At 42.3% G+C, this 288,358-nt stretch overlaps 3 protein-coding genes and 1 long non-coding RNA gene across 20 annotated transcripts in view; 1 reads left to right on the top strand and 3 right to left on the bottom strand.

The window, feature by feature from the left end:
- The window catches only part of BRSK2 (BR serine/threonine kinase 2), a 312,908-nt gene extending 190,736 nt beyond the window's left edge, over positions 1-122,172 (top strand). The window contains exons 3-23 of one of the 11 annotated variants that reach the window (XM_027651232.1): positions 14,029-14,114; positions 27,293-27,433; positions 37,564-37,680; positions 49,653-49,686; positions 50,570-50,638; positions 53,552-53,698; positions 61,062-61,093; positions 66,463-66,627; positions 67,360-67,457; positions 72,516-72,666; positions 76,502-76,567; positions 80,499-80,522; positions 86,252-86,312; positions 90,586-90,793; positions 91,856-91,904; positions 96,556-96,679; positions 98,687-98,867; positions 99,509-99,598; positions 107,928-107,975; positions 118,903-118,919; positions 119,591-122,172. In XM_027651232.1, coding sequence (XP_027507033.1) covers positions 14,029-14,114; positions 27,293-27,433; positions 37,564-37,680; positions 49,653-49,686; positions 50,570-50,638; positions 53,552-53,698; positions 61,062-61,093; positions 66,463-66,627; positions 67,360-67,457; positions 72,516-72,666; positions 76,502-76,567; positions 80,499-80,522; positions 86,252-86,312; positions 90,586-90,793; positions 91,856-91,904; positions 96,556-96,679; positions 98,687-98,867; positions 99,509-99,598; positions 107,928-107,975; positions 118,903-118,919; positions 119,591-120,043 — 2,361 coding nt within the window. In that variant the 3' untranslated portion in view covers positions 120,044-122,172. Of the gene's footprint in view, positions 1-14,028; positions 14,115-27,292; positions 27,434-37,563; positions 37,681-49,652; positions 49,687-50,569; positions 50,639-53,551; positions 53,699-61,061; positions 61,094-66,462; positions 66,628-67,359; positions 67,458-72,515; positions 72,667-76,501; positions 76,568-80,498; positions 80,523-86,251; positions 86,313-90,180; positions 90,794-91,855; positions 91,905-96,555; positions 96,680-98,686; positions 98,868-99,508; positions 99,599-107,927; positions 107,976-118,854 lie in introns of all 11 variants that reach the window. The other 10 variants (XM_027651229.1, XM_027651234.1, XM_027651231.1 and 7 more) reach the window with 10 other exon arrangements.
- A 17,157-nt stretch (positions 122,173-139,329) lies between these two features.
- On the bottom strand, positions 139,330-252,894 carry MOB2 (MOB kinase activator 2). 4 transcript variants are annotated; one of them, XM_027651243.1, is made up of 5 exons: positions 252,767-252,894; positions 150,478-150,638; positions 149,219-149,312; positions 142,243-142,367; positions 139,330-140,651 (listed from the first exon to the last, which is right to left on the bottom strand). In XM_027651243.1, the coding sequence occupies exons 1-5, from the start codon at positions 252,781-252,783 to the stop codon at positions 140,341-140,343; spliced, it is 708 nt and encodes a 235-aa protein (XP_027507044.1). In that variant the 5' UTR covers positions 252,784-252,894; the 3' UTR covers positions 139,330-140,340. The 4 variants fall into 4 exon arrangements, with proteins under 4 accessions (XP_027507044.1, XP_027507042.1, XP_027507043.1 ...); XM_027651241.1 differs by lacking the exon at positions 252,767-252,894 and adding an exon at positions 229,234-229,517; XM_027651242.1 differs by lacking the exon at positions 252,767-252,894 and adding an exon at positions 197,761-197,870.
- LOC113950879 lies at positions 236,859-237,284 on the bottom strand. The gene is made up of 2 exons (XR_003528923.1): positions 237,240-237,284; positions 236,859-236,979 (listed from the first exon to the last, which is right to left on the bottom strand). It is a non-coding gene; the product is annotated as an uncharacterized LOC113950879 (long non-coding RNA).
- An 18,715-nt stretch (positions 252,895-271,609) lies between the features above and the next one.
- The window catches only part of DUSP8 (dual specificity phosphatase 8), a 46,270-nt gene continuing 29,521 nt past the window's right edge, over positions 271,610-288,358 (bottom strand). For 3 of the 4 annotated variants that reach the window (XM_027651202.1, XM_027651200.1, XM_027651201.1), the window contains exons 4-7: positions 280,709-280,875; positions 279,028-279,187; positions 278,713-278,836; positions 271,610-278,327 (exon numbers count right to left, since the gene is read on the bottom strand). In XM_027651202.1, coding sequence (XP_027507003.1) covers positions 277,232-278,327; positions 278,713-278,836; positions 279,028-279,187; positions 280,709-280,875 — 1,547 coding nt within the window. In that variant the 3' untranslated portion in view covers positions 271,610-277,231. Of the gene's footprint in view, positions 278,328-278,712; positions 278,837-279,027; positions 279,188-280,708; positions 280,876-288,338 lie in introns of all 4 variants that reach the window. The other variant, XM_027651203.1, reaches the window with a different exon arrangement.

Here is a 288,358-nt window from a genome sequence, read left to right as displayed (position 1 = left end):
CTATTTAAAGAGGTGTCATAAGGGGAAGAGGAAAAGGAGAGAAGGAAATACTCCAGCCTTGATTAAAAATAAAATACAAATCCTGTTTTGACCCCTTGCCAGATTCGTTTTGCTGGTTTGGGATCACTCCTATAAAATGTAGGTGGTATTCAACCAAAATGAGGGTATTTCTAGAAGGGCACCCTGGTTTTCTGTAGCAGAACAGCAGTATATATATACCCTCCTAAGCTGTCCAATAAAGTGTTTGGCTGCATTTGAGGTGTAAAGTGATTGTTCAAGTATGTAGTTTATACATCTGCTGCATCCCTGGTGCACTGTGGAAGGGAAAGTTTGCACAGAATTTGGAGACAACCAGAAGGCCAAGAAAAGCAGCATGCAGTGGGAGCAACAGAACCAAAATTCATATAATAGAAGTCATTCTGCCAATAGGGCTTCTGGTAAAATGCACTCACCCATGAAGGCAATCCCCTCAGGTCATCTGAAAATCCTTTTGGTTGAATAAACAGTTTGAGGGAGAAAATATTAGGCTGGGCAGGCTGCTTCTAGCCTACATTTGAGAATCAAACTCATTCATTCATGTAAACCCTCTGTAGATTCTTGCAGTCCTCTTTCACCTCTGAGGTCCTGGCACTTCTTCCAGGAAAAGGAAACTTGCTGCAAACTGGGTGTTTGAGTGAATCCTCAGGTCTATACAAAATCACCATTGGAGTGATCCCACTAAAGAGCTGAATGGAGATGCTGACTTCCATCTGGGGTCCTGGAGAATATGTATGCTTGTCAGGGAACAGACAAACCATTACGGTTCAGATCAGGGAAAGGACAGGACTATGCACTACACATTTTCTTTCTGTCTTCGGGAGTGTTGTCTTATTTGAAAATGTTCAGACCACTTTAAGGAAGGATGGTTTGATTTTTTCTCTTTTGCTTATTTCCTGTTTCAGATGTAAGGAGCTGCTTCATATTTCCTTAGTAAGAGTGTATAAGAGCTGTACGCTTCTGTGTATTTTCCCTAAATGAAGCTTCTGCTTGTTTGTTTGAAGGTAGAACTGACAAACTCAGGCCTTCAGTAGGAAGGCAGCAACCTCCTCTCCTGTGAGCCTTATGTGACTGATCGTTTGCAGATCATGAGCAGGATGAGGGATCAGAGAGACACAACAGTGCTTCAGGGATCTTGGCATGCCTGGAGAGTGCTAAATTATACCCTATGGAGACATCTCAGGTTTCTCAAACAAGTCACTGTTCCTACAGAAGAAAGAGAGATGACAGTAAATGAAGACATGTCCAAAGGAATCTTATCAAAAAAGTAGCTTTGCAAAATGCGTGTTTAATGGGTCAGAAGTAAAGACTATCCCCACTTCCTGGTTGGCCACCAAAAGCGTTCACATTGGGTACCATTTCAAAGGAAATGTGTTACTCTCCTATAGATTTGCCAGAAGTTACAAGATGATTTTTTTTTCCTCACTTTCTTTTATCACTTCTCTTTCTTTTACTGCTTACAGGTAGACTCTAAACTGTACAGTAGTGCTGTAGACTAAAGCATGCACATCAAACCCTTTGCTGAAATGGAAGTAAAACATTTTCTACAAGTTCCAAGTCCTCAGCCACCCCGAAGGGAAAATGAAATATGTTTGGAAAATTGCCAGGAAAATCATTTCTGCCTTAGTAAAAAAAGAAGAAAAGGTTAACAGTTTGGAAATGTTAGCAAGCATAAGAATGCAAAACCAAAAGAGGAATAGTCAGAAAAAAAACTCTCACAGTCTCTAGGATTTGACAGAATGTGGTTGTTCTTGTGTGACTTCTGTGATAGCATAAGGAATACACTCTAAAATAAAGAACAGGTTCCCAGTTTGGACGTGTAACATTGCCCTACTCTAAATACAGGAACATGTGGGCAGCAGGATGATACCAAATGACATGACAAAACTGTAGATAACCCTCAAGTTGTCCACTTGGGATGGAGTAAGACTGTTACCAAGGAAGGGAAAGTTGCCTCAGCTCTGTTTAATGACTATGTAGATCTCTGCAGAGAAGAGAGATAACCTCCTAAAATCACCGCAATTCCATGTCAACTGCTGTCACAGCCTTTCTCTCTGAATGCTACCCAGCAATAACTTTAGGGCTCTCAGTGACAAAAGGGACTTGTCAGTGTTATTTGTCTGTGTTCCAGACAAAATGTGAGACAGGATTGAGGCAAACTTCTGATGAGCTTTCCTAAGTACCCTGCCAGGATGCTTTGCAGAAGTCTTTAGTTCACCACAGTTCTTTGGACCTGGCAAAACATGTCCAGCAGAGAGCAGCTAAAAGAGAGTGCTGCCCTGCTGTCCCATGGTGTCTAGCAACAAAGCATAGAAGGCAACTACCATACATGAAGTGCACATTTCCTTCTTGGAGGAGGAACTGTGCATAGGGATTATTACCATTTTGGTGCAGGAATGAGCTTAAGAGTAGGAGGCAGGATGCAAATGAAACTTCTGACCCCACACAAATCCCTATTATACAGCAGCAGGACGCACTCTGCACACCCCACCATCATATACATGTTAATGTAATGATCAGCTATCCCTAAATATCTTGAGGTTTTACATCTAAAGTCACTGAGTTCTATATGGGGCAAGGAGAGCATCTCTGTGCTACTTTCCTCCCAAATGTTTGCATCAGCCAGGATTCAACATGTGAGCCTCACAGTACAGGCACTGTTTCCTCATATCTGAGGCTACTGCTGTGTTTCCTCAGCATGGCATCCATCTCAGCAAGATTTTGGTTGGATTTTTATCTGTCCCGTATTTGTGTAGGAGGCACTATAAGCTTTTCATGGAGGGAAAGGCTTTCTCCATTGGAAAGAAGGGAGCTAATTATGTCTTCTGTAGAGAGATGTAATTGGTTTTCCTTTCTGTAGAGAGGATGACATGAACAGCATCCCTTGCCTTTTCATTCCAAAACTCTGTTGTGACCATATTGCTGAGTCTTGGAAAACTCCGTGATTCACAGGTTGTTTTTCACATGTTCCAAACATCTGGGAACAAAGTTCAGCTGAGTGATGAATGTGATCTCTGGCAGAAAATGCTGAAAAGTTGGGGCGGGGGGTGGGTATATCTAGCCCAGCTGTCCATTTCAAATATTGCTGGTTTCAAATTTAGCCTGCCATCTTCTCAACAGATTGTTTATGAGCACTTTTAAATCTGCACATGTAAGTGTTATTATAAGTATTTGGCAAGTGCAAGGGAGTTTGAATTAGATTGTCAAAACAGGATGCCTGTATATGTGCCAAAGCATCCCAAGGTGTACAGGCCCAAGGTGGTACGATTTAAGTGAACCCAAATTTTCAAATTTTTGTCTTTTTTTTTTTTTTTTGAACACATGCTCTGCCACTTTCAGGAATAACTGAAGTGTGTCCAGCTAAGTCCATTGTTTTCAGAGAATTAACCTAATTTGCTTATCATTGAAACTTCCCTGTTGCTTCCTCTATGTAATTTTTGAGTCATTACCACTTTCTTCAGCATTGTGTTTTCACCTTATTACCAAGGTGTTGCATCCTGTCTTTGCTCTTCGTCAGAAGCCAAATAGCCGTGAACTCTGTATGAGATATGAGGCATAGGACAGATACAAAGGAATGGGAAGAGACTCAAACAATGGCACTGAAGATGACTATTCTGAAGATGCACAACCCCCAACAACATCTTCAGAAATAATAAAAATGCCTCCTTCCTCAAATTTAAAATGCCTTAATTTCTTTGCTCTTCCTGATCTCTGTGCGATAATACTGTGTTGGTGGGTGCATCTGCACTGCAGCATGCCACTTGTCATAAAAATATAGGTTGTTTTGCAGTGACACAGGTAATTCAAGAAGAAGATTTCTATACTGCAGAAGTGATTGCCACTGTGTGGAAAAGATGGTGTGTTTTAGGGTAGGGAATGCATTTGGCTACAGTTTAGTATGGTGAAGCTGAAGAATTCACCATTAGAACTCATAAAGGCTCAGAAATAAGTAGAGCAGGATCTGAGAAGTAATGTTTGAGGCGTGGATTCATAAATAGCAAGACAGGCCTCATATTACAGGCCCCATCTCTAGAGACCTGGAACTCAAAGATGGAATTTACTGATCATTACTGGCTGTCTTTGGTTTCAATTAGTAGTAAAAGTCCCATGGACTTTGAGATAAAGACATAGGTCAATACCGAGTACTTCTGAAAGTCTGACCAGACTGAATAATGTATTGGAAAACATAATGAAGATGTGGAAAATGATTGTATTTGGCTCCAGAGCATATGCTGGATATGGCCAGAGATGTCTAAGTCCTCATTTTCTAAGTAGGTTTCAACAGTATAGAGAAGGAATGATTTAGCTTATCCCCATCACCTGTTTTGAGATGCTCAAGAACCTATCTTTACAATGTCGTATATAAACTTTGCTTGCCAAGAGATTTCTTGATCCTGATATTGATGTCGATAGTCTGCAAGATGTCATCAGCACCTCCAGCAATAAAGGGCTGGTGTGTGATGGGAAGGATATGAGAAGAGCAGAGATAAAATAACTGAGGAACAAAATGTTCCTTCGTTGCTGTCTTTGATCTCTTAACTCCCAGCTGTGAGAGATCCTGGATGCTGATGGCAGCAATCGACTAATTTTCTGCAGCTTCTGTTGCTTGTACAAAACAGAGGAAGATGTTGTCTTCGCTGAGGGGAGTACAAGTCTTGCTGTAATGTGTTCTGTTGCAGGCTGAACCTGAGGAGAGGCAGGGAATGAATACAGGCAGCCTCAAGGCTGAGGAAAAATAGGCTATTTTATTTCCCCATCTCCTCTCTCTTGCTGCCTCTTGCTTTGTACTACAATTCCTGCCTTATTACCCATTCTTTTGCATATTAGACTGCAATGGAAAGCTCCCAGGCAGTGTTGCTATCTTTGCTGTATCCCTGATGCGATGGAAGAAGTGACAGGCACCACAGACAAAGCTGTTGTGTCAGCGTTAGCATGATCTTCAAAGCTTGTGCCATTTGTCCAAACTGAGGTGCAGTAGGCAAAAGGAGGGGAAGGTTTTATGATAGCTGTTTAACTGTCCACCAATAGTTTACTCCTCACCTGGGACTGAGACTGAGCCCACAAAGATAATTTTGTTGTGTGAGTCACCAGAGAGCTGAGAGAACAGGCTTGGAGCCCATCTGCTGTTGGCTACATCCAAACAGGTAGCCAAGGAATGAAGATGTTTTGACTGGTTACTGCTGATTTCCCATGCTGCTTAGCCCTGTCTTGCAAGATACAAAAAGACATGCTTGTGGTTGAGGTGGATCTGCATTAAAACCTTATAATCCCACGTATAGATCAATGGGCAGGGATGTTTGGAATGGAAGCGCTGGTTCATGTCATTACAGAGATACACCAGATATGGTCATGTAGAGGCACACTGTGGGCAAAGCACCTATTTTATGGACAAAGGAGACTAATTTAGCATCACAGATAAGTAATTCTTGGGATCAGTGTCCCTAAGATGGGAAGTAGAAGTGCTGATGTAGAGCTGGTGCACGTCAGGCTGGAGCTGCTGTTCATGCTGCCGGGTGACAGAACGTGTTGCTGACCTGCTGTGGTAGAAGAACTGGGCTGAAGGGTTGCTTGGGCACTGGCTCCACAGTTTGGCAGAAAGTCAGCTGTTGATTCCTCTACCTGCAGCTACCAGGCCTCCCCTCAAGGCTCCTTCTTTACTGCAAAGCAAAGTGCAAACATGAACTTTGTAAATCTGTGTTGCCCTTGGCCTTTGCACAGTTCCTAGATGAGGTCCGTGCTGCTGTTTGTCTGGGACCATGTACCTCTGAGAGGTGCAATTGTGATTCAACAGCATATTTTGGAAACAAAGGGGTGAGCTGTGGGTTGATTCAGTTGATTTCTGTCACCGCCAGCTGTGAGGGACTGTTGATCTGGAGAATCCCTTCTAGATATAAACTGTTAGTATCTCACTGAGTTTATTAACTCAACTGAAAAGAGATCCTAATTGACAAATATATGCAAATATCCCTCTAAAGAGTCAAGGGACACCCAAAAGGGAATGATAGGAGAATATAGTAGAATAACAAAAATCATATTATCTGTTTTCCTCTCTTTGAAATTAATGATGTTGTTAGGCTTGTTATGGAGAAGGGCAGGGCAGAGGTAGAGTCTGGCATTTTGCCTCCAATCTCAGAATAGCTGAGCTCCAGCTCCAGCTACTCTGCCCTCTCCTGGAGCATTTGTTCTTAGGGAACCAGAGATGGCCACTAAGGAAAGATGCAGAGAAAGAAATAGCAGCAATGCCATTGATTGCTTCTGGCAGAGTATTAGAGAAAGTGTAAAGGACATTTGTGTAAGACAATGCCAAAGAGCTAAATAAGGCCAGTGTGACTAATGGAGAAAAAGAGGAAGAGAGAGAAAGAGGCAGGCTGAGACACATAGGAAATGGCGGAGAGTTTATCCTTTGAAGCTTTTCCAAAACTGTGCTTTTAAATTTGTCTTCCTGTTGATGGTGGACTCCCTTAAGGATCCAGTCCCTGGTACTGTTAGCATCATTTCACTGTCTCAGTCCCATTCCTAGATGCTCCTGAGAGTCCCTCTGCCTTATTGTATCCTCAACTAATGTTCTCAGAAGCTCCCCATAATGTTGGCAGAACATTATGCTGTGCTGTGCTATACTGCCTCCTTTGTGCTTGCCCATATTCCCTTAATGGGATTCAGCATCTCCTGCATTCTTCACACACTGTTTGTCTCCAACATTCCAGTGTTGTGTTTGGTATTACCCATATTAAATCTATGACGTCTCAAATAATACAAGAAGCTCTGCACCTGTGTTACTTGAAGCTGAACTCTTTGTACCCCTTAATTTTGCAGCTTATTTCTCCTCTGTGTGTAGTGACTGTTTTTCTGTAGCTTAGCATTTAGCAGTCCACAAAACACATTAAATATTCAGGACAATACCTTCTATCTCCAGAAGAAGTAACTTCTACTGGGGCAAAATTAATTAGGAATTGCACTCCTTTCCTGCACTCCTGCACAGGGAGTTTTTTAACATATCTGTCCCTGAAACAAGGCCACCAAAAGTTTGTGGGTCCTTCAGGGAGGAAAAGTTGCAGAGGAGTACTGCCTACAGCTTTGCTTGGGGGGACTAGACTTAAAGTTCTAAATCTGGAGTGAGCACTGCAGGTCTCACATAGCATGGAAGGCTAATCACATGAGAGGGACTGAGTGTGCTGCTTTGGAGCAGTAGATACCAGTGTTCACAGAGGCTTGGCTGTGGCTGCTGATTGGGGGTGGTGGGTTTCTCATAAACACCAGGTTGGGTGCGTGTAAGTTACTTTTTTCCAAAATAAAATAAGAGAAATTAAATGAAAAGAAGAGAAAGAAAAGGAAAGGGAAAAGAGAAGAAAAGAAAAAACTGTGCACACATTCTACTTCGAGTCATAGAAAGCACAGCGTGCATTAAAAAGCAGGATAAGGAGGAAAAAAGAAAGGCAGGTCAAAGATCACCTTATTTCTCCTGAAGAACTGTTGGTGGCTGTTGGTTTGTGTCCTGTGTCCTGCACTACTGAGTGATGGCAGCCAGGATGTGGCACTCACTGAAGGTGACAGGAGGCACAGGGAGGCTATTTGCCTTCCAGTGTAAGGGGCCAATTCTGCTGACTGCTGGCAGAGACTTGCATGTCAGTCACTCGTTAGCTGTGTACCACCGGGCAGCAGATAATCTCAAGTGCTGAATGAATAAATCCACTCCTTGTCAGCTCCCATCAGTGTCTCTTGCATGAAGCCCTGATGCTTCTTAAAGAAGCATACGCTGCGGATAAGTCAAAGTGCCATATTTACTTGGTAGCTGATGGCAGAGCCCTGAGGAACACTGCAGGTGGTAGCTACAGACTTAAACCGTGACATTCCTGGGTAAGATTTCCCATGATTATATAACCTCTAGAATCCAAACTCTATCACTTCAAGACCTTGGAATCTGTATGTCATGCCATGCCAGGCCAAGAATCCTGTTGTGGAGGCATGTTGGCACCAACAAAAAGGATTTCCAAGGAAATTATCACAGTATTCGTCCAGCCAACTTCATACTCTCAGACTTTATGCTAAATTTTGAAATCCAGTGGAGCTTTAGAGTTGTAGTTTTGAAGGGACTATGGAAAAATGCTGAAAGGCCTGTGGAAACTGACATCTGTTAAAATAGTAGTTTGTGGAAAATAAATTTTCTTCCTAAAACTTCATAGTATAGAAGTCTGCACATGCAAATTTTAAAATCAAATATACATCTCACTTGCTTCTGACACATACCTATTTTCATTTTTGTTTATGGGGAAATAAACATGCAAACAAAAATAGTGATAGAATGAGCCCATAATAGAACTCTCAGTAAAATGGGGAATTGCTCAACTTTCCAGTAATTTTGTCTGTTTGTCGTAAGTATTTTGTACAGTGTTGTCTAGCTGTCTGATTCTATGGAGATCTAAGTCTAGTTTCCCCCCCCATTTATCCACTTTTTGTAGAATCTTCTTGTAATTACTAGTACTTAACAGAAAACCTGTATACATGTTAAAACATTTAATTAGTCAAAATTGTGTAAAAGAAGATTTCTTCCCAATACCACTTAATGATCATTAGAAGGTCTGATTCAAAGCCCACTTAAGTTAATTGATGTCCTTAGTTGACTTCAATACATTTTGAATTTGGCTCAGTATACTCAGAAATGTGAAGTTAATGGCTACAATAGCAGCAAGAAATACTCTCCATAGATGCACAACTTCCATGGCTCTCCATTTGCTTCCATAATGGCCTGCTAAGAAGTTTTGGATAAATGTAATGAAAGGTCATTTTAAGTAAAAAGTCAGCCAAATTCAGAGCAGCAGAGGAAGACACTTTAATGTTTAATAATTTAAAACCTGATGTGTTTTCCACTTCTACTCTATTTATGCTTCCATTGAAATTAAGGACGCAGTTGATACAATGTGGTATCGCTTAGATTTGGTAATGGCTTAGTCTGTTTGGAAGAATGATAACCCCACAGAAGCAATGGCCCTGCAGGACATACAGGCCCTACAGCTTCTTGTTATATAAAGCCATTTCAACTTTAATGCTGTTCTCTTCTGATTTCAGAAGTAGCCTATTTTTTCTGTGATTGTGGGCAAGAGTAAACAGATTCCCTAGATGGTCTTCACCAAAGCCAGGCGTTTTTCACCATTTTTAACTTTCAGTCCCACATACCGTGAAAGTATAAGTACCAAATTAATAAAATACTAGGTCTTTTGCTGTGATACTTCTGTTATGGCAGGAACACAGAGCTTTTGGAGAACCTAATATTAGTTTATTCCTGTGATACCTTTGGTTTTGCCTCTTAAACTCAGGGAAGTATCAGGGTAATTTACTCTGCTTTCTGTGTTCTCATCATGAAAATGCAAATTACTGTACAGCAGGCCAGACGTTGAAGAAAGTAGGTGCTTTGGTACAAGGTTTCCAACCTGAGTTCTAGCCTGAAGAGTTAGTTGAGCAGACAAATCTCTGCATCCTTTGAAGTTCGTACTGAGTCTAGATAATTTTGAATTCAGAAAAAGTTCATGTCCTGGATGAGTTTCTAGTAACTGAGGGACAGCCATGCGTTCTGAAAAGTATTTATTAGTTACTTCAAAACAAAGTAGGGTCAACATTAGAGAGAGCTTGATATTCATAGGAAAACCTACCACTCCTACCATCCCTCCACTGTTTTGCTCTGTGAGTAGGAAAAGCAGCATGACACATTTGCAGCCTGCAGGACTTTACTGCCCCTCGACACTTTTGCAGCTCCAGACTTGCTTCTCAGTGTTTTGAGCAATATGGGAGCTACTGGAGTCAGTGGAGAACAAGAGGGCTTTCTGGTGTGCTGCTGGTGAACTTCAGAGCTTCCGAGGAGAAATGTCATCCGCTGTCCCCCAGCTTTTTGCCTGTAGGTGTTCTTTGAGAAAAAGCTAGTAATGCTCGCTGCTTAGTGCTTGCACAGGTTTGGTAGATAAAATACAGCCTAGTAATATGAGGCAACTGTGAGCCTCATTTTTCAAGCAGCACGTGGGTCATGAGTGACTCAATTGTTATTGAGCAAATGAATGCAAGAAAAAAGGAAACTTTCTTCACTGAGACAAACTATCAGCCTCCCTTGACCTGCCCTCCTTGTCTTCTGAGTTAGCACCCTGTGTGCCTGTGAGTTGAAAGGCAAGACAGCAGAGCGCTTGTTGCCAGTGAAAACTGTGCCAACAAGATGGGCTTAAACCAGAGAGATGTGATTTCCTCTGAGTGAGAATAAGAGTGAAGTAGAGATGGAGGAAAGGGATGCAAAGTATTGCATGTATCCCTCTAAGGGTCGCATTGCCCTCGTGTTGCACTTTGTCATTAGCTGAATCACTGGAGCATCCTGTCAAATCAGCCTCCTGCCTAGATTTTTAAAGCCTCTAATTGGCACCTGCGTGGTACCCACACGGCTACATGTTACCAATGCAACTCCATTTGCCCTGCACAGCCTTTCACAGCTGTTTCCCCCAGTTTCAGGATGCAGTCAGTAACCTACCATGGCATAAGGTAACCCTGGCTTTGGTTGGGACCCTGTGATGTGACGTGGCTTTTGTGCGACAGCAAAGCTTCGCTTTATTCCTTTCCCTTTTATCCATTAAGCAAATGTTTCTCTGTGTTTCCTGTTTATCACAAACTCTGAGCCTCTCTAGACAGGCTATTCTGAGCTTGTCCTGCTTTCTGATAATTGCATGTACATTAAAGCAAACACCCCTGCAGGGTTTCTCCACTCCCCTGTCCTTGCCAGTTCGGAGCTGGACAGCATTCCATGGCTTGCAAGCACAGGGCTGCGCAAAAAAGGCATGCCAGGGGCTGGCAAAGCTCTGGGGAAGAAGGCAAAGCTGCTATTTCTGGCATCTCTTATTTTGCCAGTGAGTTCAGATACCTGTCCTTTCCTAATGACATGATGGCTGCTAGATCCTCCTGAGGCATGCATCGGTGACATCACTATTGAGATCTACAGTCCATGTCCAGCCATATCAATTTCTGGCTTCTCTGTGGAGATATGAAAAATGAACGAGATCTGGGAGAGTCACCCATCAGTAGTGACTGCAGTAGTAATTTTGAGAAGGTGGTTTGTGGCATATTTCTGTGAACTGTTTTCTTTCTTGCAAAGGGAAAAGAGGGCAGAACACTGCTATGAGATTTTTGAGGATGATCTTTACCAAATTGCTGTTTAGAGAGCTGGGAATCTCTAGATCTTAAAGTAATTACAAGCATTACTATCTTGTGCCTCTACCTGGGGTAAAGTCCTGGACTACAAGAAGTACAGTAATGACACTTTTCCTTCATAAATGCCCTTCCACTGAAGGATTATACAAAGTCTTACTTGAGATGAGTAGATTAGTTTTGTCCTTGGTTTACAGATAGAAGAGGTAGCAGACTGTGGAAAGCTGACTGCTGCCTGCGCCAGAGTGATGCAACACACCACTGAACTGAATACACTGCAGTGAAATGCTGCCAGGCACATCAAGATAGATACTTCCTACCTCCCTGAGGTTGAAATCAAGACCTCCAAAACTGTATTTCTTCTCAGGATTTAGTTCCCAAGAAGTGAAAAATATGCACAGAACTTTCCACACTCGCACACTTAAAATGATGAAAGTAAAGAAACTCAGGTTATTTCTTTTTTAATTGGTTTCTAGAGTGAATCTGTAGGCAGAAAGTAGATATTTCCTTTCTACTCTGATTGTCTATTATTGAACACAGGCCATGCAGTGCTGTAGCTGAATCCCCTTGTCCAAGTGGTAGTCATAAGTCACTGCCTGTTCTCATGCTTTAGGACAGTAACCAAGCAAGGACCCTGACTGGATGCTGCCATCCATCACTCACTTGGTGTGAACTTATGTTGCCAGTGAACCAACCAAGAGGTTTTTCAGAAGTGAGTCACCAATGCAGTTAGACAGCACATCGAATGGAATTTTATCTTACCTAGGCAGGATATCCTCCAGGAGGGAGAACATGGTCAGATGATCCTTTTCAGAGCTAGTGCAATGGTCACATTCCCCATGAAATACCTGCTCTTCCCCATCCAAAGGGAATTTTGTTGGAGTTCCAGTTTCTGAGCAGCTGCAGTACGTGTTGCTAATGGTGAATCTCAGTACTATTGGAAGTGTATTATGGGAGTGGGTGCTCCTTCTGTTTTGTTTTTCCTCATTTTTGAAGCAAATCCAACTTTTATCAGTTGTAGGGTTGTGCAAATAACAGTACATATCTTTTAAGAGAGAAGAGCAACAGGTCTTTTTGAAGAGGAGACAAAAATGGAATAAACTAGCTACCCCCTGGGTTTCTGTTGGAATAGCTGTACAGTTGAAATCTACCCAACTTTTGTTTCCTGTTTTTATAAGTGGCTTTCATTAACGTGCTGGTCATGAGTAAGTTAACGCCTACAGAGCTGTCACTGTCAAGTACTGTGTATCACTGAATTCATAGCAGTTCTGGCAGTGCTGAACTGTGTGCATACGTGTTTAAATGCATTCCCCACTTCTCTGAAGGAGTTATTTCCAGAGATCCCAAGTGTGGAAGTGGATCTCTCAGATGACTTGTGACTCTGCAGAGGGGGGATAAGTATCTTTGAAAGACTTAGATTGGCACATGTACAAATAGCCTTTCCTCCATCCTGATATGTGAGGAAGGCTAAGGATGATGTAGTGCAAGAGTTGCTTTTGATGGTTTTATGTGGTGCTGTAGAGGAAGAGAGATCTGGGGTGATAACCAGAATGCTGGGAAATCCTCCTCCTCTGCACAGTGCTGAAAACTACCACTTTTCTAATTTCCTGCAGAGCATCTTACTGACATTCAGGTAAAGTCTTTGTTCAGGCTTAGCAGAGGATGTTCTCTCAGGAAGTTAAAGGACATCGAGAACTAAAGGTGTACTGGGGCAGGTTCCTAATTACTCATCTGATCCCTGCAAGGAAGATAGGAATGGTTCTGTAGTTTGCTTGTGTTTTGTTTGTTAATATAGCAGCTCCAGGGCAATCAGTTATTTGAAGGACTGGAAAAAACCCTACCTAGTTATCTTTGTTTGCTTCTTTAGGTCTTTTCCCTGCCTTTGTGGATTCCTAGAAATTTGTTGTGCCTGACTGTGTTGTTGCAGAGTTTATTTCACTTATCTGAGGTCTCCGCAGTGCTACATTAACTCCCTTCGACTCAGCCTAGGTCAAATCAGAGTGGTTACAGTGCTTTTGAGCAGCAGAGCAATTTTGCCAGGAGCTTCAGAATTGCACTGACTCCATCTCTAAAGAATACCCTTAGCAGTCACAATAGGAATTTTGGGTGAGAATAAGGCTTGCACTAATTACAGCGACTTAGTCACAACTTGCTAACTCCGTGTTGAAGACATGCTCTTAGAAGTATCCATACTTGGACAGACTGGGAATTGAGAGAAAGTACAGTCTTATGCTTAAGGCTCTGAACACTGGCATCTCCAGTAATCAGGTTTAATTTCTTGTTGTGCCTTGTACTTCTTATGTCACTTCTTATATTTCTTTCCCTTTCTGTGTCTCAGTTCTGCAGCTATAAATTCACATTCCTGTTTGTCTTCTCCCCTGCATACATGGCAAGTTCTTCAGGATGGGTATATTAGTTGAGTATGCATGGCTGTGGAAGGTCAGGAGAGCCCTACATGACATCTTAAGAGTTTCTGTGCTTTGAGAATATGTCATTGGCTTTGGATTGTGAGGCAAGAGCAGCCTCGAATGCTCATTTAACTCCCACAGCTAATTTTTTGTTGTAGATTTGGGACTTTTCCTTCAACCTTGAAATTTTGCTGGTTTTCTGTTCTGCAGGGCAGGGAGTGCTGAGACCGAATAAACTGAATTTTTCTTAAGTTACGTGAGTGCTAAATAAGATGCATTGTTACAATTTTCCATATCCTCTGCGTATAAAGAGGAGTGGAAAATGAATAAATGAGAAGAAAATGTGTGATGATATCTAATGTATTCTAAGACCAAGCTTCTAACCTTCTTTGTTTCTTTTTCTTTCTTCCAGGTGGAGCGGGAAATAGCCATCCTGAAGTTGATAGAACATCCCCACGTTTTAAAGCTGCATGATGTTTACGAAAATAAAAAATATTTGTAGGTATTACTGGCTTTTGCCAGAGAAAGGGGAAGGGAAGGAGGAAGGAAGGGAGGGAGATCAGGGTTTTGGAACGTGGTAACATTTCTGAAAGTATGGAACAGGTGTGTTTTCACCCTCTGCTGGTGTCTGTGTGATATTTGGTACTTGGATGAGGAATGAACACTCACTATTTCCCTGGCTTTTCTCATTTTCTCTGTACTTTCATAGAATCATTAGGATTGGAAAATATATCTAACATCATCATCCAGCCATTAACCCAGTGCCACCATACTCGCCACTAAACCATGTCCCTGGGTGCCAGCTCCACATGTTTTTTGAACATTTCCAGGGATGGTCATTCCACCATTTCCCTGGACAGCCTGTTTCAATGCCTGACCGTTCCTTCAGTGAAGAAATTTTTCCTGATATCCAATCCAAACCTCCCTTGGTGCATCTTAAGGCCATTTCCCTTCATCCTGTCACTTGTTAACTGGGACAAGAGACCAACCTGTCTGCAGCCTCTTTTCAGGTAGTTGTAGGGAGTGATAAGGTCACCCCTGAGCATCCTCCTCTCCAGGCTAAACAGCCCCAGCTCCCTCAGCCACTTCTTATAAGACTTGTGCTCCAGACCCTTCATCAGCTCTGCTGTCACTCTGTGGACATGCTCTAGCTCCTCAGTGTCTTCTTTGGAGTGAGCCTTTACTTATATGCTGTTTCTTTTTTTACTTAAAATGGAGGAGAGAGGACAAACCAATGTTTTCTATCAAACAGCAAAAGACGAGGAAGGTTTGTATGTGTAAGATCTGGAACCATTTTGAATCAAAGCTGTAATAGACTTACAATGGATAATTTGGATAACCTCCTTTGCCTACCAGTTTTCATTGAAACCCTCAACTCTCATTAAAAGTGTTTTAAATTTTCCCCATCAATAAGTTTTTGGTTTTAAGGGCCAGTGAAGTCTCCTGATGGTTCAGTAGTAACAGTTATGTAGCAAAGCTTTTTTTTTTAAGATTTTTTTCTCCCCAGATCATTTCCAGTGCTAGACAGGGATGTTGTCCACAGGCAAGCATTTTAGCTTGATTTAGGGCACTAGATATGTTGGATCTCTTGTCAAACAAACAGGCCACATTAATCTTGGTGCAACAGGAAAAAAAATCAGTGTTCTCCAAATGGAAAATGGTGACCCAGTAGGGAACTTAGTGTTATTTCCAGCTTTTTAACGGGTTATTACAAGTAGGAGAGAGTGGTTAAAGGAAGGTTAAACAGTTTTTAAAAGCCACTATCCGTGACTTCTTTTTAATGTCACAACACAAGAAAGGAATGACTGTTTATCTAAAGAAAGTGTGTTGAATGGAAGTAACAGTCCCTTATGGACTATTCAGCCAGTCTTGTTACTGGAGCAATGAATTCCTGTTCTGAGAAGTGAGACCTCTTTGCCTAAGGGTTAGCTTAGTAGAGCAGGCAGTAATTTCTTTTGGATTCCCCACGCTCCTTTGGGGCAGAGCCTGCCATCCACAGTGAAATGCAGTTGCCAGAAAGAGCTTGTGCAGGCACTGGGTGGAAGCTGGCTCAGGTGTTCTCAGAGCTGCATGCTCAGTGCTCTGTCCTCAGTGGCATAAATGGTCATGGGTCCATGAAGCCCAGTTTACCCCAGCTGAGGACAGAGGCCCAGATCTAACACAGCCTTTTCTGTATGCAGAAGGGTAGCAGTGGAATATCAGGCTTTACAGGGAGTAAGTTTTCCTTTAATCCTGAAAAGAGAGGCACTGTTGGTGAAAGTACATTCTTCTCTATTCTGGTTTAATGGGGGGGTAGGATGAGGCCCAAGGCTTTCTTTTGATTAAGATAGAGAAAATATTCCTCTTTGTGATCTTTATTTGTTTCTATGTTGTGTAATCCTAGGTATGCACACACTTAACATAAACATAGTGTAGAGCTGATGTGTTCCAGATAGGTGTGGTATACTTTAGCAGCAGTGACAATGTATGAATACATGCAGAAGAAAGGCCATGAGGGGATGTGTTTTAGAGGTGCTGAAGCTTTATTATTGCTCTAGATGCCTGTGCAGCCAGCAGCTGAACTGACTTCTCCTTCTTTATTCCAAAAGACTTGGGGGCTGTTCTACTCCTTGTGAAAAATATCTAGTGCTCAGAGCAGTGGGGATGGTGTTACACCATTATTTCCAAAAAAATACTGCATTTCTTGGCAGGAAAATATCTTCCTGATGAAGATCACCTTGAAAAGAAAAGCATCCCATATCTTTAAGCTGTATCTGGATATCCTGGCTTCTAAAAATGTTGGGCTCCAAAGCATGCTTTCCCAGTGACCATTTAGCCTTTAACAATCACTAAGTCTGCTTTCTGCTGTAGCTCCTTTGCCTGTAAGATTAAGCTGTCTGAATCCCCCTGAAAAGGCACCAGATCCCTCTGCTGAAAGACACTGATTCTGAAAGAACCAATGACTGTTAATTATGTTTCATTTTTTATTAGTCACTATTTTAAAGAAAGGGCACAATGCAGAGCTCCTGCCAAGCTTCCATGTTCAGAATTAGAAACAGCTGTGGCCTTGGATAAATCTGAGACCTGGAAGAGAGTGCCTATGGAGGGGTGAGGTATTACAAGTGTGTGGGGGCTGAGAAGTGTGTGTGCATGTACTTTTCCAAGCAATAGACATGGTGACCTCTGGTTATCACCAGCATCAAAAAAGGGATTGCTCTCTGGTGGTGGCAGCACCTTTCCATCATGCATGCCATCTCAGCAGTAACAGTAGTGGCATGGTTTCAGAGGAGCTCATGAATTATGGGTGATATTTCAGAAGCCAGAGACTAATCACAATGCAGCGCTGGGGAGTATTTCCTCGATAAATGTTAATTTCACAAATCATGTTTGACTTTTAGTTTATGATTTAATTTGTGACAAGGGGCTTTGGTTGAGTAGATTCCTAATGCAACCATGAATCAAATCCTTTTTCCACAGTTTATTTAACACTGAAAATGAGTTTTAAAAAATAATAATAAAAATCTGTTAGCATATGTGTGTTAGCCAAGCAGTCTTTTTCTGTTTGTTTTAGTCGGGTTCTTTTTGCCAAGATGGTTGGAGAGATGGAGAAAGCTATGAGATCTAAGATTTAATGCTCTAAATGCTCTTTATCCAGCATTTTGAGTTATCTTATTTAGTAAGACTGTGGACTATAGATCTAGAAGCGTGGGGGAAAACATGGTTTCACTGAGGCTCTCTGTAAGTGTGCTGATATACCACCTCAGATATACATTTTGTTGGCTAAACGAGCAGTGTTACTGACAGGTGAATTATTTTGTGTTTGTTGTACGATGACACTGATGACCTTCAAGCAAGGTTGGGAGTCCACAGTAATAGATAATTTAGAAATAGCTATAGATGATCAATGCCTCCCTCTCTCCCATCATATAATGTTAATAGACAAAACATCCAGGAAGGGGGATCATCCTCCAATTTTAAATATCAAGAATGAGTCAAAGGGGCCTGGTACAGGACATGATCAGTGAGCTACCAAAATTTGTGTGTGCACCAGTCATTTTGAGTAATGAAGTTCAGATAGTCAGGAATTTTAGGGCAATGTAAATCACAGAATCATCACAGAACGGGTTTGATTGGGAGGAACCTTAAATCATCTAGTTCCAACCTGCCTGCCATGGGCAGGGACACCTTTGTTTAGATCAGGTTGCTCAGAGCCCCAACCCCAGAGCCCCACTTCCAGGAATGGGGCATGTACTAATGAACTAAGGGACTGAGCAACTGAGTAACAGTTTCTGTGTGTTCTGTAATGCCTATCAGAGGGGACACACTCCTTTGGTCACACGGTTTCTGCATTGCATATGAACTGTGTGAACCTGGGTGATGATCCTATTTTGCCTGTGCTGTGTATAGAAAAGGTCTTTCCTGAACTGACTCTGCACAGTGTTTGTGTAGCGACTGGAGAGGAAGGTGGAGTTTGTACACTGTTAGCAGCACTACCACTGTGAATGAGCAGGAGATTCTCATTAGCAGACTTGTTGAGGATTAAAGAAGAGGAAACATGCAAAGCCCAGTCCTTCATGAAAGAAGTGACTGGCTCGGATGTTTTCTAGGAAGAAATCTTATGCTTTATTCTTAAATCTCTGTTATGTATATTTACTGCATTTCATTTACTGTGTTTTATGCAGTACAGTTAGCTTTTCTTTTGATCATAGAAAAGCAATTGTCCCACTGTTAGAGGAGCTGTTAGCATAGCAAACTAAGTGCTATCACACAGTGGATGGAACTTGCCGTTCCAGAGGGGTTAAAGCTAACTGATACAGTTCTATTGCAGAACCCCCAACAGAGGTGGCATTATCTGTTTTGATCTCATTTGATTAGCTATTTAGTTTAAATTGCCAGGGGTTTGGTGGGGAGCAGAAATAAAATAGAAAAATAGAAAAATACCATACTAGGACCACTCCAGGTTTTCTTTTGGATGTTTATACTGATATTTCTCTATTGCCTTTCCATCCATGTTTATATATCTATATCTAGCCATATATATATATATATCTGTAAATTTCTATTTCTGGGTGCATACAGATATTTGTGTGTAGATTTATACTGATTAATTTTGAAATCTTCACATTTAAGATTTCAAATTTTCAATTTTTTTGGCAGCGTTTATTTTAAATCTCTCTCTTGTCCAGCTTGATCAGCATTTTAAGCAAGAATCTGTTTTGAGAGAAGGAGTGGATGCCATGCTGTTGTTCTCTGAAGTGTGCCGTGCATTCATCAGCACCTTCTCCAAGTAGAAGTCCCTTTCTCATCATTCAGTAGTACAATGCTATTGCTGGGCAAGGGCCCAAGCCTCACTGCAGTGTACACAACATACCACCTCCTGATTACAGAGGTGAAGGTGCATCACAGTGAACCAGATAACAAAATTAAAACATCCTCCTGCCCATGCACAACTTATGTTTCTGGCTTATACAAGATCAGCTGACAGCAGGAGTTGAAGACGTACAACTCTGGTGGTGTCTGCAGAGGCCTTTGTGCTGCCAGTCCTCTCCTGTAGGGTTTTCCTGTAATTCTGTTTATTTTTGTTGAACTAATTGTGAGGTGCCAGAGGATGCAAGAAAGAGGAAAAAAAAGGCACTATGTGTTCTTCTGTTAGTGGTAGGAAAAGACTTTGACATTCAATCAATCTGCAGGGAAACCTATCTAAAGGCAGAAGGAGGGTTCAGAAAGTTGGAGTGGCTCCAAGGGTTCAGCACTGAAAATAAATTTTTGGTAGGTATGCTTCTTGGTGGTCAGACTGTGGGATGTCAGGTGCTGTAAATACAGGGAAAGAAAACAAAGCAGGATTGGAAGGCAAAATGGCATTCTATCTGAGCCTTGATTAGAACAAAGAGAAATATTAGTAACCAGCTACTTTGACCCCTTGTCTTGTGCTGTTGACATGTTTTAGTAGTCTGGAACTAAAAGCATGTGTAGTCAAAGGAAAGCCAGTCAGCAGTAGGAGTGGAGCCAGTGCACGTGAAGTTTTGAGTTCAGGGTGGGCTGGAGACAAGGACCTGGATAGAAGCCAGGAAGGGGAGCAGGTGCTGCAACAAGGGCAGGTGTCAGCATTTGCAGGAGGGATGCCAGCCTAGCTTGCACAGAGGTGGTGGTGATGATTAATGCTGCACCCTGTGCAATGCAGTCTTAATAAGCTCTACCCAAAAGCCTGACTTTATCTTCTGCTCACTGCCTGATGTGCTTGGATACCTTCTAGGCCGTGATGGCTGCGCTTGGGAGAAAACAGGTCCATACTGAAACCATTCTGTGACATGAGCAACGGGAGATAGAGCTTGAAAATAACAGTGTATTCAAATGCCTAACTTCTCTTTTAGAATTTGGTAGGCAGAGTTATGTGTCTCTGGGCCCTAGTTACAGCAAAGGCCACTTAGCTCTGAAGAAGAAAACTCTAAAGTATACAGTCACTAGCAGAACTGCAGCAGTGACCTGATGGGTGTTGTCTCAGCTCTTCCCGTCCTGTGCTGAGGATCCCTCTGGCTAGATCCATTCCATATCATGTGCCAGATAGGATGGCTGCTGCAGTACTTTGTCATATGTGACTACACACGATGAAGGCGCTACTCAAAACACTTTTCAACCAAACAAATCAAAGGTACAGAGTACAACTGTGTAGTCTTCTACTACCTCTTTTCCCCAAAAGCCACAACCTGTTCATGTCCAAATGTAATGAGCAATCAAATATAATCTCCATTCAAACATGGAAACTAGAGTTAAAATTGTCTTTTAGAAAAAAAGAAATATAATGCACGCACATTTTCTTGCAGGCAAGGAAAAAAAAAATAAAAAAAATATAGAGCTTGTGGCCCAGTGCCAAATTAGGGTTTAAAAATTCATGCCTGCCATAAGAATTTATATAACTTCTGAATAATTTATAGACTGTGCCAATAACAAGGGGCTTAATATCTGATAGAGGTTATTTAATCAATAGAAAACAGTGCAGAGAAAAAGCTGTCAAAGAACTACAGAGCATGTCAGCCTGGGCTGGGCAACTTTTAACCTCTTCTGTGTTACGCTTATGTTCAGTCATATATATACGTATGGAAGGACATTTTGCAAGTAGGGTGGTAGCGTGGAAGAGGAATCACCCGTTTTTTTTTCTTCTAGAGGCTTTTCTTTGTCAGTCTGCTGTTTCCAATAGATCCCTTGCTGATGCACCAGAGCTTTGAAATGTAGTGAGCTTCTCGGCAGGCATGATCATTTTATCGTATGTCTTACCCATAGGCATCACAAAATGCTAAACTCTTGGGTGCAGAGGAAGCAAACAGGGATTCTGCCGGTGTTTTTTATGTATTTGTGTGTGTGTCTTTCTGTATAACTGCATCTGGATTTTACATCTTACTGGAGTGCACACCTGAAGTTGTGCATCTTAAAAACTAGCTAGTGCCAAATGAATATCTAATCTAATTCTGGCACAGTAAGAGTTCTAGGACATCACCCAGTGGTGCGTGATGGTACCCAGTGGTACATTCAGACTTATGAAGAAGAACCTACTTGTTTAGGTTTAAGCAAGGTTGTGCATTATATGTAAATGTCACTCCATTTAATAAAAAATAAACTATTAACTGGTTCCCCACTACACCCCTAATTGCAAGCACTGATAAATAAACCTTCTCTTGCCTGACCAAAACAAGAAGCTCTGTGGATTGGCTACCATTCCTAGAGCATCAGAGAATGTTTCTTGGTAGTCTGTCTTTTTTTGTATTTATAATGCTTACCTGAAATAGTTTGTGTTTCAACATGAGCTTTCATCTAGAGATCTCTCTCCATTTAACACTTTTATAATAATAAATACATTTGTATTGCCCCAGAGGACCTAATTGTTGTAGCTGTGAATGTCTTGTAAATTGTCCTGAGAAAACAAGAGCTGCTTACCCACACAGTGATGGGCTGCTTCAGGCAATCCATCTGGCAAGAATTTTAGTATTTAACACCATTTTTGCTAATGGCTAAGAGACAGCTTTTCATTCTTTACAGATCTGGTGTGTTTGTTATTTTGCCAGGAATATCTGGTAGTGCATGGTCCTGGTATTCTCTGTGCCTGTTATTCTTTCTTTAAAGCATTTTTCCAGGCATTGCTCAGAGCCAGCCCGTTCCTTTAGTTACAGTCCTAATTTGTAGGTAGCATGTAGCTGCCTTGCCTCAGTGAGGGCTCTGTGACTTATTCTTTAAAGCTCCCTAGGGCTTGGGAAAAGGTACCCTTTAACAAGTTGTAGCATAGTCCACCAGGTGGAAAGGAGAAATAATAACAAGAAGTGTCTTTTTTGCTGTTTTAAGTGATGTCTTCATAATAGTGTAGAGCAACAGTACTGCTCATTGAGAAGTCCTTGCTGTGCTGGGCACTGGACAAGAATGGGACAAATCCAGCTTACAATCCAAAACACAAATCAGCTGTTTTGAAGGGGAAGTCCAAGCTGCTGTCAAACATCACAGCATAGAACAGTCTTCAGGAAGGAACTGAAGAAAAACAATGATGTAGCTCTGTCATTAACAGTGATCCTCTTCCAAGTGTAGCGGGAATGTTATGAGAGCACAGAATTGTTTGCCTGGATATTTAAGAAGTGGATGATAGAACTTGGCTTTGAAGGCTCGTCAGGGACAGAACTCAACCACAAAGGCCAAGGAAGAGATTCTAAATTGCTTACAGAAGGGGCTACAAGAAATGAAGGAAGCTAGTTCATGTTAGATGGAGTATAAAAAAATGAGGATGATGGAGGCACGGAAGGAGTGGTCAAAGTGGCTAAGAAAATTATATTTCTGTGATGGTCTGATATCTATTTTGAATCACCAAAAGTGGAGCCAGAATGCGTTTATCAAAGATATAATGATGAATTAATTCAGATACAAGATATCTAGCTAAAATTAGACATTAAAGTTTATCTATCTGGATGGATAGGAAAACCCTTATCTTATAATAAAGAAAACATATAAAAGATACCAGTACAACCAAGGTATAGGGACCTGAAGAAAGCCTGAGTCAAAGTTAACACCCACCCTAAAAGCCTTCTTTACTGTTTTGGTTTCTGAAAGAGTAAATGGAATGAACTAAAAAGAAAGAAAAGAGCCTAGGATTATTCTAAACTTGGTTTTATAAGCTGCGTGCATATCTCTGATATGATATGTAGTGGGTCATTTGAGGTTAGGAATTCAGAATCTTTCACTGAGGAGGTGGTAATGATGGGATGCAGATGGAGAAATAATGAAGGGAATAGATAGAATGCTGCTGGATGCAATCTCTCTGTTCCTCTCCAATCAACAAAATTATTCTTGTATTTAGTATTCAGCTTCTTTGTTTTTAAAGACCAAAGTCTTGTCTCCTTCAGGCTTTGAAACTTAATCGGAGATTTTTAGTTTCATGTCTTGGCTTGTAGCAGGGACATAAGATACTAATACAAGATGTGGACCTTGGTGTCTTTATGAAAGCAAGCTGTGGCCTGTGAAAATATTTGCGACCTCATAAAGAATATATCTAGTGAGGAAACGTAATTGAGAATTTATTTTGAGCATGCACTTGGTTTCATATTGAGTTGCAGAACCCTGATGTTTTCTGGCTTTTCCAGCATCGTAGCAAGCAGAGGGGAAATTGGTGGTGGTTACAGCATGGAGTAGAAGGCATAAGGGACCACAGCTGCTAATCTCAGCTCTGATACTGGGCGACTGTAACCCCAGACAAGTCACTTTGCTTCACAGTTCCCTATCAGTAAAGAACAGGAGGTTAATGCTTGTTAATACTTGCTTCTCTCATGTGAAATGCAAGGATTAGAAGAGCTGGTGTGTGTCCAGAGCATCCAACATGTGAGACCTAAGTGCTTTTACAGCATCATTTGTCCTAATATAGGTCCTCTCTGTATTATCCCAGCACGTAGTGTGCATGCCGCCAGCCAGAGGCTGGGTCTTTCCTTTCCTTGAACCGCCTTGCAGTGGCTCTTACAGAGTGGGTTTTCTTATGTTTTCACAATGGGAGGACTGATGCTGTCAATCTTACATAGATAGGATTAAAAAAAAAAAAAAAGCTTCATTCACCAATAAGTTGCTTTTCATCTCTAAATGTAATAGGAGAGTAGTTCTGGTTACTGTTCCAGGATTTTTAGGATTTGCTTGCTTGCTTAGAGTAAATGGGAAAAGTAGTACTGTAGTGAAATGAGAACCTGTCATATCTGGGGAAGATAAAAGGGAAAGGAAACTCGGGAAAATGCTTCTTAGTGTTTTTCACCCCTAGAGGCTGCGTGTTATTTACCTTCTCCTAGATCCTCCAAGAGCTGGCATTGGCATACTTCCGATCCTATAGGACTTTGCTAAAGTAAAGGATTTTAGACACTGATGTGAGCTCAGGAGATCTGGATTCTTTTCTGTGCCATGGATTCAGGAAAAATGTAGTGTCTGTATGCCTTATTTTCCAGCCTCTGGAAAAATGTTCTTTCTTTCCCTTGCTTTTTCTGTTTGGCTTTTCAGAGTGTTTATTCTCTTATTCTGTGGAGTCACTTAGGCACACTCACACATACACAGATGGATAGATACAGATATACAGCACTTAGTGGGGTTTGTGTAAACTGCGCAGTGATAGTTAGAACCGGTGCAGCACTTGGAAATGTTTAAACCCCTCTCGCTGGCCTGTTTGGAAATAACAAGTGTACTACTACTGTGCCATGAATTGTGCCAGCAGAACATTGGCTTGCAGAGAGATGGAGGCAGGTGCTGAATTATGCCCTTGTTTAACGGAAAATCTCCTAGTTGGGGGCTATCCTAAAAAACCCATGTCATACTAGCGGGAACAGGGTTGGCAGGTGACCAGCTGCAAATCTGAACTCAGGAATCCTAGCTGCAACATAGCCATGTAGTACTTGTGGAGTGATTCCTGCAGCATTTATATCTTGCACTCAGCCGCTGGGGAATGTGTTTGTCGTCCTTCTCACTCATGTCACGTTGGGGGCTTTGTCAGATCAGAATACATCGTCGCTGTGCTTCTCCATGTCCCTTGAGTTGTCATAGGCACAAATCTTTTTCAAATGCTCTCCCCTGTTCATTTCCATTATTATATCTAGTGCTTCTAGGTGGCAAGCAAAAAATGAATAACCTTGTAAATGCTCCCTGTCTTTCAATTTGTTTTATTTTTCATACAACGTGTCAGTGCATTTTTGTTGAGTGTTTTTAATAAGATGAAGTTGATGAAAATAAATTGCTTTGCAGTTCCTGCTGTGGGTGACAGAAATGCTGGGTCTGTTATTTTCCAAAATTGCACATTTGAAAGCAGTGTGGAGGGTGTTCTATATGCCTGTAACTGCAATCATCTTTGTAATGTACCTCCCAGAAAAGGAAAGCAGCTAGCAATTTGAATTTTGGGGGCAAGATGCACTGCTGGTATCCAGCTTCTGCTGGGCACAGTGAGAGAGGGAGCTGTCAAGAGGAATCTTAGGATTGATTCTGTGCCAGGCTTGCGTCTGCCATATTGGATAGTTAGCCACATCTGTCTCTAATGTGAGACAGAGAATGAATTATATAGCAAACCCTCTTATCAGATTGTCTCCTAGCCAAGGCTTAGACAGCAAGGACTGGGACTTGACCATGTGGATACCCCAGTGCCTCTGGTTACTGCATATCAGCTTTCTTCTGAGCATTTCAATGACTTACTCAAAAAATGTAATGTGAATACGCAGTGATCTCCAAGTTACCAAGGTGTACTCAGTAGAGAGTCTAGTAACTACTCATCTGTCTTTGAGAGAAGATAAGCCACATATTCCAAATGTGATTTTCAAGTTAAGACTTTTCTTTTTTTACTCATTTTAATGAAAGGGGGAAAATTCAGTATTACTATATTTCTTGTAAATGTTTCTATTTTGATAAAAAATGCAAAAAATAAAAATTTCCCTAAAGTTTATAATTTCATTTTGTTGTCCACTTTTTGTGCTTTTTTAGTACATATTTAACTGGAAGACAGTATTAATGTCTGTCTTACTGCAGACTTTGCTGCATTTCTGAAAGTCAGGGAAGCGCTTTCTCCATATATTAGGTGAGAACTGACACATGGAAGTTGCTCAGGAGCTGATGATTAACCAGGAGCTCAGGTTCCACTTTTGCAACTTCAAGGCTAATACCATTATCATTAAGGTAGTTTTACTTTCCTCAGAACTGCTTTTAGTCCTTCTTCTGTCCTATCTTTTTGGAAGCGTTGAAAACAGTAATAATTAAGACTCCAAATTGATAACAGTCTTCTTCACTTTCCATTTCAAATTCAGAAATTTCCTTGGAGGTTATGCTGCTTGAGGTAGAGAAAAGACAGTGTTTTGGATTAATTGTTTTTCATTGTCCACTCAAATTTGAAGAAGTGGATTAGTGCCGGTAGTAAAACTATCCTACTGTAAAGCAGGATTGATGGATCATAGTGCACGTACAGTTCAGCCTGGTCTGCTGTGCTGTTGGGAGGCAGGGACTGAGCAGTGCATTCAAAACTTGGAAAAATAACTAATTCTTGTTTGCAAGTTTTCTGGTGATGTCTTGCAGACAAATTGCCAAAGGTGTGAATCCACTGTTCACCTTTACATTGATGCTTTACACTGATGTTTATACTTGTTATTTCAGATTCTGGGTAAATTACCTCACTCTGTAATTTCTTTATACTGCATTAAAATAGCATGTGCGAAGCAAAAAAAACAAGGAGATGCTAGGCCCCAAAATCATAATGGAGATGGAAAAAGTTTATGGAGATTTTAAGCAATCCTCTTTCTTAGTCCATATTATATCTGGTTTAGTTTTAAGTGGTTCTGTTGATGGCGTTCCTGCCACTTTCCTGGAAAAACTGTTTCATTCCCACTATTCGGCAACATTTCCAGAGATTTATACTATTTTCCTCTGCTTGGCTGCCTTTCATTTCCCCAGCTTACAACAAGAGGGTCCACCTATGGCAAGTTCTTTCCTTGCAGAAGGTTTTACTTTTTGCTCTATGACTGCCAGGAGTGCAATATGAGGCCTTGAATTTCCTCTATCGCTCTTAGGCCCCCTTTGTGCCGCATTTATTCACTCACTGTCACATTTTTCACGTGTGAATTGCAAGGACAGGAAGCTACTCCAGCAAATAACTGGTGTTCAGCAGCAAAATCTGAATCTTTTATGTAGGCTGCACACATGTTGTTGTTTTTTTTTCCATAATTTACATGGTTCACCTTTTTTTTTAATTCGCTCTAATTTGTTGACATCTGCCTGATTCTTTCTGAATGAAGCTTTGCTACAGCTGTTTTATGAAAGAACTGTCAGCTTGGTTAAAGGACCTGAGGCTTCCTGGTACACAGTCTTATTCCACTGCAGCTTGAAGAGCTACTGTGGAACCTTGTTCCTGATTATTCTCTTCTTCCCCTCTGGTCTTTTGAGTAACTTTTTGCTTCTTGATTCTCTCTCATTATGATATTAGATGCTGAGTCCAACAGTGTCAGGTCTGAAGTTTGCAGGACCCCTGTTAAAAATACTAATCACTCCTGATTTTAAAATTCTGATTCTCCTCCGCAGTTATTTCTGGAAGTGTTCTCCTTGACCACTATGTAGAAGCATTGATCTCCTTGACCATAAATAGAAGTGTTTGTGTACAACTGTGTGACTGTGAAGGGGTTGATATGATCACGTACTTACAAAATCCTGGCTTTGTTATTTTCTAGGTATTTGGTGCTAGAACATGTGTCAGGTGGGGAGCTCTTTGACTATCTCGTAAAAAAGGGAAGATTGACACCAAAAGAAGCCAGGAAGTTCTTCCGACAAATCATCTCTGCTTTAGACTTCTGCCATAGTCATTCAATATGGTGAGTACAGCCATTTCCACAGGAGTTACCTGTTACATAAAAGCTTATAATAAAGGGATCTTACCTTGATATTTTTACTTTCTGATAAATTACTGATGTTGTAAAGCTCTAAAAGCATTGGGTAAAATACTGATGTATTTTTTAATTCTTGACCATCTATGAGACAATGCACCAGTCACAAATAGACTTTTCATGGAGAAGATTGTCTGTCATTTTTCACTGGAGGAGAATTCATTCACAGGTAATGCTTTAAACAGAAAAACCAAAACTACCAAAGGAAAACAGTTTCATTTCCATAATTTTTGAGGCACTTACTAATAATTAAGATTATATACACTGTATCAAAATGAATCCCTGAAGAATCCTGGGACGATTGCAAATACAGCAGTCATTTTATGGCTTCCTTCGTTTTTTTTAAAACCTGCTGGCTTTTGGCAACCTTCACTGAGTCCCTTCTGGGCATTTGAGTCACCATTGCCTTTAATTTCCTTTCCAGTAGGGAAGAATTTTCTTATACTTTCTAATTCCATCATATTATTTAACCATCGGGTGTGGTTTAACCTGTGATATCAGGTGGTGTTTTAAATTGCACCGATTTCTCCTTCATCTCCAGCAAGTTTAGGTAATTTAAATTATACTGAAATCAAGTTGTTGTAATCAGTCTGAGCACAAGAGTTTCTGTATAGCTGCTGACCCATAACTGCCTGCTCCTTGCTCTCATAAGTGCATCTCCTTGCATTTAGATTGGCTGAGGGAGAACATCTACATTGTCTGCGTGGCTGCTTCTCCATAGCCACAGCCAGCCATAGATCCCCCACTCCAGGAGGCCAAGGGCCACAGATAGATATTGCAGTAGCTGGATTTGCATAATCACTATGTGGTTCCTTCTCAGCAGCCTTACAGGGATTTTCTGTACCCCCAGTTTTGTGCTGAAAACTCACAAACCAGATGGCCCCAGCATAAAAGGCTACAGCAAAAATGGATGCTTAAATATTTTAACTTGCTTTTTTAGCCTCCCCCATCATCTCTGACTCATTTCAACAGGAAATAGTAATCAGAAAGACAGCATATTTCTAAATGGAAAGAAGAGCCTTTCTTGAGGATATATTGAGAAAAATGTACTGTTAGCAGAAGAGACAGTTCGAAGGTGGTAGATCTGGGTGAGACGATCCTGAGGACAATGTCTACCTGGTACAGTCAGGGTTACAATAGTCAGAGAAATTCCCAAAAAGGCCAAGAGCAGGTTGCATGCCCTAACTAGAAGATCTAAGTTTACTCTATTGGCAGAGATGTCTGATCAGTTTTATTCTATGAATTCCACAATTTTTCCTCCCTGCTAATCCACTGCACTGAGTCATCCTGACCGTTTTAGAACCAGCATACAACCTTGGTAGGTTGCAGAGCTGTTATTTTTTATATACACTGGGCGGTGTAACCACTGGTGGATTGCATACGTACATGTTTCTGTTTCCTAGTTGGCTTAATACTTAGAAATCCAATCCAAGAAGACTCGAAAATGTTTAAGTACAATTGAAGAGAAATTATTTGCTCTTCCAAATGAATATTCTGGAGAAATCTCAATCTCCATTGGGATAGTTTGTACTAAAAAATGCACATACATGCTAGTCCTTTGGGCTTATGATGGATACTTCTTGATCTGGGAGACTTTAATAAACTGAGTGAGGATCATGGTGAGTCTCATGTCAGACAGACAGGCAAGCATCTCTGCAGCTTTAACAATATGTGAAATCTTCAAGGCAGAGTGCCTTTCTCTCTTGAGGAATCCATTTTCTTCTGTTAAACATATTGGATTGTGGGCAGTAGTCTTGCTAATAAGTAAATCCCCTGTCTCCTTGCTAACTCCCACTTGACTAGCATCTAGTTCTGAATAAGTTAGCAGTAAATCATAAGCTCTCCCTCCGGGTCACTCTGAGACTCGTGTGGTCTGTGTTATATTAGATTCTGTGTCGTATTCTAGACCGTTATCAGAAAATCAGAGCATGCATAAATACATATGTGTGCATGTGTGTGAGTATAAAAGTTAATGTGCTTTCCTAAGCAACGAAGCCTGACCTTGTCCTGTCGTGGGGCAGTGAAATGACAAATCATCTCATCAGCCAGGTTATCCAGTTATGACCACGTTGAAAAATGAAGGCTTCTGCTTTGGTTAATGACTAAATGTGTGTGCTTCTGACGTACTGGCAGAATAGATTGATGGGCTGCTATCCCCAGCCCCATATCATTGTCCCATCTTCTTCCTGTACCTCCCAAAACACTTTGAAATAACTGTGGCTTACTTTCACAGGAGTATGTAACCACAGTCAGCATTCACTGCTCAAAATGCATTGATGCACCAGGATTCCTGAATCAAAGAATTCCTGAATCAAAGATTCAGGAAGGATTCCCCAATCCTCCCATCAGTAAAAGGCTTTGGCTGTTCCTGTGTGGAGAGATAGCTTCTGTCTGAGAGGTGTTTTCAAACAAGCAGCTGAGAAAAGGAAGTAGAATAGGTGTAGAGCTTGAGTCTGTTTGTGTGTTGTTTTAAAAATGTATGTGCTTTCTGTTCTTGTTCTATTTACTGGAAACAATGGGAGAGTATTTGATGTATCTCACTCTGTGGTGCAGTCACTTATGGGGTTTTTATGATATAGGTTGTCCATGGGAGAATGCTTATAGATAACCCACTGTAGGGTCCTCTGAGGACTTCTGTGTGTACATAGCACTGTGCCAGGCTAGGGACCCACAGGCAACTGTGCAGCAAACTGACAGCACCATGCAGAGGTATCTCGTGGGATCCCGTGTTACCTTGCTGCTTTGCCTGAGCTGGCAAGCCAAGCAGTTAGCTCAGTGATGCAGCATTATTGCTTCTACTTCAGCTCTCCCTCTGTGCTTGCTCTGAGGGCTCTGCGCTGTGCTGCAGTGCCTGGAGCAGACGCACTCGGCAACGGTGCAAGAAATGGCAGAGGAACCTGAGGTTCCTCAGACATCAGTTTAAGACCATCCAAGCCTGGGAAGTTTTCTTTGGACAGAAGTGATGATGATTGGTTTTTTTCCTAAACTGCCATTCACCTAATACTGGGTGTCCACTTTCCTAAATTCAGGGCCTTTAAGATACCTCTGCTGGGTGCCCCAAATCAATAGTCCCTTTTGAACGTCCTGCCTCCATACTGTGGGAGAGCTGTCGGCTAATTCAGTGCCGACTGTATTTTCTGTCGGAAACAGTGTGGGAGCACGTATTGGGGTAGGTCACAAATCCTTGGTTTCCTCGGGAAGAGCCTCTTTGATGTCGGTGTTGGGGATGCTGCAGCGGCAGCCGCGGGTGGGAGCGGAGGGAGGGCTGGCGGGAGCCGCATTGGCTGGGCGTGACATCACCGGCGGGAGCGGGGATTGGCGCCGCGCATCCTCCCGGCCCTGGGCTCCGGCTTTGGTCGGGCTCATATTCGGTGTCTGCATCTCACAAGCTGACAAATAAAAATATGATTACAGAAAATGCCCCGTGGCAAACCTTATTATGGCTTCAGAGATAACAGATAATGCCAATTACTGCGCAGGGCAGTGGTGACATTGAGAGGAAATCCCCTGCGGTAATGAGCAGTGAGATGATTATTTCATTTTATTTTTATTTTGGTTGCGTTTCATTTTGTGGTTTTGTTTTTTTCCCTGAGCATACACAAGAGGGGTTAAGGCAGGTTCTTTATGAATATTGATAAATGACAATTATGAGGGCCCTTTCTCCTTTCATTGCCTGGGGCTGTGCTTGTTCGAGCACACACAAGGAAGGCTCTTGCTCAAGTGTGTCTGTGTGTGCATGCGTAGGCATGGGGGTGTGTGACTTAAAGGGCTGAGGCAATGAATAAGAGCTTTGTTTGAGTTTGCCTTGTGTTCTTCCCCTCAGTGCAGAGGGGGAAAGGCTCCTCATAAAATAACACATTCACAGCAGTAGTGTCAAAATCTCTGGTATATTCTTGCAGGCAGAAGCTGCAGAGCACTGTCAGTAAGGAAAGCATCCTTTTAGGGACAAATCTGGGGTGTCTCTGAGAAACAGAGAAAGCTGAAGAATGCCAGGTGCCATGTTCTGTCAGATAGTGCCACCCTACTCATGACTCCTGCTCTGCCTTACTTCATAAGGAGCCTGCTGTGGTGTTCTGCAGGGAGGTTCTGTCAAATGCTGAATACTGCAGCAGCTGGACACCTTGAAATCATGACTCAAGGCCTCCAAATGTGAAATTGGTCTAGAAATTGTGGAATTTAATAAGGTTGGTTGCTGTTTTGGAATTTTTTCTGGTCCTTGAGTCTTTAGGTTTTCAAGTTCTCTTTCAGGCTATCAGAAGTGAGAAGGGTACGTTTTTCCCCTGTTGGGAGCTGATATTCACCAATCATTACCTGAATCCAGGAGTTTCAGAACTGTGATCAAGACTCACTGTAAAACAGTGAGGAATTTTCAGATAACCCTTGTACAGGAAACCGGAGAAAACCCATCAAGTGTAGCAGCTGCAGTGCCAAAGGCAAAGTTACCAGCTCAGCTAAAGTCAGAGTACATGTATCTTTGTAAGTTTACTTCTTTATATAAGCCACTGGAGACTCAAAAATAGCATAGTCTTATTGTACACATAGCCAGGTAAGATTCTCTGGCAAGTACAGCAGTAGTGATCAGACCTGACCAGTTGTTCTGGCTTTGAAATGCATGACTATATGTTTTGAGGAGGGGTTGGTAAGGAGAAACAATACATTTTAATAGATTAATGAAAATAATTGTTAAAAAAGCAAGCAATGTTTTATGCATACAAATCCTTCCCCAGGATTCCTGATATGTTTATAGATGTTGTCCCTTTCCTAGCTATAGTTACATTTACTTGCTCTGCAGAATTCTGTGAAAACTTACTAAATTTGAGCATAGCAACCATGGCTGTAAACAAAGATTCTTCTGTAGGTAGATACAAGTTATGTGTTTGGATCTGATTTGCAGAAGCAGGAGAATATAAGATTAAAGGCTTTTTCTGTTAATGAAATTTAAAATAATGCTTCTCCTACTATTAATTGTTACTGATAAATTATCTGCATCACATCAGGCACTTTAAGAGGCATAGTGCAGAACAATTATTCTGTGGTCTGGCCCTACTGGGAGTTTGGGGTCAGTAAGGAAAGCATTTGCGAAGTAACCACCAATTTGATTAGTACAAATGACCTGCAACTACTCCAATTAAGAGGTTTCTTGGGTTAGAAATCTGTGACCTACAATGAGTTGTCATAGAAACCAATATGAACATTTCAGCTCAAAAATCACTTCAAAATAATGGCTTAGTTCATCATCTCATACCAGGTGACATAGCTCCTCTGAATCCAAAATCTAGAGTCTGTCCCTACACTAAAATTCTTCTGCCAGCCCTGGGTGACAGTCAGACTGTTTTACTTCTGTTTTTTATGTATACTGCAGTTGCTTCAGTACAGATATTCAGTACGGGGATATTCCCAGAGCAGGAGGATGGACTAGAATGGTAACAGAGGGAACTGTGGGAACTGTCTGAATAGCATCTCTGGCAGTAACTAGAAAGCAGGCATGACCAGTGTGTAAGTGGGAAGCTGGAACATGTTAATGCATATATGTACCTTTCATTTTCTATGCACCATCTCCAAGAATGGTGCATTTCCATGGGACAATTTTTTCAGAGCTCTCTCTGTATCTATCTTATGCTGCAAGGAAATTGTAAGGCCTTTGTTGTGTCTTTTAAAAGGGGGATGTTGCAGAGAGTCTGACAGTGGGTGCTTCCCCTGCCATGGCTTGTTTAGTGGCTCCCTTTCTTTCATTCACTTTCCCTTCAGAAGCCTGCTGGATGCCTGCTCCTGAGGCCAACTTCTTGTGCTCTTTTCTTGGTTGAGAAGCTCTGGGAGTCTGTGACCACTATGGATCAGGCTTACACTGACTTCTTTTGCAGTGCTGCATTTCTCAGTCATATTCTTTCTCAGCATATGCAAGGCTCAATTGGAGAGTTTACTGTGTTTGTCAGTAAAGAAGCTGCTTTCTTCTGGTTTTCCAGCCATGTGATAAAGCTCCTACAGCTTTAGAGCCTTTAGAACAACAAAAGGGTAACGAGTCTTCTGTTCACCTGCAGAGAGAGGAGTTGATGCGGTCATATAAGACATGGAGAGCCAGAGAGATCAGCTGGAATGGGACCAAATTAAATGCATTTACTCTGCACTGTTCCATTAATGCCAAGTAATTACCACATACAGTGGGATTTTTGTTTTGTTTTGTTTCATTTTGGCACAAGAGAATTCTTTTCAAATGTGAATGCGTTAGGCAGTCCAGGCTGCTGGGCTCTTAGGTAAATTATAACAAGCCTTCCCTATTCCCATATGTTCCTCTCCCTTCCCCTTGGCATTTGGAAAGCTGGCAATACAAAGATGGGAAATGCAAATGCAGAGAGGAAGTCTCTTTCCCAGTGGCAGTGATGCTGGTTCTGCCACTCTGGTGCAAACTCTTGCCCTGACTTCTATCCCCAGGATGCTTCCTCGGCAAATTCAGAGTGGTCCAAAAATGGATATCAGAGAAATGTTCCAACTAGAAGAAAATTTTCATTGGAGCATGCAATTCTCTTGTGTTTGAATGTGCAAGTACTGTCTAATCCCACTGGCACTCTGATCTCTGAGAACAGTACTGCCAAAATACAAAAAACATACTCAGGCTGCCATGAAATTCCTATGCTAGCCATCCATACTGGACATTAGGGACTGTTGAAAGAGGGATGGAGAAGGGTCAGAGAGATACAAAACTGCTGTATATGACAGTTCTTGTATTTTGGGGCCCAGGCAGCAATAAATGTAATGATTCTCAACAGAGTCCAGTCTGTCCTCTCTTCTCAGTGAAGTGATAATTTCTATAGTGAAGGGCTGATAATTTTTTTAGCTTTATTTTGATGAGTGTCTGGAGGAAAAGAAAGCACCTTAAGGTCTGTTCCTACTCCAGGTTTTTTTTCACATATACTATCCCACCACAAGTCTCCCAATCCCAACGTAAAGCTTTCAAAATGCTTGCTGGGAGGTGGGTGAGCACCTCTCCTTAAAGACCTCCATCAGCCCATGTAGCCTCATCATTCATGGAAAACCCTTCCGCAGCACAGTGAGGTGAAGCTTACTCCATGTTTGGAATGTGGATGGTGGCACCTCCTTTTTCCTCTCTTTCTTGGAATGGCTCTCAAAAAAAACTCTACAATATGTATACCACTCTACAGGAACCTCATTTTCCCACTTGATTCTCCCTAAAACTGTGTTGTGGATCCCAGCTGATGGGAAGACAGGATGAGAGGGGAAGAAGGAGACTCCTTTCCACTAGTGAATATTGTACTCATTTCCAAAGGCATCATCCCTTCCCTTTCACTGTCTCTCAGTGGTTTGAGAGAGGAGCTGGTTCAAGATGCACATAAATTGTGTTCCAGCCAGGGCCTGTGGCAGATCTGCCAAGGCTGGAAGCTTTGAATCAGGGAAGGGGAGCTTTTTTGCATTTCCTTTAGCTGCACTGTTTTCCTGAAATAAGATGTTTTGTTGTGAACATGCATCCATGGCTGGAGAAACTCTTGTGGATGTCCTGTGCTTAGGTCGTGCTCCACCTTGGTGATTCCTACATGTTTTCTCTCTTCTCTCTAAATAAGCTGCACAATTTTAGGATAAGCGAAAGATTCAGTTTTTAGGTACAAAAGTCACATGTCAGCAGTATGCCTGCTACAGACTGAATATATATATATATATATATGAATCATATCAGATCATGCAGTGCTCAAACAGTGGAACAGGCACAGGCAGCAGCACCCTCAACTTCTATAGCCTGTATCAGTTCAGCAGTCAGACAGGAGCAGTTGCCAACACTGAAAAATAACTATAGTCACTGAAAAACTATGCATGGTAGAAGGGGACACACTGAGCTTGAGCTGTGGGGAGATTTCTTGTTTCATAGCAACAAACAACTACTGGTCCTCAAACAGGGAAAATTCAGCACAGTGCCCCAGTTGGATAAGGTCTCCCCAGTACCCCATCAGTGAAAGCAGTTGTAAGATGAGAACTGTCCAGGATGTATGCTGGAGGAAAGTTTAAATCACGCATTACTATCTCATTAATGTCCAACTTTCCTAGCTTGCCTTAGAACTGTGGGTTCTTCACTCCATTTCACTACTGGAGCTGGAATATATTGAATTTTGGCATATGTTGATGATCTTGCCTTTGTCCAGGACTGCTGTCCTTGATGATGGCATCCGGGGGTTCTTTTCCTGACCATTAGCTGGTCATTCACTGACTCTGAAACCTTTCCTTGTCACGTATCTCCTACATTTTTTGTCAACCAGTTATGACTATCTTGATAGTTTAAAGCTAATACATCTTCTATCTCCAATTACCTCAAAGCTGGGATTTCTGCGAGAAAGATAGATTTGATAAAGCACCTTTGGGATTTTCAGTTGAAAATATGCACAAATCAGAATCATGATGCTCCATTATCTACAGGATAGTTTGCCCATGGTTAACAAGGCCATTTTAACGTGCAGGGTTTATCACATTTATACAAGATTGGAGACTAAATTTTGAAAAGTGAGAGGGAAGGAGTCATAGGTCTCAGTGATAAGGTAAATGACCAGTAACTGTTTTGAATGTGCACTCTTTTGTTGGAAGTCTCCTTTGGAAATAATTGTTACAGTCCCCAGGTGTCCTATTACAGTGTGCTCTGGTTTTACATAGAACTGACCTGCATTATTTACGAGTTGTCTCTAACTGATCATTCCACGCTTCTCTGCAGATCAGAGGATCTAATTTCCAAGGTATTGTCATGCTGCTCATTTTTCTCTGAGAGGGTAGTGACTGTCCTTCTTTACACTGGTATAGAGGTAGAATTACACTTGCATGCATGAGGAATGCTAGAGGAATGTCTTTAGGATATGCAATGATGATAAGGCTGCCTTCCATGATGGGTGTCACTTGACTATTCTGACACTGGTTCTTTTACTGAGTTCTTTTGGATCAGAGTAACTGCTTTTACTGAATCATTGTTGCAAATGAGTGTAGCCTGACACTTGCACATCAGGCTGTCCCTTTCCCAAAGGTTTGTGTTCTGACTAGCCAGCAAAGCTGGCCTGTTCTGCCTATTCAAGTGCTTCTGTTTGGACCTTTTATTAGCAAGACATCAAAGACTGATTTTGCCTTCTTGTAAGCAAAAGCAAGAAAAGAGCTTTTTCTTTGGTCTGCCCAAAATGTTTCCCTCATCTCTGTGACTTTTCAAGAGTTGCAAATAAAAAGAAACAAAAAACAAAGTCGTTACAAATTTTGTGAAAGATCTTTGGATATAAAATCAAGTGAATGTAGCAGTTGTTCAAAAGCACCCAAGTACTAAAAAGCAGACATGGGAGCACAGTGGTGTTGACTGTGACTAATGGAGATTAATAAATTAGTCAATATATGATACTTGTGATTTAGAGCCATCCTGAAGATCGTGGCTGCCTGACTCTTCCCATGGTGCCAAATAATAAGAGAATGGAGCTTTGATGGAAGGGAGGGAATCCTCTCTTTTCCTTCCCACTGCTGACACCCTCGGTTATAAGCAGTGCTGTGTTGAAGGGGTTTCTCCATCAAAACTAATTACCCAAAATTATTTCAAAGCCATATGCCTATGCAAACAACTCCCAATAAGGGATTTTTGCAGTAGCATTTACATCAATAATGTTTTTTCTCTAGATATCACACATTTTGTTTCATGTTGTTGACAGAATATATTGATAGTGTTGCCTCCTACCTTAAAGAGCTGGCATATTACAGAGTATATCAGCCCTAAATCCAAGCTGGAATTCTCCTCCCACCTATTTCCCTCGATTTCTCCCTTATACTATGTTGGTATCACTGGAAGTTGAAGATGTTCATTTCCTGTCAGGGCACTGCAGGCATTGCGTTCATCAGGAGTGGGCATCTGAGATACAGTCTAGAATACTGCAAAGATTTGGATCTTGAATACGTGTGTTCTCCTGCGTGGAACAAGAAATAAAATTAAATCAACTAAAATATAACAGGTTGGGTGCTGTTCTGGATAAAAAAACAAGTTTCAGAGTGGGAAAGCTGTTGTGGATAATTTAACTCACATTCTGATCCTCTCTTTACAGCCACAGGGACTTAAAACCAGAAAACCTACTGCTGGATGAAAAGAACAATATTCGGATAGCAGACTTCGGGATGGCATCGCTGCAGGTTGGGGACAGCTTGTTAGAAACCAGTTGTGGGTGAGTGTCTCAAAGCATATTGCAAAAATGAGTGATAGATTCCAGACACAGAAGTTGTCTGTAGTAAGGGTCACTAAAGACCTGCAGACCTACACACTACATTGGTATTTCCCAGCAAGATAATAAGTTTATATATGCATGTAGTGTATCAGATAGCTAAAAGAAGGGGGATTAAGTGCTGTACAGTGAAAAGTAGGCCACTGTAGGTGTCATATATGGATATAAAAATTAAGGCTTTCAGGTTTGGATTCATCTGCATGTGCTGGTATATGTTTGCATTTACTGGCCATGTAGTTTTTGGTAACTGAAAGCAGTAGTGTTTACTATTGTAAGAAGAGACTTTGAAAATATTAGGGAGTGAAAAAATAAATTAGTCTAGAGGTTCTTAAATGGAACTTGCGTGTCCTGATTAGACTGACTGCTTGCATGCAGCTCTTCCTGTTCATGCTCCACACTGCTTTGTTTCAGCTGTGCAGGATTGAGGGGGAGGAAGCAGGGTCCTTTGCAATTACAAGCAGGGCATGAATAACACTTACAAAGGAGACTACTTGGAGGAATATTGCAGGGGCAATCTAAAGACATTTCCGTGGCAATTCAGTTGCCAGCAAGAGCTTTGTAGGACTTTCCAAGGGAGCTGGCAGTAAGCCTCAACAACTGAGCAAAGCCCGAGTGCCTGGCTAGGGACAGGACATGCTCTTCAGGGGAAGGCTCTCTCATCACCATTGTCCCTAAGGGCACCACTGGACTGTGTCCCACCCCCTCCCAGTGCTGTGGCATGGTGTCCAGTTGTCTGTGCAGGGGCTGCAGCAATGAACTGTAGCAAGGGCAGCAGCTGCATCGAGCTGCTGCAGCCTGGCACCACTACATCAGCTTTTAGCTGTGTCTGAATTTGTTGTAACAGCAAGCTCAGCAACCAGACAGTACCAGCAGATTTCCACTTCCTGCCATACAAAACTGACTATTGACAGGAAGCTGAACATGAGCCAGCAGTGTGCCCAGGTGACCAAGAAGGCCAATGGCATCCTGGCCTGTATCAGAAACAGTGTGGCCAGCAGGACCAGGGAAGTGATTCTTCCTCTGTACTCAGTGCTGGTGAGGCCACACCTGGAGTACTGTGTCCAGTTCTGGACCCCTCCGTTCAGGAAAGATATTGAGGTGCTGGAGCAGGTCCAGAGAATAGTGACAAGGCTGGGGAAAGGACTCGAGCGAAAGTCTTATGATGAGAGGTTGAGGGAGCTGGAGTTGTTTAGCCTGGAGAAGAGGAGGTTCAGAGGAGACCTCGTCACTCTGCAACTCTCTGACAGGAGGTTGTAGCCAGGTAGGGGTTGGTCTCTTCTCACAGGCAGCTATTAGTAAGACAAGAGGGCATGGTCTTAAGCTCTGGCAGGGGAGGTTTAGGTTGGATATTAGGAAGAAATTCTTTACAGAGAAGGTAATCAGGCATTGGAATGGGCTGCCCCGGGAAGTGGTGGATCCTCCATCCCTGGAGGTTTTTAAGATGAGACTGGATGTGGCACTTAGTGCCATGGTCTAGTAACCATGGTGGTAGTGGATCAAGGGTTGGACTTGATGATCTCAGAGGTCCTTTCCAACCTGGCTGATCCTATGATTCTATCACTCTTTTTGGCCTTTGGTAGTCTGAATCTGATGACTTCAGCCCTGTCCTCAGCTGATTACAGTCCATGCTTTTTCAGTCCGTGCTCTAGGCCAAGACAGTTTGGGGTAGACATGGAACCATTGGGGTTCCCTCTACAGCCCAGCCACTGCCTCTCAGTCCTAGGCCATATGGCCCTGCTTTCCAAGTCATGAATAATGGATAGCAAAATTATATGAAGTTCATGGTATGATAGAATGCTGGTTGATGGGACCCACCCATTTTTTTCTGTCCATGTCTAATCAAGATTTGAGCTCTTAGCAGCACAGATGAAAAACAAGGAACTGTGATGGTAAGGCTCACAATGTCCCACACTTGGATCAGGGAAACACCCAGTATCTTCAATACAGGCTGGGAGATGAAAGAATTTAGAGCAGTCCTACTGAGAAGGACTTGGGGGTAGTGATGGATGAAAGACTGGACATGACCCAGCAATGTGCACTTGCAGCCCAGAAAACCAACCCTGCCCTGGGCTGCATCAAAAGAATAATAGCCAGCAGGTCAAGGGAGGTGATGCTGCCCCTCTACTCTGCACTGGTGGGACGCCAGCTGGAGCACTGGATCCAGCTTTGCAGGGTCCTCAGCACAAGAAGGATGTCAACCTGTTAAAACAGCTCCAGAGGAGGCCACAAAGATGATTGAAGGACTGTAACACTTCTCCTGTGAGGGCAGACTGAGAGAGTTGGGGTTGTTCAGCCTGGAGAAGAGAAGGCTCAAGGGAGACCTTGTTGCCACCTTTCAGTACTGGAAGGGAGCAGTCCTATAAAAAAGACGGGGACAGGCTTTTTAGCAGGACCTGTTGTGATAGGATGACGGTTTTGAACTGCAAGTGTGTCACTACGGATTAGATATAAGGAAGAAGTTTTTTTTCATTGAGGGTTGTAAAATACTGAGGTTTCCCAGGGCAGTGGTGGGTGCCCTGTCCATGGAAACATTAAAGGTCAGGTTAGATGGGGCTCTGGAATGAAGTCTTCCCTGCAGTTACCACAAAGCCTCTATCCTCTTTAGATAAAATTGTTCCCTTTCCCAACCCAGTCTCAGTTGCTCTGTAGGATTTTTCAGACTCCTTGGGAACCTCTCAGTAGGGTTCCGGTTCTTTTTAGCACCGAGCTCTGTCATCCAGATCTGGAGTCTCAAAGGGAGACTTCCTTCCCATAAGCTGTGCTGGAATTCAAAGCTCCATGCTTCAAGCAGATCCAGCCCCCACATTGTGGCCTTAAAATGTGCTAATAAAGAAATCAATGGAACGGAAGAGATGTGCCTGTAATAAACAGAACACAGCAGCAACGCTATGATCTCCTGCCTTGCAGATGCATTTTAAGTGTGTTGCCAATCACTAGACCTCCGTGTGAGCTATTACACCACTTCATTAATTCTCCTGGCATGGAGCCCAGCATGGCTGATACTGGTGTCTTGTGATCTCTCTGGTTTGGGGGGTGAAGGGAGGGAGGAAGGAAGGAAGGAATATATAACAATATGCCACACTGTTCACAGAGAAAGGTAATCCAGTTATGACTCCCTTTCCTTTGGAGCACACACAGTAACCAACCTTAGAGATTTTCAAGGCAACAGTTTTACCTACCCTTGTAGTTGGTGCTTTCAGCCAGCATGAAAAGGAACAAAATAGACTGAAACATGGCTGAGATACTGAGCTGTGATGAGATGCTCCTCCATGCACCCAGAAGTTAATTTGGAGAATGGCTTTATCTGTACTGTGAACACTGATAATGAGATGAAACTGTAACGTTTCCATTGAAAGTCATGCAAGGAGTCTCCAGGTATTTCTGTCAGTCAGAGTGGGAGGCTCAGATGGGGTTGAGCCATGTGTTACAGCTAACTTTGTCAGTTCAGCAGAGTGATTAGACAGCAGTCAAAAATTCTTTGCTGTCACGAGTGATCTGCTAAGTTCGGTCCAAAGTTTGGGTAGTCTTCAGGTCACCACAGAGCTTTGACTGGCCTCATGAAGAGTAGCCTCATGTAGCCTGAAGTATGATGTATTGCATACCTCAGAGTCACTGTTTTCTGGGAGTCAGTCCTTAGGTCTGCATGGTTTTCTGTAGCACTGATGATGACCTGGAGAAAACCATAATAGTTCAGTCCAGTTGTGTTTGTATAGGACAGAGAGGTAAGGATGGACTTGCTGTTTCATTGACATAATTTCTCACTTAACGGACTGCTCATTGGGCCTTGATTGTAATGAATCCCCATTACTGGAAATGTATATTGAGAAAATCCTGCATATACACAGCACAAAGGAATAAGCCATCGTTTCAAATTTCGACCCTCGAGGGGAAAGGGAGATGTGTGTAGGGTCTGCAGGATTTATTCTGCTTATGGCAGAAATTGCACAGCAAGGCAGTCTTATGGAGAGATGGTCCTTGAAATGCTAAAATAACACAGTGAATCTCTGCATTCCTTCAGGAGCAGGGAAGGCCTGTCAGCTAGCAGCAGACAAGGAAGGAAGAGAAAGATGTGATGGGCTACTGCTTCTATTATTTTAGATCTCTTCGGTTCTTCTCCCTCTTTACCCATTCAGGCAGTGGCAATGCAGAGACTCCCCTGTCTCTTTCACAGCAATTCTTCCAGTGTGCTGCCTCGTAGTGTTTCGGAGTAGTAGATGTTGTCCAATCCACCCTGAATTGTCACTAGGCAAGAAGAGTGAGTGCTTTATGGTTAAACCTCAGGACTGGGACCGAGGTTATTTGAGCTTGATTTCTGTTTCTGCTGAAGGCATTCACAGTGGTCTAGGACAAGATACATTGCCTTTCCCTGCTTCAGTTCTCCCTCTTAGTAAATCATTGAAGTGACTAAGTTGCTCTGAACATAAAATGTGGTGATTTCTGTAGGAGTCTTGGAAAAGTAGGAAGGGTTGGTGCATTCCCTAGATGATGTTCCTTTTTTTTGAACTGAGGGCTTATGACTAAAATGAAGGATTGAAAGAGGATACTGTTGCATTACAAATTTACAAAGTTTGTAAAGATCCTTCCTAGTTCACCATTTACAGAAGCCTAGCAAAGTAAGTTTTTGCCATCTCTTCAGTTCTCTCAATTTCACTCTTTACAGCTTCAAAACACTACTGGATGGAGATGGGTGAAAGCCGCTGGGTGACAGAGAACCTGCAGCAGTGCTGGTCTCTGTACTGCCTGTCTCCCAGTCTCTCTATCCCAACCAAGAGCTAGGACAGAGCTGGCTTGTAAACGTAACTCGCCCCAGCACCAGACCCGACCTCTGCAGAGGCAGTCGGGCTGACACTACTGTTGACAGCCCCCCAGTTCGCTGACTGTGTACAACAGTTCCCCCATCTTGGTGTCTCCAAAGAAAACCTTGGCCTGATTCAGAAAACCAAGTGCATGTGGGAAGAGCGATGCTGACCATGATTTTATTGTGAGTGAGGGGAAAGCCTTGCAGCTGCTGGTGGCATAATGGAGGAGAACAGCAACTTCCAACTGCAGCACAGTCAATTCTTCTGCTCTCAGCTCTCCCTAGCAATTCCTGGCAACACTTTGCTGACCCACAGATTGCCTGAATCTATCAAAAACAACCCCATGTATACTCATTAGGACTGATTACTGTCTCTTTTTGAGCTCATGGTATTTGTAACAACCAATGCACTGTGTTTGTTAGAAATGCTAGCAGAGATCATCTAGCTCCTGCTTCCCTCACATCTGTATTTGGTGTATCAGTGTACCTGTGGTGAGCAGATAATTCAGGGGAGCAGCACACCTCAGTGTCCAAGCACCATTTCTGACTTTAATGACAAGACATGATGCTGCAGATATTCTTTACCCCTTATAATAAACGTGTACATATGTTTAAAATGTATGTAAGTGTCCTACATCCAGTTATTGGTAGGGTTGCAAATTTAAGCTCTTGAATTTGGAATCGCCAGAATTAGTACTTTTTACCCCATCTCATCAAGAGCTTGCATTCTCAGCACTCCATTCCCATCTCTTTCTTGATTTGTACTGTAGTCTTGCTGACTTCTCCCAGTCATTTCTACGCCATATTGTGCTCTTTTTCTCTTTTTCACTAGGTTCCAGCTCTAGTTTCCCTTACCTGGTTGTTCCAGTCAGTTGCTGTCAGTTCTAGATCTACTTCGCTAGTTTTGCACTCTCTTTTAAAGTTTGGTACCTTGTGACAAGCCCAGCCAGAGCAGCTCACCGTATCAGTTTCAGATAAAAAAAGTATTCTGTGAAGTGTTACCAGTGCAGGTAGAATTTTGATCCTGATCCTCTAGAGCATTTCTGCTAGTAAATGCCAAATTCAGTTTTCTTGAGGCAGCTTGAATAAATTTTTCTAGAGAATGCAAATAATTGCTCAGATTTTCCCTTTGCAGTCGTGGATACTGGAATTTATTTTTTATATGAAGGAAATGTTTAATTTAAATTTGATAGTGGAAATGCTTCAGCCCATACACAACATGGAGGTACACAGAAACATGAAACCAGTCTGAGACAGATGAAAAACAAGGAAAATTGTTGTTAAATTGATAGTAAATGGTAAGGAATTGAAAATGAGGATTACCAAGGGAAATATCAGACAACCTGATTAGTAATCATTGGTACCAGCCTCACCTATAATATATCCCAAGATGCGTGAAAAGAGATTTAAGTCTTCAAAATCAATCCCTGAAAATTTAATATGTGCTTTTCTTCAGCTGGCAGTATAACATTACCTTAACCAGTGCACATTAGGATATGCCCATTAATTACAAGTTTGTACAGGTTTTTTCTAACAGATCTTTGCCTCATTTGATGATTGGATGGTATGTTTTTTTGAGTAAACAGCTGTCTAATATTTGGGTTTTCCTCATCACTCATTTATGGATCCATGTTTAACTTCTGCTCACTGTATTCAAGCCTTGCTATGAATGCTAGGTAGGATTTCATGACAGTGTCTTAGGTTTTCAAATATTATTTATACTGTTTTCATATGATGTTTGCCACATAGATCTGGTTATCTCTGTTTATATGAGGACCCATGATTCTTCAAAATGAAACTCAAATCGTCAACCAGTTTTGAGTGTACAGTTGGATACTCTGGGGCCCAGTATCTCAGAATACTTGGTGCTTGATAACAGTCCTTTACTTGGAGATCAGAGCACCTACTGACTGCAGCTGCTGCTCCACCTGCTTATAAATACTGTAAATCAAACTTCAGATGTGTAGCACTGTGATTCTGAAAAGTGGGGAAACCTGCAAGTCATGATTACCTGTGAGCATCTCAGTTTAAGGCACCTGTTCATTTTCTTTCACAGAAGGACTCTGTGGCAGGGACAGAGTTTGATTCTCCAGTATGTCAATCAGCTGCAATTCTTGCAAGTTTGTCCTTGTTCCCTCACATTTCCAGCTTTGTCCAGAAGTAAAACAGAGGCGTTGGGCACAGCAAAACATCCACCTGACTTACATGCAGAGTACAGTATAATCTCTTCAACCTTTATTTCAGCAGTTCTTAACTTTTGGATACTTAACTTAGCGATCTTTATGCCCTTTTAATGCAAAGGTCTGGTTGATTTTTTAAATTACAATCTCTTAAAGGTTCCAAGTCTTAATAATTTGAACTGATGCATTAATTAATGAACTGATTTGCAGATTCCCCAAAATGTAATTGCACTTGGGGAGTAAACAGCTGTAAAAAGGCTGAGGGCTAGATGCTGAGTTTTCTAATGTAAAGCTAAATGACTGAGTTGAGGCTTTAATGGGAAAATAGCACTCAGCCTTAACTACCTTAATTACAGCCTTACCTACAGCTACTGCCTTCACCGCAGCCTTAACTACCCCCTGCTACTGGAACTGTTTCGTCAGTCTCTCCGTCTTTCTCTTCTGTGGAATCTATGGCTGTCGCTTTCTCTACTTGGAATGCCAGTGTCCCACTCTTGAATTCCCTTTATCTATATTGCTGCTCCTCTGGTGTTCCCCTTCATCTCAACCCTTTGCTACTCAGCGTGGGGGAAGGCACAGACAGCCTTTTGCTCTAGTGGTAAATTCTGCCCCTGAAAGCCAGCTTGGAGATGATGATTAACAGGGGGAAGGAAGGAATCTAGCATTGAGCAACAGCAAAAACAGCTAGATGGGGGAGGACTTCAGTGCAACTGTGCAACCTCCTGTATCAAGGTGACTTCATGCATAAGAAAAACAGAGGAAAGGAGACTTCTTCTTGTTCCTCCCTCTGCAGAAACTCTGCCTGTATCTGCGAGGCCTAAAGAATGGCACGCAAAGCTTTTCTCCTTCCCCAAATAGTATCATCTTAGGGCATGGGATCAAAAGGACTGAAGCCTGGGTCCTTTGATGGGACATCTTTGATGGGACTTGGGAACCTATCAGGCAGTGTAACACAAGATTTGTCACACTGTGGAGTAGGATCGCACAGCTTTTCCCTGTCCTTCTTGATCAATCAACTGCTTCTCTGGCAAAGCAGTTACTGTGTATTCCCAGATAAACCTTTATGTGCACAGTTGATTTGTGTGGGCGCAGTAGATTTTTGTGTACACAGTGCAAGGCTCTCTTACCTGCATAATAAGACCTGTACCTCACAGGCACATCACATCTCCACTGAAGATATGGCCCTGGTTGTGTCAGATCTACTGTAGCTGCACAATATCTTGATGTGCACAGATCAAGAACTACTTTTCTAGTTTCTCAGATGAAATTCAGGACAGATACATCAACAATATATACATCTGTTTCTGAATGCCTGACTGACCAGAGCTGTCCTGGATTTCACCGTTGCACTCTGGTTTAAATCCCATGTAAATGCTTTGCTAAGGTCCCACAAGATTCTTAAGATTACTGTGTCCTGGAGTCACAGCTGTGAATGACCATTCAGAGAGATCTTCCTGCCCCAGGCCAACTAGCCTTGGAAAATCCACATCACCCTGGTAATAAACACTGCCAACATCGCTGCTTTTTTTTGCAGCAGTATCTGCAGGCAGTAACTGTTTCTTGATCTTGCTGAGCAACATACTTATTTGCTATCAAGGGCAGATTGTGGCTTTTGCTGCACAGAGATGTAGCAGAATGATGAGGAGGTGGCCTAGGGGAAGAGGCAGGGAATGTTGCTCTTGACACATCTATATTGAATAATTAGTAATAAGAGCCAAAGAAATATTCATGACTCTGTAGAAAGATAAATAGATTTTTGATGAAATTTGAGTTTTGTCTTTACAGCAGTTGAAGTTCTCTGTGATTGGTAGCATGGAAATTAGTTTTTTATGGATTCTGGCTGACTGGAGGAACCCTTTTAAAGCTGTTAGCCAAGATAATGCTCAGATATCTAGCTGGTGTGTGCTGGCAAGAATTCAGAATGCTGATGCCAGAAACCTGTGCTCTCTGGGCAGTTGCAGTGCAGTTGTTGAATGATTGAATCAATCCAACTTCTTCAAAGGATTTATTGTAACATTTTCTCCACCCAGTCCCCTAATTTTTGCAGAATTTTAGTGGTGTCTTTTAAGATAAATGGCAGATTCCGCTGCACTTAAGCAGACCTCAGGAAGGTGAATGCTTTAAGGGCATTTTCCTAGTGGGACAGATAAATACATATGTACCTATCTTTTACAACATTTACATTCTTCTTTTCAAGAGTGTTAGCACGGGTGGTTGCATTGCTCAGCACCCACAATTAAGAGTTCTGAAATTTTTGTCAGAGTCATAATATACAAATAAAACTAGGAACACTCTGCACATTAAGATGTTGACTCTTCCAGTGCACCCCAGTGCCATGGCCATCCAAAAAGTATTGTGCTGAAGGATGTTGCTGAACTGTACAGGATACCATGCAGGTTTTGAGAGGTCTGGCTTAAGTCTCCAGCTCAGCCATAGGCATCCCCACAGTAGCCATTTAATGTATTGTATGTCTTCATGATTCACAAGGAAATGCAGCCATACCTGAGAGAAGCCAAAATGCATGCAAGAGGAACTTAGCCATACTAAGGGACAGGAGCTGAACAGTTACCAAAATTGTGTCTTCACTCCTTTTACTCCCCCCCATATATTTTCCAATAAAACTAATGTGACTAAGTTATACAGAACACTAGAACAGACCTTTCTGTTCTGAGGTGACTACCTGAGCAAATATCATTGATCTGTGTAAGTCCTGTCCTCTTTTTGCTACCATGTTGTTTTTTCCAAATAATTGTTGCATTACTATGGTCCCTACAGTTCCCTCCTTCACTGTTCAGTCTAAGCAGTCCAGGACTACTGACAGTTGGCTGTACTTGTCCAGGCCTGGGCTGTAGTCCCAGTTCTGGTGCTGCTCCTTCTGATTTTGTGTGTGCCTTAAGGATGACCTGTACACTATACACCACCGTTATGATACAAGAAAAAAATAATATCACTAGTCAAGCATTCTCACAAGAATAATTTGTCTTCTAAAAGCTTGCAAAATCATGCATTAGTCCCGTGATGTGCCTGTGGTGAAGACTTTGGAGTATTGAAAAGAACAGGTATAGTGTAACTATCAGTTTGCTATAAAGAAGCAAACTCACAGGAAACAATATATTTCGGAGGTTTGGGAAATGTACATAATATTAAGCAATTCAGAGTCTCATTTTGGCCTCACTTTCTAGCAGTGACCAACAATATGCTACAAATCTCCCAAATCGGCCCCTGCTTAGTCAAGAAGCAACGATTTTATTATCATTACTGACTGCTTTAGCTTTATTTCATTATTGTTGCCACCATACTCTTTGTTACTATGGAAGTTTTTGCCCCAAACGGCTAAAGCCTCACAAAAATCTCAGTGAATTCATGGAAACTCTTGTGAGGTGTGAAAGCTGTGGTGGCATTGTTCTTGCTTTAGTCAGAAGAGTAGACTCAATGTCAGGTTCTGGTCACCTTTTTCAAACTGTGGCCAGCTGCAGCTTTTAAAAATGTTAAGTAACCTTGGCCACATTCACATGGTTGTCTGTGACAGAATTACCAAGACAGCCCGGGTAGTCTGTCCTACCCACTAGATACAAGTCCATTCTTTCTGATCTTACAACGACCGACTCTAGTCAGCTCTCTGAGGGAAAGCTCCAGTTTTCATTGTCTATTTTGACTCTCAAACCAAGGTTTTTAAAATGTAGTCTAAACTAAGACACTACTGAGCAGACAGGCCTGGTTAGAATACCTGTGAATGCCCCACCTCTTAAATGGGGGCCTGGGGGCTGGGGAAAGAGGGGTGTATTAAATATAGTACTAAACTTCTGAATTCCATCTTTCCTAAAGTTTGTGAGGGATCAACTGCTTTTCTCTTTCCTCACAAAAGCTTTGCTGTCAAGGTAGCTGCAGTCCCAAGTGTATCCTGAGTTTATTGTCATGCTCTGCCAAAAGCTGTGATACCAAATCAGGGCATTCCATGCCCATGGGATGATATTTTGCCAAAGGTTAAGTGTAGTGTGTATGGAAATTCAATTAATGGGCTGTCTCACTGGGCATTAATACAGCATCTTAGCACAAAACTAACCTCGCTGTGCTTCTCTTTTGCTCATTACTTTGTGAGACAGGTATTGCCCAGCCATGATTGCATTTGTCACAAGAAACACATGCACAAATGAAGACAGGCTCAGGGGCTGCTGGGAGGTGTCAGTATAAACAATAGCATGATTTGCACACAGGTTTCAGACAGTTTGCATCCCTTTTACTTGTCAAGTTACTTTAATGAAGGCTATAAAATAAATAGCCATGACTATAATCTTCAAGAATTAAAATTATTACCTGGCAAATTGAAGTAATTAACTCTTCTCAGCCAGGAATCAAACCAGAGATATATGGCTAGAAGGATGTGAAAAGAATATATTAACTCACTAGGTAATAGTGCTACTGTCCATCCTTTTTAGTTCTCTAAAAGACAAAAAAAAAAAAGACATGTTGAAATCATGTACTGGCAGCTTTTGTGACCACTGGAGTAACTGAGAGTCATCTTAGAAGAAGAGGTACCAGACATGGTTTAGAAATGCATCTGTTTGGTCTGAAAATACTGTTCTGTCTTTTTTCCTATTAAAGACTGTGCAACATGAGTCTTCCTTCTAATTAGATTCAAGGCCAAGTTAAAGGGTGGGATTAGAGGGCTGGAATTCTATATAGTTACAGAATATGCTTGGTCTTCTCATCATTCCTCACTGAAAAGAATTCATAGTAGGGCCACAGAATTTTAAATTATGGTAGTTCTTGACCATTTTCTGAGTTTGTTAGAAATGTGTTTCTGTTGAGGTAAGGAAAACATGCTGGTTTGTATACTTGTATTCTGTACAAGAAAGCCAGTCATGATTCTGCTAAACAAAATGGAAATGCACATGACCATAAATACCATGCTCATTTGACTGTATTTTGTATTTCAGATCACCACATTATGCTTGTCCTGAAGTCATCCGGGTAAGTTGGTTAACATTATTGTTTATAAATACATTTTTGAAGTGTCACTCATTGCAAGTATGCAGATAGACCCTCTATACAAGAAATCTGTCCAAGGCAGACAGCACAGGAAGGACATAAGGAGCGTAAGGCTCATCCCTGAATCAAACCACATTAACTGTATGAGGGAAATAATTGTGTGTTATTCTCACAGTACCCTTTGTACTGTGTCATCAGACAGAAATGCAGGAGCCTCCTTTAATTTGATCTTTCAACCCAAGGGATGTAGTCCCCTCTGCTTTCCTGTCTCTTATGTAGCTGTCATTTCAGTAGAAGAACTGGGGTTGACTGTCAGTGATGTTGGTTTCCACTAAACAATGCAAACTGTTCTTTCCCTCTGCTCTCCCTTTGTCCTCTGAAAATAAGTATTTAAGATTTCAGTGGCCAAGATTACCCTCTTCTTAAGCTTGTCTTTAATGTAAAGTCAAGCAGGAAGCATACAAAAGAGGCTGTCCAGACAATACTATGAGTTCACAAATAATGTGGCTGGTGACAAGCTCCCTGAAGAACCAGGGAAGAGAAAAACACCTTCTTGATGTCCTTAATGCACCTCTGACACTGTTAAAATGTCAGCTTTGATAACTTGTGAGTTGTCAACCATTCCTGCCCTGCTCCCTACTTCTGAACCTTTTCCCACAGATCCCAGATAGGACTCTAAACTGACGTTAACAAAAATTCGATTAGCGGGCTGTGTAATGTCCTCCTAGTTGGGAAGGCCGCCTTGGGAAACAGGTGGCTGAATTGAAATATGGGTTTTCCCAGTTTCCCCTCTCTTGTTCTTCAAGAATAATTAATTCATTTACTAGTGATCAGTCTTTTGAACCTCTGTGTCATTGCTGCACAGGGAGAAAAATATGATGGAAGGAAAGCAGACGTCTGGAGCTGCGGAGTCATTTTATTTGCGTTGCTAGTGGTGAGTCATCTTCCTTGCACTAGCCTTTAAAAAGAAAAGAAAAATTTGAAAGTGCTGCTGTATTTAAGGGCAATTCTATTGACATCACGTACAGGTGGTTTTTTATAGTTCCCCTATTTTTGTATCTCTCAGTGGCATCCTGTCCTCTTATTTCTACATCAGCCCCAAAGGAAAAGCATAAGAAGTATTTCACTGCTTCTTTGAAATGCTGCTGCCCTGCACAGGAGAGCATAGACAGACATCGAAAACTTGTCTCCATAAATGCTCTTTGCTGTGTTGTGATATTGCAGCATGTTTTTTTGTCTGGAAAGGATGTACAGGGTTACAACTCCAGGATATAGAGAATGTCCTATAAGTCATCCTTCACAGGATCAAAATATGGCTGGGTTTGCATTCATTTTTTCTGCTGTATATGTACATGTGTTTCAGATATATGCATACATTAATTGCAGCGTTTTTCCAAGGGAAGGTTTGAGTGCCACAACTTTGTTTCATGCAAGCAGTGAGCTACATTTTAATTTGGTACACTTGAGAATATAAAACTGAGCCAGTAGTACAGAGTTTAAATTAGTTTCCATCTGGCTCAGTAATACTTTTAGTGTTCAAAATATGGTATCTGGTAACTTACCCTTCTTTAGATCAAAGTTTCAATTCTCAGTGCCATTTATTCTGATTTGCAGTGCTGTTATAATACTCCTAAACATAAAACAGCTGAATGTCCAGCTGAAGGCAGATAGGCTTGACATTTGCTACCAATTTCCATAGTCTAACGTAAGAAAATATATTTTATGTTAATAAAAGCATATACCACATGCAGATAGAATATGGCATGATATTCTGTATGAATATAGGTTTTATGTGCATGTTAAGCATTTTATATTTGTAATAGTTCAGCTGATTATCTATAATTACAAAAGTAACAAACCTGAAGTAAAATTTTGATGTTCTTTTACATTTATCAGTAAACCTAATTGCTTCACTTAAATGTTTTGTTTTGACAAAAGCATTTGTACACTGTAAAATCAGAGATAGATTCTGCATATTATTTTTGTTTAAAATACTTTAAAATTTTAGAAGATTTTTGTTTCAAAAAACATGCCAATTCTCTTTTAATGACCTGAATCAAAATACCTTGAAATAATCTCAGTATGATACTTTAATTCCCCTTAACCAATCTTACTCTTCTTTTTAGTCATTACAATTCACTGACATTTCTGAAGTTTTAAATTTTTTGTCTTGATGCTGCATGGGAAGAATTTTAACTGTCACACTAGGCAGCACCCGGTCATCTCTTACTGAGCAGCTACTTTCATAACTGATAAAATAGAACTGTATAATGAGCTCTTAATATAACTTCTTGAATTTGTAAGAACAGAAGAAAGAATGTGTCAAGATGGTTAGGATTTGTAGGAGTGGGCTTTTCATTTTCAGGGGGATTCTCTGTCAAGATTTCATGTCTCTGTTGCTGCATCTTCATCTGGTCCTACATACACACATGAGCCTGACAAATGATTGAAATAAGTCTGTTAATGATGGAGAGCCCAGAGCTCTCCAGTTAATCATGTCAGGACGAACCCTACAAAAAGTCTCAAGATATAATAGCAGATGGTAGTAATAAAAAAAGGTGTACTTGTTACCTTCAGGAAATGCCACAAAGCATCCTTTCTGACTTCATCATGGCTTAAATTGCGTTAGCTGAAGTACTGAACTATCAGAATTGATTTTCCTTTAAGTCTGGAATGGTTAGGAAAAGCGTAGGTAACTCAGGAGGTTGGTTACAGCGGAACAGGGAGGCTCTCCCTGCAAGGCCACCTGAAAGAACAAACACTAGTAAATAGTGCCCAGTAGTGGTTGCCATCAGGTGACTTCCTGAGGCTACTGTAAATGGAGCTGTTGGTCTCCCTAAACTGTAGACACAGGATTGCTTATACAGATGCACTACTCACTGTAGTAAGAGCAGTGCCAGAACTGACAACTTAAAGCTTCATTATTGCAGCAGCTGACAGCTTGCAGCTTCCCACAAACCATCCTGGAAATCAAGGAAGCTCAGCACCTACTAGAATTAGGCAGTGAAAGAAGGAAGTGAGAATATCTAGGAAGGTGCAGACTTGCTATAAAAGGGTATCAGCTGCAGTCAGTGGAGTTATCCTAAAGATTTCAACTTCTCTTTTTCCTTTTTGTCCTTGCAGCAAGGATAGGTGTTTTACTGCTTTTTGTGGCAAGCTGATGATCTATTCACAATGTAGTTTCAGCTAAAAAAACCTCAAGCCATTCATGTAAGTGAGCTACAGTAGGGAAGCAATAGGAACTGATGACCTGACCACAGCATGGGAACTGGATGGAGTATATTAAACAGGTAGAATGTCTGCTGCTTCCAAAGGCTGCTGTTGGTTGGGGTTTCTTTCAGCTGTGTCATTTCAATGCTCCATCAGAAAGGGCATGTTCTCTGCTGAAAGTCTCTCAAAAGCTGTTCACCTCCTTTTCAATGTCTGCAATAAATGTGTCTTAGGAAGATTAAAAATAAGGAGACGATAAACATTGCTGCTGTGAAAGTATGCCCAGGAGGAATACCAGCAGATCAAAAGCTTGAGCTGAATTTAAGTGAATCCATGCATCTTTGGTGAATTTGCCTGGAAAGGCAATTTCGTATTTTGTATTTTATTTTATACTGGTAGTCATTTTCTAATTAAAGTCTAATAAAAAAACTCTGTCCTCAGTTTTGTTCCTATGTTAGAGGAAATACAGCAGCACTAAGTTACTTATTTTCAACAGATAGAAGTTTTTTTCACTTACTATAATATTTCATTATAAGCTGACTTACTCACTTCCATTCTCTCACTATGTTTATTATGGTTTTTCTCCTTTGACCCTCTCCAATTCTCTACCACTGACCACTCTGTCACATCCCCGCAGGGTGCCCTGCCTTTCGATGATGACAACTTGCGGCAACTGCTGGAGAAGGTGAAACGTGGAGTGTTCCACATGCCACATTTTATCCCACCTGACTGTCAGAACCTTTTGCGGGGGATGATTGAAGTGGATGCCTCGAAACGTCTCACGGTAAGAAAGTATTTGGTGCTGATGGTACGAGCAAGGTTTCATTTCTCATCTTGTTGCAGTTATGGTTGAACAGCTAAGATAACTTGTTGATTTACTGCCATTCCTGTGAGTTTCCTTCTGATCAAAAGAGTGAGTAGAGTTGCTGGAGTCCTTACGAAGAAATTAGTTACCTTCTCTTTTGAGTCACGAGGACAGATTGCCTTTGTGTTTTTACTCTAACCTCATAATTCCCTTCCATATGTAGCACTGGGCATTTAGAAGAAATCCCTCACAACATCATCACAGAGCTACTGATGCCTTAGCACATTTTGGAGTCCACCTGAGTTGTCTGGTTCTTCTGGCTGGTACAGCAGTTTGTTGGGAGCGTGAGAGACCTGTTTGACGGTCACAGCTGTTAGAACTGTTACTTGAAGCTTTGCTAGTAAACAGTATGATTTTCTTACATTTCTGACAGAAGTATTGGCTTCTCACCTCATGCCGTGCAAGCTTCATTGTATTCTATCCTGCATTTGCTCTGCACTGTCCTCTAGCAGCCTTCAGAGCAAGTATCTGCCTGTCTGCTTTTTCATCTTGTGCCTTGTGGTCCTGAGCACTGTTAGGCCCACAGTGTTGAGCTCCTGGCATTCAGCACTGAGTTTGCATTTAGGATGCATCCCATCACTACAACAGAGGCCTTGAAAGGGCAAGGACTGTGTAGTGATTGTATCCTTCATTAACACTGTGTTAATGTTTTAGGGAATTTTAAAAATTAGCAATTAAAATAATTTTGGAAACTAAGATTGCCTGCTTGTCAGTGGAGGCGTCTGCCTTTATGGGTACATTGCCCTTGTAAATCCTATTGTCAGGCTGTGGTGATGATTTTATACAGATTTACTAAGCTCACAGATTCTGAGTGGGAGTATGTATAAAGAAATGTAAATTTAAAACTCCTCCTGGTTCTTCAGTCTGCTAAAATATTTATAAATAAACTCTCAGATCACAGGTTGGCCTCTGCTGAGATTTCTAACAACAGCATCAGTCTGTGCCAGCTGTGATGATGCTTTTGGGATGCAGACACCTGTCTGCTAAGAAGTGAACTGAAACTCTGTTCACAACTCTCTTTACAGCTGGGCTTTTCTTTCATTCATTACGAAACCAGGTCATGCTGTATTTGGTGACACAGGTGAAAAGTTCTTCATGTTGTTACTAGTATCCCTACTTTTGCAAACCCAGTAGTCATCATATTTGCAGTATATTAATAGCACTGATTGAAAAAAAAATATTAAGCATAGAAAAATTTCAAGCATAAAACAGATTTTTAAAGAAAGAAATTACTTTTTCCCAAGTACTTTCATGGAAAGAACACTGCAGAAGTTAGGGCTATACCCTGAGACATGAGACAGCTGTTCTTCGTGGCCGAGAATGTCACCATGTCCCTCTTGAGCTTAGCTTCCTTTTTGTTTTGTAAACATATCAGTTTTTCTGCTGTTTTGTCATTGTTGGTTTTTTTTCAAAGATATTAGTGTTGATGAACTAAGTCTGCTAGGAAGGAGATCATCAAATGTTAGATCCCTCGTCAGATTGTTCTGAGTTTTTCCATAGACCAGAGACAGACTCTAAATGTTTTAAGTTGTGCAATATGTCAGAGAATGTACACACATAGGAGAGAAAGCAGTTAAGGTAAACCAAGGTCCCAGAGTGACACCCGTCCCCCCTCCTTTTCTTGATGAAAATTAACCTCTTACTTCCTTGGGGAAGAAAAAACACCAGATCTGATAGTTATTGGAAAGCTCTAACCAGTGAATTATGAATAAGAATTTGAAATAATACATATTCAAGAGCCAAGACCTGGGAGGGAAAAAGGTTAGCTCTTTGTTATTAGCTGCAGTCTTATTTTCATTATGTGAGGGTCTCTCAGTTTGCTGTCCCTGCTGCTGTCACACCTCTGTGCTGTTATTGAGCTACTTGCTTCGATTGCCAGGCAGAAGGGAGCTCTTTGTTTCCTGCACAGGAGCTGAGAATGTAGAGTTCATTCTGAGGAGAGATCTGAACTATATTTTCGCTGTGTCCTGTGAAAAAGGGTATTAATACGGGTTTATTTGGAAACCTCTATTCCTGGAAAATATATATTTCTTGAATCAAGTTGATATTTATACAAAGATCTGAGCAAAATTGCAGCTTGGGTACAATAAGTACAGATGTAGCTGTTACCATTACTGATCATTTGCTCAATATCTCATTGGTGAATTCAGCAGAAAATACAGTGAAATGTAAGGTCACCAGAATTTTTGTCTTTCATTTTTCACTTCCCCTCTCTGCTTTGTTCCTTTTTTTTTTATTTGTATCTCTTTTCCTTTTCATCCAACTGCATTTCCCTCCCTGCAGCAATTGCCATTTCACAGCACACCCACACCTTCCCCAGTCCATCTGTTAAAATGATCAACAAAAACAGAACCAGGATTCACGTTTAACTGTCATCATTCGCTTCAGTGTTAAAGCTTGAGAAGATTAATGGAGGGGAGGGTACTCAGAACTATTGTTGCTGGCCCTTTCCAGCCTTAAGAAATAGGCATTACCTTTCTTTGTATATGATTCATTTATGGAAAGAAGACTTTGCTACATCTTAGTGGAATATTGTTCACACTCACCATGTATTACATAGCTTCAAATATGGTTAGTGGAACGTCCTTGACCACTCTCGTTTACTGGACCTGTTTTACTGAACATGCTTTAAAATAAGAGAATCCATGTTTTTCTTTCATTAAGCTGCAAAAGTTGATCCTAGCTGCTGGTCATGATATTTCTGACCACCCATATTCATGAAAGATGAAATCAAAGAATGAATACTAAGGTGATCAGCATTTGAGAGAGCCTGTCTGAAAAGCATGGCCTAAAAGGGCTTCAGCTAGACTACATGGATGATGTCTAAGAAAGGTTGTACTGCTCATCTGCATATTTCTGAGAGGTAATTACTAGGCAGAGAAGGATTATTTAAACTAAAGGAAGATACTGGTACAAAACCAAATGTATGTCAAATGGCCTTACAGAAAAGTAGGCTAGAAACTAGAAGCAACATTTTAACCATATCAGCGGAGTTCTGGGACAGCTTTCTAGTAGGAATAGTGTCAGGAAGGAAAAGTGAACTAGAAATAAAGTTTGAGAAGGCTTGTGGAAGGTGTGCTCTGGGTGCCTGAAGTACTGCAGGATGAGCTTTCTTTTAGTTGTGTGCACTTCAGAAAGCAAATGGTTTTTTCCTTGGAGATTTCAAATGATTCAGTGTCTCTGCAGCAGAGAGTTACAGCTCCTGTAGTGGAAACCATTTGCATTCTCAACCAGTATATTCTTCTACAGAAACACAAAAGCAAAGGGCAGATAGTAAGGAGCTTTTGGTCCACTTTCCTTTTAAAGATGGATGAGCATATCAAAACTTTGTCTCTAGAGCAAGGTGGATCAGAGTAGATACTGAAGAATTGACAAAGCTGTTATTGTTCTAGTGTTGACATTTTATACTAGAGTGGAATGACTTGTCTTCCATGTTGGGTGTCCACATAGTCTGAAATACCTGTCCCTGAATATTACCCAACTTAAATTACACATATTTTCAGAATCTCCTCTCTGTTCTCTACTTTTGTTTTTTGTTGGGTCTAATATGTGTTAATGATGGACTACAACATCTAAAGAATGTTACAAAAATGAACAAGGGACAACTCACCTGATTCCTTCTTCATTTTTCTAGAAGGTCTTATGGTAAGGTGTCTATCACATCATTTAAATTATCTCACTTCACAAGCTGTAGAATGGAGGTTATTGCCTAGTTGATGTATTTAGGCTGTAAGGTTTTGGCTGACAAGGGTCTATTCATGCACTGTGCAGGTAGGATAGTGATTCTTGCCCTTGTCAAGGTCCCTGGAGGCTGCTATAGTACAACTGCTACTGCTGACACAGATAATGGTTTTGCCAGTGCTGTTCGCAGCACCAGCTTGAATCTTGTGGTCAGGAAAAGCCTCTATCTTAGCCTTACACAGTCAGTTTGAAATTCAAACTACAGGATCTTCTGAATGAAGAAGATTAATTTGATGTGTGGGTTGATTTGGGACGCAGATGGGTTTGAGATTGTTCCCTTTCTGGACAGGGAATTTTGAAATTTGACATGAGTTCAAGCCCAGAAGGCCTCATTTATATCTGCAGACTTTTGAGAAAGTTTTTCTTCAGGTCAGAACTTTTTAGCTTGGCAACCGCTCTGCTGAGATCAGTGCCGAGGATGTAGACAGCGCGGTCTTGTTTTCCATCTGCCTGTCTGTCTCCATCTGTTGTTCCCTGCCTTAGAATTCAGACGTAAGCTCCTTGTGGGAGGAGACCTCTTTTTCTGATGAGCTTGTAGAGCTCTGTATCACAGTGGGTCTTTCACCTGTGAGTGGGGCTCTTCAGTGTACAAGTTTAATGTATATTGGAAGTATTTTTATGTAAAACCATGATAAAGGAATTCTCTCTCTCCTTCCATTACAGCATTTTAGCTTGCAGCAATCTCTCCTCTGACTGTGCATGTGCAGTGGATCTAAGCGTGTTTTGTTGTTTCAGAGATGACATCATGAGACAATTGCCTGCAGTGACTAGGAGATATTAGGAAGCAGCGTTTTAACAACTTCCATAAAATGGCATTAAACTTGGCAAACTCATGGGCAAACAGCAAGAAGAACCCTCTGGGAAGGGTTATTAAATGCCTTCGTCACTTAAATGCATTTAAACATTGTGTTTAAATGAAGGCAGGAGGAGTGAGATTAGCTCCCACTGTGTATCTCCCTCCCCTACACTGCATAGTAAAAAGCATACAGACTTCTCCTTGTCAAAACCAATCGCCCTCCCATAACCCTTCTGTCACTTTAATGCAGATGAAAAGCAACAAAGCATTAATTAATTACCTTTAAAACAGTAGTGAAAATGTTGGCAGCAGCAAGCACACTTGTAATAACATTTCAATGCAATTATGTTTTAATCAGCATAGAAAATGGATTTGTAGAATACTTTTCATATCTGGGATATCCCAGCATACTTCACAGCAATGGTTTTGGTGTGGATTGAATGGCAGATATGTAGGTAAACAGCAGCCATGAGAACTGTCATACACCTTCAAATGTATATCAGGGTACTACAGGGCTTCTCTTTCAGAAAAATGGCTATGGGTTCATTAGCTTGAAGGAGATTGATCAACAGGGATAAGCAGAAGGGATTTCTCTGACATCTTCTCTGAAGGAGCCCAGAGGTTCTGTGACTGAGACATGAACTGGTGACCCTCTTTTATTCCCCCTCTCTGACTCAGAAAGTGAAGTGCTGTTGTCTGCTTTGGCATGTCATTTCCACATATCACAGGCACACAAGAACACCGTGACCCATGGAGACAGAAAATGCAGCAGGAGAACCAAGCATGAAAGAGGCTTGGACATCATGTAGCTGTATCATCTGCATGTTGTCTGAAATCATTAATGTCTCTAACCCTCTACGTGGTGTATAGGAAATAACAAGTAGATATGCATCTCTTAGGCTGGTTTACCAAGCACAGGAGGTACAGTACACTCCTTAGCAGATCCTCACAGAACTATAGACCTGATAAGTGACAATGCTAAAATTCTGTCCCGTGGAAGCTGTACAAAGTAGACTCTTCTTATGTTCTGGGGTTGTACCTCAACTTCCAAAGAACCATAAGTTAGAGGGCTGTGTCTCCAGGCTTTTAGGGTAACTCTCATAATGCATAGCTTTGTCTTGACAGGAGATGGCAGTGTGTCAGGAATACTCCACCTTGGTCATAATAGTGCGGGGATGAAAGGACTACCTAATGCAAGGGGAATTGTGATGAAGAGAATTAATGTGACAGAGCTGAGGCCACAGCTGGAAACTGTGCAAGTCTGCCCAGGCTCGTGGATGTGTGTGCTGGGGGAAATTGATGCTCTCAGCACCTGGGCTGGTTAGAAGACAGCTAGATATGCAAGTGCCAACTGCACCTCTGACTGCAGTGCTGATACAGTCTGGGTTTTAAAGGAGGCTGTTTGTCTCATGCTCTCCCTCCAGCCTCCTGTCATGCTTTCCTAAGCTGCATTCTCCTGTTGCTTTTCCTGTGAGACAGGAAAAAGCCCTGTCTCACTTAGAAAAAATTATCACATAGAGCCAAACTCACATCTTCCTGGTTTCTCAGACGTGGAGCTGTTGTTCCATAGCACCAGGGCTCTGATTCCTTGCTGTCTGTGGCAGACATCTACTTTGTATCTCTGAGGTTTTGTTGTTTATCTGTTCCTCTTTTTTTTTTTCTCCAATTCTCATTCTCAAAGTGGAATATAATAAAAGCAAGACAGCTCTCTCCATTCTTCCTGACCATTTTAATGGGTCTGTGATTTCGTCTGATAGCTGTTAGCACTTGAGTTTCTCTCCTGCCTTTCACCTGCATGTTGCACAAATGCAAGCCTGTGTGCAGTGAATGTGCATATTGTTCTGCTCATACAAAGGTGCTTCATAGTGATGAATATGAAAAATATTGTCCGCATAATCCCTGGACATCTATGAAAAGTTCTTTTCTGCTGTGATTATGATTAAAACACAACATATTAGGAATGTTCTGCTGTAAGTATGTCATATGAACCTCCTGTTCTTTCTACTGTTAAGGGTTTCTCTTGGAAAAAGCATGTTGCTTTCTTTTCCCCACACTCATGGGAAAACATGGTCATCGTGTAACGTTTGCTGGGATCTGCCTTCCATAGGTGGACAAGGCCACTGTTTAGCTTTGATCAGTCCTTCATTGCATGGTAAAATACTCATATGCGAAAGAGGAAAGAGGAAAGTAAAATAAAATTGCAGACTGGTGTTCAGGTATGGGATCAGTAAATGACATAGAGCCTTAGTCTGCTTGGTCCTAAGGTTTTAATGATAAATGTGAAACCAATCAAGAGTGGGTCCTGGCAAAAGTTCTCCTCACACATGCACAAATTATTTTGTTTATTTACATTATCCGTTTGAACCTATTTTCTTCTTTCTATCTCTCTTTTTCTCCAAAACGAAACTAGAAATAAACTTTAAGTATAAAAAATTAGCTCTTATGCACATTCAGAAAGGAGCAGTTTGTTAGCTTTGGTTAAATAATAGAGGGAAGGGAAAAACTTAAATTGCCAAAACACTTGCCTGTGAAGCCTCATAATTAACATTTTCCTGGGATTTGCTCCTGACTGACCCATTATGTTTGGAATTATGGTCTTATTTTCAGTGGGATGGGTGAGGATGAGCAGCTCTGGTATGCACAGATCCAACTCTGAAATGTTGAACTTACTTGAATAAGGATGTCTTATGGAGTTACCTTTTCTGTTTTACAGCACTAATTCCCTTGTTTTCTTTTCCTTTACAGTTAGAACATATTCAGAAACACATATGGTATATGTAAGTAACATTTTTTCAATTCATTTTTGTATGCATTCATTATTGGTTCTGATATTGAAATGATTTCTGAAGAGTGAGACTGGAGTCTGAAAGCAGGTTTCACCCGGGTGGGAAAAGGGGCAAAGGACAGAAAGACTTTTAATTTTTTCTTCTAACCCTTTGCTACTCATATAATTTCTTCTATGTATACCATATGTACAGTGGCTAGCAACTGTTTGAAATAGCACAGCAACTTACTGTGTTAAAGAGATACTTGCAGGTGATCAGCAAAAAAACCCCTGCAACTAGCAGCCATATTTAGTTTGCTATCCAAGTGCTGCAGACAATCCCTTGTACTATCTTCTTGACAAGAAAGCTTTCTTTTGTTCTTTCTTGGCATCTTGGCTTTTCTCTGAAGTAGAAACAAAAATGATGATATTGATAAGTAAGCACCTGTGAGCAAGAGGTTTTCTGTCTCATAATCCCTGCTCCTTCTTCATAGCAAGCTAAGAGGCTGCTTCTGACCTTGTAACCTGTTGATGCGAGAGTAGTTCTGTGGCTTGATTAAAAACAGCAGTCCTGACAGTGAAACAGGAGGTCTGGGAGAAAAGTACACGCCTGTCTAGTGGTTTGGGTATAAGAAAGATTGATGGCTTTTAAAAGTGGCCTTGCACTCTGTGTAGCTTTAATAGTATTTCAAGAAACCTAAGTAAATAACTTTTTTATACTGATGATAACCTAATCAAACTGAAGAGACTACTTCACATATTAAACAAGGAAATGATGCTTTGATACATGTTTCTCAGGGTCAACATTTCCCAGGTGGGTGGTAAGGGAAGTCCTACCTTCATAATCCTATCATTGCTCTTGAGAAATACTCAAGGATGATATGAACTGATACATAAGCCTGTCACTAGTAAGAAAAAAAAAGCAACCACTTTTTTTTGTATTTGTTTTCTCTAATTCTATGTTATGGAAAATGTTCACCTCTGGATTTATTTTTAATAGAACCTGAGGACCTTCAATGGTTTGTTGGATAGCTAAGAAAACATTTGAACTAAGAAAAAACTTAGTTCGCCTGTAATGGTGGCAGCACTCTGCCCATGGCTTTTTCACGCTCTCCAGTAACCAGACATGGCACCTTTTTAAACCAAGGAAGGGCACAAGTGTTGTTTGCAGCAGGTACTTTTTTTTTTTTAAACTCTCGTGGATAAACTTAGAAGAAATGGAGGGGGAAAATCTCTAATTGTAATCTGTGAAATCTCTCCTATAATGTTTTACTAGCAATTCCAGAAGTAAATGCTGTTTACATCAGATTGGACAGCTGATCCACTCTGTTTCTTCCTGGAGTGAAATCAGCTGGCTCTCTCTCTGCTTTAATCAGAACTGGAACAGGAAATAAAATGAAAAGTTATTGATCACTTATATTATTATTCTAACCCTCCTCAAATTTTTGCCTGGAAATTTTCACCTGTTGAAAGACTGTTGTCCCAGGCTCTCATGCACAATTACACCAGTATTATTTCATGACTTTATTCTGTATTTAGAATTTGAATATTTTTTTTTCTTTGCAGACATAAGCATTTGAACATTTTCATGTACTTCTCAATGAAGGTCAGACTCTTTGATGATTGACAGAGTAAACTGTGTCAAGGGAAATATCATCTGAGGCTGTTTTCAGAAGTAGAAACTGAGTTTTGCAAAAGCAAGTCTCCCCTAGACTCCCAGTGTAGTCAGTGGAGAAAAGCTCTTCCACATATCTCTTCAGAAGTTTCTGCTCAAAATAGCTTTTTTAATGAGTCTCTTTCTCATTTTCTCTATACTGGGCATGGATTGACCTTAGGAGTTTAACCTCCTGTGACTAATTTTAGTTAGTGAATAACCCTGCCACCTCCAAAACTCAGCTACTATCATCTGGTAATGTTTCACAGCCTCTTTGCATTCATTTTTCCTGGAAATACTGATGCTGACAGAGAAGGGGGGGGTTATAAGTGTTTTATTCTATGACTGTTTTGCTCATCTCTTAAATTTTTTCCTTTATTTCACCTGCTATTCTATGTAAAATCTTCATCCTTTGTCATATATAGGTTACTGACCTGAAAGTTGTACTCAGAATATATAAGTGATTTCACTTAATTCTTCAAATAAATATTAAGGCTACTGTAAAACTGAGGAAAAGATTTAATTGCAGACTAAGAGAGACAGAGAAAGAGGTCTTGAAAGTTGAAATCATGATTCACAAGCCTAAAAAAGGAAAAAGAAATCAAAGTGAAACCTTTCATCAGCAACCTCCAGTTCTTCTTGCTCTCCCACCCAAATTAATTCAGTGAGGTTTTTCAAGCCTTTATAATTGAAATAATTTATTTTTACCTCTAACGTAGGTTATCATAAGCCAGAAAATAAACAGCAGTTATTCTCACATTTTTTTAATAAAGAAAGAGGGCAAATAAAATTAGCTGTTGTGGCAAATGCATACTCCTGTAACACTGAGTTATTGCCCTAATTGTGAAGGTACCACATTTACTAAAGCAAGATAAAGAATAAGTGTACTGGTTCTGCTTTGCTTTTGCACTGACGCAAATGGGTGTCTCGCTGAGATTCATGAGAGAATTTCATGGAGAGACTGAAAAAGTCCACCCTCCTCAGGAATCACAGCCGTTGTATGCACCGATCCTCACAAACAAGGGTGGGTTTTAAAGCAGCAATCACGTTCATGTGGGCCTTTAAAAAAATATATGTGATTTGCAGTATTCATCGTGTGACATTGTTTGATGTCTGTGTGGGCTGAAATGCAACAAATTTGTCACTCTCTGCTAGACTGAAAATGGAACAGGCATTACAGTCATGCCAATCACAGCCCAGACCCAGTGATTTTTGTTTCCTGAAGCACTGAATTGCGTTGTCAAATGACGAGACACCTCTTTGCAGATTTTACTTGTACCTGATGAGGAGATGTGAAAATTCCTGCCTATGTCTGAGGCTGACCAGGTACAGAGCATAAGGACGTGCCACTTTCCAGTGCACAGAAGATGGCAAGCTGTGTTGTCGTCTAGAAATGGCTCCCATGCCAATTGATGCAAAAGAAGCTTGCAAATTCTATTTTGCTGTGGACTAGGGTGACTAGTAGGAAACCCAGATTTTCTGGAAATTTTCAGAGACAATAATTATTTTTAATGTCTTTAAATTACCTTAAGGATATCTGTTTGTAACATAATGATTGATTAATTAAGTCAGTACTTTTCAGAAGTGAATTGTAGATCACTGAAAACCAAAAACACTCGGCTGCTTTCAAAGGTCCATCCTGCAAGAATTTATCTTAATGACAAGGTCATTGCCGTCTTTAGTAGTGCAAAGTTATGATCTAATCATTGCTTATTACCTGCTGAGAGCTAGATCCTGATTCTAAGAGGTAAGAGTAGTGATCTCTTACAAGGAATAAGATGTTTCTTTAGTTGAACAAGGATTTTTGAATCTAGCTCTTAGATTCAGGACCATGGTGGCGGTTTAGAAGACACAGACACTTCTGCGAGTCTCAAAGGGGGCATCAGAAGCTGTGTTTTAGTGGTTTGGTACACAAGAACGAATCCCAAGAAACAGATTCTTTCTGTGTCCTGTATATTCTGCTTCCAGTCCCCCAAACTGAATAAAACTGAGAATGATGTGTCTGAGTGCCCATTGTAAGAGAAGTGGGATCTGACCCATGTTGTCATGGCCCATGTAATGTACACCACAGTCTGACTCCATGACATATATCAAGGAAGGGCTGAGCACATTTTCACTGCTTCGAGAGAAGATAAAACGAAAATTTCCAAGCCATATTTCTGCAAGTGATGTCCCACAAACAGTTAACAGAGCAGATGCCTCACAACTGCATTTCAGCTTGCTTAAAAACAAAATGCAAATAGCATCCAACAATCTCCTGTGATTGCCCCAGCATGTAACTGTCCTGTCTTGGCTACTATGACTTAGTATTGCCTTCTTAACTTGGAGGAAATAATCTACATTGGCCCTCTTTTTGGCTGAAACCTCAAGCTCATATGTATGATCCTACCAGAGCTGCTTTCTAACTTACACAAGAAAAATTAAGGACATTTAAATTGGAACTTCTTTTTCTGTGTAGATGTTTGGACAGCTCAAGATGTTAAGCTGTGCAAGTAACTTCACAAGTTGTGTCCGCCTTATTTCTTCCAGCATCAGAAAGAATCTCCTGTCCAAACACAGACATTTACTCCATAAACAGCAAATACACTTTAAATCTTCCTGATTCTTGTCTACCACATGGGAGCCTGGACCCAGCATGTACCTGGAGTCACACATTTGAATCACATAAAGGAAAGGGAGGACCCACAGAGCAGGGAAACTTTGACATTGCACAAGGCATCCATTGAGAAATAGCAAAGATTCAGGGTGGACTGTTTCTGCAACGAAAACACCACCACCACCACCAAACCCACCTCTTGAGGTGGATAGAGTTTACATAAATTGCTTGCTGCCTATCAAAATAAAATCAAAGGATATTCAGAATGTCTGCATATCCTTTAGGCAGTTATAATACCCTGACACCCTGACCTGTTTCTTACAGTCAGGGCCTCTAATTGCAATGAATAATCAATATTGCCTGAGCCTAGTGAATGGGATGAGATAATTGTGCAGAAAGCCTGCATTAAGTACATTTGAAAGAGTAAAATGTTCTGCTGCTAGTGTTGTGTTCTGAGGTCTGCCACTGACCTCGGGCACCACACTTGAGCCAGAATTTTCGAATCTGCATATCTGAAGAGAAGCAGAGATTGTCATATTTGGGCATGTAATTAAGCAGCCTAGTTTCCCCAAAAACCTTTTAAAGCATGTCAAGTGGGAACCTGAACACTGAGATCTCTTAATCACATTAGAAGCATTAACTGCTGCAATGCCAGTTGGAATCAGAATTGGTGAAAAATAGTGATGGTTTGTTCAGAGCTCCTTCTTTGAAAGAGAATCACTCAGCTTGCATTTTTCAGCCTGATAGTCTGAGGTCTGGCCTGCTGATGAGAGAACATCTCTAAAACCACGTAGGGTTTTGTAAATGTTCAGCTTTAGGATGCTGAACAGCTACTTCTATTATAAGGGCACTGGTAAGTGAAGTTTCTTCTGCCTCCCTGACTGAATGCAGACATTTCTCGTTAAAGACCCAAATCCATAAGCTCCTGGTCAATCTTAGCCTTCACGACAGTTTCTTCTGAAAAAAGTATCTGTCTGGTTGGGAGCTCTGGTCTCTCAGTGGGAATTTAGCAAGCTATTTCCATCTGTTGCTGCAGGCTATGTTTCAGAGTATGGGTTCATTTGTGACTCATGTTTCTTTTCTCTCCTTCTTTCCCTCCCCCTTTCTCCCTCTCATCTTCTTTCCTCTGCAGAGGGGGTAAGAATGAGCCAGAACCAGAGCAACCAATCCCTCGAAAGGTGCAGATTCGTTCTCTCCCTTCCTTGGAGGATATTGATCCAGACGTGTTAGATAGCATGCACTCGTTAGGCTGCTTCCGCGACCGAAATAAACTCTTACAGGACTTGTTGTCGGAAGAGTAAGCACTTGCTCAGTCTTCATATCAGTTGGGTGTCCAGGGACTGGGATGCTAATAAAGTGGGGGAGAGGTAGAGAGCACTGTAACTGGTGTCTCTCTCTGTGAGTGACTGGTAGCAACTCCTCACCCTCTGGCTGCTCATTTGCTGGTGAGGTGTTGGGAGCAAGCACTGAGCCTTTCTTGCTCCCTGGGTCAGAAGCTCACAGCCTGACCAGCAATGAAGGCATGGTGCTATCTTTTCCCTTGCTACCAGGCCAGGTCAATTCATTAAAAGATGGGCTGTACAGTCCAGACGGGGAGGTATCCTTGCTGTTATGTGTGTTGGATAAGCCTTTGTTGGCAGATTTTTATTTATTTGAAGCCTATGCCTAACAGCTGGTGTATTTCCTGAGGTGTTAAGAGGGACACGTAGTAGAAAGAGCGTTTAGAGGCTCAGACCTGTCTTGCTGCCACTATTGGTTTGGACTTCCCGTGGACACATTACCTTGTCTGTCCTGTGCCTCTGTTCTGTGTGTATAACATAGGAATCGTATTTCCTTTCCTCACTAGCTGCTTGTTGGAGACAGCAAGGGTCTCAAAAGCTTTGTGGGTTGTGTATCTTGCTGGCAGGTACATGACTATTTCCAACTTATTTAGAATAACTGTAACTATTCATTTGATGAAAAGGGTTTATCTACATGTTGATGTTTTTTTCTTTCCAAATGTAAAGATTCGTTTTCTTTTTTTTTTCAGGGAAAACCAAGAAAAAATGATTTATTTTCTTCTGCTTGACCGGAAGGAGAGGTATCCTAGTCATGAAGATGAGGATCTTCCCCCTAGAAATGAAATAGGTACTACAGATATGACCTCAGTCACCAAGAACCCATCTCAACTAGTTCCTCTTCACCTTTTTTTTTAAATTTTATTTTAATATAAACCCAAAGTCTAGCATAACTGTTACATCTCCACTGAAATGGTGTGAGAATCCTCAACCCGGGGAAGGCATGTCTGTTTCATGGTTGAATTCAAAGGCTTTGTTTCTCAGGACATGTCTGTCTCACAGTGCAGAAACATCCAAGCAGATCTTAAATGAGACCCTAAAAAGTATGCTGTGGACCCACAAGCTGTCTATATGCAAACAGATTCGGTTTAGGAGCAGTATAATCTAGTGGCAGAATTTTCTAGTTACTAATCTACGTGCAGTATTGCAGAAATGCTGCTCATGAACTTCAGCCAATGAGACTGTGTAGCAGTGCATCTCTATGCAGTTACACGTGTATACATTCTCTCTTCTGTAAATGAATACATACACTGTTGAAAATATGAATAATATCACTTAGCTATTTATAGTACATAAATCAAACTCCCATGTTTTTAGACTTAGATTTTAAAAGCTTAACGTGCAGTAAGATTATACATCTTGTAAAGCTCTTGTGATACCACTTTATTTCTATTTATTCATTGATATTTTAGGGTGCTGCTGATCACCAAGGACTTCACTAATCAACAGGAAAAATGCTTTCCAAGGAGCTAACTATATAAGTGACTCTTGCTGTGCAGAGTGACAGAAGTTTAATAAAGGATTAGTCACTTCTAGCAATGATCTGAAATAGCATTTTTACATAGCAGTGTTGTAATTTTCAGGTATTGTATTTCAGCACTTTAAGACTAGAAGTAAAGTGCTGGTTTTTTTCCCTGGAAAGCCTGGAATCTTACAGGCCTACAGGGCAATGCTATATTGCACTGTAAATTTGTTAATGCTCCATTGAATTATTACCTTAGCCGAGTTCCAGGCTCCAGGCCCTATAATTTTGCAGGAGAATCTCTTCTGTGGGAGAAGAGATAAAAGTTCTTAGTTAACACAGCAATTTTTAAACTCCTACCTCGATGGAGCTACAGAGAACATGTTAGTGGGGATCCTGATGAAGATGAGTAGATGTGCCGGCTGCAGGTCCCGTGGTCAAAAGCCCCTTACTCAGTGCAGTTTGTCATCTAGCACTTTACTAATCAGCTTTTGACTCAAACAGATTATCCTGCCATGTAAGGACAGCATCATCTTGTTTTAGAAATGCTTTTGTCCTAAGAAGCAAGGTGACTGTAGAATCTTCATATCCAGCATGTAAGGGAATATGTAGCTATGCCCTAAATACATCATGTATCTCTCTTCCACATGCCAAAGTATTTCCATGATTTGAACTACTATGCTCCACTGTTATGGTATTTTTGTAAACAGAGTGAAAATGTTTCCTGAGAGGGAAACACTGCTCTGTATATATCATTGTGCCTCACCAGCACATTTGAGCTTTATTCTTTGAGTGTTTGTAGGTTGTATTTCTTCTTCCACAGGGGATTTCCACATCCTCTGTTCCCAGCAGTATCTCTGAGAACATGGGGCAAGGTTTAATTAGGAACAGTCATGTGTCTGATTAATATCTCATCATTAGCCATTAGCAATGGCCTTGCACAAACAAAGAAAAGCAGAGAAAAAGTAACAGATTTAATAATAGAGGCTTGAAAAAATCATGTTCTTGAGAGTTGTGCATTGTCTGAGGTCTTGCCAAAAAAGAACAAAGCATTTGAGAGCACTGTGCTTTTTTCATATTTCTTGGCATATTAGGTCTCAGAAAGGACAGATCCAGGTGAAAATATGGCCAGCTCAGGCTTGCCCTCTCTTCTGGTGTCCCTTTTGTCTGTTTCAGCTGTATAAAGTTTTTTCAAAGAGGCAGGGAAGGGTCACTTCCAATGTTTTTCAAGTGCAGCTCCATTTTCTTTACTTGAAAACATAGGAATGAGAAAGTTCTCAGTAAAACGAATGAATGTCAACTAATGTCTCCTTGAGGAAAAGGCTTTTGTGGGGTGAAGTTTCTTAATAAACCAGAGAACAAGAGATTTGGCCAGAACAGATATATAGGATATAGGTGCCTTGTCCAAACTTGGAAGTTGAACTTTTATTTCCCACCTTCCATGAGATGGTGGATTTATAATTGGATCATTACATATATGATTCTGTATTCTTCTGTAAAAATCTTTGGGAATGGCTTCATTTTTTTGATGTGAAATAAAAGGAAACTACATCCTCAGTACTATCACAGATCTTTACTATGGCGTGATGTTTTTTCGCCACGTGGAATATTTCCAGAGAGTCAAGAAGAGAAGGGCAAATAATGGAGGTTTTCCTATTTTTAGTTCCTGTGCTTCTGAAAAATCTACTGCTTTTGTATGACACCACTTTAGTCATTATGACAGGATGGCTGTGTATTTAACTATTTCTTTAGTATCTTTAGACTTGACAGTGATGATGCCCTGTCATTTCTTAATCAGACCCTTCTAAAAAGTATATACAATACTTGCTACTCTCAGCTATGTATAATGTAGGAGTGTAGCCAATTTTAAAGAGGTATCAAATACCTTTATTAGAAGCTCAATTCATGCAAGTTTCTGGATATATTTTTCGTCCAACTTTTGTGAATTGCTGTTCCTGAATTTATAGATGCATTTCACCATCTGGTCTTTTTGCTTACTCTCTCTCTTTGATAGTTCAAAGTATAGATTGGAAATCAATATCTTCCAGCATCTTAAGCAGCAATGACTGATATAAAAGAAACGTTTAGCTTGTTAGTGATATCCTTCTCCTCCTTAATTGTTCTGTTGATTCCCTTATGATCCCTCTGGCTAATGTCCTTCTCTTGAGCTTTCTCTCTCTGATGGCTATACAAAACACCATCATTAAAGTCTTTAGCTAATTCCTCTTCAAATTTCTTCTTTGCTGTCTTTTAAAGTCCACCTTCTGTTTGGCCTGTCACTTTTGTAAGTGTCATTTGGCTGAATTTCTATTTGCTAAAGTCTTCTGTTTTGAACATGCTTGGATCAAATTGCCTTTTAAAATACATGTTCATAATATGTTTTTCATGCCTTTTTCCATCTTTCTTGTTTAACCTCTGTTGTTAACTAGCATCGATGCAGTTTGAACTTATCCATCTCCATTCTTTTGACACTAGATGCTTTTTTCATCTTGCTTCTTCCTCCTTTCTTTTAAACTGCACTCTTTTACCTTCCTTTCTAATATCTGATATCCTGCTGCAAAACTTATATCAATTTTGTGTTATATATACTCTCCACATGTGTGTTACTCAACTCTAATCACACTTATGATACCAGCAGTGTTCTGTGGCATGAATTCTTTCTTATACTTTCTTATGCTTTCAACTTACTTGAAGAAGCAAGAATTTGAAAGATAAACCTTACCCCAGCTTTCTTTTGACCACTTACACGTATGCAGCTGAAGTCACACATGCTTTATTTGGTTTATTTCCCTTTGCTTTTCTGTCAACTTTATGCCCTCTTTATTTTTCCTGTCTAGAATTCATTGTCCCTACCATTTTCTACTATCTCTTTATTACTGGGCCTAGTTTGAAATTGAGTGATATACAACTGTACTTTTTTCCTAATTATTTTTAACAGGAACATTATTACTGCTAATACAAAGAATACTTGGTTTATGCAGTTGTTATCGCTAACTAATGGGGTCAGTTGTTATCACTGACCCATTTGAATTCGAGCCATCTTTTTGCTCATTGTTTCAAGAATAAACTTTACCTTAAAGAGATCTTGTTCTAAAAAACATGACATGAGAAAAAGGAAGAAGAAACAAGCAGATGGGGGAGGTGTGAGGAGAGCAGGATAATAAGGACTACGCAGTAGAGGTAGAATTGTCAAATATGATATTTCTGGTCTTGCAAAGGAATCCTGGCAGAAGAAGCAGCCTTAAGGGCTGGGCACTGTGAGCTTCTTTCTAACAGCAGGAGTGAAGGATGCCTTCTTTTACAAGTGGTCACTCTCCACTAAAATTAAAAATGTGTCTATAAGCAGAGGCAGGGGACTGAAATAGCCCAAGCAAAAGAAAGAAAATCCTTCTGTATTTTTTTCTGCCTTGCTCCTTCTTACTCTTTTGATGCCATGAGAGGTGTTAGTAATGAAACATCTCAGCAGGTCTGCATTTGGTTCCCTGCTTCACCATGGAGGTGTGTATTGTTTGGCAAGTCACCTTCTGCAATGCATTTTGATATCTAAAGGCTCTTTTCAGAACAATTTAAGTGCTCCTCAGAACGTCAGTAAATGTTTGTCAAAATCTTTAGGAATGATGCCTTTAAATCTTTCATTCTTATACTTCAGTTTTCACTGCACAAAGCTAAACTAGCACTTTGATACCTCATAGAATTGTTACACAGTAAAAGGTGTAAAGCGTTTTGGTTACTATAGTAGTAAAAGCGGTATGATGAGCTCTGAGAGAAATTTTAGTGGTTCTCATTGAAGATTCATCTCAGGTAGACAAGCATGTTTAATTTGCAATGCTGAAGAAGGAAAAATATAAATCACTGGGAAAAACCTGAAATCTAATCTTAAAGATGCAAAAAAAGGATATGTTTCCAGAGCAGAATGCAATTCTGAGTTCAGAATGTACCCATGTCCTTGTGTCACATTTAATCTAGCTAGCAGGAACATTGAAGGCAAGGTCTAGCAACCTGAGTGCATACACAAGATCCCTAGATGGCTTATGCTCTGGCTAACAGCCTGTGCTGTAGTCCATGCTGTTGTATCATCTTGTCATTACTGTTATCAGCTTTGTAAGCTAATTTCTGCAAGCTACAGTATAGTTGTACCTTTATGTTACAGTGCTCATAGGTTCAGGGCAGGGGCAGTGTTCCTTCTCTGTGTAGACAGAGTGCAACTTATGTCTTAATGCTTGCAAGTTTGGAAGAAGGGAGAGACTGCAAATGTTCATCTCCCTCATAAAGATATCTGTCATTGTAGAGGAGGTGCAAGAGTGACATTGTTGAGAGAAGATTTAACCAACCTGTGTGAGGTAAATCACAGCTAAATTCAGCTGACAGCATTTTCTTTTCATAAAGATCCCCCCAGGAAGCGTGTGGACTCCCCAATGCTGAACAGGCATGGGAAGCGGCGGCCGGAAAGGAAGTCGATGGAGGTTCTCAGCGTGACAGACGGCGGTTCCCCAGTCCCTGCTCGCAGAGCTATTGAAATGGCACAACATGGACAGAGGTGGGTCTCTGCTTTACCCAGGAGTCCTGCCTGTCTGGGTTTGCTACCCCCTTTTATGTTATACATACAAAGAAGCTGTGGAGCTTTCCTGTTCGCACCAGCACTCGTTACAACTTCCAAGCACATTTGCAACATGGTCTGGCAACCAGCTGCGCTTGTGCACACAGGGCCAGGAGTCCTGCCAGGGGCCCAAGGGTTCTGTTTGCTTGCTGCTCTTCCTCAGGAAACCATGTCCTCTGGGCAAGATTCATCTCACCTCTTTTTAGTTGTGGGGAACATAGGCATTCAGTCTAAGCTTGCGATACAGGCTGACTAGGCAGTGGGGGCAGATGAGGGCTTTGGAAGGTCTCAGATACATATGTCCTGTCAAACAGGATAAATTATTCTCTGCTTGTTCTTCTCTGTCTCCATAGCCTACAACAGGAATCTAGGTAACTATCTTGGATTAGGTTCCTAGCTTTTGGACACCTGAAGTTAAATGAGATGAACCCCACCCTCCATGTCATCAGAACAGCTTGAATCTGAAAAACCTTGTCCAGACATCTGCAAATGCCTCTGAAATGTGCTGTCAGAGCCAGCGTGCATCTGACCCACATAAATTACCACATGCCTGTAAAGTGATGGAATATATATAATTTTACCTCTTTTCTATCAAAGAAAGTGTCAGTCTTACGGGGAAACAACAGACAGAAATGGTGTCTCCTTAAAGCAAGTTCTGAGAGAGTAAGTGAACTGTAGAAATTCACTTATGTGAACCATGGACCTTGCTTCCCCAGTCCCTATGACTAGCCTAAGGGAAGTACATGCATTTGTTTTCACACTTGCATGAATCAATCAATATAAAAGAACACTTTACATATCTGTATGATGACAATGATGCTGTAACTTCTGTTTCAGCTTTGATATGCCTTTTTTTTTCATTCATCTCTTAAGATCTGCTCAAAAAGAGCCTGTTGTGCCCAGAAGCTCCCTTTGCTGACTGAGAACTGGGTGAAGAACATGAAGTAATTTCATAGATACTGCAGAGGCCCCTAGAATTGCTGAAAAGTTTTGCTGGCAAATGTTGCAGTTCTGTCTACAGTGACAAAAAAGTGGTGATTTCCAGAATCTGCTAGGACTTATTTCAGACTGAATATGTGGCCTTGAGATACACTGCCCTAAAGATTTTTTGTTGTAGTGTAGGTTGGAAAGCTGTCTTGAATATGTGATTTCCTTTGGAATGAGGTCTGAGGTAAGGAAGTGTTCAGGACAGGGTGTGCTCTGTGTTCCTCATAGGCCTCAAAGTAGTAAGCATGAACACAACACTGACTCCTTATTCAGCCTGCCCTGTTTAATCTGGTACCTGGTAGATGCATGGGTTGGGAAGCTCCCAGAGCCAGACAGAGGCAAATTACTTTTCCCCACCCCAAGGCTGCCTGTGAGTTGCAGTATTCTGCATCTGTTTACAGGAGGTGTCCAACAGGATGGAACAAACAGGAGGTGTTAGATTTATCACAAAGTTTTCTGAGAGCTGAAACCTTTTCTTTCAGCTCTCATCTTTGACTTTGGATTCAAAAGCCTGAAGAGGCAAAGCTGTGTTTTGCTGTCCAAAGTATTTCTTTTGCTTTTATATGTCTCTCTCAATTCTTCACATGAGGAAACAATTGAAGTCGAAAGGTCTGGGTTGAGTTCAGAGCAGAGACATATCCAGGCTACATATCAATAAAGAAGGGCTGTGGCTTAAGGAGGAAGCAAAACCTGCCAGGCACAAAAGAGATACGGGACAATGCATACCACAACTCAGGAATGGACATAAAGGTGTGATTAAGGGTGGAAAAAGGGATGTAATAACACCATGACAGATGATGATGGCCATGGTAGTGCTTGTTTTTGAAGGGGTTAAAGGGGAGATGTTATTTTACTCCATGTGTGAGCTTCCATAATTCATACCATCCACATGCACAGATGACAACAGCACATTTTGTGTTGCTGGCAGCACAGTCTTTTATAACATGAACTGGCTTCATTAACGAACACCACTGCATGGGGATTGTCTCGGGACGATGCATTGCTGATGGGGCACCATCTGTCAGAACAGTCAGTAATAAAATGACAAGTGCCTTCCACCAAGAAAGGGGATTTTTAATGGCCAGTCTCATATTATATTCTGTGAAGTGACCCACTGACAGTGGATTTTACAGCAGTAGTGTTTAGATCCCAGAGGTGGATGCTTTCTTAAGATGATTTGGTCTCAAGAGATGACTATTCAGTGCTTTTATCCTACAGTACTAGGAAGGTGGACCATGGAAACAGGTTTCCTGTTAAGACACAGATGATTTGTGTAAACATCCAGAGACAAAGAACCATCGCTTCTTTCTTGAGCTGGCAAAGATACACCTCTAACCAGGGGGCAAAACACACCCAAGTGTCTTGTGATTTATTCCTACTATCCTCTATCACAGTAGTAAACAGATGTTTGCTTGCATAGAGAGGATTTCTGTTATAACCTCTGGTTTACATGCCTGTGTGATGAACTGTGCTTTTGGTAACCATGTGGGGGCCCTACAAGGGTCTGGTCTTGGCTTGTTTAGGGCATATCTTTCCACTGAAATTTGAAACTTGGCAGCCTTCAACTCTACAAGCTGAGAAAGTATTAAGTGAAAAACATAGTCCTTCAGTGACTTAGTTTTGAATAACAGATGAGGGGAACTCAGCACAAAGGATACTTATTGAGCTTATGGGCTCCCTGAAATGCTTGTGCTGACCTCTCCAAGTGTTTTCCATTGAATCTATCTATATGACAAAGTTAGTATGCACAAACTCTAGCCACCCTAAAACTGGTGACTAAGTTTTGTTAGTTCTTGGATTTCCCTGCTAGTTGTCAACTAAATGGCTTCGTAATTATATCTTAATTGCTTCTGCTGTTCTGGTGTCCCCACCTCTCAGACTATCTGGTATTTCATTGAAATGTCAAAAGAAAAGAGGTGATTTCTGAGCTTAGTTTAGCACCAGCTACTTTGTCCCTTGTGTTAAAATCACACAGACGAAGAAGAATTCCGTGGGAGCTAGAATCTGTTGGGGATATGCCAGAAATTTTCAGCAGCTTTGCTGTGAGAGTCCAAAAACCATTCTAAAATGGGCTTTGTTAACTATTCATTTTCTTCTAGTTATTTAAGTGGAGAGCTTGCACGAAGGATCAGCTAACATTAGGAAGCAGTGTCCTGTGAAACAGTGAAGCATATTACCAGTGAAACATATTACAGAGAGCTGCCCTTTTATTAAAGCATAGGGAATTTTGCTTCTAAACTGCAGGGATTCAGACCCAGTATGAAAAAGAAGGGTATTTCTCTATACACTGAGTATAGGGAAGAGAGTTGGGAGTTAAGTGGTAATGGACCCTACAAATTAGAATACAAAATGGATTACCATTCCTCTAAGAGGCTCTATGGCCTGATTTTAACCTTTTCCCAGATTGTGCTTAGTTTTGAGGTCTCCTAGAAAAGTTTTGAGTAATGAATGCTTTACAATTTATGCCTTCAGGCATGTTCTGTTTTCCCTGGACAGTGTGACAAAGTAGATGGTACCTGGGTTTTAAATTGGATAAAGGAGAGCAAGGTTTACAAGTATGCATTGGGGAAGTCATCTCAGACCTCAGAAGTCAGGGGAAGATAATGAACTTCAGCACTGTGTAGGTGTGAGCCGTAGCTGTAAAGTAAAAGGAAAAATTTTTCAGAGCATTGCTTAAAAGGGGGAGGATGGGTTGGGGGGCTGGGTGTCCAGCATTGCTTCAGGTGACTCTCTTTTATAAAAATGTCCACAGTAGTAACTCTGTTTTCTCGCTTTGTTCCTGCCATAGTAAAACAATGTTCAGTAAAAGCCTGGATATCTCTGAAGCCAATCCCAAATTCAACAAAGAAGAAAGGTATAAACACTGACAATATGTTCCTCTCCTCTACCTCACTGCTGAGACCTTAAAGATGCAGTACTTACCTTCTCCGTGTGGGGACAGAGCTGTTCTATTCTCTCTTTAGAAAGAAGCAAAAAGGGTGGTTTTTTACAGCCCCACACCACATATGTTTTTGTGTAGTACCATTCCTCTGAGGCTATCCCCTATGCAGCCTGGGACTGTATCAATGATTTCCCCACAAAAATTTCATCCTACTGCTATTTCTTGTTCAGTTCTGCTGTGAGTGAGGATAACCAGGGTAGAAGATGTATTTGCTAAGACTTCCTTGGGAAGGATTGGAATATAAAACACTAGGAAAGCCCAGAGTGCTCCACTCCCAGCATTAGAAACAGCAGCACAACTGAGTCAGTGACAGCAATGGTAGGAAACTGGAAATTCAGTCTGACAGAGCAAAATGTTAAGTACCTATATATAGGAGACAAACTCCTTAAGACTACCCAAAGGACACAAGAGGAAAATATGATTGAAGAGAAGACTTTTTGGAGGATGATTCTAATCTAACAGTTCAAGTGACAGATGGTGAAGAATAAGAAAAAGGGTTGCTCCTGACTGTGAATAGAGGCACAAAGGAAGACGGACAGGCCACCAGATTTAGGGAGTTTAAGTAGGCTTATGTGGGTCCATTAACACAAAAAAAAGCTTAGACTTTTGGGAAGGTTTTTAGTGGACATATTATTTCTAAAATTTTGGTCTCAGAGGAAGAGAATTTTTCTCTGTGTTGAAAGCTGGCATTCCAATGGATAACTCCACATCAAAATGTAATCCTTATACATTTTGGACAAATACTTAGCTTACCCAAAGGTTAGGAGTGTGGCATATGATTAAAAAAGGGAGAAGCAATGGCTTCCTTAAAGGAACCTATGACCTTGGCAAACCATTCTTCTTTCTGTTTCCCTTTTTCATAAAAATCTTTCTATTTAAAGATAAGCGTGGCCTTTAAGCCCCAGGAGACTTGCAGGATGTGTGAGGGACAGCCCCTGTTTTGGCCTTTTGCAGGCTGAGACAGTCTTTTGAAGGCAGTGTTTCAAGTCCTGAACCTGCCACAGTGTAGAACATCATGCATCTGCAGGAGAGACTGTGCCTCATGTAGTGTGTAAAGCACCCTCTTTAAGATGCCAAAATACTAACAAGGATTAGACCTAAACTATTAGCAGCCTCTTAGTCCCACAGTCATGAGGAAGTAGTGGTTATACAGCCTTTAGTGCCTGGGCTTTCCTGGACTGTTAGCATAGACATGGAAATTCCTGTTCCTTTCTCTGATTCCCCCTATATGTAAGTTCTGTTCGTGAACATGTGGAACTTCTTACCTTAAAACTTAGTCCAAATAGGAGCCTTTTCACAGTAATTAGAAGTCAGGTCCAGTAAGAGAAATACAGAAATTTTATCTGTTACAAGAGAGGGGTCTTTCAGCAGATGTTCCTACCACCATTCCTTGTCCCTCTGTCCATCTCTGGCAGCTGCTACAGCTGTGTTAGGAGCAGAGGAAATGACCCTTCAGTAATTTCAGGGGGAATTTATTAAATCCACACAGGCATTTTGTGCTCCCTCTCAAAGGTGGTATTTTTCAGACAACAGGAGGAGAAGGTTAGAGCACTGCATGAGGATCACCCAAGGTCCTGCTCATTCAAGGACCAGGCTGGTTTTTTGAGGATCATATTCACTGTGATCTTACCTCCCTCCTACTTCTAAGAGTTAGAATGAAGGACCTCAGTGGTGGGAAGAACCTGGATTGTAGATCTGCGCGTGAAAAGAAGGGATAGGCAGCCAAGTGAACCCCAGCAAAATGGTGTCAGATAATCAGGGTGGCCCTTAAATTTTTGTCCAGTGCTTAATTATCCAATTTTATGATATCTTTTTTAAAGGAATACTGCATCTTTAAGGGTCCCTTCCCTCTAGATGCACATGGTTGTCTTAGTAGCTGAGGCCACTGTCCCTTTCTTTTTCTTTTTCTTTCTGACTTTCTTTCACCCCCTCTTTCAGTGCTTCTCTTCTTCTGTATCTGGGTTGCTGCAGCTCCGTAGTTCACTTGCTTCAATATTATAGGGAATGCACATGTCTGCGCTTCTGGGTCTATTGTGTCCTGGGATTGTTCATTTCTTTTAAACCTCATTTCCCTTTTTCTTTACCCTATTGTCAATTTGCTTTCCATTCTCTTTGTTAACTTCTTCAGTGCTTTCCCAGTTGGGAAAATGACTTGAAAGAAACATTATTGAACCTTCCTGCACCCATTCTATTTACATTTTACTATTCTGCATGTATGAATATGGGTGTATTTTCTGTATAAATATACACACAGGTTCCAGTATACAATGGGTGTCAATTTGCTCTTCTCCGTTACATCACTGTAGATAGATTTGTACAGGTACAATTGAGGACAGCATTTGTCCCGAAATATGTGCATATTTGTATATATATGAATTATATCTTACCCAAATTTGCACTCCAGACTGAAATATAAATGGAGTGTCACTCAGACACGTGAAAAAGAACTTACTGTAATGCTTCTTTCCACTTCTCTATCAATGCATAGCACTACAGCTTTTTTGTCCTATTCTAACTACATTTTCATTTTAACTGTTCTCAAAACTGCCTTGGTTGCCCAGCCAAGCACTTGCAATGTTGATGTAACTGGAGGCATGGCTAGTTGCACTGAACAGTAAACTGTGAAATCTACTGGGCATATATTAAATTTGGCATTTCTGTTGGAGACTGTCTTGTGGAGAATGGATTTTTCTCACCCAGCCAGAGGTAGCTCTGGCAGCTTGGGAGCCTGTTATTGAAAATGGAGAGAATGAGAGAGAGAAAATGACAGAGAGGAAAAAAAGCATTGCATCCAACTTGAAAATAATTTGTCTTAATAACACCAAACTGTTTTTTTATTTCTAATCTAATCTTTGGTAATGTGAAAAGGTGGTGACGCTTTCCTGAGACTGCTTATCTACACCCCTGAAAACTTAATAACCTGACTATTCTTTTCCATTTTGAATGTGTTGGTTAGTAGTTAAAAATTAAGAATACTGAAGTTTTCAATTGTCACTAACCTTCAAAGTCAACATGCCAGAGATTCAGTCTGCTTTTAGAACTGCTTTTTCAGACTCTTTTCAGCGCATCATTGATTTATTCTCCATTCACATTTGAAAGATTTCCTTTGCAACCTATAAGACCCAGAGACTGAATTTATTTTAAATGAAAAATGAGATCCTGGAGCACAAGATGGCATCCACAGAGATAAGTGCTGGGTTGCTGAGCTGGTATGTTCTAGCTGATGTGAATTCCTGACTATAAGACCATCATGACTAATAAGGCAGTATCAAAGCAGATTCACAGCTTGAGCTACAATCTTGTACCCTGGGCTCCCAGGCTGGCTCAGAAATGCATGCTTTAATAACCAATACGTTTCACAGTTCATTCATGGCAAAAAAGTACTTCTTACCAGGCCAGCTTGGGGGACAGAGGGACACTGCACTGAGCAAACTGGGGACTAAAAAACCCAATTTTCTTGATAACAGTGTGATGTAACTGTGCCTTTTGTAAGAGGCAGAAAAGAAATGCAGCATGAAGTATGAACCCCATTGCTCTGCTGACTACTTTAATTGGGATTTGGCTGGGAATTTTTTTTTACAGCCTTAGCATGTCCCTCTCCATATTCTCCAGTGCCAAAGGTCTGCAATATTGTGAGTGGGATAAAAGTTACTTTCTGGTAAATTAAACTGTCCCCCTAGTGTTCCTGGTCTCTGAAGACATAGGCACCGGTGGCAATAATTATGACCGTTCAGTTCTCCGAACAGTATTTCACTCTGCTTTTCCTACTCTTCTCTCCACCTGCCTCCACACCCTTCTCTCTTTCTTTCTCTCTCTCCCTCTCTCTTCATTTTTCCTTTCCGAGGATGGCGAGTGCTGATCCGTTGGGGTAAGCTCTAGTTTTGGATTATTCCTGTTGCGGGACCTGTTGTATCTTGTAGAGAAACTTTTCATTTGCAATTTACAAATACAATACAGGCTCATGCTCTTCAGTGAATGAGGCTTTACAGCAGGGAGAGAGAGAGAGAGAGATGTGGGAAGAAGCATTTTTGGTGCTTTTGTGTGTGTGAGCTTTCATGTTGGACTCAGACTCCATATAATTTGCTTTTTAGGATTCTTTTTTGTTCTCTTATTTGTCCCTCTGTTTCAACGTCTGTGGGCACAGATAACTATCCTCAGACACTGTGCAGGTACCAGGACACCTTCTGAGAATGAAACCCCCTTCTCCGTTTAGGACTTTTGTATCTGTTTGGTATCCTCCAGTTAATTTTAATCCTAATTTATCCATTTTTCTTCTCTTTTTCTTTCTTTTTTTTTTTTTTTTAAATGAAACTGAATCCCATCCGTGTTATTAAAAAAATGCTGGGTATTCCCTCTCTTTTTAGAATGTTTTCTTAAGAGGTGAACAGATGGCCATAGAGACAGCTTTATCTTCAAAGCTCTTTATTTTCAATAAAGACAATATAGGTACAACTAAGAATGCAATCACACTTCAAATTAAAGTTCCATTTGTAAATACTTAGAAGGAGAATATTATATTAATAAATGATTTAATAAAACCATTGTAATATCATTACAGACTATAGTGAAAGCTTCTTGAGAAAGCTAATTAGCACCAGTAACATTTACTTCTCATGTAGCTTGCTTTACTATTTATTAATTCTTTCTAAACCATTTATAAATGGAACTCTAGTATAACTGGCCAATTAAGGAGGGTGGTGCTGTTCAGCATCACCCTCTGTATGCACTGAAAGGACAAAGCGTGTGTTACCAACACCTGCGCTCCTTTCTCTGTACTCTTTGTAAGGCTTCATCTTACAAGCAGTCATTACCATGAGCAGACCTTCTGACTTAAGCATAAGTATTCCAAGTAAGAGCTGTTACAGTATTATTTGCACATTTGAGATTGTAAGACAGTGAAACAACAAAGGTATTCTATTCGTATTCCCTAAATCAGGGAGTAAGGAAGCACAGTTTGTATCTTTTAGACTCCCAAGAGTAATAGTGGTGAAATTTAACACACTTATTGCATATTAATTCAGGTCAATTTCAGGGATCTCATACCCTGAAATTCAGTTTAGGTTTTTGGGGGGTTTGAGTAAGCAAGGAAAGAGGAGTATCAAATTCCACCCAATTTATGCTTGAAGCAAATAAGAGGATGGCTGTATATTTTTTGAAATGAGTTTCAAAACTATACATGGAAACTAATTCAAAATTTCTAAGGCATTTCACCCAGGGACACAATTCTGATGCATTACTGCATGCTGCATGCATGCCGCTGGCTCCCCTTCTTGGAAGCATGGCTCCAGCTTGACCAGCTAAGAGGCTGTGTTCAGCATCCTGGTAAAACTGTGTTATGAAAGCAAGTTCTGCTGGGACTGCAACAAGGCACCAAACTCCCCTTTGACTGCAAGAAAAAATTCTGTGAAATGGTTATCAAAGAAGAAACAAATGCCGAATCCGACCTAAATGTGGCTGTGAAGCCTTTATGCTCTGCTGGTGTGTACGAGCAGATGCACTGTTTAAAGCACTTGAAAACTAATCTGAGAGAAGGGCTATGTAGAGATGCTCTGTGCATGTGCTGTATGTGTAATATGGTTACCAGGTCAGCTGCACTTTTCTGTCTTATGTTTTTCTCCGTCTACACCTCAGCAGTGTCAGGCTTCAGCGCTCTTACTGCTCTCAAGAAATTCTGCAGTTCTCTGAAACCAGCTGGAAACTGGATTCCAGCCCCTCAGTTTCACCAGTAAGAGAACACTGATCTGACATGAATTGGGCCTAGCACAGCTTCCTCTTTGACAGCAGCTGGCTAAAATGAGTAAAAAAATGCTTTAAAATGAAGGATCTTTTAACTTCGATGCTTTGAAGTATCAAATAGATTGAATAAGGTATCGTCACAGCTGCAAACTACAGCTCACACATGCACATTTTGTTTCAGTCCTTTGCCTCTCTCTTTCATAGCTCAGACATCTCCAGATTATTGTCAGTCTGTGGAATGAGAGTAATAGCCTGCAATGATCTCAGTGTCCACCTTATGTTTATAATGCCCTCTGCATCTTCCCCCTCCTAAACCTTGGGTCTAGCTCCCTTATGGTTTTTCTTTAATTCCTCCCTGCAGGCTTGGAAAAACGACTGTGTCACTTGCTCACAGGGAAGGGACCAAAGAGTCTCTCCTTGAGTCTCTAAATGTGGCAGTTGTGTTTGAAGGAATGCTCTTTGTCTGAGCAACTGCACTGATTCTTCTGCTTGTATTTTCAACAATGTTTTGATGACTTCTATTGAGTTAGTGTGCAGGCATACGGCAATGCAAAACACAGAGCAAAATGAGTCATACAAAATGTTCATAGTTTCCGAGATGGTTGCATTTAGTATTAAGTTCTTGGAATAATTATAAATTTAATAATTCCAATAACATTTAATGCCTCTAAAGACTCTTAGGAGGTTATTCACTAACAGATACTTCCCACTGAATGAATTTAGTTCATAGCCGTGGAGATAAGGTAATGTCATATTTTTTTCCTCTTTCTACACATACGACATAAGAGTCTGCCATACTAATGTGCTGCTGGTAGGGCCTCAAACTTTCATTTTCTTGTGAGAGGGATAAAAATTTAAATTCTCTGTTCTTTCACTACAGCATTTCAGCATAATGCAATGTTTTCATTACTTTCTTTTGGCCCTATCCGAGTTCTATCCCCCTGACTCTGAGATACAGGAGCAGTGCATGTGGTTGGTTTTTTTACAAACTGAATTATAGCATTGCTCAGCCAAGGTGATCTTGATGAGAGGGACAAATCTGTCATTTTTGCCTGTTAGCATTTTTGTACTGGAGTATAGAACCACATAGTAGGCCAGGGTACTGAGTTCTTATAGCCAGCTTGGAAACTATGTCCCATTTATAAAGGTACATTATGGGAGATCTGTTAAATTGAAAGTGATGCAAGGAAGATCTCCTCAGTCTGGGTGTCATATCCCATAGCAACACTTTCTGGTAAGGGAGGAAAAGTTTTGAAAATGTGCAGCTCTCTTTTCACCTCAACATTTAAAATTAACAGAGGTTTCTTTAAAATCTTTTGACTGCTCCTATATGCAATTTCCAGTGTGGACAAACTGAAACTTGCTATAGGGCGTACTTTACTTCTTACTTATTTTGCATGTAAATCAGCAGCAGAAAGAAAGCAGTCATATGGATACTGAATGCATTTCCAAGAGGATTTCACACTAACTCTCTCTTATGTCCTCTGCCTCAGGCTCCTAGGCTGGATGAAAACACAGTACACAACAACAATTTTTCAAATATTGCTAAGAAACTGGGAATTGGGAGGTGGGGCCTGCCATATTTTGCCCTCTATGTGTGTGATCATTTTTGTAAAAAAAAATAGGAGATAATAGGGTTGGGAAGGGAGAATTCAGGACTGTTGGAAACACCTGATTGCAAAAAGGAAATAGCAGACTGGAACTTTTAATCAAGTATCCCGGAATTCAGGTGAGTGTCAGAGAGGACTTTCCCACCACAATTAAGAGTTGGTGGGAACACCTCCTTTAAGTTGGTGTTTAACTGCATTTCTGGGCACCTAAATGCCTTCCACATTTGTCCAAGATAATCTATAGGATCCTCTTGTAATTTATGGTTTGGAAGAAGCTTTTCCTGATGATTCATGCAAGGAAGATTTTTAACTAATTTACTCCCCATTTGCACAACACATCTGTGGTGCAGTCAGCTACTTCAGTTAGGGGAAAGGCACATAAAGTAACCTTTCAAAAGTGGAGCAGACGGTTCTTCCCCTAAAATTACTTTGCATAAACCTTTATGAGTGCCCCAGATCATGATGGTGAAAATTTAGGTTTAATCAAGTACAAGAGAATGCCAAGAGTGAGCTTCTAGTTTTTTACTGTTGCACTGTGATGGGCAGAGTGCAGCAGGGTACAAAGAGAAACTTAGGTGGGGAGTTTCTCCGTAGAATGAGTGCCTGATATTTTCACGGTGCCAATCTATATTTAATCTGGCCGAGACTGGGGTTCTGCATTTCACCTACTTACTGTGATGAACAAACTGCAATGAGATACAAAGAAAACTGTCAGTGAGTAGTTTCTGCAGAGGATACAAACAGAGAAAACAGAACATGCCATTGTGTTCAGTTGTAGCTTATTCTTTCCTTGGAAATCTTCCTCTTTTGCTGTTCACAGATTTTTTAAGAATTCTGCTCAAATATTTTTAGCAATATATGTTGGGAGACCATTTGAGAAACAGATGTTTTTGTTTTATTCTACAGCAGAAGAGAGTAAACTGACATAGTTTATGGTCTGAATTTCTTTTATGTATAAGCTGACATCAGCTATCTGACCTATATCAATTTTTAATATATACGTGTGTACACACACAGACACATATGTATACACATATACCCATGCACTCCATTTTCCAAGCATATACAGGAATTTCACCTTTTCATGTTTGCTACCTGAAGGCAAGTAATTGCTTTCATGACTCTTACTATACGTGAAACATTGTTAGTTTTGCTGTATTGACATATTGTTGCCTGGTGGTTGTTGAACAACTAGGTTCTTAGCCAAGTCCTTTCCTATAAGATGTTTCAGTCTTCAGCTTTGTGTTTGAAAAGGATAGAAAGCAGCCGCCTCTGGGGCTCACTCATGTATAGTCACACACAGGGTGTGGGGTTTTTTTTTGCTGGGCAGCCCTCCTCCTAGAAACTTCTGCTGAAATGTTTGTGCAATTTGGCCTGTCTGCTCTTTCACCATGTTTAGCATAGCACATTTGCACATTTTATTGTCAGTAGCTGATATTTTTCATCGGTGGCCTTTGCTGGAGAGCATAAGAGCAGTACAGTATAGGTGACCTTGTCAGCAAATAGGGCAGTTTACTGTTCCTTGACTGGCCTCTTTTTGAGGGCACTTGAGCTGTTATCTTGATATTAGTAAAGTCATCAACAAAAGCAGAACTGATTATCCATTGAGAAGGCCTGGCTTGTTTAATGCAGCAGCAAGAAATCTTGCTGGAGAGCAAAGATGTGAAAACCATCAGTGAGAAGCTGGAAAGGGTTAACCCAATGTGATCTTTGATCTCAGTGGGAAGTCATCACATAAAAAATGATTGTGTGCTTGGGTCAAGGAGACTTGTTTTTTAATTATTATCTGGAATAATCCCCTTCCTTTGTGTCTTGTGAACACGGTGCTTTTCCATGTTGCTCGTAACAAAGAAAGTCTCATTCTGTGATCACTGGGTCTGTGCAAAACAGAATTCTCAGCACCAATATGAATGTCTTCACCGTCCTTTTGAAGTCAGCAGTTCAACTTGCACAGGTCAGATGTAGTAGCTTCCATGCGCTTGATGACCAAAAAGAAAGTAGCAACTGCCTTAATCAAAAGGGATTAATAGAATTCTCCCTGAGCAACAGCATTTCTTTGATTTTGGTGGGGGGGACACAACTGAAAAATGTGACAGTAGTGAAAGGAAGGAAAAGGAAAGAGTTGTGTGCTTTTCCAGTGACAGCCTCCCTCCTCCTCCTCACTTCATGCCTGTGCCTGTGGTGGCTGGTGATCAGGGTTATTACTTGTCTGAGTTTTCTGAGAGATGTTTTCCTTATTGTGTCCATTCAGGTCTCGGTCAATCAGCGGAGCATCATCTGGGCTCTCCACCAGTCCTCTCAGCAGTCCAAGGGTAAGTGGTGCTGCTTCAAGATCTGTTGGTCCAATTCACTCACACATGCTTGATGCTTTCTGCATCTGTTGCTCCAGAGCTGTGGCTCTTAGCTGGGATGTTTTGTTTTTCCTTGGCAGCTTATAAATTTTCATGGACGGTGAGGGAAATGTTATTTACAAATGCAAGCAGAGAATTTCTCATACATGTTTCCTGCACTGTTAGCAGGGATCTCGCTGTGCCCTTGCCCTTTTTCAGTCTCATAAGGACACAGAATAACATTGCTATGACTAAAGACTGCCGTATCCAGCTGAGGTCTGCATACAGTGTGGCTTCAGACCGAGTAATCAGGAATCATTTCACAGCTGTCTTCAATTAGGTCTCAGTAGAGCACCAAACCATGCTGGTTGTCTTTTATTTGCCTCAGAATAGCTTGTATTAGAAAGTCAGAGAAAATAAATTATACAAATTTGGGGGCTTGCAAATTCGAAAGGAAAGTAAGAAGTTGACTGACTAGGATGAGTAAAGAACATTCAAACCCCTATAAATAAGGTACATTCACATGCCCTTTTTAATCATACAGTCAACTAAATACTGGTACTTACTGATACTTAGCTAGTACAACACACGCCTCACAGTACATGTTGCAAAGTTCAGAGTTTCTGAGTGCACTGACAGGGGCCTCCATCTTCTTGTTAACTTCTTTAGGGATTAAAGTGAGTATCTCTAGTGCCTGACAATGTCTTTAAGACTGCAGTGCTTACAAAAGTCTAGACCTCATCAAGGAGTCTGTAGGGCTGTGGCAATCCATGTTGCCTGATTGTCTGGCCCAGAGTCCTTGGAGAGTTTCTACATACTTTTCATGACTTCATGAGAAGATGCTATCCGCCGTTGGAAATGGATATATTCCATGTGTTAGGGTACAGATACACCTATGGATCTACTCTTAGTTATAGGAAGATAACATCAGTATTCCAGGTATTTGAAATTATAATTCCCCAGTAAGATTCTGTGTAATTCTTATGAATGAAGACACACTGTCAGGTGCAAGTTTATAGACTAGTAAAGCTTCCAACACCTTGCTTGATTGAACTGTTTTCTGAAAGATATTCTAGGTTCCTGTCAATTGTTATCCTGTTTTGCAACTGGCATGAATGTATTTGTGATCTCCTCTGTGCCTTTAAAGTGCCAGGAACCAGTGAAGATCCATTTCTTTCTTTCTGCACTGGGGCTCCTGGTTGTCAGTGGAAGGAAGCAGAGGTCTGAGGACTTTTATGCTGCTGCAAAATGTCCTGAAAAAGAGCACAGAAACAGTTTTGTGCACTGTGCAGCAAACCTAAATCTTGATGTCATCAGTTGATCTCTTGGGTTCAGTTATTGACGTCTCAGTAGGACTACATCAAAGAATAGGGTTGACAAGATCTGTTCCATAGTTGCTGTATCTTACCATTATCACTTAATAGGCAGTTGATTAAATAGTCTTCAAAGGGATTTAGCAACCAAATGTCATTTTCAGCAGATCATAATGATATATTAAGGCAGATAAAATTTGAGGCTTAAAAGGAAATAATGGAATAAAAATCATATTTTTTTAAAAGTCCTTGCCTATGCATCTATGATTATTGAAAGAGAACATACTTCAAAAAGCAAATGCATATTTCATTTTATGCATTGCTTAGGTTCAGTTCTATGAGGAATTGCATTCAACAGCAACTAAAAGTTCTCAAATTTCACGAGATCTTGTTAATGGTGTTCCCCATGGCACCAGCTGAAATAGAGACGTAATCTTGTTCTTCATTTCATTATTAGGAATGTGGTAATTAAGGGTGCCTCTTCAGATTCCTAATGGCTCAAGTGGGAGTTGAATTTGACTTTTGTTTCTTTCATATTTGTTTCTCAAACCATCACACACATAAGATATAAAAATTGCAAGGAGACATTTGCAATCAACAGTCTTTGACTTTTATCCATTGGTGTCATTTGCAAATTGTTAATATTCAGGTGCTGGTAGTGGCTTCCACAGATTAACCACTTTCCTCATCTTTTCCCTATCGTTTCCCATTGGCAATCAGAATTTACCAACATGATTTTAGTTTAGCTTTACAATCCTAATAATAATACAAATGTTCTGATGTAGTGATTTTTTTTTTTAATTTTGGTGGCCTAACTCTTAAGTTCTTTGAAGTAATTACAAAGCTTTAATGCAAACAATTTCAGGAATGAAGCTTTAAATATAAATTTCTGCAATTTTTAAAGTATAGCAACATTGTGCTAATCCATCAAACTCAGGAAGTAAACTCACTAGTAAGTGTGCTTACGTGGGACTGAAATTTGAGGCATGGTTACATGTACATGGTATGTCTGGACAGTGCTTGATTGCAGCTTTTAGGCGTTAAGAATGGATAATAATAATGGTGATATATAATTTTTCATAGGTAATAATTTATAGAAATAATAATCTAAGTATAGACCAAAGCTAAATATCTCGAATAGCGATTTCTATTTTTACAATTTTTCCAGTACTTGTAATCTAAGGTGTTAATAGCAATGTTTTGTAAGGACATTTGTTTTATTTTAAATGTGATTTTTAGCTTGCTAATATCCCTTTAAAAGGCTTCTACCCTTCCAAGTCTGTCTATTGCTGTTTGCTGTCAACGTATGAATGGTTTCCCAAAATGCCTCTTAATATGTGTAAATATTCTTGTTTCAGAAAAAAAAAATCATAATCTCATTTTGATACCTCTGTGATGGATTATGAACTTGGCTTGTCTTTTTCTTTTTAAACTGTGTCTTACAAAACAATAGCTCACCTCACCCTCTTCTTAGACTTGAGACTTAATGGCAAATATTGCTGAGACTTTATGACAGAAATTCCAATTATCAGGCTGTCCTTCAATGCGATGAGGGATGTTGCAGGAGAAGCATAAAGTCTGATGGAAAATATCATCTCTTCCCAGATAAATAAATTTGCTAGGCCTCACTGAAGTTTTTGCTGTAGCAGTTTACAAATCAAACACCAATCTGAGTTCATAATTTTTCTCGTGGTGTTTCATGCTCTGAAGCCTCCAAGTGAATGCTGGAGAAATTTAACCTTCCAGGTCAGGAGAGGAGAGTGGGTGCCCAGGTGGCATTACTCTCCCTTTTCCTCCTCTTTCTGCAATGGGTGGCTGCAACTCAGGTGTGCATTAGCCAGTCAGGGGTAAAGAGGAAGGAAAGAGGTTCTGACTGGTGTGTGCAGTAACTCTGTGTATCACCTGCCACTCCCTATGTATCACACACCTGTTCTGAGTTTCATCTCTCTACTGGGTTTGCACATGGGCACATGGAGCTGAAAGAGGTGGTCCCATTCTTGGCACATCTCAGTTTGTCTGTGGCTTGAGTGGTTCTTCTTCCCCTTCCTCACCTCCCTACAGCATCGTGCTTTTCACACTGCAGGGCAATCAGAACAATCCCAGAGAGATGGCATTTCTCTCTTCTTTTTTCTTAGTTACTTTCCTTTTTTATATTTTTAATTTATTTTATTTTACTGTTCCTTTGTTGTACTTTTCTTTCTGTTGTTTTCCTTTGCTGACACGTGGTTGGTTAATATGATGAAGCCTGTTATGACACTGTTGTTCTTGCTGCTGCCGCTGCTGCTGTTGTTGATTATGCTGTGTTCCCAGCTAACTGCATGTCTTTTTTTTGTTTTTTGTTTGTTTGTTTGTTTTCGTTTCTTTGCAAAATCCCTCCCCCCACTACCCCTTCACCTCCATCTCCTGTGTCTCCTTGTGACATGGTGCATCTTTGTGACTCGGATGGATTTTATTCTGACTTTCCTTTCTCTGCTCGCCCGCTCTATGCGTATTTCACTGTTTTTGATGTGCATGGACACTCTGCGTCTGTCTCGTAGCCTATCAGAAAGTTCTTCATCCCCCCTCAGACCTCCGACCTCCCTTTCTCTCCCCGACCCCAAGTCTCCTTGGACCCTGATGCTTGTAGGAACGCCTCCAGGCCTGGACATGTACTCCAACCAAAGCCAGCACTTCAGCCCAACCCAAAGACGCAGACTTTGCCATCCAAGAGCAAATTGGCTGAAAAACCACTCCAGTCTACTAAATCCAACCCACTCCCTACCAGCAATGCCAGCGCCCCCTCTTCCCAGAACAACCCTGTGCAGAATGCTCAGGGCCGCTCGCCTGCTGCCGGCTTTAACCCACAGCTGGCTGTTCCTAAAGTACAGACCAACCCTATGTCTCCTGTTAGATTGCTCCCTTCTAGTACTGACCCAAGCACCAAATCTATCCCCATCATACAGGTCACCCCTCACCCCTCTCCAAGGGGAAGTCCCCTCCCTACCCCCAAGGGGACACCTGTTCATACGCCAAAGGAGAGCCCAGCAGGCACACCCAACCCAACACCACCATCCAGCCCCAGCATTGGAGGAATGCCATGGAGGACACGGCTCAACTCCATCAAGAATAGTTTCCTGGGGTCTCCTCGCTTCCATCGTCGGAAATTACAAGGTGAGTACCCACCCAAACATACAGGTGGTTCTGATTTGGGCAGCTGTTCATCAGGAAGTTGATACCTGTCTGGCTGTGCAAATTCCATCTGCCAAGGACTGAGTATTGACATGAAAGTGAGAGTGATAGCATCAGCCAAGCCCTAATCCCCATGTGAGCAGGCTCTGTCATGCCATTGCACCTGCTCCAAGAGCATCTCCTGAGCCCTCTTCATACTCCATGCATAGAGCTCGTACTATCTCTGTTGTGGCTCTTAGACCACAAGAATAATTTATCTTCACATTCTTCACTTGTTTTGTAAGTGAACTTAGAGCTCTGCCATTTCCCCTGTGGCTGTGCTCTGTTGCCTCTCCACAGCCACAGGCTGAGCCTTCTGCTGAAAAAAAGACAGCCAGTGGCAGTAGGCTAAAATTGTCCTTCTGAAGCAAAACTTTTTTGATCTTGGTTAATGCTTCTTTTACCGCCTTTGGTAATTGATGTAAAAATCTCTCTAATACAATCAGTGTCTTCATATCTGCTGGCCTACTTCAGTTTTCAAAGTCTCTAGAGTGTTGAGATGTGCAAAATTTCCTTCCCCAAATTCCAGGTGGCTTTCTCTATTCAGGCAAAGAGTACCCGAAGTCACATGCATTATCCTTGGACATCAGCAGCAGCTATCCCAATACCATGTTGTTTTGCAGGGTACTGGAATGTGATCCCATGGTAAAGGAAGCTCACAGCCATGAAATAGTTAGCTGTGATGGTCAGGGAGATTGTCTCTGAGATGGTCAGAGAACTGCAGACAACTGCAGCAGTGTGTTTGGGTCTGAAGCCAGTGCAAGATTGCATAATGATTTAAGGAAGGGTGAAGTGAACCTTGAAATGCAGCACTTGATTAGATGCAGTGATCTAGAGACATATGACCAGTGTTCAGATGTCAGAACCAGTCTGCAGAGGCAGTGGGCAAATGCAAGAGTGCAATGCCAGTGTTGTTTCATTGGAATACAAGCAGAAAATGAAAGGTGTACTGAATCATCAATTTCTTTTCTCCTTCCCTTTCTTCATCTGTATGTGCATGGGCAGTACCTACACCAGAGGAGATGTCTAATTTAACCCCAGAATCATCCCCAGAGTAAGTAATTTGCCAGTACACTACCTTTTTTTTTTCTACCACATAGCAATGTCATTTCCTTGTCTCAATGTCATAGGCTGACATATTTCTGTTCTAGATCAGTATCTGTAACCTGTTCTCCTGTGGGTGGGGTAGAGATGTTAAATGATTCTTTTGATAAGGACCCTGGATAAAATCTATACTTCAGAAATGGCAGTGGGGGTCAACAGGTGATGAAGCAGTCTCCAAGTAACCACCTCGTTTTCTCATGGCTTGCTGAATTTGCTGGGTTTGTAACATGTTCCTTCTCTTTTCTTTCATTTGCTTGTCAAATAGATCACTCTTCAGGTGTGGAGAGGCTAATCAGTGGTTTATACTGGCACTAACTATGCACTAAATAGTCCTCCTTTAGTACAGGAGAGTGCATCCTCAGGATAACATGCAGAAGCCTCTGCTAAGATGATTCAGAGGAATATTTGACTGCGATAGTAAACGCAGTGTTAATTCTAGGCAGCAGCACTGGGACATGGAGAAGCTATTTCATATTCACCAGACTCATTCCTGAAAGTCAACGTACATTTCAGCCATTTCACTGCACAAATGTGCGTCACTGCATGGCAGGTTTGGAAGTCCCTGCCAGAGTGCTGCTCCAAACACTTCCTAATATGCAACAGATGCCAAATTATTCCTTTTTATTTTCACAGCTTGTGTTTGTGCACCCAATGCCCATAGACTTACCCTGCCAACCAAGGCAATTTGGCCTCTTGTTAAGATGTTTATATGAAATATTCATGAGTCTTGGATGAAAATTTTGGGCACAAAGTTTTGTAATTGGTGACTGTGGTATTGTCTTAACAACTTTCCCCGGACCTGGTATTTATCTGGTGTAAAATGTGCACTCTATGTGCAGTACTGCATAATGGAGAGAGATAAAGACTTCAGAAGAGGGAGAAATAGGGATTAGTAAAGGTTAGTAACAGAAATCCATCTATTACTAATAGAGAGGCATGGGAGAATTTCATAAAATTAGCACATAATTATGAAAGAAATATACAATACTCTCATCTCACATGTTTTTAAGGCCATTAAAACAGAAAACATTTTAGAATTAAATTTCTCTTCTTCATTGTGTGTAAGTTGTTGGAAGTTTTCCTGTTAATTTATTGCCCTCTCTGCTTCCCACTCACTCTTTAAAAGCTGATGTAGAGAAGTGCCTGTCACGTGAGGCAGTTTGGATGCAAGTCAAAGCCTAAGGCCCTTTTTTTGTTTTCTGTATAATTGCCAAATTAATGAGTTCAATTGGGCTACACAAGTCATAAAAAATAATGAACTGGATTATATTTTAACGATAGATGTCTGTTGCTCAGTGTCCACTTTCCCATGTCTTATTTTTTCTAGTATTTTCTTTCTTTCTGTAAGAAATAAGATACCCTTAGCAAGAGCTGTATTGACCTCATGGGTTGAGTGATAAATACATGTCCTTGCTCTGTCTGGTACAGCGATGACTGCCATTCATTTAACAAACCTGATGATTAGGTAATACACTTTGACATGTCTGGGTAATGCTGTTCTTTCTCATGTGAAAAAGTCCTAGAAAATGTGTTCGGGATGACATTTAAAGAGACTTAGCTCCATCTGCTTTAAACTGCAAAGCTCCATTTGCTTAAGTAGAAATGCTGTTATTTATGCCAAGCAGGTAAACCTCTGGAGGTTACAGATCCGTGTGCTCAGGGATAGAGAGGGAACACAGTGAGGCTCTCCAGAAGGCAGTGTAGTCAAGACACTCCAAAAGTAGGAAAAGAAACAACATTATGGCAGTGAGAAATTCAGTGTGAAGTAATAAAGCACCAGCTTCCATTTGCATGCTAATTTCTTTGCTTCTCATCAACTGGGCACCTGATTAGATTCCCTAGTGTAATCTGCATACCCAACCTCCCCCACACATCTCCTATCTCATTCCCCCTTTAAGAGGTTTGCCATGATAAGAGAAGATTCTTTATTTTAAGTACATTTTGTACTGCTTACAGCCTGATCTCATAAGATGCTAGAGCATCTCATTCAGCGTGCTAAAGATCATTGGTTCATACACATTTTAACCCAAGTTAGTAGCACTTAATGCTCTCTAAGAGGAGAAAAACCTTTATTGCGTCATTTTACTCCAAAGCTGTCCCTTCTTCTTCTTCAGTGGGCCTATTCCCCAGGTGTATGAGTACAGCTAGTTCTGCCAGTTTCAGGGGTAGAAGCCAGGGCCTGTGTGCTATGTCTTAATTCTGTTCATTACAGAAACAGGAGAGGCCACTGGCATCTACTCCATCTTATGCGACACCAGCAAAATTATTTAGTGAATTCCAGTGATTTACAAGCTGGAGCATAGCCCAGGCTATCAGTGAGTCATCCAGAGTTAGTATTACGGGTGATAACCTTGCCGAGGAAAAGAGCCCAGCTGGATTCTGGAGACTCCAGACCATGCTGAACAGGAAAAAAACCACCCTATGTTCTGGGCCCCTTCTTACCTGGGCTTGTTAAGAGACCTATAAATGAAGGGCCAACAAAACCATTAATGCCAACACAGAAATGAAAAGCCATATTTTAACATGGCAGATCTGCAATTAAATATGCACACTTTTTCAGGCCCATGCTTCCACTGGGCCCCGGAGTCCGTATCACCAACCCTGGTTCAGATTATGATACATCCAAGCCTAAGACAACCAGCCGTTTTAGATAGATAACCAGGTGCTAATTTACTAATGAGCATAGACCCTTTACATGCAGGGAGCTATTGCCCCAGCTCTCCAGGGGCTTGCAGAGTTGTTATGGTGTGTGCGAGACACATGAGCTAATTAGTATGTAATTTTCTTTCGCACTCTAACCCTGGCTCCTTAACGACCATTTAAATGAGAGGCCCTTTCTCTTTACTGCTCCCTATGCTAATCTCTGGCTCACTGGCTTAGTTACAGCTGCCTATGAATATTTTAGGGAGTGACAGTTTTCCAGCCCACTTTAATTGAGTGGGGGGCACTGGTTTACCAAATTGCAAGTGAATCTTTCTGTACTCTTATTTTTGGATGCCTACAGTAAATGAAGCAAATAATTATTTGCCCAGCTGAGTGGTCTTCCAGTTGTGGTCTTTCTACTGCGTGTGTTAAATGGGCTGTGAGCCGACTTATTCATGGAGCACTCTGGAATGGGGAATGAGTGCAAATTGCTGGACAATACTGAGGTCAAGCTTTGTTCTTTATCCTGAAGGCCTAGACTTCAAATTAGTTTCTTAGTTTGCTCCTCTCTCTCCTAGTCTCTGCCCATCCTTGTTCTGCCTCAGTCTAAACCTTTGCCACAGAAAGCGAGTCTACTAATAACTCGCTCCAGCTGTTCAGTGCTTTGCTGTAAAACTGATGTTTAGTAATCCCTTCTGCAGATGGCTGTCCTTGTCTGGAGAGAGTGTCTTCTTCCACTGAGTGGTGAATGTCCACCAAAATGAGTGAAAATCTATTCTGTGCTATACTTCAAATCAGACTTGGCATTGTAAAGTATGCTGTAGAGGAAAAAAAAGGCAGTCTCTTAGTGGCAGGTCTTTTCATTTCTGACATATTCATGCCAAATTCTTCCCTACTAGAATATGGCTGATGGAAGTGGAATTTTCCCTGGGTTTAGTTTGGTCTAGCAATTCTTTGGCTGTGTCTCATGGCTAACAACATCTTCTCTCTCATCAAAACCACACCTGTCAGAGGTGCTACCTTCAAGTTCTCAGTAGTGTCTCCCATTAAAATATATGTCCCTGAATTCTTCCTTTAGCCTGTTCAACTTAAAAGGTAATGCCAACAGAGTGGACTGGTAAAAGAATAAGCAAAATCAAACATTTACTGATACGATCAGTGTGAAAAAACATAGCAATTTCATTTTATAGTGAAACCACTACCTGATGCTGAAAGAAACTGTGAAGTTGGACTGCTGTCAGTGGAAAGCCTGAACTGTGTTTTGCATGGTTTTGGCATCTTCTTTCTTAGTACTGAAATTTCATTCCTTTGTAGGATGACCAGAGTTCACTCATTATATAGACACCCTGAATGAGACTAATGAATGGGACAGTCTTTGTCCTGACACTCTGTGTGGGAGTGGATTTCACTCACTGACAGATTGGAGGTCTGGTGAAATCTACAACTTGCTTTAAAAAGCAAGATTTTGTGATTGTACCATCAGCCCAACAGGACACCTTTAGAAAAGGAACTTAAGTCCTATAACACCAAAGGAGTTGAAATTGAGTGGGAAGGAACTTAAATCTGTGTGTTGCCAGGATCTGCATATTGTCACATGAAATGAATAGTTCCCTGGAGACAAACCAGAAATGTGTCCCCTGGCTTATATAGGCTTTATATATGCAGTATTAATCGATGTATTGGCTCAGTCAAAAGAGTTACTGTTGCTCCTGATTTTTCATTGTTGCTGCCAGACTGAGACTGTGTGGTCTGTCATTTTACCAATTTTCACTAAGGGAAACGTTGTTCTGGATGTTCTCTGACACTGTTTTCCACTTACTATTAGCAATAACATCAAATCTGGAGCGTTATCAAAACTTTCTTGTATGTTTTTTAATTCTTTTTCCAGCTAGGGGTGTTAAAGGAATAACAAACAGTGCTCAGTACTCTAAACCACCTCTTTCTTTTCATCATGTCAGGCTTGCCAAAAAATCCTGGTTCGGTAACTTCATCAACTTGGAGAAAGAAGAACAGATTTTTGTGGTCATTAAGGACAAACCACTAAGCTCCATTAAGGCTGATATAGTCCACGCTTTCCTCTCGGTAAGTCATCCCAGCTGCCTCTTGGAGGCACTGCCCTCTGGTCAGTTCCAGGACTCCTTGTGCTGTATGTTACTGGACAGGGTCTCTGCTCCTTCAAGTGCAGCCTCTGTGGGTTTAATGTGCATAACCTGTCGATTCAGGCCTCCACTGGACTGTGTGTGAATTACTAAGTATAGATAATGCTCTCTAAGGTGAGAAGAGATTTCAGCCTTCTTGTCAAGGTCTCCAGGTTGCCAGTGTTTGGAATAACACTGCAGTTAGAGCACACTGCTGGCACGGTATCAAGACAGCAATTTGCTCCTTTGTCAAACTAACCTTGCAGTTACTGGTCTGGGCAGCAGATTGGGTCTTCCCTTGTTGGACAAACCCTCCACCACTTCAATCAGACAAAAATCCTGTCTTACATCTGCATTTGTTACTTTAAATCTCCACTTCAGTACTGTATGGCAGAAAGAAGGGTTGTTTCCTCTGGTGACCGGAGTATCAGATGTTGCAAATGCAGTTTATATACAAGCTAAGAAAGCAGAGCAAAATCGTAATATTTTCCTATAGAAGATCCTTGCTATCATTGTCAAGAAGTACCAGTGAAGAAAAAGCACAGCAAAATTAAATTAAGAGATTTTTCAATTCAAGGTAGTCAACAACATAATTAGACTTTTTTAATAGCATTAAGAGAAGGAGACTTAATTTCTTATATAGTTTGTTGAATTGATTTTTTTTCCATAGAATACTGAACTTCATTTTAATCTCTATGATCATAGAATCATAGAGTCAGATGGATTGGAAAGGACCTCTGAGATCATCAAGTCCAACCCTTTTTTTTTTTTTTTTTTGAAATCCAGTCTCTGGAAAAATCCAGTCCAGGTTTTCCCCCATTCCGTACTCCAGCCAAAATCTAGTCTGTGTTTTTCCCCATTCCGTACTCCAGCGGAAATCCACTCTGGGTTTTCCCCCATTCCGTATCCAACAAAATCCAGTCCAGATTTTCTCCCATGCTGTGCTCCAGAAAAAATCCAGTCCCTGTTTTCCCCCATTCTGTACTCCAGCAGAAATCCAGTCCGGGTTTTCCGCCACCCTCCCAAAGTGGCTGTGGGACTTGCAAGGTGTGAACCCCCCCAAGGTGACACCAGAACAGTGTTTTATTTATTGTGACAAACACTGAGGATCATGATGCAATGAATTTCTTCCAAAAAACCAGCCATAACCCTTGAAACTATACAAGCATACAAGGAGTAAATACAGTATAGTAGCGTTCATCAGACACTGGTGTCCATCTCAGGTTGGTGTGAAGCAGCAGAGTATGTTACATTTTGGCAGAAAGCGTGGATGGTAACTGCTTGAAAGTTAGGCAGTTATGAAATTCCACCATGAGTCTGAAGATACAGATATTGCAAGATACAATGAAGTTTCTCAGAGTTCTTTTACATATTGGTAGGAGTTATGGTTTGGGTGAGTTATTTGCAGGTCTGCTTTCCCTGTGGATATCTCAGGTGCTTGTCTAAGTGTCTGCTTTGACATCAATCACCAAGCAGTTAGAGGTTGGAAAGGTCTTCAGGAGGTCTCCTGCTCAAAACAGGATCAGCTGTGAGATCCGACCAGGCCACTTGAGTGCTTTTTATATCCCATCGATTTACTGCCCACTCTCTTAATAGTAGTTTTTACTCAGGAAAAAGGCATTTCTCAAAACTGGTAGATGAGTAGGAAAAGGAAGACTGAGTGTATGAAATTGAGCAACAAATGTACATTTATAAGCATGATGGGTATTCCACCAATATTCAACCTTTAAATTTGGATCAGTCCTGTAAGCAGCAGTGCATTCTTCTGTGGTGCCAAGCAATCTACAGTCTTGCTGATTTCACAAGAACACTGTACTTTATGAATTCAAGACCAGAAGCAGATCTAGCAAATGTTATCCACTCTGGAAATGTGTGTTGCTATAAATAGAATTTTGCAAATTTTTCACTTTGTGCACTAGTTCTACTACCTTCTTCTACCAACCTGTTTCAGATTCCAAGTCTCAGTCACAGTGTCATCTCACAGACAAGTTTCCGTGCAGAATATAAGTCCACGGGAGGTCCTGCTGTCTTCCAGAAGCCAGTGAAGTTCCAGGTGGACATAACGTACACAGAAGGGGGAGAGGCGCAAAAGGAGAACGGGATCTATTCTGTCACTTTCACACTCTTATCAGGTAACCATGGCAAAGCTCTAAAATGGGTGCAAGCTGGCTTTGTCCTTGCTGATAATAGAGGCCTGCAAATTGCTCTGTCAGAGGAAAGAATATAACTGTCTTAGCCTCAGGGGGAAAATTCAGACAGGGGAAAGGAGGACATTTGGAACAAAAATAGTGTTGGTAACGATGAAAGTGGTAGGCAGGGACAGAGATTCCCAAAAGGTGAAGTTACTGCTTCCACGATTAGTGCTAAAATGGCTGCTCTGTGCATCAGATCTGGAATATCTCATGGTACTGTCTCCATGTTTCACTCAAAAGTCTCAGAGTCTCAGCAGGACATTGTGAGGCCATTAGTTTCTTCCTTCTGACAGAAACTTTCACTCACCCTTTTCTTCTGGGTGGCCACATGTCCCCCCCAGGGTTTAAAACAAACAACCCCCCCGACCTTTTATGCCTTCACAAAAGGAGCCCAGAAGCCATTCTTCCTCCTGTTGAGTCCAGCACACCACAGTCCCTTTGGCTGAAGGACAGAGACACTGTCAGTAGACTCCTGGGGACAAGACTGAAGGGAAGATACTTGTGATGCTTCCCCTCCAGCCTGGGTTGTATACGGACTCCTATTCCTCTCACAGCCATTTGTGCCTCTTCTCTCCTCACAGGTCCAAGCCGTCGCTTTAAGAGGGTAGTAGAAACCATTCAGGCACAGTTGTTAAGCACACATGACCAGCCTTCAGTGCAGCAGTTATCAGGTAAGTAGTTTCTACTGTCGAGCACCTTGCTTCAGCAGGGACAGGAAGGTGAAATGCCTCTTGGTACCAGGAGGCTGAGGGAGGCCATCCCTCTGATCACAGCAATAAATGAGCTCCATTCGGACAGAGCAGTAACTCCCTGCACCCACCCTACTCCTCCCTTTCTCATTCCCACTCCGGTGCTCCCAGTGCATTCCCCAGTTGAACAGCTTCTGCCCTCCGCCCGCCCAAAGAGCCATTTGCCCACTTCTCCATCAAAAGCTGCATCATCAGTAGACCTTCCAAATTTTCTCCAGCTCCAAAATATCCCAGAATAGGGACATGCTCTAGAAGATACCTGAGTTTCAAACCCTTCAGGCATGCTTTAGAAACCTCCAACTTCAGAGGGTCTCAGAACAAAGTTGAGAGCTACTTTTGACTTAACCGTTAACAGATGGTCAGAAGGTGGTTAATAGTTTCCACTAGTGTGATCAAATTCTTGGCTCAATACTGTGGTAGCACAAATTATACACTAAGGTTCTGCAAAAGCTATATCTTACCTATTTGAAAAGTAAATTTCCTCATGGTGGTAGAGAAATCCTTATGTGTGTTACCCTGTGCAGTGACATCAATCTGAATGTGTAGACAGCCTGAATTGATAATACAGAAACTGGCTTCATCCCACCATCATGTAGCAAGTGTTCACTCTGAACACTAGTGCTTGCACACACAAAAAATATCAGTGTTAATTCTTCTCTCCTTTGAAAGGACAGAACAAAGAAGAAGGTGAAAATTGAAAACTTAAGGCAGATGACCTATTGGGAATGCTTCAAGGAAGGAAAAATAGGGAGAAGCAGAAAGAATGTGCAGATACAGGGAATAAATAGGAGCAAGGTAGAGAGCAGAAGCTGGAGGAAGAAGAGAAAGAGTCAGGAGGAGTGGGAGATGAAAAGGAAGTAAATAAATATTATACTTTAGAGCCAAATTCTGTGCTTGACCTTTGTGTGAACAAGCCAAGACAAAAGTGTGGGAGTTAGGTTGGCATTTCATCCTGCAATTAAATCCCAGATGTCCTTGGCTCATTGCACATATGGGTTACATCCTTCTGGTCTAACAGTGTGGCTTTGGCAGCTGAAGATAAAATAACTCCATCTAGAAGTGTGTATGCTTAGTACCTGACAGAGAAGTATGCTCAGTTCAGTGTCCACTTTACTTTTGGCCTCCAGCACTGCCTGACCTTCTGCATGCTGGATTGCAGTGGTGCCTAGCACATGGGTTATTCTGTTCAGAAACAGGGAAGATGAGGACACTACAACTATGGTTGATTGAGGTTTTTGCTGTCTGGACTTTAGAAATTAAATCAAACTCAAGGAAGCAGCCAGAATTTTCTGCCAGCCCTTCCTCTTGGGAAATGCTGGGGTTAAGTGGGGGTGAGGGGAATTAGATAGAAAAGCATCCTGTAAGTGTATTTCATATTACTCCTGATATGTGAACAATATTCAAGCATTCCTTATTTCTTAGGGAAGGAAGTGTACTCTTACTTTCCTGTGAGGAAAAAATTGTTTAAAAAGTAAATAACTTGAGGATCTCTCTTAACTTCTTCACCCTAATATGTCCTAGCTACTGCAGCTCTCTAGAAAGACTTGAACCCTGTTGCACACTTGCATGTGAGGCAGGATATCTCCCTAAGAAAGTCATATTATAGCAGGAATAAAAACCATTCAACTGACTAAAGTTCAGGGAGATGTTATGGGCAAACTGTACTGTGAGAAATGTATCTGACTTATAGTTTTACTCTGGTTCTGGAATGGAAAAATCACATGATTTCTATTGCTGAAAACAACATGAGAATATGTTGTTCTAGCAGGGAAAACCCAGCCTGATCTCTAATGCCAGAGTGAAATAGGAGCAAAACCAAAATTAATGATCTCTTGAAATTTAAAAATGAGAATTCCCTTGGGTGGGAAGTTAACCAGGCAAGACAACTCATGAGACAGGGTGCCAAACTGTTCTGTACCACATCACCTGACCTGGTCAGGAGTATGCAAGTCTCTTGAAAATGAGAGAAGTCAACCTGCAAATCTTAGATTGGAGTGGAGTACAAGGCAAAGAGAAAAGGAAGGGAGGGGAAATAAAAGGATTGTTACCAAAAAGAGACAACCCATACATCAAAGTAAAGAGGCCCTGTGGTTCACATCCCCAGTCAGTGAGAGTAAGGGGAAGAAAAAAGGGATAAAGGACAGCAGAGTTTGCATTCAGCACCTTGCTTAGCTGGCTGTCTGTACTTGGAATGATGTGTGCAAGAGCTTCCTAGAAATTGTCATGGAATTAATCAATTTTTCTCACTAGAAACAAGGCAAAGTCTTCTCTGTTTCTCTTACCCTCCCATATGCCCAGCTCTGAACAGCTCACAGAAATTGTGGTGGTTGGGCTCCTGTTTAGGTTCATGGTTTGAGGATGCTCTGTAGGCAGTCCAGCGCTGCAATAGAATGAGCTCACAGTTCACTTGGACTTGCCTCCTCCGCGGCTCTGAGTGTACTGCTGTCTCTAACCAGCAATACTGTCCAGCACTGGATATTTTCCCAGGTCATCATACACAGACATCTCCTCTATGTGGTTGTTTCTCCTGACTTTTAGTTCAGATGCCATTACAGGTGGGATGATGAAAACCAGCTGTGAAAGGTGCATGCAGGTAAAGTGAGACCTGCAAAAGGGGAAGATTCGATGAACTCAGTATAAAGCAGAACAGCAAGGCCTAATAAGCATATGGCACTGACAGTCATTCTCTCTCCTGCCCCTCTTTGATCTGCTATGCAGTATGCCAGCCCACTGAGCCGGCTTGCCTGGGTTTCAGAATGCACTTCCCTCTTTTTCGTTTCCTCCAGCTCACAACAGTGTTTGTAGATGTCATGTTGCCCATGCATCTGTGTGTGTGTGTGTGTGTGTGTGAGCCTGTTATGTACCTGATCTAGGCAGATGTGTTTCTGTGTCATACTTGAGCACCTGATAATCTCCCTTTCTCCATATATCCCTTCATTCACTTCCATTTTTCCTTTCTGAGACTGGCTGTGCATATTTCTTCTGGCATACTCTGAAGCAGGAAAATAGATTCCCTCCCTTACCTGAATAAATGTGTAAATAAACTAAATCCATTCCAAAAGTTTATGTAGTACTTCTAAAAGCCGCTGCTTAGTTGGCCAAATTTAGTGCAATATATCAGCTTTCTAATCTAAGGTTTCAGGACCTCTGTACTATGATTGCTGAGACAGTACCAGGTCTACAACTCATGACTGGCGTGAGTTACAAGTAAATAGGGATCAATTGTTCATTTTCTTTTCCCAGTGAAAGAACTAGAGGCCATCATATGAAAGTAGTGGAAGTCAAGTACCAAAAAAAATATTGGAAAGCGTCTCTTCACATAATCTAAGACCTGTGGAACTCTTCGCTGAAGCAGGTTCTGCATGTGAGGAGCTTGCAGATGCTCATCTTCCCCTGAATACTTCTTACTCCCAGGGAGGCTAGACAACTTCCTGACAGAAAAATCTTTATGGAATTGCTCAACAGAGAAACAACTGCAGGCTCAGGAAATCTCTGACCTGACAGTGGTGAGCAAGGCAGTGTTAGGAAGTATCTGCTTGGCCTGCTGTTATGCTCCTGCGTGTCTTTGTGGCTGCTGATGTAGACGGAGCATTGGATGGTTTTGGCCCTTGGTCTAAACCAGAACAGTTGCCCTTGTATACTTGTTACTGGTATCAAAAACCACTAAGCCCAGCAAGACCATGAAAGGACAGTCCCTTTTGCATCAAGAGTGAATCTCACTGTCTGTGAGAGCAGCCAACCTCATCTCTCATCCATGTATAGCTCCATCCAGGAGTCTTATACTCAGGTATAACTACTTAGGTAATCCCTGGGCAAACTGCCCTTTGCTGGGATAAAAAGATCTCTCTCCGTGGAGGAAGATATTTCAGATTTGTGCCTTTGTTTCAGCCCAACACTCTTTCCATTAAATCATAATTTGTTTTTCTCTGATGCCTTTGCACAAAAGAGTAATAGTAACAGCTGGTGAATAGGGACATGCAAAAGCCATCTGTGATCATTCACAGTGTATCAATTTTTATTTCCCTAATACTTCCTTGTTTCTTTGAGCTTTGATTTTAAGTGTGGGGTGCTGCATATTCTTATTTTTTCCCATTTTCCCATGTTCTGGGCAATCAGCTATGCTGAAATAACCTTTATAACTTCTTTGGGAAAGTTTTTCTCTTTCCTTATTGTATTTATTGGCTTCATATCAGATTTTAACCATTGACATCTCAAAGCTCAGAGCATCTCAGTATTACTGCTGGAAGTGCCTTTCATCAGCATAAACAAGTGTTTAGAGACCATATCTAGCTTCAAAATAGAGCAGTGCAAATTCTTGATAGAAGACTGATTTGTGATTTCTGGGTATTTTATGGCTCACAAGAGCTGTAGGCTAAATTGCTACAAAAAAAAATAGTGAGAAACTCAGTTTCTAAATGTGCATAGGATTTTATCATCAAGACTTAAAAGGGAATAAGGAGGAAATGAAGTGCTTTGCAAGGTGAATTTCCAGCTACAGACTCAAAACAAGGACTCTGCAAGTGCCATTTTGAAACTGGATCACAAGTCAATTTTTCTGGGGTTCATCCAGGTCCCAAGTTTCTCTTGTTTCCTGCAATCTTGTGTGACTGTTTATGTCTTACCACTCCTGTAGTGTCTGGAGTAATTCCTTCATCTTGCTATCATGGTTCCCACCTACAAAAGGTGCACTCTAATGCCTAGTTGGATTAGCAGAGCCCTGGTTTTTTTGCTGAACAGCCTTAGTATTATTACTGAACAGCCTTCATTAAACTTATCTGAAATACTTACTGGTAGTTCTGAAATCAAGCATGTAAAAAAAGTCCAGACTCTCCAGAGTTTTGATAAGAGAACAGAGAATTTCAAATAAGCACACTAACACTGGGGAATTTCAATCTGAATGATAACTGCCTTGGACCAGAGGAACTGGTGGCTCCCTTGACATCATCTCCTTCCCTGTTTATTGGGGACTGTGAGCATCTGGCAGGAGCTGCTCAGTGCTTTCTGGGATCTAGCCCTGGATTTGGAGATCTCAGAGGAGCAGTTGTTTGGGTGAGATTTCCTGGGCTGGGACAAGTCTCAGAATCAGAGATATCAGAAGCATCACAAACTAGATGACTTCATTGTGAAATTTATGTAGGATAGAAATGCAGAAATTAAAGAATAAAGAAAGTTGTAAAAGAAAATTCAACAGAACACTAGCAATTTTTAATGGATTCAGAACTTGTTTGGCCTTTTGAAGGAAGGCCTTATTTTAACCAAAATATTTGCCATCTGTTAATGATGGATGTCATATATGAAAGAGTCTTGGTCAAACCCGAAGTATGAGGGACTGCCAGCAATTTCTATGAAATAAGAAATTCCCTTATCATCAGAAGGATTGAGATCTGGCACTGCTACTATACTTTAATTAAAAAATTAAAGAGGACACATAAAAAATGCAGTTACATGACCCATCAGCGTTTCTCAGACAGTTAAAAGCCTTTGGACCCTGGCTTTAGTCCTTTCACATGACACCTGGATCCCACAGTCACTGGATTGTGGATTAGTATCTATGAGCAGAAGCTGACTGCCAAGAATCTAAGACTTTCTAATTAGAATGAAATTTCTACTGGAAAATGATGGAATACTTTATCATGTAGAGTATTTACTAAAGCAGATGTTACAATATGACAGAAATGAAAGTATTAAAGTAATTATTATAAAAGAGAAGCTGACGGCATATTAACACTGTTAGTCTTTTAAGTAATGCAATATGAGCTACTGGTCCTGGTGTGCCCATGCTGACTTTGCCTTAGGAATTGGGGAAAAACAATCTGATCAGGTCTTGGAAAGACATTACAAATAAAAATGAATTCCTATGCAGTTCCTGGGACTAGCCATGGCAATACAGAGAATGCAAATTATAGTTGTGCATTAAAGTTTTAAGAAAGACAAGTTAGGGGTTTCATTAGTGTTCCTTTGATTTTTCCATGATCTCATATTTTAAAAAAAATTCCCTATCCATCAAAAGTAATACCATACCATGCAAATTTACATTTTTAGGAATAAAATGGAGTACAGAGCCCAAGATGTTATGCTGCCAAAAAGCCTCTGTTACAATCCTTTTCTCCTGTGTAGGTCTGTCAGTTTGTATTCTGATCACACAATGACTGTTTGTAGATCTGTTACACAATTAGCTTTAAATACTAAAGAGACCTATGCTGACTGCAAATGACTTAGAAAAAAAAGACAGTATTAACTTAAGGAGGCATGATTATTTTTTAATTTGTTAAAATTAAGAATGAAACAGAAATACCAGTTTCAGGAGACTCTTAGTAACTAGCTGCAATGTTTACCTGCTCTGATATTATCCAAATGTGACCTTTTTTGTTTCCAGACTGCTAGTTACTGAGTGGCCAGTTAGTGTGGATACACGTGAGGGGAAAATTCCAGGTGTTGGAGGGTGGAGGCAGAAACAGTCTTTTGGCCATATTTGAGACTTTCTTTGCTCTTACGTGTTCTTTCAAAGCTAAGTTCTGCTAATGATTGGGTGAATGCTGTGAGCTCTACCACTATAGATCTGCATCACACTGCATTACAGCAAAGTGTAGTTGACTATGAGGGGGCTGGACAGGAACCACTGAAAGGCATGAGACAACAAACTTCTCCAAGTTATTAAAGAAAAAAAATTATCCAAACCTGTGAATGTGACTTCTCGTCACTGACCCAATCAGCCACTATAGGCACTTCTCCAATCTGCTAGGCATCTTCAGGGAGAAATGTATTTTGGGAGATTAGTCTGTCTTCACTCTGCCAGACTAGCTGAAGAGTTTCAAAGGCAGGTAAACTCCTGGCCTCTCTGACACCTCTGATACATTGTTCCAGTTCTTGAATGCTCTCTTCTCCTTCACCTCCACCCTTTTTCCCCTTTCTCTCCATCTTGTGCCTTTCTGAGAGAACTTCCATGGGTATCATCTCCCACTGACCTCTGCCAGCCCACCTTCAGCCTTGGGGATGGAGAGCGTATAACCGCTGCTTAGATGCTTTGACCAGTGTGACTGGACCAAGCACTTGCCCTCTCTGCTCTATGGTTTTGTAAATGATCCACACAGCACAGGCTTGGCTGCATCAGAAAAGATGCTCTTCTAGCGTGGGTTCAGCTTACCCAAGCATATCCAGCACCCCTTCCCACTCTTATGAAATTACTTTTCTCAATATTTAAGGGGAGGAATGCTGAGAAATTATCTTTCCCTCTGTCCTGCAGACTTTATAGCAAACAGGGGGTAGTTATAGCCTCCTGGGAGTTATGGATTTTCAGCATATGTGTGCATGTTTCTGAGAAGGATATTTCTTAAATACCCAAGTGTTCATCAGGATCCCAGGCAAGAGGAGATCTCAGACTGAGCTTAGTGCTTTAACTGGTATCCTCTTGCTCAGCAGTGAATTGCCCATGAACACGATGATTTAGATCCCAAGTGCAAGGGAATCCTGGCTGACAGCAGCAGATCTGGCTTGCCAGCAGCTTCCACATGGAAGTGTCCAGCTGGGCTGGTCCTTTCTGTTTTAAAGCTGACATGTAGAGCTCCTTTTGCTTATCACACCCCAGTAGGAAGCACCCAGAGGCTGTGGTAATGGGAGCTATACACAAAGTGGACAGTAGTGTCTTCGGACCAGATTCTGCCACCCTTTCCAGAAGTACTTCTACTGCCTTTAAATAGTGACCTAGAAAGCAAGAGGAGTAAGAGACTACACTTGAATAAGAGAGAGTTAGGTTGGAACTTCGACATTATCCTTTGGGGTCTAAAAGATGTTTTTGAGCTGTACAAGTAACCTCATTCCATGTGCAATAGCACAGTGCTGTATTTCTTCCCTCTCTCCAGGATTTTTATGTAGATATATCAGCCAATTGAACATTTCATGGCTGTTGCAGGCTAACTTTCAAAGCTAGCCAGGTGAAACACTGTATTCAAGGCTTTTAGTTTGCTAATATGGTGGCAGAATATTTCCCACATGTCATAGATACCTGTAGCTATGATAAAGGGGTGAGTGGAGGCAGCAGGATTGAAGCAGCATCCACTCTCAGTCACAGGGCCAGATTTACACTGGCATATAGTGGGTGGCAGAATTTGGCCTGGGTTGTGTAAAGACCAAGATGTGTATATGTTTCCTGCTTCAGGTAATAATGTGCTAAGTTACTACTTTATGCACAGAGGTGTGGAAACCTTTTTTTATGTTTTTCCTCCTCCCCTCCTCTTTCCGGTCTATGATCCAGACACCACTAACTGTATGGAGTTGATGACTGGCAGACTTTCCAAATGTGGTAAGAATTTCCTTCCCTTCTGCCTTTTCACCTTCCCCAGCCCCTGCTGAGCAACATAATAATGCGCCGTCCCGTCCCTTCCACCTCTTCCCCTTCCCTATCCCTGCTCTCCTTTGCTCTTTTCAAGACTGCCCACACTGTAACAGCCCACTATGTCTTTCACTCACCTGGAGGACTCAAGCATATACCCCTTTTTCTGTTCCTCCCCATCCATGCACAGATGCACAGGCTCCACCACAGCTTTCCCCTTCATAGCACAAACATGAGATTCCCTCTCTCACTGTAACCCAGGCCAGTGATTTTCTTTTCTTTCCTGATTTTTTTTTACTCTTTTCTTTACTTGCTGCCGTTGATTCATGGTTCTTGAGTCCCTTTTCTGCCATGAAGCTGAATGCTGCCCTGCTAGCTGCTGTCTCCCTTGGTTTCCTGCTATTTATTGAGACAGGAATGCGACATTATTTAATTGTATTTTGCATCCAACCCCTTCTTCCCCAGATATCCTTGGGGTATGATGCTTTTAAATCCTCCACAAGACACACTGCATATTATCTGACAGACACTTATCTAGTGTAAATTGTCATAATTCCACTCTGATCTTGGGGAAGAGTGTTATGTCTCTCACTGGAAGAGCAGTGAACCTACTGAAGATTTGGAATTTTGCTAGGTTTAAGAAAAAAGTTTCCTGCAAAACTTGCAGCTCAACCTGCTTGGGGTTATGCGAATTTTGGTTAAATTGCCCCTAGGCTTCCTTCCCCTGTGAATACACATGTACTGGGTTCTTTCTTTCATTACCTGTGCCCCTACTCACTCCTCCAAATACAATAGTGGGAATACCCACATGCTATGAGAGAAGTTTTTGTCTTATATCTTGTGTAGATTCTGTATGAGAGAACTCTGTTCTCTTTAGATTTCCATTCTGGTACCAAGGTTGAATTCAGATATCTCTGTGAAAGGGAAGACAAAATGATGAGGAAGTGATCAGCTACTACTGCTCTCCACCTGCAACTGCCATGCCACCTCTTCGTAAACTGAAGAAAGTTGTTCTGGAGTTGTTGTGGATTCTGAAACCATAAAGGGAAGTTGTCATGGTGGAGGTAGTATTAGGTTTATGCATGTGTAACTGAGGCAGAATTTGGCTTGTTTCCTGTATTTCAGATGGTCTCTTTCCCTTAAGTTGCAGCTTTGCTGGTGGGAGCTTTTCCTTTGCTCTGAAAGGAGCTTGTTTGATTTCTTATTTGACTTTTCTGATCTCCTCGTGACTCATTTCAGTTGTAGGCAAACCTTCAGCTTCTTGAAGGCATCAGACAGCAAATACCTCTTCTTCCTCAACGCTTTGTTTCTTGCCTGGATCTGACATTCACATCATACAAAAATACTAAAATTCCAGTTCTGCTGGTTGCTTGCAAGTTAATTGAGCTACAGAGATAACCAGCCAGTACTCTGCATCCTTTAGGCAGAGAGCATCACTGCTCACTCACAGTTCATGCAGGCCCTCGAGCTGTCATAATGTCAGCAGCAATCCAACAAGGGACAAAGAGGACAAGGTGAAGGCCATCAGGGAGACTGTTTTGTGGCAGCTACAGCATAGACAACACAGAGAGAGAGAAAGGGAGAGAAGAGAAAGAATAGCTTATCGGGGTTTAATGGAGCTGCTTCCTTTAAATCACAGTCCTCTTGGTGTAGTCACAAACAGCAAAAGCAGTGGTGACTGCATCATGCTGAACTCCACCCTCTCATATGAGTGAAGAGCTGTTCTGTGTGCAGGAACCCATGATTTAGACAGGGGAGTGCAAGGGAATGATGCAAGCACTTAGCCTATTTTTGGCAAGTTGTCCTCTGTGATTCCGAGAATCAGAAACCCCCCTTGAAGTTGACACAATGTTCATCCAGTAATAGCAAATAGTGCATGAAGAACTATAAAACTATATTCTGTGGGGTTCTTGACCTCCACGTTGTTCTGTATTCTGAGTGTGAGCACAGAATGTCATTTTAGCAAAAAGAGTTAACGCTGGAGCAGGAAGAGCCAATCAGATGCTCAGCCATGTGAAAGCTCTGGTGGGAATGAGGAATATCTTTTCACCCACTATAAAACACTGAATGTTATAATTAAAAGCAAGACAAATTTGTCTAGCCCTTTAAATGTTATCTCATCTTCTGCTAGCAGTGATCATCAATCTGAGAAGTGATTTGCATACAGCCATTGGCATTGAAAAACAAGTTAATGTTTGAACAGCCAAGGTGTGTCATAGGAGCCGCCAATATCCAAACGTTGTAACAGTTGCTGTACCAACCCTACCTGTGCAAACTAGAAAACTGCTGCCAACAGTTCTTCTGTTTCACAATAGGAGAAATAACTTGGCTCATAATAAAGTTGAAATGCACATTGGGGTGGAATATTTTATGTTTCCACCCATCTTAGCAGAGGAACGGGCGTTGCTATTGTCAGAAAGACTAAACTCTTATCTGTGAAGTTCATTTGTAAGATTAAATTTACCTTCTAAAAATTAAAATCTTTACTTAGAAAATGCAACTGTAACCTAAATGCCTACAGGAGTGATACCTTAGCTGATCTATTCTTTGTGTGTATTCAGAGCCAAATCAGTTTAGTGACAAGTAAGCTTTATCACTTTGTGTGCTGCTGTTAAGCCTTATAAAATCAGCACAGCTTTAAAAAAACTGGATTCTGTTTCTTTTGAAGCAGGATTTAGAGAACTGTTTACTGCCATCTAATCTGGTATTAATGTCTATGTTACTGCAGAATAGCTTGTATAATTAAGGTTCTAATAGGTTCTGAAGAGCCTTTACATTAAAAATAAAAATCAAGATAATACATGAACTGGAAAGCCCTCCAGCTTCAACCACAAAGCTGGGAATTAGAAAGCAAGTATCATTCATTGTAGATTGAACAAGTTGGATCTGGAGCCAGTGATATACACCACACAGAAGCCCACAGTGCCAATTTCAGTAGTCCTTGTTCAGAAAAAAGTCTGTCTTCACAAACTTTAATGACTTTAAGTTGTTTACATAGTGAGCTTAGAATTTCTTTGAGTGGTTGAATTCATAGTAAAGCTTGTGTATAGTCTTTGGGCTCCCATTCCTAGCCATTTTTAGTTTTTTGGAGTCCTTAGTAAGTATGTTTTGCCAAGGTGCTAGATGCTGACAGAAAGCTCTGAAAAAATTTCCTTATCCTCCACTTTACCTTCTGAGATACCCCAGGGAGCCTGTAAACTTTCCAGTCTCCACTGCAGCTATCCGAGGATGAATTTTATTTCCAAGTAAGGCAATCTTTGCTTGTTGTTTTCCATCTCTCATGACTCTCAGGAAAGTCTTGAGTTACATCAGTGGCACGTCCATGGAAAGTGGGTGATGATAGGAGGAGAAGAAGGTTAGTACGTATAACTGGTGCAGCTCCATGAGAACGCTGGCTTGCTACAGCTCCAGTCAAATCATGCTGTTATGTTGGGCACTGCAAAATGTTCCTGCAAAATCTTAGATCATAACCCTGTGCAGGCTGGGAAGAAGATGTTGTGTTTATTTTTAAATATTTATCTTGTATTGCTGCTTACAGTTCCTTGCACCAGAGTTAAACAAAAAGCTTTTTGGATCCTTGTGTGTACCAGTGGCTATCACCAAAATGATCTGATAGAAGCAGAAGCACAGCGAGTCCACTTGCCTTTCGTGTCTTGCCAGTGTATCTCAGTCAGATCTCTTGCTTCCAGTGTTTAGGACTTGACATTCAGGACTTCCTCTTCAGAGCCATCTGATCTTGTTGCCCATGGCCAATCATCCTCAGTGCATACAGGGCAACTGCACTGCAGTGAAGGCTTCTCTTCATAGCTCCTTGCAATCACAGTGTGATTCATAGATGTGAGCCCATGTCAATGCCGTCCCAAGCTACTTGAGAAGTTAGGAAACATTTTGCAGTTTTAAACTGGTTGCATCACATTTGGGTTGCAATTGCAGCCTGTAGCTTTGTGAGTGCTGATTTAGAGACTGCTGGTGTAAGCAGCAGCAAATATCTGGACTTGGTGCTCTTGGAAATGATCCTGACCCATATTGGGATTAATTAGAGTAATCCTGCTTCTCACAAAGTAGCTATTTGATGGAAGACAAGGTTGGTTATTTGCATTCAAAAAGCTGTAACTGATGGCAGAAATACTGGTGCTGAAATCTACAGAAAAAAGCATACGCTACCCTCCCAGCTGAAAGGCTCTTCTCACCACTGTCACACTGTGAAGAGACAAAAGGAAGACGCACCTGAAAGATCATATATTCATTCGTAATGGGTGGATTGCAATAAGTCAGATGTTCTAAAGAGTTCAAGCCAGGTTTCCCAGTTACCCCTGCTCATTCTGCCGGTATCCTTTGCTGTCCAGATGAATGACTGACTCCCCACATACTGTAGTTGTAATGTCTTCAGTCTAGTGTTGTGTTTGGGAGACATTTCTTTTCCAATTCATGCCTCATGTTTTTGCACTGTAGAAGAAGGTAGCCACAAAAAAGGCAACTTGGCACTAGAAATGAATCCAGACTTAGTGAACTATTTGTTTCATGTCAGATCCTGTTTTGACAGCTATGGTGAGATTTTTACTGTCCAATACAAGATCTTTTCTTCTTTCTCTGTAGTAATATCTAATACAGGAAACACAGATATCTCACTCTTAATTAAGATCACAGTACTTTATAATAGCCAGCGTTTCAGGATACTGCATGGAAATACTTGCTTGGTGTAGTAAGCTGCTGTACTAAACTAAGTTTAAGATGGCCTTCTGAGAAGATTAAATCATATTTTGAAGTGATTGATTTGGTGGAAATGAGGAAGCAACATTTCACGAGCATACACAGGTCATCTCTCCCCTAGGAACAGTCAGAGAACTTAAAACCTATAACATAATACATGAACATCCATCTGGCAGAAAAGACCAAAATCATATTATGAAGTACCAATACACATTTAGCATTTTTATAGACAAACAGGATTGGAATGAAGCAGCAAAAGTCTCTTAGAGAATGGGTAGCAGCAATACTATCATTTGCTGTGGCTTTACGAATGTGAGTCATTAGCTTCCCCTCTCAGCACACACTTGTGCAGGCAGATCTTCATAAAAGGACAGGCAGATACAAAGAATTCTTGGGCTTAGTCCTTTACCATCCAATTTTCCAGAACAGCATGATTCCACAACAGAATCTGGCATCTTTTCATCCCACTACTATCCTTGTCTGCTCTTTCAGTGCCACCAGCTGTCCAAATGAATGTATGATTCCTTCCGTCTCCATCATCATGTCTCCTTTTTTGAATGTTGTGTGGTGGTGCTGGATTGGCCAGAGCTATTCATCAGTAACAGAAACGTTTGGTTTCTGATTCATTACACAGGCCTTAGCTCTGCAGAAGGTAGCAGCAAGGAAATAGGCCTCATCTCTTTGAGGCTTTCCTGCCTGTGTTCATCATTCTCTTAACTCATTACCCAAGAGCTACCTGTCTGAGTAATATTATCTGTAAAAGGGGAGGCTGAACTGGATCTCAGTTTCTCTTTGTATTTATGAGAGAAAGAGAAAAAATGTGCAAGATAGAGGAAGAATGGCCATCTGGATGCTTCTGGCTAGTCACAAATATTGGGCCACCCTCCTGCAGAGGAGATGGGATCTTTTAGGGGAGTAAGAACAAGGATGGGTTATAGAGCATTTAAATGTCAAGTTGGTTGTTCAGATCTTCCCACGTGTGTAGCAATTGAAAGTTCCCACCTGCTGGAAGCATGGACACCTGTGCCAATGCTGTGTGATAATCTGAGTAGTTCCTACCAGCAGTCTGTTCCTGAAAACATTGTTTTCAGTTGTCATTTTTACTAGTAGAGTCTAAGGACTCTGGAAGGTAAGTCACCTTTCCCAGTTGCAATTCAGGTATCCTGCTAAGGAACTGGAGTTGTTCCATGGACTGACTGACAGTAGTTTGTGAGCTTTCTGAGGCATCTCTCCGATTTGTATTTGTACAGTGCCTAGGCTAGGGGCTCTTTAGCCTGCAGGAAGGCTCCTACAGGATACTACAACTAAACAAAGAGGAACAGGCCACTTTATCTTTCTGTCATCCCTTTCACTGCTTATACTTTTGGAGTGGGTTCTATATTTTAAGTCATTTGTTTTTGAAGGCAGGAGGGACTCTGTCAACAGAAACCAAGCAAAAAGGAGAAAAATGTCTAGTCTTAACGAAGAGGGCTAGTACTCTGCCAGCAAAATGGGTTTGAAAGGGAACAGATTATCACCCATTAAGAGAATGTTTTAATGCTTTATGTGAAAGGAAAGGAGTAAAATTTTTGTTATGTGCTTCACCCCAGCTGCTATCAAAACACAGAGCAACCTAGGGATGAAAAGACAAGGGATAAAGAGTAAGGAATGAGTATAGGAAGAAAACCTCAGAAACAGAGGCAGGCAGAAGACAGGAAGGATGTGAAAGCAACAAGGGACGGAATAAGGGAGGTCAGGTTTACAAAAGGTGTCTCTGTTTCCAGTGGAGACCTATGTTTTCCGATTTACTTTCTCCCAAAGCCCAAACTAAATATGCAAAACCCCAAAATTTCTCAGGCTATGCAGAAAGGAAAGGCAGAGGATTAATCCCACAGATGGCATATTTGTTTTGTGCAATTTTGTGTTCAGCACCACAAGGATTAGTGCATTAAAAATACATAGACTTGAGAGTGATGGTTTCACAGGAGAGGGAAGTGCCTCAGGGTTTGCTTCCGTTAAGTCAGTGGGAATGTTGCTATTTGCTTCAATGAAAACAGGACCAAGCCCTTATCTGACTGTCTTAAAATGTTACAAAACAGGAGGCTCTAATCAGTAACTGGGGCTCTAATGAGTAACTGAAGCCTCCAGGCTTGTCCTGAAGCTGCTTGTTCACCATGTTCTGTGGAGGACTGAGGGTCTTTATAAGGCCAGAGCAGGGTCTTTGCAAGGTGCATCCTTTTCTGGTGTCACTTCTGGTGCCTGATGATTCACCTCATTTTCTCTTTCCTCTCTTACCTGGGTGTTCTGCTTCTACCTGGCTTCTCAAGCCGATGACACCATTGGGGCTAGATCAATGTCAGACAGACTTCCTAAGAATAGCAAATGAAATACTGAGGACTGTGAAGGTTGATACAAAACACCTGCCCAGCTTCCTTTTACATTTTTGTGTCTGTCTCTAGCTCTGTTTCTTCCTATTAGCACTTATTGTATTCAATTGCATTCACAGTTTTGACTTGTTTCGTGATACTTGGCCGTTACAGTGCTGCACACAGATGCCACAAACCAGTGCCTTCTCCATAAATATATTTCTCTAAATATATTCACTTCAATACATGACCGTTTCATAAGCTTCAGTGCTTGTTTTCAAACCCATCCACCTTCCCCATCTTGCAGTGTACAGCTCCGTGGTCTAACTAAAAAATGCGCATATCCATCTCCTCCTAATAGACATAAACCTGATGCTCTGAACCTCCCCTCCTGCCTCTGATCCTTCTCATGGTTTCTCACCCTTGCTACCCTTCATGCCTTCTTTGCTCTGTGTTGATGAACGTTTGCTCTCAAGGGGAAAGAAGACCTTAGTTACAGATGCATGAAACACCAGGGATGTTCTAAAGAATCAGTGAGCCAAACCTCCATCCCTGTCCAGAGGAAATGGGATGTCATCTCACTTTCTGAAATAAGAAAGGCAGCCTTTTTGAGGCCCTAGATGGACTTGCTGGTGTAGAGGCCTATGACACATTTTGCACTGAATCTTAGGAGTGGAAGATTGCTGAAAAAGCTATTCTAATCCATCATCACCTGCGTTTTCAAGTCTTGTTTTACTGGATGTATAACCCCAAAGGGACAGGATAGCTGTCCCCTACTTATATATCTCCAGAGAAGAATGTGAGAACTCCTTTTGTTGACTAGCCCAAGAGCAGGCTAATAACCTGTCACATAGACATCAATGCAGTGATTGTCTGTATTGCTTGGTGTAGGATCAGTTCTTTCTTGACTGCCAGAGAGAGCATTATTACCTACTATTTAATTACAAGTACAAAGGGCAAAGGAAAGAAAGGGTTAGTGAAATGGCCTATTTTATTTTTCAGTAGCTCTCTTTAAACATCCCTAAGGATTTCTTACCTCCCATTAAAGTTTTAACTGAAAATGCTGATTGTAAGGAATTCAGTAGTGATAGAGGCAGAGAAAAGCAGACTGTTAAATACTTTTGCTGCAGTAAATCTCCAGACACTTGAAAGCTGGGGAGGAGAAAGGGTGTATGAAACAGGGGCTGCATATTTTAGTAGGACGACTGAAAAAATCCTGTATCAGGACTCAGCAAATACAAGATATATAATTTCTAAAGTGTTTTATTGCTCCATTCTTGCTAGTTGTACTTTGTCACTGTTCCTGTCTACATGAAAACAAAAGACTTCCCCAATTCCTGCAGAGCCCTGCTTACTCTGCCCTCATCTTTCCCTCTAAGCATGTTGAATAAACTGCTCAGATGAATAACTAGATATTGCCCTACTCTTTTCTCCCAACCTAGCAGTCTTTTCCTCTCCAGCATTTTTTTCAGTGCTCTTTTTCATTCTCTCTGCTGACTCCATTTGCTTATGAGGATGAGGGGTCCAAAGCCACCTAAAAACCAGATCTGCCCACATTCCTGCATTCAAGGTTGAGTGTTTGCTTTCTTTTTTTTCTTTTAATTGAAAAATGGTATCCACCTAAAAGAAGTAGAAATTAATCTGAGGAGATAGAAGTGAGTCTGCGCAGAGCAAAAGCCCACAAACCTATAACAGTTTTAGGGAGGCTAGGGAAATCTCTGAAATAGAAGTCATAGATGTGGAACAGATATCCCCTTTCCAAAGCATTTGTATGCATGTGGACAGAAGGAGGTGGAGGTCATGGAGGTCTGACCCCAAAGTGACTGAGAGTTTGATAGCCCTTCTTCTCTTAGACAGAAATTGAGATATGTGCTGTGCCTGGTGGTTTGTTTGTGCCCATCACTAAGGCTTCACTCAGTTGGGTGAATGATGCCCTTTCAGAAACTCACAGCTTGTGACTCTGGTGTAGCTGAATGACAGACAGAACCGGGGCAAGCAGAAAGTTGGACACAAAGCAGCAAGTAGAAGAAGGCAAGGGATGAATTAGATTAATAAGATTAAGATCCTTCACTGAATATGCCAGCCATTTGATTTTTCTCAATGCCTGTTAACATACAGAGGAAAGCAGCAGCTACCTGGTTAGCACAGAGCAGGAAAAAAAGAGTAACCCTTTCAGTTTTGCAGAGCACAAATACTATATATTTCCTCTTTCTTTGTCTAAGAGCAGTTGATGTCTGTCTAGCATTTTCCATTAGAGAATCAGAAAGCATTCAGCGAGCTCTTCAGACCAATTACCATGTACAGAAAGTACTTACCTGCTGTTGTTAATGGATTACTTATGTTTGTAATGAGAGTGAAGGGCAATACAATATTACCAAGCCACTACTGTCCACCAACTATGGAAACATGGCAATCTCTGCTATGAAGAAGCCCTTTGCTCCTGACTGAATGTTCCCATTGCAGGGGATGAAAGATTCCACTCTTCACAGCCATGCCACCACCATGGAAGGTAGATACAGGAAGCCTATTTCCCTGCAGGAGCTGGAGATGTAAATGATTTGAATTTGACTGAACAGTAGAGCCAACAGTCCCAATATTGAGAAAACCATCATGGGATTTTAACGATCACAAAGAGACAGAACCTCCATGGTGTACATTAGGTTAAAAAACACCTTCAATATCCATGTTTGAAGAATTTAGTGTGAGCATTCCTATGTTTGATAAGGATTAATCCCCCAACTCAAGAAAATTAAAATGGACTAGAAATGAAAGGTTGTATTCATTTGCACAGTGCCCAACCCTTGTTAATACTGCAACCTGATCTAGAGGCTGGCTTAAGGAGATGCCTGTTTTACTTAGTACACAACCCTAAACCCCTCTCTGGCTTCTAACTCCACTGGAGTGCATGTCAGTGCCATGGAGGCTGTGTTGTAGAGAGAACAGAAATTCAGGACAATGAGGTAATAGTTATTGACTCTGCTAGGTCCCAGAAATAGTTAGATGCATAACAACCTGCTTTCATAACGCATTCAGCATCTTCATTTCCAGGTACCTTTGTAGGGAGATCTGAAGGTGCTTAGAAGCCTGCGATTACAAACCACAGACCACGCATGCAGATGGCAACACTCATCTCAGCCATAGATCATTTTTCAAATGCTGTTTCCCTCGGACCACTCAGGTGCTTCAGGCTTAGTGATGGCAGGCTGACAAGGAGATACTCAGAAGAAAATAAAGTTCAAGCAAGGAAAGCCTAATGGCTGGTGTAACCAGAGAGCTTAGCAAGGCTGCAGAGCAAAGCATCGCTTGGCGGGCACGTGCAAATACCCTGTGTTTGTAACAGCTGCAGTAAGATGGGATTTGCCTGTATCCAGCAACGTGTTTGTGGATATTTCCATGTGAAATGGCCAAGTGACTCCAAGTAATGGACTGAACTATTTCAGTCACATGGTACTGTGTCCTCTTGCTAGATGAGACAGCAATGCTTCCTCACTCAGGAAAAAACTAGGACCTTTCCCTTAGGTGCTTTATGCTCCCGGCCTCTTTATTTCTGTAGGTATCCCATCCTAAACACTCTTCCTCTTCCTGCTCATTGTCTTCATCCCCCACACACCCCCACGCACGTGGCTCTGGATCTCCTCATCATGTTCTTCTCGTTAAAAACCCCATTGTTCATTTGTTTGTTTGTTCTCTCTCTTTCTCTCCTCTTTTTCTCTCTCTTTCCCTCTCGTTTTTTTTTTTTTTTCCTTCTTTCTTTCTTTCTTTCTTTTTTTGTCTCCTCTGTTTTGTGTACCCAGGCAGCCCATTGAGTAACTTCTTTGACGTAATTAAACAACTTTTTTCAGACGAGAAGAACGGGCAGGTGAGCCATCCCCCCGGCACGCCAACCAAGCATAGCGCAAACAGCAAGCGGAGCGATTCCGGTTCTAATGACTATGGGTCTAGAGGAGACAATAAGTACCCTGCTGGCAAAGACAAGGCAAAGATGGTCTCATCAGTCGGCCTACAAGACCAACCTTAAATAAACACATAAAAAATTAAATAACTTAGGAAAAAAAACAAAAACAAAAACAAAACAAAAAGAAAAAAGCAAGAAAGAATGAAAGAATATTCCTTAGCAAGCTAGCCTCTAAACTAGAAGGATGTATATACCTTGCCACAACAGTACAAAACTGTCTATAGACAAATTTTGTATGAAGGAATGACTGTATATATATACATATATATATTTATATATGATATATAATATATATCTCAGAAACAAACACAAAAACAAACGAATGAAAGAATGAAAAGAAAAGAAAGAAAAGAAAAGGTAGCACAGATGACAAACCCAGTTCACCAGATCTTGGGTTGTGGTTTTTTTCGATTGTTTTTTTTTCCTCCCTTTTTTTGAATGTTTTGCTTTTTTTCTCCTTCCTGATTTTTTGGGTTTTTTATTATTTTTTTTCGTTTTCTTTTGTTTTGTTTCTTGTTCTGTTCATGCTCTCTCTGTGTTTCTGACGACACCACTTGTTTCCGCTCTGCTACCAGGAATTATCCCGAAAAGTTAACATGTCAGCCACGGCTTCACCTTCTGTGCTCTGCGGACACTTGTTGACGGAAGGCAACCGATGTAGACTGTCCAAGGACCAGTCCTGTTTGAGGTTCCCAGCCTCCCCTCTCCCTTCAGGAAGTGGGCTTCTCCCCCACTTCTCCCCAAACACCTCCCCAGTGCACGCCTGGTTTTTTTTTCCCCCTCTCTTTTTCTTTTTTGGTGCTCCACGAGAGAGACCTGCTCAGTTGTGGGATTGCAGAGTCTGGGCTCAAAGGAGGTTGCAAATTGCTGGAGTGAAATCTTTACCCTTGGCAACTTCTGTCCGCGCAGGTGAACACAGCCCGGAAAGGGAGGGTGTGGGGAAGGAGACGGGTGTAGTGGGAGCGCAGTGTTCCATGAATCCAGAGCGCGTTCTCATCAGAAACCAGCCAGGAGCAACTCAAAACTAAGCGTTGAACCAAGACAATATTGGGGAGCTTCATCATGGGATTTTCTTACCTTTTTTTTTTCTCCCCACCACCTTTTCCTTTTCTTTTGCCCCCTTTTTTTATATATACATGTATATATGTGTGTATATTTATACATACATACATACATACATATATATATACGAAATAATTGGTTTTTTTATACTGTATCATTTTGTTTTTTAACCTGCTGGAAGGGGAAAGGAGTAAACTTAGGAGGGAGAGGGGGTTCAATGAATAAACAAATACAAACAAAACATTAAAACTTAGGGAAAAGGCAACTTCTGGTAGCAAAGAAGAGGGACAAGACTCTGCCAAGGACTGTCTCTCCCGTCACCAGGCACAGTTGCCGCTGCTGCTACTGCTGCTCCTCCTTCGACACCTTCCTCCCCACCTGTCAACTCCCTGCCACTGTGCCACCTTGCTGGGACCTTCTTCGACCAGCTGGATCCTCCACTACACCCTGCATTTAGAGGCAATTGTTGTGTTGCTAGTGCTGCATTGATATCAGTATTATTATTTCTTTAAGTTACCAGTTTCATTTGTTGGCTTGGGTGATTTTTTTCTTAAAAAAAAAAGGAAAAAAGAAAAAAAAAAGAAAAAAAAAGAAGATGAAGAGGAGGAAGAAAAGAGACTTATATTGGGTTTTCTTTCCTGTGTGTGTGTGTGTGCAAAATCACTGGCACTTAGTTCATCAGAGCAAGACAAGGTGGAGTCAGGGCAATGGGAGACTTAATCACGAAGCTACTGTAAACTTTAAAATTTACTGCAAGATATTTTTATAAAGTTTTTGTTTTGGTTTTAGTTTTTTTGGAAGGGGAGGAGGGTGGGATTGGGTGGATGGGGACCTTTTTTTTTTTGTGTTTCAGTTATTAGGTCTTGGTTATTTATATATACATATATATATATTTAAAAAAATAAGCTGTTAGATATATCTTCTGTTTAATAACTGTGTAGAGGCAACATTGATTCTTATTTATTTTGGGGAGGAGGCGGAAAAAAGACACAGAAACCCTGTAAGTGTTCATTTTGTGACTTTGAGAAAGAAGAATTGCTGCCTTTTTTCCTCCTCCTCAAGATTTATGTGACCAAGTGTAACTTATTCTGGCCCAAGCTCAAAGGTTAAACAAACAAAAAAACGTGGTTTTACGCGTGGAAGACAAAACACAGTGAGAAGTACTTCTTGACTGAGATTTTAAGAATGTAGGCTTAGCATTAGTGTTCAGCTCTTTTATGACCTTCGATTGCTGCTCGTTGGGTTCCTATGGGTGTATGTTGTATCGCAAGATTATTTTTTTTAATGATAATGTTGGATGAGTTCTTTTTTGTTGTTGTTGTCGTTGTTGGTTTTTTTAATCATTTTTCCCCTTCTTGGACCAGTTTTACTTGTACATAGGTTTGAAGATTAAAAAGAATTTTTAAAGACACAACTGGGGCAAAGACCTTTGACTTCTGCCCCGTTTCCCCATTCCCCCAAATGGGAGGGATTTATTTTAATTTTTTTGCTTTATTTATTTATTTATTTTCCCTGTTCTTAAACTTTTCTCTCTCGTATTGCTGTGTGCATGTCAGACACCAGGGGATGATGGCTGGGGAGGGGGGGAGGCAAGGGTGCAGGAGAGGGGGGCAGTTTTAATTGCATGACATTGCTGTAAATTAGTCTCTTTTGCTTTCGTTGTCTTTCCTGCCTCTGCCCTCTCTCTACTTCTCCTCCGAGCTCCCCTCCCATCACCCCCGTCCTTCTTTTCCCTCTTTTCTCTTCCCTTGTGTATAGATTTTGATGCTTCTGTTACATTGTACCTCTACAAAAGGCTGGGATTTCAATACAAGATAATAATAATAATTTAAAAATACCTATATCATCAAAACTCATGTGGTACAAGCAGGAAGGGGATTACTTACACAAGATATAAGAATAAATGAAAGCAATACCTCTTGTTATCCTTCCTATTTTGTACTTTGAAGACACACACGCGCGCACACACACATATACAGACACAAACTGACATTATTTAATGGTTTAAAATGGACAAAAAAATCTGATGTATCCCTTGTTAAATAACTGTGAGCAACTTTAGTTCAAAAACCAATAAATTCATTCAGTAAAGATACGAACTGTTGAGTGTCCAGTTTATGTCCACGAAAACAAACTTCTCGCCAGTGCCAGACCTGGTAAGTACGGTGTCAGGGCTTTCTACACCAAAGGAGCTGAAGATGGCGGCTGAAGTAATGCAGCATCATCCTCCTGGCCACGGAACTAACACTGGCTCCTCGCAGCACCGGGGTCCATAGTGCTGTGCCCAGCGTGCTCCGCCCTCACAGCGCTGACATGCAATGAGCAGGTGAAGAACAAGGACAGCTTAACCCTGTAGGCCTGTTTTTCCACAGTAACGTGTTGAGAAAGATTAATGCAGATTTCAGAGCAATGACACCCCCTAGATCTGGTCTGGATGGAAACCACTGTACCAAAAACTGTTGCTGCTTGTGATTATTCTCATCTCTAACCTGAGCTTCTCACGTTGCTTCCAGATTTAGCAATAGGAAGGATTTCTCCACCCTCCCTGCCTGAAACACTCTCAGTCACATACATTTGAAAAAGCTGATCAGGTACGTCCCTGGCTTGTGTGGGTCTGGGGTTTTGTTGCTGGTTGGTTTGTCAGTCCAGGTGGCTGCTGGCTCATCACACGTCGCTCGGCTTTTGGGTGTTCCTTAATGCTGGATTTGTAACTGCACCTGGCAGTTCGCCTCCTCGGCTCTGACCTGGCTGGTGTGTGCCTGGGAGAAGTGGGTGCTTCCCACATGGCTGGGGAGAGCTTGGTAGGTCCAGGCTCGTGATGGGTCTGCAGCACTGGCCCTGCAGACATCCTGGCCCTGCACTCACCACATCCTGGCCACCTCTGGACGTGTCTGCTCTGGTGGTCCCCAACAGAGCTGCTCTGGCTGAGCCAGACTGAGTCTTCTGTCCGTGGAGGCAATGAGGGGAGGGTGCTGCCCACGAGGGAGGGCAGGCAGGAGGAGGCCTTCTGGAAAGTTCTACGGTGCTGCCCCAGCTGTGGAGGTGCTCCTGCAAGGCAGAGTGAGGGCTGTGAGTGGGTTTGGGAAGCCCCTGAGAGGCAGACCCTGGGCAGCTGCCACCCCTCAGGGCATGGTGTGGTGTCCCTTTGCAGCCCCTGTGACAGCAAGAGGAGTAGTTCACCCCACTTCCTCCCTATGGCTGTGGCCACCGCTAGAGGCTGTAGCTCATCTCTACCAGGTGCAGCTGGAGTTGCTCACCAGGGAGTTGTTTCCCAGGCCTCTCCCACTGGGCAGTCTTGTAATTAGCAGTGTGCAGGGAGGGTGTGTGCACGGGTAGGAGAAGGGTGGGTGCATTAGGGGTGCTGGAGTGCATCACAGTAGCTGTCATCTTCCAGGGGTGTCACGAGGATGGTGGTGACCTGTGACACCTTCCACAGACATGTGCATCAGCTATGAAGCTTTTGAGGCAAGAATGGCAGAGGATGTGCCTCACAAGAACATCCTTGCTGCAGTAAAGACTCAGCTGTGGCAGACTAGCTCCTGTGAGGTTGTGGTTTTGGCAGGCAGTGTCTCTGGGACTTGATATTCGGGCTTGATATTCGTGTTAGCACCTGCTGCAGTGGTAGGGAATGAAGTCTTGCACTGCAGATGGCATCCCCTGTCCATGTAGGAGGGACACAGATGTGCTGGAGGTCCCAAAGGTGTTTGTACTGGAAAGGCAGAGGGGAACAGGAGTGCAATCACTTGAATGTTGTGCATGTATTCATACAAAATACACTCTTACCTCAGAAAAAGCTACAGTGTTTGTAAGGTCTTTGGGGGATTCACTGGTCTGCTAAAACTGAAGGGGAGTGGAGGAGCTGACAAAGATGGAAAGATGAGGAGAATCACAAGTGCTGCAGGATTTGGTCTCTGTAACACTGGAAACCCAGAAGTGGGAACAAGCTGTATCATTTGCATCTCTGAAAGCGAAAGAATGTGCTGGGCTGGAGTGTAATACAGGGGAAATGGGATTTAACGGCAGTGTGGCAGCAGCTGTATGCTGCTTCTTTATTTCACTCTCTGTTCTGTTTTCAGAAATGTTCATAAACTTCTATGATCTTTTCATGTCTCCTGTAGTATTCACAGTTAGCATCCCCAGTATTGCCAATTATGGTCTTCAAAAGCTATAAGAAGAAAATGATTTTGCAATGTGAAAGACCTCATGCTTAGGGCCTGCCCACGTTTATTCTGCCCTCTTGTTTGGCCATGTTACAACACAGACTCTAGCTACATGATGATGTTTTACATCTGTAGTGCATAGGAGGGACTGTGCTTCTGAGTGAATTGAGTTTGTATTTAAACTGTTGTACGTAAAATATCCTTCTTATTATATAGTTTAAATCTGAAGGCAGGTGATAAATGTAGCAGGGGATTTTGGTATGCCTCTGTGACTGAGGTCGTTGGATTATCTCTGCTGCCAGGTGGGGGCTATTGTCTTCATCCAAACCCAACATCCAAACCCAGGTGATGGCTGTTGAGATGCTGTGAGCTGTGACACCTGCCCTTCATTTTGCTGAGATTCTGAACTTTGCAGCTCTCTGGTTCACTTAGAGAGCCCAGCTCCTTGGACTTGGTACTGAAAAAAATTACTAGGTTTAAAATTCATCTGTCTTACTTCTTCTGGGTAAAACAGTGCAGCATATGACCTTCCAGGTGTAAGCTGAAGACAAGGCAAGTGCGTAATACTCTAGTTGGCATTTTCTGTTTGTGTGTGTGCAAATGGCTGTTAACTTTGCATAGATAGGTGCATACATGAGAAATGTGTTTGTGCTTAAGGTGAACAGCTACTAATTGAGCCAGGACTTGAAATGTGCTATATAAGCAATAGATTGTTTGTATGCACCAAATGAGCATATAATCAGCAAAGCTGAGTCCAGAGTCATGAGGATAAATCTCATTGCCACATGCCAGCATACAGTCTGGGAGCTGAGAAAGAAGTTAGTTTTGTTAGAGAGTGCTAATGCAAATTGTCTAAGCCTTGCAAACGATGCATGAAAATTTCCTCAGTGGTGAGGCTGGCTTTAATGAAAGTGATCTGACACAAATGACTGAGCTTTAATAGGTCTCACTAGATATAGGCAAAGAGAGTGTTTGTAAAGACAGCAAAACTGTGTAAGGCTTCTAGGTAGTGCTAATCTTGTGCCTACTGTTACAAGGTATGCCTTCTTTCCTGCTGATTCAGACAGTGCATTTAACCTAACAGGCTTGGATGTTGTCCTAAATACTGCAGCAGAATGCCCACAAGGCATTATGTTCTCTATGGAAGTCTGCAGGACTGGTCCCCCACCTTTTCTTTATTTCAGCTGTATACAACCAATTGTATGTGAGCTCATGATAGAAGAGCAAGAGTGTTTTGGTAAGGAAGAGATTTAGCTCTGAGTTTCTTATTATAGAAAACAACAGGGAGGGAAAAGAGACACTTGTTTAAAAACTGGGAAGTATCTTATTTCTTTGTTGTACCCTTTAATCTTCTTATTTTATTTAAAACCACTTCAACAGCTGCAGCTCCTGCTTAATTTGGAGAACAAAACCCTAGTAGTTCAACTGTCTGGGGATACTTGAGGCCACAAGTAGAAGGGAAACCCACACTGAGGGCAAGTCCTTTCTTCTTCTAAATGCACAACTTATTGTGTGTGTTATTTTTAGTGCAGTAATCTCACTGAGTGCTGCTGAGAGAAACTGTGCCAGACAGGCTTTGAAGGGCTTGAGAAATGGGATTTCCTGTTCCACCGGCTCAGAGCTGACTCTTGCCATTGTCAGGAGCTATTATCGCCTTCTCACAGCCAAAGTAGATAACACAGCTTCAAGGTCAGGAAAGACAAGCTTTCATCAACAGCATTAGCAGAAGGAAGAGTTTGCTTGCAGTCAGGGTGGATGTTTCTAGCTGGTGTAGTCAGGGACCTCTGCCTGGGCAGAGAGGTCTGTGCATGGATCACAGAACCACACAGCAACTGAGGCTGGAAGGGACCTGCTCAAAACAGGCTGTTTGTTGCTCTGTCCAGTTGAGTTCTCAGTGTCTCCAAGGTGGACACTACACAACCTTTCTGTACAACCTGTTCCAGAAACAGTTGCTGGAGAGAGAAGAAGAATTTATTTCTCTGCTCCTCATCTTCTTGCTGACCTGCTCTTTGTTGCACCTTTTGGGCTTCTGTTGAGTGTTCTCTCTTGCGTGAACATACCTGAGTCTTGAGGCAGTACTGGTCCAGCCCTGACAATACAGCAATGTTTCTCTCCATGCTGTCAAGAAGGGAAGGAAAACAGGTTGGTCTAGGGAAGTAGCAAGCCTTGGTATAGGAAACACTTTTAGGTTCTAGGAAGAACTGTTGGAAAAAGCAGCTATGTTTACTGTAAGGTCTCATATACTCTTGAAAAGTGTTCACATTGAGACAGGGGCTTCAAATAGCAGTCTCTGTTCTGGATAGTTCCTCTGTGAGACATTCTTCTTCTTAAAGTAAAATCGGGTTTTAGATTTAATCAGGTTTCCTGATCTAAACTCGTGTGCATAAATGCAGTGTAGGAAGTTGTTTCTCTGTGCCCAAGAGCCTTCAGTTTTAGCAGCGAGTTGCACAACGAGAGCAGAAATGGGCGTGGAGTAGGTAGAGCTTGTGTTTACAGAAGAGTTTAAAAAAAGGCCTTGAGACTAAAGTCTGGTCCCCATCTACTGAGCTTTAGGCTGGTTGTTTGGATATCTCTCTGCAGCAGGGCCTCTATGCAGAGGTGGAACGAGTAGGGTGGTGGGAAGAGGGCTGTGCTGGGACTGCGGTGTCCTGGCTTTGGCTTTTACCAACTGGGTAGCAGTGGGCAGCTCTCCTTTCTTACCATTGCAGAGATAAAGAAACTGTGGAAGGCAGCAGCACCTCCTTTTCAAAGAACTTTGAGGATGACTGTTAAATGTGTGGTATAAGAACTAGATAATTTCCTTAGACTACTCCTGGTTTACTGCAGTTGAGCAGAATCTGGGCACTGAACAGGAAACTCTTTTGTCTGAAACACAACCAGTTTGCTGTGGATCCCTGAAGTTGCTGGCTCCTGATAGAGACTTCTTGATGTGAGCTAGTCAGATGCTGTTATACTTCATGTCAGAGTCAAGCACATTCTTTTACTTGCATCCAGGTGGCTCAGAAATGTCCCTGGAATGACCCTGTGCAGAGGAGACCTGGACCCAGCACAGGGGTCTGTGATATATGGTGTGGCTTGTGAGACTTCTGGTCTTTTTTTCCTGGAGTTTGTTCTATAGGGAACCCAGGAGTAGATTCAAATAACAACCTTAACCAATCAGTGTGAAGGTGTTTATTTGCCAGATACTTGGATGACACAATGATGGTTTTTCAGCACTTTATAGAGGGGACTGAAATTTTAATTAGGCTGGGTAAGAGCAGTAAAGCATGATGCCTCTTTCTGTGCTGTAAAAGCAGGTATGTGAGAAAGCACAACTCTCTTCCCTTCATTCCCCTTGCCTTGTGTTGAATGTGTAACATAAGTGTTTGTGTATGGGAGACTAAATAGTTTGTAACTTACAGCTGTAAAATAGACTCTGTGCAGCCTACAGTCTGCCTCACATCAGAGCTGGTGGTTTTCCAGGTGCTGGCAGCCCTATTCTTGGCTGTTACCGAGCTGTGGGAAGACCCCAGCAGCCACATTTGGCAGAGACCTGTGTTGGTTGAATTATGAATTGCATTCAAAGAAGGAGGTAAAAGTCCATGTTGCTATTTCCTTGTTTCTAATTTAGATTTAGTTTAGCTTGCTAGGGCTTGGTGCTGCAACTATACTGAGAGTCAGTGGTGAAGGGGTCAGTGCTTGTAGTGTGAGACCACACTGCGATGGTGAAGAGACCTGACCAAAATGGGATCTGTTTACTGCTCCATTAGGTCCTGGACATTGATACTAAATTGTCATATGACATAGGTAGGTGCCTTCTCAGCACAAGATTGTTATTCACCTCCCCAAATTTTTCCTCTGCTCTTATACTGCATTTTATCTGCTCTCCCAGATTCTCTGCTTTTCTTAATTTTCATCCATGTACAAATAATGACTCGGCAGTTGCTGACAGGGTCCTCGGCATCTTGACCAGGTGTACATTGAGATCTTGTCTGGTTTGACAGCAAGAGAAGAAAGTAGGAAAGTAGGAGCAGTCCTTGTAAGTGGGAGTGCAGAAGAGAGATCTCACCCAACCTTCCTCTCACCTGGTCCTTCAGAAAGCATCAGGCTCCTTTGTCCTCCACTGAGGACAAGGGTTTGAACAGCCACACTGCAGAACATCAGTGGGAACTTATGAGTTAGTACAAGAGGAATCAAATTCACATTATGCGAGGGGAGGTTTAGATTGGAAATTAGGAAAAACTTCTTCACGGAAAGGGTTGTCAGGCATTGGAACAGACTGCCTAGGGAAGTGGTGGAGTCACCATACCTGGAGGGATTTAAAAGATGTGTAGGTGTGGTGCTTAGGGACATGGTTTAGTGGTGAACCTGGCAGTGTTAGTGGTTGGACTTGATGATCTTGGAGGTCTTTTCCAACCTTTATGATTCTGTGATCCTCTCATGTAGCAGTGTGAGTGGTCGGGTGCTGAAAGCTCTGGGAATAGTACAGCAGCTTCTCTGCTGCCCTAGAAATAGACCTGGAGGAGTATGAATCCTCTTGGACAGCAGGGTCCTCCTGTGGGGATGGAGGTGGATGACCAGCCCCATGAATTTCTGCCTCTCATATAGAGAGATTGCGCTCATTATGTTTCTGATGACAGTGTATGCAGTGTGTGTATTCTGTGACACTTGACAATGTGGAGGGTGCAGTATAAGAGGTGTGTGGGAGAGCTGGTTTTTGCCTAAAACTGATAAGCTTGGTGGCTGGTCAGGCTGCTTCATGCTACCATCTTTCTCTATATGTTGTCTCCTTCAAATGGCTTGTCCGCTGTTCTGTAAGGCCTTCAGAAGAAGGATTACAGCTTAGTCCAAAAATGATGTTTGGCATTGGCCTTGATGCAGCCTTTAAATGCTGCTGTTATCCAAATAATAAATATTGCAAAATATGAGGTACCTGATGGGAGCCTATGAGAAAGACAGAAAGAAGAGACTATTTGCAAGAGCATGTAGTGACAAGACAAGGGAGAATAGCTTTAAACTAAAAGAGGGCAGGTTTAGATTAGATGCTGGAAAGAAATTCTGTACTGTGAGGGTGGTGAGGTTGCCCAGAGAAGCTGTGGATGCCCCATCCTGGCAGTGTTCAAGGCCAGGTTGGATGAGGCTCTGAGCAGCCTGGTCTAGTGGAAAGTGTCCCTGCCCATGGCAAGAGGCTAGAACTACATGATCTCTAAGGTCCTTTCCAACCCAGGCCATTCTATGATTCTATGATCTCTTATTTATTTTCACTGCACTAGGCAATGGAGAGGCAAAGCAGAGTGTCTGATAGTAAACCTTGTGGTCAATCTGGTACCTCCTTTTCATGCAGTAGGAACAGGCAGCTCACTGCTTTCCCCATAGGTGCCAAAAGCAGAGAGTGCAGATGTGTCTGCTGAGAGGCTGAAAACAACACTCTGCTTAGAGATGCCTGAGCTTGCTGTAATTGAGCTGGTTTAGGTGTGGGAAGTGCTTGAGTTCTGTTAACTGGCACAGCTCCGGGCTAATGCAGCTCAACTGGATCCAGTTCCAGAGCCAGCTTGTCTGCGGATGCTTCAGGTATCCCTGCAGAACTGATTCTCTCACTCCTGCTTCAGAGTTCCCAGGAGCTGAAGTGTCTGTGTATTTGAGGCAGCATAGATGTACTCCTAGGCTTGGAGGTGCCTTCCTCCTTGACAGGGTAAATTATAACAGCTTTTCACATTACTCAAACACTATTTAAAATAAGAATCCTAGACCAAATGGCAGCATGGGTCAGTATGAGCATGTATACCTACTACAAGTCTGAGCAGCTAGTGGTCGTCTTGCTCCCTGTAAAGTCCTGGCATACATATGGTTTGTATCCTTGCAGCAAACAGAGATGGACATGGGTGAAGAGAGAACTAGCAAGTTCTCTGCCTGATGAAGGTTCCTCTGCTACCGTTAGGTTTGGTGGCATGACTACAAACTGTCCTGCAGCACAGTGCTGTGTGCTGCAGCTGTGTACTTACCCTGTGTACACACAGTACCCCCACCTGAGAGCTGAGTCATTGAGGGTGGTGATGGTACACCAGGTCTTGTTTGGATATCAGGTGGTGTGAGAGAACTGTTGGGATTTCCAACAGCTTTGAACTTGCAGCACCTTGCAATCCATGCCTATAGTAGAAAGTGGTTCTAGTGGTTAGTTCAGATACCATGGCTGAGATTTTTGTGTGCTGACTTAAATTCTTCCTGTTGTTCTGTGGGAACATAGCTAAGCAATCCTCAAATCCCCTGGAAATCCCCTGTTACTGTAGTGCTTGTAGTACCTGAGCTAAGCCCTGAACTCTGACATCTCCAAGTCATTGAGGGAGAAGAGGATGATTACAAGGAGAGACTCAGGCTTGAGTATAGATCTTGCCGTGCCTCTGCAATCCCCAGCCAAGCCGTGCTGTGCTCTGGCTTGGCCTCAATCCCACTGTGCAGAAGGAACACAGTGCCTGTCTCTGCAGCCTCTTTTTATCATCATGCAGACAAGTTCCTCAGACTCCTTGTGTTCCGCAGGGTCCATACAGCACATTGCACTTTGCAGCAGGGAAGTGCATCAGCCAGGGTGATGGTTTAAAGGAGGCAGAGGAAAACACAGTTTTAGGCCAGGTTAGGCCATCCTTTTAATGAGCACATGGAGACTGTGTGTACCTTTCTGGTCCTGTCCTAGGAAGTAGCAGTGCAGAATTTTCCATAGCCACTGCCCCAATAGGGAGCTGTGTGTGTCGATTCAGGCAATTGAGACATAAATCAACATTGAGAGAAGGAGGAATCATGTTTATACTGCTTGGTATTTAGAAGAGGACCAATGATGTCTGTGATTTATGCATTAGAAAAGACTGAGAGGATTCAAATTAATGTGACAATGGCAGTGAGACATAGAAAGCTGGTGCTCCACTCTCCACAAAAGAGTGGGGGAGAAACAAGATTACTTTTGTAGCATGCAAAAATCCTGTAGAGAGACAGAATATGGTGTTTACCCATTACATGCTATGTGGGCAACTACTCATGTGCTACAGTGCTCTTGTGCTGGGCCCTGTACAATGCCCTGGTGATTAGCTGACATGGAGAAGAGCTGTGTCTAGAACACAGACCCTTCCTCAGAGAGGACAGAGTAGCAAAGACAGCGTCATTTCTCTTGCTTCCTGAAGACTTTTACAAGCTGGATCACATGCCTGCTGTCAGTGGTGCTGGGCAGAGGCAGGAAAGGAGAGAGAGGTGTGGATATGCCTCTCTCTAGCCTGTGTAGCTTTTACATAGCTTTGCAGAGAGATGACAGCATTCAGTCTTGGTGTAACAGGGTCACAGCTAAACATCAGAGTCTGTTTGCATGAAGGGAAGACCCATAAATAACCTTGTCCTTCTCGAAGGAAAAGGTCAAGTAGAGCCCACTACTACAGGAATCTGGACAGAGAAATACTGTGGTATGTTGTAGCGACGTGTTTCAGTAGCACATGAAAGCTACAAGTCTGTTCTGTTTTTTGATAGTGTAGCAAGGATCAGCTTTCTCCATGTAGAAGGAAAAGAGGTATCTGTTGTCCACTTTGTGCAGGTTCAGGAACTGAGATGAAGATCAATTCAGTGATTCTCTCAGAGGAACTCTGTGGCTTGAGCTGGAACTTGAATCCAGATCTTAACCTAGCAAGAGCGCGTTCCAGTGAGCAGGTCTGCAAATCTTCTCAGTGTCCTGTCCCTAAAGACAGGTTCTTTCATTTCTCAGTACATCTCTTTGGGCTAGCTCTTTGCAGATACAAAGGCTATATTTCTATCTTTGATAATTAAAGAAAAGTTGCTTTGGCATTTCTTGTCTTTTTTTGTGGTATAGCACCAAGATCCAGTGTGGTATCTGCCAACTGAGAGACTGCAGAGAAAGTCTGGATCACGCAGACTATCCCTGTTGTGCAAGCAGTGAAACAAGTGCCCTCCTTTTGGAAGCTAAATTCTTACCTTTTGTGATTTGTGGGTGATTCTGAGCTCTTTGTCCCTTTGTCTTTGGGGACTTCTATGAGTATGTGTTCTTGTGCAGGTTCTTTGGCATCTAGTAACATGGAAGTGCAGGACACAATTTTTTCCATACTCGGGAAACTTAAGGGTTCATTTACAGATACTTTCTCCCCTTTCAAGTGTTGTTTGTCTCTTGTAAAACGTGTAAAAACTTCCTAATTGAATCAAAACTCCTATCTGTCTTGCAGGTTGCTTGAAATCAGGCAGCAGTTCAAAAGTTTGGAGTAGGGAAGAAAAAAAGACAGGCAGATGGAGTCTTGCTTAAACTTCCTTCATTTTGAATACATCTGGCTTTAAAAAGAGCCTGTGTTTTCACTTCTTGGGCCAGAATTCTTTCACTGCAAAGTAAAGCATTGCTGTTATAAACCACCTGAGCTATTTATCTGAGGAGCACCTGAATCAGAAATGAATGTTAATCCAGTAATAACAGATAATTAAGCAGTTATAATGGGGTTTTTAATCTCTCTTCTCCAGATGTAGTTTTGCTTTTTGCCTTCATTGGCAAGATTATAATGGAGCACAGAGGGCTTCTAATCCAATCAAAATTCCTTTATGGATTGGAGTATTTGTTGTGCTTTCACATTCAAGTAGTGGTTACACCACAAGATTAGCTGCATTCACAGGGTTGCCATCTTGTTACTAAATTCAGTGTAAGGCAGAAGAAAGGTGATTCCAGGGCAGTTTATCACCGCAATGGTCCGTGAACATCCGTGTGTGGCAGGACTGGCTCTGTGGAGATGTCAAACCAGCTCCCAGCCAGGTGCCAGCAGGAGTCCACAAAATTAGCATCCAGGTCCTTCCAGTCCTGACTTGGCCCCTAAACACAAACAGGTCAGTGAGACCGTGAGTGGCAAAAAGCAGTGACAGCTGATCTCAGGCTGCGTTTTCATGAAGGTCTGGAAAATGCCCCTTCCCTCTTCAGTGGCTCTGCTTGAGGTGCCTCATTTGCATGCACAGCACAGCATGGTTCCCTTTGCCAGGGAGCCCAGTAGTTGTTCAACAAGGAAGTTCAGGCTTGGCTCTGCTTGACTTGGAGCAGAGCAGGTACTGATTGTTCCCTGAGCATCTCAAGTTGTTTACTGCAGCATGTCTGAAGTGTGGCTTTCCATTATTGTGTGCAGTGGGGAGTTTGTGGCTGGGAGGATACAAACGTACCCTGTATCTCTGTGCTGCACATCCGTTTAAGAATCACTCACAGTTTTAAGGGACCAGGCTTTGCTTTTGATTCAGAGGACACCATGCAGTTTTCTGGTGCTTCAGAGCTGACTTTATGTGAGCTCAAACTGATCTGCCTCAAGTCTCGGCTTCAAATTATGATTTCTGTTTGGCAGTAGGATGCTGACAAGTGTTGGTTTGCCTGACTACCTTCCTGCTATCTACTTTCTAATGTCATCCTCTGGGAGGTGAAATGAGGGACTCTATGCACAAACCTTATTGGGTCAATAGATGCAATTCAAGGAAATACTTGCAATTCAAGGAAATACTCTTCAGCAGACAGTGACTGTCACTGTATAACAATAAATGAACAATGATGATATCAAGGTCTTGACGCCCATCTTGTTTTAAGATTTGCTGGGAACTACCCATCCATGCTGCAGTCCTCCTCACGTGCTGAGACTGTGACACTGATCATAGCACAGCATCTGTTCTGTAGATTTTATATAAGCCAGTTTAAATCAGTTTTAAACTGGAAAGATTATTCAAATGCATGTATTTGTGCTGTCTTGGAAATGTTCTTAAGGTAGGTAAAGTTTTCATATTTCTGCCCTAGTGGGTACAGCTGGTCTGCAGGCACAACTTGTCTTCTGCTTCTCGTATTTACTCCTGCTAAGACAGGTTTTGTAATCACAAGGATTGAAATTAACCTTCTTAACACCTTAAGTGTCAGTAAACCTGGCTGAAAAGGACACAGAGTTCTTTCTGTTACAGGTTTTATATAGATTTCAGGTAAAAATATTTAATGTCACTTTCCTGTTCTAGATTATCTTTTTTAAGTGGAGCCAAGCACAGGGTTCTCCTTATTCATAAAAATAAATTGTTTAACTAGCCAGATGTAGATATTCTGGCTGTATGCAATACCGGTGTCCCCAAATTTGTTACAGAGCACTTTAGTGTATTTCCATCTTGCCGAGTAAAATTATCCCTTGCATTTAGTCATCCAAAATCAGACATACTGTCACGACAAAAACAGTAAAAACTCCAGCATTATCTTGTAATAGAACTAAATTAAAAACTCAGGCTAGGAAAGACAGAGAAGTGGGATGATTTTCTGTATTAATAGCTATTTCATTGTCTACCAGACTTTACGTGAGAGAGGCAGCTCTTCTACCTAAGCTTTGATGCTTAGGAACAAAAAAAATATTCCTTGAGATGATTTTGGGAATGAATCCTATGGAAATCAGGTTTTTGTGTTTGATACTTTGTCAAGTGCAATTAAGAGAGTGCAAAAAAGTAATTTAGGAAATTTCCTGCTTGAAATTAGAGCTTTCAAGTAAAAGTCTTACCTAAAGGAATTCAGTCCATGCAGAAAGCAGCAGAAGCAGGACTCTGTGACTGCTGTGTGGCCTTAGAGGGTTGGATGAGTATGTGGTGCTGGAGAGCTGTACAGCCTTTCTTTTCTTTATCAGACTGAGGGTTCACCTGCAACTCCTTGTGCACCGGCATCAAAGCCCTTCTGGGGGAACCCTGACTACTCCACAAGTTTAGTGTGGTAGTTAAATTAGTGTCTGGTGCCCAGGACCAGTTTGTTTTCCTTGTTTAGGTTTCCTTTTGCAGTCCTTGAGGGCAGTACTTGCTTCGGGGCAGGTATCTTCTAAGCCTTACTGATGTCATGTTGAAGCAGTGTTTCCACAGAAGCCGAGATCCTCTGTGAGGTGGCATTTGCCCTTTCTGTATCTGCACTGATGTTGCAGTGGGTTGGTCTCCACTGAGTGCATAGCCTGTCTAGCCCAGGCTTTTTTCACTTTCTCTTTCTTTTGATTTATCCCAAAGACCATTAAAAGGAGGAGGAGGTTTATGTGAGGGACCCTGAACCACTTTGTGAAGGAATATTAACTATCTGCACTGGTGTATGGGAAAGCATCTGTATTTTAATGCCTCCTTTTTAGATATAATGAAAAGAATTAGCAGAGGACAACACAAAAAGAAGTGTAGCTAGTCCTTTTTCTTTTTTTTTTTCCCCTTGGCCAGACAAAGCTCTCTGAGTGTTCTCTCATCTGAGTGCTTGGCCACAACAATTTCTGTTTTCTCCGAGTCACATGCTAACCTAGCTTTGAAAAGTCTTATTGTTCACATCAGCTGTCACAACCAAAACAGTTCTGTCCCTGAGAAGAATAGAGACCCCATTAGCACACTGAGGGGTTTTTTGCCAGCTGTTTGGTGTTTTTCTCACTTTGTATCATTGTTTCCGTTGGGAATACTGGGAATCGTCTATACTGCATACAGCTATGTCATGTAAAGATACCACATCTGCCTTGAAATCCTTCAGGTATTGGGCTTATATTCAGACACTGGTATTGGCCAGCAGCATGGATAACTTTGCTCTACTGAACCTGTGCTGTGACTACTGCCAGCAACTGGGCAATAGAACAAGATACAAAATGCCTGGTGTTGCTATTTGTGCTACATACACAAATGTTGGTTTCATTTGTTCAGTTGGTTTGAACAGAATAAAACAACAACCTATTCCTCTGTCTGCAGTTTAGATAATGGAAGAGTATTTCTGAGTTTGAGTCTTTCTGTGAACAGCTGAAATGGTGAGCTAAGGATTGGCTGGGACAAATTGCACAGTGAATGTGAGCAAAGGCTTGTTTGATGAAGCATGGCTTTGATGAGATCAGCGTGCTTAGTAAGCTTCATAAAGCTGGCTTGTTCTTTTATGGGATTGCTTGCTTCTGTGGCAGTCCTTAAGTCTTCTGCTAATGTGCAGGAGCCAGTTGTTACCTGGCAGCATCCACCTTTAGCTCCTGATCACTTCCAGGAGCATCCTGGTATGCACATGATTGGCCAGAACTGGTGGTACCTCAGAGCCAGAACACAGCTTTCTCTCTCCTCAGATCTTCTTGTCAGCAAAGTGTTCTTTTCTGGTTGAGTTTCTTAACTTCCTTGGTCAAAAGGTTGTTACTCATATATAAAATGAGTGTGTTCTATGGGATCTCAGACTTGATAACTTTCTGCAATTCTCAGGCAAAGAAGAAGGGCATAGCTCTGATTTTGCTGGGCTGAAATAGAAGATACCTTACTCCATTTAGAGCTTGCTAACACAGGACCTTTCTTAGGGTTAGGGTGAAGCTGGTCTGCTGATCTCTACACAGCTTCAGTGCCTTGAGATTAAAGCTACAGGTGGCTGTTTCTCTGTGTAAAAGACTTGGTGGCACCGTTCTGATGTCCCATTCCCTGAATGGCCAGAGGCAGCCCATGTAACAGACACAGGCTTCTGACCTTGGTGCTTGCTTACCTGCTGCTGGTATTTATTCCAGATGGCATGTATGAAGAAATTCTGTTCTTCCTATTTGTATTTACAGGCACTTATGCTTGGATTTCCTAAGGATGCTGCAGCCTCAAAGACTTATGGATATTGACAAAATGGGGGGGGGGGGGGGAAGGGGAATTTCAGCTTGATATAACATTTCACTCTATTGCTATAAATTTATGCAACCTCAGCTCTTCAGCACATCACTCATGTGTGTAGAGCACCAAATGTCAGGAACATGATCCAACAAAACATACATATGACTATTTGTTGAGTTTAAGTGAAAGACTTTAGCCCTTTGATGGCTTGTGCTCATTGCCATAGGTTTAGACCCGAAAATTGGTTAAGGATTCTGAAATTGCAGGTGTAAAGCTGAGAGTTTGACAAGACAAGGCTTGCAAAAGGCATGTTTGGCAGGGTGGGGGTGTGTGCATGTAGATAGCCAAACAATACTAGAAGACACATTTTTTAACTATTTCTCTGGGGTATCTTATTTATTTAGCAACCCTTAAACAATGGTATGGTATGTCATGATCTTTGGGGGTGGGGGGGCATCTTGAATGTAGGACAATGAAGGTGTCTCTGTTGTTCTGACAGCACTTTGAACAATTTACAAAACACATTTAAAGCAGCAATATGAAGATTTCCTCAGTGTTAGAAGACCTAAGCCTGTCTTTTAGATACAGGGGAGTTCAGGCTCAGTGTGGGTCATCAGCGAAATGTTGCAAGCACAAGAAGCCACTGACAAGCTTTGAAGGCTCAGTGGCACTTCTGTATCTAATGTTACTACATTACTACAGTGTAATTCAGTAACCTCTGAAATATGCTCAACGCCTTGAGGCTGAGCTTTACAGTAACATTTACTCCTGACAAGAACACGGGTGTTGGCACTGTCTCAGTGTTTTCCTTATTCCCACTGCTAAACCCAACAAGATAGGCTACACTAAAATAGGATTCATTATTTGTGTTCTTGTTAACCACTTGTAAAATATAAAGCGATTACCCTGCTAGATGAAGTGTCTGTGCTTTCAGGAATATCAAATGCCTGCAGAGTAAACTCGGGACAGCTGCCATGAACAACAGCAGGCTCTTCTAGAGGTAACGTGGTACTTCACTGTTCTCTGGTAGATGAATTAATGGTTTGCTGCTTTGCACCAACACTTGTGCTCCCACACTTCCTATGAGGTTCTGCCAGTTCTCCTATGGGAAGCTAAGGTATAGTCACCCTTGCTTTTGATACAGACATCACTGTGTTGTGACTGGAAATTAAGATTTGTAGTGAGGTCAGGCTTTCCAGGGTTGAACTGCCTCTTGTTTAAGTCAAGCCTATCACTTCTAAACGGTGTTTAAGATAAGACAACTGCAAATGCATTTTTACAGGTAGATCATAAATTACCAGATATTACTTGGGTTTGAGTTGTTGTTCTTGCTATTGGTTTCTTACCTTGAATGTTACTGTGTACTCTCGGGGCAAGTAGCAGAGGGGCCTTACAAATGGCACTGCTCTGACTGCTGCTGCTGACCTCTGGTTTTCCCTTCAGACAGTGGTGTAGGGAATTTTAATGGAAAGGCTCACCTCAGCATGAATGGAGACTGAATGGGAATATTTGTCTGGATGTGGAGGCTGTAGCAGGGGGACACGGTGGGGAAGGAGTGCTCTTGAGCAGCCTGTGTTAGCAGCACCCAGCCGAGCAGGTCAGCGGGATTTTGGCACATTTGCAAGCTACCCACAATCCAGAGACAAAAAACACAGGACAAGCCTGGGATCACAAAGTTTGAGGTTGTTTTCACTCCCTCTCTTCCCTCCTCTATTTCCTTCTCCTCTGCCTTTTTGCTCACTTTTATGACTTATTGCTTTTTCTCACTTGCACATTTGTTATGTGTTGTTGCTCTTGCACATTTCACAAGCTCTTTTCTTGATTATGCTTTTTATTTTTATTCCTCTTTTCCTGCTCGTGCCTTTTTTTTTTTTTTTTAAATTTCATCCCTTGGTTGTCCTTTTCTTTCCCTTTTTTCTTTGCACTTGTTCTCCTTTCCTTCTCTCTACTGACTTTTGCTACAGCTACAGACCTCACTCAGGAAAACCTTGTAGGATTCATGCCAGGTCAGTTATAATAATCCTGGATATATCCCAGGATAATGACCAAAACCGGTAACAAACAGTTCTCAGAGGCTGCCACAGATTTGATAGAGGAACAATTCAAACAACATTTGCCTTTTTCCCAATGCTGACTTCAAGAATCCAGTGGAAATGTGAAGGAAAGAGAGTGGTATCACTGTCCAGCTACAATACCAATATAATACCATATCCAGAGATGCTGTGATACAGTATTTGCTCTAAGATATGCAGGAACCCACAGCACTTGCAGAATGGATATATGTACAAACAGGAAACTTGTTTCTTTCCAAGTGTTGCTTATCTTCAGATTATCTGGGGAGGTGGTTCCCACGGCTACCGGAAACAGCAAGGAATTGATTATAAATGTAAGATTACAGGGTGGAAGACAACCCATTATTTATAAAGCTGGCTGAGAGCAGAGCCAACAGCATTCAGTGGTGAGAGGGAGGCTGCAGGGGTGGAGTCTGCTGAGTTTTGACGCTGCAAACACAAAAACAAAGCTTGTGGCTGATAGATTCGTTTTTATTATTATAGAACAGATGAACTAAAATAAGCCAACAATATAATTTTATGCCAACAGCCATCTTTCTAGCACAGGCGGTGACTGACTCAATGCACCCTTCTCCCCCCCTCCCCAGGCCTCTGTTCAATGGAAAGCAAAAGGTGGTGGCTCTGGCACACGGCTTTTGGACTGCAGTGATCTTACTCCTGTTACCTGTACAGGTGTGCCTGGGAAAAGAAGAGCCGGGGGAGCAGAGGAAAGAGTATATATACTGTAGGAGCAATAAGCAGAAAGGCTTGTGGATCCTCTTGCACGTTGACATGTTGTGACCACATAGATGGGCCAACTGGAGAATCGTGCCCGCTGTCAACACGTAGCAAGCCCCTAGTTGCTACTCTAGTCAAGCCAGGAGTTTCTTCCCATTCCAAGCTAACAAAGGGCAAGATGCACTCAATGGGGGAGCTTTTGGCAGGGTTAAGAGGCAGTCTATGTAAAACCAAACCAAAAAACCACCCCCACCCCCCAAAAAAAACCCCAAACAAACCTGCATTTTAAGCCACTTCCAAGTAAAAGTTATTTCTTATAGTATAATAGATATTTTTAAATGGCAGGACCACCAGCCTAGAAAGACCAAAGGGCTTGCACTCAAGACCAAAGAAAGAAAAACAAAAAACCAACCAACCAAAAAAAAAAACCCAACCAAAAAATTCAAGAGTGGCCCCACTCTCAAGCTTGGCTCTTCTCTAAAAACAGCACTCATCTTCCATCTGAATAGGTAAAAGGAGGAGTGGACAGAAAATAAAATAAAATTGGTGCAACTTCTCGCCAGCTGGCGCATTAACCCAAAGCTCCGTACAGTCCTGTACGACTGCGCGTCCTGTGGTGGCAGCATCATTGCTTTCAGCTTTCATCGCTGTATATGTCTGTATGTATATCTGAACATATACATACACATACACACAGAATAGATAATATTGTTTTTAATGTTAGTTTTGATCCTGTAGGAGGGCTCATCTCTCTTTCACATGGTTCTGTGCTCCTGCGCTGTTGCTGCTCCCATTGCCGCTCCCATTACTGCTGCTCCCGCTGCTGCTGCAGAGGACCTCTGTGAGGTCATCCATGATGGTGGTTTCTTTAGGGTCCACGAGGTTGAACTCCCTGATGAATAGGATAAAGTGTGTGTAGAGTGTGTTTAAATGTCCGTGCAGCTCCAGTGCCAAAGTCTCCTTAAAGTGTGAGGAGTAGATATGGGCCAGCACATGGAACAGGTACTTGCAGATCTTCTTCACTAGGGACTCGAATGAGTTTGGGAATTCCTTGCCTGAAAGGAAGATGGAGAAACACCATGATAGCACCAGCTGCTTAACATCAGCCCCTCAGCAGCATTTGGGTGGGCTGACCTGTGGGTAACAGCAACTAGCCCACCATATACAGCAGACAACTAGAGGGTCCTCTATCATCCTATCGTCTTTCTTTTTAGAGGAATTCAGGGGAAGAATCTAAGGAGGTATTAAGCATTTTCATTTGAAGTTAAATTTTAAACCCCAAGGGTTCAAAGATTATGAAGCAAGTATAATTTTTCTCTAAAACCACTACATTTTTGTTACTGGCTGAAAAAATAATGAGAGATTCTTCTAGGTCCTTATCTAGTTTGTCCAGGAGTAGCAAATTTTTCCCCAGGAAATCAATACGCAGATCCTGAAATGGAAGCCAAGGTACATGGGCCTTGGTAGTGTGCAGCTGTTTGGCTGATTTTACGTAATGACTTCCCTCATTTCATTGCTGAAACTCTATTGAATGGGAAAGAAATGGAAGGAAATACTGGGTGCCTTCTATCAGGCATCTCTATCTAGGCAGCTGAAACTGTGCTTGCCTAGAGCAAGTGTTGGAGTACTGGGCCTGCACGGTAACTACTTTAGTAACACTGAAAGTGAAACTGAGGCAAACAAAAAAGCAACACCTGCCATCCTGTGATGCACAGTACAAAATCTATTACTGCTCTAAAGTGCCCCTTGACCTCACAGACAATCACTTGCAAGAAATGCCCTCGCTGCCCTTGGGAATATTAAAAAAACCAGAAAGACAACTGCAGCTGGCTTACTAGGCACAGTCTCACTAGACACTGCCTTTTTCCAGATCAGGCTGCTTGTAAGCAAAGGCTGCTAGCTTAGTATTTTCTATATTGTAATGTCTTAGTTTCCCAATTACCTGTTCAAGTGGCTCAAGAAGCCAGCTGCTTTTAGTCCTGATTTAGGCCAACCAAAAATAACTTCAGGTTTCTATTTTCTTCCCCTTAAACAAAGGCATTGCATGTAGCAATCTTGATAGACTACAAATTTGAGTTAAAATTACTTTCCTATTGCTTTTCAGCTCTTAAAAATCACATTGTTATTTAATCTTTGTAAGGGAAAGGAGACTGCAAACTCTCTGAGAGACAAGGCCTTAGAACCTTCGGCAAAGAAGGCAAGCCACATTCCTGGCAATCCAGTTTATTTCCCCCTTAATGTATTGAGGCTCTAATGGAAACAGCAAACTAGAACTCTGTCAGCAGGCTGTATTGAACACACACATGCTGACTGTTTTCAGAATTTTATCCTCTCTGAACACAGGCTAGAAGATCTCAACATGCTTGAAGGGAAACATGTACTGATGATGAAACAGAAGCCAAGGGGACAGGTGTGTGAGACTTTAAGCCCAGTTCATGCACCAACAGCACAAGTCTTTTTTACTGCAAGAATGAACCAAACTTAAAATCTCCCTTAAAGAAACCAAAAGAAACACACAAAGAAAACAACAACAACAAAATCATCACACAAACAAGTGAGAAAGCCCTCTTGTTGTAATACATATGCTGAATGCCAACTTTCGCTTTCCTTACGGCCTCCACAGAGAGCCCCAGGAAGCGGACATACCGTATTTTGTTGGGAAGACGTCCTCGTCTGTCACTAGTTTCTGCACCGAACTCATGACGAAGTCAACGTACTGAGGAGCAGTGCACTTGATCTTCTTTCCCCGCTCATCATACCAGTAGTACTGTCTGCGGAGAGAATGGACAGTGTTACCGCATCACACTCTGGCTCCTCAGCTCCACTCCTCTAAGAGGTCAGTGTCTAAATAACATAAAACAACAGCTGCAACATTACCAAAACACATCACAGCTGCTGCAGAACAGATTCACTTCTTTTCTAGATCAAAGACCTTGAATTTCTGTTGGCCAATTTTGTTTCTCCCTATGGGAGTGCAGGTGGCAGTACCAAGCACAGAAAGTCTGCTGACAAGTCTCCAAGGAGAGGAGCTTTGCTGAGGCAGCAATAATTCACTATCCATGACAGGCTGAGGGTTTAGATACAGCCAGTATAACTGTACAGGAAAGCATTATATAACTATTTTTAAAAGGGCAAGAACATTGCACAGTGATAAACTGGTGAACTTCTGATGCTTAACATCACAGAACATAAATTAGTCTTGCAGTGCAGTATTATTAAACGGTCAGATGGTGGCTCCAAAACACTGGCTTTTCCAACCTGGTGCTCCCAAGGACCAGCAGCGATTTTAAGTGCTTCAATTCCTGTTCCAAGATCCAGTTTGGGGAAAGTTTTCAGGACCCTTCTGCACATCCCTACCAGCATGCCCTTGAACTCTGCTCCTTTCCTTACAGTTACGCCAAACAACTGAATATACATTTGATTCTGTCACCAGTGAATATTCCTGTTGGATATTACAGAAGAGCAGACATTAGCATATTGCCTGGCCTTTCAAAAGCAACCATAATTCAATCAGTTAGCCATAATCATCTTGATTAACTGCAGCCATCCCTCACCTGATGGAGAATCTGAAGACTATAAAATAACTGAAGGTTTGTTCCCTTTTCTATGAAGTCATAGTAATTAAAGTATCTCTAACTGTTACCAGGAGCAGATATCCACTCGATTAGGCAGACAGTGAGAAATGTTTTACAGATAAGGAATTTAGCAAAACACTTTTTAATTGGTATTTTCTTGCCTATGTCACACTAGATGTGTCTTGAGTCCCAGTTTATGAACTCTTTCTTCAAACAGCCTAAGCTTCAGGTACAGTCCTATAGGGCTGATAAGAAATCCATTGCATTGGTCTTCTCAGAACATGAGTGGAGTTTGCTGACTGCAAGCAAGAATGGAAGTGGTTTGAGCATGAGAAAGAACTTGGCTAGAAAGATATCACACCCAACACGAGCCTATAAAGCCAGGGCACTACTTTCTGCCTGTCTGTTCAGCTCCAGCTCTGCTGCTGCTGGCTAATGATCTGTGATCTAACATTTCTCACACAAATCACTGAATAAGGCTCTTTATATCCCTAGACAAAATATTACTTCAGTGTGACGTTTAGCCACCCTAGGCCTAACAGGACTAGGCTGCAATGAACTTGAAGGATCTATATGTGCCACCTGGGAAGTGACGTTTTATGTGTACTGACCAGCAGAACTGTCCTGAGGCAACTAAAGAAAAATGTTAATGGCAACTAAAAAGTTTTCATTTAGAATGTGTTTTCATTGCCCTAAAAGATTCTTTAGGGACCTGAGGGTGGTGAGGTGAAGACACTAATAATGCTGTTCATGCCAAAAGCCATATTAAAATAAGAGGAAGCTGCAGAAATAAGTAGATAGTTCAAGTTAAGAGAGGAAAAGCAACTGAAAACTGCTTCTGCAGACACTTAAGAAGTTTTAGAATTTTTCTTTCAGCTCATTTTCAGTATGTGGTGCTTGGTCACTGTCATTTACTAGAAAGAGCAAGGACTGACTGCAAAATTGCATAAAAAGGTGAGAAAGTGGGTGAAAACAGCAGGAGTCAAAAGCTCTTTTTAGAGCTATGTCAGGCATCAAAACTGGCATTTGAGCCCTTAGGCATAGACTGTGTTTCTTTTTCATCACTGCTTACTTCCTTTGTACAATCCAGATATAAGGAATTACACAATGTACTGCACCAACACACAAGCCACCTCATTTGTCTAGTCTTGCAATAAGTTCAAGTGAGACAGTCCTAGGCAACTCAGCCTTATTTCAGGTCTTAAGACAGTTCTTGTTGCCAAGAGCAGAAGCAGGCTGGACTGTCTGTACCTCAGCAATTCTCTCATACTGCAGAAGCCCTCAACTGCAAGACAGAAAGCCAAGTTTAGAGTTGCCCTTAGGCGCAAAAATGAGTTTTGATAATTAGATCTTAGTCAAAAGAAACAGTTTGGCAACTGTACAAGTTCACTTACATGAAAATATAAGTGAATAAATCTGCTCTAACATCCCACTGAATATTCTTTTTGCCTTTCCTTGAAAATTAGGCTGATTATGCAAAATAGGAATTTAAAAGAAGTATCATTAAAACTAAGGAGATAACTACAAGGATTGTCCTGTTGACTAGAATCATGTGTCTTCCTCATGTTTCTGGTGCTGTGAACAGACTTCACAGGTCTTAGGGGAAGAGAGGAGCCCCTGACATGCCCTGAACATCTCGCACCTGGTACGCTGCAGTTATCTCCATTAACAAGATAGGAAGCAGGCGGGGGCGAGGAAGGGCTCAACTGGGCACAGAAGCCTAATTGCATTCCAATACTGGCAGTGTGACAGCACAGTCCCATATTAGGGAATGGATGGGAAGCAGAAAGGACAAGAGGATGAGACTTAAAGGCACTTTTTTCAAGAAGTGGTCACATGATGCAGATTTTGATTATTTTATTTCCCATATAATTTCTGGCAGATTTAAACTTCCCCAGTACGGAGAGCACAAGGAATTTGCAGCTCTGTTCTAAATTCCAGGGGAAAATGACTATGGGTTTAACAGAGAAAAGCCTATGATGCAAATAATAAAGTATAACACATATGAATTAACAATGCTGCATCTTAATACATGTACGTATTTTATCCCTTTTCCTCTAAAACATTCTGTGCTTGTGTTGATAACATAGAAACCAAGGCAGAATAGAAGTTACATTGGTATATAAGAAGAAAAGCTTCTGGAAGGAGGGAAAAGCAAATACTGTGGAGATTAGGTTGCCAGGAAAGGAAGAGGAGACAGTCCTGGTACAAATACCAAAAAACGGGCTATGTAGAAAGCCGAGGGCAGGAATATAGTGCTTGTCAGCAGCTGGAATAGATTTGATGGTTTGATAGGGGCTAAACAACATTTTGGATGGGGGGAAAGAGAAAGGAGCCATCATGTAAAACCATACAGCTGGGGAAATTTAAATATAAGACAAAGCAAAACTTGCAAGTTTAAGATTTCTAAAAGGAACTACCCTCCATATGCAGAGATACTAAGGGCAAGGTAGCAATGAGAAAGGAGACTAAGATTAGGAAAAAAAAGTTATCAATTAAGGGATTTCAGTGGACCAAAATGACACCTTGAAAGGAGGGCTGCTAGAAGTTTGCATCCATCCTTGATGCCTCAGGAGTTTTGTAGTCTTGGCCTTATGAACAGCACTTATATTGGCTCTTAGGTTTGGTACACTCACTGCAGCACTTGAACAAGTTTTGCTCCAATGTCAGCTACAAAACCAGTTTACAGCTCATGGTGCTTAAAAGCTGCTTTGTGTAATAATAAGCTATAAAGCATAATAAATCTAAATAGTAAATACTGTGTTAAAAATACAGTACCTGCTTTACAAGTGATAATCATATTAATAAGCAAAATTAAGTAATTCCCAAAGTTACATTCATGCCAACCTCATCAAATTTTGAGGATAACTGGGCACTATGGTGTTTCTCTTGGCATTATCCCACCTTGCCAGTAAAGGCTTCCATCTGTTCTATACTGAGACTAAGTTTTGGTCAGATGTCTGCAGAAATTCTCCTCCTCACTGTGTGCAGATGGCTGTGCTATCTCACATATCTGACAGAGGGTTGAAAGCTGCATCTGTCTGCAGTTTGTCAGTTGGCTGGAGCTTCTCTGAGATATTAAATCCTTACCTCAAATATTTAGCTGCAACCAGTGTTTCTAGTGCCAGCAAATACTTTAAATGTAGGACTGGGTATCTGCAGTGCATTTGAATGTAAAGTAACTTGACAACCAACCTGTTCTCAATAGTTACTTCTCAACCTTAAATACAAAAAGCCTTCCTTAAGTGTGACCAGAATGGTGTGATCCAAAACACGTCTTCAGGAACTGGACAGGGAAAACATAAAAGTGGAACAGAATGCAGACCTTCATACAGAACTACCTACAAAATCAGCACAGGAAAAAAATGGCAAGCTGCACCCTTATTCCAAGGTACTGTAATTCTGTGGCCATCTTAGGTAGCTAGATGCCATTTTATTCCAAGGGACCCGAACAAACAGATCATGGCCACAGAAGGTTTAACTCTGGAGTGTCTGTCGGGTTAACCAGTAACAGACACTGACGTTTAGGTGGCACTCTTTACATACTGGAGACAGGTCAGAGGCACAATGAACCAGAGCAACTCGTGTTTCTACAACAGAACAAGCACATCCTTACCTTACTGCATTAGGTTAAGATTTTTAATTAAAAAAGAAGAAAGGGGTGGGGAAGCACTGTCATACTCATAACTGGATATGAACAAATGAGCATCTATGAGGCAGTTCTCCATGTTCCATTTTAGGCATATCTCTTCCAAAAGGGAAGAGCTAGGAAAGGCAGAACATAAAGATGAGGATTTTGAGAACACAATTATGAACAGGGCCCTCAAAGCTGAACTGTACTGAGGTGTGTAGCTTGGTGATCTCACCTTGGTGGTTTTTTTCATAGACCCACACACCTGAGAGGAGAAACCAATATGCAGCCTACAGCTTGCAAACATGAATCAGCCACCTGCCCCAAGCGCAGGAAGATACTGCAATTGTTATGATTTAGCTACACACAAACCGTTTCAAGTGCTTTGCCCAAATGTAGACATGCTTCCTGTTATTCCCACAATTTTTCAGTTTTCCAAAACAAAGGACAGGAACATTCTGCTACCATTCCTCACCATTAAAAATACAGACTACAGCTGGAGCCGCCTACAGGCACTTCCTCTCTTTATTCTGCAGCACAAACTGCTTACAGAGAACCGTTTAAGAGCAGAATGGAGTGAAACTAATGTAGGTTCCCTATCACCACCTCCTTTTAACCACTATTTCCCACCAGCCAAGTGGATAAACAGTTAAATTCAGTCCTTTGAACAGCCAGTGCTACAACAGGAATTTAAACATGAGAAAGCTTGGGAGCAAGAGTTAACAAAACACTCATCTTACTGATCACCATTTCTTATTTAGAGACATTCTGTCTCCTTTTGATAAAATCTGGGTCCAGCAGAGATTTATTACTTTCTGTTCCAGCTTGCTTTCAAAGTCCCTAGCATGGCCTTTAATTCTCTACTGACAGTTATCGTTCCAACTTTTACATGCAAAAATATCCGCAGTACACTTTGCATTCTTCAGAGTGCTCTCAAAGAAAGCCCCTGATATTAATTTCAAGTATACAAGATAGACCAGTGAATTAAGTGAGGATTTCTTTCTAAGAACTATGTAATGATTGTCAGAGATACAATATAGTTCTGGTTCTGTTGCCTACATTCCCTGAGATATTTGATTGATGTACTATAACATTAACTGCTCAGTCTTCTGTTTTAAAATCCATCTCAATTAAATTAACCCCAGGAAATGCAAGAGGAGGGAAGAAAAGGACTATCAACACGTGTTGGGGGAAAAAAACCCCACAACACAACAGGCTTATTCATACTCGACTGGATCTCATATTCCATCATGTTGGACTGTGCTCATCAAGAGCAGGAGTTCATGCTAACTTTTTCTTATGTTCACATTGTACAGTAAAACTATAAAGCTTTCTTTCATAACAGATAGCTAGTCAACGTTAAAAAAAGTCTACTAAATTCTACAGGTGGAAAAGTGCCAACGCAAAACGTTTTCCTTACTCTTTGCAAAGTTGCCACTTGTGTTCTCTGTGCCCAGGGGCTCGGGCAGAAAGACGGTGGCTTACAGTCAGGCTAGAGATTATCTGTCAGCAGCCTGGTGCTCCGTCAGCATTCCAGCTATCAAAAGCACCCTCTGAGGTTTTCACAATTCACTTATCCTCCCCGGCCTCCTATGGAATCCCAGCACTGTTACCAGGACAGACAGTTCTGCCTTGTCCTTGTTGAGGAATACATTCAGTGCAGGTAGCTCGGGGTGCAGCTGCAGATTGAGCTCTGGGTGGTGGGAGCCCCAGGCAAGGGGCTGTGAATTGCCGACCCTTTGCATAATAAAGGGCACAGAGACCTGTGGCGGACACTCGGAGATACAGCAGGAGCTGATGACTCTGCTAAAGACCCCAGATTTTATCGTGCATAGACTGTGAGGGTATAAAAGCACAGGGTTTCCTTTGTTCTGAGTCCCTTCTCAGAGGCAGCAACTCGGGCTGTTATTTTGTTATTTAGCTACTGCACCAACATTTAATTGTTTTAAGGATCAGGACGTCTCAGACTCTGCTATGAGAAACCTGGGGTCGAGCCGGTAAGGAAACCTGGTCTGATAGTGTGAGTGTGGGGTGTGTAGCTGCGAAGGGGCCTCAGTCCCAGCTCAGGTGGTGTAAGAGTGACTGCCAGAGCGGCTCCTGGATGGGCAGACAGGAAAGTTTCCTTAACACCCTTGTTCCCCTCTCCCTCAAGCACACACATGGTAATTTGCCTCTCTGATCTGACCTTATAAAACCAGCTCAGACCACTCAAAGATTCTCATCCTTCTAGTCCTCCACAAAAACACATTTCCACCGCACTTCACTGCTGAGGGGAGAGAAGATGATGCACAGCTGACACATTCTCACCAAGTACAGACCTGCTGTAAAACACTTGCCCAATGCCATTCAATACCAATATCCTCCCCCAGGCAACTCTGAAGACATGGAAACCTTGTAATTGTAAATATTGACTTACGTATTGCACACTGCCATGGTCTGACATGACTCTCCTGTACAGAATTCTGAGATTGTACTATACTGTAAGTTGATGTGATGAAAGAAAGTTGTTGCTGAAAAATAAACAAAGGAAATAAATTCAGAAGTAAAATACTTTCAAACACTGATTATCCTCCAGACAATTATTTAAAGAGCAAGTGAAGTGACCTCAGTCTTGAGCTTGCATATGAATTCAAACATGATTTAGCTAAATGAGCCTAATGATGAACTGCAAAACAAAGAGGTACATAGAATGAAAGCTCTTGTTTGTATTTAAGATGAAAGCACCATGATGCATCAGCTCTTATTACTCACAAAGCAGTAAGACTGGAAAGTGTCTCCATCATCGGCCTCACCTTTACAGTAGGATACTCTACTAGGAGCTGAAGGCAAACAAATTGCTATGTTCTTTTGAAGTCAGACTCAGTATATAGTGGTTATAAAAAGCATTAATAGTTCTCACAATATATCCCCTTGTGAAAAGAACCAGCATGAAAACTAGTACACATCTACTTTTTAAAAATCTCCTGAGATAATTTAACATCTTAGTACTTCTCACAGGGCACCTCACTTTTTCTTAACGAGTCTCTATCGACTTTCCTAACATGCAGTTTAAAGTAGTTTCTTGCTACTACCACCTACTGTTGAAAACGTAAACAAGAGTGGGCCATAGCTGCAGGTGAGGACTGGCAGTGGAAGCACTGGGAAGTACAGTAAATCAGGACTGAGATGCACAGATACAGCGTTCAGTCACAGTGGTCAGTCGTGTGTCTAAGTTTCAGCCTGTCTACTGTTTAAATCCACAGTAATTCCACCAAAGCTTGAAAGGACTGGGGAGAAATCCAACCAAAAGACTTGCTTTACATACAAGTGTTTAGAAACTAACATGTTTACAATGCTTTTGGAAGGCCAGTAGCTTGAGTTAGAAACATGCAGAAGCAGCCAGTTTAGCAAACACTCAATGAGAATCTTGATGGTCCTCCAAAGAACATCCAAAACTTTAATGCCCTCAGTGCCACAGTGAGGGAGGTGGAAGGAGGAAACGATCAAGGCTTCCATGCTGCTGAGCACAGCTGGGTTGTACCTGAGACAACTTAATTACTATTCAGGGTATAATGACATGCATTACACAGTCACCATAAATAGTCATTGAGAGTCCCTCTAAGCACTGAAAACAGCAAAAAGGGTGAATGAATGCCTTCTCGAGCATGGACAGCAATCTATGAATGCAATACTCACTGTTGCTGGCAAGCCACTCGTTGAGGTCTATTTCTCGTGGTAACATCACTAGTTCCTTAAATTCGAAGTCAGTAATTCTGGATTTTGTGTATTCTGGCTCTAGGTAAAGTTTCTTCTCTTCTGGTGCTGGCTTTTTACCATTTGGCTTTCCCTTGGACTTCCTGCAAAAGATTAAAAAAGAGAGCAGCAAGGTTACCTTTACTGTTGAACAGCTACAGAAACCTGAAAGCAGCAGTTATCCAAACTCCTGTATTTGGTTTTACACCGTTCCTCCTGCATTCCCTCCCCTTAGCTCTTTTTTTTTTCAAATCAAAACGAGATAATTTCTTTAAAAGTGTATTTGAGCTCAGACCCTTTTTTCAAGTACCGTGAAAGTTTTAATGGCTCCAAGAAACTTGAGACTGAGCTGCTCCATTCTCCATTGCCCTTTTGCCAGTTTAGGTTGCAAACCACTGGGAGAGTGACAGTCTCTCTTTATGTGGACAGTGGTGACAGCAGAACTACTGTTCTGAAGGAGCTACTCTAATGTGACTACCAACAACCTGCTGTGCCCTACAGTTAGCAGTCATCTGTAAAACAGGAGTCTGAGGGACAGCAAAAGCAGGCTGCTGCAAGATAGCTGGAAAAGCTGGTGCAGCTCATTCAAAGCTACAGCATTCCTTGCTCTCCAGCCCTATGTTCTCTGAGATACCAGAAGCCTTCTTGAAGTGAGCATCTGTGACTTCAGCTGGAAGCAGTGATAACTACAAACACACCTGTTTTCTCAACTCCTGGGAGACCTGAGACAGAAAGAACCAAGTCTGTGTTTTTCTGAAAATCCTTTAAAATCCAATGCATTATGAAATGACCTTCCATTTGGATTTATAAAAGCAGACAAACAATAATTCCATAAAATGCATTTATCTCCACGGTATATTGAGATTTTTCATCTCCCATTTGTAAAGTGTTTGCTGTAATAACCGGAGTCTTCTCTCACTCTGTTTTTAACATCTTCAAGCTAGACTCTCAACCTGACCCATATTCCTGGACCAAGGAATGGACCTGGACCTCAGTCCTGGACCAGCAGGACCTCAGAGGAAGGACAGCAGGTCAAGCACTCTGGTCTTCTAGGCTATGTGGTCGAACACCCATGTGTTCTACAGTTTAAAAATCCCTAAGCAGAGACAGAAGATCTATTTAATGGTGAGGGACAAGTGTAAGGCAACACAGGCTGTGCACTATCATGTGAATACAAGGAGGAGATGCCAGGACATGGTTAACGTCAGGCTTTTTCGGTTAAAGTGTTTTTTAAGGACTGGTAAAGCCAAGCCAAGACCACCTTTGGAGACAACTGCATTAAGTTTGCTGTCAAAACTCATCTAGATCCTATCCAAAGGAAATCAACCTCACATTCTGGGTCTTAACACACTTTAAATAATCTTCCAACTGTGTGTTCCTGTCTGAGGTACACGCAGGCTTGACTTTTGCTGATCTGATCTGTTAATTAAACCCATCTTCAGAGAGACTCATCGTCCACATCATCCACACCACAGAAGGGAGAGACTGAGATGTGCCTTTCACGGGAAAGCAATGCCATAACTTGGGTCACCAGCACTGCCACTGTTTACTATCTTGAACTTGTATTGAGTCTTGACATACTTGTCTCCAACCAGTAAACTGAGAGTAGAGGGACTTCTGGATTTTGGAAAGGCCATCATCAAGGAAAAACTAAGGAAAGCTTAGTGACAGCAGCACAATATACAGTTACACTGTCACGATACATTTACACAGATGTTCAGAAAGCACCGCAGGTCTCTGTCAGGAAACAGATGGTCACACTTTCTTTCCTTATGTTAATGACAAACGTGGGTTTCATGGTTAGAGAGAAGATGCCTATGGCATAAAACATCTTTTTAAAGAATACAAATTCAGGATGAAAATAAACTAAATCCAGTATTGCTGAAGAGAAATTCAGTACTCAACTCCTCCTGCACATCTCCTTTTTCCACAGCAGTGCATTCCAATTCAAGTGGAGCCTGCAAGATTTGTCACTTACGTTTATTTAGTGAAGTAACCTGGACTAATTCTCACAGCTGCTCTACAGAGGGATATTTTAAGACATGTGAAGCCAGTTGTTCCTCAGCACAAAGCTCTTAACACAGAAGGGATGCTCAGTTAGATAACAGTTCCTGATTGTCAGCTAACTATTCCCATCTTCAAACACTTGCATTTGCTACATTTAGTGGTTTTTGGGTTTGGTTTGGGGGGATGGGATTCAGGCATTCAAGGATAATTTCATTTTAAAGAAAATTATAGTTCCAGTAACAGTCATGCAGAAAATACCTTCAACTTCAGAGACTGGTTTGACAAACCACATTAACCACACTCAGGGAAAAAAGTTATCAGTGAGAAGTAGTTTGGATAGAGTTTCTGTCTTTGCTGTAGTTCAGGATAATTAAACCAAGGGCCCCAGGTTAGGGCTGTGCCACATCAGCTATGAACAGTCTTCTGAGAGGAGATGGAGGAGGGAAGAGAGAGACAAAGAGGTCAAAGACAGTCTGTCATAGCCAGGCTGGGGAGGGAAACCACAGAAGGAAGTAAGACACTGGAGGCTGAGGCAAGCCTTCCATCACATAGGAATGAGTGGTGTGTGCCTCACCCTCACTTCAACATCTTCTCCTCATTTCATGAGAATAAACAAAAATTCAACACTAAACACGTTCACAAGTTTGCTACTGCAAACAACCATACATTATTCCTTTACAGAAACCAAAACCTCACATTTCCACACAAATGTTAATTCTCTGTTAGATTAGTACATGCAGCCACTTCGTGTCTTTTCAATAAAATTATGTCTTTCCACAATTGCCTTGTACTGGAACTGGAGTACTTTAAACAGAAGCTTCCTGAAGAATCCCATGCTCTGCCCCTTTCCAAAGCTTTGGTTTGGTTTAAAAAGAACCTGACCCACGGGTATCATCACTGAACCTGCAAAATGCCCATAATCACTGCTATCAAAGAGTTTATTCACACCACAGAAACCTGCATATCACATCACCATGTGCAGAACAAACTTGTTAACCCTTTGCAGCTGCTGAGAGCTAAAGCAAGACCACAGAAATTGTTTACACCAGCAGATTTTTGTGTTCTCCATGCAGTGCAGCTGGGACACTACATGGCACGAATACTGTAAGTAAAAACTAAAAAAAACCCCTCCAGCCTTAAAAACGTCATTTTGAACTGGATCGTGCACACCCCCTCAATTAAGCAGAACTTAGTTTATATTGATTTACTCAAATTAGTTGAGTCATATTCACTCTAGGCTGTAAAGCTGTGGGTTTAGTTTCAAAACTATCAGTACCAGCCCACACTTAAAGCACTTCTTTTACAAACTTACAAAGCTGAGGCGTACAGCAGTACAAAAAAACCTGGTTTAGAAACACAATTACACATGATTAAGAATCAATAAATAATAGTTCCAATTCTAGATGAATCAAAGCTCACACATTCACAGTTACCAGAATTACCAAATAGTGTAAACTTTAGGAGTTGGCTTCCTCTCCCTCTACTCACCCCTAAGTTCACTGTTTTTTCAAAGACTTGTAAGAAAATACCAGCTGGAATCAACTCCAAAGGCACAAAGTAAAGCATTATTTCCTTTGTTGTGAGCATTCAAGATGCCTTCCTTAATTTTTCATTTTATGTTTAAAGTACACAAATATGAAAAATGTTGAAGTGTCCAGAACGACAGTTCTGTTCAGGAAACACCAAAATCCATCACCTGTAGATGCTTGTTTATGGGAAAACATAACTAAATGTGATCTAAGACCACAAAAAGAGCGGTACCTTTCAAAACACAGCTATAGGCACGCCAAGTCCTGATTCATGTTTACAAGTATCTTTCTTCAAAAATAAGTGAATTCTGGTAATTTGTCTTAACGTGTCCATGTCAGATCAATTGTATCACCAAAGCAGTTGGAGGAATAGCTGCTATGCAGCAGTTTTGTGGTGTGTCAAGAGGACAGACCAAATCCTGTCTATCAGTGCTTAACTACCAAGGAAACAAACATCTTCAAGGAATCCAAGGAGACAGCACTCTGCAGTTCTTATTGACAGGCAAACCAGAGTACAAACTAATTCCTCAGACAACTCCCGGGATAGGTCTGTCTTTGGTTTTAGGCACTCAATTGAATATGATGCCATAGGCCAAGTCACACCCACGAATACGTTTCAGAGAAGGAAAAGTGATGGGAAATGGCAGAAGAGAGATCACTCTCATCTAAAGTCTTAGAAGAAGGTTCAGCAAACTGGCTCCAGTCCAAGACAGTACAGTCACTAATGCTCTTAGCAGGGCTTCCATACTCAGCCTTGTGTTCAGCTAGAAAACACAGCAGCTGGAAGCTTGCCTGGAGAAAGAGATGTGTAAGACACTCCACGCCAAGTGACAGGCCCAGTGGTCTGTGATGATATTTTTCCCTAGTCTAACTGCTTTGTTAAGATCAAGTAAAACTGCCAATTTCCCACTTTTTTTCTTATCCCATCTCAGTTAATAAAGATCCTCCTTTAATCTCTCATTTCCTTCTTGATCAGATGCTCAGTAGTTTCTTAGTTTAAAGAACTTTGCACTGTGGAGCTCTTTAAAGCACCATCCAAGTTTTTAGTTTTAAAACCATTTTGAGGGAATTTGACTCTAAGGTTCAAAGTTTATTCATAGTACAAATGTTAAAGATGTGCTTTGGTGTAAACCAACATGGTTTGTTTCAAAAGAAGCACATGTGGAGCAATCTGGTTTAGCTGAAGAAGTATCAGAGACACAATGACCACTATGTGGACGTTCATAACCTGATGTGTAACTTTGGAATTGTACCAGGCATCCATGGTTCTGGTCCTGCACATCTGATTTATTGCCAGGCTGATCACACAGAGGGAAAGCTAGCGATATTTTAAATGCCAACCTTGCCTAAACTGATCATGCAATTTTAAATTATCTTGACCAATTCAGGATTTGGGTTTTTTTCCAGAGGAAACCAGCACAGCTATAATAATTTCTTGCTGTCTCGAGCAAGCTGTGTGGTTTCTTACACTGCATCTGAAATTGAAATCTCTTCAAAAACAAATTATGATACTTCGATCCTCCTCTCCTATCCTTCACATATAACTAACTGTCCTTGGGATGAGTGGCTGGGGTTTTTTTCCTTTTTTAAATACATGTAATCAGTGAGTTTTCTTCTTTTCAGTGTGGCATATTAAAGTGGGTTTAGTACCAGAAATAAGAGTAACTGTAGAAAGTAAAAAAGTTTATTTAAAAAAAGCCCCTATAGTGATGATGACCAGAGCTCCAGGCACCACTCTGTGCCCTGGGATCATGCACTGGTTTTGGGTTCCAGTAAAGTCTTAAACACACTGATTCCTATTTGAAAATTGACAGACCAGGTCTGACAAGCCTAACATGGCAAATCTGTCTCCCTGTTTGCAAACATTAAAACTAAAAAGTCATCTCGGGTCTGTGAGGACAAAAACCACCATGGATCACGAAACTTAAAGGACAAAGATGCATATTTTGTGATTAATGTTGTGTGGTTTTGTGGGGGTTATTTAGCAACTGTATTCCTTACACAAGGTTAACTGCTAGAATCCCAGCGATCCCCAGCAAATCAGGAGAAAGCAGGTCTCGACTGTTGACAATCCTGCTGTGACATATTCCATTAGTGTTGGTCAGAGGAGAGCACAACCCCCCAGTTCACAGCAATGCATGCAGAAGTGGCACAAAAAGAAAAAAATCTGTTTTAAGGAAGATCAAAAACACAGGTGCCCACAGATGTGTCCCTAAATTATATTTTAAAAAAATCACCTGAAGGTTTGGGGGTTATTTTCAAGTAACCTGGTTTGCACTTTACAATTTGTATAGTTCACAATCTGGAAAAGTTTGGGGTTTAAATGGCACATTTCCAACTAAAACCTTTTATGTGGATTACAGTCTCCAACAGCAACACCATATTCCAGGTATACCTCTACACACTGAACTACCAGATATATCAAACTATCTGGGCCTTCAGTTTTTCATCCTGTAATTTCTTCTTTCTTTTTGAAGTGTTGTGTTTTAAAATATCCTCCACTGATGAAGTGTTATAAAGTGAATCATTACTCCTGCCAAAAGCCACTTTCTTGGTAATTTGAGGATGAGGGTTGGCTTCTTAAAAGACAAAATTAGAGAGGCAGTAGGCCAACAATTTAACAGTGTCTTTTAGAAGCTTTGTTGTTGACACAACAGTCTTTATGAACACTTTGTTTCAATTTTTCCAGTGAATAAAGGTTTTTATAATTTAAAATTAAAGGTATACTGGACATTTGCATTTTAGCTTCTCTCCTCTTCCCTTCTTTGGGTAAGGAGTCAAAGGCGATGTGAGTGGAACAAAATACAACACATTAAGGTAAAAAAAATTCTAACATGCAAGCTCTCCCCCTCTAATCTACTCCCTTTGCAGAAAGGAAAAATGCAATGATTTCAGCCATCCACAGAAGGCTACAGCTTTGTAAGGAAAATTGGGTCAGCTGCTCACAGATTTACTTTTTACCTTTATGTTTTTTTCTGTGGCCCTTTACTGGAAAGAAATTATCAGTTAGTTTCTGGTTAGAAATGTTCTGCGTAAGTATGGGAGTCCTGAACCCATTCATAGCAGGAAGGAAACAGTTTTATGAGCTAAAATTTACGAGTCCTAGTGACAAGAACAATGAAGAAGCAGGTTACGCCAGTTTTTACAGGTCAAGAACAAAGTCTTGAAGGCTGTCCAGCTTCCTACCTCACCAGCTCAGTCTTTTCTCCTCAGTTAAGAGCAAGAACTGGAAACTTAGAAGTGCTAGGCAGCTTAAAGTCCCTTCTTGGTAATTCAGTGTCTTTATTTATTTGTATAGCATGCAAGAAAAGGGGAATAACAGCTTCATTTGAACATCAGTAGAGCTGCCCTTCCTTTGAGAAAAAAGCTAGAGATGATATTTGTATTTCCCCTCTTTCTTTAAAACAGCTCAAGATTAGCACCTCTGTGGAGATTTTTCTGCAATCCCATGTCCTGTTTTAACCCAGATCACTGCTAAGTCTTCAGCTGAAAGTGCCATGTGACAGCACACCCAGAACACAAATCCTGGATGTACACATCCACCTGCAGGATTGGGGAAGGAAAGAACATTAGCACGGGAAGGGAAGCTGTGCAAGGTATTGGAAAGCAAGTCCAAATCCTGGTGCATCATACAGTACAATTGTTCAGAAAGTGCTGTGGACAGTCCATTTCTCCCAGGCTGGGGAAGGAAAGGAGACTAAACTTTTTAAGATAGTCTCCATTCTGATCTCCTCTTGCCCCAGGTCTCTGACAGACTCCTCTGATCTCAGCTTCATCCTTCCCCTCTCCCGCCCTGGGTTAGCTCCAGGGCTTGGTTGCTGTGCAGGTCTAAGGGGGCTGCGCAGCATAAAATGTCTTTGGCAGCATTTTTGGCCCTGCTTCTTCATTCTTGTTCTGTTTTTAAAAGTTACTAATAGTTTATTCAAGAGGAGGAGGAAAGAAGAATGTACCCTACATGCCAGGGAAACTTTTTCTTCTGAATTCTCATAGTGGCTCTTGGCCTTAAAAGGGAATCTTTGCTTGGCCTCTGGATGCTCTGCTGTAAACAGTCGGTGCCAAGGCATGGCAGGCATGTTAAGGATGACAAGTGCCATAACATTATTTCGTAGTGCTGCTTCCCAACAGAAAACCCAAAACATTTTGTAGGGCCAAACTGAGTTCCAGCTGGTGCCGCTGGCAGAGCAAGGAGAACATGGGGCACCTGCACATGCCATGTCTCTGGTACATCAGGCCTTTCTGCTCCCTTTTGTAGGACTCCCACCCACCTACTGGAGAATGATCTGGAACACAAGTCTTACAAGGAACAGCTGAGGGAGCTGGGGTTGTTTGGTCAAGAAAAAAGGAGGCTCGTGGCACCTTATCACTCTCTACAATTACTTGAAAGGAGGTTGCAGCAAGAAGGGGTTAATCTCTTTTCCCAGGTAACAACTGATGGAACAAGAAGAAATGGCCTCAATGTTTAGATTGGATATTAGGAAAAATTTCTTCAGCAAAAGAGTTATCAAGCACTGAAGTCACTATCCCTGGAGGCATTTATGATGTGTGGATGTGGTTTAGTGGTGGACTCGACCATGCTGTGTTTATGGTTGGATTTGACGATCTCACAGGTCTTTTCCAACTTAAACAATTCTACAATTCCACTCCTCTCCCTTCTTCCCTCCTCCCTTGCACATCACCTCCCAGCACAAGCTTAGTGTTTGCCCATAATGGTGTGTCAGAGGCACATTAACTACACTGCTGAAACTCCCAGGTGTTTGCTGGTGCCCAGGTATGGCTACTCAGGATCCCCCATCTTCTCCTCAATGCAGCTCTGGGAAGAATGGCTGCAGAGGCAAGGCCAGGCATGCAACAGCTCAATTAATGCTACAAAAATGTGCACAGTGCATTCTTGTGGTAAAACACGCTGGACCAGAGTTTCCTTTCTTCTGTGGGCGTACCTGCCAGAACTCCTCCCCCAGATGGAAAGGAGGTATCCAGCCTCTATGGCTGCCTTTGGGAAGGGTCTTCTGACTGTATAGTCCTTGCACTCTCCCGGTTCCCCTCCAGACAACACACCTGGGAGAGGGGCTGTGTGGGACACCAAGGAAGTGATGTCCAATGGGAAACAAACCGATCATTGATTTCTAGGAGCCAGTGATGTAATTTAAAAGAAACAGTTCAGTAGAAGAAACAAAATTACCCAGGCAAATACGCAGTTGTTCTTTATTTTGAAATGTTCTCTTCTACCTTGGTGCCAAAAAGCCCGCACAAACCCAAACCCAAACCAACATCAAGCCTCAACAAGATTCTTTTCCTAAGCAACTTACTACAGTCAAGATTTCTGGTAATTTGTGAAATAGGACAAATCTCTCCTAAAGTTTATTTTCAAAAGCTCTGTGTGGAGCCAAATAAGGTCTGTGGTAACAGAGATTCAGTAGGTCATAGATTAAGTGTTGCAACAACTAATTTAACCAATGCTTAGAACAAACCACAAAGCAGAACCCTGCGTCAGAAGTGCCCAATCCTGAGCCTGTGACAGATATGGAGTGGTGGTTCTTGGCTTTGTTTTTGTTCATTTTAAGTCTCCAGTTAGCAAACTGTCTGACAAAGGAAGCCAAAACTGAGCAGAAGGAAGGCAAATCCCTGCTTTAGAAGCACAGTATATGCTCCCCTGACTGCAACTCCTCCTTCCCAAGAACAGCACTCAGAGTAGATCCAGGTGTGGGGCACTGAGGGACAGGAGAGGCCATCCCACGCTGACTCTCTAGGGCATCTCTGCCCAGCCATTCATCAGCTGAAAATACAGGCTGGAGTTCTGTGTTCTATGGTTTGTCTTGTTAACATTTTAGTCTCCAGGCAAACACTCCAAATCCATTAGGCCCATACACAGTACCAAGATAAGGATGCTCCTGTATCCTTGTCTCCCTCAAAGGAAAAATGCCATTAGTATTCTAGCAACACAAGTGCTTCCTCATCATCCTCCACTGCTAAATATACTCCCATACTGCAGCTATGCAGTAGGACCAGAATTCATTTCACCTGGCCACAGATATCTCCATATGCAAATATTTACATCTCAGCTAGTTCTCCAAGGACCTTTTGAAGTTAGCAGAGAGAGCTTTTTGTCTATAATGGAAAACATTTCTATCCAAGGCAGAGATCTGTAGCATATCTTAAATTTCTTTAATTAAAACATACAGAGAAAGGAGAAAATTGACTCTCAACTGAGAGCAGACAATGGCAGAGACAGAAAGCCTGGTTCTCTAACATATGCTGCAGTGGGGAGGTCACCCATAATGCAGAGCCTTGAGAACCAGTGATCTGCACCAAGATTTGAAAGCAACTAAGTTTTGGGGCAGCTTTTAACACCCTTTTCACTCTGGAGAAGATAAACAGAGATCTGTCAGGTTTATTATTATATTCGGAGCAGTGTTTTTTCAACAGACAATCAGAAATTCTGGAGGCCAGAAACACTGCTTGCAAAGAACAAGGAAAAACTTAAATTGACAAAAGAAGTTTTTGTCTCTCTTTTAAGGTTTTTAGACTCTGCAAATGGAAAGAAAATGTGAATGTACTATAAAAACAATGAAAATTCTCAATTAACATATCCATTCCCTATGCCTTTTCAGACACATTTACTAAATTAAGCAGGGATTTATCTAATCTCCTCCATTCTCCTATTTGAACACCAGAGTTATTTTGACTTCTATGTCACTACATTCAAGTTTTGGCAGCAACTGCTCCTCCTGGCTATTCTGATGCAGCCCCGTTATCTCTCTAGAAGAGCACATGCAGTACACTGTGGTCCACCTTTGTGGGGAGGGAGTTCACCAACAGAGCACATAAATCACTGCAGACACTGTTATCTTCCAACCCTGATGAAGTCTGTAGAGCTGGCAGACTGCAAAGCTATCTTTTTATTTCTAAACCAAGCAAGTTTGATTTGGAAACCTCATGGCCTTGTAAATGTGGGATTTCACAACATAGCTTGCACAGAGTTGCTTTTCAGGATAGAACTGTGCTTTAATTGCTGGGAATTATTTCACCATGGCAACCTGGCTTCAGCAATCACACTTCTTGCTATACAGCCCAAGACAGACAAACGCAGACAATCTGCTCTGTTCAGAGAGTACCACGGTGCACACAGGTTTGTCTTTGTAAAAAGTGTTTTAGTTTTCCTCACTGCCTTTTTGCCTTGCAAGCTCTCTTCGTACAACAGCAACAAAAAATTATCTGACAACACTAACTAGTATTAAGGACTGTAGCCTAAAGAAAACATGCAACAAAGAAAATATGTTAGATATGCAGGCCAAGTTCAGAACCTTACCCACACACTTTGTCTAGGAAGATGGGTACATAAAATGTTTAATGTACAGAATTTTAAAATTCACAACTTTTACAAGTCTACAAAAATGTTTAAGGATGTATTTCACAGTTACACTGTACAGTCTGGAAGAAGGCAATATGGACTGCATGACATTCCCAAACAGCTAATGGGAATACTCACCCAGAGTCTGTACTCTCAGTAGATAAATATTTCTCAACATGGTGCAACACATCAGCTTGCAGCTGAGCTCAGTCACAACTGTCTCTCTCCTCAGCTCCCCAGAGGCAAGGAACAGTAAAGGACCAGGAGTGGGCAAATTACAAGTATTTAGGCACAAAAAGTATCTTGCATTGGAAGGATAAGTTAGTTATTTATGTTGGGAAGAGAGTGAAAGTAAGTTCATTACCTGCCTTCCTACTACAGTTCTACCTTGGAAAATGACATCTATATGTAATCACACAGCAGGCAAGACTTCAACAGCTGAATCCTTCACATAAAACATTGTTTGCTTTACGTCTAAAAAAATGTGGTTTAATAGGACAGAAAAGTGCTGGGGCACACCACAACTGAGAGTGTACATGGAAACACAGGTAACAACATGGCTACTTCAAACACCTTGGCCTTCTTTGCAGGAGCTTCAGTACAGAACATAAACTCAATTAGATATATAATATGGGAAAAAATTCAACTTGTTTTCACTATTCATCAGCAATTTCGCATGCCTGCACCTGTCAGCTCACTTTTAAAGCCTGTGTACCAACACACACGTGCATCTTGTTGCATTGAGACACAGTTATGGGGAATTCAATTACCTACCCAGTCATCAGTTATTGAACAGGTTGGGCAATGAAATACTAATTGTGAGGAAGCAACCCCACCTGAAATTTTCATCCTCTGTATCGAGCTTCACAAACTCATCTCTTACACTTTAAATTAACTACAGCATTGCAATTAGGAAGGATATTTATTTACTAGAAATGACCTTTGGTCAAGGTCAGTTCTCAATGGTAGTTTTAGAGATCAAAAATTGATTCCTTTTTCCCTTTTGTTAATATTTTAGCTTTAATTTAAACCAAAGTTAGTTCAGGGAAGTCTCACCTCTCCTGGCATGCCTTAGACCAGATCCCGTGATGAGAAACAGTGCCTTTCAGTCTTAGTATGAACTGTCTTGTTAAACTTAAAAATTGAAACCAATAGTTGGAAAGTATAAATTGTGTGTCTCCTCCTCACAGGATAGTCAAAGCATTATCTTAATTAGGTACCTTTCATTAACAAATGATGTGTACAAAACATTCCCTAATGTAACCACGTAGTTAATTTTTAAAATTTTGTGACAGAATGATGCAATGCTCTGTTCAGTTTTGTCATCAATAACACACAGTGGTTTCAGAATTTCTTAGAAAACTGCACATTGAAGTTTTCCTTTCTGTATAACAGAGAAAGAAAGAAAATCTATTTAAAATAAAAATGCAATGGATTCATGGACTAAAGTAAAGAACATCTGAATGACTGACTGAAAAAAATAGTAGGGTGGATAATAGTTTAATTACTGGTACAGTTAGATCACTGTTAATTAGCTTGTGAGACAGTAGTGATTCCCAATCCTAATTTATTACTTTTCCAGATACGTCACAGGAGACTGAAAAGCAAGTAAGAGCACCTTTACAGACACTCACTGATCCACTAGCAACCAGGAAAAAAACCCCCATAGATATATTAAAACTCACAGTGTTACCTCCAAGGGCTTGCTGAAATACAAATTCATTCTTTTAATTAAATGCTGAAAGCACAGCCAAGAAATTGGTTAAGAAACACTAGTAATTTACAAAAATAAATATTAAAATTAGGTGCACACAGTTGTGTGCTGAATTTGTTTCATTCCCTTGGCTGCATGTGCAAATGACAAGCAGGCTCTTTTAGCTGCTCATGTGGATTTGCAATTGATAAAGTTCATACAAGCCTGGACGAACACATTCCCCAAAACACAGTGCAAAGGCAATGTCACACCTCAAAGCAAGGTATGGTCCTGACCAGTTGACTCTCTTCAAGCCCAGCCCACACTGCTCACTAGAGAAGCCCCATTTCAGTTCCTGGCATTATCCAACAGTTCCTGCTGGTTCTGCAGAGATGTAGCCATACTGCCTGTGTGCTTAGCAGCTTCACTATCAAGAAATGAAAGATAGTGAAGAAATCTCTCTCAGAAGAGTTTACTATTGTTGTTGGCCAATGCAGTTAATTCTAAATACTTAAGTCTCTACTTCAAAAATCAGTAGGAATTCCTCTCATAAGGCTTGCAACTGAAATCACTTAACAACAGTGAGCTCAACTGCTAATAAAAGTGTGGATCTAAAAATTTAATGACACATGTAAGCATGGAAAAAATCTTTGTATGCTGCAAAACAACAGAAAACAGTTTGCTCTCTGTCCCACACAGACGGTAGTCTCAAGACCCCAGGCTTTATCTTTTTCTGCATAGGTTTTTTCTGAAGAAATATGGCAGTCGCTTCAAAAGTGAAGATTTTGTATAACAAAGAATCAGCAAAGCCTCTTTCATCTCAATTTTCCTTTTCCCTGTCATGACAAATGCATCCTGCTGATGTTTAGCATTTATCCCTGTAAGGCTTTGGTGTTCTGAGTCTGGGATGCATGGACACGTTGGACTGAATAGCAGATCTGAGTGTCTTGAGTGTGAGTGGAGGTACCAAGGTGTCTCTAATGTTATCTCACCTCTTTGTGAAGTTACATAAAATCACCAGTGAAGAAACCCAAGCCTTCTTTCTTCATTAACTCTGTGTACTTTGTATGGTGTGCCAGGACTACTTTTTTTTTTGCCAGATATTAAGCTAAGAGTTTTAATATTTTGTCACTATCTGCCTTTCTGAGGACAGGTGCATTCACTGCTGATTCTTCCTTTTTCAAAAATAAAAGGAATCACACAGACATCCACAATGTTCCTTTCACCTCGGGAGCATCTGCTACCACCAGTCCCTGCTATCTGAGCAAAAACACTTGTAAACTTATTTTAGTACCAGACAGAAAAGAACTTGGAAAATTAACAGAGCAGCATTTTCTGACAAGCTCAAACAACCTGACTTTGGTGTTAATGGACTCCATTCCCTCCAAGAAGTGGGGCTTTTTTCTTGAGAAAGCTAGAAGAAAGGGTTAATCCATACATCCTATCCCCTTCTCTTTCCAGAGACTAGGTGCTGGCAGCTCTTAAAAGAAATGTAACATCTCTTCTCTGACAGCAATCTGCTGCAGTCTTAGTTAAAATTCTGTAGAGCCACACAGCACCAGGGATGGAGAAAAGGATTAGAAAATCCCCCTCAACAAAAGAATGCTTTAACACACTCAATTTTGGTGTAGTCACAGAGAAAGATGTATGATAGAGGAATGGATACATTTTGTCTTAGCCATTTTATAGACAGGACAACAACTGGTGGGAGATCGCAATCCTAACACCACACCTCTTCAAAAAAGATCATCAAGAAAGGCGAGAGAAAAAAGCTCTTCTACAAGAGGAATATTTTTCTCCTACAAACCTACCTGGTAAAGGCCTTGGGGTGCACAGATGGTTTGAAATACCAGAGAACAGTGGATAGAAATTGTGTGAAATAAATACTTTCTCCATAAAGAGCAGCAGCAGAAACATGGGCTATTGCAACACAGGAAACAAAGAGACAAACCAGAAATTGTAGGCAACTCCCAGAAGGATGAATGTTGCACACTCATACTTTGCTCATATATAAACTGAAATAATCTTCCAGGCTGAAACAAGCAGCTAAAATCTGGAACAAATCCTATAACGAAACAGATGCATACCAAGGAAGCAAGATAAAAGAAGGGTGAATAATTTCAGAAGTTCGAGATTATAATCAACTCTATTCTTTGTAAAGTGTCCAGGAGGTATCTTCAGGGAAAAAAAGAAGCATACTTTTGCCCCTAAACTAGAGGAAAATGCTATTAAACCTTGGGCAGGGGCCTGTCCTGTACTACCTCCGGAGACACCTTAGAGGGTTATTTCAACACAGAGAAGAATTTAAGCAGTCCTCTCCCTCTGGCTATCACTTCACAGGATGTAGAACATGTAACCAAAATACAACTCAGTGTTGTAAATACCTCTGAAGAAAGACACCAACTTCTTCATTAAGTTAATACACTGTACATGGTTCACTAACTTTCATAAATGCACCAGGGTCATGACACTCCCAGAGCAAATACAAGTGAGCAGACTGACAACTACCCCAAAGCAATGGAGGAGTGCATGGCTCACTGGACTGCCAGAGAGACAAAGCATCTTTCCAGAGCACAGCTCCAAGTCCTGAGCTCCAGCAAGGGCCCCGGTTGGGCTTTGTCAGAGGTATCCAACAGCTCCCAGTGGGGTTGAACTTCAAGCAGAGCAATACAACTTTTGCAGCTACAACCAGAAGAGACTTTGCTACCTGCATATGCTGGAAAACATCTGTCTGCACAAGCAGGGAGAGCCATCTCTCCAACAGGCACATCCCAACCCAATGAGTCTACCAGGCTGGCAATGCCACCCAGGCCTGCCTCCTGCACCCTGCTCTGTCCTGAGGAAAGGACACATGTCAAAGAGCAATCTCACATACAGATTGAAGACCTATCACAGAGTCCCTCCTGCACGGTCACACCTTGCCAAAGCACAAGATGTCACTGCCCCATAGTGTCATCAATCCTTTCCGAGCAGCTGAGTGTCCCAAAAGGCCATCACTGAATGAGAAATCAGCTCCTGTTACAGAAATACTCAGCAAGACACAGCACGACAACCAGTGATGTCAGTTGCCCTGAACCATAAACATTTTGAACTATTTTGGTACAATGGAAAGTTGTGGGAGGGAGAAAGAAAAAGAACAGGATAAAAATAGCCAACATGGCTCTGAAGAGCATTTTGCCTATAAGCCCCTTTCCCTGCACACTGTCCTCCCTCCCTTCTCTTCTGCCTGTCCCCAGCCTTCCCCATTAATCAGATTAGCTAAACAAGGCTCTTCTAATTACTTTCTAATACTGTGAACCGGACTAAATTACTGAAAAATGTTTCTACCTAAATTAGAATAAAACAGGATCGATTTTTTAAATATTTGCTTCGATCCTGTCGATACATACAAGCATCATGGACAACAGTTTTCTTCAGCCATAAGAGTCAAAGCAGCAAAGAGGAGGCAGCTACATCAAACACCCTCTGCTCCTACCAATCTATGTCCTGGTTCATAAACACATTTAAGACAACTCTGCATGATAAAAAAAAAAAGCAGAATACAATATTAAAATTAACCTGTTTTCTTTCCGATCTTGCTATGAATTATTTGAGGAATAGAGAAGGAATTTAACTTTTCAAAAAAATTTTTAAGTGCTAGATATAAAAATACATAGCAACATCCAGAATGCCAACTGAAACTTGCTAATTTATCTGACTGAAGCAATCATTATCACACTATCACTGAAGACAAATTACTACACTCTGGAAAAGCACATCTAAAAATTACACTTTATTAGTAATGCCAAATGGCACACCTACCCAAAAAGAGCAGGGTTGGGTTGGTTGTTTTGGTTGGTATCCAAATCAATCCCTGCACACTGCTGTAAAAAGGGAGCTCTTATGAGAAAGGGGAGGTTTAACTTATCTATTCCCACACTCATCCGGACTGTGTGTACATATAAACCATACTGTAATTTATCAAAATTACATTACACAATGACATCACAACTCTGTAGCCCGCACCATTCCTCTTTCCTGCCACCATATCACTGATTATTAGTCAACTCTCCCAGAGGGACTCGGTTTCACTGAAGACTTAAAAGGAAACGCACTGAGTATGAAGCTGCATGAGGAACAGTCTCCGAAAATTGCCTGCACAGGACCCAAAGTGCCAGGGCACAGCAAAGGCGCTGAGCACCTGAACCAGGACTGATGCACTGGCACAGGCAGTAAACACTGTGTCCTAAAATCATCAGCAGGCAGCTCCAAAAAATGCTTATGGTTGGTTCTGTTATCTGCTGGAACCAAAGAGGGGACAGTTCTCAGGAACCCAAGTCTTCCTTGCACTTGTACTGCTTGAGGCCAGTAAAACACACACCTCTGCAAGGAAGCTAATGGGAATCTGTGGTGCCACAAAAATACTTGAACAATTAATGAAATAATGCTATAAAAGAGAATAATATTCCAAGTTTTGACATGATACTCTTTTCCCTTTCTCCTTCTACCTCTCTCCAGAACCACCAACTCATAGAAATCAAAATAACAAAATGCAGAAAAACTGCACCCATTTTAGTTTTATTTCCTCTTTAACCATGGCCTACATAATTGCAAAATTCATTACACGAGAGAGAAAAAATGACATTAAGATATTTCAAAAACATAAGTGAAATGAAAGCCCTAATTAAACACTGTGCTAAAGAATACACACAACTTCTTCTCAGCTATGCTATGATTAATTTAAAGGGGAGATGACACTCTTCTAATGATGTTATAATCTTTTTTAATCATTACAAGTGAGTAGCCTTGATCCTATCCCTGAAGTGTTAAACACAGTTTACTAACCAATATGATGAAAGATACAAGCATCTCCAGAGTTCTTCATAGCTGAATCACTAATAATTTAAAAGAGCAATAAACCTAACAGTCGCATTCATAAAACATTAATTAGAAAGACTGAGAACACATCTGTTGCTTTTGTTACATTTTTCCCCCCTTTCTAGTTCAGTTGTCTTTCCCTACACTCTTTTAAACTCTTCTCAGGTTCTCAGGGCTGCTACTGCTTCTCGCGAAGTCTTTCTGCTTCCCTCACACTTCCCTCCTTGTTTCTTCCACATACTGATTCCTCCTTTGGCAGCTGTTATTACTAGTGTGTGAAACACATACTATCTGGCAGCCAGGAGGCCTTGGACCTACTAACTAATGAAAACAACTTGCATGTTAAAAACTTCAAGTGAGTCGGTTGTAACTACACACAACTCACATAAATAATATACAACAAATCTGCTATGCAGGGAATCAAACTGATTAAATACTGTACACAAACAACTGAGCTTTAAAATTCACAACCAGGAGAGAGACAGGAATGGAGGTAATCTGGAGTGAAGACAGGCACTATATCCCTTGTCCATTGTGAATTTCTACAATTCCTTGGCAGCCTATGGAGGGCTGGAAGGGAACTGTGATGATGACAGTTCCCAGTCAGGCCCAAGAAAAGAGCCTAAAATGCAGTGGGCTGTTCATAACACCAAGCTACGCACAATCAAGATATTCTTTGATCTCATCACCAAGGCACTGGTGATGGCCTGATCAACAGAAGAAAAATTACTGCATGCAGAGTTTAGCATGGATTCATCCTCTGAACAGACTGCAGAAAACGCAATCAGCAGAGTTTCGGGTGGCCAAGCTTAAAAGCGGTATTTGATAACCCTTTGTCCTACTCTTACTCTGAAAGAGATGGCAAACCATTATAGTAATGTGGGATACAATCTCATTTAACTTCTTATGACTACAATGTAGCATTATCAAGAGTCACTCTGTATTGGGGTGGCATTGCACCTCTGCATTCAACCATGTCTTTAAGGTTTCTGTTCTTATCTACCAACAATAATGTGGGCGAAGCTCAGCTGCAGATGTCTCTGTTCAGAGAAATCCCACCACAGCTGTCACCAACCAGACACCATTTTTGGCCTAAATGAGGTCCCATGTGGTTCCCTCTTTCACCATCACTGACTGGGCTTACACTTCCTTAAGTACTAATACCAAATTTCTGCAATAAGAAAACTTTGATTGGACTTGGGATTTACCTGGGCTCTTAGCTAGAGTGATAGCACAGCTACCTGTGCTCTTACACTGCCTGAGCTCTTTGCAGACTAGGATGAGCTCATGTTTCACAGAACAAAGTAAGATGAAGTAACACACATAAGGTCAGATAAGGCATCTGAAGCAGATTCAAGAAGAGAAATAAGAGAAACAGTCTGGCATCTAAAGAAATCTTTTGTGACTTCACATTTCTCTCTAACTCTGAGCAAAAGGAGATAACCCAGTATGAAAAGACATATTAAAACCCCCCCACTGCCCTACAAAATAGTAATCACCCCCCTCTAGTAACAGCTTAGCAAAATAAAGTTATCCTATTAATTCCCTAGCCCAAAACATTTCGTGTGTGACAACAGCTTTTTCTTGCTTTCACAAAAGGTTTATAGTACATGTAGAAAATAAATATCAGGAGAAAAAAAAAGGTAAATAAAATTAAGCACAATTTCTGCACATACTCCAGTAAGAGAAGAAAGGATGAAGTTAAGTTACATTTTTTCAAACGTGTGCACTGCAGAAACCAAAAATATATGTTTTACTGCTAAGTCACAGGAACTTACCTATTCTTTAAAATAAACTGCCACAGATGCTGAACAAAAGGTTTGGAGGTTTGGCAATTCTTCTCTACAGAGACACCCATCTATTTACATCTGGGAGTGCTGCCAATAGAACAGCTACCAAAAACTTCAAAAGCTTCATAGCATGAATAGCAAGCCGCTGGCCAAAGGATTTTATGATATGACCAGCTGTGTAACACCATACTGAATTATAGACACAACACCCCCCCAAAAATGCAAAGAAGGGACATTAAACTTGTTAAAAAGCTGAAAGAGAGACCTGAATTCCTTAAAATAATGTTTTCTACAGGAAAATATTTTTAACATGGACAAAAAAAAAGTACTGCAATACAGGACTTCTTTAAGAGCAACTCTAAGCAGCTGCTCTCACCAAGCCTGCTTCAAGCCCAGTGAACTCCTCCAGCTGAAGTCCCAGTCAGAGCTCAGTCGCTTTGTGAGCAGAACGTTCTGCTTTAATAAATTGCTCCCCTAAAGTCGCTCGGGGAGAGACATGAGTCAAGGGAGGAAGAGAGGGATAATGTTTCTGTTGACAAACATTTAACAACTGGCAACAGACAGTAGGAAACGGGGACAACGCTGAAGGAACAAGGCTCCTTTTTGAAGCAGCACTGCCATTCCTCACAGATCCCAGAAAAATATCTGTACATACTTAACCGAAATAAAAAGCTGCAGTTGTTGAAGAACAAGGCTGCTAATCCTAATATTTGTGGTGACGTTTTTCCCTGCCAACCAGAACGGGTCAGAACTCCTCCGAATCATATTACTGCACATCCTTTGCCAAAGAGTCTGGTTTTGGTCTCAGTAGTCATGCACGTCTCAGTGCTCACACAAGTCCTTTTGAGCTACATGAGCAATTTTTTCCCCTCATCTTACAACATTTCTGTAGAAAACTTGCCAAAGCATATGCAGCATCTTGGTCGGACTCCTTATTCAGGCAAGCCAGGACCTTCACTGCCTGCTTACGTCCTGGAAATTCATTTCTCATGAAAGCACAAACAAAACTTGACTGCAGTGCTAAGGGTGAACAAATGTTTCTCCCCAAGCACCTACTACCGTTCCAACTTCCACCCTCCCGAAAGCAGCCTCCCTCCTCCACACACGAGCGGGACTGAGCAGCGCCCGGCGCCCGGGACGGAGTTTTCACTGGAGCTCCATCTCCCTGCTCTCCCGGGATGCCCCGTGGGCAGCCGCCCTGCCCGCCCGCCGCCGTCCTTACCGCAGCACTTTGCCCACCGCCTGCAGGACCATCTTGCAGCTTAGTCCGGGTTTGGGACTCTGGGCGAGCACGGGCCGTTCACCGGGGAGGCTGCAGTGATCCCCGACCATGGTACGGCCGAGCGGAGCGGAGCAGAGCGGCGGACACAGCTCGGCCCGGGCTCCCCGCCGCTGTCCCCGGGCAGCCGCCGCCGCCGCCGCCCCCGCCCGGCCCCGCCGGGGAGCCGCCAATGGCGCTGGGGGCGGGCGGTGCCGCCGCTCCTCCGCCCCGCCCCGGCCGGCGCTGCCCCGAACCGGCCCGGCCAGGGGCCCCCGCGCTCTGCCGGGGCTGCGGGGCCCGGCCGCGTTACACAACCCTGCCTGGGGCTGGCACAGGGGGGAGGCAGCGCCCCGGGCCCGGCGAGCCCGGCTGCGCGGCACAAGCAGCGACACCACCACCAGTCAATCCTCTGCCCCTTCTCTTGGCAGCCGGAGAGCGAGCGAGGCAAAGTAGGACGGTGCCTGACTTAGCAGGACATGGGGCAGGCGCGCCGCTGTTTCTGTCTGCAGTACGGGCCCCGTCCGTAATGGGGCCAGGCTGGACTCCCAGTGAGAAACGGGAATAATGATGCCTTTTGTGAGCAAGGCTTTGCGCTGCCCTCAGGACTCTGCGAACATGCAAGGGCATGGGCTAACCCAAGAGCAGAGCTACAGACGGTCTGCCAGGAGCAGTTTTACATAGTGCAGATCAGCCCAGAAATGACATCAAGACTTTTATCAGAGAGGCTTAAACACAGGAAGGGTGAAGAAGAATAAAACCAGCAGAAAAAAGAATAAAACCAGAACTGCCTTGCCATTGTGACCAGAGTTACAAATAGGCACTTTGGTAATGGTTCTCAGAGGACAAGGGATTAAGCAGCATCCACAAACACAAGGCCCGTTGTAACACACCAGCAGTTTTACCCAGAGAAACCACTTTGCCATGAATTTTCCTAACAGACCTTAGAAAAGCACTGTATGTCCAGCTCCTTAGCCACAGCACAAAAGCACCACTTCATGCCCCTTTTGGACAGGCAGCTGTGCCCACAGCTTGCTGATGTAGCATTTAGAGCCAAATCACAACAAAAAATGTCACAGGTGTGGCATAATGTGACCTAGAACACAAAGCCCTGAGGACATCACTTATTCTGAAAGGCTAAAACCCAACCCACGACATCTCAGAAAACAGGGGGTTTGCTATTTTACATATACCTCCAATGCAGGCTGCAGTCAGAAGGGGCCCTTCCCCAGACAGGTATAGCCAAGCGCTCCAGTTCATTTACTGAACGGGCCCCTGTAAACAGGCCAACAGGCCCATTGAATTAAACTTAGCACAAACAATGACATTGCTGCCGTCACTAACTCAGCATCGCTTGGTCAAAGCAGTTGGGAATGTGGCTGCTGTTTGCACAAAACCAAGAAACCACAGCCACGTGATGCAACTTGGAGGAATAATGTGTCACTACTCAGTCCCTACTTGGGACAGTGGTGTTTGTCAGCTATGCACTTTTAGTTGCATGTCCAAGTTAGGCCTCCACACCCTTGTGAAGCAGGAGGTATTTTTATTCCCACTCTCCAAGCAATCCACTTAAGACGGAGTTGTAATGACTTCACTGATAGCACACAGGAAGCCTGCAGCTGAACACAGCCCAGCTTTCCGTGCTGCATCTCGGCACTTCATACAGAAGATAATCCAATCCGTGAAAAATCTGATGCTCACTCAACCTTTTCCCCCGGTAACAGCGACTTGTGACAGTAACACTACAAAGCAAGAATCCTGGCAAATGGAGGAAAGGCACCTGCCAAGAGGGCAGCTGCCCTTGCTTCATTCACCAGGGAAATCCACACAGAGGGAATGTTGTTTGTTGAAGAACCACCTTAAAAACAACAAGCCTGTGATATAAAGCAGCTTAAGTTTTAATAAAAGTCTGTCTATTCAAAGTAAATTAAAGGAAAATCCAGGGGTGAAACCAAAATAAATACAGCTCTGTGGTATTACAGTTGTACCAGGGAAGCTGGCCTCTCCATGAATCTGACTGCTAAACAGTCACTCTTCAGAGACAGAGGTTCTGTGATCTCATACAGGTTAGGAACTGATGCTCTGCTGTTAAAACTGATAGATCAATTGAAATTTTCAAACCTGGTATCTTTTTACTTTGATGCATATAAATGGCCTATTTCTCTATTCTGCTAGCTTCCACATCAAACCAATGCTTTATCTTTTGCTTTCCTCAACCGTATGTTTCCGTGGCACCATTTCCAGCCTTTCCTCCATCTATCGATTTTCCTCTACTCAAGCAGTATCCCCTTTTTGGGTCAACTGCATGCTACAGTTCACCTGTAGTATGGGATTTTATGCAAGTTGTGTGAAAACCCAGCATCTCAAAGTCAATCTTAAATGCTTCATAATAATAAAAATCAAACAGGTGATTGTAGGAAGCACAACTTAAGCACACACATTTTATTTATGTGGCGTCAACATAATTAAAAACACACATGCAGTACAGATTCTCACACTTCGACACAATTTACAGCAAATCTGCAGACATAAATGGGTTTACTTGAGAGCTGCTTCACCCAGAAAGAGCAGTACTCCATCTACAACCAGTGTGTTTATTTGAACATGGCTGCTGGTCTGATCTCTACCTATGCATATTCTGAAGGATGCATATCTGCACTTCCTTAAGGGTGTGTCTTACAGCCATGTGAAATCCTGCTTATTTACAACCACTGGAAGCTTTTTTTTCATTTGCTTTCTCAACATCGCCTGATTTACCAACTGTTGGATCCAATCTTGGCCCAAGTTGCTTCAGCAGCGGCAAACTGCTTCTAGCATATACCTTACCCTCCAGACAGCCTTGAAGGATCAGAGTTGTGTATTGAAATCATCACTGAAACATTAACAGAAATATCTGTGAATAGACCTACCAACAGCTTTATGATGTGTACTGGACCCACAGATATGCAAAACAGTAGCATCACCAGTGGCACAGAGGAAGGGCACAGCAGTGCACTGGGAAGAGCACCCACTTACGTATGACTATATATGCTTACAGTACACTCATGGAAAGCTTTCTACATTGATCCCAACTACCAAGCCAAGGAGTGATATTTATAAATTTTATGAATAATGCTTTGTATTTATAATGCTGTTATAAGCAGCAGTTAACAATTATATACTTATTTGCTCCTTCCACTGTTCCATAAAAAGTGTAAAGCAGCCACCAGAGGGATATATACTAGTACCCAGAGGTTTGGCAAAGAAAGCAAGTTGTATTCAACCCAGACAAGCAAACAACGCCAGAGAAAAGAAAAAAATCATAACCATTATTTTGATTAAGGTACAATTCAGCACTTATATGTATAGATATGAAGTCTTGCATCACACTGTAAAGTTCTGTTTTAAATTAAGCTAAAGTTTATTGCGTGTCCCTGCCTGACATATAACATTTCAATTTTGCAAGCTCATTAGCCCTTTTGTTTGACTTTAGTGTCCTGCTACCACCTAGCCAAGTACCCTTTCCAGTTACCTCACAGCGTACCCCCAGGTCTGTGGAACCACTGAAAACCAGCAACGAGAACATTTTATTTTTTAGCTTGACTCTAAACTGTATTTATACTGAGATTACATTTGCTCTCCATTTTGTCATCCTCACACAGCAGCAGATGGCATGAGCAGATCTGCTTTGTATCAACAGTAAAGGCATGGATTTTGGACAGAAGACAGGCTGAAGACAAGTTGTCTCAATCTCAAAAGGCAGTTTGGAGGTGGTCATAATGAAGAGGGAAATAGAAGATCTCAAAGGTATGTGTTCAGCTCCACTCTTGAGATTATAGCAGGAGAAATAGGTCTTCCTGGCCACAAACAGTGTTGTGACACAAGCCTTAGCAAAGTGGTCACACACACTGCAGAAAGTTTGTTTATAAAAGACTGAGTTTAAGAGCAGCACGCTTGTAAGTCACAAGGTGCCTACATTTGCTGCTTTATTGAAAACTCTGGTAGCAGTGACAAGTCAGTGTCCACCCTGCAATCGCCTTTGGCTTCATCAATAACTATAAGCTGTTTTTTTCTACAAGGCAGAGAGCAAAAAATGATAAACGATATTCTCACTTCATCCATAACATGAGAAACAAACAATCAATAGCAACATGAACAGCAAATTAGCTCAAAATATCAGTAAAGTTCCACTAGGAACTCAAAAAAGTTATATTTATATTAAGGCTTTTTGGAAAGAATGCACAAAATGAGAAGAATGAAGCGTTCATCAAATATCACTTAAAAAAAAAACAAAACAAAGGAAGAGTGAATGCCACCATATGTACCAAACAGAAATCGTGATCTCAAAGGCACTGTATTTCTGATGCATGAAGGTGCATCTATTGTTCTGAAATCCCAAATGTCAAGTTAAGCCAGGTTCACCAAGTGTGAAGAACATGAATGTGTTGAATGAAGCAGCAACAGCAGCAGCTCAACTCTACCAGTACAGAACTAGGACCTGAGCTCTATTGATAAAGGATGAGATGGTCACACTCAGTCTCTACATGGAAAAGTGATTTGAAATAGAGAACAGAGTTCATTTCTATCACCTGCATTTCAGTCAGTCCTCCTGAGTCAGCCCACTTCAAATTACAAAAGCTCTCTGCAGAACATACACTGGAAGGACACTTGCTTCCTGAGCAGCTGTTCCAGGTGAGTTTGTGGCAAGTAAAATTCTGAGTCAAAGAATCGCCATGGAGTTGGAGAGAAGCGTCAGATTCAGACCTTAGTTTGGAGGACTCCTAAAAACTTACCAATGTTATAAAAATAATTTCTATAATTAAAAGTTATTATTCAGAATCCTAGGCAAGTTCCAAGACTACTGCATTCTGCTTCAAGCCTCCCCTGTTTTTCACCAAAAAGGTTATTTGCTTTCTGTACTAAGGTGTTGCATAGCATTATATAGTACCTTCTTTCAGTGAGGATGAAGCAGTTCTACACGATATCTTTCTTACATAGTTCATTCCACAACAGTAAAACACTACAATGGCACAGTCTCAGGAGGCAGAGGGTTTTCCTCTTTCTATTTTGCAAAACAATATGCTTGCCACTACTACATAATGGAACAATAAATTCAAAAATATTTGAAAATAAACAACTCAAATCTAACATCCTCATAAAAGTGTCTTCCATAAAGACAAAGTTTGCTGAGTAAAAGCCTGGTAATAGCTCCAGGTGACACTGGAGCTCAAGTGACATGCAATATCCATCTCAAAGAAGATAAAATCCCTTTTTTCTTCCGATGGGGAAAAGGGGGAGAAGAAAACAGCAGCAAGTGAAGGTTTGCCAGTGAAGCTAAGCATTTATCATTCTGAGTGCCCAAAAAGATGTCTTTCAACACCTGTATTTCACCAAGTAAGTCAAAGGAAGAATTCTTATTAAGCAGAGTACCTGCTGATAGGCTGCACAGGGTGCATACAGCACACTGTAAAGACTGAGATGCTGAATTTATACCATTGCAGCTGCTGTTAGTTCCTTCCCAGAGATAACGCAAGTGACAATTCCATCTCACATTTTACCATTCCTCTTTTTTTCTTGCCCTAATTTTAAAGTTTAACTAGGCTACACTCCAGGGAAGCATTAGTGCACTATGTATTTGATACAGAAAAGCTAAAATGAAAGGCTCCTGTTATTTTCCTTCCCTCTCCCAAATACACTGGACCTCAAGCTGCATATAAAGAGGTAAAACTTGGCTAAGAAGTTCTCCCCAGGGATTCTTTAACATATTCAGAGCTACTTGCTACATATATACAGAACTCTCCCTGTAAGTTTTACAACATGACTACTGTTTTCACAGACTTAGTTAAATATGGCATGGAAAATAAAACCCTGATTGCAAATTGGAACAAAACCCTAGGCTAAGGAGTCAAATGTGTAATCAGCACAGGAAAGGAGGGTATCTGTGTCAGCACTGTCATTGGTCAGGACTATCTACGCTTGGGTGGGAAAGGATAGAAGAAAAAAGGGGAGATGCTGGGAGTGAACTTGCAGAGTTTTCCCAGACAGATGGAGAAACACTAAGGAAATACAAGTTTCCCTCCTTTTTGGTGCTAAGAATGGCTTCATTTCAGTATAGCAAATGATTTTATCTGGTAATGTCACATTTAGATGACAGCACCAGGGAGAAACAATTAACGAAATAAGCATGAAATTTATTCTATGAGATTTTTCTCCAGGCATGCATTACAAAATATAACACGCAGAGCTTACATTATGTAATGAGAAACTATTCATTGTAATTCCTGGCACTTACAGAGTAACTCCTTAGCTGCTACTTCTGAGGAGCAGGACCACAAAATCCAGAAGTCACAAAATTAACTTGATTCACACCCAGACGAGCGCACATTTGCATTCCACATACAACTCAGCACACAGATGCTGCATCCAAGCTAATTTGATTTCTTAATACCACCCAGGCCCAGTGCAGATCAGAGCAACAGGAGGCCAACACGGATTTTGTCATGTAAAGGATGCCATGAAGTACCTAACTTATAACCTGAAATAGTTCAAATTTATTACACAGATGAAAAACTTTCCAGCAGGCATTCAGCAAATGAGTAAGTATGAGTAGTGTTTGCATTGGGGCAGCTCAGCCCAGAGGAGGGGCACTTCCCAGCTCTGCAGTAAAACCTGTTTGGTCAGTGTGCGTGCGAAGGCGTGTGCTGCACATGGACACTGGGCTTCAGACAGACACTGCCAAGGTGACTAACACCTGGGCTCACCTCTGCTGAAGTTACACTGCTGGATTTCAAAACAGTTGTGGAAGTAAAAGCATGAAGGTCTTGCCTTTGAGGAACCTCAAACCTGACGTGCTGCTGATTAGGGATTTCAAGCCTTTTGAAAAAAATTAACACTTCTTATTCAGGATATTAAATCAGAGATTTGCAAACCTACTGAAAAAAAATTTTTTTGGAAGTTTTATAGGACAATTCTTGACACTTGGATACATCCAAAATCTTGCACACAAGAACCCACAATACTCTCACAGCACCCAAGAGAGCTCTCTTGGGTCTTTGCTGTGTCTACCAGTCTTGCCTGAGTGAGAGCCCTGCTGCATGTGGGATATACTCACTTATGTAGGCACAGCCACACAGGACTGCAGAGCATGAGTAACCTGCTTGTCATTTTCCCAAAACTTCTTACAAAAATACAGCCAGTTTTCATGCTCTGATTTTCTGTTGAAGTAAATGGATTCAGTGCATTCACTTACCCTTTTGATTTGAATACTTGGATGGCATAAAAAACTTCCAGCATCTTACATAACCCACCATGATCATATGATGTTGAGATCAACCCTCTCCTACAAATTTGGGACACATTTGGACAAGAGTGGCAGGATAATACAATTTAAGGTTAAGACTACCATATGCTTCTTTTCAGGGCTCTGCAGTAATATATTCTGGAAACGCACTGGCCTAGTTTAATAAGGAACTGATGGATTAAAAAAAGCTTGTGTACACAGGATTGTTGGGTTTGTATCACATTCATTGTTTCTAAATAACATTTTTTCAAAAGCAAGTTAAGTCACTGAGGGAAATGATGGTAGTAGTAAAAAAAACAACAAAAAAACACCCAAAAAAGAAAAATTCATGGAAAACATCACTTCTTTATACAAACCACACGTACTTGAATTATCTCAAACTATGAGAATTTTCCTTTTTAGGCTCACAATATTTGAAGGCAGTTTTTTTAAAAAGTCCCTCCTGGAAGCCTGCACAGGTCATGAGAAGGTCTGCTTATAACAGAACTGCCTTCCAAATTATGGCTAGATTATCACTTTACAGGACACAAGTACTTTTATTACTGTGACATGCTCGCGCTCTGTAAACTCTGATTAAGAGGCAGTCACAGATGACATCTTGAGGAAGAAACACCATAAAATATAGGAAATTAACCCAAATCTCTAGAATGTACAACAGAAGAGCCCTGAGTTTAAGCCAATCATGGAGAAAGACATGGGTTTAAAAATAACACCATGAAGCACACATCTGCCACTGAGCAACACTGCTGTATATGAGGCTTTTCTGATGCTGTCTTGCTTAAAACCTTCATTTTGCCTAGAATTTGTTCTGTGGCTACATTTACACCTTTTCTCCCAGAGTCCATTACAACTCTTGAATGCATGTTTATTTACTAGGAAACGAAAGCACTGGCTGACAGAAGAGCTTTGCTGTTCTGGTTAGACAAGATTGTCATTTGTCATGTTTTAGTAATGCAGTAAGAAAATTAGCCTTGCCTGCTCTTTGGCACAAAAAAGTCACAGTTAACGTCCTGGACAGAAACTGAGGAAAGGTCACTACAGTGTCTACGAAATGTCTATGAAGACTGTTCTGCATGAACTTTGCTAAATAAGTCTCTACTCCAATTCCACAGCCAAACCCAAAGAAATTACTATAATCTACATTTTGCATGCCTTGTTTAGCATACTTTTCCTGAACTACTTGCTTTCAGGACTTTGTCTGTATCAATACGTACTGAGACTAGGATTAACAGGTAATGATGCCAAACTATCACAATTCCTACTTAGCTACTGAGAAATACCATTACCATGAACGTGGCAAAGAAATCTTTTTCAAATGCTTGATGAAAATTGCTTCATAGCTGGGAAGAGGCACTGAAGCTGCAGTGTTACTGCAAGGATGCACAGGCAGGCGAGGGCCAGAGGACAGAAAATGCTATGTCGTAACAGGAGAGGAGAAGGACAACTCCAGACTTCTCAGGAGTCCCACTCTGCCACTACTTCTCTGAGATGCAAATAAAATTTAGCCCCTCTCTACACCAAGATTATATACACACACACACACATAATCAAAATTTATATCTCAAAATTTTGTCTAAATTCAGTGATAACACAGTGCCTGAATTATTTTCACATTTTTCTACGTTTCTCACTGGAGAGGTGAAAGTGAATACTAGAATATGTATTCACCCTGCATCTTGAGCTGCTTCTACACTTCGAAGGTACATTATGTGCATCAAGGAAATGTGCTCCAATACACAGTAAGTGAACCTTTCCTTTTCAATGTTCTGCTCTAAAAATTGTTCGAAACTGGGGAAAATACATTGCGTTCCACTATGCAAATAGCAACTCCTCTGTTTAATTATAGTGCATTTTGCTGAGAATTGCATCATGACTAGGATACTACCGAGAGGACAAACATTTAACCACTATTCTTAGTTTGTTAGAAAATTTTTCCCATATTACATAAACCCGTCCACACCCACACTCAGGCTGCACCATCAATCTTTTAATTGTTTTTACTTTAGTAAAGGAACAGTTATTTTTCATTTCAGTAGCTTTATTTTTATTAGCATTATGAAACAGGTAGTGAAGAAAGCTGAAGCAGAAAATTTAGTATTTTTCTGCCCTTGTTTTCACCACTGCTGCCTCAACTTTCTGTACTGGCATGCTGATTAAAAAAAAAAATCCTTAAAACATTGGAAAAGAAAATATCCTTAAATTTTAGTAAAAGAATTCACTTCTAAATGTGCATTGAACAGAAAAGAGTGTCAAGGACTTTCTCCTATTTCTATAAAATGAATAGGTGCACATCTCACAAAAGGAGAAATAGGATGTATTTCTAGTTCACACGTATTAACCAGAAGCACCAGAAACAAAACCTAGTAGATAATTGAAAATACCATTGAAACTTTACAAACTCTTCCATATGTTGGCCAGAAGTACGAACCATGCAAAATTCCTCTGAACAGATGCAGCTTTATATAATTTTAATCCTAGACATATCTTTGTCAAGAGTCAGCCAACTCAGGGTAACCACATCTTAGCAAGTCACATAAAAAACAAGACACCTAAAAGCTAAGAATTAAACACTCAAAAAGCTAACCTTGGTATATTTATTTGCACTCCATATTCAAGTATCTGATTTTACCTCAGAATTCAGGGGTTTTTTTCTTGGGCTGGAGGGTAGTAAAATACAGAATACAGATTCTGCTCCCAGTTGCTCTCCTACATGCTCAGTACTAAAGCAAAATAAATGTACAAATGCCATTAAGGATCAAGTTCCAGTCTTCCCAACCCAAACAGCTTTTTGTATATAAAAGTGATCAGTCAGAAGAATTTATGTAACTGTGTGAACATTAAAAGATTGGATCTTAATCTCCTTGAGAATCATCATCAATATCACAAAGCTTTTTTAGGGGACCAGGAAGGAGAGAAGCTGAGGGCATGATATTTTAACTCTACAGAGTAGAAGAAAACCTTAATTTTCTTCCCAATACATGCTCCACATTTATACAGTGAACAAATGGCCAAGTAAATGCAAATTCTAAAAATAATTCTTTTATCATAAAACAATACACTTGTTGCTTTTAATGATACAATGTTCAAAACTCATTGCTGTGGCTGTTTCTGAAAGCAATAAAATATTTTATTCCACAAATTAGGCTTTGCTTTGTTTGCATATGCAAGTGTTCATGCATATTTGGAACCTAATCACAGCAATAGTGCTTTTACACCTGCTGACTACCAATTCCTGCATGAAGTACCTTTTTGCTTGTTTTTTCGCTATGACTAAATTTATAAAGAAACTGGTAAAAATCCACCTCACTGAAGTCAATATCCATATCCATCACAATTTGGGTGCATATCAAAATGTACAACAGACAAAAATAACACCACTGAGGACTGACACCCTGCTAATCAGTCTGCTGGGCAGTGACAGACACTGCCCTGTAACCCCAGGCCTCTCACAAGCCCCAAGCACTGCAGCCCATCAGATCCTTCTGGTGTCCCTAAAGGAGGAGGGAGGGCAGGGGCACTAAACAAAGATGTTTGCTTCCTACACCAAAAGAAAAGAGGCAAGAAACTATGCTTCAGTGTCCAAGGATTCAGAAAGTCCTTCAAGAAACAAGCCTTATCAGATAAAACTTTACCTTTTAAACAGCCAGTTGGAGAAGGAATAACTTTGCATGTAATCAGATGTTAGCAACAGGTTATGTACAGTTCCTCTCATCTTTCACCTCATATGACTATTGCTTTGTCTTCACCAATAGTGGTTTGTTGAGGGACAGTAGTTTTAAAGACAAGACAAAATATGCAAGACTTAACACAGTATAAAATTCACAGATCTGCCAGGTAGGTACAGTCAATGTTGCACACCCCTTCTCGGGGTTGAGTTCATCTGTTTTAACCTTGTAAATAAAACAAATAGTTGTGTCCCCACTATGGTTTTTATAGCTTACATATCCTAATTATTTCACAATAAAAACATGTGCTTTTTTGAGCCAAGATATTTTGCCTACACAAGTACAGCACGCAGCAAAGAGCGGCTGCCACTGCAGACACAGCACTTCCAAGGAAACTTGTGCTTTGCAGAAACATTTTAGAAGTCACCCCTCACCCATGCCTCTGAGCTGCCCAAGTAAAACAAGCTATACTGGTAAAATAAACACATTTTGCCAATAATTACACTTGACTTTCTTCCAGTGCAGGTGTACTCTCAAAAACCTTCTTCATACCCCAACCAACAATGCCAGAAGACATTTGGAGCAGAGACAAGATGTACACGGGTAACACCCAACTTTTCCACCCAATGATTCATACGTTTCCTCCAGTGGCATGCCAGGCTCGTACACCACAGAACCTACCCAACGCTTCCCTGAAAAGCCTGATTTACTGGGATTGCACAAATCAAAGGCACTGCACGTGCAGGGAATGATGCAGCCACCTACCTCCTGCTCAGGAGCCCACAGAAGAAAGCAGCCAAAGTAGGGTGGCTGCCCTTGTCCAGAGCTCCTTTCCAGGGGCCCTTGGGGAAGCAGGGGCAATTAGGTGCAGGCCACAGAATGAGCTACCAGACCCAGATGCTTAGAAACACTATATGCCAGTACACCACAGCAACCAGAGTGGCAGGCTCTGGGGTCAGAACCAGCCTTCAGCTCGTCTGCCTTTCATCTAGTTACTGCTGTAGCAAACCCAAAGCTTAATCAGCCTAAAGCACACTTTCCAGAAAGGCATCTGGTTTCAACTCATGTATCTGACAAGGAAGAAAAATTACAGAGCAAAATAACTGATTTGTTTCAATGGCAGATCACATCCATTGTTAAAGTGCACGTCCTTTGAATATTTCAAATCTCCTAATTTTAACATCCATTTATGTTTCCAAGTATGATTGTCATCCTTTCTCTGCTAGATTATAGCTTCCTTCTTTTCCCTTTCTTTAAACTTCATTAGTTAGCTATTATATTCATCTCTTGATGATGGAAGCCTACTCAACCTAAGGTGACTGAAGGCCCATACTAAGATCTTAAACCATCTTGTCCAGGAGCTGCTTTATGCTGATGATGCTGCCCTTGTTGCCCACACAGAAGCAGCTCTACAGCGTTTAACATCCTGCTTTGCAGATGCTGCTGAGCTCTTTGGGCTGGAAGTCAGCTTAAAGAAGACAGAAGTTCTCTATCAACCTGCACCTCAGGAAGTCTTCCATCATCCCCATATCAACATTGGCCAATCAGAGCTCAAATCAGTCCAGCAGTTTAATTACCTAGGCAGCCTCCTCTCCTCGGACGGTAAGATTGATGGAGAGATAGACAACAGATTAGCAAAGGCATATAGTGCTTTTGGAAAACTCCATAAAAGAGTTTGGTGAAATAAACACTTGAAGAAAAGTACAAAGATCAGTGTTTACAGAGCCATAGTGCTGTCTACTCTTTTATATGGATCCGAATCATGGGTCATCTACCGCCACCACCTGCGACTCTTAGAACGCTTCCATCAACGCTGTCTCTGCACAATCCTAAACATCCACTGGTCAGATTATGTGACCAATACATCTGTTCTAGAACAAGCAGCAGCCACAAGTATTGAGGCCATGTTACTGAGAACACAGCTGCGCTGGGCAGGGCACGTCTCAAGGATGAAGGACCACCGCCTCCCTAAGATCTTGCTTTATGGTGAACTTGCCACCGGCTGCTGCAAGACAGGAGCCCCAAAGAGAAGACACAAGGACTCCCTGAAACAACATCTCAGCCTTGGCCATATTGATCATCATAACTGGTCTACTCTGGCCTCCAATCGGGAGGTCTGGAGACACACCATCTATAACGCTGCTGCTTCCTTTGAGAACACACGCAGGATCACTCTTAAGGAGAAAAGACAGCGCAGAAAGAATCGTGCTTTGCAGAATATACCTCCCAAGGAGTCTTTCTGCTGTGCCTTTTGCAATCGGACGTGTCTATCTCATATTGGCCTTTTTAGTCACCAGTGCATCTGTAACAAATGTGGGTAGAGTCCTTCTCAAATCTTTGTTCGCGAAGCCCAGCCATGATGATATTCATCTCTTGACCTCATGAATAACTAAAAAAAAAAAATCTCTTTATGCCTAATTACTAGAAATTTTTTCCTGTCTTTAAATACTGCAGGTCTTTTCTATCTTCCTAATTTAGAAGGTATCCAAGTGCCTACTCAAGACAGTGTAAGCACGACTGCTCAGAAGATCTGGAGCTGTCCTAAAATCTTTATAGGGATGAACAAGCATACAGAACTCCATCTGGATCTCCATTTCCCAACAAATTAAAAGACCTGTTGCAAGGTTAGAACATTCGAGTTTCTAACATTTAGAAATTCAGATAATATTTGCATCCCAAGTCAAGAGAAAGAATGCTAGTTCTCATTATTTCAGCAAGGAAAGAAAAATCTATTAAATCATTAATTTACTTATATTATCCAGACAGAAGAGATATAAATATAATATAACCCTTGTGTTATAAATATTTAATCAGCTTAGTAACAACTAGGATCATTTCATCCCACATGGATTGTGCTACCTTTGATTAAAAACCTCAAGGAGAAAAAAAAAAAAGAAGCTTGTTTTTCTTGTAATCCATTTTTTTTCACTTTCTTACCCACAACCATGGGGAGGGAAGCCACAGCACAGTCATTCAAAATTAGGTTGTAAGAAACAAATGGAGACCACACGGCAAAAACGTTATGTCCTCTTCCACATAAAATTAGCTCCTTATCATTGTGTTGCTTCCACTGTAATCCTTGAATACCCTTGAGCAAAGAGCAGTTATTGATTCGAGCCAAATTATCTGACCCAAGGGACCATGTGGAAAGGAACAGGGAACATGATACAACCTAAAACTTGAATGAGCATGTCTTATCATCTGCTAATATGACTATTAGTGCGGAAAGCCATTCAGTTCCACTTTACTGCCCGCTGTCTCCAATGCCTTCCTTATTCTCCCCTCTTATACTCAGAAAGGGCAAATGCCTTCTTCCATCCTTTACAAGGAACACACTAAGAGAGCAGCACTGAAAGACCCCAAAATAAGTTGTGCACTCCGATTCCTTCAATACTGTCCTTCATCTCACTTTAACAATGCTACTTTTAATGTAAAGAACTGAGCTTGCTGACCCACCCTCACCCTCTCCATAAACACACTCCATATACTCAAGGATCATTGGGTTGCTTGATGGATGAGAATCCCAAGGCTTAACAGATTGCCATTATGCAAGTCAGAACTTGCAGACATTTCCCAACTTCAACATGTTACATCTCTACTAAAAGTGAAAGCTGAAGTTTACCTTCTTTGGGGCTTCATTTACTGCCTCATTTCTAATTCCAGATAATCAGCTTCCAACAAAACTTGAAAGCCCATGCACTCTCACCATGCAACAAAGGAAGCCAGACTGTCCTCCTGTACTGTAGACATCTGCTTTTGTACCACAACTTCTATTAGCAGATTGTTGCTTAAGAGAAACAGACTGGCAATGAGAAACAGCTCAGCAGCTTGGCATTTGTTCTACTTGTGTAACCCTTCACAAACAGCCTTCCATTTCCATGAAGGCAACAAACATCTGCTCTGTGCACATACAAATATTAAATAAACCAAAAGCTGCAATGCTGTTCAAAAATAGGCTGAATGGATAGAAAGAAACAAAGCCACATTGATATTTTCATACTCTAGAACTTCTGAGTGAAATTCTTTAATTTCTAAAAACCGATTTAGAGTAAACTAATATTTAAATAGTTCTTAAGCAGTCAACAAATAAAGGTCTCTTAACAATGTTCTTCAGTAGTCTACCAATGCAAAATACCACTAGGATCTTTTGAAGCCCTTTGAGGGCATCTTCTGGTGCCACAGCTAAGCCACTCTATCAGCTAGCTTCTTCAGAGAGGATTATTCCCTTTCAATGTTCCCCCACCAAGCCAACTGGAAATGCTGCATTTGCCTTTTCTGCCAGTGTGATGCAGCTCACCATGAGGAAATTTCAAAGTCACTGGATATGCAAGAGAAACAGCAGAACCCAGTTAGGGAAAGGAAGTCCTTTCAAGGGGTGTTTGCCACTGCAGTGACTTGGCTGCACTGTTGAACAGCAGCACGTTTACACTGAGAGCTTCCCACATGCAAATGCAAAGAACAGCACCCGACATGGGAAACGATGTTTGTTCCCATAAATGAGAGTGATAAGACTATAAACAGAGCAAAATAACACATAGCTATTTGTTCCATTGTCCCATGCTGCCAGGACGTGGTGCTAAGTACTGCTGTAAGAGGAAGTCAGACATGCTCCAGAACACAGGAAAACACTCGGAGGAACGGGAGACTCAGACTTAAAACTGGAGAGGTACAATCCAAGCGGAGCTGCTCAGCGCACATTCCCGTGTCAGACAACTGTCTGAGAAAACAGCTCTCCATGGCTGAAGACTATCAAAAGACAATCTCCTCACAGATATGCAGTTTTCTTGCCACCCTTTGAAGGATGACTCTACATAGTAACAATAAAGAAAATCAAGCCTGAGCATCATGTCTGAATCTTGAAGCGTATGAAGCTTGAAGTATGTATTTGGGACAAATAGGGAATTACATTCCTAAGTAGGAGATGAAGTATGCTCTTAAACACTTTGTTTATAAATATTTTTTTAATCCTCAGAGACTTGTCTATTTTGAAATTGCATTGCCATATTCCAATATTCACTTATGGGGGAGAAGACAAATTACAACTACTTTTCAAGAACATGACAATGAAAATATTTAACCTGTATTGCAAAATAGTTTGTAACACAGAAACTGCCTCATCATTACCATAGTTACTTATGTTATAGAGCAGATTTACTATTTATATTTACCATATTTACTATCAGATTTACTATTGATAAACTATTCTATGCACACAGAAGTGGAAATTCACACTTTTTATTTCTTATTGAGAGTGCCATGGTAGCCAAGTTGGGACCTTACTAAGCTATCTAGATTTTCAATACACGTGAAAATATCAAAAGCTCAATTTATTTATTTAGTCCACTAAATTTCTCCAAAACAGTAAGAGACACTGTCCCTCCCACCACATGTTCTTCAGAATTCCTGTAGTTGGAGTATGTGCTGATGGACAGAGCAAAAGCAGCAAACTTGCACACAGTGTTAATTCCTTTTCAGAGTATAACAGAGAAAAGGGAACTGATAATTCTAAACTGTTCTCAAAACCCCAAACCCTTACTTTTAGTTCTGAACTGTTTTTAGGAGAGCTGTTAGTTATTCATAGGACTTCTCTAATACACTACTACTTTGCCCTGTAATTCCACTATTGATGACATACTATGTTATTGACTACAAAGTTCTCCAATAAAGAGCAAAAGTAAAAGGTTTTGTCCTTAAAAGGAGAGCATAAAGAGGAGACATGAACTCTGACTTGGTCAAAGTCGCCTCTATGAAAGTAAAATTTATTTTCGTAATCTGTAGCAGTGGAGTTGACTTTAAAGCAATGTGGTCCCAATTTGTACTATTTTAAATCAGGATGTTCAAATATGAATAATGTTCAAAATTTTAGACAGGAAGAGGCCGAAGGAGCTACTGTTCATATAATATGGAATTGGAATAGCTGTAAAAATCTAAACTAATAGACTGGGTATTGGAGCAACATGGCTGCCACACTTACACAGACATCCCTCCAAGTCAAAAGAAAAATCACTTGTTGCTACCCTGTACACTTTTATTGGTGTTACGAATTTTTTAGGATTGCACTCAGAAAGGGTTACAATTACTTTCTAAGTGGCTTAAGCCACTTGTTCCCTCCCTGCTACTGTATCCTCTGTTTCTTGCAAAACTCACTCTTCAAAGCTTAGTAGTCAGGGACAAAAACTAATCTATAAAACCAAAAAAAATGGGATTTGGGCAGAAATCCTGCAAGGAAAGGGAGAGGATAATGGCCAGTTTCTCTCTCTGACACAGCTCTGCAGGTAAATCCCAATGGGCCCAGCTGTGCAACAGGAGGCTGCTTCACCAGGGCTGTGCCAAGGACCTTGCTGGAGGCTGGAGCTCTCCACAGGCTCTCGCTCTGGCTGGCAGCTGGTGCAGGCACACAGTCACTGCCTGTCTTTTGTTTTTCAGAACAAGGAGAAAACACATTTTTCCCCTCCCTTGTCTGGGAAACAGGAAACAGATTCTTATAAAGACTCTCCCACATACAGACTGGGCAGGAAAAAGGTGGAGTTTGGCAACATTAAGATTTGTTCTTCAAATGCAGACCAGTAATTATTCTAAGGTAAGCGACAGGATGGCTGGGCTTACTAATGTTTACTCACCCTGATGCTGCTGTTTTCAAATGTATTTATATTTCATGCAGACTTACTCATAAATGTAAAAATCAGTTATTTTTACCTGAGTTTTCAGGTGGTTAGACCCTTGCACAGACTTTATTTACCTTTACATAAACATAACCAGTGCAAATAAATACATCTTTTTCAATATCTGTACAAGTCAATCCATTCTTAAGCGCCTTATAAAGTGGCTAGACATTTTTATCCATGTTTTATAAATGAGACTATACTGTTTCAAGTGCAGAACATAGCTCCCCAGAGCACAGGAAAAGTTCTACACCTCCACTTCAGAAACCAAAAGCTAGTACCATTATTGTCTTTACCTCAGGGGGAAAAAAAATTCATTAGGAGAGAAACGTATGTGGGCTTTCTAGGAAGGTCAGCCACTTGATAACTAACTTGTATGTGTGAAAGGACGGATACTGTTGATCATACATATTCCAGGAGCACATAAAACTAGTAACAGGAAGAGAATTAGCATGAACAGCAGGAAGGTTCTTCACTGAAAAGAATCCTGAAATGCTGGTTTGACACTACTTGTTATGAGCTACCCCCAAAAAAAAAAAAATCCTAAAATAGCTTGATTGCATCACACATGAAGTTTGATATGTTATCCACCTTCACAGAAAGCACCTAACATCCAGACTGCTTTGTATTAGAGCGCTAGTCTGGATGGGAAGCAATCTCTCTTCAAAAGTCATATTCCAACCACTGTGAAATTAATTTTTTTAGTGAAAAAATGAAATGAACCTGCAAAAAATCTGATTGCTTTCAGTTCCTGCATAGCAACCTTAGCTTGTGCTTGTTGAGGTCATACTGAACAGTCTTTCAGAGCTTGGGAAAAAAAAGATTTTTTAATAATCTTAAGTGCAATGTCTTAAGCATATTTAAAAAAAGCATTTAACCCCATAAAAATATTTAAATATGCAGTCAACGTAATTGCTCTTCAGAGTGTTCTGTGAGCAATCACTCCTTACAAAAATGCTCTAAATAAGCTCCATGAAATCAAATTATAATGAAAAAATGATTAAATTCCCCTCAGAAAACTGCCTTGTTACCGTACCTAGAATACACCCATAATTAAAACTGACTGGGAAAGCAAAGACTTGTCTTCAAAAGTAATACGTTCAACACCTTTGTGTAATGTAGCTGCATGACTGCCATGGAATAAAGCTCCCAAGCCAATAAACCAGGCACGCAGAGTCAGCGTGGTGCCACCAGCTACCTCACATTCAGCATGAGCATCTTCCCTGCCAACACATGATGCTTCCTTATCTTTAACATCCATGGGCATCAGTGCTGTTCTCTCCCACATAGAGTAAATCGAAGAACTCACATTTTCTTCTAGCTAGGCCAGTAGCACTAAGTAAAGCAATGGTTTATGCTGCATTGTTGGCAGGACATGCTGCATTGTTGGGAATTAGAGATTTTTCAAAATCGTTAACAGGTCTTGCTTTTTCCTTTCTTAGCTTTAGAGTGGACCATAGTCAAGAGTTCTCTCAAGACAGCTGTGAGGAAGGAAACTTCAGTTTACATCATCATTATTGTAGGTATAGTTTGACAGCGGGCACGGAAGAAAACATGCTCCCATTTTATTTCAATGGAAAGCGTACTTTCACTGAAAAAATGCTATTTAAATGGCTATGTTTAATGCATTTATTCAGTATGCTTTCACAGTAAGAACCCATTAAAAAGCTCTAGTCCTCAGAACATCTTAGGGGGAAGAAGCAGAAATAAACTGTCCATTGCATATCAAGCTACTGAGTAACTAGTGTAAAAGTTGACAGTTAATTTACTGCCCCCTAGTTATGATTAATGAGCTATAAATTGGTCTGTTAATTGTTCAGTTGTAAAACACATAAATTATATGGCTACTTTTAGTGGGCACTTCTTACCCTGCACATATACAACCTTCATTATAAGCCCTGATCACACTACCCACTCCACAAAGCAATTTACTAGGAGGGAGGGAGGGAGAGAGAGGGAAGGAGCGAGTTGGTAGAAAAGGTGCCAAAAAACCCCCCCAAAACCAGTTAAACCTCTGAAATGTTTTGTTGTTCCCTTTTCTGGCCCCAGATCGTTCATGAAACAACATCTTTGTAATAGTCAAATCTTAATATGAGCACTTACGACCACCCAAGGTTCTGTGTAAGAGCAAGGATGACAGTTTTCTCTAATTTGTGTCACAACATTGTTTTATATCAAGAAGTGAGACATTTCCAGTAAGTAAGGATATAGGCTATGGTGAGAAGAAAAAAAGATTAGGAAAAAAAAAAAAGAGGGAGAGAAGAATACGCACACACAAGACCTGCAACAGCACAGCCTGGAGTTCTGAATTAAATCTCTGCTTCTGGTAGAGACTAAAATATCTGTGAAGACACAGTCTTACAGGTTGTTCTTTGATTTAAGTATTTTCAAAGGGTGGGAGACTAACTGATCAGGTCAGTTTTAAGAGTATGTATTAAAATGCGCATAATTCTGTGTCACAGCCTAAGTCTTACTTCTTAATTACTTTTTCACATTAAAAAAAAAGAAAAAAAAAAGACTTTTCTGACTAAAATATCATCTAACATAAACTACTGCAGTTTCAGAATTACATTATAAAATTATTCTATACTATGTGCTCCACTGATACGGCTGACCAAGAGGTTACCCCCCAAAAAAATTTGATATTTAATGTAAATACTTATTTTCTATAAGTCATCTGCAGCATTCACCATGGAGAAGGCCCAGTTCCAAATCCATATTTGGGAATAGTTCTATTAATATAACAACGATGACTCACAGTGCAAGTTCTAATGAAATCTTCTATTTAGAAGCATTACATTTATAATACTTTCCCCATATAAGGTTTACAGTTTAAGCCTTTACACATACATTGTTAATGAATATAAAAATGTCAAAAGTACTTTTGAATGCTCACACATGCAAAAAAAGTTTCAAAGAAAACACATGTGAGATCATAAATCTTGGGTTGTAGGAAAAATGCTACGTGAACAGCTACACTGAATATAAAGGGCAAGAGAATCATAGAATGGTTTGGCTTGGAAGGGACCTTAAAGATCACCTAATTCCACCCCCCTGCCATGGGCTGGGACACCTTTCACTAGACCAGGTTACTTAGAGCTTCATCCAACCTGACCTTGAACACTTCCAGGGATAGGTCATCCACAACTTCTCTGTGCAACCTGTTCCAGTGCCTTACAGTACAGAATTTCTTCCTAATATCTAACCTAAATTTCCCCTCTTTCAGTTTGAACCCATTACTCCTTGTCCTATCACTACAGTTCCTGATGAAGAGTCCCTGTCCAGCTTCCTCGTAGGCTCCCTTCAGATACTGGAAATTTGCTATGAAGTCTCCACACAACCTTCTCTTCTCCAGGCTGAACAGTCCCAACTTCCTCAGCCTGAATACTTAAAATAGTTTAAAAAGAACCAATACCCGCAACTCACTATAAAAGAAACAACATTCCTGAAGGTGGAGATAGAGCCTTGTGTTCATTGTCACTCTCCTCCAACTTCTTATGGGTCCCTACATCTCTCCATAGTTCCTACAGGAGAGCCAACAGTAAAGTAAGTGGGGTCTTTTCAGGCAGAGCATGGGGAAAAGTACAGCAGCCAGAACCTGCAGTAACAAACATCCACAGCAGAGAGGAGCAGCAGTGGTCAGAAACAGCCAGCAGCCCTTTCTGCATGTGGGAAATGGTGCTGGACTGAAATCCTGTCCCAGTCATTCGGCCATATCACTGTGCAGTAATTGGATGGTAAATATAGGATGCAGGCGAGTGGAGCGGGAGACCTGGAGAAAGTATTTCATAAAGGAAACTTCTGCTGTGTATAGAATGAGAGCATTTGCCACAATTTTGCTTGTCCTTGGGCACTGTTCTCCCTCTGTACACAGCCAGCAGTTAGAGCAGCCTCAGATCTCAGTCTTCATCCAAACACTACTGAAACATCATCCCTGCATGCACTGCGGTAACCCTCCTCCTCCAAAAAAGAACAAAATAAGGCCATTTTAATGACATGTGAGAAGCCACCTCACTTTGTAACTGAAGTACGTGAATGAAAATCAGTGTCAGCTTCAGGAACTGGAAGAGTGAACCTGTAACTAAGTTACAAATGAGCAGAGGGCTGGCTACAGCTGACAAGAAAGTACTAAGATACCTCCAGTGAGGCAGAGGTCAGCCAGCAGTGCTGGCATTTTGCATCTTAGCTTACATTTTCTGACACCATAAAGCATTCTAAAGATGACTCTCCAAAACTGAATCCCCAATCCAACAAAAACTGAAGTGGATAATCTACATTTTTGGCCCTAATCGGATAAATCTGTGCTGTGCTTTCCAAGGGTAACTGTCTGTATTGCTACCCTTAGATTTCCCCTTTTTTCATGACAGAAAGTATGGTAATTTGGGAGGACTGTAAAGCAGTTCAAACAGCTGCTTCTCCTCAGATAAGATATTTGGGTGCTCATACTACCTCTGTCTGCCAGATGAGCTATTTCAACAGGCTTTCATGAACTGTTTGTCACATCCTTCAAAGCTATTTTTCCTGCAATTGCAATGAGACTTAATAAAAAAAGCCTTCTGAAGCAGGCTTACTATGCTCTTTCCTATTTCTACTTTTTTGGGCAAACCAAACATAAGATACTACTTTTTCTCCTCGGCTTGCTTTGCGTCAGCACAAGACGGAAGCACACAAGAAAAATAAATTATTTTTTCAATTTCAGTGCTTGGCTCAAAATCAAAAGTCATTAGTTTAAAGCAGTGGCTTGGAGAAGAGGAAACATCTTGGGGCCAACAATATTTTATCAGAGTCAGTTGAGCACCCATTAATCATTAAGATATTCCTAAGTATTTTGTCCCTGTCCAACTTGAATTTGTTTCAAGGCATGAGTTAGTTCTGACTGTGATTATATATAATCACCTTCATGTACACACAGAACCAAGATTAAGGCAGCAGAACTCAAAGAGCATTTGCAGAAGGGCCCAGGGCTGCACTGAGCAGAAGGGAAATGTCAAACTATTCCAACTCTAAGGTGAAACACCAATGTCACAAGTTAAACACAAACTTTTCAAGAAAATTGAGCACGTGCTCCTCAGCAGCACAGGCACTGAGATGCTGAGCTGCAAACGCTGCATTTTCAAAGCTTTCACCCCTGCCAGATTTCTGAATGCACAATCTAGCTACATTCCTCTGGCACTTACAAATGTCCCAGGAAAACATGCCATCCAGCAGTTGTACAGCAGTGCAGTCAAGTAGGGCCATGATGAGAAGATAAAAATTCTTTAATTAACACTTAAACATTGTAGTTTGTGCTACATATTTGTTCCATCACGATGGGGGTTTGGCATAGCCACTATGCAGGAGTTGCAGAGATTACTGCTTAAACAGCTGTCTTCAGACAGTTGTCAAGTTTTTAACATGCACTGGTTTGTAAAACATTGCAGACCAAGTGTAGGTTGCATGGCCTTGTCAAAATTGCCATGACAAGCAGAAGAGAATCATATGTTTCTCTGACTAGGGCCTTTGGAAAGCCCATTTTAGGTGCAATTTTACCTAGTACACTGTCAGTATATCCTATGATATTTGAAGGAAGGTCAGCAAGTTCCCAGCTGTCCAGTGGAGGTCTTCACTTCTACAATTCATAACCTACTTACCACTGCAGCAAAGCTTTCCTGCAGAGGGCATGGCCATTGTGAAGGTACACCAGAAGGGCACGGTTCTGTCTGCATCACTACAAAGGTTTTAGGAATGCATAGGCCCATACATTATGATTCCAAAAGGCACAGGAAGCTTAGATCACATCACCGAAGCTCAAGCTGCATATTTGTTTCGGGTGCATTGAGGTCATATCTTGTGAAATGCATGCTTGGATTTACACCCTTCCTTAAACTTAAGTCATTAGAAGAAAAAGAGGAAACAGATGTGTAATAAACAATATTTGTTATTTGACACCCTACCAGCCTGCAAAGACTTTTACTGTCACTAATTCCAAGTGGTAAATGGACAAAAGGAAAGAAAAAACAGCAACTGCAAAGAGAAAAAAATTATGCTGAAATGGTTACAGCGCCAGTGCATTTTTCACTGCCACTGTGTCACAGCACCATGCAAATAAAGGAATATCTCCCAAGCTAGGATGATCTTCAAAAGAAATTGTTTATAAAAAGAAACTTTGCAATGCAAAGAAATGTAATCAGCACACTGCAGGTTAGCACACAACAGCAAAGCTGACTTAACGACGACACCGTCAAAGAGACGCTGGTAGGGCAGGTAAGATTTCTGCTCTCCCTCTCAGGAAGATACAGTGCTTCTTCTAACTCAGTGTCCTCTGACAAATCTCAGCACCATATCCCTCTGTCTCCACAGACATGTGTAACCAATACCCACTTCAAAAAGCAAGAGTGAACATGCCCATGTCCAGTGTGACCTGCTCAAAGAATAGCCATAAATCACTGTTTCTAAGTGAAACTCTGGATTTTAGTTGTGTTTCCAGTTTATGTTTGTTCAGTTCTTATGTGAGTGTCAGCTGAGGTACAATGGAACAGCAGAAAGGCAAGGCAGGGGGAGCTTTTAGCTGGTATTAGTTTTGAAACTATTTTCAAGCATCTTAGCTCCCTTTGTAGTCTTCCTCCTCCTTCATGAGTTTAAAAGTGCAATTAGGGCCTGACCAAAACATACACAGAGGAAAAAACTAATTATTGTGATGACTTTTGCTACAGTGTTGTCTTTACAAGCAAAACTAAAAGGAAGAATCAAGATTTTCCTGAAAATTGGATCTAAAGTTTTGGGGAGTACTGCAAGGTGTCAAAGACAGAACTATTGAAAAGTGAGCATCTTTATACAAAAGATGTAAGGGGCTTCACATAATGCCTGTACCTTAGAGTTTGACTGTTCTCTTCATTGTTTTTGTGGGGGTTTGTTTGTTTGGGGTTTTTTTGTTATTTTACATAAGAGAAGCTCAAAGCTTTCATGCACTACACTGTAAGGAGGAATCCCATGCTATGTCCCCTCCATATGCAGGTACCTGACACAGTATTTGCCCTACAACATTCCACCCCAATGAGCTCCCCTCTCCTCAAATGACCTACACAACAGGGTGCTGCTCCACCTGACAAGTAGAACACCATGTCCCAAACAAAAACCCCTAAAGATCAAAACAAGCCTTTCTGCTGACATGGCAGAAGTTTAGGCTAAACAGGAAAACATACTTGAAGCTCTTTTTCCATTACCTTGCATTATTAAACCATCTAGGCAAGAGATAAACATAAAAGGAATTTCTTTAATTAGATAAATTCACTCCTCAGCATCTGTTGTTTAATAAAGCAAAGCACATCAGCATGTTAGAATCAGATAATATTTGAGTCTCCCACAAACTCACAGCTGAAGCTCCTTTTTCATGCAAGCATTTGGGTGCCACTGGTTTTACTCACTGTAATACAACACTTCCAGTTAAATGCTTGCTGTAAAATGTAATGCCAGGTATGCACAGGGCCACAACAAGTGAAATTCCTTAAAATGACTATGCAGCATCTTGCAAGTTAGAACAAGGCAGAACAGATGTACAGGGTGATCTTGTACAATGTATTTCCCTGAAGTTCTATACCATGCATTCATTTTTAATAAACCTCAAATCAATTAAAGATTGTGCTTCTTGTAACTAAAATTTAAATTCCTTTAACACAAGCAATATCCATTACCTTTTGCTTTTCAGCGCCATTTCTTAATTAAATCTCTAATATAATCTCTTAAAGGGTCAAAAACCTCTGCAAAAAAAGCCAAGTTAATGATAATATATTCTTAGCCTCTACCTACTACAAACTCAACCCCACTGAGGGACAAATTCATGTCAAAGCTTAAAATCAGATACTCTAAGATAGTAACTTCCCATTACGTTTGATCTTGTATCCAGACAGCTAGTGGAATTTTCATTACAGTTATTAAAAAAAAGCATTAATGATATGCCAGGAAGATGTTAGCACCCGTCTACTCTGACATTAAGAAAACGTAATCCAAATAAAATTTTAGAATTTAAAAAAAAATCAGATTTAAACATGTGTTGGCAAAGCAAAGGACCCTTCTAAGCAGCATTGTGCAGACCAGCACAGTCCAGCCAAACAACACTGCCAAAGTATTCCCAACCTGATCCCCTTGCACTGCTCTCTGCCTCTCCTGTGCAGAGACTGCCAGTCAAACCCATGGTCCATGGCACAGTTACAGCACCTCGGCACTGGGGGGTGGGTCTGCAGCTAGAATCTGAAATACACCCGGGCTTTTCAGGAACAGAGCACTAAAGGCAACTGCCCCATGAGGCACTTAGCACAGTGCTTACTCATTACAGAAGGTTAAAAGCAGCACCAAAGTAAACTGTCGTCAGTTGTCAAGTCACCTGCCGAGCTCAAATAAACAGTTAGCACCGAGCTGTGAAAGTACAAATCCTCCTCAGATCAGGTATGCTGTGCTAAGAAATAAAACTTACATCATATGAAAACACACAAGAATCTGCTTTAGTAAAACTCAAATGCAATTATAAAAAAAAACTTCACCCGAAAATTTTCTATTTTCAATTATTACAATAAGATTCCTTAAACAAGGAATATCTTCTTTCCACTAATGGTATATTCTCTGTTGCTGAGAAGATTCAACAGCAGAGAGAAAGAAAACCAATATTTTTAAAACCACAAAGCTAGTAAAGTAACTTGGACTAGTTTTTACTACTTGAAACTACTTCAATGAATTTTTCATACTTACTAAATTTACAGTAAATTGTATTTCATGTCAAGGAGCATCACATTAAATGAGTTTATCTCTTGTTTGTACCAAAAGCTGGCAAATGTTTAAAATCATTACCACAGGCACCTCTTTGGGAATCACACAGTTCCTAATGTTTCATGATTTTACTGAGTAGATCCACCTCATTTTAACATACAGACAACTCTAACTGGCCCCCACCAAACGCACATACTATAAAAGCAAATCTAGCAAAATGCAGAAGAAAACAAGCTAAATAAGCTGCATATTTCATACACTGTGATTCTCTGTTGTTTTTGAGACAAAAGACATGGCCATTATTTCATGTACCCCATTACTAGAAAGGAAAATAAAGGCTTCCGTTTTCACGTGGTTTTAATGATGAAGATTCAAAAGAGGATGCAGGCTCTTTCTTACCCATTCAGCGTGTATGAACCATTCCTCTTGAGTCTCATACTTGCCGATAAGAATCTTAGGAAAAAGTCCAGAATGAGGTGGTTTGTCCTCTACCACCCCAGAATACAGGCACCTGTTTGGTGGTTGCGCTTTTTGTTCACCAGGGGATCTCTTTCCTGTTTCCCTGAGTCATCAGTGAGGAACAATGTGAAACCGCCACCAAAGCCACTTAGCAGGAAGCCCAGAGGAAACTGCCTGCAGCCAAACAAGAGTCTGGAGGTGTAAAATCTCCCCAACGAACCTTTGACAAAATCTTGGAGCCTACTAAGGAAAAGCAGCAAAAACTCACAGAGGAGGTTTTATGAAATACCTTATCTTCTCCCCGCACGTGCAAGAATAAATCTTGTAGAAAGCTGTACTTTATCAGTGAGCTGCTCTTCTAAATAGCCTGAAAGTAGCTTCAGATCTATTCCTTCCTTCTCACCAGCCCTGCTGCGACTATCACTCAAGTATTTAGCACTACCCTCAGCACAAGGCAACTAAACAAGAAGCCCTAAATAACAAACACTCAGACTGTTTTGGGGGTTTTTTTCTCCCCCCAATATCAAGTTAAAAATTACATATGTGGAAAGGGACACACGATTAGTGGTTAAAAGGTTTATTTTCCTTGTAGTAGGTTAAAAACAGGCAAACAAGTCACGCTTGAATGCTGCAGAGAAAAATATCCTCTAGCAGTCCAGTCCTGGGCAGGCTGCCCTGCATAAATCACAGGATTGGACTGCCTCCGAGAAGACTGTTTTCCTCCCCTTTCTGTTCACCCTCCCGTTCCCTGATAGCTGTGAACCAAACAGCTGCACAGCTTAATGTCTGGACTAGAGGGGTGAATCTACCACACAAAGCCAAAATTACTCCAGATAACTGTTGATCATTTACTGTCTGTGTGCAAATCGACACTGACTTGAGTAATAAATCACATGAAAAGCGTTTTTATCAATGGATGTTGAAACGACTGTCACTTGTGGCCTAGGTGAAACTACTTTAGGATAATGGGAAAACTGCACACTAGACAAATATAAAGATTAAATATTCACTACCTAAAAAGACAGAAGCAATTGGTAGGGTCCCATGGAACTCTGGCCTGAGTACACTATTCTTATTTGAATGGCTAAAATGTCTAAAGACTATATGTTTGTCAAGCTGAATTTTCATTTTAACAGTTATAGAAATAATTTAACAGTTATAGAAAAACAGCCTAAAAAATGGGAGAATTGTTTAATTTCTTCCCAGGTGCCCCAGATTATACATTTAGGTGTAATCAAGCAGACCTATATAGGGACTGAATAGATCATAAATGTTGAAAGGAATAAGTTACAATGAATTACAGGCTGAAGAAATCAACATCATAGTGTTGATAAAAGGCAGTGAGACTGAGCTGTAGAAATATGCTGCATCCACAAGACAGAGAGCAATTCTCAGCATCTATCAGGCCTCATCTGAAGCACCATGCCCAATCCGTGGCACCCTAGTTGAAGACAGATGTAGAATTAGCTGGAGCCCAGAGAGCACCAAGAATATTTTTCATCTCACAGATGCAAAAACTGAGGGAAGAAAACAAGATAACACTTCCAAGAATTTAGAACACTGCTGTAAAGAGAAAGGAAACAAAATATTCTTCCTGCTTTGTCCATCACGAAGGGACTTAAACAAGAATCAAACCAGGTTAGCATTATTTTGCTTGCGGAGGGGTGTGTTTTTAGTTCTTAAGTACAGGAAGAGATTCCAGAGTCCCCATTACTGCCGGCCCTTGAGATGATCTTGCTCCAGGATCTGGAGACCAAGTAGGTGTCTCTCACCCCTACCTTTCTATGATTTGCTCCCAGTACTAGCTGGCAGAAAAAATGAAAATTGCACCAAATAACCACATGAGACAAACTAGCTCAAGTCACCAGGCTACAGCATACTGTAGAATTTCCTCCTCAGAATAAGTTATACATTACAAGGACAGTGGTAGCATCGCTCTGGTTTTATCATCTACATCATGGGAAAGAATCATACCTCATGTTCTTCTCAACCATCAAGTTTACAAAGATCTACCTATGTACTGGCTGGCACCAGGGCCTAATTCTTCCAGGTGCTATGGTCAGGCCCTGCTGTCCCTCAGGAGCTGGTAAAGATTCATTATGGCCATAGAAGATCTAGAAGTTAGGTCCCTGCAGGCAGCTACCTACGAGCACTGGATAAAGAGGAGACACATTCGTGGAAGCTCATCAAAGAAAACTAGGATGATTTGTTTGGTTAATAATTTAGGGAATAAAAAATAAGCTAATAAATAAAAAATGTTAGGTAAAAATAATTTCTAAACACTCTGCAAACCCATCTCAAATGAAAACTTGAAATCAGTTTTCTTCTCAGAGGCCAAGATTTCTGGAGAGGTCATCTTAAACCCAGGCTCAGAGTAAATCTGGTATGTTTTCAGTTTTACTTGAAACAAAAGATGCCTCTGAGAGTATAATTGAATCATATGTGACACGGCTTTTTTTGGGCATCTACTAATTTGCATTGGAAACACACCAGCAATATGGGACACAGGAGCTGTCAGGAGGTGCTGTTTGATGGCTATTAGTTAATATCAATTGACTACTATTCTAAACTGAAGAATCAAAATTTTTGTAACTTTAAAAAAAGCAGACCTTCCCACAGCTTTTTAAAACTCCTTTCTGGCTACAAAATTTAACTGATTTTCCCATGGATTTTCTGAGCTCTTTGGCTTTAGTGGCTACCTAATTTTTTAAAAATTAATTTCAGCATTCTGTGGCTGTAAGCAGCTGCTGTTTTTTCGAAACACTACTTATGCAGAAAGACATCGATGCTTTTTTTTCTTTTTCACTCCCCCATGCTCTTTTAGGATTACAGCAGCACAAGGGTATGTGTTCTTTAACATCTCCATCTGAAAACTATTATAGGAAACCAGTAACTAAATATAAACTGTCCAATCAGAGCCAGAGTCAGCCACATTGATGCTGGGATCCCAAAATGCTATCAGGGACAAAAGAACTTACCACAGAAACACAGCTAAAGCCTACTTGTCAACACAACTGCTTCAGAAACAACGAATTCCTGCTTCAGAGAGGTCTTCTGGAGAAACGTGTTTTGTTAACAAAGATAAAAAGCCCCTTACTTTTAGTCAACATGAAAATAAAGATGATAAACTCGCTGAAGCAGGCAACTCTACAGTGAGGCAATGTGCTATACACATTATCTCCTACAGTATTTTCAGTCAGCTGCACCTAAAGAAATTCTTTTCTCCCCTCTCTCCCTACACCTACGCATTCCAGAGAGCACACACAAGCTGAAACATCCTCACTGTGGTAAAGACACATGGGAGGAGGGAAAACATCTTTATGTCTCCTTAAGATCCCTTCTGACAAATAAAGCATTCTTACAGTCCACTTTTCTTTTATTCCCTTTCCCAAGCAGAATCCATAAACTTCAGCACGGATTACTTGTTTCCAGGCTAAACATTCATCCAATTACTGCTCTGCTTCCAAGGGAAATTTCAACAGGACCATTTGGCCCAGTTATTCTGGACATTAGCTCAAAGAGCAGTTCTTTAGATAACAGAAATTAGTATGGATGATTTACCATTTTCAACCATCTCCCAGATACTCTATGCTTTGAAAACAGCATTGAAAGATCTATTTCAATTACTATTTAAAAAATCCCTTTTAATAAGGAAACTTACATTTTAAGTAAAAAGCTGGGTACAGAAGAGAATAGCCAGTCCTCTACTACTTGGAAAGACTTACAGTACACTCACAGCCTAATTATTCATCCAGGAGGAGCTTTGCATATGAATGAAACATCTTTCTACATCTAAAAAGAAACACTCACTAGCAACTTCAGTTCTCCACATCTGGCCAGGAAAGAGAGGAGACAGAGTGCCCATATGTACCCTATTTTCCAGAGCCAGGGTTTTCACAAGTGTTAAAAAAGTTACTTCTACAGCATTTGGTGTTATTTTATACATGTATCCTTGACCCATTCCCTCCAACGTTTTTGAAAAATCTACTCGAGTTTGTCTATTTGACTACCGAAGAGAACAATTCACTCTTTCTTTTGGAAAATACCCACTAACCTAAGGCTTAACCTTGTTTTCTACTGTCTTGCATCATAACATGCCCTTATGGGCCGGCCAAGTTAATTCCCAAGATAATCAATGAAAGACTGAGTTGTTACAAGAAACGAATTTGAGGCTACTTTCCTGGTCTGATTATACCCTTAGAGCACTGCACCAAACAGTGGGTCAGTCAGGTTCACTTTACTTCTACCTAACTACTTAGCTAATCCAGGCTTAAACACTGAAATTAGAGGAACAAAGACCTTACAGGTCAATATCAATTGTTGCTCTATAAGGAATGAAGAAGCAAAAGAGGTGAAGGAGAACAGGAAAATTGACTCTAAGACATAGCTGGATGTAAATGTTTTCCCCAAATTCTGCTAATTCATTTGGCACATGAAGACAGTGCTGCCTCAGCTTCAGAGCTGAAGGGATTTCTCTGCCAGAGTTGTAAAGAAATCCCATTTCAGTGAGGGTTTTGGTTTAGTATTGAAAATAAAGAAAAAACCCTGTGTGGGGACACAATGGTCAATATACAAATGAAAGCCATAACACATTAACTACATTCAAAGAGAAAGCCTTAACAGGGGAGAAGTCTTTAATTTGCTTTTTAGAAGATTGTTTTGCTTTGTTTTTTAGTAATGAATACAACAGCCAGTCCTGATTTAAGGCAAAGATGACAGCGGCAATGAAAGGGTTATTGCAAGCAATTTATAATAAGCAAAACAGGACAGGGTTGGAGAAAGTTACAGAACTGAAATAACAGAACAGCAATCCGCCTGGAAACGGAAAAGGGTGGGTGAGCAGTTTCTACCGGACCAGGGCAAAAGCCAGGGTTTATAAATTTAGAAAAAATACACACCCACATAAAACTTCTCAAGTAAGAGGATAGGGGAGGAGGGAAAAAAAAAGAAAGGAAAAAAATACACACACCATTTTACAAGGCTTTTATATCAGTTTTGCCTAATCATTCTTAATGGACATCTGCCCATGGCTCAATACAGGAAAGACCAAGCTTTCAGCATGTGCCAAACTGTCTGAGACCTCTGGCACTCTGCCTGCTGTGAACCCCTACTTGGGGCAGTTTCCTGGAGGTAGGCTTGGAGTGAATGAACAGATTCCTCTTTGGAAGGGCTGTCCAAAAGAGTTAATGTAATGTAGTTCAGTACTGGACCTCACAGTGCTCAAGTGCATTCTTTTCGACTTATTTTAAATGATTTTTAGGTTTTAGAAAGAGAAGCAGCTAGACAGAAATTAATAATTAATTTTGGTGTTGAAGAGAGGTCCTTACACAGGGTTAACAAAAGTACTGTGGCAAAATTAATGTTTCAGTGGGAAGTGAAAGTTGCCCTGCTTCCCACACATGGGCACTAAGACCAGCCACGTGGACAACAGGTATTTATGTAACTGTGGCAAACGGCTGTAGAGCTTGAAGATCCCTATTCAGATCAGGCCCCAAAACTCTCTCCATCTCAAAGGAAGGCTCATAAAGTAACATAAAAAATAGTAAGAGAATATTGATGTTCTTGGCAAGAGTATCAAGCAGGTAATTTAGAGCAGGCACTGCCCCTTCAGCCCAAGAACAGGAAACAACTGTATGAATTACCAACATGCTCCACCCAACAAGTCCCAGCTGGTATAAAAGTCTCTGCTGCAAAATTTAGCTAATGATACAACCCAGGAGAACTCTGGAAGTACCACAGAGGGAGAACAGGAGAGAAATTTCTGAGAAAGACTTCAGCTAAAATTAAACACTATCGGGCACATACAAATTCCTGAAGCCTACAAAACAAAAAAGTAGTTAAGTTTTCTACTGCTCAACTGGCTTCTTTTCTCTTTTCCTTTTTTCTTTTTTTTTTTAATTTAGCCAAGTGGTCTCACCCTAAGGTGCTAAAAGCTACAAGCAATTTTTCAACTTACAAAAAAGTTTAAAAGTAGATTGATTTTGTTAATAATGAAACAGTACCCTGATTCCAATACAGAAACCTGGTATCCTACAAGTAAAACTTGTTATAAAGAACCCTTAATGAAGAAAATGAAAATTCTTTAAATACTTTAAAAAGGCTCATGCAAATTATCATCCTGCATTTGTAGAGTCACTTATCAGACATGCTTTTTGCCTTACCTTCAGAAAGAAGCAAATTCACTATCTCAAAACAAATAAATACAGTATTATTTTTGCAGATTATTCTGTTCTTCTAAATTAATGCACATAATGAAACAGCTTCTCTGAAACGAAGTGCAAAGTGAAAAATACTGTGCATGTCAGTGGCAAAGGCAGCAACATAAATCATTTGAACACAGGATTTTTAAGGTGATCCCAGCAAAGACCTTGCCAAATTTGACTTCAGTTGCTGTTATTCACATTTTTCCAAGATCCTAAATGTTCAACAAAAAGTCTTTGTAGACAAATCCCAGACATAAGCTTTGTCATCCATCCTTCAAAGGACGGCAAGAATACTTCACCCCAGTCAGAGTCTGGACCTCACATTTGAGAATATCAGAACATTAACTAGCATTTACATAGCACTTTTGGAAATTTTAATAGCACTTTGGAAAAAAAACCCTCCATCCCTGCAACCTGTGTCGGTGATTGTTACAGTCATTATAGTGGAAAAACCCAGGAGGAAATGGTTATAAAGTGAAGCAGATAAAAGGAAACGACTTGGAAACAGAATCAAAAACTCAGTGCTGTTTCTGTCTTTCCCCATCACTGAGGATAAGACACACAGGGCACCATCTGCACTGGTTGTTTTCACTTTCTAAGGCAGAGCAGCAAATGTGAATTAAAACTCTAATAATGCCAGAATACTGGGCTTTCAATATCAGATCCCTGGTACTTATAAAATACCCCCTGATTCTTAAAACAGTTTAAGGCCAGGAATGAAGGATCTGCTACATCTATCAGCTAGCTTATGTCTTCCATTTTGGCATCTCTTTTCCCAAAGTGTAAAATAGCAATAACAACACTTCGGGAAGCACTTGGACAGTCGGGATCTAAGATGATGCAAAGTCTAGGGTTTAATGGGATGAAGTGACTCATAAAAGGCCAAGAATCAAATGAAAGAATAACATAATTCAGAAATCCTCAGCTCTCAATTCAAACCTCACTGCTTAGGCCTCCTGCCTTTCCAAACACCTCTTACATGAGAGAAGCTGCAGTTCACTCCTGAATAACTGCCCTTCATTCTCTCATCTGTGAGCACACACATACCTTCTCTAAAGATTTTTGTTGAACACGGAGCTCAGCTCTCAAGGCAATATGGTAGACAAAGACTGGCTTCTTACTTTGTATGCTACCATTCTCAAGTCAAAAAACTACAATAAAAAAATTGTATACCTGCCACTAAATTTCACCCAAGCTTTGCCCAGCTACTGCCTGGTCCCATTTCTGGTTTTACAGACTTCCACTGAGAAGTAGTCCCTCAAGCTTATGCAATGGGAAAACATGCAATTCAAGGCAATTCCTAACTCCTTACTTATATATTGTATTGCACCCCTGTATGCAGTCTTATGCAATCAAAGTGTTTACCTAGAAAACTGATGTTAAATGCCTTCAGAGATATGACTATACTTCTTCAGTAGCAACAGATGATCTGGGAGAACATAGCAAATATTCCTATTTTGAGAATAAAACATTAATTCAACCTTAAAAGCAGAATTTCCAAGCTGCCCCTGGAATTCTTATCCTTTTACTGTGCCATTATGTAGAAGAAGGACAATGTAAGGAGAACGAGTAAACTTGCTGTGAAGACCCAGGTTAGATGAGAACCAGTTTTTGGTTGAAAACTGAATAATCAAGATGTGATTCAGTTTAAATTTTAAAAACTTAAGATAATATTTATTCCCAACAGATAGGCAAAAGAAAGCCCATAAAGCAAATTAAGAAGGGCAATTCTCCTTACATGTTATTCTGGAATATCTACTATTTATCTAATGTTTTGTTATTGTTGCTGTTGTTATTTACTTTTTTATTGTGCTTGGATTTTTAGTGCAAGTTCAAGTAATTTTGCTTAAAGTCACAAAGCTACAGTAATCAAAGCAGTCTTGTCAGCAATGCTGTGAACAGGACTCAAGCAAAAACTACACTAATTAGAATGTAATTTTCAAAGGTCAATTACCACATCATTAGCCAAGCCATTTACATCTCAACAATGTGGAATATTCTCCGGTTTTAGACAGTGGAATGGGACAAAAATGGATTAAATTGCTTAGGGTCAAATAGTACAGTGTGTTGATGAGTAAGAGTTTAAACCCCAGCAGCTTGAGTAGCTCATAATGGGCCATTTTCACACTATGCCCTTGTCCCTCTGACACCATCTTCTGTCAGATGCTTAAAGAGATAGGGCAAGCATATCTTCCATGCAATGTTAACATCCACTTGCACTGTGAGTAAATCTAATTTCTTTACCTTAACAAAAAACAAAGGACCAATTAGCAAAAAAATGCCTGGCTGTATGTCCACAGTCACATAATTTAAAACTAAAAGCATAAAGAATAATCAGCACCTGTAACCACCCTGTCTAGAAGCAAAATAAAACAAACAAATAAAACACAAGACACAGTACAGGTTGTCCTAAAACGGTTTCTAGTTCAATAACCAAAGCTTTAAAAAAGTATATCCTCAGAGCAACTTTTAAGGGATATCACCAGGGTAATAAAATAAGCATGGGTTTTCCCCTCTGGATTTTAGATGTGTACTGCATGGTACCTATTCAAAAATATGTCCATTGAAGTGATTTTGGGCGCGCAATGTCAAGCAAGTCAAGTTTCAAAACACATCAGTCAGTTCCAGACCGCAGGCCTCGCTGCACACACGGATTGTAAATGTGCAGTTTCAGTAAGATACACCCAGGCACCTTTACAATGGCACTTGCCCAGCCTAGACAAGCAAGCTGGGCAAAGACACTGCTGGGTTCAGCTCCAGGGGAGGACAGAAGGAAAACCCTAATAACTGGAATTTTTTCTGCCTCCAGTGGAGCTGGCAGTTCTTCCCCTACCCATCCAGCTTTCTCCTTATTCGTAATTTGCAGCCATACTCACTCCGTGGCTGTATTTAACCTTTATATCATACTCGCTTTCACATCAAGCTCCTGCACCAGCACAGCAACCTTCAGTTTTTCAGGTGCTCATCTGACAACTGGAAGGGCCTATGAAAAATTAGTACAAAGCAAACTTAACCATGCATGGTTTCTCCAGCTTTGACCTGCCTTTCACTTCAACCTGCAACCCTCGTATCTTTTTTCCAGATACTCCAAATCTCAACAAAAATCTTCATCATGCTTTAACTCCACACACCACTTACAAGTCAACTTGCACACTAACCCCATTTCTTATTTTAGAACCTGAGAGAGATCGTCTTTCAGAAAGTCACTCCTATTATTTCCTTCTGACAACTAATTCAATTAATAATTATGGCCCATTGATATATATGATCAGACTCTCCATACCCTAGTATAATAATGGGTTATTTGCTTGTTTAGAAACAAAAAAATCCTCACTACACTGAAAGAAAGTAAAACAAAGGTCAACTCAGAGCAGTGGAAGCTAGAAGAGGATGTTATAATACTTCTGCTGTTAACCTTTAAAAACATATCTATTTGAAGTTTAAGTGACAAAAAGCTTCATTCTTCACAAGTGGTAAAAAACCTGAGGCTCTTCAGTCTTGTATGAAGCATTACCAGGGCACAAGTCAGTTTTGGTTCTATACCAGACATAACTGTTCTTATAAAGCTTTGTTACAGGTTGTTTGTATTTTATTTCTCTTTTTTTCCCCCCCAACATTTTTTTACTCATACACCACACTTCTGTAAAAATATACACATCAAATAATTAGGATCACCAAGTGAGATGCCTTATCTCTACCTCTGAAGACACAAGTGCCAAATAAATGACTATGCAAGCCCCTGCAAAGCACTATGTGCCAGTGACTTTGTCTCACCCCTTTATTGTCTCTGCCCCTTCCAGCTCCCCCATCCCCTAAAGAGCAGTTGATATTTTAGTCTCCTGACCCAGCCTAAGGAACATCACTACAACACTTGAACACTTGCTAATACAGGTCACCAATTTTTATTAACCAAAATAATTTCAAGCCCACACACACAGAATCAATCTTACTGCCAAGGCCATCTTTTCCTTCGCTTTCACTCCCACTGCACATATTTTGGTGCACTCACGCAAAACCCAGTTGGTTCACTTCTGTGGGAGCAGTAACCTTGTTACTGCAGAGGTTCCATGACAACAAAAAGATAGTTCATACTAAGGGTCACTGTAAAGCAATAACGTGCTATACTGAAAGCATATGTGTGTGTGTTTGCATGAAATCTTTTTACATAAAATCCCACCTTTCGCCTGCAGGAATTATAACGAAATTCCATCATTGTGCTCTCCAAAAATTCTATGACAAATTTGACAAACCCCACCCAAGTGCAACAGCAAGTGCTTTAAGAGGAAAAATGACTGTAGTAAGTTTTGACTAAGCATATTAGAAACAATTATGTGTCAGTCTTTAAGCTATGTTTTGTCCTTCTCTACAGATAAAGAGTCAATTTAAATGGTCTTCTCTTTTTTTTTTTTTTTGGTGACAGAAAGGTGTAAAAAAACTGCCATGAACTCAACAAGCTTCTGAAGAAGACAGGTTTTTTAAATTTTTTTCTTTTGAGCCTGGCTCCAAAAAAATTACACTAAATCACTCTCTTTCCTCATACCTAAAGAAAGATCTGCCCTATCCATGTTGCTATACTGCACTATGCTACAATTACATATGCCAGAATCCAAGAAATACCTGAAGTTACTGCTGCAGAAGTGTCCCACGGAAACCTAAAATCATGGCATTTACAACACAAGATATGCACAACATAAAATACTTTCAGCAAAGAATCAGCAACGACTCATGTAAACACTGGCAAGCTACTGAAATTCCTTTTCTCACAAGCTGCTGCTCTGAGGAAGGACTACAGACATATGGGGGAAAGTTTGCAAATGCAAAGAACATGCCACATTCAAACTTAGCAAAGAATCCAGTTTACCAGTATTCAATCCTAAAACATATAAGGATTTTGGATTTATCTTTTTTTTTATTTTAAGCAATCATATGAAAATTAATGAGCTGGCACATGGATCATGTTATCCATTATTCTTTTTTTTCCCCTCAAGAAAAAGATGCACTTAAACCTATAAATTGGTATTTTACTTTGCAACACTATGCAGCTGTACTCTGTGCTATGGAGTAGGAAATACATACTGCAGCTGGAGAAAAACATAACCTGAGCACAGATACCCTGCACCTCCCTAATTACAGATTCAAATGGTAACTGTGTGTGGAGCCTCTGGAATAATTACAGTTCTTACTGATACACTGTAAGTGATGATATATTGAGTAATTTAGAGAGAAACAAAAATAAGACAAGCCTTATAGCAGTAAGGATGTTGCTGTGGAAGGACCTACTTTTTCCATTACAAGAAGTTTATAATATTCATCTGGTTTTCAAATTTGGAGTTATTAATCAATATGTAAATTGGAATTTCTAGACTAAGATTTCTGTTGGTCTTTCAGCTACATAATCCTACCAGCAAAGTGTGTTAAAACATCAGGCTAACAGGTTTATTTGCTGAACAAGTACAGTGAGGAACTTGAAAACTACTGTTAATTCATTGACATGATCTTCATTCCAAACTTGCATATTCTACTCTTAGGTCTCATGCTCTAATTGCCCCGTTAATTTTCAATCAAATAATAAACTACCTGCAGTGATCTCACCAAGAAAGCTGCCAACACACTTAGCTGATAAAATAACTGCTTTGAGAATCTCTTCTCTTATCCAGAAAAGACTTTTAGCTACAGCTCAGCTCTAGTTGGCCAGGGAATGTTGACACAATGCACACCCCACTGCCAAGGTCAGTAATAAGAAACACACCACCACTTTCACATGGGATATACAATAAACATTTGAGGATATTTTCATTTTTTATTTTTCAGAAGTCTTAAGTGAAGGAAAATAGTTCAGTTATGCATAGCATCTAACTTTCCCCAGAAAGTCTGAGCCTTCTGAGAGCATCCTTTAGAGGATAATGGCCCTGAAATCTGTGAAGAGATGTTTATTGTGTGCATTGAAAAGCACAGTAATAGGAAGGAGCTGCTTCACAACCACATTCTTTGAAACATCTTGAGAAATGAAAACTTACCTGGTTTCAACTTAATACTCACAGGCCAGCACACAAAGCAAAACCATTTTCAGTTATCTGGCTGGTTACCATTAAAAATGCGCAATAGATGATGCAAAGAATTCTCATTCTAAGGTTTCTCTGGAGGTTTAAGAGGCTCTCATAGGAAGAAAAGATGGGTGATATGATTAGCTGACATTTCCATTCTGAGAAGAATAGAAAGACTATGCCATCCTCATAACTCAGAAAGGCAGAATATTATTCTCTAGTATTACAACACTTATTAAAGCACACTAAAGGAATAAAATATCTTAGCTCAGTGACTTTAGTATCTGAGAAAAATAACTCAGGGGAACATAGCCCAGCCATATCATCATCTCACCTGACTGCAACAGACCCCACCAAACACCACACTGAAGCAACTCGCAGCTTCATGACAACAATCAAGATCAAATTTAAGACCGGCTGGCACAATTTTATCTTTCTACAAACCTTTCTGATTTCAAAATCTCTAATATGCCAAGAGCTACAAATATAAGTGACCCTTTGTACAAGGGAAAAAGATCCAAATCACTCTGGTGAACTCCTGTAACAGACAACTAAGATGCCCTCACATATACAAAGCAGTAAACGGAGGGGTGCTTAGGCCTCTAAGGAAAGGTTGTTCACCTTCCAATACAGCACAGCAGCTCCCCTTATCTGCCCCTCACCCTCACCAGTACTGTGACCCACAGAGCTGCTCCCCTCCTCCAACCCTCCTAGTCTCAGACGCTTCCTGTCTCCAGTGGCATTTATTTTCAGCCCTCAAGATTCCTTTCTATACGTTCCAGGAACCCTCTAGCCATCCTCTGTCCAGATGGCAGACTACAGATGAAGGGAACAGGGTCTTGGAGAGTCTTTTCTTGGCCTGCTTCTCAGCAGCCTGCTGGAACTTAGAGGCAGGCTGAGTCCCGCACAGACAAGGCTCTGTTGCGCTACGAAAGCCCTTCAATCCCTCTCCACAGTTTTCCTCAATGCCCTCTTTGTCTTCAAACAAATTTGTCTTAAACCTTTTAACGGCCTCTGCTTTCCAGGGGCATGCTTTATACAATCTACTCCCTACAGAAAGCCAATAAAAGGGCAAAGGAAAGGGATCTTAAGCAATGCTCTAGCAGACAACCAGAGCCTCAGTTTTTACTACAAACAAAGCAGATGCTACTTTGACAAGCAGATGCAAAATAAAAAGGTAGGTGATAGATTTGAGTCCTGTTGATCTCTGTCATCTTCAGATGTTCTGAAATGTGACAAATATAAGTTTATGTACTTGATTTCACTAAGGACCATCACCCTACAGTGAACTATTCTCAAACTATGACTCTCCCAGATCACTAGTCCTTATCTCTGAGACAACAGAACCAGATTATTCTGTAATCACAAAGACCAACACAGTTTCATCACCAACACTATAAATTCATGTACGAGCTTCAGGGAATGACTGACATCTTTTATTTGAGAAAGTAAAAATTTCACCAAAATAAAAATAAAAAAAAAATTAAATTTTTCTCTTTGTTTCCAACTGAAGCTTCACTGAACAGTTTCATAAGTTTAGTAAGATCTGTTCAGGATTCCTTTAACTCTATTAATATCAAAGGCAATGACATTACTTGATTTATTATATACATAATGAAACAATACTTCCAAGAGCCAAGAGGGTTTAAAACTGAAATAAAGCTGCATGCTTCTGAGTAGAATATATTTAGGCATAAACTATTCTAAAATCAAATGCAGTAAGCAAAGCCAATTCCCCATTTAAAGACTGGAGCTATCAGGAAGACTGTAATGTAGCTCTTGGCTAGAAAGATTACTTTACGAAATGAACTGCAAGGGAAAGAACAAATTGCAGAACTTCAGTGAAACTCAACTAGGGTAGGAAGGGAGAAGTTACAGAGAAGCTGCAGCAGCACAGAAAATTTCCCAATTTCAGAAAGGACCTTAAAAATTCAGCCCCTGAAAGGAAACGATCAGGAAAGTGGTGGGAAAAATCAGACAAAATGCATCTTTGTCTTTTTGAAGGTCAATTAAAAAAAAAAAATGCATCTTCCTTGGTGGGTGTTGTGGTTTAACCCCAGTCAGCAACCAAGCATCACACAGCCACTCGCTCACTCCCCCGCCAGTGGGACTGGAGAGAGAATTGGAAGAGTAAAAGCCAGAAAACTCAGGGGTTGAGATAACGACAGTTTATTAGTGAAAGCAAAAGCTGCACACACAAGCAAAGAAAAACAAGGAATTCATTCACTACTTCCCATGGGCAGACAGGTGTTCAGCCATCTCCAGGAGAGCAGGGCCTCATCACGCCTAATGGTGACTTGGGAAGACAAACATCTTAACTCCAAACATTCCCTCCTTTCTCCTTCTTCCCCCACCCGAGCTTTACATACTGAGCATGTCACACGGTATGGGATATCCCTTTGGTCAGTTTGGGCCACCTGGCTCAGCTGTGTCTCCTCCCAGTGTCTTGTGTACCCCCAACTTCCTTGCCAGTGTGGCAATACGAAATGAAGAAGCAGCCTTGGCTCTGTGTAAGCCCTGCTCAGCAATAATAGCAACATCTCTATATTATCAGCCCAGTGTTCAGCACAAATCCAAAACCACAGCCCCATACTAGCCACTGTGAAGAAAGTTAACTCTCTCCCCAGCCAAAACCAGGACAGTGGGAAAAGCAACACAATCTAGAAGCACTGCAGTGCCATTATCACACTGGTGATGGCATTTTTTTTCAGTCAAGTTCTTGTTCTTTAGGTTTACCACTCATTTTAGAAGGAAGTTGACCATGTCCTTCTGTTGCTTTCACAATTTACATGTCATAATACTGCCTGTGAAGTGATTTCTTTAGTTTCACTTTGACAAAAAGAATCGTACAAGAACTATCTTGAATCAAAAAAAAAATCACCACTCCTTTCTAGGAAAGTTTGAAAACTAAATGCTATAAATAAGCTGCATGATATAGCCTGACCAGATTTCTAACACGTATGTTTTTATCTTCCTTAGCATTTGTACATTATTAGAAAACAACCCTTTTCAGAGATATGCATAAAAATTCCTAACTAACCTCAAAATTGTTCAAATCCTTTTCAGTATCTCCTTTCATTTAAGGGGTGTGATCTATTTGCTTGCTAGGATAATATACTAAGTACATGATGATATCCATAGCGCCTCCCACAAACATTTAGGATTGTCTAATTGAGATTTATCTGCTCTTATGAAATATCCACTGTGTGATTTACAGTCATTTACTCTGTAATAGCTGTAGCTGATGAACTGGTTTTAAGTTCCTGTTTTCTCTCTTCCCTTCTTTAGTTTCTCAGCAGATGAAAAAAAGGTGCAGCTTCAACAGAAATTATTTAAATTCAATATATACATCCATAATCATTGTTTGGCTACCACTAGAACATGACCTACATCATCTTAAAATCTGACCTAAAAATTATATTTAAAACTGAAATCAGTTATAGTCCTACAAACTTTATCCAATATGAGCTACATCAGACATAGCTGGAGTGAACCAGGTACTAAAATCACAGAAAATGAAGTCAATCAGCTACAGAGTCAATGCAACATAAGAGGACACAGTAAACTATCCCCATAATGATCCAAGACTCTCACCCCTTGCCTCTGGAAAGATGGTGTCTCTTAAGTCAATGGTTTATTAACCAGACGCTGAGACAAAAGCCAGAGAATTGTGAGGATGGTTTACAGACAGTAGACCAAAATCCAGCAAGTGTGGTATGTCACATCTGGCCTCTCAGCTGAAGCCATGACACCCGATGACACCCTTGGCCTGGGCTTTCATACCAACCTTTCCCTTGTTGACTCCTTGGCCAGCAGCTGTCTGAAAAACTTTCCAGGAGTAAGAGTGTGAAATGAAAAAAAATAAAGTATAATCCTTTTAAAACTCATACAATTAGTCATGCTTTGAAGAAAACCTAGAAAAAAAACCCCAAAAAACCCCAGAATTTAAATACCCAAAGAAGGCCCAGGTAGCTGAGGGAAAGTAGAGAAAACAGTGACTGCCCTGACACCTGGGAAGACAATCATCTATCAGGATACACCCACGGAGCAAAATAACAAATATGAATGAACACATATTATGATTAATGGAGATGATGACTGCTTTAGCTGTGAATTTCTAGATGTTGTTGCTTTTAAAGTAGGATAGGAAGTGCACATGCCTGGTCCAATAGTTACAGCTAAGCTGTAATAGCCTTAGGGGCAAGTAAATAGACAAATAATTTTGCACTGATTACTTTTGGCAAGATAGGAGGAAACAAGAGTTTGCTGTATTAGAACTTAAGCATTACTTCCACGTACCTGTTTTCAATTCTGGTTTTAAAGCTACAATCAGTCTAGCATTTAATGTGCAATGACCATTCTCCTTTAATCTCAGCATCTTGGAACTCAGCAGAAAAAACTCTATAATAGCAACTGCATCATAGCCCAGGACAAGAGTGCAAGAAGAGCAGGAACAAAAGGATAAAGTTCATATTGCTAATCTCAGTTTTGTGAGCATCTAGGTCCACCAGGAACATGAAAATAATGCAAGATAATCATACAGAACATAGGACACCAACCCTGTGGACTAGTAAACTCAAAAAAAAACAAGATACTGAAGCCACAGGCAACTATATTATAGCATCCATTCTCCCAGTAATGACATTTTCCACTATCATCCTAAAAACTCATTTTATCTCCCTTCTCTCTTTCTAAGCTGCACAGGGATTTTTCACACTAATTTGACACTAAATAAATGGCTCCACTGGATTTCTTTCCCATTCTATTCTGAAAATAGGACTTACAGTGAAAAGGGACCATAAGGGAATCCAACTAAATAGTCACCAACTGCCTATATCATTCTCTAAGGATGATTAAGCCACATTTAGCCCCTTTTCCTTGTGTATTCTCTGGAAGCATCTGGTTTAGGCTGCTATTTTGACATCTTCATACTGAAGTTTGTTTAAATAAAGCAACTACAAGCTTTTGGCTAATAAGTGATAAGAAAATCTTTGCTCTGAGTTGACTGTATTCTGTTACCAGACGAATGTCTCTAAACTGTGTCCTTGGGGTGTTTTTGTCAATAGGGCATTGGCTCATGTAATATAAAAAAGTATCTACCCCTAGTAAATATACCCTCAACATCCTTGGCTTTATTACCTCTACTCACCCTGAAACACCCTGTCAAAATCACTGTTTCTGTGAATAGAAAATGAGTAATTCTTTATCCAACTCCACAGACAGCCATTGGAGTTTAGAACTGATTGCTATAGAACCAATTGCTGTTACAAAACTATGGGTTATGCAAAAGCTTGCATCTACATATTTTTAAGCAATTGATACTGCTGCTGTTTTCAGAAAAGAAAGGTATTTTCTGCTATTGCTAAGAAATAGAAGGGGTGAAATACTTAGAATCCTTGGAAACTGGACATTTACACTGGGAGAAGCAGTGGGAAAGAAGGGCAAGGATTCCTGCCCATAAACAACCACATGTCAAGTAATACCTGGGGAAAAAAAACCCCAAACTTCATGATTTCAAGCTCACTCCATCACCCTACTCACGTTACTTTATTTTTTCACAAGTCAAATGTCTGTTCTGAGGCTGTGGCTCAGAAATCAAACCCAACATTATATTACAGAGTAGGGCTCTTCTTCAAAGTGTCCAAATGGCCCCCCACATCCTCCATATGAACAAATATATCTGCTCAGCCAGTGTCAAATGAACATACTAAATGACAAGGACACCTGAAAAAAAGAAAAAAAAGAAGTGGAACCAAGAGAAAAAAATAATTAGACAGTTCTTAACATGTCAAGACTGCGACAGCATCTGCAGAAAACTGAAGCTTAAACTTGGGTCTGCAGCAGATCCAGCAAGATGCAAAAGAGTTACAGAATAGTTCAGCCACCGGCCTACACAAAGTCTAGAAATCAGTTCCAGTCACTCTGTCCACAGAGGTTCTTAACTCACTGTAATTAGGCATAAAGTACATCTGGTTTTTATTGCATTTGCCATATGCTATTTTCTGTGTCTAAAACTGGAAAGGACCATCAGATAGAGCTCTAACAGCATTAGAAAGGGAGAAAGTAGATTCCTGACATGCAGTTTCTGTTTCAAGTTCTTAAGGGTCCCAGTTCTTAACCTAGGCAGACTCCTGAAACACAGAATGAAAAATCATAACTAATTTCTCATTTCTTGCATACTAACACACCACCTGCAAAGAATTAAATAAACAACAGAATTCACTGTGAAAAAATGTTTCACAACTTCAACTGCAACTCAAGTCAAGACAGACCCTGTAGAAAGTACTAATAAAGTCTCTTGGTCTAAATACATTGAGAGTAACATAGTTTACAGAAGACAGGTAAGAGGGAAAGAGCACTTGTAACAAGTGTTCAGTAAACTGCTTCTGTCCTTAAGGTTTGTTTCATACAAAGACATGTGGCAAAAATAGATAACTAACATTTGTTACCAGAAAAGGCTAGCTCAAGGCAGGAAAGCTGGACAAGAAAGACACTCAAGGTTTTGGTTTCTCCCTCTCTGCTGTTACCCCCCATCCAGTTCTCCTTCCCCTTCTCCAGCTAAACTCTTTCCCAGCTTCTGTATGCACAGTACCAGCTCATGTCCACACATGTCTGTGCTAGTTAATGTATAAAATTGTCTTACCAGCAGCAGCGCAGTGAGCAGATGATGAATTCCATTCCAACAAAATTACCGGCAGGGGATTTCCGACAAGATGGCAATGGAGTAAAACACAGTTCAGATGCTCAAAGAAACATGGGAAGCCCAAGATAACTGATTAGTGAAACACAGCCTGAAACACCAGCAGAGCTTTTCCAGAATTCAGCAAGATGCAACTTCTGGCAGGCAGAGTGCAAAACAGAAAAAGGTACTCCTCTAGAGAAAGGGCATTCAGAGCTCATTCTTGAAAAGACAGCTGCACAAAAGAAAGAAATAGGCTTTCTGCCTTTTTTTAAATCTATCACAATAGCTGTTATCTAAAGTTTCCTCCTCTTCTCTTAGGGTAGGACTGCTTAAAGTAAAAAAAAAATCTCCTCCCAATAAATGAAGACTTAGCAGGTATTTTGATAATGCTTTTCTCTATCTAGTTCTGCCTACCTTTCAAGTCAGTTTGGAAGCAAAGAAACAGTAATACCAAAATAATAAATAAGTAATGAGAACTATTTTTTCCAATCCTTCCTTTTCTCTTTCACAACATTAATTCCAGTGACTCAGACATATTACAGAGTCCAAAATACCTCTCGAGTCTGTTGCTTTTTCTAAAACTTACTTGCTTTCTTGAAAAGCATTAAAACAGTCATTTTATACCTGTTTTATGAGATTTCATAAACTCCTGAGATTTCATAAACTCCATTCATCCTTCTGCTTATTAGTCAAGAGGGAAAAAAATCCCAGCTGCAGAGCCTTAAAGCTCCACCTTGTGGAAGATGCCTAGAATATTCCAATAGGCTCCAGGGGCAAAGGACTTCAAACCAAGCTTACAATTAATGATATGTTTGATATTGACACTTTGTCATCAGTCACACAGTAAGATAACCTCTTAAATGCATTCTACCCCAGCAGAAAAACAAGCAGTGGGGGATTACCAATAAAATGAAAATAAATGGTCACACCTCGAGTCCTGTGTCCAGTTCTGGGCCCCTCACTTCAAAAAAGACTTTGAAGTGTTGGAGGGAAGGACTACAAAGCTGGTGAAGGGCTAGAGAGCTAAGTCTATGAGGGGTGGATGAAGGACATGGGGATGTTTAGCCTGGAGAAAAGGAGGCTCAGGGGTAACTTCGCTGCTCTCTAAAACCACCTGAAAGGATGTTGCAGCCAGGTGGGGGTTGGCCTCTTCTCCCAGATAGCAGGTGACAGGATGAGAGAACAGCCTCAAGCTGCACCAGGAGGGGTTCTGGTGAGATATTAGGAAGAATTTCTTCATGGAAAGGGCTGTTAGGCATTGGAATGGGCTGCCCAGGGAAGTGGAGTCACCATCCCTGGAGGTGTTCAAGGAATGACTGGACGTGGCACTAAGTGCTGTGGTTTAGTTGACAAGGTGGTCATCAGATGAAGGTTGTACTCATTGATCTTGGAAGTCTTTTCTGACCTGAATGATTCTATGAAAAGCTGTTTTATTTTGTGGCAATGGAATAATTATCCTGCATTGAATCAGCTGATAGCAAATGCAGTAGTCCAGAGGAGACATTGCTTTCATCTCATTTGGTGGCTCCTGTGCACAAGGCTTACTCTCTTTGTAAGCAGGAAAACAGGGAATCACAGACAGATTCATCTGGATGAGGAGCAGACAATCAAGGAATACAGCAACCCTGCCATCAAGAATGGATAAGTGACTAACAGAACATCATCCTGTGATACTAGATTGACTGTAATTTCACACAGGTATTTCAAAAGCTATTCACAATCCTCCTCCAGCCACCTATTACAAACTCACTCAACTGAATTCCCACATTCGGCCATTCCTAAAAACTTGTACTGAGACCAGCTTGGCCCCCACACACTGCTGTCTATGACTGTGCAGCCTGGGGACATTAAAGCCAACCGAGCCAGTACTGCCCTCTGCTGAAAGAGCCTGCACGGGAAAACCAGCAACTTCTGCATCATATACATACCTCGTTTTTCCTGTTTCCCTTTAAACCTTTACAATATCCAGGGTTTGGTCTTACCGTGGTTTTTTTATGTTGCTTCTTCCCCACAAGGGCTACAAAGATGTTTCCAACTTTATATACTGTAACACCATGACAACACATATAGACTCCAGAAATCAAAATGCTGCTGCACTAAAGCACTACAAATACAGCTCATGTTTTTAGCAATGTAAAAGGAAATAGATAAAAAAGAAAATTTAAAAAGAACACCTACAGTACAGCAGTCATACAACAGTGTTGTGAGATGTTCTTTTGCACAGTAAACACAAGATACTTAAAGAACACATATCCATGTCTATTCGATACTTGGAATTCATAAAACTATCATAATTAATAACTGATTACTAACAGTAATCACCTTACTTTCTCTGATTTAACCTTGCAACGTTTCTATTTTCAGTCAGTTGCTTCACTGAGACTTAGACATTCATAACACTCTGAAAGTCTGAATACTGACTGAAATACTGTACCCAATCTGAAAGTGCAGTGCTTTTAGCAACATAGATGAAATTTGGCTGAACAATACGTTTGCTCAGAACAGTAAGGAGCACAAAGTTTAAACTGGTTGAATGCACAGTACCTGAACATGTAGAAAAAAACCGTAAACGTGCCACTCAAAACAGAGGAAAGTGCATCACTTCAGAAGCACAATCACCTTTCTGACAGGCACGAGCTGGACCAGCCAGATCTCAGCCCCGCATCCCCCGCTGGCAGCAGTTGCCAGAAGATTTTCAAAGTCACTGCGAGGACACTGTAAGCACTTAAACAAGCGCCCGTAGCTGGAGGCTGACTCCATTCTCTCTAAATCATGCAGAACACCCGAGCTCAGCAGAGAGCACCGGCCTCCTCCCCAGAGCTGCAGAGGGAGCCCGCTGCCCGCTCAGTCCCCTGCCCCGGAAAGGCAGGACAGTCATGTCACTCACCGCAACCCACAGGCCGGTCTCAGTTTCATTTCTCAGCAATGATCATATCGGAAAAAAATAAAAAGTGATTATTCAGCTGACAAGGGGAAGCGTGTCTGACCTGTTGCCGCATGGTACCCTTCGAATCTGTATGCTAAAAACAGGTGCTTGTTTTAAATTACACTCAATATTTTATTCTTCCTGTTCTCTGAGCTCCAACTCTGAATGACCTGTGACTTTACACAAAGCTTCTGTGGAGAATAGGTTCTCTCTTTTAAATAAAATAACACATCCTAGGTTGTTCAGTTAATATCCTGGTTACCTCCTTTAGCTAAAAAAAAAAAAACAACAACAAAAGCAGCCTTTTATGGCATGAAAAATGTTCACAGCCTCCATGAAGTCCTCTGTAATTTTCACTGTTGATGGCTGTTACCAAAAAAAGAGCACAGATACAGCAGAACAAAACATTTAATTTATTAATAGATTTTAAAATCAACAGAAGAGCTTAAATATACTTGAGCACATAACCTGAAACAATTTACTTCACCTTTACCCACTGTAGTCTTTTAGATAAAACTATCAAGACTTTATGTAAAAAAATAAACAACTCACTCACACAGTCTTTATTCCAAAAGGTAGAAGTGTATATGAACTTTTATAGTTTACGGAGCAGAACCAAAATTGCTAATAATAAAATACTATGTAAGGACAGAAGGCTAAAAACCTGTTTGTGTATTAATAATGTTGAAGACCTTAAAAAAATGGCATTCCAAAGAAAAAGTACCTGTTGTCACTGGCATGTGAAAATCCCTTGTGTAAATTACACTTTGGCTATTACTTTTCATGAAATCAAAGCTTAGTCTAAAATTGACACCTAATACAATACATAAAAGTTTCAAAGCCGCTGTTCTCACTCTGGCCCCCATATGAACCTATTAAAAAGGCTACTCAAACTACCATTTTTTACTGAATAATCTCCTTTGCCCCCTACAGTGCTTCAGCTACACTTCTGCACACCGTCTCGGACGCAGTGGTTTGGATTAGTTTACTTGGAGCACTAGTCACTGCATTCAGGAGTAGACAGACCCAGTTTAACTTATGTAACCTCATCACCACACAACTGAAGGAACACACTGAAGCTGAGAAAAGATGCACCTTTTGTAAACTGGTTGTAGGTTTGGGTTTTTTTGAGGAAAGGCTATATATACACTTTAAAAAAAGAGATGCAGTCAAATTCTTCCTGCAACAGTAGAAGCAACAACACACCTAGCCTAGTCCAAGTCAGCCTTGTTGAGATAAAACTGTATCACATTTCTAGCAATTTCTTCCATAGAAATCAAAAGCGTCACAGCTCAATTATCTCTCTGAAAGCCCCAGTGCTGCCACACGCTTTGCCATCACGACAGTATCTTTCTGCTTGGCAGCCCACTGTGCTTTATCATTCTCTTACTTCACCTGCCACAGGCTTAGTTTCTTTGGTGGGGAGATACTGTGCCTGCTGAACCACTCAGTCTGCAAGCATGAGAAAAGCATCCATCACATCAAAGGGCTAGCAGGAACTCACATATATATTTTTTTTTTAAATCCACAACTTCAGTTAGATTTGTCATCCTACAGAGTAAAAATTCATTACATTCCAAAGATCCCTTCAATGAACGACAGGACAGACCTGTCTGTCCACAGAAGCATATTCCAAATGCACTTTTCAGCACATCCTCTCCATGGTGAATAGTTAAAACAGCAAAACTACATAAAAAATAAGCCTGGACTCAGACTGCCCAGCTGTGTTAGAGAACTACATGCAAATGGTGTGATTACAGGAAGAGTGTTCTAGGCAGATAATTCACCCAGAGTACAAGAACTGGGCAGAAAGCTCAGAACCATGAGAAATTCACGCCTGTTTCACCTCACAATAATAAAATGAGACAAGTTTATTCATCTCCACCTTTCACAGAAATTACAACCCATAGAGGCTGAGGGCATGGAACAAAATGCATCAATTTGCCATCACGATGCCCTCTGACAGCAATGCACATACCATGACCTTTAATCCATGTAGGCCTGTTCTGCACATTTGAAAGGAAGTCAACTTAGAAGTGTGGTCTGCAAGGACAGATTACAATAAGACTTATTGACAAGTCTTTCTATGTGTTACATTATTTTTATATCTTTAGTAACCAAAGACATCAGATAATTCTGTTGCCAGTACCTGACTGATATTCCTGGTCTGAGGTTTCATGCAAAGTACAGTTATGCTTATGGTGTCTGCAGCTCTCAACTACAAACAAAGGAGGAATTCCATACCATTCCAGCAAAGGAGGGTAAGCAGTTAAAAAAACTGAGCCCTTGTTTGTAATACTGTGACAAAACTTGACGACTACAATTTAAAATAGTCAAAAAAACCTGAGCCCTTGTTTGTAATACTGTGACAACACTTACGACTACAATTTAAAATAGCCAATCAGAACAAGCTTCCTAAATAAAAGGATCTGGACAAAATACTAACTGGGAGTTTCAGTCACTTCCTGGGAAAGTAATATTCATGCAATACATAGAAATTATAATAAAAGTAATGGAAGGTATTTCTTAATTTATTGATATAAGAACATACATAAAGAAAACACTTTTGTTCTTAATTAGCATGCTCACTCTGACCTTTGAGATCTTTTTTATAAAGTTTGAGGAGATCAACATACTCTGAAATGTCCTTGCCCAATGCTAGAGAAGATTTATAGCACATGCAGTTGAACAGGCAGACTAGTTTATGTTTTGTACTTTCACACCTATATTGATAAAATAACTAAAGGCAGACAAAGAAGAACTGACAGCGAACTTAGTTTCCTTTTAAAGGAAAGTAAAACCATGTTTTGATTCTCTGAGTAAAACTGTTGAGAAAGACATCAACACACACAAAAAAGGTAAACATATGTGGCCTGCAATGAGTATGAAAAACAATGTTCAGTCTTTCTTCTAAATGCACATTTATATTATTTACTGCATTATGTACAGCACTGCACACAGAGCAGCACCTGGACTCTGGAAATTCAGCGTCTCCTTGCTGCTTTTCATCCTAATGTTACATAATGGACCAGCTTTTATACTGTGAGTGCCATTCTTGTCTTTAGTCTCTGCTTTAGAGAGTTCTGTTTTTTCTACAGTAACCTGAACCACAAGATCAGTATCTCATCATAAAACCTTTTGTGTCGAGCTAATTGGCAACGTCAGCATTATATCCTTAACAGATGACATAATCCATCTTATTCTGCAGTGAAAATACAGGACTCCTCAATTACCTTCAAATATGTGATTTTAAGCATACTGCAGTTATCAAAAGCAAACACACACCCTTTGGGTTGCTGGGAACCAGGACTGTTCTAGTTTGCCTGGTTTAATACAGGATATACACACCTGCAGCAGAGCACAATGACAGGAAAATCAAGTTGATTTTCAGAAAGTGTTCTTTTCTCTGATAAAAAACACCCAGATACAACAAGCTATTTTCACCTATGGTTCCCCCCACTTCCCCCACTTCCCCCCATGGCTAAAGTATATTTGATTCTGGAAATTATTTGAGTGATCGTTACGACCACCCAAAAAACCCCAGTGTCAGCCAGCAAGGTTGAGCTAATTAAATCTGGCACGCCGCACTCTTTTCGGAAAGCTCTCTCACTGACCAGCTGACCAGCACACTAATCCTTCTCATCCACAGATATGAAAAAAGCACTTTTCAAAACAGGTACTTTCGAAAGCACTTCTCCTATGTATCATGTACAGTGTACAAAACCACACCCCCACGAAAGCACAGAAGTCAAAGGCAGAAGAGAAATTGTCTTCACTTCTTCTTGCACCTTAACTAAATGTCTCACTGGCCTCAAAATCACCCTTCAACCCTCCAGTAAAGTTCATCAAGGTCCTAGATGTTAATTAAAAAAAAAAAATCATACATGCAAAATTAAAAGTTGAAAAAGAAACTAACACTGTACATTGAATAAATAGAAAAAACACTCACTAAAGCCATTGTAAAGATATTATAAAACAAATATTGAACAAATAAACATGATTAACATTTTAATAGCCATCGCCGAAATGACAATAAATAAAATACATTCAATAACATTTCATCAATTTGGTTTGTAAATCCATAGTGCAGGAGTCAAATACAATCATTTATCAGGTAGTCTCACTCAGCACAGCATTAAGCACAACCCAAAATCTAGTAATTAGTTAAAAGTAGTTTGGATGTTTCAGAAAGGAATTTAAGAAACCATCTTCCCTCCAGCACACCACATACATCCTGAGCTTTTTCCCAAACAAAATTAATCCCTTCCCATTTAGGTTTTCTCCCTCTCTTGCCTAGAGACCTATAAGAGGGATATATCACCACTGTGTTAAAGGTCCCCCATGACTGTTTTCTTTCTCCCAACTTACACAGCCCCTTTACTTACATGCTAAATACTTAGTTTACTGTGGAAGTTTTTCCCAATGGCGTGAATAGTATTTTAAAGACATATTCTAGCACTAATGCATTTCGTGGGAAAGTAATTGACTCAAGGTAAAACACAGAGGCAAGTAGCATATTCAGTCATTATTACTGTTGTTCTGACTTCCAGGTTAATAAAATCTGACCACGATTCACGCAGCACAAAGAGATATATTAGTTCACATCTCAAGAGACTTATCTGAGCCTAACGTAACTTTTTTCAGTTGTGCAATAGAGTTGCAATTTAGACAGCCCCTTCACACAGCCACAAAAACTAATGCAGGAAGTCCTCCACTTCCTCTCATTCTCATTACACTTCCAGAATTATACTTGCGATAGAAGCAGCATCATCCCTCATGTAAACATGTATCTTCTTGATTTGCTTGAGGCCGCACAAAGTTCCTTGGGAAATATGCCACTAAGAGACCCAAAGCACAACACCCTCCATCTCCTCTGTGTATGCCTGGGACACACCATACCCACCTCCCAAGGTCGTTATGAATACCATTTATAACTTGCTAAACTTAAGAAGCTCCACCAGCTCTGCAGTGCTGTCAGTTTAGGGCAGCAGCTTAAACACAGCGCAGCAGCGAGAGAAGAGTTTCCCCTTCACAGAGGTCTTGGTTCTCTCACAGAATGTGAATCTCACAGTCTGATGAGAAGCACCCTGTACATCAGGTGGCATTCTTACTTGACAGCAGAAAGATGGCTTTAAATGAAAAAACTGAAGCCTAGTTCATCTACAGGTCAGGAAGAGATGAATTTATTTTTCAGATCCTTAATATTAGTGGTGGCATTCCTCTTAAATAAAGTTCAGTCCCAAATCACTTCTTTAAATACTGGAATTTTTCAAATAATTATCTTCTCGGGGACTGCAAAAACTGTTTGTGAAGATGTAGTAGTCCACAGCAGAGGGAAATCACCCTTGGAAATGCTCACTCATGAACAACACATTTAAATCATGTATTATCTAAGAGGTAAATGCATTGCAGATTTAAAAGTTGAGAGTGAAGGTAAGAAGGTTTTTAATGAAAATCAGGATACTATGTTTTCCGACCACAACTAAACACAAGTGACAAACTAATTTTAAATATGGTGTTTGCTGTTACATCCCTCTTCTCAGACAAGCCATCCCAACTACTGTGGAAAAATTATTAGTGAAAAATGTGTCCATAGTTATCATGTTACCACAGTAAAGCAACAATAAGAAACTCAAAACCTGAGCAACAAAGTAGATGGAAATCTAAGCTGAAGCCACAGGGCCTGAGTGTCACATTTCCTTCCCTCTGACTCAGGTCTGGAGATACCCTAAGCAAAAAAAACTCAGGATGTACCAGGATGGTAAAGTATGCCTCTCTGACAAACCTGCTGCATCACTGCCTTTTTCAGAGGCTCCCTTGAAAATGTAGTGCAAGGAGATTTATCAACCCTGAAAAGTGAAGTACTCAAAATACTGTTTACAGCTCTCAACTGTAAATGCTGCCAGAACTCTCTCTGCTTATTGTAATGCCAGCTGTATCTTAAATTCCTGATAGCGTTGCACAGATAACTTAGAAACAAAATATAACAGTAGCTTTATTGCCAACTCTTGCTTACTTTTTAAAATATATAAACAAGCCAAGCTGAATTGAAATCATTATGTTTCAAAACACCATCCTCACTATCACTTATTTTATGGGCTACAATAGTACAGTTATTTCTTATTATCCGGTTAATCAAAATATAAGCATTTTTTGACAGTGTCGCTTAGGAAAAAGAAGAAGTCATTTTTGCTATTTCAGGGAAAATATTTCATTTACAAAATACAATTCTTCAGAAACCCACATAAATACATCTGTATGGTACAGAAATGTCAAGCTTGTTTCTTCAAATGGTTTGCTGTTAATTTTTTCATTTCGCTAGGATCTAGAGTTCCAGGATTCTTCATTACTCTGCACAATGTTGTTCCTGCAAATGAGGCAATTACCCAAGCAAAAAATTCTCTGTTAGACTGAAGAGTGTGACATGTACACCGAATAAAAAAAAAATATATTTTAAACGTATTTTTAATGTGATTTGCGAGATTCTTTCTAGCAAATGAAAACTAAGTTATTTTCCTGACTACTGCTCCTTCTTCAGGCCTAGGGCAGCGCTGCTACAACAGCAAATGTAGGTTATCAGCCATCCCTTAGGTGCTGTGCTAATAATCTCTGTAGAACCAACACCCACAAAGTTCCTCCAAAATCAACAAGTGAGAGCAAAGCTCATGTAGATAACTATTGTCCATACTGACCAACTGAAAAAAACCTGCAACCAATGTAGCCCAGTCATGCACTGGGGAGGGAAGACACAGTGAAATTCAACCACAGTCTGGAGCTACCAGTAGCAACACTTCCCTAACGTTCAAGGTGTGCTGCATCTTGTGGTACCACAGCCTCTGTTGATACAAAAGTCATCCCGAAGAAAAAAAATAAACAAAAAATTCCATTTGTCCCTCAGCCTATCTAGATATTTATCATATTTACCAATGTTTCAGTCTTCTTATCAGCTTAATAAGATGCAGACTAAATATCTCAAGGATATAACCATATGTGAGTTTTCAAAAATTAATTTTATCAGCAGATTTCCATGAGTTACCTGAAAGTTACCATTTTAAAAATGGGAAGTGAAAGACAAATGAGCTGGAGAGATGTATCTGAAGTCACCTGGCATGCTAATGGCCAAATTAAAAATAAAAATCCATCTCTGTTAGAGTCCTAAACAAGCCCTCTGTAATGATAGCAAGAAAACTTGAAATCCAGTTAGTCACATCAAGAGCAGCTTAATTTCTAAGAAAAGTATTTCATTCCATGCTCACCAGCATTTCTTAGTAAATTCTCCTAGCAAATATTTATAACAATACGGACACAGCAGAATTCTCTCCCTTACCCAAGCTGGAAATACAAGGGGACTTAATTGCAAGGAGCAAGTTTAGAGATATTTTATCATCCTCATCAGAAATGGTTCTTTGAGAACTCAGTGAAGGTGGAGAGCTATAACTTTTCTCCTTCGTGTCTCTGTGATAGGTTATGGAAGATGTTCATCATAACCAAATGCAGACTGTATGTTCTGCCACCTATGCGATGTCTGCTTTATACCTGATTCAGGCTCTATAACCATGAATTCAACAACTTCCAGGAACACCAGGTGTTTGTCGTTTTTTGGTTTGTTTGGGGTTTTTTGTTATGCTGAACAAAGTAGTCAAATACCATCCAATATTCTATAAAATACTTTATTACTTTTTCTTAGTCAGTATTTCCCCAACAACAGATTGCTGGGGTTCTGGTCTGCATCGTTTCCTACTCTGCAAATCCCCAGTCACCTGCAGTCAGGGAGTGCTCTGGCATCAACAGTGTTCTCCATTTCTCTTTCATAGTACTGGCCCCGGTGTATTACAATACCTAAAGGCAACCAAGGAGCCACTGGGGATGGGGGGTTGGAAGAGCACACATTAGCAGCAGTGAAAAGCATGGCATCCTTCTCTTTTAGCAATATTACTCTACATCTCACCTTCTCATTTCTTGACCTGAGGGTTTAGCAGCTTCAGAAATTACTGTGGAGACTGTATATGTTTTGAATATGAACTATTTTTTTTTCTATTCTCAGTTATTTAAGAACAGGGTTTAAAGAGGCAACCTGCACTTTCATATTTGAGGTTACTTTGTTACTTCTTATTTTACACTTATAAGAAAGCCCTGATGGAAATGTTGTTGTGAAATACTCTCTCTTTCATTTATTCACATGAACAAGTTATTTCAAGAACTTAGACCATCCGTTTGCAAAAAAAAAAAAAGAACCAGTAAACTTTATTATGCAAGACATTTTTTAAAACTGGGGTATATTTTGGATCAGCCTAAGTTCTCTCAAATACATGTGGTACTTGTGCACAAGCACCTCCCAGCCCTTAACTAAATGGGATATCATGTGCCCTCACACACGGGCTCTTCTTTCGTAGTAACTGCAGCAGTGCATGTTGGTGCATTTGTGTTTACGGACAGTACGTTGCTCTATTTTACCCTTAAAAGCAAAGTTCAGAGATTTTCCAGCGCTGAGAAATACATTGCTAAATTGACACACAAAAAGCTGAAAAACCTCTATTCCTTGAGGATAACCCTTAAGTAATCAGACAGCACCCCTGGCACTGGTCTTCCATGGCCTGCTGGATGAAGCTTGCCCGAGTGGCAGCAGCAGCTTCACCTGCTCAGTGGGTGCCACCCCCACTTGGAGCTCAGAGACTGTTTCCTCCTGGAAGGCCTTGGTAGAGTAGGTGCACAGATGTTCCACCAAGTAACTCAGGCATGAAAAACTGTTTCATCATCGAGAAGAACTGCTAAACTAAACAGAACCTAAAATTAATTAGTTAACAGAATCCACAGCACCACAATTATAAATCCTGGTGAAGAACTCTGGCTAACGAAGAAATAGCAATTCACAACGCAATGTACAGTGTACTCTCAAGTTTCTCTCCTGAGCTTGACTGAGCAGGCCAAGGGATGCTGAAATCAGTGGGGAAAGCTACATGGCTTGTTACAACAGGGATTGCTGTCCTTTTGGAGTGGTTAATGTAATCCTTTCTCTCTAATTGTAGTTAGCAGGAAGGCGATATTCAAATAAGCGGCTCCAGGCAGTACATTTCTCTTATAATTATCATCCATCATTGATTTGTTTTTGGTAATTGTTTTTGGACATTTTAGAACAACAGACATTATGAAATATACACAGATTAAAAAAAAAGAAAGAGTTTTTCATCAGACAGCCAAGTACATGTTTATCTGGTACTGCAAGTAATTTGTCCTCTTGTTTGTATCTGAAAGCAATGTTAAACTGAGTGAAAAACATTTCATAGTAAATTAGAGGCCTAGCACAGTCATAGCCAACATTAGCATGGAACTTGTACCATTAAACAATGTTCATGGAAAAGTGAAGCAAACTGATCTGTACAACCATCTTGTGAAGGTTTGTAAAATGCTATAAGCAGGAATTTAAGAGCTGTAGGTTGAAATATAAACCCTGGAAAAGCAACACACCAAATCTTACAATACACTGCTGGTTTTGGAGCTCTTTGCTGCATTTTCATCTTCAGTCTGAAAATAATGCAGAGGTAACTACCATGCACTCACCTGCACATAAAAATGCTCCGGTGCAACACAAACTTTTTGAAAAAGTCCATCTTGCAATACTCAAACTTGGCTCAAACTCTGGTAGGCCAACAAAAGACACTCATCCAACAGCTGCTGGCTGTTCTCATCACAAGGAAATACCTCCAGTTTGCAGTTGTGTTCTTTCACAGCTGCATAATCCCCATGAATTCATACAGCAGGCCACAGTTGCAAAGTTGCAAGCCCAAAAATATCGGAGTTTCACCCTTCCCTCTGCACTCCTGTCGTGGGGACATGCAGACGGTAGGTACCTGCACACTGGGTGCTTCCGGGTTTCACAAGGCTGTCGATGGCTGTGAGGTGGCACTGGCCCTCAACTGCCACTGGCCTCAAGGGGACGATCTGATCTGTGCTTTGTTATTCTAATATATGGATTTGCATAGCATTCTTGAAATATTTTGTGTAAACAGACCACTTGGACTTAAGTTTTCTAAACAGCACTGTCCTCCCCATCATTAAATGCTTAGTGGAAACCATACTCCAGCTTTTTTACTTCTATCAGTTGTGACAAACGATTTCTTACCAAACATCAGGAAGCACTGAACCACCAGTCTGTGCTCCACAGTGCAAAGACTTCACTGCAGAATTAGGTGAAATAGTTTTCCATGTTCTAAAATTATTTCATCCCACAAACATTAGCTATTCCTTCTCGACATTCTAAAACAATACGTGACACTAATCACAGATTTTGTCTACTAAACAGCTACAAAGCTTCATTATCACATCCTTCAATTAAGAATAGGGTGTTCTACTTCCCTAATGGTGTCAGATTTTGCCTGATAAATAACTACAAAGCATCATTATTGCATCCTTTAGTTAAGGTAATAGTCCTTTGCTTCCTTAATGGTGACTGACCAAACAATAGGTAAGCTACAGGAAAAGAGCACCATTCCTCTCTCATGCTACCTGCAGATGTGATTAGTGGTAAGCTGTTATTGTAGCCAGTGCTACAGACAAACTGCAAGGTAAGCTCAGATCAGTACTTGGTCTTGCAAGAACCAGCACATTTCTTTTGCAGTCAGTCTTAACAGATAAAATACTCAGAACCCAGTTCAGAGTTTGAGAGCACAAGTTTCTGCAAGAGTACTACAAGGTGTATTTCCTTTTGTTGTATCAGGAGTCAGTATTTATCATCACAACTATATATATATATATATATATATACACACATATGTATATACAACCAGCAGATCCAAATGCTCCTGAACAACAGTAGTAGTATTTGCAACATGGGAAGCATTATGTCACCATTTTTGAAAGCAGAAGGCCAGTATTTTGCTGAGAACCAGAAGTGCGGAATACAGAAAAATTACTCTCTTCAGGTGATGGCTGTGGTCTGTTCAGATGGGGATACTGTGACTTTCTTAGTGGCAAGGTATCCCAAAAAGAACAGATATTATCCTTAAGATGAAGATCCTAGTAATGTTTGTATGATGGAAGAATTCAGCTTCTCCTGAGCGAAGCCTTGTGTAATTTTTGGAAGCACAGAAAAACAGTTTTAATTGACGATGTACTATTTTTTAAAGTTTGCTTCAGTTCCAATTAAATCACAAGTGGCAAGGCTGAAAGCATGGTATTTTCTGCTCTGCTGGGGTGGCTGGGGTCCAGGCCATCTGCGTGGAATGCACGGCAGGACATTCCACCCTTCCGCCAGCATAGCCAGCGGTGCCAGCCGCTCCTGCAACCCGCAGAGGGGACAGGGAGGGATCTTCTTTTGTTTTCCTTATTTGTTTATTTGCTTTACTCTGGCAGCAGGCAAAGGGCTCGTCTCTTGCCAAGTTCATTACTATTGTAAAATGTTCCCAATTACACTGACTAAAGCGCTACAGTGAGGAGGGGAAAAAAAAAACAACTTTCGAGTTTACAATGAAACTACAGGACTTCATAAGCCTTGATTTTAGAAAACAGGTGAGAGTTGGATGTAGCATCTCTCTCCTAAGTGCTCAAATCCACACACATCACTTGTTCAAAATATTTCTTTCAAATTTTTCAATGAAGTTTTTTGTTAAAGAATCACCCAAGTGCTATCAGCCTCTTCATTTAGCGATCTTCTACTTCCAAAACGTCTAAGTTTTGTGTTTATATCTGGGACTATTCAGCCATATGTAACATATTCCTTACTGTTTTCTAAAATTGCAATCGGTTTGTTATTATCAACATGAAAAGGCATGTTTGTATCTTTCTGGCCCCATTAACTCTCTTCCTCATCTCACAGAGTTCTTGTCCCCCACTCACTGAATGCAGACACAAATTGTTGGTGCAGCATCTCTCAGTCTCCTAAAGATGACAAACTAACCAAGCAGCAATATTCCGGTAGTGGCAGAACTGATTCAGGAAAATCCCATCCTCCTTTTCCTCAGTGGCACCACAGCCTAAATCAGCCTTTTCATATGACTCTGCTCTGAGGGAGTGAAAAATGCTACTTAAAAGCTTACAATACAAGATTAAGACCTCCAGTTGTATAACTCTGGACACCAAGTTGACTGTCACAGCCATACACTCACAGGCACTCACACACAGAACAAGTTCTTACTCATGTACAGCACAGCTGTTCTATGTCTCCTCTGCAATTCAAACGTTGCATGTTTTCCTTTGAAGAGATTTTATTTACTGACTTGTCTCTTATGTCTAATTTACAATCCCAAAATATATCTATCATTCTCCCACTTCTCAAATCAGTACTATATCTGCTGGTCCTAAGCTGCAAAAGACAAGGGACCTTCCTCTCCAAGAAAGAAGAATCCATTCCTGGGTAGTACCCAGAAGTTCTCTAAGCACAGCAAGAGATGGTACAGAACTACACTCTGACATGCAGGAGCAAGGTTGTCCCGCCCAAGATAAGGATAATCAATCAGAATATGGTACTTGTTTGAAAGGCATTATTCTCAGGTCCCTTCTGTTCAGTTGGAGAGCTAAGTAAGCATTTGCTTCATATATTAAAAATAGGTAGAAGACCTGAGCATAGCAATAACTTTATTACAGACTACAAGAATGCTGAAGATCCTACAAAACCCCTCTCAGTTCCTCCAAATACATGAAGTTCCAACAGCCAAGAATTAATCACAAAAATCTTCCACTGCTCTTTCACTATGAAAAAATCACAGTTATACTTTAATACAAAAGGAAGCAGTAAGTTCAGCAAATGCTTACTGTCAATGCTGAATCAATATAAGCTTAGGAAAAAGAATGAGAGGAGAAGCAGGAGAGTGGGAATAGCATTAAAAGCAAACACTCATCCACCACTTCCTGAAGTTAAACAAAAGGTACCAAAACTAACTGAGCTGCTGCAGGCCCCTTGCCCAGCTCGTACCTGCCACGCAGCTCCTGCCCACAAAACACCACAAGGCTGGACGAGAACATTTTGAAGACCAAACGTTACCCTTCCATGAGATGTTCCCGCATTTCTCAGTGGGAAAGGAACAAGAAAATGGAATGCTGTCTAAATCTGTTTACCTAAAATAAGCCACCCCTGCTTCGACACTCCCTCCCTACCCCGAGGGATTTAAGAAGCATGCACTGCCATGATCTGACAAGATCCAATAAACCGGACAGCCTCCCTCTCGCCTGCACAAGGACACAGCTGCTCTGATGCCTCATCTAGGCCTTGTGTGTCCAACAGCTCAGCCAGATCTTTATTTCAGTAGGAAGTATTACACACTCCTCTAATCAAGGCTGCAGTTAGACCCACATGCAGATAACCAAATCCTGAAGGCTTCTTCTGACACAAAAAGATCAGTAGAGCTTGTGTTTTTTCACTGTCCCTTTCCAGCTCCTATCTCTCTTACAGTAGCCCTGCTAAAACTTGGTACACTTCCCAAGCAAAACTGTCACCAGCTAATCTCTAAAAGCCACCAGCACACTCCCCCCTCCCCCCAAATGGATCCATCCACAGAACAAAACCAGCTGCTCCTGATAAACCTACATGGCTGCATTTCACAATACTCTGGAGACCTCTAAAGCACTATGCCTGAGCACAGCATGCTTGGTCCTGTAACAAGTGTATTAACACATGGCCCCTTGCATCCTGGAAGCACAAATATTACTGCGGAAAAGTGCACAAAATCAGAAATTTTAAGCGTGAACTGAGTCACAAGGAATGTACTCTGAACAGCTAGGTAACTTTAGGGTGAACAAAATTAGTCATCTTCAGTGAGTAACACAAAACAAAGTACAATTTGCAAAGATATCAAATTAAGAACATTCCGTTGTAATTGATTTTAGTCAAGAACTTCATGTCATTTCATATTAAAGGCTTTTTTTTTTTTATTTGTAAGTACACGTTAGATTTTTACATAACAAAACAGCTGGCTGGGAGCATGTGGCAATAGACAGTATGTGATGCATATCCCACTTCCTAACTTCCCTTTGGTCTCCTGGCCAGCAGGAGTTGGTCATCTGTGGCACTAAGAGAGGGAGGACATTTATCATTATTCTTCTGTAATCATCTATTCAACAAACAGGATTTCAGACCTAACAGCTGCATCCAGCAATGGGCAATGTGTTTTATCTAAGTCAGTCCTTTACCAAAAGATTACATGTGACCATCCACAGAAAGAATCCAATTCTGTCCCCAGGATACATGGCATCCCAATTATGGAGTATTATGTCAGCAGAAACAATGAGCAAAAGAGACACATACCTTAAATTTGAGCTTTTAACTGGCTATTACCATAGAGGGTGACAGAACACAAAAGAAACGATACAGAATGAGTCCAATTTGCTTTCACTTGCTGAAGCAAAGCAACTTGCATATAAAAGACAGACAGTCTAATTTTAGCAGAAAATAAGCTGATGTACAAACTATTCTTCAAATAATGATAATCACATTAGAAAGGGTAAACCTCAGGTAAAGACTACAATGGAAAGCGTGCTAAAGCATCTGTTGAAGCATATCAACCAAATTAGCATAACCTCCCATAAAATCAAACAGTCTTTACAAACCACCACCACAAACCCTCATGAGATCTGCAGCAGTTAAACAGCATACCCAGCAAGCCTACACACAGCTTGCTTCTGCAGTTGCCCTGGCTCCTCTATTCCTCTGCTTACCGAGGCAGCTTGACTTTGCCATCCTAACTGACAACACTTCGATATCAGATTTGAAGTTACTTTTCCCCCACCAAACAGAAGCATATTCTGTCATAGTGACATTACTGGATTCACACTCGCAGCAAATGAGAACAACAACTTCATAGACATTTGAACAATTATTTATTTTATCAGAGGACATATTTCTTAAATTAAAGTGGATTATTTTAGCCTGTTTTATAGGAAAAAAAGTTTCATCTTGTCTAGTACATAACTAGTTTCCAAACTAGTACATAACCAGCTCCACAAATACATCAAGCCAGCAAACTGTCACTGCCACCACTAGAGTTGATCACGCTCCCCCCTCCATCACTCTGGTCTCTCAGTTTTCCCTCTGTGCCTCTCCCTGTGCAGAGGTACTTGTGCAGCAGTACAGTGAATTGGATAAGGAATTGATCCCAGCTGAACCTAAATGCTGTTTTCTTTCCATTAGTTTTAGCCTGTATCACTAGCGGAATCCAATTCCTAAGCACTCAAGCACTTGAGTTGGCAAAGAGAAGGGAATAAACAGCTCAAGCAGTGAGAAGAGGGCACTTCTCACAGCAGTCCCATTGGCCCAAAATGGCATAAAATACATAGTCTTTGTGTGATAAGCTTTTTGTTACAGGATACTGTAGTGCTTTTATAAAGACCTGTTCCTCCTTGTAAATGTATATTTAAAGTTTTTTACACAGAAAATCCTCAAGGTTGCCTTTACACATTCTTCAGTCATTGCTTCCATTTCAGTTGTTTCAGGTTTTTTCTCTCTTCTGGAGGGAAAGTAAAGTATATATATTTGGAAATACTGCAACGTGTAGTGAGCAGAACAGGATACCAAATGAGATACTTATGCCAAGTCAAAAAAAAAATTAGGAAGTTCTACAGCTCTTCTCACCTCTTTTCTCACCTTTTACGGAAGAGACGGTTCTCAAAACAGAGGAAGAATCACAGTAGAAGTGATTGGGCACAACTCCTGGTGTAGCCAGAGCTCATGGGCTGAGGCTCTTCCAGCCCGTGGCTGTGGCTATTACAGACCTAGTGGTACCAACACTTACGCTGGATGGCACATTATTGCAACCGAGAAAACAAATATATGCTTGTTTTGTCCGAAGGGGAAAATTCTCCTCCTCCTCAAAGTGATCCACCCTATTTCCTGCTTCTCAATGCTATAAAAGCAATTTAATGGTTTTACATTTTCAACTCCACATTTGAGAATTCCACATTTACCTCCTCCAGCCTCAGTCATGAGGAGCAGCAACACATTTGTTAGACTGCTCTTTTTCTGCCCAGCTGCATGGATACTAGGAGAGGGAAAAGCCGTGTACATAAGACATTTTTATTGATGTTGATTTTATGCCATAATTTTATACTTTTCATACTTCAGTGTGCTAGTGTTTTGTTCAAAATAAATCTCAATGATACAAAATGAGCTAAACCTAGCATTTAGCTTTCCAAGTAGTACTTGCACATTCTGCATTTTGATACATATGCTAATACCTACTAATTAGAATCATAACAAAGACTTTAAAGACAGGAATTAGGGAGAGGAATTTTCCAAACCAAAATTTATTCGTTATATGACAAAACAAACATTAGAACCATTTCTTCCGTATAATGATGCAAAATATTCTCACAATAGGAGAATTGGGGAAGAATTCTAATACGAAAATCAATTAATAAAATGAAACAAAAACCTACATGCTATAAATTTGCCATTTCATTATGTTCAGCCTCAAACACTGCTAAAATAAAAAATTACTATGCATATTTTTGCATACCTCAAAAAAAACTAGGATATATCATGGTTTCTGTGTGATATGCAATTTCTAGGTCCAGTATTAGAAATTAGTTACAAACACCATGTATGTGTATGTTGGATGTTGTATGTGTTATGGATGTAATGATGAAACCCACTGCAGTATTGTGGTTAAATTCTCTGTACCTGTAGCAAAAATTATTCTTATTGTTTTAGAGCACTCAAAGGACGAGGAAAGCTTCTGTGCTCATACGGTTTTTTTACATAGATGAAGGCATATTTTACTTTTTATCAACACCGTAACTACATTAGCTGAAGAGGTTGTTTCCCAGAAGCCTACAAAAGAAGACAAAGCAGTATGATTTCACTGAATGGGAAGATCCTAATCAGTACCTTGTATTAGCAATTTAATACCAAAGACCACTGATAGAGAGTTAGAGGTTAAAATCCATCATCATCCTAGTAAAACTCCTTTGATCCATTCTAAAAGCTCCTGTTTTGGTAATAAAAGTAGAATTCCATCTACCATTCTGCTTTTATATTAAACCCATAAGCAAAATCATATGAATGTATTTCCAGTGAGCATACCCTCAGAAGTATTTCAGCATGACAGGAAAAAGCTGTTACACTATTAGAATTGCAAATTATGTCACCTTTCAGCGAGTGACCAGCAACAGGCCACTCAGAAGTGCTTGGCAATAGAAGGTGGCTTGTTTTCACAGTAGTTAACGCTTACTTTACGGTTAATCCATCTCAACTTTGCAGGCTTGCTTACCTCAGCAATCTGCACATTTGAAATAAATAAAGTAGTAGGAAGAGAGAAGTTTATATTCCTGTCCCAGGCTGCTGCTTTCGGTATTTGTGCAAGTTCATCGGTGGCTACACTATTCCATAATGACAGCGTGAACATTCAAACTACTACCAGATTACCTTTTTCTTAATATGTACCCTAAGAAAAAACAAACAAACAAAAAACCACTACCGACAACAAAAATACCCAAACCCTGAACCACAATTTACACTACTTAGATATCTGTAGTATATAAAATACTATGCAGAAAACTACAAGTCCATCCATTACTTAAAACAACCTTGCCAGCTGAACATCCTTGTTTAAACTCTTACACCATTTGTGCACTTCTACCCTTAGCAGTCACCATCTTGGTCAGACACACAGGAGATCCTTGGAACCACATTCTCCGCAGGAGCGCAACACTAAAGGAAATAACACAATTCGAAAACAGGATGTGCACAAGAGGTTTTTCTGTGTGCACATTCCCAACCTACATCTGCAAAGAATATTTGGGCAAGGGGAGAACAGATTCAAGCCCAGAGCTTTATATAACCAGTACACAAATAAACAGCAGTAAGAGGACAGAGCAACAAGATTATGCTCCGAATATTCTTGTCTAACCGGAAGGCAAAGCCAAGAAGCCCTGCAGGAAACACGGGCTAGAAGTAAACTGTCTTATTTCCTATTGCTTCTACGTTTAAAAACATCCCCAGTATGCATAAATCAAGATGTCACTGGCAGTGAAAACAGAAGCCCAGCTTAACTCCATAGCTACAAGGCTCTGTTAATCCCTCTCTAACATTCTCACTAGGGTCCCCAGCTTTCTTTTGTTCTCATAATATCAAGCAATGACAAAGAAGCTATGACAATGACACAGAAGAAATTTTTATTCACTTGTCAGATACTGGTAAAAATATCTCTCTCAAAGGTACAGTATTGAGAATTAAAGCAAGTAGAGGCTACTGTGGCATACAGACAATCATTTCCATTTTTGAACATGGATTTATTGACAGCAGCATCCCAAACACTGAGAATAGTCACACCTGCAGTCTAACATGGATCAACATAAAGTATCAATGTCATTACTTGTTGGGGTTTTTTTAAGACAATCAGTCTTCAGAAACATTCATAGTTCATGCATATGTCAGTTCTGTTTATTATTATTGCAAGGTGTAGCAAGAGGAATGCTGTACTCTGGAGGGAGAAACTGGAGCAATAGAAAGAAGTGGTTCTGCCCTACAAAAAGGGAACCTCCTGCTTCTACACAGCCATGTTAGAAATCCAGATAGCTTTTCTTTGGACAGGGTGTAACATACTGAAGTCTATCAGGGTGGTTACAAACGTGCTGCTGCCACAGTGCATCTGAGGGAGCAGGCACTGCATGTTTAACTTTCCTTTGTTTCCCTTCCACTCCCAGATGTGAACTATTTTCAAAATTATCTTAAGTATTTATCAGCAACTTCTTCACTGACTTGTTTTGGTAAAAGCTATATCTTCTAGAGGAAAAAGGGCAAAGGAGACAGTACTGATAAAATCTGCCCACCTTTTCATAATAAAGGCTCACAAGAGCTGCTATAGCCTTATTTGCTCCCTTGGCGTGGGATGAGGTCATCCCCAACATATTTTGGAGAATGCAATACCTGAATGAGTCAAGTTCTACTGTATCTTAAAGGAAATGGAATCTCACCAGGAAGCACTGAGTTACAAGACTCAAATGTTGGACACTGTCACACATACTTTAGTTATCCTTTGAACTGAATTAGCTAAACCAATGCTAATTCTCATGAAGTATACATGGACAATAACCTGTACATGATATTTTTGTAACAATTTGATTTAAAACCTACTAAAGGAAGCCAGGGAAGAGCAGTGGGTTTTCAAAAGCCTAAAGCGTAAACAGTTCCAAGGAATACAAAAGGGTCATTTCCAGTCACTACACAAACCTGATTTATTCTCAGCATGATACCAACAAATCAGAGGTAGTATTCAACTGATCAGCTGTTTTTACTGGCTTGGTTAAATATCACTCCTTGCAGTACCCATCAGGATCATATCTTCTTCTTCTACATACTTAGCATTTGCATGTCTCCCGATCAAGACTTTTCTCCTCTATTTATACTACATAAATAAAGCTGGGATTATTAAGCCAGTGTCTACTAACCATAGAACTTTAGAAATGCAGAATGTATTTAGAACACATACTGAGATCTCTCTTGTGCACACACGAACACCAAAAAAGCCCACCAACAACAAAAGCACTCACCTAAGGAGAAAAAGAAATTATTCTATCACAAATCCTCACCCCAAGCATTCTGTCAGAAGAAATTTCAATTCAGCATTTACATAATTTTAAATGGCAATTACGTTTAGGGAAGGCACCTTCAATCCATGATCTTTTTGTTTCCTATTTCCAGACACTATAGTAATTCCTACTGAACTACTTTAGCAAACTGTGACTTAACGTGCACCATTTTGTTTTAGTCACAACAAAACTACCAGACTGAAAACAACTCTTCAGATTGTGACAAAAGTTTACATAAACTTAAAACACTTAAGCTAAGAGGAATAAGTAAGTTTCAAGCATTTAAACTGTTCAGGAAGCACTACAGATTCAAGAAGACCAAGGCCAATGTACGATGTGGCATCTCTGAAAACACATCCCCAACCCAAGCAGACGTTTTCAAGAAAAACCTAACATAAAAAAAAAAAATAATGCAAGTATAGATTAGAGAAACAACAGGAGATCAATAATACAACTCATATATAGAGCCAAGTGGTCTTGTTTTCAAATTTACATTCTATTCTTTATGATGACAAAACAGACTCCCCCTTAATTCCTACCTTTTTCTGGGGAAGAAAGAAAAAAGGTGGTGTATTTTCACCTCTAGAAAACTGGAAATAAAAGAAAGAGCACCACCATGATTCAGTATCAATATCCTGGGGTACTTTGAAGTCCATAGAATTTCAAATCTTCTCCCCAGCAACCAATTCCATCTTTTCCCCTCATTATCATTGCATTATCAAGATCATTAAAAGTTACTAGAAGGATTAACATATATCTAATGACAGTCACAGTCCCAAAGGTGACATTTCAACAATAGGGAACAGTAAATACCAGAAAGAGAGTGACTTCTGTCATCCTTCAGAACCACATACCACCGTTCAGGGCCTCTAAACTAATGGAAGAATGAAACATGCTAAGAAGACAGCTGATTTCATGAATAATAGATCTGAAAAAAAATCACCTTCCTCAAAAAAGTATTAATTTAAAACACTTGGAGGCAAAAATGCACAAATAGCTCAAATGCACAAATAGCTCAAATGCACAAAAAATTATGAGGAAAAGCACTCCATTAGCTTCCATTCCTAAAGTTTTCCAAACTCAAAACTGAATCACCAGCTAATACATTCAGTACTTTTGCAAGAAGAAACAGATATCGGAAATGAGTGCTACAAGAGGTATTTTAGGAGAGAGTTATATTTTTGTCCAACTGTAACAATCAGATTTTTGTGAAGTCTTTCAACTTCCTGTACGTTGAAAGGGGAGGTATTTGCAAACAAAAGATGAAGCTTTACTGTGCTGTTAAGTAAATACCTTCTGGATATCTACCTCTGCATCACAGGACTATCATAATGCGAAACAAAAGCCTACCAAGACCAATATTCCATTTTTGATAATGGCCAACACTGAAATGATTCAGAAAGACTACATAAATCTCTGAAAACGCAGCTAATTGCCCAACACCATATCCCAAGAGGAATTCCTTCCCGACTCTGACTGTTCAGCTTTGATGAATGGACTGAAAACCAATATTATCCTAGCTGGTACCCTTGCTAATGTGGTTAATCTTTACAGAACCATATTATTTACCTTAGCGAATCATGCAATTTAAATCCTCAGCTCAACTATGGGCTGTATACAAAAATTCTTCCCATTTATTAGTATTCCAACCTTCTATTGTTATGCAATACACCAAAATTGTGCTTTATCGTCAAATATGCTGGCAAGTCAATTGTCTTTAAACCCACTTTTGCCTTATACTCCCCTCATTTTTGAACTTGATGTTATTTTTCCATATGATGAAGCAGGAAAAGTATTTATTGAAACCTAGTTAATCTGAAGTTTTTCTGTATTTGATTTTGTAACAAAAGCACATTGGAGAATTCATTCTTTCAAGGTCTGAGACAGTGCCTGCTGTGACACTCACGTTGTCATTTTACGACTAAACTCCAAAAAAAGGGTGCAAGAAAAACAAATCCAAAATGAGATTAAAAATTAGTTAGTAGCTCACTGTCACTCTAAAATAATATTTGTTTTAGGAACCATGAGTTAATGAGTAGCCCATGGCTATATGATAACCATTGTCTCTTTAGGAGATTAGACTCCTTTTTGGACAGGTTTATCTCACAGTATTTTTACTTCATGTCCTGTGCACTCCACCCACATCACTAGTCTCCAGGGATCTTAGGGAAACAAGCAATGGGGAGAGTTCATGTAAGCAAGAACATTATTACTTTCACTGGGAACATGGATACAATGTGGATTAGTTATTCCCACAGCTGTTTGGTCCTGTCTCTCTCCTTTTTTTTTTGCATGTAATAAGTCCATATACTTGGTCATATACCAGCAAAAGCATTAGGGGACAGTTGATTTTACTTAGATTCTTAGAGAAACTTCATATTTGCAACATCTCTTAGTAATGATATGGTATTTTTCATCCCAAACATCCCAAAGCTAGGATGCTCTATCCCTCTTATTTTAGTTAATACTGACCAAATCTACTGCATTGTTTGGTCAGCAATATCAAGCAGGTGAAATTAACTTTCCATCTGGCTACTAGAACTCTATGTGCCATTTTTAAAAAGCATAACACTAAGGATAGTGGATTGCAGAATTAAGAGGAATAGGGAAAATATAGGTGCATCTTCCCATTTCACTTTGCTAGGACTAAGAAGCTCTGGGTGGATTTGGTTTGCACACAGAGTCTGGCTCCCCCATTACAACAGCCTTTGACCTCCTCCAAGCCTCATGTACTGTTTTATAGCTCAGATGAACCTGACAGAGATCTAGCTTGACTTCTGGAGCACTTGATCGACACAGTAAGAACAGCAAACATGGAGCAGTCACTAAACTCGGGTTTCAAAGGTAACAGCAGAGGACACAACTTTGCACAGAGCTGCACGTTTCAGCCCAACCATATTTCATTTTCCATCACACTATCAAATCAAGGCCTCCAGGAAGCAAAGGTTCTTTCCCACTCAGGTTCTGTGTAGTCCACAAAGGGTGCACTGATCTGGTAGTTACATCATGCAGAAGACATCAGTGTTTCTCTGTATTAGCCCTTGAGATTGGTCAGCACTATCTGTTGGCCTAACTTGTGATACCATCAAATTGCACACCCTGATTTTTGGCATAACCAGGACTAGAACCTTTGTCTGTAAAGTCACAGACCCAAACAAACCCCATGCACCCCTTATTATAAACATGTGCTATGTCCACAGGCAGAAGAAAATATTACATACAAACCATGGGACAAGAACCATCGGCGAAGGGATCAGAGGGCAGCAATAATGTTTGCAGCCACAGGCAGCTGAGAAGTCTCCACAGACATCAACACAGCGCACTGTGATACCTGGGTAGCACACTGCAGGCCTCTGCTTGCTAAATGGGAATGTGTGACGCACCAGGCCACAGACATTTATCTGGATGAACAATAAATTACTCCTTTAGGTCAGGCATGTACTGGAATTCCCCCAGATCCAAGTTCTTCGGGCATTTGTTTTGACAGCTACAGCTCAATTACCAACAGTGATTGTACATAAGATACTATTGTGTGCAGTACTTTATAAAAATATCAAGGTCTTAGTAATAATGGAAAATAATTATAATTCCTTTATTAAATCCAGAGAGGAAATAATGATGTATGTGCTAGCAAAGTTTTATTACATGTATAAACACCATCCTTATTCCTATATTTCCTTCCTCTTTGTTCAAATTCTGCTTATTCAAACAACAAGGCTGTTCTTGACACTGGGGACCATCAGCCTGGTGATCTCTCTCATGTACTCTCAGGTTTGTTTTCCAAAATATTTTTTTTTTTTTTTTTTTTTTTTTTTTTTTTTTTACTGTTCGTCATAGCAAGAGTGCTTTTACACACAGGAGGTCAAATACAGTTAAAGGAGTGAATTTGAATTGTATCTGTTAAAACACATTAAAACCTTCATGGAAGTTGTCATTCAGAAGTTAAGCAACCTCCATGTTAGCTTAATTCGTGATACCCACAAATATTTAACACCTTTTTATTTTACATTTTTGGCTTGGCTCAGAAATACTGTGGATAGACACACCTAAACAAGTAGAACCAATGTGCTGAAATTTGTCTGTCTTTACAATAAAGTTATGTCTTCCTCAAGAAATTCTTAACAACTTTATTTTATAATAAAAAAGAGCCCATGTTTCAGAATAAAGTGTTTAAACATGGAAATTTAATAGATTTATTAGGCAAGAGTATTTCTAATTTTATTTAATTACAAAAAGGATTACATTCATTTCTACTCAAAAAAAACCAAACCAACAACAAACCAACAAAAAAACAATGCAACAAGGGATTTTATCCAGCAAGATAGTGGATTATTCTGTGTTTCATGAACTGCAGAAAATACTTCTTCATTAACAAGATGACTAATTTCCAGTATTCTCAGCCAGTCAAACAGTGAAAATTAGTAAGTTTTCAACTACCCAAAATTTGACTTAAACAGAAACATTGATTCTACTAACAATGAGAAAATGCAAATCTGTGAACATGTAAATAATATCTTGCCCATTTGAAAAGTTATACCACATATAGCAACAGCTGCCTACATTTCAGTGGATGACTGGGCACATTCTGCCTGAAACAAACATGGAAAACCACTTATAAGCACTCTAAAAAAAAAAAAAAAAACAAAAAACACCACCTTACTACAGTACAGTGTGAAAACAGAAAGCCCTCCCCTTTAAAAGGCAAACTAACCACATTGCCTATCAAAACTTGCAGCTAAATGCCTAAATGCTTGTGCACTACAACCATTCACCCGCCATCTCCCCTTTCTTGGATGAGTTTTCATAGCACTTTACTCCACCTGCTCAAGCCTCAACAAGCTCAAGTGAGTCAGGCCAGTACCTTCATATCCATCAGGGTGGGGCAAGGGAGACAACCTCAGTACAGACACTCTGGGGTTATAAGAATGCAAATCACCAAAGCCAGCATTTTGAATAGTATCAAAGCTAAAACTTATGCTACACCAGACCACATGGTAAAAGCCTATCATATGCCTAATAAGAAACATTCATAAATACATCCAAAAAACCCTGAAATTTCACAGTAGCCCTCAAAAATTGCTCATCACAACGACATCACAATAATCAAGTGAAGAAGGGACACAAGAAGAACAACTGCTGTTAGATGCCCATCGAGGAGTACTGAGAAAACAGCACTCCTCAATGTCCAACAAGTCAGGTAGCGGAGGGATATCCAAGAGAGACCCTCAGCCTTACAAGATTAAGGCTAGAATTGAATAAAAAACCAGCTACAGTCATTAGGCTGAAGCATCCCCTTCGCTATTTCTTCTGTTCACCTCTTACCAGTCAGACTTCTCCCAAACCTCAAAAGCCAGCTACTTCAAAAAAATGGCACTATCTGGCTACAACAAAAAGGAGACACAGACAAGATCTGAACTGTAGGTTAGCACAGACACCCCAATCAGAAATTACAAGCGAAACAAAAAGGCTGGTTCACGGAAAAAAATAAGACAACTTTGGAAGAGATTAGGGATATCTGAGGATCTGGATACCCTGACCAGAACCAGCAAATGCTCCCATTTCTAATCTCTTTCCTTTCCTAGAAGAGCTACAGATAACCTTAAATAGCAAGACCAGTGCCCAAATATGGCTTTTTTGAATGTAGGCTGGTCAGCTCCTGAAAAAAAAGATATCAGTCCCCTGTTAAACCTGCAGGCAAGATTTATCCAGCTGACCTGGAGCTGTAGTACTTAACATGGCTTTTGTTTAAGACTATCTATTAACATAAATAAGAGATACAAGGATGCCCAGAAGCTTTTCCTTTCTTTCTCAAGTATATCTGTTGGTCTAATAGAAGTTATTAGCCCTCACTACAAACTTGACTCCTCTTATATCTGATGGAAAGCAGTCACACACTGACACTTTATTAGACATGACCATGAAGGTTACAGACAGGAGTTCCAGCAACACCTGGATATCATCAGAGAAGACTGACTAAAAAAGCTATTTACCATTTAATACACCTGACACAAACTTGAAACCAGAGAATTAATTCTGCAATCTGAGCCCGTCCACAAAGTAGACACCTCCTCGTAAAAAAACATCTCTAGCCAGTTTTGCATAACCTGTTCAGAAGAAACAACTCCATGCTGGCTTATGAAGAACCATGCAAAAGAACAAGTTCTCTAAATTAAGAAATTCTAGATTGACGTTTGCAAAATGAAGCAGTTAAAAAAAAAAATCAGGCTCAAGTCTGTGCAACCTGTTTCACACAAATTCTGTGCTTAATGTATAAATACTAGAAGAGTTCTCAGGTAAAAGTCCCAAGTATTTACACATTGCAGAGTAGAAAAGGGACAGCAGTGATCCAGTCATTGAACAATGACTGTAAAAATATTCAAGGAACACCTTTGTAACCTGAGGAGTGAAGAAAGGAAGGGGAAAAAAAATTACAAAAGTATGCAGATATATTCTGAAGAGCTTGAGTTACTGGACCTGGATCATTTAAAGGTAGTTTTCTGCATGCTTAGATCCTGGCTTAGTGGTTTTACTCTTTCAGTGCTCAGAGTAAGAATGAATTTGATCTATGACAGTCATTCCTGTCTTGATTCCAGTTTGATTTCTGATGTTTTTCAGAAAATTGTATCTCTACTCTGGTTGTGGGTTTCTGAGGGGTTTTTTGTGTGCATGTACACGCATGTTCAATGCTCTTTCTCCACAATCAGGAACAGAGGTTGGTGGATTGTGTGAAACACACCCTGACCAGTTTCTCTTGGCTGGCAGAATAAAAGGAAACTAACTTTTGAGAAAACTGCCATTTTCCCCCCTCTACAAATGCTAAAATTCTAGGACTGCTCTTCAGCTGTTTAGTTATACTTATCATTCTAGGTGCAAAATTAAATTATTTGAAATTATTGTACACTGTCTCAGGAGCAGGGAAGCTCCTAGACTGCAACTGTTAGAAGTGTCAGAACAAAGCCATGAAGCAACAGTTCTTCCTTAAGTAGTCTCATTGATGTAACAGTCTACAGTACTATTATAAACACCACGGTTGAAAAATACATTTAAATAATCAGATTTATTAATTTCATGTCCAGTGAAGGACACAGTTTAATTTTTTTTTTTTTTTTTTGTAATTGCAGTACAAGATGAGTGGAAAGCCTGCTAGGAAGGACTTTTAATAAATTGAACCTAGCAAACAAATTTTACAACCTTATCACCAATTGTAAAAGGCTAAACACAGGTTAAAAATAATGGACAGTAATGTATCACTTCAGTAGTATTCCTCTAGCAGAAACCCACATTAGAGTTGTTTAACAGGTTAGCAGTGATCGCAGAATATGCAGATCTGACAACACTGAGTTCAAACTTGTATACACAGCTATCTAAAAATTGCAGTCTCTTATTAATTTTACTCTTTCAAGTACGCTTTCTCTGGGCCCACATCCAGCAGATGTAACAGATGGAAACTGCCAGTAAAATGTGGTAAAGTTATGTAGGCCATCATGCGTGAACCAGGCTTCCCAAAAGCTCTCTTGAATCAGACTGCTGGATTCAACCAGCCACCCAAAATACCACCAACCTTCACATTCACGCCACGACAGAGCCAGCACTTTTCTCAGGTAGATGAAACATGATTTACAGCAAATTATAAAGTCTGAGCTATTCATAAATATCCAGTTCATGATGAGTATATTTATAGTTTAGCCATAAACTGAATGTAACAACACAGTGGGACGGCAACTGTGGCAATGCTCTGATGCCACTGCCTGCCCTAGGACAAACTCCCAGTCATGGCATCTCCTGCTTTCACATATTCTGCAGCTCTTCCCAACGTTCAAGCAGAAGGATATATCATCACAAGATAGATCGCTAATTATTTGCAGAGTAATTAGCACTAATAATCACATTACTACATGATTAGATTAAATTGATTTTAGTCCTTGCTGCCACCAAAATGAGTATTCCCTAAGCTTTATGCTCTCACCAACACCACAGGGCTATTAACGTTATTCATGTAGCTACACAAACAGGCTGCAGGAACTCATTTAGCTGAAAACAACCTGAGGAGAGGAAACAAGGCAGAAGAAAAAAAAAAAAGGATTTGTTTTCATTCAGATGAGCATCTTAAACCTACCAGCCTTCCTGAATCCTGATGCTACTGCAAAGCAGCAGAGGGTAACATGCAGAGACATGCGAGAAAAGAGTACTGCTACACTTTTAGAATGCTCAACTCTCTTTCTAAAAGCAAAGTAATAGTTCATTTTACTTTTGAGACCTTAAGATTGATCTACTCTTCTTGTCCCTCAGTAAAATTCTTGTTGGAAAAAGAACACTACTAATAGGAACAAACCAGTATTCAGGAGTATTGTACTCACCACAGGAAAGTAACTGACTGATACAAATTCTGTGGCTTGCTAAAGTAACACAGGTTTCAAAATGCAGAATTTGTTTGGCATTTTCTCCAAGAAATCAATAATTAACTACACCAGGACACTTCAGGGAGCAAGGCTCTGCCGTAATTTTTTAATTTGTTTTGCATTAAAGCAGAAGAGCCTCAGCAGTGACCATCTCAGTAATACAACAGAGCACTTTCTAAGCCAGGCAGACATAAGGGAACAACACAACTGAAAAATTTAAACTGCTCCCATACCATCTTGTACAGTAGACTCCTTTTCTACAACTCTTAATAGCTCTTGAAACACACATTTCAAACTAACATCACCTTTCCACAACTACACTAATGAATATTACAAGTTAATATTTAATGGAGATATTCTTTTGCCTGCAGACAATGTTATACTAGTTGTTTTCACAGTTAACTTCTGGTTCAGCAGAGGTACTGCTCATGTGTGCTAAGGGTATGAGGTAATATTGAAGTCTCATCACAACAGAGTGCAAGTGTCTCACAGACAGACCTAGATTTATCTGGGGAGGGCAACCTGGGACCCCACAGGTAATGTTACACTATAAATAGAAGCAAGTAAGGAACATGTGAATATTTCCTGCCCAGTGGGACTGTACATGTCTGGTTTACCAGTTCCAAGCTATTTTCAGCTACCTCAAAGTGGGGAAAACGGCATGTGAAGCCAAGAATCTGCAGGGAATGTAACACAAGGGAAACACCTGTTGTGAGGTCAGATAAAAACTAGAACAAATATACCCACCATGCAAGCTGTGAAAGGTGAGAGGTTGCAGCAGTTTCTAAAGGGAAGACAGCCTTATAAAGGCAGGAGACTTTCTTCACTGGAGACAACTAAAGAGAAGGAAGGGGAAAGCATTCCTTATGGAGCCGAAGAACTTCCAGTGTTACTCCTTTCTTTCTTTCTTTTAATAGAAATATTTGCTATAATTAGGAAGTTTTGAATGGTATTCAGAATAAAAATCATTAGCTACTTCTTCTATAAAGGTCTGCTAGGCAAAGACAGGTTCAACTGTATTATGCACCAGCCAAGCTGACAGATAAGTATGCTGCATGATTGCTCACTGTTCCCATTACAAGATGCACTCCTTACAATTAATGGACTTGATGATCTCTATGGGTCCCTTTCAGCTTGAGATATTCTATGATAATGCACCCCATTCAAAAGTAACAAAAGTTTAGTCTAACAGGTGACAATTAGCATACTGAATTTTTACTGACTCAGAACTAGAACACTGGTGTGCTTTTTCCACACCTAGTCCTTACCTGTTCTAGCTCAAGGTTAGGACTTCTTTGCATAACAGTATTACTCATATTTCACCATAGCCTATCTTGAACTGGACAGTGTCTTAAGGCCCTATGAGGAAATTCCTTAAAGATCCTTCCATAAATGCAGAATGGAAGACAACAAAACAGCAGTATGTGTTACTTTTCTTCTAGCATTCAAAATTACCGCAGGGATAATGTGGTTAAATCCTATATCCAAAACAAGTGAAAGAACTGCCAGCTGTAATTTAAGTCCCTGACAGGTATAGAAGGCTCTGAGAAAGGAGTGGACACTGCAGCTAACAAACAGGGGTTTTTTATTCGTGAGAAAGTTTCCCTTTCCATAAGCTAATGGCACTTCTTCTCACCTCTCACTTGAACGCCTCCGAGCACAAGAAAAACTCTGCCCCCTCAAGAAGTGAAATGTTACCTTTAAACTCGTCAATGAGGATTATTTTCTGTGGAATGTATATCAGTATTCTCTCTGCGTTAGAGGTCTGTGTTATTCCAGGATCAGTGTAAGTATCTCTCTCAGTTTCAAACAGCACAGTCTATTAACCTACTAAACCACAAAGTTTATAGTACAGATGTAGCCCAAATTATCATTGCATTTAACAGGTAGTTGTTGGTAAAACACTTTGTTTCTCTCTTCCCTTTTTACATAACAGTTCACAAAAAATACTACAGTACTCGGTCCTCCTCTATTATGAAAAAAGGCATTACAGCATCAGACATCACTGTTAAAGACTAAAAATAACTGACACCATGTCAGGTTTACTAGCATCATTAATGTTTTACTCCTTTTCAACTATGAATTTTAAAACAAGTTAAAAAAGCAAGTTTCATAACTGAAGGAACAATGCCTGTCTTTGTTACTACTTTGAACTTCAAGAGCAGATCAATGCTATTTGTAACACAAAAGTTTGGAATCACTTCCAAAGAGGGTAATATAGATCTCTGGCAATTAAGCAACTCTGATCTCTAGTCAAAATTGCAGTGAAAATGTATCCTATGCAAAACAAAAAAGCTCAAAATGGTCTTTTTTTTTTTTTTTAATGGAGAGAACGTACTGAAGAAACCATAGTCTTTCACCATGTGGTATTAATGCCACATTCAGTGGAAGGGTAAAAGATATTAATCAACCACAGAAAAGACTTTGGCGCTAAACTAAGCACTGTAACAGGCCAGCAGCTCATTCTTTTCAGCTTTCTTCCTTCAGACTTGACTGGATTTTGAAGCACTTGACTGAACAGAAGGCAGCACCCAGAGAAATTTTGCTGTGTGACCACGTAAGCCTGTAGCTGTTTGTTAATCCGTAATAAATTCACTATTGTTTGTAAGACTCAGCCTCTGGGGTTTTTTTGTATATTAAGCTCTCTGAGGCGATCAGAGACACTTGGGCTGCTGCTCTACGTCCTATGGCTAGAACTTACCCTTCCCCCTGCCTTTCCAAGAGGAATAAAGCAGACCTCACTCTAAATCGTCTATCAGATAAATGCAACACGAGCTCGAAGGGTGGAGATCTAGGAGAGAAGCAACTGTTACTGCTGCCTAATATAACACACTTGCACTTGAAGGATAATTTCTCAGTAATACAAAGTTAAAACACAGAGGATGTTTCTCACACCAAAGGTAAAGGCAGCACAACGGATAACATGAGACATACAAGATGGGTATGGAAAGTGCATGAAAAGCTGAAACTGCAGACCAGCACGTTAGCAAAGCAGTTTAGGAATAGGGAAGAAGATCACAGTGGTTTTATTAGTGGTGACACTCGGGAAAGAGTAACACCACTAAGAAACAGACCAACACAATTTGCCTGCCAGAGGCGTTGACAGAAACCGGTGTGTTACTGGGAGAGACCTGTTCTCCCATTTTCTGCAGGTTTTTCTTCAGCCCTGCCCTCCTCACACCCGAGACCCAAACAGCTGAAGTTTCCACTGCGAGAAAGGCTGAACAAGTGACATTACCCAAACTTCTGCCTGGGCAGACAAATGTCCTCAGTTTCTTTCTCAAACAGCAAGAAGGATGTTTCCATTCACAACCTAGTTGCTAACAGCAGCTCTAACTTGGACAGAATAAGAAAGGGTCTCTCGGGCCTTCTAGCCTTTCCCCCTTCAAAATATCAACGTTCACTCTTCCTGCCATAATCACACACGAACACTGGCCCCTGTAGAACTTCCAAGGTTTTAAAGGAGAAAACATTAAGAGCATCAGTGGGACAATACTGGGTTTGGTCAGGAAAGGAACATACCAGGAAATAGCTGAGAACAAGCGAGTAATGCACAAATGATTCAGGATCCATTGCCATTACAACAGGGAAAACAGGCAAGTCTTTTTCCACATATAGAGGGACCCACCCACCCTGGGGAAAAAAGTACAGAACAAATGCCAGTTTTTTTGTAGCAACTTCAAAAAGCCCAAAGTACTCTGCACAAGAAAATCATCATAACATACTGAGAGTTTGGATAAAGTCAACCTTGATTCTTCTCTGCTTTACAGCATAATTCACACAAAATGAGTACAGCTGTTGTAGTGAGGCACTTTGAGTCTTGTCTAAGTCCTGTGTTTGATGTCTTTTTGTAATTACAGTGACACTTTTTGACACTCCGGCGTTTACTTTTACAAAGTCACCGTAAGTGACTACCTGCACTTTAAGGCTGTTCCAAAACAAATCAAAATAAGCTCAGCATTTCTATTTTCATAGAGACCATCTAATAATAGAGCACAGCCCTCTGACTTACAAGACACAAGGCTTGCAGTACGTGGCACATAGACCCCTTCACATGCCACAAATACTGCACTTCCGCTGCTCAGCCTGCTGGAGGAAAACCCAGCCATCGGTATCTACCCCCCAGATACTCAGCATTCCCTCCATCAGAGTGAGTGAGGGGTCAGACTCACAAGAAAACATAACTCGGATTGACAACTGGCTCAAGAGTCAGACACATCCAGTGTGAAGGTAAGTAACAAGTGCTGCACTGCCACCAGCAAACAGACCAGCTGCAGACAAAGGGCAACACACACACGAGTGATCTTTCTAAATACACCACATCCAGCAACTGTGACAAAATAGTTCACATTGTATTCCAGGCACGTCAGCGTTAGAAAAGGAGGTAACCTAGATAGTAAAAATCACATTCAGGAGCCGGACCGAACTGCCGTAAAGAGGAAACTAAGGGCAGCAAGTTATCACTGCAACATTACTTTTGCTGAAGCATAAACCTACTGCTCATGCGATTTGGAAGCATAATTATTCACAGTTCACCTGAGTGCAGGTCGCCCGCACAATTCATGCAAGAAGTAACAGAGAATATCTTGCTTGGGATACTGGTAGCATATCAGTTCACTCCCATCAACTGCACCTCTCTCTCCTGCACTGTGGTTTCCAGACCTAGAACCAGCAGCAAAGCCCTTTCTACCTTCTGTCTGTGTGTAATTAGCACTATTAATCCCAGGCTATCCGAGCCCCCTGGCGTGGCTCTGATTTGGCGTTAATCTCTGCCGAGGTCTCTTCTTCCTCCCCACAGAAAGCCATTTAAACCTTGGCACGCCGTTCGGTTTAAAGTGATGTTCTGTCGCAGAGGGATTAGCCCCACACTGCACGGGTGGGGAGCGCAGCGAGCTGCCACACCTGGCCTGCCCATACCCGCAGAAAAGGAACGAAAAGTTACTTTTCCAGAGAGCCATCGCTCGGGACAAGGCGAGGGCTCCCGTGCAGCCCTTCCTGCCCCCGGGCGCAGGCGGCTGCACCCGGAGACGCCCGGCTCCGAGCTCCAGCCGCCCTCCCGTCCCCGCCAGCACGAACTGATTAGTCATTTGCGCCGCCCGCGGGGCTCGGGCCGCCCGGGAGCGGGGCCGCCACGGCCCGGAGAGCTCCGGAGGGAGCGACGGGGGGGCCCCACTCACCCCATGAGCCAGTCCATGGCTGGGTCCCGCCGCGCCGGGAAGCTCCCGCGGCCGCCGACTCGCTGCTCACCGCCCGCTCATGTGGGCCGGGGCCGCCGCGGGCTCCTCCCGCGCTCGGTGTGTCCGCGGGTCCCCCTCCCGGCCGGTCCGTCGGTCGGTCGGTCCGTCGGTCCCTCCCCGGGCGCGGGCGGGGCAGCCCCGGGTGCCCCCCCCGGGCGGACACTCGCGCACCGCCGCGGCCGGAAGTAAACACACCGCGCGGCGCAACCCGGAAGCGGCCCCTCGACGCCCCGCCCCCCTGCGCGAGGCACGCCGGGAGTTGTGGTCCGGGCGCGACTGGCGGCGCTGAGTGGACCGAGGGGAGTGGGATTCCCGAGGGCTCTCCGGGTTGGGGACTCCCAGTGTCACTCGTCCCCCTCCGCGGAGGTTTCACTGTCCGCGCCTCAGCGGTTCAGTTTCCCTGAGGGCAGCCCCGACGAGATCACACCTCAAGGCAGTACGTGTTAATTGGAGAAGGTGATGAGAGCCTGCCTGGTGCTCCCACAGGGCCGCCAGGCACTGACCCACGGCCGTCGTGCACGGAGACCTCTGTCCTCTCGTGCCTTCGGCAACCCGAGGTTGTTCCGGAGCCTTGGGAGTGGGACACAGGCTGGACACCTCCCTCAGCAGCCTTGTCACTTCTGCTACAGAAGCACAGAATGGAAAATACCTCTGAGATCATCAAGTCCAACCTGTGACCAAACACCACCCTGTCAACCAGATCACAGCACTCAGTGCCACGTCCAGTCTTTCCTTAAGCACCTTCAGGGACGGTGACTCCACCACCTCCCTGGGCAGCCCATTCCAATGTCTAATCGTCCTTTCTGTGAAGAGTTTCCTCCTAATGTCCAACCTAAACCTTCCCTGGTGCAGCTTGAGACTGTCCTCTCGTCCTATCTCTAGCTGTCTGTCAAAGGTTGCACAAAATGTCCTCTTTGACTCAAAATCCTTCCATTCTCTGTTCCTCTAGTTGTAAAAATGACCAGACAGCTACCAGAGGGAAAATACGTATTCCCAGGCAGCCCAACACTGCAGCTCTTTGAGATTTAAACAACTCTAATTGTTTTAAAGGTAAATCCTATCCATGCAGATCATTGAGGTGCAGCATTTCCAGAGGCTCTGTGAGACCGATGTCCTCCTGACCGACTTCCCAGATCAGCAGCACCTGCTCAGGTGGAGATGTTTGCAGAGGCAGAGCTGGGGTGATTGCATACTTTGGGCACTGTATTAATTGTGTTATGGGAGAGTAATGGTTACTTCATTGGACTCCCTGCAGTCACCAGCTTTCTGAGGGAAGGACCTTCTTTCAGAAACTGTTTGAGCCATCACCTTCCTCCCCTGCCCTGCTTCCTCCACCCTGCCATGTTGGGGGCTCCAAGCATCCTCCCAGCCCTGTGGTGCTCTGTGTGTGAGCATCCCCAGGGCCCTTCATCCCACAGGCACCCACCTGTGGCCATGCTTGTTCAGGGAGGGTGAGTCAGGCCACCACACTGACTCTGATGACAGTTCCAACAAAGCAGTGTTATCCTGGGGCTAGTACTGCACTGCAAGGGGATGTTAGGGTCTGAATTAATAAGAATGTGTCTTGGCCGTAGTTGCTTTGTATCTCTCTGTCTTGAGGAAAGGCCCTAGAGTTATTTTGTATTAAAAACATATTGCGCTGTAGTTTTTGGAACAGACCTTCCTCTGTAATCTGCTGGGGATCCCTTTGCACAGTATGTAACTCTTTATTTTGCCATTCTCCTATAACTAGACTTCAGCCTGAGAATTTTCTGGGTATACAGCAGTGTAATATAAGAAATGGAAGGCCATAACTTGAAAATGTATGTTGTCTGTGTTCAAATGGAGCATTTAACACCTGCATTTTATCTTTGAATTGTTTATACTTTGACTTATCTTTGCATTTAGAAAATGTAGCAGAGGAAAGGAAAGAGGTGTTGCAGCAAAACTGCACATCTTTATTGAGTGACTGGGACAAGGATATTTTGCAATGTTTAAAATACCAGATCAAACCACCTGCAGAAAATAATTATCCTTTATGCAGACACTTGATCCAGTCATTGTCTGCAAACATTTGAGAACAGATGTCCCTCATCTGAATTATGTTTTCTTGTTGCCTGTTGTTAGGAGTATTTTTAGCAGGGCATTAGAGGATGAGCTCCATCCAAATTTATTGTGCAATGCATTGTACCAGGAGTAGGGTGTTTACTCATATGACACATGTTTTAAAGGAGGGATGACTTCTGATACAATGAGTTTGTAATGTCAGACTAGCTGTTTTCCTCCTGGTTGTATCAAGGAAAATATACGGCAACTGGCACTAGGAGAATTACTGGTGCAAAAAAAACTCGGACAAGGAACATCTATTTCATTAATCTTTTGTATCACACTTTCCAGTGGCACAAGGCATTTATCTATATCTCACCTAAGGTGATTATTTTGTAATTTTTTTTCCATTGACGTTGCACTTACTTTTTTTTCTTCTTCTCCCCTCAGCTGCTGGATACCGCAGAAGTCCGTCTGGCAGACCAAGCATTTCACATTCAACGTGGTTCAGTCAGGTCCCTCTGTGAGCAGCTCTGAAGAGCAAAGGATGTGCCAGTCCCAGACCAGTCTCCAGTGCAACTCCACTTCTGTTTCTAAACCCTTTATAAAGTGCATCACAGCGATTATTCATTTGATAATAGCAAGCCTGGCAGGCTGTGGGGCTCTTTTGTCCTAAGCCCTATGCACATGCACAAAGAAAGGGCGCTCCTTGTTCAGGGTAACAGGCTTTTGAGACCCTGTAGGACATGAATATAAGGTGCTTAACAAGAGACAGTCCTTGACATACAGATGTGTTAGGAAGTGCAGAGGATAGGGGATGTTTATAATGCCTGATGTTGTAGGGTTTTGCATCAACTCTTCCCTGGATTACTGTCCCACAACTTACTTGTGTGTGGCAGGAAATCTGCAGTATATGAGAAAACTGTGGTTTAAACATGTTTCAAAATGGCTTTTTGTAGTCTCTTTGCTAACTCATGCTTTCTTCTTCCCGACACCCCCTGTGAAGGACTATTGTCTCTCATGCAGGAATGTCCTGGGAAGATGTCCTAAGGTGTTGTCATTGGCCCCTTTTAACCCCTTTCTATTGGTTGTTAACCCCTTCCTGCAACCTGTAATTGGTTACTCTGTGAATCCTCCTAAGCCTATAAATGTAACCCCCCCAACAATAAACTCTCTCTTGCCTCCTCTCCACACCGGTGTTTTGTCTCTGTGCCTGCCATGGGGCCACGTGGGTGGAGAGAAGGGAGAGCACCTCTCCCCTCCAGGCTCAGGACCTGAAGAAATCCCTGGTGCTGGAGTCTCCCCCCCCATCCACTCAAGCCGTTGGAAATGATTCCTCAGATGGAAATGGAACTAGAACTGGGCCACCCCACGCCATGGGGGGAAAGAGATCCAGACTTGTGTCTAACAGGATTTAAAATGCAAGACTATTGACAGACAGTCTAGGCAGAACGTGCACCCTGTGGACTTGTGGGATCTGGACTGTAGTGCTTTTGGCCTGTGGTGCATTCCCTTCCTCCTCATTCTGCCACCCATATCCCCTAGCCTAGCTGGCACAAGAGGAGCCAAAAAAAGTGCATGCCGTGCTCCTCCTGGCCTCCAGGCATAGGGTGGCTTTGTTGTCAGGTGTTCCTTAACAGCACCAGAGCTCTTTAGAAACTGATGGGAGGCTGGAGGGGATCCATGTAGACCAGACCACAGGAGCTGGGACAGACAAACATTCTCACATGAGGATTTGGTAGCCATGTAAAGTTCTGCAGAGCTCAGTGTAAAAGCCAAGGTACAAGATAGCATGGACCTGAGGGCTGTCCTCATCTATCAGAGGGCACTGTTATGTCCCATAAGTCCTGAAGAAAGACGCTGCAGTCCCCAAACTGGCTCAGCACTGGCTGAGGATTGCCTTAGAATTGCAAGTGTGAACATTTACTTCCTTATTTTTCTCCCACAGTTCTCATGACTAGATTTGTGCAAAACAGGACATCTGATAGCTGCACAGACAATGTCTGCCACATATACCTGATTTTCATCTCGGCTTTAGTCGGCTTGCTTTGCCTGTCTCATGATAAAGCAGTGCCGCAGAGGGCGAGCGGCCATGAGGAAGTAGTCAAGGCACCAGTCTCTCTGCAACTCTGTCCCTTTACTGCTTCTGATTTAATTGTCGTTACCTCCTGCAGTGGCAAAAGTGCAATACACAGGTGGGCAAACACTGCCTTGCATGGCCAAGCACTAAGGAGTGTGAGTGAACTTTGCTCCCTTATTGGCTTTATTGCATCAGAAGCACCTGTCCCTCCCTCACCACCCCAAGTGTGGGGTCAGGCAGCTCATATCTGATAACTTGACATCAGCTCTGCATGTTTCCTCTTCTCTCCTTGTGGTAGTGCTGAAGGAATGGAGGAAAGAAAGCATTGCTCAGGGCCGTATGAGTTTTCCGTCTCTTGATTTGAGGCAGCATCATTCCCATGGAACTCATCTTACCCTGGGCAGCTGAGAGGCCTCAGCAGGCAGAGATGTGAACCCCTTTGACGAGCTGAGGCATTTCCAGTGGGTGACAGAGAAGCAGAGCAGGTGATGGCTGCCCTGACACAGAGGGGGTGTGACATTTTTCAGCAAGCTGCAAATCTGCTGCTCCGATCTGGTGCTTCAGCAACAGGAGATACACCCTATGCAGGGTATCTCCAGGAGATGTGGCAGACTGATGGGCTTGGGATCAAAATGGTTCTATTTGTGAAGCTCTGAATGTGGGACTGGCTCTTTAAGTCAAAAACATCCACATACTCCTTCTCTGAGACAAAACGTCTTTGTCCCTGTGCATGAAACATATTACGGTTCAAATTCCTGCAGAGCCATTAGAAAAAGCAAAGTGCATGAGTCTGATAGCGTGGGCCTGCCTGCAACCCTGAATGTGATTATTAATCATGCTGGATATTAATAACAGCATCTCTTCTTGGTTGGAACATTTGATTTTTTTATAAATAAACACTGTGAGTGGATATAAATATTGATTTCTGCCAGTAATAGTAAGACATTTTAGATATAGTCTTCCAAAAAGGCAATCAATCCTGCTGAGGACCAGACTGGAAAAAATAAATGGCATTTTGGGTCCTGAACTAGCTGGGAAATATGGCTTTTATTCAGATGTCTGAGAGAGGGCTGAAGCTTCAGGGAGGAGGGCTGAAAAATCTGTCCTTGGGGGTCTGTGTTTCCAGAGATGCTGACAAAATTTCAGTCTCTCTCTCCCAGTCACAGAAGAACAGAAGTATTAGGCATTTCCTCTTTTAGACAACTTGTGAGTGGTTGTTAAAACACGAGACTGGTGGTGACTCGGTTTTGTTTTTTCCCCCACTAATTAGGTATTACTGAGCAATGCCTGCCTTACGCCTCAGTTTCCACATCTGGAAAATGAAAAAAACCACTTCCCTCTGCATTAAGTCTTGTGGGAAACGATGTGTAAATGCTGATTGCTTAGGAGTGCTAAAAATTAGGTAGATTTCCCTGTTCCTCCAAGTGGGGCATACAAAAATTATGGTAAAGTGAATTGAACAGTAGCCAAGAGAGTCTTAATTTCAGCTGGGAAGCTTAGGAAATGCAGATGGACACTCATGGGGTCAGTATGCCTGGGCTGACTTGCATGTGTCAGAGATCTGTAAGGCAGAGGAGTGTGGGTTTCCTTTTGCCCCTGTGCTGGCAACACCGTGTCATTGCAGACAAGCTGTAACCAAACTGACACTCCCATGTTTGCCTGACCAATACCAGCCAATTTGAATGGCCCCTTGGAAAGGGGAAGCAGGAACTTCCAACACACCAGCTCTGTTGTAGCTGGTGCTGCTTTTCCTTACTGGTAAGCTCTTCCCTGAGTGTATCTTAACCCACTGCCTGTGTTGGAGTGGAGAAAAGGGCACAGGGTGAAAAGTATTTTTAAGCTTAGAGAGGGATGTCCACTGTGTGGTTGGGTGGTAGGCTACCTATAAGCAAAAGATGTTGCATGTAACTGAAAGCCAGGGCTTGTCCATCCCCACTGGTTTTGCAGGAAAATGGAGAAAGTGATGGAAATTCTTTGCATTATTTTCCTAATGCTGCATCTCTCTCCTAGATGGCAAAACTCCCCCTGGGCCTCCACCTCTAAAAAACCCAGCAGGCTGCAAAGAGCCTGCAAGACTGTTTTTTAGAGTCCTAGGTGCTTTTAACCACTCCTTGACATTATTTGCAAAGGCAAGGAACAACTGTCTGGCATGTCTTGTCCTCTGGTACAACTACACATGTGCAGCAGTTCACCACATAACCTCCAAAGTGCCCTGAGAGCCTGTGTCACCTTTCCTGCAGAGCAAGGAGATGGGCACTCCACCTGCACACACTTCTCATAGAGGGATGAGAGTCTGCCCCCATAGCCAAATGCCCACATGGAAGCAGCCCTAGATTTGTAAGTCACGGGATGATGGTCAGACTCGTGGCAGGATCACCCCCAGGGGGTTGCTTTGCGGGTCCTGCACGCCCAGCTCGGAGCGACTTGTGAGCCCTCGACCTGCTCACGTAAGGTGGTTGCGAGGGAGCGGTGGGCAGGGTCCGCCCGGCTGCCCTTCGCCCCCTCTCCCGCTGAGGTGGACATCACGACGGGGGCTCAGCATCCCGCAGGCACCGTCCAGCCCGGTGCGGGGTTGGTGCCTGCAGTACAAATGAGGCCTCCAATGGCTGCATTAAAGTGTTCCCAGCCCCCACCGATTACAAAGGGTGCCTGGCAGAACAGGAGTCTGTTTGTCTGCTGTGCTCTGCGCAAACAGTCGCTTCTGTAAATACATCTCACATGAGCAATTAGCCCCGACAATAAAGAGGTCCCGTCCCTGCCGAGGCGTTCGAGGAACCTGCTCTTCACCGGGCACCGAGAGCGGCTCAAACAGCTAGATCTACCCTGCCTTCCCTGGGAGACCACAGGTCTGGGTCAGCAAAGCATCCCCTCTTTTCTGCTTCGCCCTCTTGGCTGGCTCTCGGTGCCTTGGCGCGACATGTGTGATGTGACAGCTCTCAAAACAACCCCCCGATGATAACTGAGCACCCAGCAGCGTGGGTCTGCTCAGGGAGGGGGCACACATTGCTCTTCAGCTCCTGTGACACCCTGGGGGCAGGGACAAGTTATTTTAAGGGTGCAGGAAATATTATGCTGTGAAATTGAAGCTGGCTCCCACTGTGCTTGGAAACCACCCAGCCCGGTTCAGCAGCCATTCTTATCGCTGACTAAATGTACTTGTAATTATTTCTCCTCTCCCTCCTTCCTCATGTTGCTAGCATTTTTCTCCTCTTTCATCTTGCACAATTAAATCTGAAAACCAACCCAGGAAAAGTACTGATCAGTTATTATTCATGCATATTTGCAATGCCAGGTAGAGGCCTCAGCTGGACAGCAGGGCTGTCCGTGCCAGGCTCTGGTCAGAGCAAAAATCCACAGAGAGAATTACTAGAATCAAAGCCCTGGAAGTCCTGGCCCCACATCTGGAAGGGAGATGTCAAATGTGATGAGCATATTGCAGGAAACGTGCCTTGATGCACAAGCCTGTTCTCTTTACAGTGCACTCTGTGCTAGAAGAAAAAAGGGGGAGGGGGAAGAGGCAGGGAGAGGTGGAAGTGAGATGGTCACTCCCAAGCATTGGGCAGCCTGCTGCCTGATGTCTAACTGTCCAAGGCACATCCTGTGTTCCACATCACTGTTGCCGAGGGAAAGGGAGCTTTTGCTAATGTTGCTGTTATCTTTCATTTCTAGCCCTGCTGCATGAATACAGTTCATCTTCTCCAAACCTTTCCATCAGTAAACACTTCTTTTTTGGGGTGCAGAAATTGAAGCTGAAGTGTTCCTATACTGCTATCCTTGTTCCTACACTGATATCACTGGAGTCCAGCTCCAAGAAGACAGATTTGTGCAAAAAAAACCCCAGAAGAAACAGAGATACAGATGCTTGTTAATGTATTTGGGAACAGCTGAATATATAAGTATTTGTATATCAGTATTTGTAACTGAGCAATAAGGCTCTGTTCCCTGTCTGTGAGGTGAAGCAAGAAGCCAGTGTGATCCCTGGTGCCAGCCTGCTGTCCTCCACATCCTAAGAAGACTCAATGGCACCATCTGATGGTTGAGGGGAAATATTCATATTCGTGAATATTCATTCATTCAAAGCTATTCCCAATCAGTAACAAGGTTTCTAGGTGCAGATGGATTAGTGGTCTTTCAAGGAGGCTTTGGGAGGGATTCAGGAGTGTTGAGAGGTGACATGGTTTGGCCTGTGTGGGGAGAAAGATACCCTCTTCCTCACTTGGCTCCTCCAATGCTGACACAGGAGAAGCAGCTGCACTTCAGAGTAGGTATATGGAAAATGGTTGTGACAGCCAATTTGCAGGGCACAATCACAAAGATGTAAGCTCACTGCTGAGGCTCCGCAAAACCAGCTCAGAGCAGAGTGCACTGTGCCAGAATTGGTGTGCTGGTACAAACAAAATAATACCCCTGCCAAAGCAGCCTGGACAAGGCAAGGCTGAGCTTTTGCTGGAGCTGAGGGGGAGGATTTGGGGTGCATAGATGGCCATGTAAAGCTCTGTTAGTGCAGGTGGTTCAGACCAATGAGGATTTGTTTGGTGAGTGCATTCTATTGATTTTTCTATGTATAGGAAGTGTTGATTTCTCCAGCAAAGGCTGTAAATGAAGGTCGGGTTTATTCCGTGTCTACTTTGCAGTATTAGCAATGGAAGGTGACCTGTCCTCTTTCTCCTCTGACTCTGACAACTGCAAGGGAAGTAAGTGCAAGGAGTCAGCTAAATTTTGCCCCCCCCCCCCCCCCCCCAGTAACCTGCTATTATGTGAAATCCAGGAGGATAGAGTGATGGGTAGGAAACCTTCGCCCAGGGCAATTTCCTCAGATTTGTTGGGATACAATGGTGCTATGAATGAGTCATCACTTAAAACAGATACCACCATTTGTTACCTCAGGACCATGATTTGTGCACATGGAGCCAGCTGAAACAACTCCTTGGAGTTTGTCTTTGTGAGAGTATGGAAGTACAACCACTGGTCTTTTCATGGGATCAGGCCTGTACTCCAAGTTGAGCATCCTATCTGCAAAACTGGGGCTGCATGAGCAGTTTCAAAGCAAGAGATGAAAACCCCTGTGCCGGGCTCAGTGGGGATTTTGCTGAGAGTGGAGGTTTCCTCAGAGCATCCACAGGTTCCAAGGCTCTATTGTCCATAAAACACACCCAAAAATGAGGGACTTCTCTCTGTTTGTCCTAATCTGTCTCCAGGGAAAACCACAGCCACTACCAAATCCCTTCCAGCTCTGTGAGGAGGGCTGTAGCAAGGTGTGAGTTTTCCTCCATCTGCAAATGGTCACTCCTTCCCACACGCTGCCAGCCTCAGCTCGCCTGGTCAGGGCACTGGGTGGTTGTTGGTCTGCCCATTTTTTAATCCAGCTCGAAGGGAAGTCTGCTTCCTGGGTGGAGCTGATAGATGCAAGGGAGGGCTTGATCTCAATGTGCTTCTGGCAGCCAGCACTAGTGCTAATGTTTGTGATCGCTCATTAGTCATTTATGGAGTGCACCCAGGCACCTGAAAGTCTTCCTGGGGATGTGGGGAGAGTGAGGGAACTCATAAGGGGCTGGGCAGCAAGTTGTTTGCTTCATACCCAGGAAAGAAGCCCAGAGCAGATGACTGATTCTGGTTGTAGCTCCACTGGTCTTGTTTGATGCCCCAGCTGCTCAGTGTGGATCCTCACCATGTCAAGTGGTTGCTTGGCCAAGGTGAACCTGAGCAGATGGGAAAAGCAGCCTGAGGGGTGCAGGATTGTCCTTCAGGGGTAGCAGGATGCTGCTGAGTTGATCATTACCCTGAGTAAGAGTAAGACTTACCTGCTTGTGCCATCAGGGTGCAGTCACCTGTTAACCAGCTGATGCAAGTAATGCTGGCAGCTCTGAAACATGGGAGAGGATGGAGAGGACACTTCCTTGGGCACAGCCCCTTCAAAAAGTCCATGCCAATAGATGAGCAAAGACCACGTAGGCTGGGTTCCCATGCAAGGCACCAAGCTTTCCCTCCCTTAACCTGTCATCCTAACCTTGAGGAAAATGTTGTCCCCTTCCTCTGCTGAAGAAGACTCAGAGGATGAATAAAGCACACAGTCAACCAAAGAAAACAGGTGGTTCTGGCCTGGACAAATCCCTGGCCCTTTCACTGCAGTCCTGGTTTCTTTTCCCTTAACTCCCAGTTTTAAGTTCCCTCAGAAGAACATTCCTGGAGGTTGCAGAGAAGGAACAAGGAGAGGAGAGGCAAAGAGATTTTCTGAAACCAAAGGCCTTAGGTGGATGTGTAAGAGGCATGGATCGATAGCTGCACTTCCGAGAGCCTCCAGACTCCCTGGATCAGCGATAATAGCAGGCTGAGCTCATTGCTAATAGCTTTGGTGGGTGTGAGAGCCAAGGGCAACCCCTCTTTTTCTAAGAAAGTCTTGATTCTGTCCCTGTGGCTCTGTCGTCAGCACTGCTTGGTGCAGGAGAAGCAGGAGGATTCTTTTTCATTATTTCTCTGTGCATGGACCCTTTTTTTGGTGAGGAGGGATATCAAGGCTTGGTCTTTGGCTGGTGCTATCAAATGCACAGTAGAGCTGGTGAAACTGCAGAGGTTATCAGAGCTAAATGACTCCCTGCTGTGATCTGGGTTATCTTGCTGACTGTATCCCCTTTAATCCACTCTGATATAAAAGTACCCCAAGGAAGGATGATTCCCCTGCACAAGGAGGTTATTTCTCTTCCTAAGAGATCTCCATACTCCCTCTGCTGCTCTGCCAGGCATCTGATTACCTGGCTTTGAAGTGGTGAAAGGGACATGGTTGTGGGGCTGGGGTAAAACCAATTACCATTTGGAGTCCATGGCCAGGGCCAGGTGCAGAAGGCACCTAAGCCTCAGCTATTCCTCTTCACTGACTTTTCCTGCTTTGCCTGGCAGAGTTTGCCTCCCCCACATGAGCCTTGAACCCAGTGCTGCAGTACTGAGAACCAGGGGAATGTGCTTAATAGGATTTTCAGAGGAATACCAAATTTTCCTTTTTTCCCCCCTAGGATTCCACAGATAAACAAACTCATCAGGGCTGAAAGCATGTCAGGAGCCCTGAGTGACCCAGGGGACTAATTATGGGGCCAAGGGGGAAGAGGTGAGGGCAGAAAGTTCAGTCATCCAAATGCATCCCACTGTGCTGGCTCAGTGACATTACAGCCTCAGCTACAGCCCTCACAGGCACCACTTAGTCAACCAGTGCCTTCACCTTGGTGGAAATCCATCTATGACTTGTTTGTACCCTCCATGCCCTGCTCTCAGCATGGTACCCTGGGCTGAACCCACAGCTGTGTGGGCTCACCCTGCAGCAGGGGTAAACACCACAAAGACCCAAGTGCCTGGGTGTTTTCTCAGGGGCTGCATAAACAAAATATTCTGGTCATCTCTGCTAGTCTGTCCCAGAATTTTGTAGCAAGTGAGAGTCAGGCATGCCAGGTACTTGTTGGGAGCATCTCCTCCACATCTTGGCTGTTGTCCCTAATGGATGGCCTGGGCAGCAATTAATGGGGAAAGCAGAACAGGGAGAGGCAGCTCTGGCAACGCTTTGACTTTATGATGTACTTACTTATGCTTGGCATCAGCAAGATCTGAGGAATGTCTCTGGTGGGGGAGGCTTAATGCTGCTGGGCTGTAGATGAGGCAATCTGGCCCTTGCTCAGGGCACCACCAAGTCTGCTGGATGGTGGCTGAGTGGAGGCTCCTGCAGCCCAAGTGCAGACACATCGTCACAGCACTGTGCTCAGGGGATACCAGGGCAAAGCCAAAGCCAAGCCTTGAAGACAGGCTGAAGGGAGCAGTGTTCCTGCTCACCCCAAAATGATGGACTGAGTCAGAGAGGATTGCTGCTGAGTGTCTCGGAGCTCCTGATGTTGAGGACTGCACATGTGTGTCACAGATGGCACATGGAATCTGTAAGGCCACTTGTCACTGACCTCTCTTGCTGATGAATAAGATAGGCTGGGTTGTGAAGAGTTTTGGTGTGCAGAGCAGGATCTCCTAGAAGTGGACTGTAGCATCTTTTACAGCCACCTGCCCACAGCCTAACACTTGGTGCCTTGAGTTTGCCAGTGCTCCAAGTCAAATGGTCCTCAGTGGGTTCAGATTCAAACCACATGGTTCAGGTGAATGAAGCAGGACATGTGGCCCTTAGGAGTACATGGAGCCCTTCCCTTCCCCAGTACCACGTGTGGCCTGGAAATGAGATGGAGCTGGACACTGTGAACACCAGAGCTGATATGTCCTTCACAGCCAGGCTGCAGAAGGACACATTGTTTGCAGAGACACTGAACCACCATTGCCTTGCTTTAATGCAGTAGTTTGCACCTATAGGGTGCAAAGGATTTCAAAGCTGAAGCACAGAGTGGGGACCTGCCCGTCCTCAAGTCACACAGCCTGATGGGGCCAAAGCCAGGCTGGGGACTCCTGGCCCTCTGTGGGCTGTTGCCTTGCCCTCCAGACTTCTATCTTGCATCAGTCCAATCAGGTGTGTTAGAAGCCATTTGCCTTCTCCTCCTTCTCCTCCTCCTCCTCCTTCTCTGTGTACCAAACACCTGCAGCGGTGCTTCTGCAAACTTGCAGAAAGGGGTTTGTCCAGCATCGAGTATCATCTCGAGCTCTCCTGAAGAATAAGAAACGAGGGTAAACTTCCTTTCCTATGTCCTGGTGTTGCGCAGACAGAACTGCCATGGTTTTTAGGCTCCCGAGGCGCCGGGAGCTGCCAGTAGAGGCTGCTCTCTCGCCTCACTGCGGGCCGGGGCTGCGGGGCTCTGCCGGGCCAGCCAGCTCGTGGCACTTCCTGATGGCACATGTCAGGGACTTCCCTCCAGTCCGGCTCGGAGCCCGTCCCTGCGGCAGGTGACAGGGAAAGGCATCCCACAAAGCTCTGGTTTGAGCCACCGATGCCTCCGTTGCCTCCTCCAGCACGGACTGGCTTTGCTGTGTCCCCAGCTGCCAAGGTTGCCACCCGCTGCTTGGCAGCCTTTGGCTGTGTGATGGATGTCGTGGGGTGGCAGTGGGGTCTGCGAGACAGGACCAAATGAGGCAGGTTTGTCCTGCTCTCCTACATCATGATGCCCAGCCCGATGGCCCCAGGGGTCGTTATTGAAAGGAGGTCAGAAGGAAGCACACAAATATGTGTTTACCAGGGTATGCAGGGCTTTCATTTCCAGCCCACAGACCGATGTCCAGGCTCTCGCTTCCTTCTGTCCTGCACCCCTGGCTACTGTCAGCCTTAACTGAGCTCAATACAGCAGAGCTGGGGACACCATCTCTTCTGAGGCATGAGCCCCTGGGTCCCCTTTGCAGGGCTTTGTGGCGAGGCACTGGGAGCCCACTCATCCAGGATGGACAGAAAGGCTCCCCTGGGATTAGCAGTGCAGGATCAGACCCTCAGCATCTGTTACATGAAGACCCAGGGCAGGGTGGTAAGAAATGCCACAGCCACAACCCAAATCCAGACCAGCTACCCACTTCCATGCAGAGTGGCTCTATCTACACCCAACATGCAATTGTGCAAGATGCAAATCAGACTTGGCTTGGGATACCCCAAGTGTGCCTGGCATAGAGGCTTCTCTCAGGTAGCCCTCCTGGTGCTGCTGAAGCTTAATGAAACATCTTGGAGTGGAGTACTGGGCTCCCTGATGACAGCAGGGGTGAAGAGTGATGCTATGAAGCAGCACATTGGAAAAGCTGGAAGAAAAGCCTGAAGAACAGCAAAAGAGGGAGAGTATGGGGCTGAAGTAGCAGTAGGAGAATAAAATGCCATTCCGACACATGTCCTTCAACTCTGCTGCCAGCGCCACGCTTGCCATATCTCAAGCAACCACCCCCTCTGTGGCAGGGCAGGGGAGGAGCTGTGTCCTCTCCTAGCAGTGGCAGAGCTGTCATGGCAGTGCCTTGCAGACACTGATGTGCCCTGGTCAGGATGCAGCTCTGTTCCCAGCGTGACTGGCTGTGACTCAGAGACTGCCTCAAGGGAGCAAACCAGATGAGGAAGATGCTGCCTTTTTGTTGTTTGGAAATGAAGCCTCTTTTTTACATGGAGGCCTGTTTTAATTTGCCAAGGTGCTTTGCAGACACTGCAGCACACACTGGGCAGTGAGACACTGCAGAGAGGAAGGAGAGCTGCAATTAACATGGACTGTGGACAAGATAGGAGCAGCTGGGTCATGCTGTGGGCATCTGAGGGGCCAGCTGGATTTGGGCACAGAATCAACACAGATGGTTTCTGGAGGAGAGAATTTTTGTTTGCATGCTTATCCTGGTGCCATGAAATGCAATTTTAGGAGATATTGTTTTTTGCCCTGATCCTGCTGACATAGCTCAAGGCAGTGAGTAGGAGCAATACGAGGGGCTGCCAGTGTGATCTATAGGGGTTGCAACATTTTGGGTCAGGGCACACATATTAAGTGGTAAATCCACAGCAGGGTAACTACCTCTCTTTGTGGATGGTGGCTTTATTAAAAAGAAATAAATAAAACATCTTTAAAGAAGAGACACAAACCCCATCCTTGGGGCAGTGCAGACAGATGAGTAATGGGGCCCTTTGAGTAAGTGCCTGCCTGTCCAGCTCTGAGTCACTGAGCAAACAGCACCAGCCTGGAGCCAGCAGCAGGGCTATTCTTAGCTGCTTTCCTGTCAGGAGATGCTGCTGAGGGAGAGGAGGAAGGTTAGGGGGTGTCAGTGGGTGAAAACATTTGTTTTCCAACTATAAAGACCCCAAAGCCAGCCTGAGGCTCAGTTGCAGTAACCCAGACTGGAGACAGCAAGTGTGAGGATGAGGAGGGTGACCACTGCTGTGCAGGGAACTCAGGCAAAGGTTCTCAGAGAGTTAAGGAAGATAAAAGACACCTGGGGAGACAAGTGCTCCTCTGCTGTGCACATTGCCCAGAGGTACCTGGAGGTTCCCAGTCCTGAGGACACCGGACAGCACAGACTAAGCGTCACCCTCGCCTGTCCCCTAATGCATCCCCCCTTTCCACCTGCCCAGTAGGATACCGTTTTGAGCTTCCAAGAACCACCTCCTCTGAGGCAGCCTGACATCCCTGCTGCAGATGGGGTTGCATCAGCAGGGAAGGGAGGTGGCAGAGGGTGTTGCAAAGGCCTGGACTCAGTTGTACTTTGGCTCCTTCTAAATAAAGCATCTCCAGTCATACTGGCTCAAGCTGCTGGCTCAGCCCAGAAGCCTGGAAAACTAAATGACATCATCTGGGTACCGCTGACAGACGGTATTTCCACTCAGACACAGAGTGCCTGGGTTTCAGCTGAGGAGTGTGACTAGGAGAACTGAAGGTTTTATGGAACCCCCTAAAACTGCCCTTTCTTCCTGCAAAGGACCCGGGCAGGCAGTTCACCCACATTTTGGTCTCTGTTCTCACCCAGAACATCCTAAACTAGACCCTCTGCACCCCAGGAGGACTCCAGCAGCATTTCAGCTCTCTAAGCCAGCCTTTCTCCAATGCCACATGGCTGAGACAAGCCCAGGGACCATCCCATCATCTCCTTTCTGCCATGCTTCCAGTGGTGCTCTGGCTACAGCTATGGGGGCTGCTCTCCCAGTGGCTGAAGGATGGTGAGATCTACATGACTGCAGGCTTGGGACTGGATTTCCAGAAGAGGGGGTCATGTGTGGGAATTTTGTGACTCACTGCATAAGTACACCAAACCAATATGCTCATGAGCCTTGTCAGCACCTAATGCCATGGACAGTGTTTGGACAATGCTCTCAGGCACATGGTGTGATTCTTAGGGTGTCCTGCATATGGCCAGGAGTTGGACTTGATGATCCTGATGGGTCTCTTTCAACTCTGCATATTCTATAATTCTATAATTCTATGGTATCACCACCTTTTGAAGTGACATTGTGCAGGGGAAGGTAAGCTGCGATACAAAGCATCTGCATCTCTCTGGCATTCTGCAGGTGAGGACCTGCAAGAGGACCCTGTCAGTTGTGGAATTATAGTCTGGTGGCATAGGAGAAGGTTTAGGGGACAGGATTTCTCTCACACACACTTGTTCAGCTCCAACTCTGCCTTCCTGGGTGGCCTTTGGCAAATAACCTGCCATCTTTGCCCCAGGTTTCCTATTTGTACAAAGTGGGACAAGAGGGATTATCCTCTGATTTCCAGAGCTCTCTGGACTTCACTAGAGCTGATCCCCATCTGCAGGGGTACGTGGAAAAGGAAAAGTCAAGCCCAATAACAATAATTACTTTTCTCCCTCCCATGGGTGTTGTAAGGATTAGCTCATATTTAGCAAAACTCTCTGTAAGTGCTAAACATTATTAATGGTCTTGGATTGCTCCAGGAGTGAATGTGGCTTTCCAGGGAGTGACGGGGTTTTTCCCTTCACTGGCATGAAGCTGCAGTGAATTCATCACAGCCCAAGGTAAGCAGAATCCTATTTCTGTTAGGCTCAGAGTGTAGAGGAGTGTCTGCAGCACAAGCAGTCCTCACCTTGCTTTCCATCAGTGTTGGAGAGGTGAAGCCCACCCCTTCTTGCATTGATGCACAACCAACAGGTCTCTGGAGGAACATGCATCCCATAGAGAGTCCCTGAGTGTGGTACCTTAGTAAGGGCTCATCTCACCAGCGTGGCAAATGGCATCTCCCAGGCACGCGATGAAGTGGGGTCAAGTTGGGAGGGGCCATGCCTGCAGCATTGCCTGAAAACTACCCAGCAGCTGGGGCCAGAGACAAGGTCACAGCCCCAGCACGGCTCAGGGTACAGGTTTGAGTGTCCTGGCTCAAGTAGGGGGACATGGATGGGGGTTAATTCATGCCCCTGAGCACCTTCAGGGTTTTAACACAGCAACTCTGTGCACCAGGTGTGTTTATTCTCCTGCAAAGTGTGGAAAAGCAATGCACATCATCTAGTGCCTCAAAGCCTGTCTCTCTACCCTGAGGAGATGGGGCTGACTTTTTGTGACCCCTTCTCCCTGTGCTGACTCAGCCATGCCCCCATGGTGGGTGGCCATAGCCTGGGGTGGGACAGCATGAAGGTAAAGGCAATATAGACTGGCAAGTTTTCAAAGAGGCCACAAGCTAAATAAATAGCCAGCAGCCTATTTCAGTGGCTGCTATATTTAGCTCAAGGAACATTTATTTATAGGCTTGGCAGCCATTCTGAGTCAATAAAAGCCAGAGAGCTGGAAAAAGGACGATTCTGGGTTTCTTGTTGCAGTAATGGTTTCTGCTGTGCAAACCACAAGGAGCAAGAGGAGAGGCAGCCTCAGCACTGGCGCAGGGGGAGGAAGCCATGCCAGCTGCACACCCAGGGATGACTCTGCCAGGGGACAGAGCCTCTGCACACTTGTAGCCCCAGCCCCAGTTAAAAGCAGGTACCCTGCAGCTTCAACCGTGTTCCCTCCCACATGGGTGCTACTGCCAGTCCCCTGGCCCAGAGGGGATTTCTCTCTAGAACACGAGGGGATTGAGTTGTACCTGTGGAAGTAGCTGCCCAAGATGTCAGCTCTGGGGACTCAGCTGCAGCATCTTCCTCAGGGCAGCAGGTTTGGAAAAACTAAGCCAGGAGCACATAAATGGGGAGGGAGATGGGAGCAGTGCTAATGTTTCTGTAATAAATAATTGTCCCTTCCCATGTCATGCATGGCAACAAGTAGTTGAGAGAGGAGGACATGCAAACAGCCTCTCTGAAGCTGCCGATGGTGTCAGTCACACAGGAGGCTGCAGCTTCACACTGGGCGCTGTCATTTCTTCTCCAGCAGCAGCTGATGGCAGTAGTTTCAAGAGGTTTTACAAAAGACTCAGCAATTGCAGCTGGATGAGGAGAGTGGATTTATAAAAGACCAGAGGATTTAGCCCAGCCTGTGGAAAGCAGCTGTGGGGATGGATGTCCCTTCTGCGTCTGAGTCAATAAGTGCTGAGGCTTTCTGGAGCCAGAACTGCAGGGAGCCTGCTCACACCTTCTCCTCCCTCCAAAGAAAACCTGCTGCAGGGGGGAGTGGGGAAGTGCCTCCACCAGCTTCCGCTTGAGGACAGCCAAAATGGGGCTGCTGGTTGGCCAGGATGGCTCACTTGGCCATGGGGGGTTGGGGAATGTTTACACGGTTTAGCTGCAGTGCGCAGCAAACATGCAGCTACACGCTGCCATCGTGTCAGGAGGAAGGGGGGAACAGAACATAGCTGGGAAGAAAAATAATAACAATAATGGTAATAGTAGTAATAACAAGAATAATTTCAATGCAAACACTCCATGCCTTTTTGCTCTTTAGCTCAGCATTCCCTGATTCTGTACCATTCCCTACACTCATGTATACCCATCCAGAGCAGGACTTGGCCAGCCCTTTCCACTAGAATGGGGATGCTCAGGTACCTGCCTACAGCTTCAGAGCCACACTGGACCCTCAGAAGTCCCTAGAGTGGCCGTTTGCAGTCTGAGAGCCCATGAATGCCCCAATTAATTTTTATGCCCCTACTCTCTCAGCCATGAGTCTTACTTCTGCTTTGAATTAGTCCAGCTGCAGCTTTCAGCTGCTGGGCCCTACACATAGGTACAGGTCTGGTTGTGTCCAGGCCTGGCTCTGTGTCTAGCTCTCCACCAGCTCTGGCCCTCATCAGTGCAGCTAAAGGTCCATCTCCCTCCCCAGATCCCCAAAGAGGATTCTCCAGCCCCATCCTGAGAAAGTCTGACCCCCATAAACCAAGGCTGACACCAGCTGTTAAAACACCTATTTGGGTATTTATTACAACACGTTGTTCCAAAATACAAAAGAAAGGAAAAGAAAGTAGAGGGTAGAAAAGCACTGCTGTTTACAGCCTCTGGTAATAAATAAATAAAGACGAGGCAGGGGCAGGGTGTCTCCCCGGGTCCGATGCCGGCGCTGGCCGAACGGACAGCGAGGAAGGGAGCATGGTGGGGCTGATGGCCAGACCCTCTCTTCCCTGCTTGGGAGTCCCCCTGGTACACCAGGGTGCGTGCAGACCCCTCTCTGTGTTGTGCTTGCTGAAGAAGGGTCTGATCCTGCAGGGATGAGGGTGGGAGACGAGGCTCAGTCCCGGCACGGTCTGAACCTGCCTGCTCCCTCCCTGTCCATGGCTGCCCCAAAGGCAGGTGAGGTAGGAAGGGTGATGCTGGACCAGGACCCCAAGAGGGGTCTACCAGGGTCCCCTGAGAGAGGGGTGAGACCTGAGCTCTCTCCTCTCCATTGTGGTCTCAGAGCAACCTTGGAAATGTGTTCAGCACAGCGTGATGAGAAGGACCCCAACCCACGACAAAGCAAAGTCATGACAGAGACAAGAAACTGTGCCTGGGCCACTTGGAGAAGGCCAGAGTTAAACCCCACAAATTAAAATGACTTTTCATGGGGCTGGCGCAGTACAGAGAGTGTTTTGTACCACAGTGCAGAGAGGGTTCCTCTTCCCTTCCCCTAGTGTCTCCTCCTCCACCTTACAGCCACCTGGAAACCTCTGGGTTGTACAAGGAGCACAAGCAATGGGTGCAAAAAACCAGCACCAGACTCTGTCTGCTTATGACACCCCAATTTATCAGCATTGGATAAAAGCCGTATCAAGTCCCATGTTGGGAGCCATCCCTTTCTGAAATCCCTCCAGGTACCAGACGCCACTCACATGTCTACCTGCTGCTCTGCCACTGAGCTTGCTCTAGCACTGGCCACATGTCCTCCCCAGGCTGTACTGTCCCTGGGCAGGGGAGCTGACTGGCACGAGGAGGACACTCAAGCCAAGAAAGCCCAGGACACTTGGGTAAAGCAGCGTGGCCGTGCCCGGGCTCGGCTGAGCAGGGCGGCTTTGCAAGTCACCTGTGATACCAGAGCAAGAAACCCCTGTGGGTGAAAGTGCAGCCTGTAGATGCAGCCAGTTGAAGAAGGTGAGATGACCCACAACCTGGAGGGAGCTGCCTCCATGATCTGGATGCCTGGCCAATGCCCCTTAAAGCTGAAACAAAACCTTTAAGCTTTTGCTATTTAATTTTCTGTTGTTTACGCCAGTAGGTTCCCGCCTCTTGCATCAATGAGCAGGCACCTGTATGGGGGAGAGGAGCTGCAGGAAGGGAAGGGAAGAATTAAGAGAATAGATCTGCTCCAGGTTTGGGTGCCTTAATATCCTTAGGAAGCACCTTCCTCCAGCTCCTCTGACAAAGGTTTGCCTTTTGAGGCTTGGGGCAGTCAGGAGCTGTGCAGAGTGCAGCCACAGCTGGGCTGTGGGGAGCAGAGAGAAGGTGTGATGGGGCCTTGCTTTTATTCACAACAGAGAAACAAAGAGCAACATACAAAGAGTAAGAAGCAAAAAGGTACAGAATCATAACCATAATAATCATAATAATAATAATAATCATAAATACTCAAATCTATCATTCATAGATTGCAATGACAACACTGATAGCTTATTATCATTAGTATTAAGGATGGAAGGGTAAAGGGGACAGCAAAAGGGGATTCTGGGGGGCATTGTCTCCTAAGGGGCAGATGTAAAGGGGATGGATGTCCAAAGAAACAAGCAGACAAATAGAAGGGCTGGGAAAGCAGCAGGGGCTGGGGATGCTGCTGCTGCTGAGGCCAGGGACGAGCCTGCTCTGACCCAAGCCTCTGGCTCAGTGTTGCCAACCTCATCACTGCCCTTCTGCCAGCTTCGCTCAGCCCCTGCAAAAGGCAGCTGGGAAGGTGTCTGGGATGCTCAGCCCTGGGGATAGGCTGGAAGGAAAGGTGCAATGTCCTTTCTAGTCCAAAGGAGAGCTGTAGTTTGCTCAATCTTTTGTGTCGTGGAAAGCTCATCCACTCATTGCCTCTGCTGTTGGACACTCAACAGCTTTGCTGGTTCCTCCCTTGAAAGCAGCAACCTTTCCTCTCCCCTGCTCACACTTTGCCACTGTAGATCCCTACAAATGAATGCACTCTCATCAGATCAGCATGGAAAGGTGATGTTTGGTTCCAGTGAGGCTTTGGGTTGGGTCATCTGGCTGTGAGAGCCTATAAAAAGACTTGGCTGACAGACGATGGGGAGGATTACCAGCCAGCACATCCATCCTCATGACAACTCACAGCTCTCTGATTCATGGACAAAGTGGTCTAAGACAGTGTTTGATCTAAAAAAATAATTTAAATTAATTGCAAGCCACTTGGTGACCCTGATGGCTTTGGTTCAGCGCTGGCAGGAGACACTCAGGCAGGGCTGCTCCATCAAGGCTTATTTTCTGGATATAGATTTCAAATATTGTATATGTGAGGGCTTCTAGTGCACATGCCCAATGTAAAGGAGAGGGATGAATGCAAAGTACATCAAAATAAGGCTACAGAGGTGAATCATTAATGTCTATTGGCATTCATGATCTACGAATCTTAAAATATACTTATCTTTGTTCTGGTTTCAGAGGAGAGAGGAGTCCATAGTGCCTAACACCTCAAGCATGTCTGAGGAGCATCCAGGTGATGGCAGAGTGGAGATGACAAAAAGCAAACCACATATCTACCTCCTTGCAGATATTCAGGGTCTCATTTACAACATGCACCCTCTCCTTCCTGACTTGCTCCATCCGCTTTTTTGAGCTTGTAACACAGTGTCAGCTAACAGGATGAATCACCTGAGAACTTGTCTCATGTCCCCACCTGGCTGTGCTGTCCTGCTGTCCTCTTTCTGTTAAATCCCTTGGGAAGACATTTAGCCCCCTCGCATTGCTCAAAGTTACACCCAGCCAGCTCCTGCCAGCAACTTGCCTGACCTGAGCTCAGTTAGTCCATGCTGGCACCAACCCTGGAGGGCTACAGAATGGCAGGAACTGAGTCCTATGGAGCAGAGATCAGCAGACAATGACCACTGGCATGCTGGGGAAGAGATGTTGTCACTGAGGCAGCAGAAGGGGAAGAGGGGCCAGGAGGCAGGTGACACTAACACTGTGCCTGGTGGGTGGGCTACCAGGAGGATGAAGCCTTTTAACCCTCCCTCCTTGGACTTGACATCAATGCCTACTTAGGAGACCCTGGTGCAAGAGGAGCTCCTGAAATAGTTGCCTGACTCATGGGATGGACCCAAATGCCTTTTGAAATCTAAAAAGGGAGCCCAGAAAATAGTGTCATCACCCTTTCATAATCAGAAGGGAGCAATGTTCAGGTTGGCAACACTGAGCAGGTTTGAGGTGGTTGTTGGAGGCAAAGATGGGTGGTGGTAGGCTTTTGAGGACTGACTGAGATCTCTCACCCTCATCAAAAGTGATGTGGGGAGAGAGGCAGGTGGTCCCTGGCTCTCCAGCCACCCCCATCCCTCCCCATCACACCTTGGGGAACCAGGCAGGAGCACGTGGGGGTCCCCAGCTTCTCACCAAACAGCTCCACGGAAAACCAGAAAAACTAAAGCCGGCCCAAAGAGAGCGAGGAGTCTCCAGGGAGACTTGCCTCAACTGCAAACACAGAGGTGGTTGAGGAAGCAATGAGCTGAAGTGAGCAGCCCCTCCTTGCATGATTGCAGCTTCTCACGCCTCTGCTTTGTGTTCAGTTTTAAACCTGAGATCATTTGGTTTTGTCACGGGTAGTTTGATTTAAAGATAGAAACGAATGACACGAGGAGGAACAAGGGAAAGGGAGAGAGACCATGTGGACCCAGAAAAGAAAACAAACCAACACTCCAAGGATGACACAGGACACAGACATGCACAAACACAGACCCCTGAGGTATTAGCTTTGCAAACTAGTGCGAGAAGGGAGAAAGCAAAGACAGCCACAGGGAAAGATGTGCTTTGCAGTGGAGGCAGCTCAGTGCCTCCAGCTTCAGAAAGCAGTTTCTCAGCAATCCTGACGTTGGGGTTTGGGGGCAGGAGCCTGGTCTCCCACCAGATGGGAGGAAGCAGCCAACCACCTCTGAAAATAAGTCAGTTGTGCCCCGCCATGTGCTTGCAGAGCTTCGTGTCTGGACAGCATATCATCTGCTGGAAAGAGGGGAGCCAGCCTGGAGGGGAACAGGACTGGAGGAGCCCCAGCGCCTGCAAACACACCCCCCCTTGAGTTTCTCAGATGTGAAACAAAGGATTCAGGAAAGCCTGAAAAACCAGTGCTTCCAAAGGGAAAGCAGTGCCCCTAGCTCCCAAGTAAGGTGGCTGAGGCAAGGGGGAGCTGAGGGGCTGGAGCAGGCAGGCAACACACCTCCCAACAAGAAATCCCAACTACCACCAGCCTCCCTGCCTCCACTGTGGCACCTTCCAATGCCTTCCCCAGGCAGCTGGAAATGACACCTTGCAGCCTTCCATCCATTTCAGGTGACTCCCTCCTCGCCCACTCCAGTGAGGATGGGCAGCCCAAGGGAGGGGAGGGGAGCAGGGCATGGCTGGGATGGAGTGACGACCAGGATGGGGACAATGCATGGGATGGGATGATCCCTGGGATGGCAGTAATAGATGGAGATGAGGAGAAGCAAACAGAGACCAAGGTCTGAAGAAGAGGCAGCAGCTTCCAGAAGAGTTTTCTGGCTCAGTTTGTGTTGTAAGAAGGTTTTATGGTCTGCTTGTTTACTTGTTCATTTCTAGAAAAAGTGTCCAAAAGAGTCTCCTGTCCCCTTGTTGGTGTGCCCAGAGGGAAGGGGGGAAATCTATGTCTTGGATATGAACTATAGAAGGAGCCGCAGGCCTCAGATATTGCTTAGAAACTCGTATTTCAGATTTAAATACCATACACAGTAAAAATAGAGCTGAAAGTACCGCCCCACATTGTCTGCAAATCATTGCCAGAATGAACAGCTTCAATAAATTAAAAACAAAACAAAAAAATTGAAATATTATTTACGTATCAATAAAAATCGCAGTAAAACCATTTACCTTTTCTTTCGTGTGTGTGTTTTCGGGTTTTTTTTCTTTATATTATATATAATATATATTTATATATGTATAGGGCTGCTTCAGTGCAGCATTTTTAGGATACTTAGCCAGAGAAACACAGGGGAGCATGCTTAGTGCACCAGGTCGCCAGGAAGGGGCAGTTCTGGTCCCCCCTCCAAATGCTGTGCCCCATCCCCACAGCCAAAATTGCCACCCCTGTCTCTTCCCACTTGAGTTTTATGCCCAAACTTTGAGTGCAGGTCTCCGAGTGCTGGGACCCCCTGTGGATGGGAGGGAAGGACCGAGGTGAGTGCAGGAGGGACACTAAGCATCCGCCATTATGTTTCCTGACTTCGGAAAGACTCATCCACCTTTGCTTCGGTTTCAGCGCTTGCGCTCCCGAAAATGCACGCGCAAGTATAAATACACCCCCACCCCACCACCCCCCTCCCCTGTCCCCCCAGCTTAAATATCCCCCCGCCCTGTCCCCAACCCATCTCTCCAGGCGCCCCAGGTGAGTGTCAGGACACCTCGATGATCTCCATGCTGCCTGAAAAGCTGGACTGTTTGCTGATTTTGCCCAGCTCTTCACGAGCCCTGCCCTCGGACATGGTCTCCTCGAATTCCATCTGGCAGCTCCTCCGCTTGAATTGCTTCTCAGCGCCGGCCTCCTCATGCCAGCTGTGCCGCCCGTCCCGCGGCTCGGCCCGCGCCTTGTCCCTCAGTCTGATCTCACAGCCGCCCGCCACCCCACCGCAGCCGAACGGCGGTGGATACGGGCCAGAGCTGGGAAACAGGCTCCCGCCGCTCCCGCCAGCACCACCAGAGTCCTTGCCAAAGTACCAGCCAGCCTCGCCAGAGGGAGTGCTGGGGGACTCCAGGTGCACCCCACTCCATGCAGCAGTGGCGGTGGTGGTGCCGGGTGTGGTGGGCGGCTGGCCGAGCCGTGGTGGCAGCCCGTCCTCAGCGCCGGGGCTCTTGCGTGTGGCACAGGTCCCGCCAACGTTGAGGCTGAGCCCGTGGGCTGGCGAGCCTGCTGGGTGCCGATGCTTCCGCCGCTGCCTCACCTTGGCCTCCAGCAGGAGCTCAGGCCCTGCTGGCCGGTCAGGGCTCTCTGCCCCTGGGGAGAAGGGGCTGAGACTGCCAGGGCCCGAGGGGCTGTCCAGCTTGCAGAGTTTGGGGGCTTCCCCAGGTCCAGGGGGTCCAGGGGGGTCCTGCCGCAGGCTGGGGGAGTAGGCAGACTTGATGTCCAGGGAGAAGGAGCGTTTCAGGCGGTTGGTGTCCTGGATGCGCTCGGAGGAGAGGTGCAAGCCATTGAGCCCCTGCTGCAGGGTGGTGGGCGACAGGACCTTTGGGGTCCCACCCTGCCGCTCAGGGTCACTGTGGGGGGACACCGAGCTGGTGCTTCTCGGCATGTCCTCGGCCTTCTCTGAGGTAGGTGTTAGGGGATGCCGGCTGCCCTCAGCCACCTCTGCTGGGTCCTGCTGGGCATCCCCCTCGCCCCGGTCACCCTTTGTCTTCAGGGCCTTCAGGAGCTTCAGGCTCCTTTCGTACTCCAGGAGCTGGCCCAGGAAGTTGAAGTTGGGCGAGATGGACGGGCGACGGTCCTTAACAAACCTGCCGAGAACCACAGACAGCCCCAGTTGGTGCTTGGTCATTCAGTAGGTCACCCCTACTCTCTCAGCCTCTTTGGGGAGAAAAGGCATTGTCCAGAACCTTCTGACCAGACTCTCCAAAGAAAGAGGTCTTGGGGAACCATGGGGCCTCGGGATGCCCCAGGATCAGAGCTGGGACTGCCTCCCCACCCCCTTCTACCGCTCCCCACCATTCCTTGTTACGTGCATTTTATGAGAGGAGGTTTGGTTTGGTTTTTACTGGGACCCAGCCAAGGCAAGATGGAGGTTGAAGGAGCCCTGACCCTGTCCTTCTGGGGTCAGCCTGCTTTCCTTCCCTGGAGCGAAGCATACCGGCATAACCGCCCTGCCCTCAGGGGAAAACTCACCTGTAAGCATCGTCTGATGACATACCCATGGTCTTCATGATGTAGGCAATGGCGATGGTGGCTGACCGGGAGATCCCAGCCAAGCAGTGCACAATCACCTGGCAGCTGGACACCTTGGCTTTGTCTGGAGCATGGTAGAGGAAACAGAGAACAGAGACGGTGAGCAAAATGACTCTATCCTCCCTCCCCAACCCTCAGCCCCGTTGTGTGAAAGGACAACGGTTGCTGGGAGGAAGACCATGGAGGACAGGATAAGAGTTCAGGCTGTGAAGGCTGAGAACCAGAGGGTCTGCAACCATTGTAAGAAAAGCTCACCAATGAATTCAATGGACTTGTCCAGCCAGGGAAGCAGCTTCTCACAGTAGTTGTCATTGACAGGAATGCGCATGAAGTGACTATCACAGATGAAGTCTGGCTTGGGACAGGAGTTGCTGGCGTTTAGGACATAGCTTATCCCGTTCTGCGTCATCAAATCCTGGTGGGAAACAAGCCATCAAGTGATCAGCTGAGTTCAGTCAGACCCATCCCATGGGTCTCCTACTGCTGCCTTGGCCTAGTTGATGATAATACAGCAGAGACCAGCTGAGAAGATTGTGTCAATTTAGATGACACAGGTTTGAACCTCAGCAGATCTTTATTTTGGTCCAAGTAAAAGTAAGCAGGGCCAAAGACACCTGGAAGGGGGTTTCAGAGGGGAAAAACCAAGAACCCCAGTATGAGAGGAATAGGAAAATACAAGAATGGAAATTAGCAAAATCTCTGGCTGAAGGCTGTGAAAGTATCAGCTGAGGGAGAGAGAAGACATCTCACCAACAGAGTGGAGTTAATCATTGGTAGCACCCTACGTTAACCAAAGTGGCCAGAAGATGCTCTATCCACAGGTAACAGAGCAAGGTCAGGTGCAGAGACCATGCATGGGCAATGCTTCTCTCTTCTCCAGCACATGGCCACATTGTGGGGATGGTAGAAAACATAATTCCAAAAGATAAACAAAGCCCTCCAAAGAGGTGGGAAGGGAAGGAAAACATCAATATCCCTGCCTGGCATTGGTTCCTCAGGATTTCGGCACCAGGATTTTGGCCCTGGCTCTCCATTGGCTGGTTCCTGCCCGCCCCAGCAGGCTCGATGGAGCCAGTCGAGCTTCCAGGCTTACATTCTTGGCATTTTTCTCTTTCATTTTCTTCTACTCCCTGTATATAATTTCTCTCTCCCTCCTTTCTGCCTCCAACACCCCTCTGGTGTTGTGGTCCCTCTCCCTACTTGCCTGCCCTGGGTGAGGACGCCTGGCTGGCTCCCTCATGCCCATGGCCCAGGCAGATGCCTGGAAGCAATTTAACAGCAATTCATCTTTCTTTCTTCTCATCATTATTTTTTCCTTTAAACAAAATTCCTTCCCTGGCATGACATCATAACACAGCCCTTCCAACACCTTTAAAAGGGCATTGTTCCTCTTTTCTCCTCTCTCATCACAGCAAAACTTTGCTCATTTTTGGGCCTCCTGAATAAGCCCGTGTCCCTGGCCAGAGATGCCCATCCCCACGCTGCTTTGGCTGAATACCCCAGCTTGCTCCTGCTCCCTCTGGCTCCCAAGGGGATCACAGGATTGCTGAAATTGGTGTTATCTGGCAGCCTGGCTGGTAAGGTGGGTGGGTGCAAAGCTGGCTCCTGTCCCACATCTCCCTCCAGCTGCGGTAACTCTCCCTCCAAGCCCAGTTTTTTTCCTGGACATGCTCCTCCTGCCTCTGAGTTTGCTACAGGCATTTGGGAAGAGTTTGATCACCCCAGAGCTCATCAGTGTAAGACGACTCTTCCTGTGACCACCCTCCTCAGTTCTGCCATGCTCTGCACTCCCTTCCTTCAGCCTCACAGTAGGCTCCAACTGACCACACGTGGGCTTCCCACTAGGCAGGAGAGGAGTCTTTAATACCTTCACCCCTCTGCATGGCTGAGGTCCCAGATGGGACAGGGCAGACGTGTCCCTTTGACAGAGCTGTACCTTGTTTAGGACGTCCTTCTGGGAGCCCAGGTAGAGATGTGGCAGGATACGTGTGGGGCCGACGTTGGCCACAGGCAAGCATGGCTGGGAGATGCTCATCGGCAGAATGGCAGCTGGCTTCCCTTCGCAGAGCCCCGGGAAGCAGGACGAGAAGGTGGCAAAACCTCCTGCAGAGAAAATGGGGACACTGAGCTCATTACAGCAAGGCTGAGATCATCAGTACCTGGCACCCCGAGACCCAGGCTGGACACAAAGTGGTGATAACCCCGCTGCACTGAGAACAGAGCCTTGAGGAGCAAAAAGCCAGCAGCCACTGCTAATCAGTGCAGACACATTGTGATGACTGTGACATACACATGGAGAAAGGAATGGAGATCCAGTTTTGATTTTTCCTGCACATAGCATCGCTCACCCTCTCCAATGAAGTTGGCTCTTTGCAACTCCATTCAGACAAATAACAAGAAGAGAAAGTCCTTTTCTTGTCTGCCTATTATTCTGAGGACAGCCAGGGTCACTTTTTAATAGCAAAATCCATCAGGGCAGGGTGATGACAAACAAGCCCACCAAGGTGCAAAGCTCCCTGGGTTGGGGAGGTCAGCCCAAACCTTGCTCCATTAGCTACACTTGCACACTGTGGTTTCTGAGAGATGCCCTCTCTGCCCTGCCCTGCTGAGCCCATGATTTCTACCATGTTGAACCACAGGCATCACAGTACCTGCAGGCCACTGCTGTTTTTCATGCTCTGACCTTACTTAATGTGACAGCAAGCAGCACCCAGTTTACTCCACCAAGCTGCTGGGCAGTCACATCCAGCTTGAGCATCTTGAAGCCCAGTGCTGAGAGAAAACCCCCAGCTGAGGTTGCAGTAGGTGGCATGTGGCAGCCAGAGCTACTGTTATGGTAGCTGACTGGCATGGTCAAAAGTCTGAAAGGCAGTCGCCAGCTCAAGAGGAAAGAGCACTTAAGCAGGGCAGCAAGCCTGCATGGTGGGCAGCTTGGGGAGCTGGAAAACCCCCAGTGCTGTCACATGTCCTGCACGGTTGCATAAGAGCAGTGGTGATTCTGATTTGCTCTCACTCACTGATCCCGTAGATCCAGAGTAGAGCCAGGTCTGGCTAGCAGTGGCCTAACCTCACTCCCTTCCAGCTGAGGACATTTGGGTGGCAGCTTCATGCAACGGAGGGGACTTTGAGTCATATCTGCCTCAAGCCTCCCTTGAGGTTTTCCCAGTCATGTGAATGAGCAGATGCAGCCTGACATCACCCAAAGGGCAGAGAGGACTTGGGGGCTTGACCGCCTTTGACCGTCAGAAGGACCAGGATGCCCCCACAACATCCTTTTGAAAGTCCAAGTCTCTGGACTCAGCACCATGGGAAGCTGTGTCCCATCTCCACTGCTAGACAAGACCTTTTAATGAGACAGTCTCTGTCCCCTTTAAAAGCAGGGCAGCCTTGGCATATTCTCCATTTACCTTCTCCAGCATCTTGGCAACATTTCTGGAGCACCTTTCTGCCTACTGCTGTGGCACCCAGGCTCTGGTGAGGTATGACTGGTGCTGCAGAAAACCCATCTGACATGTTTGTGAGATGAGGGTGATGGAGAAGCCAGAGCATTGCACAAAATCATTCTCACACTACCTGGGAACATCCAAGGTCCTCCATCATCCTCTATCTCAGCACCTCCAGGTGTCAGCTCCCAGTGGCCCAAGAGAAAGGTGTCCTTCAACAAATCTCTCTCCTCCCCTCTCTTATGTCTTCCTGGCTGGCAACTAACACAGCTCCTGGCTTCAAAACCCAGTCAAGCCGGCATGGGTAGAGTTAAAGTACCTTATCTTTTCCAGCACTTCCTTTTCTCTGGCTCTCTCTGAAATGACATCACCTCTCAACTGGGACATTAAATCAGAGAAAAAGCAGGAGGCCCAGCACAGGTGCAGCATAGCTCTGGTTACTGCTCATCCCTGTGCTGTGTCCCCATTGCCAAGACACATCAATCACTAGCCAGAGCTCTGTGTGGACACGTGCGACCTCCCTGCTTTGCCCTGTGCTTGAGCACACACTGCTGATGCCTTGGGGAAGTGTTTACTTCAGTTGCCCCCCAGGGAAGCCTGCAGCACTTGGATTTGAGTGGGGCACAGATTTGACCTCTGGGCTTGCGCAAAACAACATGGGAATTTTTCTGAACGAACATTTTTGGGGAGGACAGTGTACACAAGTGCAGCCCCAGGTATCAGTGCCTGCTCTGGTCCACAGGTCTCCAGCCTCTGTGCTCACTTGCATTCATCAAGAGCTGCCCAGGGCAGTGTATGGGTTTGTATGACTCTTTAAGGTGATCTCATAGTTCAAGCAGGTCGGGGCATGCTGCTCTCTCCCCCTTGCCCATCTCTGCCAGCGCTCACCCAGCTGCAGATCCTCTGCCAGCCCTGCCTGGGGAAGTCCAGGCAGGAGTTGAGGGGGGTGTGAAGCAGGTAGGGATGTCTGCAAGAGAGTGCAGCAGCACTCCCGGCTGCAGTGCCTACCCAGGCAGACTGCCACAACCGCAGGATGCCAGCACCTGAAATGATGCCCACAGCTCACCTTGCTTGTCCTAAGCAAAGCCTCAACCCTGCGTCCAGGAGCCCGGGCATGCTCCCAGCCTGCCTGTCCTCATTTCCCCCATACTTGCAGCTGCTGAGGGCAGCCTGGGCTTGGGGGAAACCCTAGAGATGGAGCCGGGTACCCGACACCATCCCAACATCACCCCACCCTGCATTGGCTGCTCCAGCATGCCTTTCATTTTTAGAAAGCAAAGCAGCTCTTCAAAACAATCCCAAAGGCAGCATTTGTCCCTGGCTGGGCTCCAGCTGATACATGGGCTTTCCCCACTCTGTCACAGGCCATAGATCCCAGATTTTGCTGGGAGAGAGCAGCAGAGCCCAGTGAGGTGAGGAGTCCAGGTAGCACTGGATCTTTCTAGCCTTTCCTTTTTTATTCACAGTGCTGGTGCCAGGAGTGTCCTTTCTCTTGGCATGTGTGGAATTAAGCTCAGGAAGGATTTGTATCTGTCATGGAGTGGGTGTTTGCGGATCTCTGGTTTCTTCTTGATGCTCCCCTACAGCCTGGTGAGGGTTTGCTAGGGAGGAGCTGGTCCTCGTGCAGCACATCCCAGTGAACCACTCATGACTCCAGCACTCCTGAGGGATCTCAAAACCATTCCCTAGAAAAAACAGTGTCTTCCTGCCCACTCCAATTACCCGAGGCAGAAAGGGGCGCCCAGGAGGAGAAGTAGGAACCAGAAGAGCAGGAAACCAGAACAGAAGTGGGGATGTATTCATTGCTCCTGCTTCGGATGGAGGAAGGAAGAGTCAAGAACCAGCATCAGGCAGGTTCTGTGAGGGCTAGGAGGTGAAAATCATCCCCCAGGCTTTGACGAGTTCATTCAGACATGCCCCCAGAGACAAAAACCTTGCGTGATGTCAAGCTCATGGTGAGGCTTAAGAGAAATGCAGTTTTCAAGAGGGAGGGGAGTGCTGTCACCTGCTAGAGGAAAGAGGGAAACTGAGGCACGGGGTGTTGTAGCAACTTAGTGCCAGAAGAGTGCAACAACTGAAAGCTTGTATCTCCCCCATCTTGGGTTTCGCTCACAGGGTGCTGACCACCCTTCCACCTCCTGCTGTGCTCTGCACAGACAACTCTGGGCCAGCCCCCAGCCCTGCTCTGCATGGCCCTTGTGTCATATTGAGGAGTGTGGAAAACCCCACAACTTCTCCCCCATCCCCATCTTTACCAGGCTCTCACCTCTGCACATTTTCCAGCTGAACATCTATGATAATCTCCCAGTGAAACTGGATTTACTGGGAGAACAGATGCTGCGGAGGGAAGGCAGACTGCCTGGGAATCCTTCCTGAGCCCATTCATTAGCCCAGGAGGAAGATGCCAGTAGCATCTTTGAAAAGATTCCTGTGGTACCAGCACTGCTGCAACTGTTGGGAAGCCCTGTGACTTCTCCCCTTGAGCAGCAAATGGCACAGTGGGGATGCCCTTTGCCAGTCTCTCTTTGCACCACTGTGTGCGTATGGCCCTGAGATGGCTGTAATCAAAATGAACAAAAAGCCCCAGTGCTGGCACTGGGCTGACAGACACGGAAGGAGATCAGAAGGCTGAAGGACAGAGATGTTGGACTGCTGAGCTGGGACCTTGATGCACCTGGGGACCCCCCTCCACTGCTCTGGCTGTCACCTTCAGGTGGTCTCTGAGGACATCTAACTCATGGCTGGGTCACTGACAACATCTCAGGCAAAATCTATCACTTGCAAGTTGAGCTGTTCCCTTCTCTGCCAAGGCTGGGCAGCAGTGGTGATGCAGGGAAGGTGACAAAGTCCTGGCTAGAGACAGGGATGTGGTGTGGCATTGTTTTCCTTCTGGTGGTAAGCCCCAGCTTTAGGGATTTGCAATCCATTAGGCTGCATGAGATGTTAGGGAAGATGCTGCTGGGGATAAAAGGAAGGTGTGAGACACATGAAGCAAGGATATCCCAGCTCCCTGCAGCTGCCTATGTCCCTCCCTGCACCAAGGCCGTCTTTCTAGGTTGGAGGTGTAAAGTGGAGATGGGGTTTGAAAACCCTCTCATGTCTTGCTCTGATGGTTGTAGACTGCCCATTCATCTCCAGCCCCACGGACTCACTACCTCCTTCAGAGTCCTGTGAAACAACCCAACAGCTCTGGCCTTGACACTGTGCCCCTCTGATGGCAAGAGGCTGCCAAAGGGCTGCCCAGGGCACCTGCCTCACCCCAAAACTACTCTTCAGGAGAGTCACATGTCTCTTGAACACCCCCAGCCCCATAAGTCTCCTAAATATCCCCCTAGAGACACACCAAGCAGCAGGGGCATGTCCTGTTCGCCAGCCTCCCATGTGCATCATGGGCTCAAAGGCTCCTCATCAAGAAACAGGGAAGAAGAGGTGACATGTCACTCTGCTGTGCCATCAGTTTGTGGTAGCAAGGAGGAGGAGAACAGGCACAGCCGGAGCTGCAAACCCTCTCTGGGCCAGCAGCTGCCGCACCCCACTCCTCACTCCCAGCTCTCACACCGGGAGCTGGCAGGAGACCGACAGGGGTATTAAAGAGGTGGTTTACAGCCCACCCTCATTGCTCCTATAATGAGTGTTAAAGAGCAGCAGCCAGAGCTGTTCAGAGACCGGTTCCCTGTGCAGCTGCTGGAGCTTCTGTGGCAGACCGCAGCTCCACCACCGGGTTTTTTGCGCCTGTGCACGTGCTGGAGACCCTCTGCCCCGCTAAAACTCCTGGTGGCTGAGGGGGCTGAGAGAGGCCAGGCTCTGCCCAGCTCTCATTAAAATGCCTGTGGTGGCTGAGAGCTGCTGCCAGGGCGGCACGTGGCAAGGAGCAGTGGGGCATGCAAGTGAGCACGCGCCTCGGCTTGCTGCTGGAGCAGCCGCCACACCAGCATGGCTCCCTCACTGCTGTGCTGTCTTTGTGGCCGAAATGCTGCCTGGATGCCCCCTCTTTATCACCCCAGCCCTCAGAACACATGCTGCTCTCAGCACCCTGACACATCCATCCCCGTGTTAAACCACCTTGCTGAATGGAGGTACAGCAAATGACAAGAGCTGGGGGGACGTGCAAAACCCCAGCCCTCATTTGTATCACGCTCAGCCTTCTTATGGCAATGAGCCTGAGTGTTTGATTGAGCATCTCTGTGGCAGGTTGATGGACAGAAACTGGAGGGGTCAGGCACACTGCACGCCAACCCCCAGAGCTGCTGGGATAATCCCTCTTTTCAAAACGCTATTTCTCTGGCTCTTGTGCTGGGTGGGACCCTGTTGGTGCCGGTAGCTAAGCTGGGTGGCGTGATGAAACACCGATTACTGCCATCCTTACTCACTGTGCTGCAGGAAGCTCTGGGGCTTTGTCAGCATTTCCTGCTGCCTAGGACGTTTCTGAATATTCCCCCTGCCTCCATCCTCACTGTTTCCCTCTTGACACTGTAGTCCCCTTTGATTTTCCCTATCCCTGCCAGTGATGCCTGATACAGACACAGCCCATTTGCTTGCATGTCATCCTTCCCACATGCCTGGTGAAATCCTGGTGCTCTGCAGCCTGGCCAACTTGCCCTCTCCTGGCTGATGCTCTTATACTTCCATCCATCTCAGTGCATTGGAGAGACATGTGCAGTGTTCAGCTAGTCCCTTATTCCCCCCTCCCCGCCCCCCCACTCCTCTGCCCAGGTTTCACCATTCCCTCATTTGGCACCAAATTTCATCACCCCACTGCTGGCTCTTTTTTTTTCTTTTTCTTTTTTCTCCAGGCAGTAGGGATGAGAAAGCCGATGAATCAGCCCTATTATGGATTCATATGCATTCCCTGTTTCCCCAACGGTCACCCCGAACAGCCTCTGCCCATCTGCTACTAGACTGCACTGCTGCCTCCCAACCTGCGCCAGCCCCCCCATGCTTTGCAGGCTGGTCCCAGACCCCGCTCCCATTCTCCCAAAGGAGCGGAAAATATCCTTAAAAAAAGGAAAAGCAGCAGAAAGGAAGCCCTCCGCCCACACAACCATGAATACACTCCTCGAGTCGGGCTTGATTTTCCTCTGGTGACTGTGCCTGCTTTGGACCAGCCTCACTGGTTCTAAGTAAAGAAAAACGTGTCATTTCCAGGAGTGACTTATTACTAATGACACCATCACTGGGTTATGTGCTTCACGCCACAAAAACCTGTCAAGCACTTTTAGCAGCCTCCCATTTTAAGTGGTGATGGAGGGGAAGTTTCTTGATTCAACCCTTCGGTAATGTAGGTCATCCCAGGCTCAGCATGTTTTTAGGATGCACCAGTTAATATCCCCTTCCTCCACTTGCCCTTCGCCCTGGCACTGGGGAGTGGAAACACTGCAAGCCCCCCTTCTGCAAGAAACCACTCGAAGATGGGCAGGCAGCACAGAGCTAGTGGAGCGAAATGGCTCCGGCGGGCAGCTGCCTGGGTGCGGGCAGCAGCGCAGCGCCCTGAGCCGATGGCTCCTTCTTCTCCCCGCCGTCCTCGCCCGTCCTTTCCCCGCGCACTGCCCTCTGCCCGGGGCGCGGTGCCCTCCCCCCCCCGCAACCCGGCGCCCGAGGGAGCAGAGATGCTGGCGGCAGATCCTGCCCTGGCTCCCGCAGCTTTCCTCCTTCCCTTCTCCGCTCCATCCACGCGCTCCCCAAGCTTGCCTGTACGGCGAACGGTTCAGGGAGAGGTCCCCCCTCGTCGGCTCCCGCACCTGGTGGGAAAGCTGCCTAACGCCGGGCCCACTGCAGATGCCCCTGCCCGCTGCAGGCAGCCGCTCACCTGCCTGAAGGAGCTGCTCTCTTCTGTGCAGCTCCTGTGCCAGCCCAGCCGCCTCCGCCAGCGCTGCACCCATCGCCCCTGGCTGGCGACCGGCCACCGGTCCGCTCCGCGCCCCTCCGCACGCTTCCCGTTCGCGTCCATCTCCCCGCTCGCCAGCCGCCCGCGCTCTTTGTACCGCCAGCACCGCGCTCCGCTCCCCGCCGGCCGCTCGGCAAAGGCGATCTCCGGCCCCCGAGCAAAGCAGGGCTCCGGCGGCGCAGCCCTCGCTTCCCGCTCCGTCCCCATCGGAAGGAAAGGCGCCAGGCCGGCTGACAAACCTCTCTTGTCCCTGCTCTCC

This window comes from Corapipo altera, unplaced genomic scaffold (assembly GCF_003945725.1).
Source record: "Corapipo altera isolate COAL_440 unplaced genomic scaffold, ASM394572v1 78, whole genome shotgun sequence".
In the NCBI taxonomy this organism is placed as follows: Eukaryota; Metazoa; Chordata; class Aves; order Passeriformes; family Pipridae; genus Corapipo; species Corapipo altera.
Note: the sequence above shows the minus strand (reverse complement) of the source record. Positions and strands in the feature narration are given on the sequence as shown.

Coding starts and splice junctions, on each gene's coding strand:
- MOB2 (XM_027651240.1), bottom strand. CDS start 171,090: ATGGTCGGGGATCACTGCAGCCTCCCCGGTGAACGGCCCGTGCTCGCC. Junction 149,313..150,477: donor CGAGTGGCTTGCCAGCAACA/GTGAGTATTGCA, acceptor TTTATTTTTCAG/CAACAACTTTCTTTCATCAC. Junction 140,652..142,242: donor CGTCTTCCCAACAAAATACG/GTATGTCCGCTT, acceptor TCTTCCTTTCAG/GCAAGGAATTCCCAAACTCA.